The following is a 288,358-nucleotide window of genomic DNA, read 5'->3' on the forward strand; positions in this document are numbered from 1 at the left end:
CCAAGGTTCTCCTCAAACCCTGAAACATTACTGCTTTCCAGAAAAATCCACTATTAACAAAGCTGCCCTGATGAAAGGAGGTAAAATTTAAAACAGCCTCTCCAAGATAATGCATTTACCAAAAAAAAATTGCAGCAGAGTATATGTGGTCCTAGACTGAACACTTCATTCTTCAGGGAGAATAAATACAGAGATGTTACATAAAATAGTACATTAGACCAATTCCTTTGGATTATGTGCATATCTAGAGGCTGAACTCTATTTTTTTTTTCTCAATAGAACACCACAAACAGCAATCTGAAAAATTAAAAAAAAACCACAGCCACTGAAACATAAGCTTCAAAAAAACTGCCAGAGGTAAAGTCTCAGTTCCTTCAGCTTTATGCCATCTTCAGAGAAAACAGTTTTCATTCTGACCTCAGCATTTGTGTGCGTCAGCTCTTCCAGTCCTATTTTTGCTTCACTTCTCTCATCTAACAATATCAGTGTCCTAGAGAGTTCTGCCTGTTAAATTTAAGTGTACTTTCCTTAGTGCCTTAGATTTTGTAGTAAAAGATCCTCTATGTTGCATACAGATTATTCACAGATTATATACAGATCCAGGGTGTAGCCACGGGTGTTGAATTGCAATAGGACAAGTTTTTAATTAGATGTCTGGCTTTAATATTGTTATTCATATCAATTAAAAATAAAATCACCATAGGATAAATGCTTTATTGTCTTTATATAGAGCAGAACAGACTACTACCCTTAGAACTAAGCCAGGCATTATGTACTTTCATGAGCCTCAAACAGCTAGTTTTAGGGTAGGGCTTTGTACCTGAAGTAGACATTTGAAATTACAATGCAATATAGGACTGAAGCATAAAAGCTAGCAGTGTTTAATTAAAGTAAAATAAAATACTAGTGGAAACTCATCCCCAGACTTACAGTTATTACCATAATCTAAATGGTATTACCCAAAGAAAGGACAGCTTTTACCAGAAGTAGGCTGCCTGCTGTCAAACAATAAAATCCACCTAGATTTCTAGTTTATTAATACAGAAACATTACTAGCAATTACTACAAGCCCTGTCCCTTCTGTTTTCAGTGGCTGTAGAAAGCCGCCTACTTCCAGAGAGCAGTGCTTGCAGCAGGCAGTAGAACTTCCCTAAAGTCCCTTTCACAAGTACACTCAGTTTATCTAATGGAGACCCCAATTTGTCCACTGGTGAATGTATACACACACTCCCTTTGCAAGGCTTTTACTGACAAAAAATATTTCTGCTAGTGAAATAGAAATAAGTTTGGACAGCAAAACCTTAGGCAGAATGAGGACAGCAACATACTTTCAACTGCCTCTTAGCCACCATATGCTTTACTTAGACCATTCCTACCTTTCAGGCTAAAGATTACTCAGGATTATCTGTGCCCTAAAAGGCATCTACCTGCTCGCAAAATGATATAGATCTGACTGAAGCCTCTCTTCTTCCAAATGGGAGAACGGTGCCAAGCAGGTTTTACATGATCCTAGAATGACTCCTCACCGTACAGCTTCTGTATGATTGCAGATGGTACTCAAACCTAAGTGCTGCCACAGTAACTTAGAGGCAAATATTTTTCAGTCTGTTACCAGGCTGATAAGAAGGCACGAGGAGGCAGCCTGGAAATATTTTCACATCAAATATGCAGGAAGAGATCTTTTCAGGGCCAAAAAGGGACAGCTTTTCCTGCCCTAGAGTGAACACTATGGTGCTGCAGCTGCAATTTTACGTGCATTTCAGGGAAGAAAATGATACTTTAAAGCCAAGCATTTCTCACTTTTCCTTTCAATTCAGATTCACTTTGGCAAGAAAAGATCATGCAGACATTTTCTTTTAAGGCACAGGAAAGATAAGATCCTTTTAGCCTTTCAGTGCAAGCCATATTGTTTAGTAAAACAACACAAGCATGAGGCACTGTATTTTTAACCCTTTGACTGTCTTTAGCTGTCATTAAACTCCTGCAAATATTAGTATCTCATTGCATCAAATACCAATAGATTTTGCTGAAGTAAAGGATAAAGTGAACTTCTAATAACAATGATTACTGTAACTCTTTTGCTATCTCCAACATACACAGAAGACAGAATTAATGCACACACACAAGCAAGAAAAAGTAGTTTATAACAAAAATTTCACTTGACAAAGAACTGAGAAGTCTTAAATCAACCCATCAGTCAACGGATTATCTTGAGGTCTTGTCAGACAGAATCCATTGCACTGTAGTTCATGAAATCTGGGGGAAGACAACCTTTCCCAGCATTAGGGTCATGAACAAATGGCACTCAATGTTGCACTTCCTGAGCAGTCCAAGTACGGCATAGCTGAGGGTGCACCCAAAATACCAAATACTGAATGCACATTCCTGAAGCTCTTAAACAGAGCAAACTTAAACTCTACAACTTAATTTCTAGTATCCGGCCACAGTCCTGTTCTTTGTCTTTTATAAGATCACTCAATTGCTCTCTAGCCAGAAGTCAACTTTATTCTTAGTAAGCCTTTCTGTAGAAAAGTAAACAATGTCACTTTCCACATATCAGTGTGGAATTCCAAATGCATGGCAATACTATGCATAAATAAAACATTACATAGAAATCTGACTAAAAATTATGCAGGCTTCAAGTGACTAGGATAGCTAAATTTATTGCTTTCAGACAATGTTCTGCCTTTAGAAACAGAGAACACAGGCTCTCCATTTACAGCAGTTTCTAAAAAAATTTAATTAAGGACACCATAAGAAGCTGTACTACAAAGAAAAGCAATGATTTTATCGCTATACAGAAAAGTAATACAAAAATCCAGTCTCTGTCCTCAACTCTTCAACTAAAGGATTGCTGCTTACTTATTGTTAATAGGCTAGGAGATTTTTCTTTTATAAATTAAGTTCTTTAGCCACTTAGTCATATTATTTCCCAGGAAGTCTATGCAGCATCACTGTTCACCTCTTCTTGCGTTATTTTGGCTAAACATAAGAATTGTATGAACTACTGTGAAAAGGTGACAAAAACTCTTGAAGTGCTAAGGCTCTGAACATCAAAGAGCACTTGACTATGATAAACTTAATAACAGAGCGAACAAGAAAAGAGTTATTCCAATAGCTTTTCAGTACTCAGACAGAATTAATATTCTGTGATGTGGAACTTTTTGAAACAGAATTAAAGTGTAAAACTTTAGATTGGGAATTAGAATTTATGGTTTTCTAAGAATTACTGGCAAACAGCTCTCCCTCTTCACAAAGGACTGAATACACAGCATTTTCTCTCCCATGATTTTTTTAGGTAATTTTATACTTTTATTTAGTACTTACACTATAATGATTTTCATTACTCAGGAGCTACTCAAATGAAGATACCAAAGCTTTTTTTAAGCATAAATATAGAAGACTGCTTATTTTATTTCCCCCAAGCTAGCCTACATCGAAGAAGATTTTTTTATACACTGAAACATAAAGTATAAGATGTACAGAACCCATTAGAACTTTTCTGATTCAATGACCAAGAATTTATAAAGGAACAGCAAACTTTGGTCATGCCTACATATTTGATCCTTATCCTCTTACATGACTTGTTCTTGCAAATGCCAGAAAAAGGCAGAACACCTGCACTGGGTCTGTATGAGATCCCTCTCTCTGCATTAATTGATATATTTTCATTGCTGCTGTAATTAACACTTTTCTCCACAGCTAACAGTTATTCAACCTAATCTTAAATCTTAATTATTATCTGACTCAAATGTCCACCTATGACCACATTTCATATGCAAAAATGCAAACATGACCTTCCTATTTTTCAGTTGTTTTGAACAACAAGGCATTGGGAACCCCTGGATAGAGGATAAACTGTGCATTTATACAGTGTTCTTAGCCTACCTCTGTTCTGACTGTTAGTTGGGTGCTTTGGAGAACCAAAGTCTGTTTTTTGGTTTTTTTTATCTTGGTACCTAAGACTAATTTTCTGTGAGAGGTTACTTAATATATGCCAGGTCCAGCTGATGAAAGTGAGCCTAAACAGAAAACATACCAATGGAACTTCTACCAGAATGGTGGGTTACACATCACATATTGTCAATTTTGCGATGATAAACAACATATTGTACATTCTATTACAATTACCTTGTGTACCTTAAGGGATAACTGTTCCAGTCGTGGAGTTGGCAAGCAGCTACTGCACACAGCATTTCAAGTAATTATTCCTACACTTTAGGGGTATCTGTAAAATATTATTTACTGCTACTGAGATGATTAAAGTTGGTCCAAAAAAAAAAAAATCCAAACTACATTCATTCCAATATTTCTTCTAAATTCAAAACTAGATTTAAAGAAGATATTTTGTTAATTTTTGTCTTCTATTTGAAAAAGTGTAACCTTTTCAGAAGCATTCACTTCCAAATTCTAAGCTTCCAATTAAGAAAATAAGATAATTAACAATTAGTCTTAGCCCTTTAAGCTTTAAGATAAACGAAACACAAACTGTACTAAGAGTCATGGGGAAAACCCCAAACCACTAAATGTTTAAAATATATTATCCAAGAGCAAGAATATCAAAGTTTCAAAAATTACAAGTCTACCAAATATATTTTTATATATATACACAGACACACACAAAAAAAAAATCAAGTCTGTTGAGTCACACACCAATTTGACTCAGTGGCTATAGAGTTATGCTTAATCTTGTTCTTTTCTAGACAGCACCCTAACTTCAACAGTTGTAGATAATGCACACGACACGCTGCTCTATTGCGAAGGACAGCTTGGACTCAACTTTCTTTGGTGTGTTTACATCGCTGCAGGAACAAAAGAGGGAAATTCTCTACATAGCATACAGCACCAAGCCAAGAGCTCTTCTCTGCCTCTTACATACCATGATGTAAAGCAGCTCTGTGCACACACACCTTCAGCTGATCTTTTACCAACTACAACGTAATCTAAACAAGACTTCTTTCTTGCGCTTTCACTCAAGTGTCGGATTGATTGAAATGTTATCCTTCACTAATATATTATAACATAGTCACTATTTAGAGACCATTTTTAATATACAGAGAATATTTACTATTCTTGTTACACAAATGCCAAAAACAAATTAAGAAAATCCAGTGTTAGAAAGAAATTCCAAGGGGGGAAATAAAAAGATGTCAACTTTACAAATCTGAGCTGCTATTCCATTGTTTCTATTTGGAAACATTGTTGCTGAAGGCCAAAATTTAGAAGCACACTTCAGAATACTGCCTTACTATAACGAGAAAGAAAAATCAGTCTCAAAAAACTGCTTAAATCTCATTGAAGTAGGACCTCACCTAACAAACACTTTCTATTACAAGGCATAATTTCCTACCCTCTGACAAAGTGCAATGATTGTTTCAGAAAAGATTTTAAATAACCTTTATAAGAAGCCTCAGGTTTTTTTTTTTTTCCTCTGGGTGAACCACTACTAAACTAAATTGCAGATTTCCTAGAAAATTACTGTTTAAGAAAGTCTGCGTTACTTAGAGAAAATCTTTACTGCATCCTGTACTACAGCATATTTCTAAAATACACACCCAAAAAGAGTCTGTTCACCATAAAAAGACGTGGTTTACTTACTTGTCTCCATTCTGCTACTGTGCTTTCACAGTAAACTATCATTACATGCAGGCAGAGTAATGCCTGTGTTCCACTGGAGATTTTAACCAGGTTCAACTAATCAATGATGCTTCATGAAAAACATGTGTGTGAGGTCAATCAGCAATGAGACTTGTAGGCAACTAGAATCTATTGCAACACAGTAACAAAAAAAATCACATGTAAAATTAAAATAATAATTTATGTGTTTTTACTATACTTCATTCATATAAATTTCCTGCATAAGAACAAAATTTTGTTATCACTGTCCAGATGAAATTATTTTCAAAGTCTTTTTCACAGTACGCAGAGCTGCCTTCATATTACTAATAATTTTGAAGTGAAAATATTTCTTACATTGTGTAAATATACATATACATAAACACACACATGTACACATACAGAGTTTTATAAACATATAGAAACTTCCATTTCACAAGAAAGCACCCCCCCAAAAAAAAAACTAAACCAAAAACTTTGTTTGGAAAAAGGAATTTATAACTTCTGAATTGTGTTTAGGAAAGAGATTCAAGAAACGCTATTATTAACATTCTTTCTCTGATTCTACAAACAAAGGTTCTTTTTTTGTTAGCATATTTTGGTAGCCTTCAACTTTTCAAAGTAGACCAATTTGTGAATTAAGTTCTTGAAACAGATACTTTTAATGTCTAGGAATAGAACAAAATGAAGAACTGAAGTACCCAATTACAAAAGATCTGTCAACAATTCTTTTATAAAGCCCCATTCTCAAGAGGTTATGATTATCACAGCATGACATTTTTTCAGGGAAATAATTTTGCCCTAGATGGCAATCTGGTTTGCAGTTTTGTGGTTGGAGTTTTTTTCTTCTCTTTAAATGAATAACGACTGTTCCCATATCTGTAAGAGGAAAATTACACAATACTTTAAAACTCGCACTTCTCTCAACAACCTGAAAAGAGAGAACCTTAGACTAGGTCTAGATTTCACTCATTTCAGCTTCTCTGATATTCGAACTGAAAGCTCGATATTAACACATTATAATATTTAATAGTAAAATTTAGAGGTAGACTCTAATATAATTCTTTGCTTTGAAGACTTATCTGTAGCTTAGATCATTAAAAAGACCTCTGGCTTTGGAGCAACTCTTCTAAGCTAGTTAAAAGAACTTTTTCTGCCATACATGCGTATACTCTCTCAAAATACAAATGGCAATAATGCAAAACATCCACTTTGGGGGGAAGGAAAAAATGCTAGCTCATCCACTATTTCATGTCTTGAATTAAAATTCCCTTGAGACTAAGTAATTTGCATGTTAGCATTCTAAATGATCAGAGAGAGCATGGCAGGGCTTTCCTGTTGTGTGTTGTCAGAACTGTTTTGATAGAATTCTGCAAAGGACAGAAATATAATTGATTTTAAGTTGCTTGCTATTTTTGGAAACTTGAAATAAACCAACATATAAGGGGGGGATACGCAACATTTTTGAAGTTTCTGAAGGTTCCTGTTGTGTAATTTTAGTTTATCCTGTTATAACTCAGATTTCTGTCATGTATTCTGTAGAGAAAACAGAGTTTTGAAACAGTGGCGCGTAGCAAATGCTAGAAATACTGTTACTCAGCTAGGGGGGGTTTCACACTGGAAAGAAAAAAGGATTCTGTATATCAAATGTTTACGTTGTTCAACAGTTGTACTTCTTTTCAAACACAGCTCTTCAGACAATTTGGGGCAGAAGCATGAGAGGATTAAAGAACTACCATTTCTAATTACATCTTTAACTCAGATCTTTTCTGTACACTTCAGACAGCTTAATCCTTTCCATACAAAATTCTCTAGGTCTTTTTAATATACAGCAGCCATGAAGCCATTTTTCCTTGCTATTTTCTCCTGAATCATAAATGTGCTTGGCAAGAATTCAAAGCATACATGGTTGCTGACGCTTCATACACTGGCAGAGAAGGTGAGGGCTGAATCACTCTAACACTTAGGAATTGATTTGGAATAGCTCTTACAGGTTTGGAAAAAGCTCTCCCAGCTACAGAAATCTTATACTACATCATTACAGACTGAAAGAGATACAGACGTACAATTTACAAAGAAAGCTATTGTACTTCATCATACACTCTATTCCCCGAACTGTGGCAACAAAAGAGGAGTTGAACCTTTTGTGGGTGGATGACTATTGAATTGTGCACCTGGCATGCACAAGGCCTTTCTGTCCTTCATTGATTGCTGTGGGCATCAGAAATGAATGAAGTAAGGGAAGACAGATTGTTCTAATACTCTGTTTCCCATCAGATAAGCACCAAGCTGGGGCACACTTTTCTGGCTTCAGATAGACCTTCAGGTGTCTTGTGAATTCTGGAAGCCGTTTATTCATACTCAAAACCCTTAAAATAAGTACTGCCTCACTTTAAGCTATCTCAGAGTAACTACATCTTGCTTTCTGTAATAAAGCAGCATGTTCATTGTCTTGCCCAGGGCCATGAACATCTCCCTCCAGCTCAAGGGCTTTACAAACCTCCTGTTTCAACTATTGTTGTGAACGACTTCTTCCTTCCCCATCCTCTGAGAACTGCCACAGACTTGGTCTGCAATCCCTTTACTGAGTTCCCCCCTTCACCTTCCTTTCACTGATCATATCTTTCATCTTTTCCAGGGGCATCTCCCAACACCAAACCCCTGGGTCTCAGCCAGCCCAGAGAAGAGCTCTGCCTAGCCCACTCCTTAGGGCTTCTAGTCACAGGCCGGAAAGAAAGAACCAGCTGAGAATGCATCCAATTACCTATGGCAATATTAATCAGCTGTATCTAACGATTAAGCAGCTAAGAAACAAAAAGCTCTGGGGATTCACAAGCAGTTCAGAATACTAAAAACCAGTTTCAGTCATAAAGAAAAAGAAGCTTAGCAAGGAACAGAGAATTCATAAATGCGCTTTCTCAGATGACAGGAAAAATGCTGTGTAGCTCTTAGTAGATATTGCAGGAAAGATGTTGAGGTTTTTTTTTCTGAATTACTGTTTTTAAAATGGCCTTAATTCAGAAAAAAAAAAAAAAAAGCTGTGTGCAAAGTGTTATATCTTTGTGCATTTTCCCTTTTTTATATAAAATAAATTTAAATCTTGTTTTAAATAAATGGTTTTCTCCACATAAACAGCTTTCTCTTTGACTTCTTTCATCTAATCTTACAGTAATAACTTTGCCCCTGAATATAATGAGAAAAGGAGCTCATTTCACATCTTGCGTTTTTCTTTTCTTTGGTAGATTTGGACATCAAATCCTGGGGAGGACTTTTTTTTCCCCAAACCACATTTAGAGCTCCTCATGTCAATTTTACTAAGTTACATCTAGCACTATTCATCTGACCAAGCACTAATGAAGACTGTCTCCAGAGCACCTGATCACAAGTTTTATTCATTAACCAGACGCTAGTCTGCTGTTATCCTGTAATTTAAAAGGGGGGAGGAGCAAGCCTTCATTCCGGAGCTGCCAAGCTAAACTCAGTATTTTAGCTGATACATTTGCTTTAGCTTTTTGCAGCTAGTGAATTTTCCACCATTGAAAACTGAGATATACTAAGGATATTGATTCACTTTTCTTAATCAGATAAGGACATTTTCATTTAAATGTTGAGCTTTGCTCTTCACAGTTTACAACCGGCCAGATAAATTGCAAAGTATTTAATCTTCCAGTTAACAGACAGTAAATTGTAAAAGAAAAATGTAAAGACACCCTTTTGTTCATACGCCTAACTAGTTATTGTCTGAAGAAAATCCATTCTCATACTTCAGTCAAAAAAAGCAGTGTTCCGATTGTGAGAAGAGATACATGTTATTACCATGGTAAGAATACCTTAACTATTCATACACTGTCTTTGTACAGTACTTGTCATAACACCCTATTGACACCTCTATGAAAGGGCTGACACAAATCTACTTCATAACTAGAATCACAGAAATAATTCATGGAGGGTGGTGATAGGCAACAACAATATAGACTGACTCACTACCCAGAATTCTTGTAAATGGTTCTCATCTTCTTTAAATATTACCTAGCTTGCCTGTGAAAACTATATCAAAATACGCTTTTCAACTATTACATTTATGCATAGAGTTGTTGAGTTTTACTACCGGCTATGAAGTTGGTAAAGCATAATTTCTAGAAAAAAAAGTAGTATAATGGCTCACATTGATTTGCTAATAATATGGAAGTCAAAATGAGGTCAATTGGCCTGTCACAGTCAAGGTTACAATCCCTTTAAATCTCTTTTTTCTTTTTTTCAATTAATTAAGCCTTGCATTAAAGACATTAATTAAGTCTTCCCTCTGGTTTTGAGTGGATTTTTTAAAAGAAAAATCCAAATAAGACACCATTTTTTCAGGACATAATTTTGAACATCTTATAAAATGGTCCTGGAACAACATTCCCTTCAAGAAGTTAGGATTTATCTAGCTGACAAAAATGTTTCCTTGTAATCTGGGAGAACAAACATGGGACAATTTCTATTATAGTCTTTCATTATGTGTTTTTTTTTAAGTGCTTGGAGCATACAACATAGCAAAACCAGATTAGTTGAGATGGCCAAGGATCTGAGTAGGAGTAACACCTTAACCTGTTTTGTTAAGTCATCCAGCGGCTATTAATTTTGTTTTGATATTTCTTCAATGTCCATTAAAAAAAAAAGACTGTTGCTACTGTGCTTTCTTCTCTAGTTAGGTTTTAGATTATGGCTGCATTGTTAAACTGCTTTTCATTATCTGTCAAGTATTTTCTTTATATCCACAAAAAATGGGAAGAAAATGAAAATAAATACTGCTTATCCCCCCCAAATAATAACTAATTAATTTCACTGTGTGCCATGGAAGTCATTGTAGCCAGCATTTTTTACACAGCATTATAAAACCATAGAGTTGATTTATTTCCTGGTGTTTAGCCATAAAAACAAAGCTGAGCATCTGGGCAGCTGTGTCTGTGAGTCACGGTACAATTTCCACCCCGCTTTGTTTGACTTAAGACTATTGAGCCCTCTGCACTGACTCAGCAGCTTTGACCAAGACATTGAAGAAATGGAAATTAAGGTACACGTGTCAGCCTGACTTCCCATCCACCTACCACCGGCAATACAGACTAACGATGGGACAAAAAGCACTCTCTACCCTTAATTAATCTTCTAGGTATCAGGTATATGAGTGCGAAGTGTTGGTTTGGTAGGCACTGAGAGTTTCCACTTTCTGATAGACTACTCAGACCTCCAGTTACTTCTATCCATATATCTGTAACTATGTTGATCATGTGATAGACATAGAGAGACTTACACTGGTGGGAGAGGAGCTAGGGAATGTGCTTAGAAGCAGGGTTGTTTGAATCTCCCTAGGTGGCTTGCCCCGATGTTGGAAGCAGCATAACTCGATTGCTACTGGGGCACAATTCTGAGCTCTAGGACAACTCTCTGCAGCAACACTCCCATGGGACAACACTACCTGGCCAGCTCTCTGCAGGACAACTATACTTGGGGACCCCCAAACCCTAACTCTAAATTAAACCCTAACTATCCCTGCATAAAGTTTTCCCTGTGGAGAGTTGGCCACATAGAGTTGTCCCACAGAGAGCTGTTCTGCAGAGAATTGTCCTGCAGAGAGTTGGCTGCCACCAAGTGTTGGCCGCAGAGTTATTCCTTTCTGCAGCACTGTACATTACATTAGAAACGGAAAGCAGGAGAACCTTACTTTGAGTAGGTATAACATGGAAAGTAAAGTCCTTGATAGGTCTTCCATTGAAGTCCTTCCATTTCTTTCCGTTAATCAGAGTTTCTCTTGCTTGTCACTGAAATCTGTTTTTTGTTGTTCACAACTTATATTTTGAAATTCTTAGTTATAATAACATATATTTTTATCTTGAGATCTAATCAGTTTTCACCATTACAATATGCAGATGTACCTGAGTATGCAGTAAATATATCTTATGCAATTATGGAAATTAGCTGTTAATAACTTCCAATAAATTGTAATCGATACAATCATAATTTTACAATCTGACATAAAAATTATTCTGCACCAGAAAACATAGAAAAAAATTAAAATGAGACTGGATAAAGGGAGAATACCATGATGGTCTTGAAAATATATTATTTTAAACAGAAAAGATATTAAGCTTTAACAAGTATATTGACTGTTTCTTCATACCCGTACTTAAAGCATGAACCTTATCCAAACATTTCAAAAACTGAACTTGTGACATTTTCCGCCATTTTAGTAGATTATTCTGCAACAGCCTATAAAATGAATAAGACTGATGAATAATCCCAACAACAAAAGAGTGGAGAGAGCCTTTTAAGTATTATTTTAACATTTGACTAATAACATTTCCATATGGAAAATCTCTCCACACTTCGAAAATATTTGAAGACAAATACTGTCATATAAACAGTACTTGAGAAAGGACTCCTGACATTTTCCATGGTACCCTACAAAAAAATCCTGAAAAGCTCGTTCCTGAAAACCACTTCAATGGAAAGCAAATGTGATACTGACGCCAGTTAAGCAAAGACAGCACAAAGAACAAAAACCTGAGTTACTGAAAGGGCTTTGTGAACCTGTATAACACTGCAGATTTAACAGAATCGTCTTGAAAAGGTGACGAATACTGAGTCTGTCACCATGCAATCTCTATGACATATGGCCAATAGATTGTTGGTAAATACTTAATGAAATGAAACATTAGTCTCTGACGTAAAACCTCTACTATTACAAAGAGGCAAAAGTACAACAACAAAGCACGTGCTCTTTTTTGACAATGATGCTGTGTTTCAGGTTGCTCATACCTACAGACTAAAATTAAAACTCGGTCTGTTACCACAGTGCAATACAACTCAGCAAACAAGTCCTCTGTAGATTTTCTTTTTAGTTAAACCTGATTTCTATGGTTCAACAGCTTGACAGCAGTGTAGAAGCATATCTTCTTTGCTGAAATGAGCCCTTCAAGATATTACTATTCCTACTTTAAAATCTTCACCGTAAACACCATTCAGGTTTGGGTGTTGGGTTTGTTTGGTTTTCCCTTTGTTAATAAATTATACTTTGTGTTGGGTGTAAGATGCACATGTAGCCCATGATTTGTGCTTCTAGATTAACAGAAAATTAAAAATACATATCAGTTTGCTAGTCACAACTGCTTATGTGATAGAATACCAGATTTTACAGAGAGCCAATTAACTTTTTCCTTTGGAGTTATGATCTAAAATCAGAATTACTTTTAAAAATAGTTTGGCAGCTTCAAATTCCAGTGGAACTCCAGAAAATAACACATTTGGCAGTTCAATTCATGACTGGTACAACTGCCAGAATGCAAAATGCTCACATTCGGAAATACCATGCCATAGTTATGTGCAATATTGCAAATCCAAATCCTAAAATCATAGATGGTTTTAAAATTATTTACTTTTAAGAATAATGAACATTGACGTGTTGCATTTTTGGACTTTTTTTTTCCTCAGGTTTTTCTGTGTTTGCACACTGAGGGTCACACTTATTTCAACACATTCTAATTTTGGACCAAAGGACTCTAAATGGAATTTCTTCAGTGAAAAAACCCACAAATGTCATTTCCTGATTTCTGCAACTGAGTTTTTGAGCTACCAACTTGCCTGACAAGAAGTTAAAAAGTGGTACAAGAAAAAAAGAACCACATACAAGATCCATTATGAAGACTGACAATTGGCAACATTGTACATGGAAAGTATAAAGAGTGCTTGCCAAATTTCTGTGATGAAGTTATTCAGCCATCAGAAATGTTTGTCTCTACCCATTTGCAGCAGCTACTTCACTTTTAGAAGAAGTAACTTGCTCTGGACAATTCAGCGCTTGAATGCATGTACGCGTGAATGGATATGCTGCACACATTGCAGGGTAGTACATCTGTTTTAAAAGCTGTTATCCCATAACAACTTTTTTTCTTCACAAACTAATCAAAGAACTTCACATTTATTTAACTATTAACATTACAGGTTAGAAACATTTCTGAAATACTAGAATTATCGTTGTCTAGCAAAGAAAAGGGAGATTTTTTTTTTCCTTCCACCCTGCAGGGCAGCAACATTTCTTCAGGATAGTCAAACTTCAAAACTGCAATTATGTCTTTTTGTATAATGTTGTAATCCATAAACACCCCACATAGTGCTATTTATCTGTAGGTTATTTTCTGGTCAGCTTACTTATTTCAGCACCTCATTATTCATAGTCAAAATTTCAGCCAAACTAAGAATAATCACATATGTAACACAGAAAAAAAATCCTGGCAGCTGTTCAAATTAGCAATAACATTTCAAACATTCGTTATTAAAGTTTGTTTAATTCCTTCCATCTTAAAGTGTGTGGCAAGGCAACTTGTCCTATGCATCATCATGAGGTCTTCCGTTATCCAATCATGTATCAAGAAAACATGAAAAAGTCCTATTAGAATAGCATCTGTAAATGCTTTTAAGGTTCTGCAGCTGCCAAAGCTGATACTGAACGCAAACAGAGTCCACTAGATGGCATAAAGCAATAAATATCATGATAAAAACATAACAAAACCCCTAATTTTTGTTAGTGTTTACTGATTTATTTTATGACAAAAATCACATAGTGAGGGAATAAATTTCTATTTTCTGAAATATTAATAATTATTAATACTTCTTTTTCTTCTACACAAAAAAATACTCTAGAGGGGAATGTCAAAGACACAAGCTTATGTAAGGAAGTCAGGTAATATTAATGTTAGGGTTATAAATCCAACCTTAACTCTACCCTCTGAGATTACATATCCTAGTACAACATTACTACACTATCACAAGATATTTCAAAAATAATACAAGACAATAATTTAGTATTTTATGCATAACTTTCTTCACAAAAACCGAAGTAGCAATTCTCTGCCTTTTTTTTTTTTAGCATTCAAAGTGACTATGCCTCATTTTTGTTAACAACTTTTGACAAGACATCTTTAAATGGAGATTTGTCCTGGAAAATTTCTCCAACCCTCAGGAGCCTCTCCCAGCCATCAGAACCTTTCAGAGATAATTAAGAATGGGCTTGCAAAGACATTAGCCTCCTTCCTCAACATTTGTGAGTGCATCCCACCAGGTCCCTTGGACTTGTGTGTGTCCGTTGTGTTTACATATCCCTTCATTTGATCCTTCTCTACCGAGGGTAAGTCTTCTTAGCTATGGGTTTTCCTGCTGGTGTCTGAGGGTATTTCTGACAATTGAATACCTCTGCCTTTATCGTGTCCTTCTGTCCCATTCTGCAGATAGCCCACATATTTCCTAGTCTTTCTTCACTGATAACGTATCTGAAGAAGCCCTTCACATCCTTCACCAGGTTGAACTCCAAGTGAGCTTTGGCTTTCCTAATTCTGTTCCTGCTTACTCAAGGGAATGAGGACAAGAAAACCAATTCTTAATGTAACTAGATTACACACTGGGTAGTGTGTTGGGGAGTTTAATTTTATTTGTTTTATATTTTCTTATAAATTTGTAACTTTGTTTATTCTGAACAAATATTTTTATGTGCATTTAATCTTATCCAGGCTCAGTTTAATATGATTTAAGTTAACTACATAACAACATCTCTCACCTCAGGTCATGACAAGTCTATACAGCATGACCTCAAGGCACTTTACCAGCAGCTCCAGTTCCCCAGTCCTTGTTTCCAAAAGGCAGGTTTACAGCTGAGCTTCTTAGGCCAAGGAGAGAACCATCAGAGTAGGATTCAGGAGAAACAAAAATTTTTAGTACTGTTTACACTAAAGTCTCTTTGGAACGCAGGAAAGTGTTAGGACACTGCAGGAGTCACAGATATCAGGTGGATATTCCGCATTTGTGAGGTATACTCCTTGGCTTCACTGAAATTTCCATTTTCTATATTTACACACTGCTTTGGTTCAGCGTTTTTATACCTACATACTGTTCTTTTATATTCTATTGATGCTGTCTGTAACAGTGGTAGACACAATACAGAGCCTGTTCCAGAAATAGGGAACAGGAAACTCATGAAAACGTTTGCTAACGAGACTGTGAAAACTTCGTAACATCAGAAGATGCTTTATCAGAATGTGCAGCTTCATATCTACCTTTGAACAGTCTCTGTAGCTAAACCTGGCAGTTACAAAGCCACAGACTTTCAAAGACAAAGTTACTTCCAGGAAGCTGGGACAGCTTTTTGGCCAAAATTAAATTATCCTTTTTCCCTGTAAGTATATATCTACCTCACATATGTATATACACACATATATTGCCCATATGATCCATATATATATATTATTCAAACATTTATATGTATTAAAATATATATGTGTGTATTCAAATATGTTTATATAGACGTGTTCACACATATATGTATTTTCATATCCTGATGCACAAGAGGAATCAAAGCTCAGGAAATATATTTAAAATCCAAGAAAATATCCTTCACGGACACTCGGGAAAGCCTTTTGCATAAAAGAATAATATGAAGCAGACTATTTCTACTCAGCATAGAGTTACCTGGTAGTTAGAAATTCTTCTCTTCAGTGTTTCAACTAGAATGTTCCATAAGTCAGAGCTTAACCAGGCACCAAGGGACAGAACCCAGCACTAGTTAATTACTGGCAGCAGCCAAAATGTTACATGATTTCAGACATAAAGTAGGACGGTATCACAAAATATATTCTATGTCTTTTTCTTTTGCTATCATGTTTTTAGTTGTGTTTAATTAACTGTTGTATGTATTTTGCAAAGCCATTCCCCGTATGCTTTCTCTGCAAGTGTACATTCCCTTCCCTCTATGTATAGAGGGATACCCTTGCATGCTTTTTTCCCTGCATGCTTTCAGATGCTCGCTCCTTACCTACCTTACGTTGAACTGTTCTTTAACATGCTACCTAAAAGTTTCCATCAGAGAGATACTTAAGGTGTAGCAACAGCATGACTTTTCTTGTGAAGAATGAGTCAGATTTGGTACCTTTGAGTTAGTCATTCAGGCTTGGCTCTCATAAATGCCTCAATCACCACGACAGATTATTTTTCAAAACGTTATCTTGATTTCCACTTAAACAACTTCAAAAATTATTTGATATTCTGAGAACTGTCAATCTGTTTGACTAATTAAATTTAAAGTTATTTGAAATGTAATAATTTGGGGCCATAAATAATTCAAGAAATTATTATTATTATTAAAAAGGAACCCCATGTCTGAGTTGCCATTGTTCTGCCTGTAACATGCTGACTTCAAAGACTATGCCTTTGCTTGCACTACTATAGAGTGAAACATGGCTTTTCATGACTGCTTATCCGTAGGACAGTCCAGTTATGAGTATCTGTGGGATGTCAGTTCATGGCACATAAAAATTTTTGAGTGTGTAAAATTTTTCACTTCTAATATAATTTTAAACAAAAAACTGCTTCACAGTTAATTGCACGTAAAGGAAAAAACAGATGTTCCTTCATTTAATTACCTCTTTTACTCTTTACTGAGAAATAAGTTATCTTATTAAAATCTTATTGGAATACTAGATGATTCTGACCCTGTCTATACTAATATCCCACAATAGCCTGAAGCTGTTTCAATGGTTTGTTTTTATTTGATTTCATATTTTAATGCTTGAGCAGCAGGTTCATTGGTTAGTAGAAAAACTGTGTTCGGCATTTCAACTTCAAGATTAAAATTCACTCTGATACAACTTGAATGCCGAGTTTGCAACACAAGAAGGCTGAAAATAATTTTTAAGTGTTCTTATAAAAGACAGGGTATGTGGGGAAGCCAAAACTTTACTAAGTTAAATCGTTTGTATGCTAGGCTAATTGGGAGCATGTGCAATACAGGGATGAGAGTGAGAGAGAAAGCCAGTCTTTCTGAGTGTCCTTATAAAAAAAAAGAATAAATACAATCCAAAATGCATCTACAAAGGTCACCTGTCCACTATGGATATATGCCTACCATTAAAGAAAAGGCTTTGTTCTCTGCCAGAACGGAATACCTTTAAAGATTTGCTCACAGGCTTTGACAAATTAGACTAAAATGGAAACTAGGTCATAACATAGAATTCCAATTCTATTAGAAATTCTGAAATCTTTCTAAAATCCCTTGAATTGAATTGAAGGGATATTCTTTAAATTTCAATCTGAAAACACTCCTGGAAGAAACAAGAGAGGTGTTATAGAGCTTGCATTTTGGAAAGCCCGGAGATCCTGGAATCTGAGAAAGCTGAAGACAACACAGTCTATGGGCTTCCTTGGAACCTATCACATAGCAAATTTTTGTGACCTATTTCATATAAAGATCACCAGTGGATCAGATTTGATGCTGAATATACATAGGCTACTATAAGACTTGTCAATTTCTTTTAAATTAAGTAGTAAATCATTCAGCTCTTTAAGGTAGTCTAGCAAATCAAAGTAGCTCTAAGTAATTTAGATAGCAAAGGAAGAAGAGCAGGAGTGAATACTCCAAATAGGGCACATCCTTCTAGATCTTCAGTAATAAACCTGTATCCCTATGTGCCACTCAATACATTCTATTTCATGAAGGTCTGTACCTACCTCGCATGCCAACTTTGCTCAGAATTATCACTGCCATCTACAGCTGTAGGACTGGAAGCGGACACTGAGACTTTGAATCTCTGGTGTTATATCCAGAAACTGAAAGACAAACCTACAAATTACATAAGACCTTCTCATTCTGCCTCAGCTTTACATTTTTCCTCTTTATTCCTTCTCTTTGTTGTACAGACATGATATCTCCAACTGTGTGCTGTGGTTCATGTGTGGTCTCATGACATTGAAAGGATGGATGAGGAGTAGGCAGAAGTATCTAGCAGCTCTTGGCACTGCTCCTGAGATATGTTTTGAATCCTTTAAAGAAAAAAAAAAATTTAATATGAAAAGTTGGAACAAGTTGACAATGTAACCATCCTGAGCTCTCAAACTTATCCACCTGCCTTCGGTAATCCTTACATAAAAAAAATCTCATTTCCTTTAATGCTGTAATTAACACTACCTCGCCGTATCTAAACAAGCCAATATTTCTAGTTTCCCTCAGTTGTGGCTGTGGGATTAACAACTAATGAAAAAAAAGGGAAAAAATCAGGAATTCTCAATAACAACCCCAGCTCATCAAAGAATAGCTGGATGGGCAGCATATAGGCCATTACTATGGACTTGTATCCACTTCTGTGGGTTTTGAAGTACATTGATCATAATGTTGTTTCTTAAAAACAAAATCAAACTCAAAACATAACACCTGTCTACTTTCATTTGATTCACTTTTACCAGTAAATCTATACATCCTGTAACAGCATTAAGCAAAAGCTTTCTTTTTCAGGATATTGCTATGTGGTTTATAAAAGCCGAGACCCACAACTCTTGTTAAGTCTTTCAGATACATGTGACATATGAGTGTTATTGGGGTCAAATAATCTGTCTGCCCCAAGAAGTTAACAATAGTAATTTTAGTATTTTGCAAGTTTCCTAAGCTGGAAACAAAAATAATAGTAGGTAAGTACTTTATTTTTCATATTTAAAATCTTATAAACTTCTCCTTCTGCACAAAAAGAAGAGCGTTTGCATATGGTAAATTAACACAACTTATTGCTGTGTATTAAATTATTTTGAAAATTGTAAAAGCAACAGACAAACAAACAGACTGTAGCACAGAAAAAGTATTATGAGTATATAAATCAAATACATAATATGGTGTAGAAAATACTTTAAAATATCATAGCTACCGGGATAGTCTGCTTCATATTTTGCATATTAACAGGGGCTGAAAGTTTGTGTTGAAGAGTCATGAGATCTACTTGAAATAAACGAGTACTTATTATTTCTTGCTTTCCACAGGTAGGACATACTTGACACTTTAGAATGACATAATTGAGGCTATATTTTAATACACTGCAGGCACTGGTCTTTTGAGAGAGCTTGACTTATATCACTATGCATTACTAAACTGACAACACAGCAAACATGGTGATTTTTGGCACTAAAACACTTTTCTGGTAGAATTGTCGGGCAGAGCAGAGGAAAAAGCATAAAAGTTATTCTTATAAAATAGGTAAGACTGTCATTTGACCTTCTCAGTGATGCTGGCCGAAGATAAAGCATAACAAAAGACTGCTGTGAAGAAGATATTCTAAAGTTTAGCAGTACCCATTCATATATGCCACATAGCTGAGCCACTGTCACTTGGGGACTAAGCTGAACACTAAGTTGCTACAGAAGCTGAAGATGCTAATGAAGTGCCAGGTCATCACAGTATCAAAACTCGGAGAACCCATTCATGTCTACAGTGAAAATTATTCTGTTAGGAATAAGAACATACCATAGATTTCATTTTCAAGGGTGTTTCTGTTGAAATCTCCCTTCTTTTTAGTGTCCTTCAGCTGTGTCTGAAATATCTCACTATATAAACATTTACTGAGTTCTTCGATAGACAATTACTCCCTAAAAGGGGGGAATTGAGCTTTGGAAGCAGAGAATAGCAGTATTTGTTTACACTTGCTACAAACCATCTTGTTACTCTTGAGCAAATATTGTTCCTAACGTGATTGCATTCTGCCAAAGGAAGCACTACTTCTAGCCTCATTAGGTAAAACCCAGCTTCTTCTTCAGGCAGTACAATGAACAACTTCATTTGTTGCCAGGTTACTCCATCTCTAATTTCTTTTGCCAAAGGAAGCTGGAACTGGCATACATCGGAAGATGCCACAATGAAAGTGGGTTGGCACAATTTCCTTGAGAAATTACTCGTCTTTTAAGATGAATTTACAAGTCAACACAGAGAGTAGTGGCTTGCAAGTGATACATTTCTGGCTATAACCAATATGTGGCTTCCAGGGATACTCCAAGAAGCGTCCTAGATCCACTGAAGTGCATGCCTTAAGAATGAAGGGAAATACAATCATCTCAGATTTTAGTGGAATTCCTTCTTACTGAATTGATAAGATTAATTTAGAATACTAATTCTGAATGGCCACAGTCCCCATTAGAACAGTATTCTGGTGGCGTTATAAAAGATCATTCCAGTTGCATTAGTGGCACCAGAAAAGCATCTTTGAAAACTGTTATTTTCAAAAAATCTTGTAACTCTAGAAAGGCGTGTAAAACTTTGGATTGAAAAGCAATCTTTGGCAAAATGTTACATTTTATTCTGACTCTATTTTTCTGCTGACACTATTTTTGGTACAAAGAGTCCTTTCTATTGCAGAAGATATATCTCAGACCCTTTGTCCTTGCCAGAGAGTAGTGAAGAAAACAGCTCCCCTCGCCCTTATTTTTTTAAAAAGAACCCAACGAACTAGGAACATACAGCAGGGATATGAGTAAGCAGGCAACAAAGGTATGTTTTCAGCTTCCTATAGATACAGCAACTATAGCTACTCCATTAAAATTGAGCTGTTCCTTTATATTCTTCCTTCCTATCCCGGCCACTGGCAAAGTCGCATTATTATCCTATGAGTCATTCTTACTTCAAAATATCTCTCTGGGTAGTACTTGTTAATTAAACTTTCTCATCCCCTCTTTCTCTCTCTCTTTCTCTCTTACAGTTGTTGGCAACAGTCTTGTATCCTTTCTTTTGAATAGACATCTCTATGTAATCTCACATTATTATGGTAGTAGGAAGGAGCTGACTATCTTTTACCATGTGTGCCTGTTGAGCACACAATTACTAATTATATCAAGTATGCCGTGTGAGTGCTACTGGTGATTTAAATAGTACAATTTCTTCATCTCTTTAGGACAATGTCATCTATTGTACAACGTTTCTGTCTGATTCTTTGGTGGCATTTTAGTTAGTGAACTTGAAAAGTTCTTCAGTTTCATAAAGAAAAATGTGGAACATCTGTCCCTTTTTTTGTGGCTGTGACTCTGCAGTAGCTAAAGCAGCCTGCTGTTCAGAAATGCAGAGTAGGAAATAAAATGTCATTTGAATATGTGTAGTAATAATAGTCTGGTTGAAGCGCCATAGCCAAAATCAATGCTTATCAGAGTTGCATCTAGTAAAATCATATGAACTGTTTTCTTGCCTTCATTTTTTATGAAATAATAACAAACATTTTTCACATAAACAAGGTTTTGCTTTGGACCATACAAAGACATATATATATTTCATGATGAGTCTGTCCTACAAAATATATAGAGAAATAACTGAGTGTGGATCAATCACCGGAGTACAAATGAAAGGATAATAGAGATGTTATTTGTGCTTAGTGAAACAAATTCACAGGCTGGCTATGTAGATGGCCAAGAAGTTACGGTGTATGTCTTTACCCATAGCCGGTCAGTGCATAGCTCTGTACAGAGTTTCAGCTCTAGCTTTAATCATATGACAGGATAGGGAAGGTAAAATATGAATAAAGAGTATCTGACTTGCTGGGAAAGAGAGGCATGCAGAGAGAAAGCCTGAGCAGAGTAACTCTACTAAAGATCTTCTACTGAAATCAGACCTCCACCACAAAGGCTACTGTAGAGATGATTAATTAGAAAGAGCAGTCTGCAATTAGCGCTGAATGGGAAGGTATAAGAATTCAGCAACTAATTTAACCTAGGCCAAGGACATCCTGGAAGAAAACCGGGAAAAGAATCTACCTCCTGGAAAATCAACACAGACTTCATGCAGAAAACCATCCCTTTCATAAACAAGACTAAACATAGATTGTTGTGCTTTGGGTAGCCATGACTCTGCCTTAAATCTGATCTGTTAAATCCCTTAAAGTCCCTTCAAGACCTATGTTTCTATGGATTCAAAAGTAAGATAAAGATAAGGAGAACGGGCCATTATAAGTGTGATGTTTGATCTTTTTATTTCTGTCATGTATGAACATCAAAAGTGCTTGTTGGGACTGCAGTTGTCAAATTGTAAGCCAGCATGTGAAAACAGCTGTCTATCCTCAGCACCAACAAACATGAATAGATCTGTCATCATAATTACAGCTCAGAGCTGGATTATCTTCAAATACCAACAACAGTCTGCACTGTGAGCGATGTCAAATAAGCCTGACTCAACTGGTTTAGGATCCATTTTTCTAGAGAGCATAATGACAGGCTTTCTCCTCTATGAGAGGTTGCAAAAGTTTCTGTGTAAGGAAGTCTGTAATGCCTCATGTTAAATAGTTCATGACTTGCTAAACGAAATCATTCTAGAAATCAAAAAATGATTTACACATTTAATAAAATAATTATGCAGTTTATTTATGTGCATATGATTTTAAGTTGATTATACTCCAACAGTCTTTTTCCCATATTACAGCAGTAACTGTCATCTGATATTCCTTTACGGATCTCCACGAATGTTTATTTAGATACATACAGTAGCTCAAGGGGGTTATAATAGAATATTGAGATTTTCATCCCAAAAGAGCTGTGCATTGGCAAGAAGCAACTGAGAGATGTCTGAAAGTATCTCCTGATTTAGCAGTGGCCTAGTCAAAACTGCTTTGGGAATCTTATTAAGAATGTGAAAATCTATAATGTAAATATCATACTGTCAACACATAGCTGGTCAGCAGATTTAGCATGAATATTACACTTCTCTGTATATAATTGACAATATGAAAAGGAAACAGGCTTGTTTGAGGAAGAAAGGTAGAGATAGTCCTTTCCCTTGGGATACAGAAGAAGCAGGAATCAAAAATATGGCTATTTGAATCAATTCCCTGTCTCTTCTGAACCAAACCTTTGCAACTGACCTTTCTACTGACTTTCCTCAGAAAGTGGGTTACAGTCTTTGGATGTGTGTTGTGTTTTCTCTAAGGATGTAGTTTCTCTTCAGTCCGGATGTTTTTACATAGTCAGTGTTCAATAACAAGCAAGTCAGGAGCCTCTGCTTTTCCATCATGCGTTACTCAACATTCCTGAATTATTTTAATTATCGTAATAATCTAACAATAAAAGCAGAAAAGAACTCCAGTAAAGTAAAACCATTAAGCAACTAGGATTACAGATTACCAATACTATTATCCCTTCAAATCTAACTGGCCGTTTAGAGGCAAAGACTTCTGCCTCTCAAAATCTTCTCACATGAAGGTTTGCAAGTGTTTGACTTGATGTTTTAAATGTGCGCTTTCATGGGAAATGGTTCTCTTTTCAATGTGGAAAATACATTATTTTTTAATTGCTATATAAAGTCATAGTCTAAAAGTAGTACCCTTATTTCTGAAAGGAGCAAGAAGGAGAGAAGGAGAAGAGTGTACAAAAGGGAAAGAGAGGGAGCCCATGGTTGGTTGGTAGTTTAGTAAAAGAAATTTTAAAAAAAAGAAGAGTCCAAAAAATGAGTCCACCATCACAGGACCTAGTCACTAAACCCCTTGCTAGATTTGACTCTATTCTTAAACTTAACTATACAAAAGATGTGCACTCACAGAATCTTAAATTCATTCCATTCAGAAGGGACTTACCCTCTTGCTCAAAGTCGAAGGCATATCTCTCAGTTTGATTCCATTCTTACGCATGTGAGTGCTGCTGAAAATATGAAGCATATTCTGTTGAAATTTTAATTGCAAAATATGTTGTAGTTACGTTTGGAATATTTTTTCACTTAAAAATATCAAAAACAGCTAACTGAAAGCATCTGTAAAGGTCTTAAAAGTCCGATATTGTGCATATACTTAATAGTATTGGTAACCCACTGGCAGTTACCAATGGAGTAAATGAGGGACACTGACTGAGATAAAATCTGGTGATGATTCTTCTCTTAGGTACAGGTTGCAAAGTACAAGTTCAAGCCTGAGTTCAGCATTATTATAATTTCCCTTTCCATGTTTCTCCCTCCGTCAAACCCTGCTGTACATGCACAATTCCTGGATATAGGAACCCCAGACAGATAGGAAAGCTGTTGGCCACTTCATTTCACTTGCATGATACAGGTAGAGGACTTCTCCCTCTGCCCACGACTCAAAAAAAGATTATCTCAGTTTAGTTTTTATGAATACAGATACAACGGTGCACACACAGACACACACGTAAACGTTACTGCATAATGCAATATAGTATACATGGCATAAGTCATTAACTTAAACTCAGCAGAGCGTTAAAGACGCAAGCGAGCATAAAAGGAAGATGTGAATCTACGTATAGTTCATTGGTACCCCTCAGGAGTGATTTTCGTAGTGTATATATACCTATCCCGTAGATTGCATCAGAATTACCTTGAGCTTCTGAGAAAACTATGTAATAATGACCCAGAAAAAGGAGTAGAAGCAGTGAGGGAATGTGCATATTAGCCTGCAATTTGAATCATAAAATAATTAATTGTTATTAATTGTTCTAATTCTTGTTTAAGCTGCCATCATTCCACTTCACTTTAAAGATCAGTGAGATGACAGGAGTTAATTCACATTTTTAAAGGTTACTTTTTGTTTCTGGGAAATCTGGAATCTCAGAAATATAGACCAAAATGTAATCTCAGCATGGCTCCACACTTTCTTTTTCAAGCTTTCTTCATAATTTAGAGGTTAGAAACTGAGAATCAACTTTTACCTGTTCATGATCTGCTTCCAACTGATGACGCAAATTGTGGAAACTGAGGAATGAAGTTTTCTATGAAATACTAAATCCTTGTGTAACTTTAGGGTATTCAAGAACCAAGATGATCAAGGGAAAGTTATTATTTTTCAGGTTTGTTTTACAGAATAGAGAACTTGCATTTCAAAGAGACATTCTTGTATAATACAGTATTGTTCCTTATGACTAAGGTTCACAGAATTTCTTTCAAATTTCACACAGGCATATGTGAAGAATGTGAAAGAATAGAGAATAAAATACACTATCACAGATCTACCAGTGATGATGTCAATGTAAAAAAGCATCAAGTTATTTGTGGGCATGAAGCTGAGCTAAAGGAAGACCTCTGAGAATCAAAAATCTGTTATCTGAGGTATGAGAAACTACAGTCTCCACTTCTGGTTATGCAACCCAGTAAGACTAGATAAATATCCTCAAGAAAGGACCTCCAAAGCCCACTCATCTTTCGTGTCAGCCTGTAGAGAAAGGAAAAGAGACAATATGTTTCAATTTCGTCCTGACTAGATGGTGAATACATCTGTAACTGTTGCTAACATATCTTAGATATTCTTGTTAATCACATGAACTATAATGCAATTAAAGGTGCAAAAACACAGAAAAAATAAAGGCTTGTCTAAAGAACTGGTGAATCACAAAGAATTGAATACACAAAAACTGGTTTGAGTCTGAGTCATGTGGAGCTCAGCGTACTACTGATTTTTTGCCAAAGGCAATTGTAATAAAGTTGAAAAAGATTAAAATTTTAAATATGATTAAACTCATTAAGAACTTGTTTTGAAGCTTAAGTGGATGTGGCAGTAGAGAAGAGGCTTGGATGCAGCTGTGAATCATGCCAATTTCACTTTGAAAAACTGCTCTCTGAACACTTGAGTTGTACTCTCTGGTTAGGAAAATGAGCTAAACTGGTTTCCCAGTGCAGTATGCCTGTGGAAGTGAGAAAGTTCACTGACCTATAAATGATGTTTGCTGTAGCGCCTTTGCAAGTCCTGTCTCCTGCCAACCATATAATAATCCAAGACTATATTTTAAACTGATAGGGGATGAAACTGAGAAGGAGGAATAGTTGGACGTATTAAATATGAATCTTCTCAGTTTAAAAAGCCGTCAGGAGCTTGTAAATATGTAGGATGAGCCACATTCTGAAAACGTCATTCTCTTATCACTTCCTATACAGCTTATTGAGATTATACAACTTCTAGATGTTTATAGATATGAGGATTCCCACTTAAAGAAAACAGAAGACAATTAGAAAATGAAGGACATAGATCGCTTATTTGTAAGGAATACCATTGTGACTCCATTCTAATAGAGTGTCTGCTTCCCCTTATAGAGCTCATGAGCTCTGGTCTTCAACTAAACAATTCCCATTTTGCTTTCAAAGCTTGTGAGTTATTCAGAATAATTCTTTTCCCCACCGCTGTTGAAGGAGAAGAAGTTACAGGTTGTCCTTAAATAAAATAGTCTGCTTTTGCCTGTAATATTTACAACTGCATTTGAGCCTTCCACTGATAAAGCTGGTCACTGTCACTTATTTCCAAAAAGATTTAGCAAAAGATAGGTATTTCTTCACAGAATAACAAAGGAAACCTTCTTTAAACAAAGCTTAGAAATAACCTGTCACTCTTCTAATCCAAACAGAGTGAAAGAGGTAGTATCATAAAAGAACTCAATCATTTTTTTCTCCCATATGAAGTCCACAAGTATGTCTGTTAACAAGGAATCATAGTTTTATGTAGGGCTTCATTTTCTCAGGAAATCAAATTTCAACAGTTTCATTATATTCATTATTTTTTCACTAATAAAAAATTAAGGAAAATACACAGATACCCCAATTTCATCAAATCATCAAAAAGATCGGTTTGTTGTTTTGACAACATTAATTTCTTTTGGAAACAGAATCAGAAAATATGCAGTGGTCCTCACATTTTATAGTTCAAATTCTCAATAAACCTGTAAACTTGTTATTCTGACCTATCCAGGCTGACCTTAATAATTCTGACCTTAATAATTATTACTGCGGGTTAGCCTTCGTTTCCACTAGTGAATCTCTCAGCAGGCAAAAGCCCCTTTTCAGAAGCCCAGTCCCATTTATATGAATCGTTTAAATATTACATACATTCAGAGGGTTGTTATTTTTTTAAATGAACCCTAGATTAATAGGGCAACAGTTCACAGTGTATTTATGAGCCAGAACTTTGGACTAGAATTGAACTGAAGAACAGCAAGTTAATATCACCCTTTCTTCCAGGTAAAACTGATTTAAATTCCTAGCCATGAGACTTCTCAAACTCTAGACTTTATACCTATACATTCTTAGTTTAAGAATTATGATGCCACTCCTAAAGAGTTCTGATCTAATAAAGTGTAGTGAAAAAAGTGTGGTTAATAATTAACAGTTTTGTATAATACTAGGGAAAATTTTTACATGAAACTGGGTAGGTTTCGATCAAATTAATGGCTGTCCTTTCACGGTTTTCATTGGAATTCGGATAAACACTAAGGCAAAAGAACATATCCAACACTAATATATCCAGTTGATTTTAAGTGACAAGATGTAGTGTAAGACAGAAAATTACTAGTATTATAGTCAATTTTTCCCAGCTCAGTTCAGCTCTACCTGTACTTAAAGTGTCTCTTGAGCTTCAGTATGTTACAATGGACTTTCAATGAAGGAATGAAATATAAATAACTTTAAGCATGTATTGCTGATCTGGGGCCTGAAAATACAAACATAAATCAAAGATTAATTGTTCTGTCCAATTCTCTCTGGGATGATGTTATACTTCCAGGGAAAATGTTCAAATTTGTGTACTTTAATTAAATAACTGTTTAACCTCTAATAAACAACAATTTGTTATGTAGAATAGACCTCAAAACAGAATATTGTACTGTGCTGGTTTGGGCTGGGATAATATTTACTTTTTTCCATAGTAGCTAATATGGGGTTTTGCTTGAGATTGGGGCTGAAACCACTGCTAATAACATAGGGATGTTTTTGTTATTGCTGAGCAGTGCTTCCAAAGAGTCAGGGCCTTTTCTGTTTCACGCACCACTGCAATAATACATAGGCTGGGGGTGCACAAGAAGTTGGGAGAGGACACAGTTGGCCCTGACAGACCAAAGGGATATTCCATAGCATGTGACATCATGTTCACCATATAAAGCTAGGGGAGGAAGATGGAAGTGGGGCACGCTTGGCGTGATGGTTCCCTAGTAACCATCATGCGTGGTGGAGGCACACTTTCCTGGAGATGGCTGGACACCTTCCTGTCAATTGAAAGCAGTGAATGAATTACTTGTTTTGATTTGCTTGCGCATGAGGCTTTCATATCACCTATTAAACTGCCTTTATTTCAACCCATGAGTTTCCTCACTATTACTCCTCTGATTCTCTCAGGGGCAGGTGAAGAAGCAGCTGTAGAGACCTTAGTTTCCAGCTGGGGTTAAACCATGACATGTTGCACACACGTGCAAAAGAAATTTTCTACTTTCATACACAGCTCCATTCAGTGACAACATCTTAAAACTGGCGTGATGCAAATAAGGACCATTTCCAATGCTTTAATTAGCTCTGCAACAAGTTCCAGATTTCCTAAATGTCTTAAGGACAAATCCCTATCCCATATTAAAAAGATAATATGCTGCGGTAAGACAATTGATTATTTCTGAACCAGAGAACATTGTAGTAACAATGTATTTATGAAGAAGACATTATTTATTGTCCCCTCTGGAATTTTCTCTGCTGACAGGAAGCTTTGAAAAGAAAGTATTCTTTTCACCTTCACAGATGCATTCCTACACCTCCCCAATCAAAATTAATTGTGATAACTGGAATTACTCATTATTCATCTGTATTTTGTTGGGAAAGAGATGGAAGTAGAAGAAACTGCTGGCAGTGAAACTACTTCTTAGGAGTAACGTAGAATCTTATAACAAATCCTGAACTACACAGTTTGAAGAGTCATACGTGCCTCTCCTGCCAAAATCTGATCTATATTCAGAAACAAATCATTCCTGTACCGCAGGCTCTGAAAAGCCAGAGGCTGCTGTTTGGGAATGGTTCTTCATTTTTGCTTTGTGTAAAATCAAAACTGTAATAATCAAAACCTAATGACCTAACTAACATACAGTGTGCATACACAAGTGTTCTATTAGTCACTCTGAGGACCGTACTTGTATTTTACACATATTTTCTGCTTAATGCCAGTAGAGAGAATTCATCCTGAAAGCAGATACAGCACCTCACCTCTTCTCTGCAAGTGAATGTTCTTAGTACTGTACTAAATAGTCTCCTTCTTGAATACTCATTTTTTTTTATTTTCCTTCACAACAAAACAGATCTTCAGTTACAGGTCATTAGCACAATGTGGGAGAGAGATATTGGTCAAAACAGACAACAAGCCAAGTTCTGGCTGCCCACTTTCCAGAAGATGGACATCTAGATATGAAATAAATATTATACCCAGACATTCTACCTGAATGAGTGTGCCAAACAACAGACCTATAAACTGAGGATCATTAGTGAAAAAAAAGGAAAAGCTGTGAAAAGAGCTCAGATCTTTGAAAGAAAATGGCTAGTATTTTACTGTTTGTACAATTTTACACTGTATAATCCTCCTTGAAACTCTGACAGAAATGCCACTAAGAGGAAAGAGGTTTCAGAACCTACTCTGTCCTTTTTATTTCCTTTACTAGTTGGATTAGGCCCCACAATTCTACCTGACCTCCTTCTTGTGTTACAATGCAAATCGTAGCATTCTACATTCTATTTGTACCTAACGTTTAGGGGCTGCAGTCTTTAAATACTTCAGTGCTTCTCTGATTTGATTGCCTTTCAGTAAATAATTTTGGCTTTCTTTTACTCTTTATTTTTTTCTGTTTCCACCTACATAATTTCTATTCGTCAGGTACTGACTATTACTACATGTTCATAGCAATACATTTATAGGCACTGCTACAATACAGACAGTAAAATAACAAATAATAAACATTTGTCAGTGAATGAATGATATTTTGTAACGAGGCCAAAACCTACCGGATCAGGCACAAAGCTTGAATCACCTTCATATTAAATCTGACCATTGTAGTAAAAGATTCTGGGTTTTTTTGTCTGCTTTCCAGTCAAACAGAGAGCTTAGGAAGGGTATGCAGCACACAATGCTCTGATAAAAATAGGAAGGTGGAATACATCAATGGAACCAGAAGTAAAAGTAACTCATGGTGCTGATTCCCATCATAGATACCAACAACTCAAAAAGTTACTGTTCATGAGTTTGTTAAAAAAAGTTCTCTATTCCACAAGCTGTTTTGGCCCCTACCTCATGGCTGCATGACAGTAATTTAGTAATTCTTGATGTGGAAGTTTGTCAGATGCATATTCCAGGCAATACCTCCTCCCCCTCGTTGAATCATACAGGCTGTGTCCTAATCAAATTATATTTTTGAAGTGTTTCCTCACTGAATCCCACAAGATTGTTTCTCATATTTTCCCCAACACCTGCTTTTTAAACTAGCTATCCTGAGTCTGCCAGCAGAGCTTTCTTTCTTTTCTCTCCCTCTACCCCGCCACTTTCCTCATTTTTGGAGGGGGGAAGCAGAGAGGAAGAGAGTCATGGAGTTACGTTCGTCATTTTTCAGTCCTTCACAATCTGCCCTGTCAGCTGAGAGTATCTAAAAATATCAGGAAGACCAATACTTATTTCTGTCATTTGGGGTTTATACCTACAGTTTTTTCGTATGGCTGAGAAGGGCATGGTGTTGTCTATTAATGGCAGGAACATACTTGTGTTCAAATCTATTCTGTCCCGTTAGCTGGATTGTCACTGACCTTTCCTAATATTTATAAGGAGGCTGATTGATCTCTTTCGGCAAATACAGTTGGATGCTCCCCCATACAGGCCAGGGACAGAAGGCTTGCTGGAAAGCAGCACAGTTGTGACATGGAATCTTTCACCTAAACTGTTGCCATTTGCTTCCTCATTATTACTCAGTGATTATAGACAAGAACAAAACATTATGTCCTTGGCTGCCCACTGGTTATCCTTGCTTATCACAAATCAGTTACATCATACCCTGTTTTTTATTTACAATGGACTCACTGTTGTCCTTTGAATTATTTCCTGTTGTATTCCAAGAGTTCTTCTCTGTGCATTGTAATATCCATGTACCACCCGTTTCTTAACAAATTGACTTGCAAGGGGATATTTATTTCACTTGTGCCCAATCATTTCCTAAAAAAAGACCTCATTGCTGGGCTACAGCCTACTAGTTTTCCAGAACTTTTTCTGATGTTTCAGCAATATGAAGCATCTGATAACAGCTTGTTGCCCAGATCTGCATCCTCAGTGCTCCCATAGCTCCTGTCACAAAAGTACAAGGTGAAACAGGGTAACAGAAGAGATGATTAGGGAAGTTTGAAACACAGCTGTGTGGGCAACAGCCTTGTGGGATTCGGTATTCAAGCAGTTATATATGTAATTTGAGTAGGACACACCTACCACATTAAATAAGGTCGGGAGAAGACCCTGCCTGGCCTCTGGAACCATGGGGGAACTGGTAACTCAAATGCAATTAAAACAAAGTTATGATTGCTTTTATTAATACTTAGGCTTGAACTATTTTCCAGCATGTCTCTTGCCCTGGGAAAATCAAAGAGGATCTCCATGGAATACTTCCCTAGTACAGCGCTAATCACAACCAATCTTTCCATAAAAGTGCCTAAAACACTCTATTACAACTGAGAGCTGGTTTGCAGCTGCCACTTCAGCTCAAGCTGATTCCACCTCCTCCTCTTTCTCCTCACAAATTAGTACTGCTTAGTAAAAACGTACCATACAAATGGTAGATCATAAGCATGAAGTCTTAACTCTTGCACGTACAGTTTTATCAATTACAGGGTGTCAGAAATGAGCTGAACAACATTTCTTTCCTAGGCATGAATATCAAGAAGTTACCTGAAAACTGATTGTCAAGGATCACGTAAAACAATCCCATTATACTGGCACAAGCAAACTTCCCATTGGTGTCAAAGCCACTACAAATAAAGGAAGAAAGATACACATTGCATGGCTGACACTGAAGAGGGACTGGCAGCCTCATTGAAAATTTTGCATATTGTTTATCAGTTACTTAAAGACAAGCTGTGCACAAACTGAAGCAGCCTGGGAATTTAATTACCACGTTTATTTTTAAAAGAATCTCCATTTAAGATGATGTATGAGACACAACACGATGTCAGTCATCATTTCATGCTAAAGGAACTAGATTTTAAAGGGCGTTGGTCAAGGGAAAATGGAAAAAGCTTTTGAACACATTCTCAATTCTTTTTACAATATATACAGGCAAAAGGCATATGATAAATCTGAAATAATTAGGTATATACATTCCTACTCTGAATGTTGACTATTAGTCAAAATCTGCAATGGCCTTCATTGGATGAACTGTGTACTCCAGTGCACTTCTCTTCCCTCATGCTCTACTTGTAGAGTTTGGGTTTAAGCCTGAGAGAGGAAATTATACAGGGACCATAATACTTGCTTCACAAGAGCATGAGAAACATTTGGGGCATAGCCTGATGTTGGACAGGTAGTTTCTTTAATTAAGATGTCTTTTGTAAGACAGGTCCCCTGTTATAATGATGGAAGAATCAAGAAGAAGCAAAGAGTGTATGTTTCATTTAAGTATTTTTTTTTAACCTTTGCACCTTCAGAGTTAAGCACATTGCTAGAGTTCATTTGGAAGTTACACTTTTGAGAAAAAGACTTATGGGTTTCCTGTTGAAGTTTAGCTGCTAGAACTTTTAGAGACTCTATTTTCTGATCCGGCAGTCACTACAAACCCCAAGTATGCTGTCCTGATTACTGGTAAGAAGCAAAGTAAACAGGGCAATGAAAATTTGTCAAACCAAGTGTTTGCCTAGACAGGATGGATGGTACCTGAGAAACTTCAGCTATATTTGGCGGCTGCCATACAACCTTGGCAAGAAATTCAGTCTATCCAAGAGACTACCTGAATCTATCTGTACACAAGATTAACAGCATTTTTTTCCTTCTCAGGAGTTTTTTTAGAGATAAAATCCAAGAGTGGTACCAAGGTATTCCTGTGATAAGGTAAGTTACCAAATACCATGTATATGATAGCAAAAATTATATATCAACTGAACTTTTACCCTATCTCAGCAGCCAAAACCAAGCTTAAGTGACTGAACATTTTTTCTATTTAATTTACCATATCCTCAGAATCCACATGTATCTCAATCTGGTAGGCATTCAGAACTACAGTGCAAAGCTTCCCAGCCATCTCTACAGCCTCTGTCACAGAGGTGCATAGTTTATTCTCATACCAGTAATAGCTCTGTGTCCTTTGATCTAGTTCAGTTTTGGTGCATCTCTCTTGAAGGACGTGCCTACAACATACTTAAGTCCTACCAGGTACATCTGTATTTCCAGTCAGCCCAGAGTAGAAATTCCCCCAAATTCCAGACAAATTCTTAATTACCATTACTAGAGTCAGGAAAACTGCAGATACCCATAAGTTCATCCTGGTCTTTGGTTATCAAACTTAAAGAGAAGATAAGGGAAATTTATTGAGACCGATTGGTTCACCAGCTACATTACCTTAGAACTGTTCCTGAACAGCCGAAATAGGGCAAGTGAGAATGCGGTGTCAGGGTTATCAGGAGGACGCTAAAGAATTAGTTAGGCGTGTCTACCCAGATATACAGAGTCTATGAGAGTATCCAAAAGCAGGGACAGAAGCAGAGAAGAGGGGAATAGGTATTAAGGAGGTTATACAGGAATGGGAAAATAGCTGTTTAAATCACTGTTCATTATCTGTTATAGGAAATATGTCATCTGGCCTTTCAAAACTGCACCACAACTAAAGCCATCCAGATTATTTGGAGAGATATTGACGATACTTTGGCAAGACAGCTTGGAAAAAAAATTGTGTATAGCTTAAAAACAAAAATTAAAAATCTTATGATGAATAGATTCAGAGGTCTAGTTTCATTAACTAACAATAAACAAGAAATAAAAGGAAAGAGAACCTCTGAAGAATGCTTGAGGGTACCCAATAACAGAAATTAAATAAGTGGAACATCAACTTGAGCAAGAAAATAGGAAAAAAGCTAAGATAAGGCAAAACGAATAACATCCTCATATAGAGTTTTTTTTTTCCACTGCCGCTACTGCCCACCTCTCTATGCCACTAGTCACTAGAGATGTAATCATTTTTTTCTTAACCATCCATATTAAGCTACAAGTTTATATAAAGTATACTACTCATGCCCCAGCTGAAGATGCATATCCAGCCAAAGGTATGACGAAAAGCAAATACTAAGAAAGTACTGCTGTGTAGAAATCAGGTTTAAAAAATGCATGTTCTTGTCCCACACTTGCCACACTCAGTCCACTCTACTATGCTGCCTCACTCCAAGATATTTCATCATTCTATCCACCCTTGAGGCAAGCTATCTCATTGAATTAACATTTGCATATTTAGATCTCATCTAAAAATACGTGTAAACATATTTATATAAATACTGTGTCCCACCTGCCCATCAGCCCCAGTCACCTCCCACCTCCTCCTCATTAATAGCACAGTCCTGCGTCACCTCCCACTCAGCTAAACGATCCTGTGCTAGCTGCTTTCCACATACAGCTATATATTTTTATGAGCATGATAAAACCCTCTGCAAAGTAAAGATAACATCTCTTTTGCAAGAGTTACAGTGCATTTTAGAGTCACTGTGATGGTCTGGTTTTTTACACTCGGTTACATGTTACATTTACATATACACATATGTGTTTGCAATTAATCTAACTTGAAAAAGCATATACTGGCAAAACTAAAAACAAGCAAGAACCAGTCACGTTTATGTAGACAAAAGTGTTTTCCTAGCACATTAATTAAATCTGGATAATCCTGAATTTCCAATAGATCTTACAAAAAAAGTGAATAAAATTAATTTTTATTTTATAGAGGTACATTTCTCAGAGCGACTATATTCTACCGTGGAAAGACAGTCTTCTAATTACTTGTGTTCTATATGTTCTTTATAAGTAGCTAAATGCAAAGATGGTTAGGAATCCCTACTGCTACTTTGCCATCTATCCCTTCTTAGTACAATGCAGACACATTCCAAATGTATTGAAGAATGATTAGCACACAATGAAAATTTTCACTTTTCCGTTGCTTTTCTCAGGAGGTTCTTCAATTGTGTAGTGCTTGATCTCACTGCAAAGAGTATTTCATGATTCAAGCTGATTTTCATTCCTTAATTTCATCCAAACCATTTTGAAATAGAAAATTCCCCTATCTGAATATTTGCCCTTTTCAAGTGCATGTTAACAAATATCATAACCTTTTTGCTCCATACTTTTTATTTGGCCAAGTTATACATAGCAAATTCTTTTCATGGTCAGTAAATTGCCTTAATCTCTAACTTGTCTCTAGTGGGTTGAATTAGGGCTTAATGCATTGAGGTTTCAGGTATTCCTTCTATTCAAAGAGTTAAGCACTCCTGGTGGATTTAAAAGATGCTCATGGTTCATGGGGAACAGCTGCAAATATGAAAAAGTTTATAAAATTCTCTGTGGGAGTTAGACTTGAAATCCTCTTAGAAAAGTTTGCAAATTCATATGGGCTACATTTCTGTATTGCACGGATTTACATGGTGCAAGATTGTGCTGTTCATAAGGAGTTTCCTGATGATTGATGGAATGGCAGTTGCTACTTGCCTGATTGACTGTCACATGAACACTGTGATCAAGAGATGGTATATTTTTTTTGTATCCCATAAGGCACATGAGGAGTATCCAGAATATTTCTAGATACTCAAAATTGAAGCTCTGGACTGAAATTTCAGAGAATTGGGGACACATATATATCTGCTAAGTGGCACCTTTGGGGATTTTTTTGTCAGAGGCAGAGAGGAATTTCTTCCTCTTGTGGTCATTCCCCTACAGCAGTCTTACTGGCAGCTTATGACATGACATACAGTATATTGTAGGCAGGAATGACTCCTTACAAGAACAACTTCTCTGGGCAAGCAAAAGAAAAATATACCTGAAGTTATGACATTCTATACCTAATAAATTTAAAATATCTAAATATTTTCTGAGACTGGAGTTATAACAGTATCTCTCCACTCCTGAAGAGTCAGCAATAGCATTCAGCTGAACATCAGACAGCTAGATTTTAAAACCAGCGATTATTTATGTTACCATATTACTTACCAAAATCTTGTTTCCAAACAGAAAGCCTCTAATAAAGTTTTTGTTTCATTGGAATTTTTAGTTGTCAATCTTCTAGTTATCAGAAATTACCAAGAAAGAAAACAAAAAATATAATGTGACTCCAAAAATACCATAACTATCTCCAGTAAAAGAAGAAAAAATTAATATTCTTCTGCTTCTTCTGCTTCTCCTTAGAGCTCAGCTGATTAGATTCCCTATGTACAGAGCCCAAGTACAGGCCTACAGGTTACCAGACCTGATAAAACCAATGTGTTTTCTGAGCCTGAATCTTAATAAAGACTGGCTTATGAAGGGGCATGAAAACAAAGTACTCATTCCGACATAGAAGGCAAAAAAGTCTAGGAAAACATTTTAATTATGTTTATGTTTTTCACTAAGCATAATAATAAGTAGAGACAAGCAAGTAGGCAGCAACAAAACTCATGGGAATTATTTGTAAATTGCTGTAAAGTTAAACTAATTAATTAAGTGCAACTGATATTCAGTTGCATTATCCTAAATAGGATAGAAGCTGGATTTAGTTAGCATGGACATTTGTTTAAACTGTATTTCTGTATCAAGACCTCTCTTAAAAATCAGAAGTAGTTTCTCCAAACAAAGATATTATTGCAAGGTAAATAATAACACTTTGTTAATTTTTAGGGGAAAAAAATATTTGTTCAGTTTCAGGCAAAGTGTTCACTCTATATAAACAACCTTCCATTTTTCACTGGCTATAATTGTCAAAGGCAGAAATAGTATGTTTCACAAATTATAGGTGAGGATAAAACCAAGAAAGCCATTCTGTTAAGGGCAGACTTACTTTTGCCACATTGCAAAACAGGCAATTTTCCGTTTACAGCATTTTTCACTTTCTCTTGGCACCACTAAGTTCTCGTATGCCCCAGAATATTTCCGCTGATCAGAAATGCTGATTGCATTGCATAGTGGCCCTTTCCCTGAAGTTGTTACAGAGTGTTGCAGTATAGAGTTTACCAGACTACTGTAAGTACATATATAATCCTTGAATTTTTTCAGCAGTCGGTGTTATCATTAACTAATTCCCATAGCTCTGGAAAAGAACCATTTCACCACTTCACTTTGGAAACAAAGGTGCTATTCTTATACTTAGAAGTCAGTCACTGGAAATCACTGGAAGCCTATGGGTACAAATTGACAACAAATGTACAGTCATTCTCAGTTCTTCTTTATACCTGCTGTCCTGAACTCTGCACTATGCCCACTTTTGCATTTCTCGGTTGCCATCCTTTAAAAGACGCACTGAATGCCAAGCTTAAACTTGTATGTATCAAGAAGTTTTGTCCATAAAGGATAGTGGGAGTTCCATCTGTAAGTCTTCGCAAACTACCATGGCAATCATTGCTAATCACCCGTGTTTCCAATATAGCCAATATAAATAATTCCACAAACAACATTTGCAAAGTTCTGACATGTGGCAAATGTTCAGCAGCTATGTTTAGCACACACTGGATAATCTAAGTTCTTCATACACATTAAATTAGCAATTTTGACTCATGATAAAAAGAGAAAGAAGAAAATCTGGAATCTGTATCAACTATAAGTGGAAAAATGTGTGTCATGCAAGGGTGACAGAAAGTTACAGGAAGTGGTCCTTCCTTAATATAACAAGCAAAGTACTTTTTCTAGTCTTGTACTACCAGTGTTATTACTAAAGCTTTTCTGTTGTTCAGCACAGAGCAATCCTTGGGCAGTGTAGAGCTGCTATGGTTGTTCCTACATCATTCTCTCCTTAGCCAATATTCTGAGTACTGAAGCAGTAGAAGGGAAACACAAGTTGATATCCAGCTGTCAGAATAGTCCCTTAGGGGAAGAGCACACCTGCTTGATGCTATTCCTTATGAAGACTTTCTTACTTTCTCCAAACTTCTGCAGATTTTATTAGCAGAAATTCTACTATTCACTCCCTTTGGGAAGAAATGATCGGTTGTTTCTCTTAGAGAAAGTATCACAGTTATATTTATCTTCTTTGGAGAAAGTAAAGTGACTGGCAGATGGAATATCTTTCTAATAAAACCTCAGATTTTTATTGCATAACTTGAATATTTTATTTGTTAATGCTGCTATGCATCCCAGGTCAGATTTTCTCTTCTCTTATGCGACACAGCCACTGTTAAACTATAGAAGGCCAGTGTATGGCAAGAATGTTCATGTACCACAGATCATAGGAATTTTAGTCCAACGAAATCTCAGCTAAGGGCAGCAAACTTCTCTGCATGGGAGAATCACAGCAGAAGATTCACATCAAAATTAAGTAGCTGCAACTAAAGCATTTAACTGAAACATTGTGAGTATTTATTCTTCCATCACAGATTGAATTCTGAAACTTTCCATAAAAACCCAAGAGCTGAAAAGAGCTTCAGTATTTTGAGACTCAGGTGAAGAGCGGTCATGCTATTACCTTGTCCCATGAAGAAACTGAGTCATCAAGGAGACTGTTTGCTCAGGGTCAGCCAATGAAGTGCTGACTCAATGGCAGCCTGAACCAGTTAAAAGAACCAATGAGGGACAGAATGTTGGGGACAGGAAAGGACTTGCAGCTGTGATCAACCTTAACAACTTTGCCTCTTGAAACAGCCACTTTAACTCTGCTCGCTGTGGCAACTTTTGTTGCTTTGTTGTCCTTTCCCATTCCCCCCATATATTTCTTCTGAATGAGGAAGCAGCATTATCCAGAAAGGGTGTCTGCCCTTCTTCTTCTGAAAAGCTTTTGGCTTGATCTTTCCTTTGTCCAGCTTCTAGGCAGCTATTTAGATGAGCATAAGGGCTCAGAAAAGATGCAAAACACACAAGATTAGCATTCCTCATCAGTATACTCAGACATGTTATCACAAGATTCTTACTAGATGACAACAAGCAGGCAGAAGTATAGCTGGGGACAGCTATACTACGTCAAGGCAACTCTTTATTCCGCAACTTAAATGTTCAGTAAAAGATGTGCCTTTATTTGTGCATTTATTTAGATACATTTTTGGTTCCTTACGCCTAATATAAAAGGCAGATTCATTCCAGGGGTATTCAGCCATGGCAGAAATTCCACAGATTCCCCTCTCTTGCAGGATCTCAGAGTGTTAGTAAACATAACAGACATCCAATCAGTCAGGCTACAGCAACACACACATCTCCAGAAGGCAGTGAGAAAGCCTTAAATAAAACATAGTACCAGCCTTCAGTAGAGTGCACTGAGACAAATGCCAGGGATGTGAAAGGTGTCGCTGGGATTACCAATGACGTGCTAATGGTTGTTCAAGCAATCTCTGTGCCTCCTTCTCTCTGACTCACTGTCTCCCTTTGGAGGCTCCTCTCACGTCATTAAGGGACTGAGGGTTATTCACAGATCACCGGCTAAACGCAAGCTTTAGCTTCCCTCCTGCATTCCCCTGGTCATATGAACAGGACTGAGGTCACTGCCAGGCAGCCTTTGAGCATTTTATCAATAGACCCAATGAAAAAAACGAACAGAACAAACAACAACAAACACTTGAATACCTCCTGCTCTCCTGTTTCTATCTCCTACCACCCCCAACCCCTCCAAAAATCATGACTTTCTTTTCCGTTTTGTGCTGTTTCCCCAACGAGTTAAAAATTCCCCTGATCACATCAGAAGTTGTTTTATGGTTTCTGACTCTTTCCAGAGGCTTCTGACTAATAATGCAAGATGAAATACACACATATATAAAGCTCCCAAGTTTTATATGAGAATCCAGCTTCAGGATAATTACTAGAGGAACCTTTTGTTACTACTAGAAACAAATGAGCCACAAGTCAACCTAGCCATTTAGTTATACATCTGTTTCTAATTACGTTTTACAGTGTGCTGGGGTGCACTCTCACATGCTTTTTATGCCATCACTGTAGTAAGAAGCACTACAGGCACTGCCCTTCCAATATCTTTGACACAAGCCCCTTCCAAGTCGCTATTATTCACTCAAGTGCTATTCCATTGTTGATTTTTTAAATTGGATTCCATGAGTTGTTAGTCATCATTTTCCGTGTAACAGTCAGAGGTTAAGGTATCACATCCTCAAATGAGATGGACACAAGACTGCACATCTCCCTCCAAATACTATTGTATTTCTTTCGTGGTGCCTTTGACCGCAATGAGTTTTTCCTTTCCATGTGGAAATAATCTGTACTACAAAGTGTATTTGTACTAAGATAACTGCAACAATACTATGGGAGTGTAATGAGTACAATTAGAATTTACACTGCAAAGTAATATAATATTTGTGTGCAGAAAAGGGCTCTACAAGAGAAGATTATTTTTTAAAGGATGACGAAAATGAAAGACTCAAATACCTTGTCTTCAATGAACACAACAAGCTATCAAACTAGCTTCAGCCCATACAAGCAAACACATGACAAGTACATGGCTGTAACCTATTCTTAAAGCTCTCACACATCTTCTTCCTCACAACCCCATATGTAGTTGTCCCCATATCGCCTTCTCTCCATCTTATTCTCCTTCTGCCGCAAAACCAGGTACCAGTTTTCATCTGTAATCCTCACTAGGTGTTGCACTATTCCAACAGTCAAGATGGCACCTTTTTCCACCTACAGCTCTCCTAAACAGAAGTGAAGCAGTAGATTCACTTCATCACCCTCTGGTATTACCAGATTTCTCAGCTAATTTATCAAAAAAGACTCTTCCATCACATTTGATATCACAAAACATGATTATTATTTTTCTCCAGAGATAAAAATTTCTGTTGCTCTCCAGGAACCTTTGTTTCAGGAGGCTCAAGCCTCTATTGTGCATAAGCACTACACATGAGAACAGCAAAATGGGTTGGAATGAGGCTATACAGAATAAAAAATCAGAGAGAGCCTGGAAGATAGGAAGGGTAAGGATAATAACAGACTTAATGCAATTAAGCCTTTTTGTCTGCTAACACTGAAATGGAGATGGTATCCTAGAGATGAGATACTCAGCAGAAAAAACACTCGGGACTTTAACGTGTTAAACCACTCAAGCAAAACTTTCCAGATTGTATTTCTTAGCATCCCAGCACAGCCCATTAAATGTAGCTGTGGCGATGAAGCAGACTGGGGAGGATTCTATTTTTCATCTCCTCCCAGGCACTCCACGGAAGGAAAACACTGCACCAAGTTCTCAGTTTACATTTTGTGACAGGGTGATGCTCTTAAAAATTAGTTGTACCCTCCACTGAAAGTGTAGTTTTCTGCTGCCATGACTAAATTTCCTGAAATAACAAGTCAGTTTATTTTCACACCCTACAATTCTCTGTGCTAAAGAAATTCCAATTTATTTTTGTCTCTCTTCTTCCTATTTTCAACATTTGTGACACTTCTACTTTATAAAATAAACATTTGAAAAGGAAGACGTCTCTGCACTACAGAAATGCACTTTTATCATGCTGGCTTTTAAAAGAAAAGTTCAGTTGTGAAAGGAGGGAGAAATCACATCATCAGAAAATGACTTTGGATAGTCCTGTGTATGAATTATTCATGTTCTATTTTATAGTCCCCTTTATTCTCCAAGAAATATCAAATGATTCAGCAAGCCTATGATTTTCTGTGTTAATCAGATGTCTGACACTGTACTCAGGCCTGACAATGGGCCAAAAGAGAAAGAACTTCTTTATGTGAGCTAACTGCAAAGACTCTTGGCGAATCACACTCAGTTGCATGTCTTCATGTAATAAGATGCTCAAATGCAACTTAATTCTATCACTGAGAATGGAAAATTCTATCTAATTTATCTATCTGATTTATAGCCAGGCCATTATGACTTCAAGAAAGTAAGCTGGCTGATATTTCTACCAGAAATATTACGTACAAAAAGAACTATAACTTTCAGTTTTTTCTGAAAAAATACATACTGTCTCCCAATTTTATTTCTTTATTTCAAATCAATTAATACAAATCTATTAAATCAAATCTATTAGCATAGCCTATGTTTTTTTTTTTCCCCAATGTATTTCACAAATCACCACTGTGTGGAATCAAGGACAAAGGTATTCACACACGCCTTATAAAGACATATTGTAATATCTAATGGTTACCTAATCTTTCTAAGAATCCAGAAAGCTATCCAGACAATTTTCTGTTTAATTTAATTGTTATCATCTCACCTACGGAGGGTCCCATTATATGGCGTTCTATAAATCCATGACAAATACAGAAAGACAGAACAATACAGCGTATTTGTCCAGGACAACACAGAAAATGTGTATCATGGCCTATATGGATATACAGAACCGTATATGGTCTATATAGACAACACTAAGATGGCATCTTCCAAACCCCTCATCTTCAGATCATTTTCCTTCTCCTGATTTGGTGGCTACAAGAACCCCTATTACCATATCTGTCAGTACTTGGTACAAATTCTTTAGCTCTGTTAGTAACAGTGAGACTGTTAGTTACAGTAAGACTTAACCCCCACGGAAGTATTATTATTCTTACTTACAAAAGTGTAAAATCAGCTATAAATTAAACATAGGAAGCCTTTCCTTGGATTTTTTTTTTTTTCCCTGTGCCACACAGGAAGGTTTCTGAATAATAAAAGCTAAATGCAAAGAGTAACCTCATGTCAGAATAAGAAGAAAGTTTGAAGTTTAACTAATCTAAAGCTTACCATGGTCAAGGAAGGATATTCTGTTCCAGTCCAGCTTATGGGGTAAACTTCTGTTTTCCTTTCACCTGATCAAGCAGCAGCCAGCTGAACACAATCATCACTTTAATAACAGTATGATTTTATATTAGCTCAGTTGTAGCACAAAGCTGTAACCTTGAGCATGTCTACACAGAAAGTTACACTACTAAACCTGCATGGTCACTTTAAAATTTTAAAATTTAAAAATATATCTTCAAGTAAGCAGGCTGCTTTTCTAATGCTGATGTTTAAATCAACATTTTTCTACGGTCTTAATTCTGATATTGGTATGACAGATCATGCTCATTTGAAATCCCACTGGAAAAAAAAAAGCTCCCTTTGATCTGATTTTAACCCATGTTACAGTAGTTGTAAATTCCTACATCTTATGTAAGATAAAACAGTAATGTAAGGACCTATCTATATTTCAAAAATGCAAATAACTTCACAAGCAATGACAGTTTACTGTAAGGAAAAAGCCTGTCCAGTAGGATTATTAACTATGGTTTCACTGTTGCTGCAGTATTTGCTACTAACTGAAAATAACTTTTGCAACGAGATAATTATTGTCATATTAGAATTTTAAAAATTAAACTATAAAATACAACATTAAAAAAAACCAGACTTTTTTTTCATTATTTTTAGTAACACAGGCTAGTCAGCTCTTCAAGGCCTCAATGAACATTCAATGTGATTTCTTCATTATGGCCTTTATACACCGGCAACTTGTTCAGGAAAACAAAATTAATCAAAGTTGGTTAGCATTGAATTTCTAACTAACGCAGTCTAACTAACCTATAAAGCAGGAATTATTATGGGGAACATCAAATGATAGCTATATGGACTGACTGAACCAAGAAGATTATACTTAACACCCACACATGAAGGTAGAAGAGGAAGACACAGAATGCAATATGGCAAGAGTAAGCCTTGATGCACTAGACTTGACTGTGAATATCTCAATTGTAGCTTTCTTGTGTTGTACCTGAGGCACTATCCAGGAATGAGAAGAGCCAGAAAACAAGGTATTCTGAGAATAAAAGTCAACCCATAGACACAATAAATATTGTATGTTTATTTTTGACTCTGTACCTTTTTTCTGTTCAACAACAGAGCCTCACACAGCAGCTACTCGAGGAACATCCTACGTCATAAAGCCTCTGCAGAGTAAAAAGTACTAGGAACTAAAATACAGTCAAAAGAAATCACTTGCTTGTTTAACTTGCACAGTTGGTACAACCGTTGTGGGGCATTAGTTACTGATTCTTTGCTGCCTGGAGGGCATTGTTGTCTTGGATAAAGCTGACTGAACAACAAGCAAGCATGTTGTTGAACAAAAAATTGCATCGGTGGCTGGTAAGTGTGCCTGACAGCACTAATTGCCTTTCAGTAGTTTGTTTTAGATTAAGAGGATGCACAGCACAGCATCATCAGTTCCGAGCAAAACAAACAAATGATTAAATAAGTTAGTAGTGGCAATTGTGAAGAATAATGAAAACTTTGCAGGGTATAAGAAAGAACACAAAATATACATACAACACGTATTTTCTTTAATCTTTAAAAAAAATCACTTCAATACTTGCTATATTATGTTAATTAATGATACTAGAGCTCACAGCTATGGCATTTCTTGGCAAATTGTATGAAGCAGATGTCTGAGCCTGAAGACACTGGCTTCTATTTTTCCCAAAAATAGTGAGCTGTTAGCATTCTTTCTGCTGCTAACATATTGAAATCTGCTGCCATTTTCTCTCCTGTTGTCTCAATGTTAAATCAGAAAATACATTGTTGGTTGGGTGAGAAGGGATAGACGTATTAGTCCAAACTGAGAAAATAAAAAGAATTAATAGAGACATGAACAGACTCCCTTTCACAGCATTGCCTCCCCTCAAGGAATATTATACTGGGGGAGAGGTTGCTAGAACTAGTTCCAGCAACTGGTGAGGAAAAAAGGATAGTGCGCGGAAAGTGCATATAACAGGTTAGGAATTCCTCAGAAGGGATGTTCTGTTCCATATTTTGTTAGTTTATTTTGTTACTGCTAAATCTACTCAGAAATCAAAAGCCTGTATTCCAAAATTTTGATACGGCAAAGATTTCACTTGGGAATATCCTAAAAAAATTTTTTTTAATTTTCTTTGAAGGTAATTCTGATTTCCCGCTCACATTTTTATTTATGAAAATTGTTAAGAAAATTGTATTTTCTAGAAACTGAGATTTTCTAAAAGCAAAATATGACAATTGTAATTTGCATATCAGATCTAGTAACAACAAGTCATTGATTTTATTCTGAAGGCTTAGATTCTCTGAGGAAAGGATTTGTAAAATGCTTTGAAAGAAAGGTAAGAGGAAGGATAGGTAACTTGAAGATGAAAACAGCTGAGCAGTATACATTAAAGCTTTTTTCACTGTAATATTGAAATAATCTCCATAATTCATTGAAATTATGGAGGAAGGAAAATAATTTGATTTACTACTTACATTTTTCCAAGTAAAAGGAACACTCATTAATAAAATGTTTGTTCTAGGCCTCCCAACCTGACTTCTAAAATTGTTTCTTCTGTGACCGCTTCTCACAGTTCACTAGCAGTAACACCCTATCCTGTGTGGATGCTACCTGTATGGCCAGCTATAATACATGTCTTCAATGAAAAACATGTTCAACAACTAAATACATTGGTCGACTAAAGCGATCAATAACAACATGAAACAACTATTAACTCACTGTAAAAGAGCCAAATCTCAATGGACGTTCCTCAACTGTTTCCTAGTTCAAGTTAGAGAACATTCAGCATACGAACTGAGCTCTCGGTTTATATTCCTAATTCAATTTTCATCCTGCTTTTCCTGAGAGAATAAGGAGCATGATGTTGGTAAGACCTTATCTCTCCATCAGTTACCACAGAAAGAACACGTATAATATTACTTCTTTGTTATTGAAATTATACTCTTAAATGTGGTTAAGGCAGAACTTTTTAGGTGTGTCTCAAATTCCACTGCCAGAAAAGTGATAATACAGATTACTATGTCCCAGAATATGTCATTAGGCTAGAAATAAGCAAAATAGGTTGGCAAAACAAGGCTTGCCTATAAGAACTCAAGAGATGCTTTCAACTATGTTAGCCAAAAAGAAATAAGTTTGTGTGCTGGTTTTGGGTAGGCTGGAGTTAATTTTCTTCGTAGTATTTAGTATGGTACTACGTTCTGGACTGGTGCTAACCACAGTGTTGATAATACAGGGATGTTTTTGTTATTGCTGAACAGTGCTTCCAAAGAGTCAAAGCCTTTTCTGCTTCTCACACCACCTCACCTGCAATCAAGCTGAGGGTACAGAAGAAACTGGGAGGGGACACAGCCAGGAGAGCAGACCCCAACTGACCAAAGGGATATTCCATATCATATAACATCATATGACATCGTGCTCAGCAATTAATAGCTGGGTGAAGAAGAAGGCATGCACGGAGCCACAGTGTTTGTCTTCCCAAGTTACCATGTGGTGGAGGCTCTGCTCTCCTGGAGATGACTGAACACCTTCCTGCTGATTGGAAGTAGTGAATGAATTACTTGTTTTCCTTTGTTTGCGCATCAGGCTTTTGCTTAACCTATTACACTCTCTTTATCTCAATCCATGCATTTTCTTACTTTTACCCTTCCAATTCTTTCCCTTATCCTGCCACAGGGGGAAGTAAGTGAGCAGCTCTGTGGTGCTTAGTTGCCTTCCAGGGTTGAAATAAGTTTGTTTTTAAAGGTCTGCAAACTTGACATGTTAGCTTTATAACTCTAAGGTTTTTAAAACCTTACTGTATTGTTTTATCTTAGATTTGCCTTACTGGTCTCTACAAGGCAAAGAAATATTTGCAAGAACTATTTCCAGTTATATAATATGCCAGGCAGTGATTACTTGGAAAAACTAAAGCCAACTTCTCTATTTGTAAAACTTAGGCAAAACTGTTCAGTGATACTGCATTCAATTCTGGGAATTTTGAATTAGAAAGCTAAAGAAGGATATAGTGAACTTAGAGAAGAGTAAGAAAGTAGCTAGCGGACAGAGGGGAAAAAATAAAATTAAAAACCTTAACAAGTGTTTTTGAGAACAATGGGGGGAGTTCTAAGAAAATGGATTATCCAATAAGTTTCTTCAGGTGTTTCAGTAGTATAGTTAATGAGCAGGATTATTTAACATTGAAAATTTTTTAATTCATAGTAATCTGGTGAACTTCATAAATCTCAAAAGAGGTCAAAGATTAAAAAAAGAAAAAATAAAATCTAGTAGTTAAATCCTCCAAGGGCACCTGACTTCAATCACAAAAACTTATTTCTAGGTAATGCACAAGGCTAGAATTCAGCAGCTATGGACTCACTTATCAGGTCTGTTTTACATATTATCAGCAAGCCCAGGACCAGCTCATGTCTCTCTGCTTCAGTTGTGCTTTTACTAAAATGGGGATACTGGTATGGCCACTTTCTCAATCTTTGTTTTGTCTATTTAAACTTTAAATCCTTCAAGGGAAAAGTTACTCCATACTAAGTATTCATAGAGTACCTTGCATAGTGAGATCTGAATTTTAGTCGACCTCTGCATTTTTTGCCATAATACAAATGATAAATGAAAATATATCAAGCCCACCAAAGAATAGCCCTCCAGTTTAATAAATGTAAATCCTCACTTGAGATAGTTAAATCTACTCTGGACTTAGAAATAGAAAATATATTTCAGGGAATAATCCTGTACCAGTAGGGGCACAGCTGACCTATTTTTATCTCTATCTACATGAATCACAGAAGTTAAAATGGATGTATTACATTATCAACTGTCTATTTTGAGTGATATAATAGAAGGAGAAATCTTTTGAAGTTCCTTTTCTTTCAGGCGCAGCACTCTACATATTAAGCCCAATGTAAGGTGCTTATCTTTGAAATATGGAATAAAAGCTGTTGACCTTTTAAACATAAAATCTTGGTGAGCTTTGGTACAGCTCGGTGTAATTATATTATAACAGATAGGAGGTAATCTCTTATGTATGCTGTCTAGACACATCATCTCTTATCAGAAGTCTCAGAGAAAAAACTGGACCTATAGCAAAGCAATGATGTAGCAATCTCTGTTGAAAGACCAGGATACCATGGCTTCACAACAGACAACAAGAGATGCATGACATTGCTAAGCAACGCTATGAGCTAGTGAGGTTTTCTCTGGCTTCATATGGTGTGGTAGTTAAGGAAGTAAGCAAGAAATGAAAGACAAAAACAACCAAACGAACTGAAGACTGTAAGAAAGAAAGCAAAAGAACAAATGGAAAATCAGGAAAAATAAATGTGAATTAATAACGTAAATGGGACATATCAAAACTGCTGTCCTAGGAAAGTCACAATATAATTATTTTATAATTAAGAAGTCATAAAAATCAATATGTTTACCAATGGATTTCTCCAGCTAAAGTTTCATCATCTTATTTTCCTTTAAAGTGTAAATTCACATATAGTTTGGAAAATGCTTTTTAAAGTAAACTATGATTTAAAGGAAATCATCATTTGTTAAAACTTTCTCCTGCATGTAGGCTAGAGAATGTTTGAAAACTAAGCAAGTGGGATCAGAAGTGATTGACAGAAGGGTTAAGCTTTTCAAAGAATAGAACTGACTGATAAATGGTAAAAACATTCTGTTCGACAGTTTGACAAGTTATTTGCACTCTAGAAAGCAGAGCTGTTCATTTCTCTCATTCTTTTCTTTTTGCGAGGTCAGTTCTCAGACGATGATAACAGGTTTGTCTCAATCCCAGTCCCACGTTCTCTTCTTTTTTAATAGAAATATTCACTATTACTTATTTAAAATCCACACAGCCAGTGCTGTTAAAAGCCTTCCCACCAAAAAAAAACCCCCAACAGACAACTTTTGAAACTATGGCTTGAATTGTTCTTGAATATAATCAAATCTATGTTCACATGTAAGAGATTCTAGTCTAGAACAAGGATATCACACCAGTACGCTCTCAACCTAATTATAAAAGGGCATAAATTACACTTTCTAAATAAAGTCTTCTGATTACCTTCTCCCACTCAGATTATTCGTCAGTTCTTTCTAAGGTCTCTAACTGTCTTGTGGAACATTTGTCTTCAGCCGAAGAAATACCATTTGGTAAATGATTAATGAGCAATCCCAATCCATCTCTTATTCAACACTGAGAAGGTATATTGTCACCTCATCTACATACACCTCCCTTCAGAAGGGAAATACCTTCTGATCTTGTTTTTTCCTGGAGTACCTCCCAGAAAAACTAAAGTTAAGAATACAGATGACAATGGAATTCCTGTCCTTAAGCTCCACAAGGACAGTAAGAGAGATCCTTTACAATATCTTGATCATATGATGCAAAAGATGATATTTGGTATTTCTCACTATGACCTAAAATAGTTAAAAGGGTCATCCGAAATAAACCATTTAGGATGTCATTGTAACAACCATCTGGTGTCCATAATGATTGTGCCAATCAGAACTTCTCACTTACCATTGGTCCCTCAGCTGACAAACAGTTTTTTTAAATAAGCAACTTAGCTATTTAAATAAGAATCACAGATTAGAAAACAAAGTATATATTCGACAGAGTATGAGTGTACGACTTTGAATGCTATTTTAATTCTAGCAAGTCTAAGTTTCCCATTTGCTGCTGTTCTGTAAACATAGGGCAAGAACAATATGACACTAACTCCCTCCAGAAAGAGCAGCAAGTACAGACTAAATAAATCACAATTTCAGTGACATTATACTGTTTTGTATCCAATTCATTAACAGAAGCAAAAGTAATCTTTGTAAACAAGCAAAAAATCATAAGCAGACTCTGGGCTGCAAACTTGTAAAACAGTACTACTGATGAAGTTGTCACTTCCTGACTATTATTTTTGTGTGGGAAGGCTCTTTTTCTCCACAGTTTTCTAAGAATTTTAGTCTTTAAGTGCCTACAGTGAGTAGCTTCTTTTGCAGTGTCTGTCAGCCCAGAAGTTGTTTAATTATTCTTCCCTTCTTAATGAAAACATGCTTCTTATCTTGAAGTTAAAAGGCTAAAAAATATTTTCTGTTAGACTAAGAACTCTCTACTTGCATATCTGGCATGGTTTTTCAGGCTTTTAAATATGATGTATTAGAAAAGCTTTTACTTTCTGGTTAGAATGACCACAGTCCTGTCTTTATTTTGTGCCACGCTTTTAAATCTCTTCTCTCACTAATACTGAGGGACATCAGGGCGTTATCCTTTAATGAAGTCAAATAATTACACAAGAAACTTTGGAAATATTTTAGCCGCCTTTGGGGAAGGTATTCTTGATTCAGTTTGGAGAATGAGAAGTGGTTTTCCACCACAAGAGGGAGCTCATATTGTTCTGTAACGTGCAAGAGTAGTGCGTGGAGGCACGCAGGCTAATTTGCTTTAAATCCATTTGGTATAGAAATGAGAAAGGTCATCAGCTATATTTTAATAAGCAAGATAAGTACCGATGCAAGCTTGAATTAAAATCAATCTTAATTAAAGACTTTTTCAATGCAACCAGAATTGTTCCAGATTTTGTTCAACAAAATAAAATGCCACATTTTTAACTGTTTTTGACAGTGCAAAGATTTAAGATTTATGCCTGTTACTCCTCCTTGGAGTAGTAACTCCATAGTTTCAGTGAGAACATTTATGGGATGGTGAATCTTTACCGTGATGAATAATGGCTGCAAAATTTAGCCTACCTCTGTAATAACAACATATGCATACTAATGTTTGTAGAACAAATTTCAGATTCCCTGTCAAGTTCTACTGTGTATAAACTGCAGCAGTAGTAACAGAATTCTTTAAAGGCTTAGGATACTCTTGAGCCTCTTACCATGAAAATGGAATAACTACCAAAATAAAAATGTAAATAGAGAACCGGTCTGAAGAAAGAAAGCAGCAGTTGTGTCTGCAGCCAATGAAGACAAGCTTCAGAGCAGCCCAAAGAAGGATGCTCTAGAGAGTTGTGAGAGACGCTTGAAACACAAGAAGTAAATTATATCACAGAATGTGTCCTCCTCCATGACTGGACTGATTTCTGAAGACCGTTTTCTAATCTTTAGGCCCTGTGAGTTCTAAATGTCTTGAACTATGTGGCTTTTATCAGTTCCTATGTTCTCTGAACTCCGTAGTTAAAAGATTCTGAAATATTTTCTGGTACTCAATCTTCTCTTTTTTGTTTCTGTTTTCATCGCATTACTTATAGACCTACAGATCTTGACAAACAATCCCACTTCCTTCTTATTGCTCACCTCTGAAATTGTTGGGTCTTGTTCGTTTATTCACATACACCCCCACACAAATACACTTGAAGGACTCTGGAGTTGATGATGTAAACTGGAGATTATAGCTGTGAAGCATCTAGATTTAAGCACAAAACTTAGTAAGGAGGGTTTGGTTTGTTTTTTTTTTCTCTGTGTGAAAGTACATATTTCATGGATAACTTGAGATGAAAACTTCAACGTTTTATCTGGGATCTCAAGCATTGCTTATGCTTCACTGGGAATGTCTCCCCATGCAATCTAACCATCTGCATATGTGTCCAGAACAGAAGTCCAAACATGCATGCTTTAGATCAGTGTGTTTTAGATAAATTTACCTCTAAGTGCTCCTTCACGTGGCCCTTTTGATCATTATTAGATTTTTCAACAGGAATTATTGATAGAGCAGGGAAACATCTGGGAGCTATTGTTTTCTGTGAGGAACTGTTTCAATATTATTTAAGCTTTTATATATTTGTGTATTCTCTATTTTGAAAAACAGAAAAATAAAAGACTATGGCCTACTGTGCTGAGAGATTTAGCCACAAGTTCTTCCAATATTTCATGAAAATATAACAAACTTGTGATACCCAAAACATGTATGTAGATCATTAGTGGTATAAACTAAGTGACATTTATTAACTTTCAAAAAACACTCCTTTCTGCGCATAGTACTTAGCATGTTCATCCACAATCCATTTTACCCCAAATAACTTCCCTGGAGAAAAGTGTACCATCTCCAAATTCATACTATTATCATTACTAAATTAAAAACATTCTTAAAGGCTTTCAGATAAATAACTCTATGCAGATGGCAGCGCATGCATTTGATTTGTGCAGAGTGTTTTGCTACATTGCAAATCTATAGATCCTACTTGGTTTTATTGTGATGTAAATGACATTAAACTCCTCAGTGTATTTCTCAGTGCTGTGTGCTAATTTACATTCCAATTCTGTTCACGTGTCTCTTCAGTAAGCTGCACAAAATCTGATTTGCCTTTGTTTTATTACTATGTAAAATACCATTTGTTGCTTTATAAAAGTGCTGCGCACATGAAAAAAAAAATAAAGGCAAAAAAACTAAAAAAAAAGAAAAAGAAAAAAGAATAAAATACTATAAAACCCACCACTCTCTTCTCATTGCAAATTAAAACAGCAGTTTGGGAGGAAAAGGAAGAGCCAAAAAATTTATTAAGGGTAATGCTATACACATTTATGTAATAGAAGTATGCCTGACCTTTTTGTAGTCCCCAGAATTGCCAGCTACTGTAAGGCTTTCTGTAAACTGCCTGCCAAATTGACAGAAAAACTGGCCACTTTCCTACAGTTCACATCTGTGTTCAGTTTACACGCAGTAAGAAGAATGTAAGACATTGAGGATATTTGATTTGTGCCAATCTGTAACATTATTTCTGATGAGAAAGCCACTTTGTCATGGGAAAGCAATGAGACAGGTGACCAGTATTCCTCATGAGGACTATTTCATTAATAATAGATCACTTGAATACAGAGATTACTCCTCCATATTTAAACCAATTAAGTCACTTCACGATGTCTGACACAAACTTTTTCCACTGCAGTGACATAGAGAGAAAGTGCCACCTCTGTTATTGTATTGTCCTGAGGATTGAATCTCAGTCCAAATATGGAAAACATTTGGAAAGGCTTCGTTTCGCTATTAACAAGCATTTAATGACACCAGCAAATGACAACATGAGCTGGGAAAGGAAGCTGCCTTTTCTAAGGAAAGGAAGAGTACCGCAGTAGTCTACTTTGAAGGCTTAACTTTGCAGTTTGTATGCATGTAAGATCGTCGTTCCGAGACACAATCTTGCAAAAGTCCTGATTCTTTAATGAATGCAATTTTGGTAGCTCACCAGACCTTTTTCTATAGCTACACAGCAGCAAAGAAGCAGCTCAACTTATCCTTTGAGGCTGCCATGATACTCTTCATTTTCCACAGGACACAGCTGCCTAAAACAACCATGACCACAGACTTTTATGCCTTCTCAAAGTTCTCAAACCAAATCTAACTATGTGAGCAGTCCCATGACTCCCTAATCCTCAACTATCTAGCATTAAATGTGAGCTTGCAATCTTGTGCAAGTAAAAATGCTTGCTGAATTTGGGTAACCGCTGACTCAGAATGAAGAAGTAATGTCATGGGTGTTAAAATCCTGCCCTTACCTTCCCTGTTCTAGAGACGTGCCGTTCTGTATCACGTGCAAAGTCTCTACTCGCAGATCTCTTCAGCAAAACTGAGGAAGTTGGAATCTTACTCTTTGGTCCTGTTGGGCACCTGTGGACATGGGTGTAAAACAAAAAGTGTGTTTGTGATTCTGGGCATTCCACTTGGAGCACTATAAACAAAACCTCCTATTAAGGTGTAGGAAGTCACCACTTTCTGAAAACTTAACATCTTTTTCAGTTTGCTAAATTGAATAATTTACAATCCCCAATTCCATTTGGAGGTTAGCCACCACTGCCAATGCTAGTATTTAAATAACAGTACCAAACTTAAAGGTTTATTGTGAGAACCATTTTATTTATTATTTTTAGCAAAATGGTTGAAATATGAAAGGTGCAACTGCGTTAAACATAGAAACATGAAATTAAAGCAACGTAAATCTATCTTGAGATCTTGAAAACTGAAAACTTGAAAGACCTGTTTCAGGGATAATTCCTAGCTTTTTATTCATGCAACTAGAATAGAATACGTCCCGTTCTTGAGACACATTCTTAAAAGATATAAAAACAACATAGGGCAAAACACTTATTTACGAATAAAATACCTTCTTGAAAAATGTGGGGTTTGCTATTGTATCAAAAATAAATTAAAATTAGCTTTTTTTCTATGGAAAGTGAGAAGTATTTTTTCAGTAATTTTCATCAGAAAATAATCCAAACATAAACATGTCTGTAAACAAGGGCTTTCATTAAATATTTTTTTAAAATCCTAGTTCTATCTTTAATGGTTTGAGTGTTCGCAAATAAACTTTGGCAGAAAACAAAGGGAATGTCCAAGTTTACTCTTAATCCAAACAATATCTGTGTATTGTCTTTCCATTATTTTGTTGTTACTCTGGTCCAGTGTTTAATTTAGGAGAGAAATTCTCATACATAAACATAGTCAGGTTATTGCTAAAAGGTAAGCAAGTTTTTCTGTGGGTCTTTAATGGTGAAAATATGAGAAACATACTTAAGATTTACAGTTTGAGGATTTTATGCTCAACATAAATGCTAGGCCTCAAATGTTTACATAGCAATTTAAATATTCTTGGGAGGATTAATTTCCATGCCTTGTTTATTTATTGTAAGGTTAGCCTCTAGTGCTATTATTTTGACAAAGATTTTTTTTTCCCCTTCCTCTCCATAAAAGAAGAAAAACCACAAAACAACCAAAGTCTCTAAAAGAGAAGTGGGAGTACCTGTTTATCTTTTGGGGATTCATAATTAGGCAGAGGATGGAATTAAAGAATGTTACTGCCAGCAAATTAATGCAGCACACCAAAAGGCCAGACACGAAGAGTCTGCCACACATTCAAAGAGAAGGAAGAGAACAACCACAGATATTTTCCACTTATATTTATCCAATGGAATGGTGCTGTTCCCACAATAAACCTTATTAACTACTTGGGCAATACAAATCGGCTCACATTTTGTGTGACCCTCAAGTACATTGCAACATGAAACCATTTGAATATCAGTATTTTTCCTCTCAGTGTACATCTCTACACAACCCTTGATCTGTTCCAATGCTGAAGCAAAAGTGGTGTGAAAACAAACAAAATGAGTTTCATTTCTGGCTATGTACTTTTAGTCTGCACTTGAGAGAAGTGTGAGGCTTTTAGCTCTGTATGGTTGGAAAAAGAAAGCTGCTGCCAATTATTAACCAGGACAAAACTTCACAAAAGCAGATGGGTAAAAGAAAAGTTTTTCATTTCATGTCAATTATACTCATGTCCTTCAGGTGACTCTAAGATGTTATAGGGCACTCTAGACTCAAATATTCGGCATGGGAGGACAAAGAAAGAATTTGTTTTGATCTGCTCACTCACTCCTGTCCTCACTCTTGACTCGTTGTTCTCCCCGTATTACGGCATTTTCATCTAGTTTTCACATCAACTATTGCACATAGGTGCACATGCAAGGTGGTCAGCAAGGAATTTGGAAAACCACATAACAGGACACTACTGTCAACATTTGTTATATTTTTTTAAATGCCATGACAGTCTGAGACAAGAGGGACAGATTGCCACATTAGGCAGGAGAGCAATTTAAGCCTTGGGAGTACTTGATACGTATTAACCTTGGTGAATTGCACTACTGAAAAGTACTTTTTAAATTGCTTTTAGTTGTTTCACCTGAGATTTGCATTTACAACGTAGATACTATATCAGACATAACTTAGTCCATACCTAAAACAGCTAAAGAGTAATTAGCAAGATTATAAGCAATAAACAAAAATACAAATGAAAATTAATGTGACTCCTTGCCTGTGAACAAACAGTGTCAAAAACTAGCACAGAAGCCCTTCGTGGACTAAGGATAAAATGTGAACTTGGCCAAAAATAAAGAAGTTTTTGAAAAGGTTTCATTGCATGAATTTTGTTCAGTTGCATTCACTCAGACAGGTGTGCTTCACAAATGGACCATTTGCAACAAGTGAATCTAAAATATACCTTCCACATGAGCTAAATTGTCCAATATCGAGCTATACTAATGAGGAGGATAACTGCACCTAATGGCTTAGGCTACTAGTGAACACAATACGAAAATAACTACTTTCAAACAAAGTGGAAAGTTGTCCTTAACCTTACATAAATAAAATATGGTTCTCCACTCATACACATCCCATTGACAAACTTAAAAGCAATTTAGATTTCTTTACTCTAAAATCTACTTTGTTAGTAATCACCATGCCAGCTTTTTAAGAATATTGTTGGATCTGCTTTTTTTTCCCATTTTGGAAACCTCAGCTGAACTACGCATTTCAGAAGCTATCTTGACTGTCCCTTAAAACATTATTTTATTACACACAGTTGACATCAGTCTGTCCAGTCTGTCATTCCTGAGTCTGTCTGAGGGGCATACCAATAAACACTTTCCCTGGTCCTCATGTGGTTTATTTTGCCCTAATACATACTGCAGAAAAGTTCAGAGAAACCTCTTAATTTTCCAATTTTCTTCTGTAAACTGGAGTTCACAAAGTTTGGGTTGCTAAGAGTCTGCTCAATGAATTCAATGACTATCTTGTAAAGCCTCCAGATTTCATCCTTTTCTGATAAGAATAACATGCTTCTTAAATTGGCTAAAATACCTAGCTTCATAAAAATAGCATCCATATAGATTTTTCTGCCTCCCATTCATTAAACATTTTGTGTTCAAACTCATGATGTGGGCATATCATTTTTTTCTTACAGTACATTAAACATAATCGTGTATAATAAAGCACAACTATGGCATTCTGAAGGTAGTTCAATATCTTCAAATACACACAATGAAATAGATCCTACTACATATCAACTAGATCCAGTCTCTTCCACCTTTTTTTGTATGTTCACAGGTATATAGCTGTCTAGACTTTTCATACCCAGGAAACAAACTGTAATCAACATGCTGGGGTCAAATGCAATATTCAGAATTTTAATTAAGATGTGTAACATGGGTATTTTTCCAATGACCTGTAGTTTTATCCCTTCCTCTTAAATGTGGCCACTTTAGTCACTTACTCCAGATCCACATTCAGCCTATAAGCATGACAGAATCTTAGTCTCAAAAGATCATGACTTCAAGGGAAAGGGACTACTACTGACTACCTCAGTTCTTCTAAATTTGTAGTGCTTAAGTGAAATAAGGAATTCTGTTTCTCTAGCACAGAAAAGCATAATTCCAGAAAAGAGAAAAGACCGTACACAGAGAGAAGAATGTCACTCTGTAGAGCCTTTTTTTTCCCCAAGAAAACCATTTTGGCCTGATAGGAAAGTCTTTTTGTTGGTGGGATAAAAAGGATATCTCCAAAATTCAGCTCACTCTGGATAGCACACCTGAGGATTTCTGTGCTATGAATGTTCCAGATTCTATACTCCAGCTCTTTGCAACATTGATTATAGTATGGAGTATTACGCTCTAGAGAAAATTTGCTGAGATCAGTAGAGCTATATAACATTAAAGTGGTGAGGGCATAACTGACAAAAGGGCCAAATCTCATGCTCTTACTACATCAAATTTTACGTTTATTTTAATCTAGGCATATATAAATATAGCATATGCTATGCAATTATAGATAAGATTTTATGACAGCTGCCATATTTTTAATGAAAATGTTTAATTATTATATTGGTGTCAGATGAAGACTACGAAATGTGATGTTCCCACAGTCTTCACCACACTGAACATTCATCAAATTACTTCACAGTGCTCTTTAAAAGCTCTGCAGTATTCTCAGCTGCAACAGGAAAGAGGAATTCATAATTAGTAAAATCTCCCCCACACCCACACTTTCTCACAATAATCTCCAGAGCAAGGCCCAGAAAAAACTTTCAAATGCAAATGTTTTCCAACAGGAAGTCCAAAAAAGATAAAAATGAAGCTAGCCAGTCTTAGAACCAATTTTTAAGTGACAAAAAAACAGATACAAAAGGACAATTTAAAGCATGTAAAATGAAGCCTGATAGTATTAAAATTTGATTTCTAATTGCCCATATAAATACAAAGGAGGAAAGCCAAGCTTTGTTTTCAGTGATTCTCCTCTGCTTTTCAAATAAAAGTGGTTAAATGAGACCTTATATTATCAATACTTTAGGAAGGGGAATTATAGCTCCAATCTATATATTTAGGAGCATCCAGCTTTCCATACAAAAGCAAAGGGCAGATGCTTTCTCTGATCATTTGCTAAATCAAGAAAATTAGATACTTTCCGTTAGCATGCATCATAAAAACAGGTTCAGATGGCATTGAATAGGAGAAACCCTTGGTTGCCATTGAAATTGTGTATTAAGAAAGTTTGTATCCTTGTATCCATTTTGGAAGCACTTCACATAGTGCAAGATCGGACAATGAGAAAAACAGAGGGTACATTAAGATTTGATACTGTGCCGCTAACCCAAGAATGGGCATATAGCAAACTATTCCACTCCAAAAAGTCACTTTAAAAAAATCCATTCTGGATAGTTAGGGTATAAACAGGAAGTCAAAACTCTCAACGTGCTTCCTCTGTGTTTCTCTACCACTCTTGCTAATCAGTGTACACTGGAGGTATTACCTCAGGGTGAAGTTACTGAATGAAATTTCTGGAGACCTTCAGTCGTTTCCCTGATATGCCGCAAAACTTGTCACTAAGTCAGACACTTCATTTACGATTAGACTTGATGGTCTTAAAGGTCTTTTCCAGCCTAAATGATTCTATGGTTTCCATTGACTTCAGGTAAAAACATAACCCATTTTGGTTCACAATTTTATATATAAGCTTGAAGTACTCTCACTTTCATTTATTTTCTTTTTCTCTAGTTTGCTGTTTCTAGAAATTATGGATGGTTCCAACACTGTACTTACAGGCTCTATTCTAGTAGCAAATTTTCAGGTACAAGCACTTCTTAGTTTCACTGACCAGTAGTGTCACAGTATTAACAAAGGCTCCAGTTGCCAAAAAATCCTGTTATACTAGGTATTGTACATACCATAAACAGTATTTAACACGCTGTAAAAGGTCAGTAAAAAGGCTATAAATAACTCAGTGGAATAACAGAATTTTCTCATATTAACTACATAGATATTAAAAATATGTTCATATGTTATGAATCTTACATAAGGGGTGACACATACCAACAAATGACTGCTCATCTTTACCACTTTCAGAGATATTGATGATAGCATTGGCACCAAGTCTACTAAAATTTCCTTTGGAAATCTAATTATTTGACTTTGCTGGACATGTTTGAGGAAGTGTTTATGGTTTTTGTTGTTCTAATACGAGACTTAACTCCAGTTCATGTTCCGCAAGCAGGTTCATCAGCTGGAGAGCGTGCTTGAAACAAGTCATGTTACTACCATAACAAATAATCTTTACACATTTGCATCACGTTTATGTTTTTAGCTTACCCTAACTAAAGCATTTAAAATCAACTGCAAACTTTTAAGCATAATGTTATTCATGCGCATTATTATTATCAGGTCCCTGGAGTCCTCAATGTATTTCTCATCAACTTCCACAAATTTTTGATTATTGTTTTGTAAACAATTTTGGTTTGCATGTACTTAAAGGCATAAAGAACATTTTATAAGAAATCAATTTTTTTTAAGCAAGTATTCATTACTTTTGTACTGAAAAATATCTCCTCCTGGAAAAATTCTCACTTAGCCAAACTCCTTGCATGTTAACTTATTCTATGAAGGTACATTAGTTCATTTTCTCAGAAAGACAGAGATATGAAGAATTATCTGTGTGCAGGACGAATACTTACATATGATAAAATTGACTTATTTACTATGAATTACCACAGAAGAAATATGCAAATGTATTCAGATGGGCAGAAACATGTAACGCTACCAAAATGGATAAATCAATAATTTTAACAATGACACTCTAGCATAAATATTTATCAAAAAAAAGGCAACATGTAATTTCACTCTATGAAAGCTCAGTGTAATAGTTGCTTAAAGAAGATAAATGGAAGGTGGATTAAGGGAAGTCATATTAGGTCCAAGACTAAATCTTAGATAAATAGCTTTGCAAAAGTTATTCTCTGTGAGTAATCGTGAGGCACTATAAGATTTCAAGGAGATTCCAAACTCTATCTATTCGTGAGAACAATCAGCAATTTCAAGCCAGTTGAAATCACGTATCTAACCACTGTTGCTTCACAAACAGTTCTGCAGCAAGCACTGTCTCCAGTCTATTAATATACCTCTTACCATAACATTTTTGTGCAATATGCTGAGGTAGAATTTATATCGGGATATGAGTCTAGCTCTCTCATATTTTTAAGATTTAGCTTTTCAGATACCTGTCAGGAGAGGTGTTGCTTAGCCAGTGAATTATACCTGTTCTGAAAATATGAAATGTATTGCCCAGTGAGTTCTTTGCCTCAGTTTCATTCGTCTTTTTTCCTCTTAATTCAAATAGTTCTTATCACTAGGTATGCAGGATGTGCCTAAATGAGTACAAAGAAAAGTCAGATATTTAAGATCACTTTCTTGATAAACCATTGAATGTTTATTTAGGTCCTTGGTTCTGCCTTACTCTCCTATGTAACCCTAAGTGAAGAGCTTGAGTAACTCATGTGTAAAATACAACAATATGTCCCTCTCTCAGCACGTAGTGTATGCAAGTTCACTTCAGAGAAGGAACTGTCTTCTGTTCAAAGCCCTCTTCTCCCTTTATCCACACCAAACTAACAGTCTCAAAGAAATTATGTCAACAACATTCATTAGGCATATTGCATTACAGAGCACCAAAGTCAGGTTCAAACCTCAATCACTAATGCATATATGGCTTTAGTGAGCTTTCCTTCAGTACATCAGAACTATTATTCTCATGTCACTGATTGAAAACCAAGATAAGGAAAGAGAACACCATCCCCTTCATAAGGTCACTCAATGTGTCACTGGCAAGATGGGTACACAGTCTGGAGTTTTTTGCATAGCACTCACTGCGCTATTGTAGGCAGCACAGATTCTAACCAAGTGAAGAAGAGCCTTAACAAAATTCAACAAAAAACAAGACTCGGTGCCTAGCTAACACAGAATTCCAGCAAGTGGCACTTACGTCACAGGATAAGTGACTAATAATGAAAATACTAAGATGACAAAAATAGATTTTGTAGTAGTAAAGAAAGTCAATCTATATTTTAACATCTGTGGGTTCTACTTGAGACACTGCTAAAAATAAAATCCTTACTCTTCTCATAGTTTTTCTTGACTCCTGGGACGCCAAGACAGAAATAAAGATAAGTAACTGAAGCTTCATCTGTGATGGTGCCTTTAATTATTGATGCATGATTCTTACATCTTAAAGCTCACAGCCAAAATTAACCATGACAGAATAAGTCTTTAACAATAGATAAAGTACAGGAATGGCACTGGCGCATGGTGATTGCTTTATACCCAGAAGAGTCAAACACAAAATACTTAAAAACAAATACTTCACAGTCACAATACTTTTTTGTTTGCTGGTATTCCTCTTACAAAGGTGCAAACAGATAAGAACATTCATAATTTCTCAATTCTACCATCAAATGCTATGCCTATAAACTTGTGTGGGAGCAAACTGAAAAGTTGCTTAATAGCAATATCAAACTTAACAGCTCAGCAACTTGCGAACATTCTTCAGTCTTGAATCCAATAGTCAAATCATTGGCCAAGACGATAGCACCATGCGTTTATATTGTATTCATTTAAGGGTTTACACCAGTACTGGAACAAAGCCACTTACAGTACTCTACCATAAGCACTTTTGTTTTCCCTTAATCTCAATGTTCACCTCTCCCAGTTCTCTAAATTTCCAGAAGAAAGTCAAAACTTTCATTAGATGCCAAGGATAAGGCTTCATGAATCTGCTTGTCGTCCACCAGTTTCCTGTTAAAGACACAGCGATGCTGTGGTTGTAAGCAAGAATGCCAAAAGGGCTGACCCACAGAAAATAAGGTATTGAGAAGGAGAGTGAGGGGAGGAAATGGGGGATGGTGGATAAGAAAAGAAAAAACCTTGCCTGTATTCCATTAGCTCGGTGTCCAAACAGTAAAGACAGTGTCTTTTCAAGTCAAGCCTGCTGCTTCCTATTGGCTGGCTGTGAATTTCCATTTCACAGCAGGATTCCAGGTGTATAGCCACTAAGCGTGTGCCATGCAGTAAACTATAAACACGTATTTATATAGGACACAAATAGGGATTTTTGAGAATAGCATAATTAAACACATTTAGCTGAACACCAATAGTCTACTTAAAGAAAAAAAAGAAAGACATTTTTATAGAGGTCCTGAGGAAAATATTTGCCAAACATCGGCCTTTATGTGACTCAGTTATCTTATTATACTAATACAATTGATAAAGCAAATTTCTTTTTTTCATTTTATTGCAAATTTGATATATCGCAAGAAGTTAATTACTGTTCTCATGAGAATACGGTAAAAACTTCAGACCATAAAAAATTCGAAATTGTGTTACACTTTTTGCATTCCTAACTCAGCATATTTATATCCTCTTCTATCACATAACAGTTTCCCTTAATAGTATCAGTGTGTCAAGCTTAATGAAAAAGAAAGTACATTCCATTATGGCATAATCTAATGTCAATGATTAATTCCTACCAAACCCAAAAGACACTCCAATGGAAAAAAAAACATGTGCAATTAGTTTGTATTGCAAACTTTCACTTGTTGAGAATGTATTACCCTCGCTCCATTTAATGAACTAGTAATTCAAAATTCTTAGCAATAGTGTAGTGTTATATTTTACTGTTCCAGACTGGATAATCAATATTTCAGGATATGCACAAGAAATTATATAATACTACAGTGCAAACAACTCGAATATACGTGAATATTAATTGGAAGCACAGATAATTTTTTACATTATTTCCTTCTATTCTTTCACATACTTTCCTCCTCTTTATTCAAATAGTTTCTGATCTATGGTTGAGTGTCTCTTACACAGAATACATGCATTTATGGGATCCTAATACTTTCCATGGCAACCACCCTTCATGTGAGAGATTCAGGTGTGTGAGCTTAATGACAGGTGGACAGGCACAGAAAATGTTAGTGGTGTTCAGAAGGAAAGGATAGTGCAGATCCACCTAATCTGCTAAACGAAAAATTGCTGTGAAATTCTGTAAAACAGGTGCTTTGCTAATCTGAGAAATAAAGGATACTGCTCTGATATTGATTATTCACATAATAATAAGTCAACTACTTCTGAAACCTGCATTTGGGTCACTTATATTTATCCAGTGCCTGCCTGGGTGCGTAAACACGTGAACCACATGCAAACCCTGGGCAGCCCCAATGACTATTTGAGTAAAGATGGTGGCCAGACAACCACCCTCAGTGCTGGGCCCTCATTCAGGAACAGCTCTCCATCTTGTGGTTCCCAGGCTGAGTCGGGTCTGGAGTGCGGAGGCTAAAATCAGGGGCAGTCCCTCCCCTTCCCCTCCTGTTGCATCCTCTAAAGCCATTGTGTCTGGGATGGAGTACTCCCCAGAATTACAGAAGATGAATATGTACGTCAACAACTTCACACCAGGAGGAGGTGGAGGAACAAAAAGATGCTGTTTGACAAGAATATATGCATTAAAAAAATTTACCAAAATAGTTTGGGTTTTTTAAGTTTTGTGAAGAGCATATTCACCGGTAGGAGCATGCAGCTGCTGAAGGGAAACATTACTTTATTTTTTTGTGTGTCTTCACAAGCAGAAGCCTGGAAGAAGCACCAGAAAACAGGGAAACTGTTTCAAGAGCTAAATGTTGAGCTGAATTTTATACTTTTGCAATTGTTGGTTTTCTTTGTAATGGACTGAAAAAAACAAAAACCAAAGCCCTGACACAAATGGCCTCAGTCTCAGTTCAGTTTCTAAGAGCACCATGTAACAAACCTGGGCCCAATGTACTGAACTGCCTTACACGAAGCTGGGAGAAGCTGGGAGGATTTATAGCACCTTTGTTTAACACAGATTACGTTTTCAAAAGTCTGGGTTGATGTAATCCTAGTGTCAAATCAGACGGTATCAACTATCTAGTTGATCTAGCAGAGCGTGTCCCTGCCCATCGCAGAGGGGTCACAGCTAGATGATCTTTAAGGTCCTTTCCGACCCAAACTATTCCATGATTCTGTGATTAAGGAATGTGAAAGCTGTGTCACAAAGCTGTCGCAAAATATTCATGAAGTTGTCCCAAACATACAAATACATTTTTCATTCCAGTGGCACAAACCTAACGTATCCCCTTTCCCTCATATATAAAATAGAAAAAAAATCCTTATAAGCATTTCCTTTAAATAAGCAACTAAACTCTAAAATGGAATCATTGCTTCCCTTCAGAGTTTTCCATCCAGCCATAGACACAACTACCAATACATTTCATTAGGCAGAAGGTGAAAACAATGAAGACACAGATAAAATCAAATTAATAATATTCAATTTTTTTTTAAAACATAACTCATCTCATCCCTACAGAAGGTGAAAATAAAAGATATGTAAAAAGAAAGCAGCTTTTAGTATCCTTCCCAACTATATGGGGAAATCACTTGTGTCTTCTGGAAGAGGTATTTTAGCACAGTAGGATGATCTTATGTTGTGACAAGATAATGTGTGTGTAAAGCACTCCTATAATTTAGCTGTCACACAGATGCGCCTACTCAAAAGCGTGTGTGTCAATGGAGAATTAGCTTTGATCTGTAAAATACATCAGATAGTTTCCATTCCTTACGCTGAATCAACTCAGTTTGATCAGAAATTAATCTGACCATCTTTCTTATAGCCACTGTCAGAATGTTTAATCTCTGGAACTGATGCTGTGACTGCATGAAGCTGTTTACAGGGTAAAAAAATAATGTCAACACAGACAAAAATCACACTTTAATGGTTTTTATCTTAGCATTTCCCCTTTAGAGCACCCTAGACATTTAAGGGTCAGTGGGGCAACACATTACCCAGCAAATTTTTCTGAGAAGGAAGGAAAATGTAGTATTTAATCCTGAACAGACAATAAATTTTGGAACTGAAAAATACATTTTAAGTAGTTCTTGTAATTTCAGTGTCAGAGATCCAGATGTGAAGATGGAATTATTTTTTATAATTATGCTTGCCAACACTATAAAGACTGACTTAAACTTGCAGTAGCTTATGCTGCTAAAGTTAATACTAGAGCTGGTACTAAGTTTTTTCACTATAATCATTCTTCCAAATATAACTTGGATTCAGCTCGGACTCTAGGATCTCCAGTACATGCTAGTGACTCTGATATCCAGGAATGAGATCCTGAAGAAAGGCGAATACTATCTGCGCACTGTAAATCTAGGGTAAAAATTTTAATCAATTTTCAGAAGTTAATATGCTTTAAAGCTGACACTTGCTTTGAGGGATTAAGATCTGGAATCAGTCTCCTGCATTCCTCATCTACATCCTGCATATGCTTACTTGGATACATAAAATACTTCTAAGAAATGCCAGTGTTCTGTCTACACTGTGTATGTTTCAGCCTCTGAAGTTTAGCTGCTGCTGCAATTCATCTGTTTCATTTGGCATGTGGGGGAAAAGGGTAAACATCGGACCAGAAAAAATAATCTACTTAAATGAAGACTTCATCTCAAGTTTTCGTCTCTGCCACACACCTTGTAGTGCTTCAAAGTCTTACTTCTAGGCATAGATAAGTACTTAATTAAGAATCTCGTGGCAGCGATTGCCTACAGTCATTTAACACAGCACAAAAAAGACGACCAATACAACAAATGAAAATCACGCCCATTCTTGTTTCTTAAGTTACCACATTGCTAGTTTGGCTCTTCCCATCTCTCACCCTTTTACTGTTTCTAAAGACTACTCTTACAGAGTGAAAATACTTATTTTGAGGAATCTAGAAGTTTTTACGGGCAGTACTCCACTTCTATAAATAAATGTACTTATACGCTAACAAAATAGCTATAATAGTAGAAGTGAAGGAAAATAAATGAAAGAGAATACCTGCACTCAGACAAGTTGTCTCAGAATCCAGTGAAATTTTATTGATAGGGAAGAGAAAGATGAAGTGATGGTAGCATTTTTCAAACCTCTCAACTGATGGAGTAGGAGTATAGACAAGAATGGGAGCTGTGGTGAACAACCAGAACAAAGTAATTTGGACAGGAGACAAGGAAGATAACCAGCGAGTCTCCTCTACAGCTAGACAGATAGATAGACATAGATTTTGTAAATATATATGTATATGTATACGTGGCCATTAGTTTTGCTACTACACAACAGTTACATCTCTGAACAAGAATTATGTCTCCGAACGTCTATATAAATCTAATTCCTATATTTGCAATACCTTCCAAAAATTATTCTTAGATGCAAAGAGCACACAGTGAGTTAGTTACACACATTATTTAGTTATATTTGTAGATTTAGCCAGGCCAGGGAAGGTAGAGCAATATTTCACAATCTAGCTCTAAGATTTTTTGCAAAGCCACAGGAATCAGTAGCTTTGTCACAGAGCCTTCACTAAGAGAGTCAGCTCTTCCCTGGTCTTCCCAAGGCAGCTCACCTCTATTTTCTGAGTGATACCAGCTTCTGTTAACTGTTTATCTGCTTTCCCTGCACCTGTGCACTTTCTTCCTCACCTTGCACTATGGACACCCTCCCTCCCTACAGATAACAACCTTCAGGTCTCTTTCAAGTACCCCCTTCACCACTAAGTCCCACTTTGAAATCAGTACTGCCAGCTAACGATGATCAGGCAGGTGGCAACTGCAGATGGTGGCTGCTTCTCCACAATTCTCTCCCCCCTGGGAGGAAATCTTTATTTTGACATTCCTCTCTTCTCTTTGCTTATAACCCTAATCCTCTTGTCCTGCAAATAGGAGGGAGGAAATAAAAAACAAACCACAGTATCTGTCCTGACCTACTTTATTCTTCCCCAAGTTCCAGAGAAGCTATTCGTCTCTTGCTCAGACATTTGGGGTTTGGTTTTTTTTTTTCCATTGTTTATTTTCTTTTAGTAACATCATGCTTCAGTTGTCTGTCTTCACTGCCTTCTCAAATGATTATTTTGAGATCTTGGACTTTAGACATACTCTCATTTTCATATATACTTATATAAAATAAAGCGGATGGGATTTCATCTCGGTCTCCATTCTTGGCTGCAATTGTTGGGCTGCCAAAGGAATAGTCTTAACAGGTATACACAGAACTAAACTTGAGTAGGATGAAATTTGTTGTGAGAAAGAAAGTACCAAAATGGAATGCAAACCGAGTAAAGACGGCATCTTCTGTTTAACACTGAACAAAAAAAGATGGCCAAAAAAGTGTGTCTGCACTTATTGGGCCCATTAAACATGTAGCATTTATATCTGCAAAAGTTTATTATATATAAGCTGTAGGTTTGTTTCTGGCTTGAAAAATAGTAATTTGCAAAGCCAGAATGTGAGTAGGCAGAAAAACTTAATAGATCTGTCCTCAGAATACATTCAAAAAGAAACTTGTATGCCTTGTTGTATAAAGAGTTTAATGGCTTTCAGACACGTAGTGCTGTCCAATAATCAAAGAGAATTAAAGTGCAATTCATTACATAATTTGAAAATAATATTAATTACTCCATAGTACCATCTCTGCTTCTAAAGTACTTCAAGGTATATAACCAAATTAAAAATTGGAACCACAGCACGGTTTGCTACATGCACAGACAGTAGTGGCCATTATCTGGCATTAATGGTTTGCACACCAAGAATTCACTGAAGAACGGGCTACACCATGAATCCAAATAACAGGCTACAGTGAAGGTAAAATAAGCATTCTCTACTCCCTGCTGGAAAGGTAACTGCAGCAAATGAAGAAATAACTCCTAGGGCAAAACCCCCTTGTCTAACTACCAAAATATAGCAAAGATTATTAACCAGTGTTCATTTGATGAGGATTGAAGTCACTGACCACAGAAAGAACCAGTCATTATTTTGCTGCTTTAAGTAAAATAACACACACATGTCTATATTAGAGTCAGTCATGAGTAAAGAATTGTGTTGAAATTTCCAGATGTTTCACAGCACTTGAAGCACAGAGAAATTATGTAGCATCTCCCTTCAGCTTCCTTGAAAAAAACGCATATAGACTATAAAAAAAAAACTCTGTAGGAAGAGGGAAAAGAGTGAACTTATAGCCACTGTTTGAGAGCCTTTCAATAGGCTGCTACTTCTTCTGTGCAGCCAGGATGTAACATTCTGTTACTCAGCACACATTTTATTTATTACTGTCATAAAATAGGATTTGAAAAGTTTAGGACTTGATGGAGATACATACCACAAATCTTTTACAAGCAGCAATGTGGTCTATAAATTTGCTTTACTTATACAGCTTTTCTAAAAATAACACACAAACACCATTTCACTATAACTTTTTGAGCTTGCCACTTGTCTTTGCCTCCAAAAGAAAAGTTTTGTGGACAGTAAGTCCATTAGAAGTACTAATTCACTGTTTTAGAAAAATAGTAGACCTGTATCAAATAAGCAAAAATGTGAATCAGCTATATCAAAGTATATTTCTAATCCTAAAATTCACATAGTCAGTAGTGTAGAGCTCACAATATTGTCATAGTACTTGGGAAGGAACCCCTATGTGTTGGACCTGAAGACCATAAAATTTAGTAAATGAATGACAACACAACTGTCCATTCTCAAAAGCTAATACCTTGAAATGCAGAGGAGACATCTTCAGTGAACTTCCAGGTAAATTGTTGGAGAATCAGGCGGTCTGAAGCTATTGTTCATTAAGCATAATTAATTGCAAATTCCATGATACTCATAAGCAACATGAGCTAGTAAAATAAAACTGCTATGAAAGAAACTTCTCTTGTGTCTAGGGTTATGCCAGATATATCTGCAGTGCCAGCTACCTTAATAATTGTAATCTGAGCTTATTTCAAATAATTATAGAATATTTGCTCTAACATCAAAAGCTAGATGATCCCTTCTGAGAATTACCTTAATAAAATTGCCTTACTTTCTGTTTTTATCCACTATATACACCATAGACAAACATTATATCATACATGTGTCTTGTACCCATGTCTTTATGCCATATCTTTGTGTAAATAAGTTTTACTTATGTCAGTTATCATTAGATAAATCAGTTCTTATACTGAAAAAAATACTTAAAAAATAATTAAAACAAAGTTGAGCAGATGGAAAATACAAGAAGAAGAACCAAGGATTGCCATTCTTCCCCTAAGACTCTGCTTGGCAGCAAAGCACACTGTCCTGCAGGAGATCCTGCCTGGATTTGTTTCTAAAAATTGCAACCACTTTAGATCTAAGGTTTATAGATTTTAAGGCACTTGCCCACCTTGCTAAGACTTTGCCGTTTCTCTGCATGATTCTGTACAGAAAATGCAGCTTGTTTGCCTCTCCCCTTCAGCATGAAAATACAGGATTTACTTATAGCAGTGTTATTCTCTGGATAAGACAAACGGTCATGGCTTCATTAGGAAGGGATTCTTAAGAGACATTTGTGACTACTTTTGTTTGAAGGCTGACCTGTGAAAAGTAAAATTTTCTAGAGCTCTTCAAGGCCTTCTGGTAGCTCAGGACAAAATAATTTTTATACAGGTGCAACAAGTTCTTGATACACAAATTTAGCTCTTCCTTATAAGACTTATGCAAAATTCAGTCATAAATACCACTACCATTGTTTATGCTTAAATTGTGTATTAGTAATGGAGTTAATAGCTGAAATGAAAAAGTATCTTCTAATTTCACTGGAAAACAAAACCAAAAAAAAAATTAGAGTGAAATGCATCTGTACGCTCTGTATGTGTGCATCTAGAGGACCCAGAGCATTTCAGGAAGAAACAAGCAGTAAAAAAAGAAAACAAAAAGTAAAAAAAACTTCAAATTAACAGCATGCTTTTCTTACTTTGTGCTAATTTAAAAGTAGAGGATTGGTAATATCCCAATTCATTTCTCCAAAAAGCCAGTATAATGTACACAGAAAATGCATCTTTGAGACACTAAGGTAATATGAAGACAGAAGAATGCTTTTAGAAACACCTGGAAAGATGAAAAGAGAACTGCAGTCTCAATCACTGGATCCACAAGGTGATTATCGTAGCCTTTAAGAAGACCGTGTATTACAGGATTGCTCTTGTGAAGAAGGATGGGTAAATGGTACAGGCAAGACTCTATTCTCCAAATCTTGCCTTGAATACACAACACAATTAGAGCAGTACATTCCTACTCGTAGCCTTCGTTGTCTTTCACTACCTCTGTGAAGCCTGCACATTAAGTACCAGAGTTCAGAACACTTCTCAAACTGTAATGCTGGTGTGGTGTTGTGCAGAGGGACGTGGAGAGGGTGCAAAGTAAAATAATTTATTGCTGCTTGGTTTCAGCAAGAATACCTGGAAGAAACAACATTTTCTTCTCATATTAAGTAGGTTTCTGGCTCAATGCATGGCCTTTCCTTTCTGCATATGGAACGTCCTAGTTCTATAACTTTTGCAAACAGCTGCCTACGAGTCTGTGTTATTCAGTGCATTGGACAAGCACACCATTCAACCTAGCATTTATGAAGTTAAAGCTTTCTGCTTTGCAAGGTTTCTTTTGAACAGCCTTTTGTAATGAAAAAAAATGGCAACTATATCCTTATAGAGGGTTATTAAAAGACCCTCTTATATGAGAGGGTCTCATATAACTGACAATACAACCACTGTAGTTCCAATAGTTTGAATTTACTACAATTATTCTCTCCAAGTTTTAAAATCAGATTGAAAAAAATTATTCAGCTCAGCCATGTGCAGATAAGACAGCCCTGAAGTGAGTGATAAATGTAGACTTTGAAATATTGCTCTAGTAATTTACAGCTGAAGCCCTAAGAAAGAATGACTTTTAAGCAAAACAGAGCTACAAGCAGTCAGTGTACTCCTTATCATCTTAAGATTCAATGTCTACTGAAAGTCAACAACAATCTATCCTTGGATTTCAGCTGGCATACAGAGGTTCTTCAAAACTTTGTGACTATGTTCCCAGTTAGTGAATGTTTGTTAATTTTTAATAAAACAGTAAGATATAACAAAATTAATGACAGTGACAGTGAGATGCAAGAAATAAGAAGCTTCCTGGTTCAAATGTACGATGAAAGCAATGAAATATAAAGTTACAATGAACTTTATTACCAAACTTTTGTTGTTACCAGCAACAGGCTTTACTAGTTGGAAATATTTCTTTTATTCATTGTCTTGATTTAAATTGTTTTCACCTTCTCTGGAGTACCTGGAATTCAGAAGATTCATATTTTATCAATGTTTTTATTGTGAGTCAGTGAATAGCAGGATTCCCAGCTGGACTCTTGCTTTTGCTCTTCAGCTGGATTTGATCTGACTCGCATGAGCTCAGTCTTGCGTCATTCAGAAAAATTATTCAAATAATTCTAGCCTCAGAGTTGTTCATTGAGAAGTCATCTTTTTCCTTCGTTAAGCAGAGAACAAGCCGTATTCTTATTAGCATATTGTTCAGCCAGCTTCCCACCCCCTCTTTTTAAATTCAGGGCCAAGGTCATTTTTACATTATCTGCTACAGAGAGATTTTAAACACATCAGCCAGATGTTACTCCCATTTTAAAAACATAGTTATGGAAAGTATTTAAAGTCATAACAAAAGAAATATAAGGATTTTGAAATAGTTTTAAAGTAACTCAAACTAGGCAGGGAGTCCACATGATGTTGCAAAGCAGCAGTTAATATGTCATGTTGAAATCACAGAACACTAGAGGGATCAGCAACCCTGAAAATTCTGTAGAATCATATTAAAATCTTGGGAATAAAAGAAATATGATGTCTCTCCAAGGCTTTCATTATGGTTTCCCACAGCCTCCTCCTGGATAAAATGGTGTGTTATGGCCTAAACAAGTGGTCTGTGCGGAGGATGGGGAGCTGGCTGAGAGAACATAGCGGTAAATAGCTCCTTTTGAAACTGGCAATCTGTCACAACTGCAGTACCTCAGGGATCGAAATTGGGCTCAATGCTGTTAAATATCTTCATAATTGATCTGGATGATGAGATCGAGCGTACCCTGATGAAGTTTGACAATGATACAAAGCTGAGTGGGAAAGCGGACTCTGGAAAGGAGAGCCACCCTGCTGGAAGACCTAGACAGGCTGGAAGAGTGGGCTAACAAGTTCCTTATGAAGTTCAACAAGGACAATTGTAAGGTTTCACACTCTGATCTACCCAGCTGGAAAGCAGCTCTGTGTGAAGGGACGTGGAGGTTCTGGGAGACAACAAGCTCAATATGAGTGAGCAGTGTACTGCTGCAGCAAAGAAAGCCAATAGGTTGCAGGATTGCATCAGAAAGAGCATCACCAGCAGAGATAAAGGAATCATTATCCCACTCCACTCAGTGCTTGTCATGCCACATCTGCAACACTGTGTTCAGTTTTGGTCCCTGCTATACAGAAAAGATATGGACAGGCTGGAGAGGCTCCACAGAAGGTCCACAAGGTGCCAAAAGAACCAGGAAGTCTGCCGTATGAGAAAAGGTTCAGAGAACTGGATTTGTTCAGCCTTGACAAAAGAAGGCTTAGGGGAGACCTTGTCATCATGTTCCAGTATTTAAAGGGTGGCTACAAAGATGATGGAGATCCTCTTTCTACAAGGAGTCACATGGAAAAGACGAGGGGAAATGGGCCCAAGTTACTCCTGAGGAGATTCTGATTGGACACAAGAGGACAATTTTTCACTAGAAAAATCAGCCATTGGAATAATCTTCCAAAGCAATTGGTGGATTCCCCAACATTGGATGTGTTTAAGATTCGTCTGGACAGGGTTCTGGGCCATTTTATCTAGGCTGTGCTTTTGCCAAGAAAGGTTGGACCGGATAATCCTTGACGTCCCTTCCAAGCTGGTATTCTATGATTCTAGCAACGTTATTAATGACATTCTAAAACACTTGCTAGAACAACTTCAGAAGAAGCACTCACTGTTACTTGCAAGAAAAACTCTACCACAAGTTTGTAATAAAACCTGTCTCAGAACAGTGAAAATCTTTTGATCAAAAATTAGAGCTTGATGCTCATGTGGGAGATCACTAATATATATTAGGTATTTACAGCACACTCGATCTGTCCTGAGAGACCTTGGGAAACTAATCACATGTACCATCTCATACTTATTTAAACAACTACTTAATTAAGGCACTGAGTTCACAATATAGTCTTCCGCCATAGGCGGATCATGTCAGTTGTGCCCTGGTGAAACCATCCATACATCAGTCTGCTGAGTAAGAACGGTTCTTGCTTTCTTGCACCATGCAGATGCAAACTCACACAAGTCCTTTCTTCATCTCACACCTTTTGACCTTAGAAAGCCCACTGCTAATAATGATCAGGGAGTGCCTGTGATTTGTTTAACCAAATAGAAAGGATCAAAGAATTTTCCATCCTTTTTCCACTGTTTCAGAGGGTCTGAGAATGTCTAAGCTAATGCTGCATGTTGAAACCTCAGCACCTTGGAAAGCTTTGTTTTTCTTTCCAAGCTAGGAGGACTGATTTTCTCACTTTCTTTCCCCTTCCTATCAATTACCTTCTGTCCCTATTTGATACAAGTATGTTTCAGTATACTATTTTTTAAAAGTTTTTTAATATCTTTTACATGGTGCAGTCAGAAAAACTTTGGAACTCTGCCCTTTATAAATCGTACCAATTCTAGCACATTTGCATCTACTATTTGACAAAATTGCCCAATTCTATCAAGTGCTGAGAGCATTTAACTCCACTTAAAAGAGGACTTACCTGGAGGGTTTTCCATAAGTAAACTAAACTAAACATTATCAGGACTTGTTCTCTGTCCTCATGGCCACTGAAGAATTCTTTCTGCTTTTTTTAAGATGAAGTTATCTTTTTCTAAAAAACAGATTGCTTGCTGTCAGTTGGGAGTGATCCCTGGCACATGCCAGGTACTTTGTGTCCAAGAAATTGTCAGGGAAAATACTGCCTGACCAGGCCAAACAAAACAGGCAAGGACTATTCTAACAGGAAACGGCATAGGCCATCAAGTTTCAGTGCTGGGAAATATTCCCTGTTACTGTTGGACAGAAATTACCTCTTGGCGCTGCCTGTAAACCACAAACCCCTACTTTGTGCAATCCTAGCTCTACAGTAAATATTTGAGGCCCAGATAAAAGTTCTTATAAAAAGGCTACACGTAATGTTCTCTCCTTTCATTAACATGGCAATAAAAAAATATACAGGAAAAAAATTATTACCTTTTTGTAAATCGACTTTTCTTTTGAGTCTATAACTCCTGAAAGATCTGAAATAATTTCAGTTGTGCTGTTGACAGTGTTATGCTATTCTTTGAAATTATACAGTGGAGCATGTTGTTCCAGCTCATTCTTCAGTTCCAAATTCTCCACAAAGACTGACAACATTGGTGTCATGATTGGGGGCACTGGGAACTGAATGGCAACTCGATCCGCTCCTTCAGTACAGTATCAGTATTAAGTTGTTTTCACTAAAGAAATGATATATGTACACACACATACATAAAAGATATAAACACTCCATACGTAGTCCGGTCTTAGCACCAATGAGACTTTTTTAAACACACCGAACAGGCATGCACCTGGTTACGAGGCCCACATTACTTGTTCAACATTTGAGTTCTCCATTATTCCAGCATATAGCCTAACCATAATTTCATTTATGAAAGCCCTCACAAAAAGTCAAGAGGCTGCTCCTCTGAATCAGCTGTTCTACCTTTTACCATTTCATCTTTCTTTTCACTGTAATCCAGATAAAAAGCAATGATTTCATACGTGCCTGCCTCTGGTGGGTTACCACCTGTTTTGCAGCTGGTGGGTCTCTTTCTTTGCATAAAACAGTTTCAACCCAGACTTTCCTTCTGGCACCATGGGGCAAATTTTAGTCCCACTAAAACTTACTGTTTGATTGTCTTCACAAAATTATACCCACAACCCCAAGCACTGCAGTAATGATACAAAAAATCATAGTATAGTTTGGGTTGGAAGGGACCTTAAAGATTGTCTAGTTCCAATCCCACTGCCATGGGCACAGACATCCCACTAAGTCAGGCTACCTGAGGCCCCATCCAACCTGGCCTTGAACACCTCCAGGAATGAGGCAGCCACAACCTCCCTGGGCAACCTGTGCCAGTGTCTCACCACTCTCATGGTGAAGAAATTCTTCCTAATGTCCAGTCTAAATCTGCCCCTTTCCAGTTTATATCTGTTACCCCTGGTCCCATCCCCACAAGCCTTTATGAATAGCCCCTCTCCAGCTTTCCTGTAGGCTCTTCAGGTACTGGAAGATCACTATAAAAAAAAAATTGTAGCAGTTTGAAAATATGCTTAATTCATATGAGATCTAACAGTCTGTTTCATTTTCTGGAAGACTACATATTGAGACATTTTTCTCAGTCTAGCAGATACTACAAACAACTCTTTTTAAAGTTGCGACCCTTATTTTTGTTTGCTGGTTTTGCATAATGTGAAAAGACATATTAGCAGTCTTTCCTGCAACAGTGGAAATTACTGCAATGGATTTATTCTTTGCCTAAGTATTTTTAATACGTACATAAATTTCCAATGAATCTCAGCTCTTTTGTAACTAAAACTTAAGACTGGGACTTATTCTCTTATAGGCTTCATGATAAGTGTTTGATTTCACTTTTATTTTTATTCCTGTCTGCTAAGAACAAATGTTTCTTGTTTAAGAACAGGAGAAGGGAGCACATATCTTTTCGGGACAAAAGAATAAAGGCATTTCAGAGATGATTTTTGTGGAATAACTGTTGTTACCATGATTTGACTTTCATTTAACAATTAACTGATATGCCAGCAGGCCAAGCTGAGATACGATGATATATACCAAGACTTTAGATTTCACCATATTAAGGGAATCCATATAATACAAGTTCGCAGATGTGTATGCAGGTCATTTATTTATGTTTTCATACATGATTTCTGAAATTTGCTGTTAAGCTTCTTTTCCTCGATACAAAACGCAATGTTAGCACCTTTTGGATTTCCCTCAAAGACATTTTTGCCTAGGGTGGCAAATATTGATACTTACAAAATGTAATATATTATGATGTGCAAGTTGTACTGGCTGAAAGTGCTCTATAAAAATGACATATTCTGCCGTGTCCATCATATTTCATACTTGCTGCAACAACAGAAGTACTGTAACAAACATCTTCAGAGTCTCCTTGCTACGGCATGCTGATAAATGAAGAGAAATGCTCACACAGTCTGTGACTGAACGTAGCTGGTCATGTCCCTCACCACTGTAATCTACATCCACCACACAGCAATCACATGAGCTGTGTGAATTTTTATGTGACAAGAGACAAGTCTGGATAGATGTAATGAAGTGAAAGATGTGTTCATTCTGCATTGAGAGAGCAGAGCAAATAACAAAACTCAATACCAATGTTTTTCCTAAAGATGTGTTCTCTCTTCAGCTACAAATATATCAGTCCCCCTCTTTACCTTTCAGTTTCTTTATTTTGACAGTGCTATTTCTAAAAAGCATTGTTTTGGAGTGCATTCTATATGAAAATTTGTATCGTGTTCAGAGGAATAGATCACTGACCCACAAAAGCTTTTGTATGGTTACAAATCTGCCTTTTGTGCACACTTAGGGATTCTCCAAAGTTATCTAGGCTGAAGAAGTCTTATCAAAGTCTTTTATATTATACCAGCTGCAGAAGCTTCAAGGGGAATTTTATGCTAATGATTCTCTTTAATCTCCATATAATTCAGGCCAACTAAAAATAGATATTTTACAAACAATGATTCATCATGACTTTAAGAGGATATGGTTCTGCCACAATAAAGTTGAAATCTCTGTTCCATATCACCTTTCTTTCCTCACTTAGCATAACAATCACCCAACAAGCCAACTGACAAAATGAATACAATTGGGTTTCTTTCTCTCCTCTTAGTTCAGGTATCAGTAGTACAACCAGAGTCAAATAAAGAAACAGTTCCAGGTACCATATTAATTTGACAGATAATTCTAGAAAAGAAACAGAATATACCAGTTCTTTTAAATCAAGAAAATTAGACATGAGATTGTCAAATCTCATGGCACTGGCAGAGCCAAGACAATTTCTTTTCTTTCAGAAAAGAAAAATAAAATGCACCTAGTCCCAGAGCAGGCTGTAGACCTACTTTTACTGCTGCTCCACCCTCCTGGAATGTGTGAGAAAACAGAGGTACGTGCACAGGTGACTGAACAGATTTGTATGATTAATTAGCATCCATGTTACCTTGCAGATCAGATCTGTCTCGCAAGATTTCACACAGTGGTATTCTACATGCAGGAATTCCTCCTGGTATGTCTCTACTAGGAGACAAATAGCTTTGGAAAAATGTATCTCTGAGATAAAGCAGGTCTGTGTGGTAAGAAGTCGCTTGTCTCTCTCCTTAGCCCACTCTACTGAAAAATTCCATCACTGAGGGGAAGCAGGAACAGTCATATTTAAATCCTAGAGTCATTCATTTGGTAATTGAAAAACTTCTCACCTCTCAGTGACAATATAATTGGTTTCCTAACAAATTTTTGTGGATTCCTTGAATTTTGCCAACACCCTTCTGGAATTCCCTTAAGACAAATACATAAGATAAAAGTTTGCATGCATTTTTCTTAGACAGCAGGTGGAATAAATGAATAACTAGAGAGCAAAGGCCAACCATTAATATCATAGAGGTTCAAGGCTAAGGGAGATCCAGGTGCTGGCTGATGAAAAGCAACCATAAGACAAGCTGAAAGATTGTTTCCTGGACTTTTAAAAGCCTTCATGCCTGAACTTTTCTGACATTTGCTTTTGGATCTCATTATATTTTGTTTTATACTTCTTTTCAATGGATGTTAACAGTAGGATCCCAGGTTTCAGTTACGTACCTTACTGACTGTGAGGCATATTGCTCAATTTACCCAAATTTCAACCCATGGGACTTCATGGATCTGATGTGATCGGGTCACATAAATGAACAGGTGTTAATAATAGGTAGCATGATGGAAATAAATCCCCATAAGAACCAATGACTCGGATGCCATGAAAAGCCATGCAGCCTCTCTGACCCATTAGTGCAGTATATACAACAATAAAACCAATGGGTACAGATACAAAATACCAACAAGGAAACAAAGAAGGGCAATTGTAATGCCTGTAACTAAGCAGGCAACCCAGGTGAAGCAGTAGATCCTGCAGGACACCTGGAAGAGTGAGCCCTCCTGCACTTTGCCGAGCTCTCCACAATCCTCTCTTGGCAACAGAAGAGGCTGTGAGTTGAGAATATCTAATTCTCTGGTCCATGGCCTTTCCAGGTACAGAGCATGAAGAGTTCAATAAAAGTGTCTGAATCTTGTATAAGGATAATAAAAGTGAGTTTCTTTTCAGAGACAACTGTATTTCTCTAGGACTCTGAAAAGCTTCAGTTTAAAATATTGTTATTTATTTCCCAAATGAAAGTCTAATTCTCTGTGTCTTGCTGATTTTTTAAAAATACGACGAAGAAAATTTCTTTCTCCTCTAGAGATGTAATTCTCACTTTGGAGGTGTTCTGAATGTTTGAGGTGTAAGTTAATTTGGAATTACGCACTTATTAGGATTCAGATTTTTATATTTTCTGCAGGAAAGCATTGGAAGCTCTTCATTCTGGGATAGTAGTGGCAGACTTTAATACACTAAAATCAGTACACTGCTTCTAGATCTGATTTTCTATAACCGCATAAGTACAGAGACACACATTTCCAAGAAAGAGATAATAAAATATGAATAGCAATATACACTGATACAGTAATTCACTTCTGTGATCACAGACCACAATGATGGAGGTGGGAGAGAGTTCAGTTACAAGACTTAAGTTCAAAGTTTCCTACCATCAGTAAAATGAAAGGAAAGGATAACAAAGAGTTAAGCAAAGTCAGGACATTAAAATCAGAAAACATTAACTATAACCCAAAATAGTGTTCAGTGGTATTTGACAGATTGTGTTAAAAATAAGAGGTTGACAATGAAGCTGAGAGAAAGTATCATCTAAAACTCAAAAAAATCTCCTATGAGAGAATAACAGCACAAGAGCAGAAGTATGTAAAGACATGACACAGACCTAGGGTCATCTTTTCATGGCTTGAGCAGTTCCTTACCCCACAAATAAGCATCTTAAGTTTTCCATTATTTCTATTGTACCTGAAGAAGGAGCAAACTCATGCGAAAGTTTACTGGAATCTACTTATTTTAAATATACTAGAATCTACTTATGGGTCAGAAGGCTTGTAAAAAGATTTTCTCTCATTATCTATGTTTTTTTTATCACCTAACTGTTGACTTTTTAATCTTTTCCAACCAGCTATACTTTGACCTGCACTAGAGATACACAGAAAAACGCAGAAAATATTTGATAGTGTTGCTCAGTGTTGAAGCAGAGGTAAGTGAATTGGGTAACTACTACATAATATGTAAAAGAATCCAGATTCTACCCAAAATATTTGAAAGCTCTTCTCTTTCTTTATGCTTTAGATACGTTTTGGTCTTCAAAATAATTTGCTTCCTTTTTCAACTTCTAGCTTTTCCTTTCTGCTTGCAGTAGTTGCCTTTGAATATCAAGCTCACTCTCTGTGCCAATAATCATCAAATTGCTACATTCATAGAAGAATGAACATTGAAGTTTGACTCCACTTTTTGAGTTACAGGTAGAAATCACTGCAGAGGACATCCATGGAAGTACAATTACGTAACATACCCTAAAGGCAATTAATAGATACGAAGTAAGCTTGCTAAGACCCACTAAGGAATATTTACTGGAACTTACAAAGCCTTGGAATAGCTTGTTTAGAAAGGCTGTTTCCTGCGTGAAGTGGTACACACACATGAATGTTCTGTAAGGTCAAATTCCAACTGCAGGCAGAAAAGAGTGGTAGTAATTTCCATCCATACTTCTGAAGGAGACTTTAATGAGCGCAAACACAACTGAGCTTCACTCTGCTCTGCAGCCACTGAAATAAATTCTTTCACATTTCATGGAATACTTAAGGGTCATCTAGTGCATTATGCCTCCCTGCTTACAACCTTCTTTGCAATTTATGAGGATCAAGAAATCTTCAGAAAGATGGAAATTCTGACAACTTGTTATTGTGTAAGAAATTAGAATAACAATTTATGCGTCATTGTCATATGAATTATTCTTTAGACACACTTGACTCAGAGTAAGCATGAGATTTTTTTAAAATTTTCAGGCCTTATTGCCCAAATGAGCTAGAAACATCCTATGTCAGATGAGTTATGTTACCTTGCATGTGTTGCATATCAAGTATATCATCACGGGGAACTATCATAGAAAATTCCAGTAAACTCCCATGTGACTTCACCTCAAGTACATTATGCATAATTATTGTTATTCCTTCGAGTTTTCTTTCTAAGCAATAAAACATACAAATTATTCCCTTACATAAACGCACTTACAAACTTAAACTTATGCCAGGAAAGTCTTTCCTTAGAATTTGTCGAAAAAAAATCAGATTTATATATTTCATTCTATTCATACCACGATGAACATTTTAAATGCTCATGGAGCATGTTTGTAAAGACTGGGGTAGCAACAACAACACTAAAATTTTGATTTTACTGATTAGTTGCTAGGAAAATGAACAATATCTTCGCATAGCGCTTTAGTAAATCATATTCCATAGGTTTTTTTTTTTCAGTTGCATATCTACCCTAGATAAATACTAGAACACAGAAGCAATTTCTTTCTCCCTTTGCTCCCTGTTTTTCTTTCATAACATTTCTTCTGGGTTGTAGAAAATCAGATGCATTTTCCAGGTTAAAAACTTTTTCAACTTCTCTCTTCAGAGAATGTCCCATTGTGGAACGAGCTACATGCGATCTTGTTGCTATCCCATGAGAGGAAGTGTGTGGGGAGATATCCTACAGTACCTGTGTCTCCTAACTAGATTATTTATAATTGCGAAATCTGTGAATAAACTCCCTTAGGAAATATTAAACATTGATCCTCTTTGGTAAATCACTATTAATTTTCCAACTAAATTAAATTAAACAGTCATACCTGTGCGTTGCTCGCCTGATCGGGAAGTAATAAAATCAATATCCTTACTTTGTTGACATCTTCATTTTTCAGTTGCTGAAACCTCTTCACTCTAAATAGAAAGATATGCTGAAAGATCAGAAGAAAAATAATCTTCTCTGCTTTGCCTTATTTTTATCCAGTGCGTGTATACTGGAAAACATCCTTAAATTGAAGAAACAGCAGATTATTTTCCCTTCTTCTACAGAGCAATAACACAATAACTCTTCTGAAGAACCATCTTGTGTGTTCCAGTATTCTTGCACAGGTCATTTGTAACACTTACTTGGATTCAGCAGAAGTAGCTGTGCAAGTTCCTTGGGCAAAGAGCCCTAGCATTTAATATTTGGGAAGATATTTATCGATATATTTCTCAGTTTATACATTTCTTAGGCTACAATGTTACCAAAATGACACCAGATCTCCCAACAGAATTTTTCGCCAGACTTTGGCATTGAGTCCATATTTTGCAGAATACCGTGTTGCCAAAATAAATCATATTGAATCTGCTATCAAGGGATTTTCAGTGTGAAATGCTGTGAATCAGTCAGCCCATGGGCTACAAAGAATATACTCCAATACACATTTCCTAGGGCAAACCAGAAATGAAGGATGTAACCACCCTAGTGTTCCCCATTAGCACAATTGCACCAACAGAACAAATGCCTGAAATTTGTGCTTCTAGCGACATCACTGGTGTGCATCTCTTTGTATGGCTGTGTATCTATGTGAAGTTATCAAGTTTAGAGTGTTTTACTTTTTCCCTCAAAAGCGTGTTCCCAACTTTTTGTTACTGAGGAATAACACATTTTTAAACAATCAGACAGCAATATTTAAAACTGAGGATTCAGAAGTCTTAGTATAAAACCAACTTACATAACATTAATGAAGTTGTTAAGCATCTGAACAAAATTTAATAACATGATTCTCTTTTGGAGATGATCTCTGTCAACACGGTGCACAAATTAATATTGCTGTTCTGATTAAAAGCAGAATTTTTTTTTAGAGCATTTTGATCTTAGCAACCAAGGGAGTACTGAATAACATATTCCTTGAGAAGATGGCCAAAAAGCCACCTTCTTCCTTCTCTCTCCCATAAAATAGTAAATTCAAATTGTCCATTAGGACTTTGTTTAGTGACACAGAAACAAATATATTGGTATGGGGATCAGAAGCACGCTAGTTACTTGTATTATTTCATACCAAAATACTACTGCTGGATGTTTTAGGTGGTCCCATTAAAATGAGTTCTATACATCATCGTATCTATTTCACTGGCCTTATAGAACAATGCTTTTTTTTGGGGGGGGGGAAAAAAAGCAATCTATTTTTCAAGTAGCAGATGGATAAACAGATGGATGGAAAAGTCCACTGAATAGTGTGTTGGCTGCCTGTCATTGCCTGTATGACAGCCAATAAATATCATATGGATTAAACCTGTAAACTAACATGTCCCTATTTAATGAATTCTTTCAGAATAGTACATGTTTGCCTGCCAATATCAGTATAAATGAAATGCCAGTTTCGATAAGGTACATTTTTGCAAGGAGACCAACACCTAAGCTTATTCAAGGATAATAAGCAAAAGCAAACAGGGAAGGAAGCCCAACGCTGAAGTGTGTACGTTTTTACAGATTATCTATGAGAAGGTACCTTTTGTGCACCTGGAATGAATTCCTGGAAAGAACTTAACCTTCAGTATGTTTACACTTAGGATGATGTTTTCATACTGCTTACATCTCTTCTTGTGAGAATTTAATATTTTTGAGTTTCAGGCTTGCCTAAAGGAAAAGTTCTTAATTCAGTAGCCAGTTATGAGATATCAACCTACACAAGACCAACAGTGGAATACATATTTCATCCTCTTTTGAGACATTCTCTCTGTTTTGGGCTGACAAAAAATCAATGGAAAAATATTGATATGACACAAAATTCCATATTTGCTGGCACTTAGGCCTTTTCATGTCACATGCATTTTGCACTACAAATGATGGAGATTTGCCTCTCTGCCAAAGCCAGCATGGTTTGAAGAATGGAAAGTTCCTGCCTACTTTAGGGTGTTCATCAGCACAGAGATCATTATGAGTAAAAGAGGATTTTCTTTACTTTTCTTTCAGCCTACTATCCAGTATTCACTGAGTAATTCCTAGATCTTCTACTGAGACAGAGTAAATACTGTTTTCCTTATTCAACAAACCATTTCTGATTTTACAGACAGGTAAAACTCAGTAAAGCTCAGTCCCACAGGCTGCAAAATGAGATGGAGAGAAATAAAATTTCCCCAGGTTACAGTGAAAGATCTGCCTTGAAAAGGAGTTCAGTTCTCCAAAGCAACGCTCCTGTGCCTTCAGCACTCAGGAATCTTATTCCTCTGTTTTTAAAGAAAATACAAAAGCAAATATTCAGGCAGAATAATGACATGTGAATTTAGTTATTAAAAACAGTAGTAGAAATAGATTTGCTGACTTAAAAAAAAATTCCTTAAAAAAGCACTCCTGAAAAGAAAATGCAGCACTTGTTTCTGTCATAAATCAATGATAAAGTATTTAGTTGTGGCAAGATGTAAAAATAACAGAAAAATAAAACAGAAAATAATTTCATTATATAAATACAATCTATTAGCTCAATGTCAATGAATGGCGTAAATTTCAGTAAAAGTTTCCAAAAAATGCAGAATAGTGTGTGACAACATGAAAAGGCAATAAAACATGAACAGAAAGCCCTGAATTGGTTAGAAAAAAAACTAAGGAAGACACAGTGAAGAGTAACTTAAATAAAAATAAATTCCTCTATATAAAAGTATTAGTATTAAGAGATCTTTGTCTTTACATAACACCTTTTTCTTGAGGACCTCCAAATCTTGTAATGAGGTTAACAGCTTCATGACATATTAATTCATTTATTATTATTTCATTTATATGAAATGTGGCCACTATGAAAAGAAGAAACCAGTAAACAATTTAAGACTTTCATTTTTTTAAATAAAAATAAAAAATGAATGAAAGAACCCGCTCAGCTGAGTTCCCTGGAGTGTCTGAAGAGGAAACTGCAAAGTGTTCAGAGAAAGATCCAGGCAGTAGTGTTTGACCCGTACACTCAACGGAAGACCCTTGATGAAGGCGGGCTCTCAGCAGCACAGGAACGGGCTAAAGATATAAACGGCTCAGAAGACAGTGTTTCTGTTATCTACAGAACAACATCATGTAAGAAAACACAAAACACTGAAGTCATGTAATGAGCAAAACACATGCATGGGTTTTCTGAGTAACAAGGCTCCTCTTCTGCTGCAGGAGTTGGTCCTAAGAAGAGACAGGCGACAAGATACACTTGGTCAACTCATTGGTGCAGGATTACACAAACACACTTGGTACTGAGTCCAATCAGTTGATGTCTTCTCTTGAAGCATCACAGAAGCCCGTGAATACCCTTTTTATCTTCAGTGTTTCCCTCACGAGGCTCTACTACAGCCAGCAACACGGCAATGCCGAGGCAGCCCTCAATCCGCACTGACAACACCCCCAGTGTACCCAGAAACAGGGAACTTTGGTTTTGTTTTTTTCTTTTTTTTTAAAAAAAAACAGCCTTTTTGGGCATGAGAAGAATGTGTTTGTGAAGACATTACCTGGATTCAGTCTTGCCTAGGGCTGGAGAACTCCTGAATGGTTGGTTCAGTTTTTGGTTCAGTTTTCTTATGCTCTACAGCTGCCTCCAGAGTGACTGTATACCTCTAGATCTGACTGAAAGGTGAATTAAAAGTGGAATATTCTCTTTTAGTGTAATATTACATGTCTATGCAACTCGCTGTACACTTAGTCATCCCTCTGTGTGTGAAGAAGTCCTCCTGTGAAACAGCTTCTCTACTCTGGGCATATTACTATGATTGACAGAATCTGTCAGAAACCTCAGTGAGATTTTTGCCCTCTTTTCCTTAACTTCTGCATAATAGAGAGTAATTTTTTTAAAGTAGTACAAAAGTTAATAAAACCACTAGAAATATAGTTGACATATAGAAACTCAGGCATTTTATTTTTACCCCTCCAAATTGGAGAGCTTCAAATTTTGCCAAATGAATTTTTGTCCAATTTTTTTTTTTTTAAACACAGAAATCTCATATTCCAAAAATAACTAAATAATTCCATAGAAGTTTAGATTAAAATTAAATGAAGCTTAGATGTGTATCTGAACTAATTTTTACTCCCTGGCTGGTTAGTCTCTGGAGTCTTACAAATGCCTGTGTCCCAGCTATTTAAGGCAATTAAAAGTCCCAAAAATGAGACAGGACCCAAGATTTCAAAATACCACCACAGAGAACAAATTTACTCTACTGAATATGAGCAACATAAACCAACCAAATGTTCTCAGCCTTCTGGGTGCATACAGACCTAAAGCTACTGCTGGCTTGATATTTTTGCATCCCAGCAGCAATGGGTTATCCCATAGAAGAACAGCCAAAGCAATGCATGAAGTAGTTGTTCACACAAAAGTTAAGTACAAACAATGCAGACTATTGCTAGTCTTTTCCTAGTTTTCTCCTCCCATTCTCCTTTTTGTCTGAGTTGTTCTCAATATCCATGTCATGATCAGACTTTGTTTTCTCCATCATCTACAGGAAATTAGTCACAACATACTTGAATCATAGAATGCATCATAGAATCCTTTGGGTTGGAAGGGACCTTAAAGATTACCCAGTTCCAATCCCCCTGCCATGGGCAGGGACACCTCCCACTAGTTCAGGCTGCCCAAGGCCCCATCCAACCTGGCCTTGAACTCTTCCAGGGAGGGGGCATCCACAACTTCCCTGAGCTCCAGTGCTTCACCACCCTCATCATGAAGAATTTCCCTCCTAATGTCTAGTCTAAATCTTCACCTCTCCAATTTATAGCCATTCCCCCTCATCCTATCACTACATGCCTTTGCAAAAAAGTCCCTTGTATGTCCCCTTCAGGTGCTGGAAGGCTGTTATAAGCCTTCTTGACTACTTCAGTCTTTCTTTTTCAACATACAGTGCACATATTTTGAAGTTAGGTGCATCCATTTTCTTCACCTCTTCAACTTTCAGACTTATGCATCTACCTCAAACAGAACAAATTGCCTTCCCCAGTGGCTTCAGATATATTCCTGTGACGGGTGATATTAGTTTATCATTCAAGTTGATGCCACCTTCAGCTGAGTTGACCTGCGAAATAATTTAACCAGACACAAACGGAGTCCAGCCACAGAAAACAGAGCTAAAACAAAATTCTTCCCACTATTGCCGACAGAGGGTCATTTCCAGGGGTTCCACGTACATCATCACTCCCTAGGTGGATGCTCTATTTCTATACATTTATCACCATGAGACTATAACTGACTAGTTCTGGAAGAAGTCTGGAGAACACCGAGGATAGCTTACGTTTCTGTGGCCACATTGCTCTCAAACAACTCCAATTTCAAACTGCCTATAGTGCCTAGGAAGGGCTCTGGGACATCTTGTATGTGGATTCAAGTACACAGGCTACAAAGCAGCATCTATACAGTCCACTTATGTGTTTGACCCTGAAACATCAAAGCTGAGTTGCTACAGAAATTGTCTTGACAGTAAGCAAGCTGGCAAAGCCTGGAAACCTGGAACATTTGGCTTTTAAAGTCTACTTTAAATACAATGTAGTTCTAGCTCTATCAGTTCCTGGCAAAAATGCAAGAGGCTCTTATGATTCGAATGATCACAACAAGTCCTTATAATGACTGTGTGTTAGCATTTGGAAAAAAATAATAAAAATAAAGACATGAAGAATGAGGCTGCGTTCATTTTATTACAAAAGTTGCAACATTAATATTGGTTTTAGAGACTGAAGCTTTGAGTCTCTCAATAGCAATAGTCACGCTGTATAAAATCACAAACTGATCAGTATCCTCTTTGTAAACCCCTTTGCTAAAGGGTTCAGCATCAAAAGTGGCAGTAATCCCCAAAACTGTTGTTCTTTCCTTTACCATTCCTCACCCTTCCCCCTTACGTGAAGCCATTAAAACTGACTTTCTAGGACAAGACAAGAAGAACCTGCAGGAAATGAGTTTGTAACACATGAGCAATGCAGGCTGATACAACTTTCATATCTCTTAATTAAAAGTTTTGGTGATTCACGTTATATTACATCCTACATTTATTTGTTGATAAGATAAAAACAAAAGCTAACACAACTCTAGAAAAAAAAAGCCTGATATTCAAACACCTAAATATGAACATAAGAGCATGTGGGGATTCTTAGGGTGTTTAATTCCCACTATTTTTTTCTGACTTCTGTAACCAATTAAAAATCCCTTCAAAGATCCACCTCTTCCTTTATTTCACTTGAACTTATTGGTTCTAAGTAGAAATGCTGCAAAATCATGAATGGAAGGCTTAATACATAGTGTTTCAGGACTCATTCAGATTAACTAAAGAGGAAAAGGTCTCATATATTTCTTAAACTTATATTGGGATTCCAAGTGGTTCAACAGAAAATTTGAACTTCGATGCATTTTTTAAGCTGAATCCCTAAAACTTTCCTAATTAAACTTTCAATGTATTAATGACAAAGATGTTGAAACAAAACTGCCATTTTAAGAAATGAACCTATTATTACAAATACTGTGCAATTCGGTCTTCCCAAACATCTCCCCTAATAAATATCCTCCAAGACTCCAAGTTGTGATTCAGAAAGAGAAGAATAGTTCAGGGGTAACAGCAGAGTGAAGCCTTGAGTCACGCACACTTTGTGGAAAGAGTTGGTGTATCATTAAGTAACACAGGAGGAAAGAATAATTGATATGAGCCTAGTCAGCCAAGAGAGGACAGAGCCTGCATTGCGATGTGTGACTCAACGTGCTCTTCAACAGCAGCGTTACAGACAAACAGCTCTGCAGGTCCTAAAGAAATGGTGTCTTTTGAGAGGAGAATGTGAATCTTTTCTTTGGCACTTTGCTACAACCATGATCTCTCTGCAGCGTCTCTCACGTGTAGACGTGAGTTATGCATTACAGGAGAAAATTCAGAAACAACTAGGGTATCCTTTTTACTTCTGTTATTTAATACATATATAACAAAAAATAGTACTATATAAACCATAATATCCTCACACAGATAAAAGAAAACATTTTAAGCATCACTGGTGAAGGAAATGGAGTTCAGTAACGTCATTTGCCACCTCTATTGTCACTTTAATTGCAGAAGTGCACCTGTTTCTCTACATCCCTGTTCATACACCACTCTTCCAAACAGTGGTCATGTCACACAGCAATAGAAACACTGACATGAACTAACGCTCTTTTTAATTAAACAGTAACATAAATGGGCAATACACCCCGGTTTTCTGGGATGAAAAAGGGTATGGCAGTTATCACAATTGCCAGAGAAAACCAGAAAGGAATGCAAAAAGTAGGTTACTCTACCAATACTTTCCATCTCCAGCTACTCATATATTGAACGTACCAGAGATCAATTAAGTAGCATCCGTATAATCAAGTGGCCTAAAATGAGAAACGGATTTCTCCTGCCAGTACAAGAATAATTTCTTACATGCTAGTTGTCATTTCTTCATCAAGTTTGATTTTAAATATCCTGACAAAGCCACCTCTACAGGTTCTTTGGAAAAATCTGTGTGTTAACATAAAGTTTGCTATTAAACTCAGCTTTACTTTAAAATATATTTATCCAATTTTTCCCCTTTAAATCACCCCAAATTCTCCTCCTCCTTGCTTTTTCCATGTTTCAATTATTCATATTCAAATATCACAGTTATTTTCAATGGTCACTTGTGAACCAAACACTTAGATGTCAGATGAGTGCAGATGAAAGCAGGAATTGCACCAAATGGACTGGCAAGTGCAGACCATTATTGTTGTTCACATTTAAGAGTTTACAGCTTGGCATCTGGGAACTGAACTTAGAGAAGAGGCTTCTACACGAACACGCTTCACCGTTGTATCAGCTTTTGCAGGTGTGGCTTTTGACCCTTTTTTGCATTATGTTTCAACTGAGAATTTTGCATAATTTAGTAGCCTAAACCAATAAGATACAAAGATGGGATTTTGATGAGATACAAATCAAGAAAATATAATTGGAATATGTATGATAAATGGCAAGGATAAGGCCACATTGTATTTATGCAAGCATCTTGATGACATACGTAGGAAACATATGATCTATTCATTATCTGCTGAATTTGTCTATGTGTGAACTTCCCTTCCTTAGCCTGCCCTGTTCGTCTGAAGTAACAGGCCTCATTTCCCAAATACCCTAAGGATGGTCATGCTAATTAATGAAGCACGATTTCTTCATGTATATATGTATGTATGCATGTAGATATACACTTGCACATATACAATTAATATGGTTATAGCAGTGCAGCTATACAAACTTTGTGCTGAGGTAAACAAATAAGTGTAGAACTCACCCAGTATCCTATAGTGTATGATTTTTGATGAAAACAAATTCATAGCTTTCAGGAGTCTGTTGCCATTGTAATGCTTTTTTGTGTTGTTATTAATAACTATGTAAAACAGAAATTTGATCTAAATTCCTGCAAAGCTGCCCCATATTTAAAAGAAAAATAAAACTGAGATAAAAAATACCTAAAAAAGAATCATTCACTTTTTTTGTGTCTTCATTTTAGGGTAAAGAAACAAAAAAATGTCTAATTTTCCTCGCTTCTACTTAAAAGCTAAAAAATATGTGCTTTTCAGGCACACAAGCCATTCTGTTACCTTCAGCTTTTTGACCAAAAATGCCTTGAATTTTCCAATGGTCATCATTTTGAAGAGGTGTAATATCTACTAGGAGTAAAGTAGTTTCCAACAAGCTGTACAGTAACATGAAGAGAAGAGACGGATAGGATATACATAGGAGAAAGGCAGAATTTGAGAAGAAATACTTTGGCTTTTGGTAAGCAGCAACTGAAAGATACTCCCATGTGAAAGCTGATCTGTGTAACATGAGGTGTTTGTCCCTTCAATGTACATCTAAAGACAGCAGCATCAATAAAAACCTTACAGTGGTAATTAGCACCGTTTCAGACAAATTACATGAGTTCACAATTTATTGCTTAATTGATACTTCATTCAACAGAAGGTATTTAATACTCACATAAACCAGAATTTTATTAGAATTGTGGTGAATGTTTTATTTTATAGACAAAGATAATAAAGACTGAGTCAGAACTATGATAGCATTTTGAGACTATGGTGGTACAATGACAGTTTTGCAGCAGGAACTACATTGTAATTATACTAATAAAATCTTTGTTGTCAATCAGTTCTCTGCATGCATGTCATTTATAAGTAGCTACATAAATATGTAAATCAATGCATATTTATGATCCACTTTTTTTCCTGGTCAGAAATGACTAAAAACCATGACTATCATTTAATTAAGAAGATGAAGTGAAACAGAAGCCTCCTCTTCCCCCTAATTAACACTGGAAGGCAAGGGAATTTAAAAATACTCTATTTGCTGTTTCAGATTAGTTGACAAGCATTACTGCAAAGCCAGGCAACTTGGGAAACATGGATTTAGGCATCTAACTTTTAGCATCCAGACCAGAACATCCCAGTGTAACTGTTTCACCCTGGCCAGCCAGGGAGATAGGCACTGTGCTGGGAACAGAATCCAGAGTCCTGCCCTTTGACCACTGCAGCCTGAGCAGCACTTTCTGCTTTCATATTAATCAACAGTTTACTAACAATTTTAAAGTACTCTACAATACTGCATTCCCAATTCAGGTCTTTCGTAATGTCAAGTAACAAGTGTGCTGCGTAGCATGATAAAATAGATAACTTTTCTATTAATTTCAGCTCAATGGAACAAACTTTATCACTTTTCAGAAAGGCTTGCCTTTCTCTAAAATTTTTCCCCAACTGGGAACTGCACTTCATTTTGATAAAAGGAAGGGCCTCATCCCAGTGTAATGGAAATATCTAGAGCAGATGGATTGTTATTAATGAGAGAACAAGGATATAATTATAGAGGCAAGGGAACCACAACTCTATTTTTAAATACAGACTTAATTTAAATAAGGATACCTGGAACTTTACTGAAAGCTGGCTGCTGAAACAGGTGATAGCACTGTTATTTTTAAGCCTTGGAAAAGCTTAAATAAAGAAAATAAAATGTAATTAATGAAACATTGTGGTTTGCTCTCTGCCAACTTTATAAAAGAAAACAATAATATATTTTTGCAAGATCATATTAAACCCACTCATGAACTCATCTTCAAGGCAAGGAATCTTTCCCAAAACAGCCACTTAGGTTAAATGGAAGGCAATTATGAAACTGAATCACAAAGCTGTAGGGCTTATGTTCATACTAAAAAGAAAAATAATAGGAACCAATCACACACTCTTTGTCTTGCTGTCACTTATTTTCACTCTTTTTTAAAGAAACTAAGCAGGTAAAACTAAACTCTTCTATTAATGAGTATGTGTTGACTCTTTTGAAAGGAATAGTTACGACTTCCCCACAGCTGTTCAGACAAGCTATTCTTAATATACTGCATAGGCTTAAACATCTGGAATGACCAACTGACTGTCCAACAAAAACATTTAATCTGAAAATATTTTAAATGAGTTTAAGCATTTGAGCATTTCTAATTCTCAGCTGTGTGAAGCTTGTTGTTCACAAAATGTATTTTTGTGGTTTGTGAGAATCGCTGTAGCCAGCTACATACAGCCAGCGAAGTTTATTTCATTGAAGCCATCCAGCGCTGGTCTATACTTGAATATAAGCACTTAATTATTTACCCCTCTGGCTATAAAGAGCAGTGAATATCATAAAAACATACCCAGAGATGTCAGTATTTAGCTTCACTTATTAATTGGTGCAGAGATAGAGAAAAACGAGGACTTTTTCACAAGTTGCTTTTGAAGACCTGTGTTGACTGTGACTTTTTCTATTTGTTTCTCTGCAGATAAATCAAATAAGAAAAAAGCACAAACAAAATATCCACTATTCTGACTTGTGTTTTGCAAGTGAAACAGTAGAATTAGTTATTTCTAGAAAAATGCTGTTCTGTTCTCAAGGAACGTAAAGCCATCCCTTCACTAAGCAAAGCCCTTCACCTTCTCTTTTAGGTGAGGACAAAGAAAGGAGCCAGTAGCCTGCATCGCCTGCTCACTTCGGCTCACCTTGCTGAGCCTTCTACTGCCATGGGTTATGGAGAGATCCAAGTTCCAGACATTTCTGAGCTTGACCACTTGCTGTCCAAGCACAGAAGGAAATCCACATGAATCTCATAAAAGGAACATTCGCACGATGACACCCATTGGCACAGAAACTTGACTGTCACTGGAAGCTCAGAGGCGCAGCTCCCCCAGCAGTTATGTCAGCGAAGGACGTCAGTGGTGACAGATGAGAAGAACGAGGGGCCACCTGGGTGAGCAGTACAGTCACAGGCAGCCTGCAACGCAGAAAAGAGAGGTCGTAAAAATAAACTGTACAGGATAAAATGCATTAAATAATTCATTAAAATATTAAATAATAGGCTCATTTCCGCATGCAGACACACTTACTTATACTTCGTAGACTCCTGGTTGAACATCAGAAAGAATTTCCTATGTGCATTTAATTAGATTCTGAATATTTTTTCATAGACATTTGGAACATTTCCAAAATATTAGGATTATGATAAAACACATACATTACATTTTGGATATTTTTTTAAATAGGATTTTTATCTTACCTTTTCTGCATAGTGGCCCTTGTCATGGCCCACTGGGCAAACAACTTCTGGCAGGAGTCTTACTGTTCGTTTATTATTGCAACTTGTGCGGCTCATTATAACGATAAAAAACATTGAAGCTGAGGACTTTCATCCATCCATAACCCTATGTATTTTATTAAGCCAGAGGCTAAATCCTTTACTGAGATTTTGATAGATCTTAAGGATCTGTACTTTGTCCCTTAGAAACAGCTTTTTAATTAACTTATTTATTTATTGATGAGTGTACATGACAGGAAAGGAAAAAAGCCAGAGTAACAAGCAAAGCATCCGTTCACAGCCTATTAACCTCTGCTATTCACTAATGCTCCAAAACTCTCTTAACTTTCTTTTTTTCTCTCTCTAGGTAGATGAGGCAACATCTTTTACATTCTGCACAGAGGAGAAATAAACTTTCTTGCCAGCTACACTTCTGCAGAAAATGAGCCCCAGATAAATAGATTTGTGTATTTACAAACATCTGCCACAGCTGATGAATCCCTCCAGTAGATTAAGCTCAGATGAAATGACAAATAGTTGTTGGCATGTTGCTGGTGGTTGGCTGGATGCTGGAAATGGAGTTGCCATTCCCCCTGAAAGAGTACAGGTTTTAACCTCTTTGGTCCAACTCCCCCCAAACTATACTATTTGCAAAATATGCACTTGTCAACCTTTTTCTGATTTATTTTAATATTGCTTTACTGATTTGCTCCACTGCTGCTCGTTGCATTCTACTTTAAACAATTCTAGAGAGAAGAATAGTGTGAAGAAAAAGAAAATTGCTATGAAAAGACGATTATAGGCATCGCAAAGAAAATTTAAAAACATACCATGAATTGGCATTTAATGACAGTTTACCATGCTTGCAAGTCAGCTGATATCCTAGTAAGTAGAACATCAAAGATAAAATCCCAAGCTACTACAGACTCAGGTCAGCACGCTTAAGAAAAGGATAGTGTGATAGATATGGTTGCTCTGTCCCAAATGCAACATACTCATTTTGACACACGGTCAAGTTAATAAATTTTGCTCAACAAGGATTAATAGCTCTTCTTTAACCAAACTGCTTTCATTTCCAGGAGTAACATGTCTCTCACACAAGTTTTACTAAATCAGTTATGAAAACAAATTCATATCAGGTAATTGCAGATCTTGTGCATTTTTTAAGTGAAATCACAGTAAAGACATGGTTCCTTTTCAATGCAAATCACACAACATTCAGGTACCCAGCAATTCTTCATGCCTGCATCCATATTACTAAGCAGTTTGCTGAGATAAGGAAAATGACATTTTTATGCCATTGCCCCTTTTCTTGCCATAAAAAGCTGTTATAGCCAAGGCAGGCAGGCAGCTACAACTCCCTTCTTGGATTTGGAAAGGAAGCAGCGGCTCTGGTGAATGCAAATAGAGCTAATAATTATTAAGGGCAGCAACTGGGAAATACTCACACATTTGAATGTTTCTCAAGTTTTCTCATAACGACACTTTACAGCCTTAGAGCATTTCAAGCTGCTGGATTTAACACTAGGTCAGACCCCATATAATTGCTAACTGCCCACCAGTGTAGCATAATTTGGGGAAAAAAACGAAGGCATGACTCAGGCGATTTGAATTATATCTCAACCTTAATCACTGAAAGTGATGTTCCCAAAGAACTATCTTTCAAATTAAACACTTCTCCCCACTGAAGAATATATCACCTCCCCCTCCAATTTAACCTGCCCAAGAAAAGTCATGTGCAGATTCTTTTTGAGAATGATAAAATTATTCTCCTTCTCCAAACAATAACCCTCAGTCTTTATCATTACCCAAGGCAACTTTAAATTACAGAATCACCAATTACACCATGTACAGCTAGAGCTACTCCTCAGTCTCTTCAAATCGCTGAACAAGCCCTGCAGACTTCATTCCACAGCCAGACCGAGCCACACGCAAACATACCACCACTTTGTCACACAGGATTGCTTTAGAGACAGCATGAGCAGCTGCTAACCAATAGATCCCAAATCTCCCTGAAGCACTGACAGCTTTGTTCCTACGAGGTGCTCAGGAAGCTCTTCTGGAAATCTATTGACTCTGGCTACCAAGACTAAGGAAATCACTCACTTGGGAAAGTCTGTGTTTACAAAGCTGTATTTATAAATATTTCGATACATGAATTTAATTCAACAATCTGTCACCTTACTGGGATATAAAACATAAAAAAAGTATTTTGAAGACTCTATTTATAAAGGTTCAAGTTTAAGAGAGGCTTCTATGCTTCAGGGAGTGTGTGTAGCAGATGACCTGATTAGCTGATATATCACACATAAGCAGGAAGTGGTAATAAGCCTACTTTTCTTCCACTTCAAACCAGTGCCATCGCATGTTCTTAACTGTGTCATGACTGGGATTTGCAGATGCTAAAGATATATGACAATTAATACAAACAATTCGGTTCAGATTTCCACTTGGAAGATATTTAGAAGAAGGCCTAAATCTTATACTGTGTTCTCAAATTCTACGCATTAGTTTAAAAACAAAGATATCTGAACCTCGGCTATTGTACTCCTAAGATAGAAACCAGAATTGTAGCTTTTCAGCAGGCAGTGCTCAACAAAAGGTAGAAATTGTGCGAATAAATGAAAACAAAGAGCACCTCAAATGAATTTGAGGCAGTGATCTACTCAGAGAACACACAGCTGCACCACAGTGAGGTGTGCGATGGCATACCGACATGTGTTCTATGCATTTACTGCATTGCACGGTCCCATGCCAATTCCTCATAAACCAATAATTGTGGCATCCTACCGGCATTGAGTTGGTACACGTGGGTACTACAAAAGAACGATGGCATGCAAGCAAGGTAAGAACTACAGAGCCAGTCCCATAGGCTCCTTCATGCTCTCCTACACACACATCATCTACTGTGGCAAAGCAAGGGCAGGGTGAGAAGAAAAAGGGCTGAAAATGCTGGAAATCAATTTTTCAGGAAAGCTGAGACTCTCCTGCCCATGGGAAAACGTGGAACATCACTAATTATAAAGGTCATGATTGTTGTCAATTCTGAATCTGATGTGGTGACTCAAACACAGAAACATTTCATATTGTCTATATGCAAAAGTAAGTAAAATTACAAGTGTAGGCTTCACTTGGAGAAAAGAAAATCTAACTTAAGCAAATTTATCATATAGCCTCACAACTAAATTAAGAGGAACAAAAGGTGAATGCATGCTGAAAAGCTTCTGTTATACTGTAGGCTATAAGAAGTGAATGGAAGTTAGGCCAGTTCATGTGATACGCTGTAAGAGGGAACATGATAGTCAATAGCTCTATTCAGTAGCCAACATTAACTCTGCTCTCCTAATATGAACAATGAATTACTTCAAAGGAGAAGTAATGGCAGAAGTTATTAGATCTATATTTCCTCAAAGTTAAAACCAAAAAAAAAACACAAGGGCAAAAAAAAAAGGGCAAAGCAAAAAAAACCACTCTGTTGTACAAGACTATATTTGAAGAAAGGAATCAATTGCCTTTTCTCAAACAGCCTTTCTACAAAAAAGCCTGCTCAAATGAAGCAGAACCCCAAAAACTAAGCTATGACTTGTATAAGCTGAGTAAAACACTTGCCAACCATAACAAGGGAAGTGGCTAAACTGCAAAAGTATTTTGAATAAGCTGTTGAATTACTGAACTACTGGGGAATGTATTTATGGAGGACCATGTTCCCACTGGGATATAATTGGATTTAATGGTCACTGCAATTAAGTTAATTCATTAATTATTTTTTTGTCTCAAAGACCAATATTGGCTGCTGCTGGTTCCACGAAAGTTTCATTCAATTTTAAAAGAACAATAGCTAGCTTGCCCCAAGGTAAAAAAAAAAAAAGCTTACAAAATTCAAGCAGCAACCAGAAAGTACCTCATACACTCAGCTTGCAATACCTTGTTTTCCAAATAACTAAAGCTCAATTAATAAAGCATTAGCTAATAAGTCAGTTAAAAAGCAAGATAATGTAACATTTTAAGGGAAGGCTCAGATTTTAATCTACGTGTCAGTCACCACCCTATCAGCCCCAGCAGTGCTCCTGCCCAGGTGTGTCGGCTTCAGCCCCACGCTGCTTTGTTTACTTAATTCATACACAAGAAAAATTGGCAGGGTCTTGATGTGAAGGCTACTGTGACACATCCCTGATCATCCTGTAATTACTTTAATTTTAGACTACTATTAAGGGCAGTACATCTATACTGCAGGGTATTTGCTAAGCTCATTTAATTAATCTACTGTTTTATAACTTCACAACATCTGCTGGTTTTTAATGGACTGATTAATAGCGATAACTACAGTATGTGTGCAGTCCAGGTCTTGATCCCACATCTTTAAACGAATGGAAGCTTTTCATCACCTTTAATAGGGACAGTGACAGAAGAGACTAAGCTCCCTTTCCTTTCAAATAATTTTCGCTCACTCCCTATGCTTCCCAAGAGAAGTAGCAAATATTACTCACTAGATTCAATTCCAATATATTTTTCTATATTATTCCTTTGACTTTAGTCTTATGAAACCCACTGCCACCATTGTTAAGCCATTGTGAATTGCAGTGAACAACAGTGGGGCTGCCTCTACGTCAAGAACTTTGTTAATTCAGCATTATCGTGTTTGGTTACTCTCGCAGGAGCCTGGGCAGCCAGCCTGGACTGCCCCATACTCAGTGGACTGGTTTTCAGAGTGTCAAGTCCGTTCTGCCTCCACAGAGACGCATCTCCTAGCGTACCAGACTTACCAACGTGCTCTTTGTCAGCTCTCATTGTCTGCCAAGACTTCAACTCCCATTTCTATCACAACATTGAGAAACGGGACGTTTTTGAAATAAAGTCCAAGTATAACAAAGCCGTACCCGCAAGCAGAGGTTAGAAGATTAGGCTCTCAGACTGTGCTTGTATTAACAGGTACGCATGCATCATTAATCTTGGGAATATAAGTTTTGCACTACATTACAAAACACTGTTTACGATATCTTGATTTTCAGATGCTTATCAGCCAGGACTGTCAATACTTCTTATTTCAGTTCTTTGAGAAGTCTCTGAGACAGGTTCTTAATCATTCAATTACTTCTGATTGAAAAGAGAAAGTATACAGTTTACAGGATAGGCATAGACATGAGCTTAAGGTATAATATGAAATTAAAAAAGCAGCTTCTCTAGCTTGAATTGATGATGACTAATTTATTACTAAGCCTCCACACATTTTAGAATAAAAGTTATATCACGCTTCAAGATTTTTTATAGTTACTAACTTGTGATATAAGCCTGTTAATCTTAACGTTGCTATGTAAATGTTATAACCACAGATAGTATAAAATGCCAAGAACATCATAAGCCTAGCAGAGACTTATTCTGAGCTCTAGTATACGTTCAGCACAAATATAAACCACAGAAAACCCAAAACTGAAAAGTAGATTATATTTTCTTTGCCAGAATCACATCCACAGACACAAAGCAATGTGCATGTGAGTAAATGATAATGGAGTACACTGAAACCTAAGTTTTTACTCAGGTATTCCAGCATGTGTGAATTCTAGGATATGATTTATAGAGCATCATCTATTTTCATTCCAGTATTTGTCGTATGCTCTAATGTTTTAATGTTTATGCAGATTTTTCCACTAGCACAGAGGTGGTTTTTTTTCAACAAATGTCAACAAGAACAGGAAATACGGGCATAACAGTGGCAAATGTAAAAATTGTATAGGCACTAAAGAATAGTTACAAGTTTTAATATCGGTATTTTATTCTAATAAATCATATGTCTGAGAAACTTACTGTGTAAGTTTGGTTTTCTGTCTTTTGAATTAGGTATCTTGACTGAAATATTTTCAGATAAGAAAACAACTCACCCTTAGTCCTTTTAAAATTCCAGTTAGCATAATTCAAAACAATTACTGACCTGTAAAAGAAGCTATCCACATGTTTTTATCTTAAATCTTCATGCAGACAATAAAAATGCTGTGACTACAATCACTTGCAGGTGCACTCAAAAAAAAAAAAGAAGAAAGCATAGGTATTCCCAGGACAGATAGAGGGAGCTGTATCTCCAGTTTTACTCTTTAAAGAGGCAGCTATAAGATAAGGTGTCAAGTTAAATTTGCAAGCGTAAATTAAAAGATGCTCTTTTACAATTACAACCAATCAAATTAGGTGTTAAAAGCATAAGGAAAAATATAATTTGCCTAAAGATCAAGGTAGAATGAAAAAGTTTTATTCTTCATAAACACAGCTATGTCAGTATAGTAAGATGTTCAGGTAACTTATCACTCACTCAGTTTCCTTAGCTTAGACTCCCATGAACAAATATTTGCCCCTTTTCTCATTTTAGTGATGTAATAGCAATATTGAAAAACATGGCATGTCATCAGTAAAATATGTCAGAAAGAAAAATATTGAATAGCATTAATTTTAATACAGTTGGATGGACAGGTATTGCAGCTCTCCGATAAAGAAAAGCCGTTCCCTCTCATTCATTCTAGGATAAGCTTACAGAGGATTCTGGAAGGTAAACACAATTCTAACAGAAAAGGAGACAGAGGGAAAAATATACAGAGCTGGATTTAGCAGCATATATACCTTCCCACTATTATCTTTGATTATGCACTGGAAACCATAGTCTGCACCCATGCACAGAGACTGAGCTCTCTCACTGCTACTGCTTCCCCCAAAACAGGTAAATTCAGGCAGTGAATAGTAAAAGCAACAGAACACTGCATACATGAAGTTTTGTTTAAAATTGCATGTCCACCTCATAAATCACTTTTTTTTTCTAAGATATTCAAAACTATAACTTATTTCTTACTTTTTAATTAAACATTTCTTTTTTTTTTTTCTATCTTCTACAGAGGCTGGGAGGAAAGGAGGAAATTGTTCTATATTCATTTAAATTATTTGCAAGATTCACTGCTGCACGGCAGTCTTAATTAACCCACATAATCCTGGTTTAATTCCAGTATAGCCCAGGTGTAAAAAGGCCTCCACATTTGGTTATACTTCTGAAAGACAAATAACTATGATTGCGTATTATTCTAAGTTACAGATTACATTTAAGCAACTGCTATACAAAAAAAATAAATAAATGTATGGATATAAAGACTTCCATAAGAGTGTGTAATCCCGGTGTAAATGGTCCTAATCCTACTGAATGGCCCTTCCTGGCGAAACTCTGGGGCACAAGAAAAACAGATCCGAACCCTTTATTACTCTTGCTAGAGAAAAGATCTTAAGTAAGACAGGCAACTACAAATTGGCTTATGAGTTCGTTACTTCTCTGTTTATTTGAATTATTCTCACCAGTACTTTTGTACAGTGATACAGAAAACAATGAGTCAAAACTGGTATCCAAGTTATATTAAAATTTAAATTAATCAAACAAAATCACCAACAGTCAGCATCTAAGACTGCTCATTGCAGTCAGCCCACCCCTGCATATCACCTTTCCTCAGAGTATAGTTTCTCATGCTTCCTCCCTCACAGCGTTCATAGAATCACAGAATCACCAGGTTGGAAAGGACCCACTGGATCATCGAGTCTAACTATTCCTAACACTCCCTTAAACCATGTCCCTAAGCACTTCATCCACCCATTCCTTAAACACCTCCAGGGAAGGCGACTCGACCACCTCCCTGGGCAGCCTCTGCCAGTGCCCAATGACTCTTTCCGTGAAGAATTTTTTTCTGATTTCCAGCCCGAACCTCCCCTGGTGGAGCTTGAGGCCATTCCCTCTTGTCCTGTCCCCTGTCACTTGGGAGAAGAGCCCAGCTCCCTCCTCTCCACAACCTCCTTTCAGGTAGTTATAGAGAGTAATGAGGTCTTGTGTTGGTAGACTATTTAGCAGCATAAACTTTGTAATTAATATCATGTCTTCTCCAATACAAAGAGTAGAACAATTATATGAATCATTAATAATCACAGAAATGCTACTCCAGAAAACAACATGCAAAAAGTCTGATACAATGCTTGCTACTAGAAAGAGAGCCACATGCTATTAGAATTTACCAAAGTTGGTATTTTCCCTGTTCGTACTGTATTAGGAATCCTTCCCTTCCAATTTCTCTCTATCAAAAACCTCAATAGATCTGGACAAAAGGTGTCATTACAGACCGTGATTTTTTAAAGCCAAGTGGCAATCTCAGCAGATGTGACTATAAAAGACTACTGAGAAATTACTCAATCGTAACAGTTCGAAAAAATTCCTTATATTACTTGAAAAGAGTAAAATTAAGCCTTTGGATTCTGGAACAATGAAAAGGATTCTTTAGGAAGAAACAGGGAAGTAATAATTGTTGGTAGGCTCTCTTGAGCTATAAATGCAGACAATTGTGCTTGTAACTTAAAATGCTACTTTAAAAAGGTACTATAGCTTTACCATTAAAACCTTATCATAAAAACATTATTCACAGATAACTGTGTCTAGTTTTGAAGTAATTATTCTATGCAAATCTCTTCATCAGGTAGGTACTTCCGACAGCATATCAACTCTAGGTTCAGCTAGATTAACTAATTACACCACATTTTCTAATATTTTCAATATAAAGTATGTTTATAATATGTACAAATACTCTCACAACTGGTTTTTTTGTACTTTTTACATTTTTTCCACACTCTTCTGATGTACTAACACGAAAAGATATAAGCTTTGGCAACGTGCTCTGCACACACACATATTTTGGCAACACTTCCACCTCTCCACAACTACCACTTCATATTCCTACAAATATTCCACATATTGGATGTTTCTTCTTTTCCCATGATGTACAGTACCATGGTATTACCATATTCCTTGCAAACATGGTCTACATGGTCTACTCTTTTTCCTTTGTTGCTAACAGATAATTCTCCGTTTGGCTGTTTTAAAATGCACGTTGCTAAGATTAAGTAACAAGATTTTAGAAGTTACAAACAACTAGCAGCATGACTTGCTTTTCAGTGCAACTTATTTTCCACCAGATACCACCTCCTTCATAAATATGATTCTCGATTATGGGGAAAAAAAATGTTTAGTTTTAATAACGTCATATATACCATGTTAGGAAAATTTAAGATACGCTGTGTAGACGCATGTCCCGGAAAGAACATAACAACCTAATACGCTTCACATAATATAACTTCACCCACTAGATGGAAATGAAGTGCTTAAAGATGTATGAATATTTTGACTAATTATAATTAGCAGGTTTTTTTCTGGGAAAATCAGAAAATTCTGTTTTCAAGTAGAAAGAGGTTAAAATTCCAGGACTCTCCATACTACAAGTTTAAAGCTGACAGTGAGGAGACCCCGAGAGGAGAGAAATAGATCCTCTACAGAGAAGAGCTGAATGATAGATGCACTGCCATGGCCGTGCAACTCCAAGCTAAAGGTGAAGAAATGTCTCTCACTTTCCCCAATCAAGGAAGTGTATTTACAAAAACTGATATATGGTAGTTCAACCATCATAAGAAACCGCTCCTTTACAATTAGACCTGAGAAGTGTGGATTTTAAATGTCCATCTAAGCATAAGAAATTTTGATGCTTTTGTATAATTTCTAGGATAGAGATACTTAACTTCTGATATTACCAGACAGTTTTCCTGAAGCATGTTCCTGTACAACACGCAGCATGGTGTTACAATTCATCTAGGCTTACAATGATTTTTCCAACATACAATTGGAGTGCACTTCAATATGGAATCTTAGCTAAAAATAACATTAGTTATTTATATTTAATGTTTGGATGAAAAAATGTCTATTTAAGGTACAGTGTGTTGTCTCTCAGATGTCAACAGTAAGTAATATTATTTGAAGTGGAATGTCTTATTTAATATTTATAGCATGTATAATGAAACTAGTGGGAAAATACTGAAATTTCAGAAAAGCATGAAATGCCTATCATCTTTCAACTATTATTTCAGATTAGTGACAGACATTATCATGTGTCTATCCAAGAATACATTATATGACTCAGCTTTACCAAGTAATTAAACAATATTCTGATATTTTAATATACTGCATATTATAGACAGTGAATCCAAATTTCAACTTGTGTCAATATGACCCAAAAAACTCCCATGAAGTAATAATTTACATCAATTTGAAGAGGATGTTTCATGAAAATCAAGTCCAGAATGAGACAGTCAGTTCTTTTTCAGAAGATAGCATAGTAATAATCATATAGCACCATCAGAAACTACATTTTTTATTCTATCAGCCAAGTTTCTGGTTCATCACGAATAAAATCCTGCTTCTGATTTTATTATGCAAATAAGCATGTTTTTTTTTCTCAAGAGTCAGAGGTCAAAGAAGCTGAAACCTATACTATTTTCTCATCATTTTTTAACATATAAAGACCGCAAAACAATAGTCTTTTAAGATAAAATATAAACCCAAAGCTAAATTCATACTTCATATATGAATTCCAATTCATATTAACTTCCAAAAAAAAAAAATTATCTTACATGTTTTACTACTTAGGATAGCATCCAACCCGGAAACTGGTGACACAGTGAGCCTTTTATAAAATAATTCAATACTTACCTAAGTAGCATCTCTTAATAAATGATCACTAGTATCTTATGGATCACAATAATCCATAAGACCCACAATATCTCATTTTTGATAAATAAACTATAATTCCATCAACACCTAAAAGTTATACCGGATCTATGCACAGAAATCGTGTCACAGGCAGAAATTCAAATGATCAAGTACAAATTGTGAGTGTTTGCTTGTAGTGTCCAAGTGCAAACAGTGGTCTTCTAGTATCTCTTTTCCTCCAAGATACAGCTATTATTTGGAATCTATAAACATAATTAACCAGGTGATCAGTCAGAAGTAGGTATTTACTTATTATAAAAAAATATGAGCCCATTTTCAAACTCCTGGATAGAACATTACACATTAATATCAGTCTATTTAAGAACAAGCTCTCAGCCCACATGTATTCATGCAACAAGTCAATTGAGATACAGAGACTTCTATATCATGAAATCTTAGGTTAGTCTAAACTTATGCTACACTAAATCAGACATCTGACTTAGCTGTGTGAAATCCACTCCCATAAAAATGTGTCTGTCTCAATCAGCTACTGAATTTAGATTGTTAATATAAGGGGTTTGAATGTAAACTAAAGGAAATACTGTAAATAGATCAAACCTGTAACTTTAATAAACTTTGGGTTTGGTGCTTTTCTTAAAAAGATTTCCTTTTCATATAATTAGTGTCACCCACTTATCTCCATTTTTTTTACCTCTTGATGTTGTATACTACATCAAAATTAAAAAAGAAGCACGAAGTTAAGAAAGAAATGGTTTCTAACAGCCTTAATTTTATTTTTTTCAGTTTGATATTATCTGTCCAATTAGCCTTCTAGAAAACAAAATTTAAGGAAATTATACAATCGTATAACCATGAATTTTGACTTAGAGTTTAATAGCAGCTCTTAACTTGGCCGACCTTCCTCTTGGGTTTCTTTCAATATCCTTGGCTTCGGGTGTCAGAACTTTTTTATGTATAAACATCCACTTTGGGTTGGATTTTCCGTGGGGAAATTCTTGTGTATCTTCTTTGGAGCAATTTTTTAGAGCCTGTCTTATCTTCTGCCTTGAGCTAAGATTGTGTTTCTCTGTCATGTCTATCCCATGAAGAAAACGCTTGATAATACGATCTTCTAGTGAGTGAAAGGACAGGGCTACAAGGCGACCTCCAGGTTTCAGAAACTTCTCAGCTGTCTTCAGTCCTATCAAAAGTTCATGGAGCTCATCATTTACAAATATACGCAGGCCTTGAAAAGTCTTGGTAGCAACATGTGTAGGTCTCTGAAGTAAGTCTTTTCGTGCATACAGAGCTGATGCTGGAAAAGCACCTGCCACGAATGAAAAAGATATATATTAATATCTTATTTGAATTCACATCTCTGAAAGTAAACCCTATTAAACTGAGCTGGCTTGCAGTTGAGTGTTGATTTTTCCCCTATAATTTTTTATAATGCAAATGCTTCACAAAATCAAAATACAAAATTACAGCTGAAACCAAGAGCAGGAAAAAAATGAAGATGGGCTGGATAAGTCTCACTTTACAGTTCAGCGTAGTCAATGTCTGTTCAGCATTTGTGGTGTTTCATTTCATGCTTTTGAGGCAAAAATATTAATACACAACGGACACAATTTTAACTGTTGTCTTCTAGATAATTACGTATTTCTTCACAGGCAGAGATAAAATGAAGACAATGTGACCTGCCAATAAGCATCTTACAGTGAATTACTCACCACTTAAGAGAAGCATCTCGTTTGACGACAAAGATTGTTGACCACTATACCTATGTTTCTTCAAAAGTTCACAAAAACACCTTCACAAATTCAGAAAATTCAGACAATACTGTTGCTTTTTCACCTGCCTATAGAGCAGAACATGTCAAGGTAGGAGTTTGTTGGATGAAAAACCACGAAATTAAATAATATTAGACGCACAAACTTCCTTCTTCCTTTTTCAAAAATCATACAACTCTTGAATAGACTGAAATTTTGATAGAAACTTTAATCTATCATTATTTAATGTACTTTAGGCTTGAATCTTCATTATCTGAGTAGATGGCAAAAAGCTAGAGAAGCCAGATTTGATGGATGAAAGGAACTAAAGTACAAGCATCTTACAATATCTGTGAAACCTGAGTAAATTTATAATGTATCATGTAAGTGAGCACAAGAAAGGATTAATTGAACGAATAATGCTAGTGCATAACTGGAAAGAATTAATTTTCAAAACAAGATAAGGCAGTACAGCTGGTATGTACATATAAAAATGCCTTAATTCCATTCCAGTGCTAAACTACAATATAGTAAAGCAATGGGTTTGAAGTAAATGTAATTCATAATCAAGTAAATTATATTCGATATAGTGGAGTGAAAGAAGGTAACAAGGTACCTCTAATATTAATATTCAGGAAAGAGCTAAAGAAATGCAGCCACTTTGCAGCTTTATGCAACAAAAAACCCCATACCAAAACCAAAATCAAACCATTTCCAAATTCAAAGACTTATTGGTTTGCCTTCAGAGACTGGGATTAACTAATAATTGTAGTCTGTTGCAGTGATTTCTGTCACACTGGACTTCATCATTTTCATAAAGGCAGTAGATTCTGATCTATGTTCCAGGGATAAAAAACTTTCCTACCCCTTTCTTTCTCCTCTGGTGTATCTGAATAAAAACCTATTTGGGTTTTGTGCTAAGGCACAAAATCTCTCACCCAGCCCTCTCCTATTACCATGACACTCAAAGAAAAACCTTCCTGGTAACAGGCCGCACAAGGTACAAAAACATAAAAAAATCTGTATGGGAAGTTTGTAAAAAGAATTTCATTCATAAAAACACCACGCTTCTGGCTAGATGACTGGTTTGAAATCCCAGGGAGAGAAATTATAATTTTTAGTTTTGGGATGCCCTGAATGTACTTACACTTTTAAAATCCTAATAGATTCACAAGTTGAAATGTATTGAAATTTTAAAGCTTGTGAATGAAATTAGCAACGTGCTGTGCCTGTCAATATGAACTATTAAAGTCCCCAGAGTGTATGAGAGTGGGAGAGTTTAAAAATTAATTCAGATCGTGCACCTGTTTGCAGGAATACATCTGTTGAATTAGCATTGCATTTAATAAGTTTCTGTGATGCAACTAATGTCCTTTTGTCTAGGCTCCCTCAGTACAGTGTTAATTCTCATCTATCTGAAATTCAGGCAATATTACACATTCCAAACTGATAATTAAAGTCTATAAATGTGAACCAATCTGAATGAGACTGCCTTTACCCATTAAAGTTCTTCTTAAAGTTTTCAAATTTCTTTAATGTCTCATCATCAATTTCTTTCAAGTTAAGTCCAAATGATTATATGATCTCAAAATGATCTGTTTATAGATTAGGTATCTAAAAAGCGCTGAGAAAAATGAAATTTTGAACAATAGCTAAGAGATAAAAAGGTATATTACCCACTGAAAACAAAAGAAAATAGATCATCCATTGTATGGAGAAAGCATATTAAAATTACTTCCTAAAAATGCCACTATTTTTAGTCAGTTTTTCTGCACATCAAGTTAAACCACTTTTTTTCCAAACAACTCAATGTTTGCTACAGCAAAAGTCACCAGGACGCTTCTTAATTGACTTCTACACATCTATCCACAGACCTTCAGTTGAAAACTACTGATCTTTGGTATTTACAAAGTATTTGTCATTGCAGATAGCTGTGTGAAAACTAAAGAGTGAGCAGAGTTCAGTTGTGCTGCAAGAAGAGATGATGTTCACATGACTGAACAAAAAACTCCTCCTTTTTCCCATGTAAACTGCAGGCTCCATAGCTCACAGAGACCTCTTATTTAAATCTGTCAGAAGGCTTTCAGGTACATTTAGAATAATAAAAAAAAAAAAGAAGCCATACTTTTTTTAGGGTTTTTTTGCAAGACCTTATTCATTGCACAGAATATAGAGAGATAACACTCTGTCTGATATCAAGAAAGAGAAGGAATTATTTTCTTGAACTGGAACAAAGCAGAGCAAGAAATCATTTGGATACCGGAGTCAGTCCCACACCGTTATACGCAATCTTGACATACAAATCTACAGATACAATTTTTTCAGCTATAGATTAAAATTATAACCGTTGCTAATACAAACTTTGGAAATCTCTGATTGTTCTGTAACTGTTCTGAGGCTGGTTTGTTTGTTTGGGTTTTTAATTATATTCTTCACTCTTATCTCCCAACCAATTAGCAATAGCAATACATGTTCTAACCTTTTGGTGGGTGGTAGGAAACACCGGAAAGCTGGTATTCTATAACAGAAATAAAATTTTCCAGTTTGAGGCTAGTCAAATCTAGACTCACTGGGATTCTAGTTATCAGCTAGGCTTTAACAGAAAACTTTGGAGTTCTAGAAAACCTGAAGCTATAGCAAACCCCAACATGTGAAAGAAATAAGGACCCTACATGAATTCTCAAATACTGACACCAACGGACAAAAAGACATAAATACCCAGCCTCACAGGCTAGAGGTTGAATCTATTTTGGAGAGATAATCATGCTTTCATGTTGTCTGCAAAATCTAAAATGCAAGATTTTATTATTCTAATTAATATTTTATTTTTTTTAAAGGACTTGACATTTAACTAATAGGCCACAGATTTTACTGCAGTAAAGTCCTGAATTAGTATGGGGTTTTTTTATGCTGTGCCACCAAGAGGATCCTGTAGCTGTGGTCTCTGGCACTTTAGCTCTGGCTTACTTCAGTAACTTCACAGATATTATTTTGCAGAAGAATATATGTAAAAGAAAGATGATATATCAAACAAAATATATAAAAGTTACCAGAAATTTTCTTAAGGTATAATCGGTTCAAAAATCAGTAGGATCCACCATTGTGCTCCTCTACTGAAGGAATCAAATTAAAGTAAGAAGTTCTACCTAAACAGGAATCTGCGTAGCAGTCCCAAAATTGGCAACTACTTGGATACTTAAAAAAATAGGACACAGAAGACACATATATTGTCTTGGTACATATGTGCTGGATTCATTGTCTTTGGTATGTATATTATCTGATGTATATCTGATTCATGTATTGAGCTGCTCTTCAAATATAGCAGAGATTTTTAAAGTAAGAACAAAAAATCCTCATTGTCACAGAAAATGACCATTAAGTGATGACTCATGCCACAAATGAGGAATCTTCAATCATTGTCTTTTCTGCACTTGTATTTTTATTTTCATAATTCAAGCGAGTGCAGAAAATTATTTCAGAAGGTACTGAGCTGCTTTTTTACAGCTCATAACAAATTATATCTTCAGCATAGCAAATGGTTGCTTCAATCTCAATAACAGTACAGTTTTAATCAAAATATTTTTTTAAAGTACGGGATGCATGTGACAAAACCCCCAAATTGTTATTTTGTGATGCTGATGACAATGACTATATTAAAAAGCTAACTCCTCAGGTTTCGTAGAAGTCTTATAGTGTTTTATGTCTATGTTTTTTTAACATTGTTTGTTCCTCACATCCACTATACTTACAGTAGGGACTTAAAACAGGAAGCAATGTTTTCAGATCCTTTATTCATATCAGCTAAACTTTGGGCCTTGGCTGATTGTACATTTTGCTCAATTACCCTGACCTGCATAAATCTAAACTTTCGAATTTGGTTGTTGATCATTAAAACTAAGATCCTTAAACTTCCAGTTCAAGTGACATGAATTCTTATGAATACAATATGTTTTTTAAAAGTCTTCAGTGTATTGACACAGCATTTAACACTATTCTTTAGGAAATATTAAATTTGGACAGTCATCTTAAAGGTCTATGTTCAAAGGAGTCAGCAGCGTACACTTTTTTGGAGATAAGATCCAGTAATTTTCATTTCTTGGTTAAAAAAAAAAAATCCCAACATTACATATCGTAATGTTAATGAACATGATTTGTGTCTTACATTTTTCCTTGAAAATTCTCACTTGGAAACACAAACATGAAGGTACTTGATGTAAGCACAGTTCCTCCCTAACTACATTTTGTTCAAGTTGTTTACAGTGAAGAGCAAGTAAGATGAAGTGTTTCAATAGTCGCTTCAGGCTGATCTAGTTGGCATTCACAAGGTGCAGCAAACTATGTTTTGCTTTAGCTTTTGCTTCCTGGCTCTTTAAGCAGACAGGAATGATCTGATTTCATTCATAATTGGAAGCTGCCATGGTACTTCCCCTCAAAATATTAAAATATAGAAATTTAAAACTAGAAGAGGCATATGACGTATCTGATATTTGAAGGCTGGGATAAAGAATTCCCTATGCTGCTGCCATTCTTTACTTCAACTTGGTTGGCAAAATGATAAATCACTTCATGTAAAATCTATTATTAAACTAATCATCAAACTACAATATAAAAAGTGGGAGCTTAAAAAAAAAAAAAAAAAGAGAAAGCTGACATCAAGAGGAGAATAGGCAGGATTAGATCCTGCATGATTTCAAGTACAAACAGATCCCTCTGGGACTTTGGGGATTAATATTTTTTCTCCTCAGCTACTCTGAAGAATTAATGAGGGTACCTGCAACAATGCTTGCAAGCTGCTGAGTTCTGGTGATGGGGTATATGCTGCGTGCCTGAACAATGGCTGAAGCGATTTTCTTGGCGTGCCTTTCCTCCCCATATGTTCTCAGGATGGACGCAAGCGCCTGTTGATCTAAAGCGTTCACAACATCAGCAGCAGTGGGCATGTCAGGGTACCTACGCACAAGAAGAGCCAATTAGTTCACTGACGTCAGTTTCCATTGACAAGAGGTGAAGCTTGATAGCATTGAGACATAAAGTCAAACACACACACTGCATACAAGTACCTTTGAGGTTTTCAAAAAAGAGACAGCAATCTTATGAAAACAGATATAGCCTGTACCTTCTAAATCCTTTTTTCTTGCTATTTTAAATGGACTTTGTTCCTTAACATCAATTAGAACACCTGAAAGTTCCAAGTATTGTCATAAACTATGTTTAATGAGTTGAAGAGAATGAATACATTTCGGTATCAAGTTGACATAGAAATGCTGTAATACTTTTTATTTAGCCAGCTTCAGAACAGAAACTTGCCCCTTACGGGTTCATTTTAGTCACCTTGCATTACATGTTTTTTTCTAGTCAGAACTGATTTCAAGCATGTTTTCTTTCACATCTCCTGCTGTGAAAACAATTGCTCATGAAAATAATTTAACTGTACTTTTCCCTACAAAGCATAAGAATTTTTATCCAAATACTGCTTTGAGAGAATAGAAAAGACCTAATATTACAAATTATAGGAATTATTACAATATAAATAGGAAAAACCATACACTTATATTTTAAATCTCTGACACTGTTATAGAAATAGTTTAAGGTATTTTAGGAACATCATACACAGGTTTATTAATTGGAGAAAACATACAACCTACTTAATAAACTCTCTTCTATGAAGACATGAATGTGCAGAATATTTTTCAGGCATTTATTACTCTCCTGCAATATCTTACAAAACATAACAAAACTTAGAAATCAGAGGCAAGTAGTATCATAGCAACAACCGTAGTGTAAGGCTTTTGTTATGCCACAGGTATCCTTTGTTCTGACGCTCCTGTTCCACACGTGTATTCTCATGATGCAAATATAAACTTGGAGTTCAGATTCTTGGAATCTGAGGCCTGAATTCCAGGAGGATCATATGAGCTTTTCACACAGAACTGGAAACAGTGAATATTATGAAATTTGCTGTGTTAAGACACAGGGTGTTGATTTCTTAGAAATTGAGGCTTCCTATTGGCTCTATGTGAGCAATAAAAGATTAAATGACATTTCTTAAGACTACAGGTTTATCAAAACACAAAGCAAACTCTTTCATCCTACCAGTAATGCATTAAGCAATTATTGCCATCATCTATACAACAGAGATCTTTGCTACGGAAATATATTAGGTTGTTTGAAGATGAAAACTGCTCCACAAGTGGAAATTATCATTCCACCATTGATTTTCATGCTCTTTAATGTAATAAATCCTAGTTCTAATAACTTAAATATTTTATACCAAATTAACAATTATAATAATCGTTAATTTGACAACTACGTAAGACTGATATGCCTCCTTCACAATGTGAAAGGAAGCTTATAACATTGCTAAGGAAAGCTGACAACTAATCTACAAGCATGCAAGAAAACATTATTACTAGTGTGTTAAAAGCAATGTTACCATCTGATTTCAACTGGCAGATATCATACATGGGATTTTAATTATTTATTTTATATTATATTCCTTTTAGAGAGCAGTAACTGGGTCAGATGGTCATTGCGGAAAAGAGGGAAGTTGTTTCTTTCCTGAGGGATCAACTGAACGTGCTCAAGTGAAGGTTCCATGAATAGTAAGTGTGCCAGAAAAGGAAAAGCACTGCAGTAAGGGGTTGTGAGCCCACAGATCAAGTACAGTCTGAGAAAGTGTGGAAATAACAGGAAGAAGACAGGTCTCTGAAAGTGAGATGCCCCTGTGACTGTTGACCATATACTGCAAAATTGTAAAATTTTAATAGCATAGTTAACAAAAATGTTACCAGTTTAACTACCCATCACTGGAACTTTCCTCTGATTTCTAAAGAAAAGACAATAATCGGGGTTCTAAGAATTCAAATAAAAAAATAAAAACTTTGTGGCAAAAGAAAGACAGTATATTTGTTAAAAATTAAATGTGATTGGATGACAAGAATTCTTTAGCTTAAGGGGAAATAAAATGCATGGGCACTGTTGAGCACACAGCTTCTGAGTTTCAAGGAGAAATATTTTATTAACAGGTACCTGTCACTATCCATCCTCATGTCCAAGGGTCCATCCTTCTGCAGGGAAAAACCTCTTTCAGGTGTATCAAATTGCATAGAAGAACAGCCAGCATCCAAGAGAACTCCATCGAGAGTCCCTGGCTCAACTCCAGAGGCGAGTAACAAAGCCTCAGACTGGCTAAACTGTCCTAGAAGAGCTTGAATCTGTTTCCTGTAAGAAAATAACAAATAAATAGCCTCAATTTTGGCTATAGCAGTGCAGTGTCTTCCCCTCGTATAGCAGGAATTAGATCGTAGCATTCGTCTCAGAAGAAACAGGGCTACTCCCAACATAATAGTTTAAGTACTTTTCATATGTCAACATCGAAAATGGGTCCAACCAATCCATCAGCAACTACTTAAGCTTCTTTAACTCTTCCTGCTTGATCTCAAAGGAATGGAAACCTGACTAAAATTTCGCGTTCTTCAACACACAGGAATTGAAAGGGACGCCTTTCACATTCAGTGGGAATGCCCTGACCATCAAGGTACCTGCAGTGCTGAGCAGGGCCCTTAGTCATTTGTGTTCAAAGTGTGGAAAAGAAGAAATTGGTTCTCAGATGCAGAAGAAGCAGACAAGAGGGAACATGACTACACAGCCTTACGGTTAATACTTACCTGCCACAAAATAAAATGCCACCTTTTTGTTAGTGGCATTTGCTGTTTCAAAAATAATTGGACAAATGAGGTATAGTGGATCATAAGCAGATAAAATACTTCAGTGTAGTTTTGATTCAGGCACCTAATCACTGCGAAGAGTAGAGTTGTCCATGCATTTTTGTGCTTAGCATATTTCTTCCTTAGATTTAAGGTAGTTTTTGCTTAATATTCCCATACTGAGAAGGGAAAATGGCATGGCAAGGGAGATGATGACACATCTTTGAGGTGTCAAATGCTTTCTTGGGTGTCTAAACCCAGACTTTTGATTCTTCCGTATATATAAGGTGACTTAGAATTAAATGATTCATTTTATGTGTCTCTCAAAAGCTCACTGAATTTCACAGATATAAAAAGATTAACCAAAGCGTTGCTGCGTTTTAAGCAGTACGTGCAAAACACAATGTGTTTCTGCCCATAACAAAAAGCCACTGCCTCCACATCTGAGTTTTGATTACAGTTTGGATAACTGCTCTTCAGCCCCATCGCTCATCTTTCAAATTATTACAAGGTCCACTAAGTTAACTCATAAAACTTTCTCTAAATTGCATGTGCAGCAGTGAGTGGATGGAGACAACAACTCTTAGGTGTTTGAGCTACAAAAGGACAGATGCCCACATGTCTTTTGATGCTCCAGCATGACAGTCATTATGAAAAGAAACAACTCCAGTAACAACAGTTTCAAAATGGTGTATGAACATGGAATCAGAGCCTTATGTGCACTCATCCAATTGGATGAAAACACTACCAAGATTAACAGAAAAAAAAAAGAAAAGAAAGAGAAACCCCCCCAACTTCTGTTAAAAGGAAGGAGTTATGAATGCAACCATATGGAAGAACATTTAGCTACACCATGGTATCCTCATTAGGGCAGAAAAAATCGACCTATTTAACATAGCACAAATGGGAAATACCTTGAAAGAACAGATTTCATAAGGGGTATCATAATCACACATATGCGTTTTTTGAATTGAATATTGTCCAGTACATAATTAAATATAACTATTCAGCTTAATAAGAACTGACAGTTCCTGAAAAGCACAACAATCCACTGAACACATTGAAATCAATTTAAGCTATATGTTTATAGCTTTGAGATTGTATTTCCCCTGAATATAATGAGAGGAATTTTCTCGTAAATCTCTAACGCTTTGTCCAACTGGGCAGAGTTACTAACTCTACAACTTGTGCAACTGAATGAACTTTAAAATCCTGTATGTGGGAGATGAAAATAACTGAAATCTGGGAAAAAAATTATAAATTCTGATTGCCTAGTTCCCTTAGCAGACAGCAATCCATGTTGGCAGCCATGAACTTGCACTGTACTGTGCCACCAACCAATATGAAAAATTATTCTAAACTATATTTATAACTTGCTAGAAATTTGTTTAGATTTCTTTGAGGATGAGGATAGCTAAGATGTTTCGGATATTGGCCTTTGATATGTGGTCTGCCAACCCTTTGTGGTCAGAAGAGGTAATTAAAAAAGAAATATATTTGAAGTTGAAATTCACTTTTTGGTAGAGAGGTGCTTCAGATGGAAAATGTTTTGGAGTTTGCAAACAAAAAAAGACTGGAAAAAAATTAGATTGACATTTTGATGTCAGCCTTTCAGCTGTGTAAAATTATAGCTTCTGTATATAACCTGTTTGTTATACACTACATTTTGTGTACCAATATGGATATCGGTGTCTTGGTGAATATAAATCTCTACTAAAACCAGATGCTTTCCATGAGATTATAATTGCTATATTAAAATGTTCATGCCAGTTGTTTGAATTTCTGATTCTTTGTGGACTAGAATAAATGATTTTAAGCAGCTTGGGTATCTCATACATTTCAATTAATTAAGTACACAGCCATGAAAGATTTATTACCTTACAAAAGGAAATACAAATATCAACTATTTTTTGATAGGCTAGCAACAATGATGACAAGGATTAATCTATGAGATTATCAACGTGACACATTTATTTAAAGGAAAATATTTTAACCAAGCAGTCAGAAGCATTTAATAGAACATAATAAACCTCTTCCCTTGTCTACTATTCTTTATGCCCACGTTGAAATAATAACTGATTTACTCTGAAACTACTTAATTTAGCCTAAATTCCTTCTGCCTTCAGATTTTTGCTTACATCATCTGTAAATTCTGTTTCCAGAATAACCTCAAATAACTAATAAAAAACTGTGTACCCTACACTAAAAATGTTTACTTCCTACAGTAACACACTTTCTGCTCTCCACAGGTATGCAGAAATTCTTTTTCAGTGTCCCAATGTTTTCTTTAGACATTAACGGATTTATGTTCCATGACCCAGTGTGAAAATCTGTCTACTGCCCTCTCTCTCTTATCATGTTGCAAAAACAGTACTTAGTGTAAAAAAACAGGAATCAGGGAACATCCTGAAATCCCAAATAAAACAGTCAACCTTACGTTTGAAAAAGCCTGAGAAGAGAGAGCATATGACAACATTACAGACCAACACCAAATGGGGATTTTAGCTGAGTCTTGAGGACAACATCAGAAGCTGTTAAGACTACGAAGGGTCACATAGAGAGCTTTTTAATCCTTTTAGGGGATCTTTGGAGGCTACAATCCCACTGAAGCAAATTGTCTTGCTTAAGAGAAAATATTTAAACTTAGAACTTGAACGGCACTTTACATATTCAGACTATTTTAGAAACATAACACAACTGTGAAGAGCTTTTAGACTTAGCCCCTCTCTTATAAATAGAGAAGTGCAAGTTGCAGTTTAATACTGAGTGACTTGAAGATACCAAGGTAGAAAGCTAAGATCATTTTAGAGATTATGGTCATATGCCATAAATGAGCAGACAATGCACCTCTCATGTTTAGCTCTCGTATGCTTGGCTTGTGTGTGCGTGTCTACGGTAACAGCATGGTAATTTTTGATAAATTCCCAACTGCTACAGTGAAGCAACCTCCAACTTCTCAAAATATTCAACCAGCTCGCTTCCTCTTCATTAGTTTTGACATTCTCCAAGAAAAAAGTATTCAAGATTTTGAAAGTACACCGGGAACACAAACCATCTAGCCAATTTTACAAATAATAAAAAGTTATGTCATCTGCTACATATGTTGTTGGGGCCTTAATAGATTTTATTGCGCAACATCCTCAAGAGCTCACAGAATTCTTGTATTGTTTGCTATAGCTGGAAAATAACACAGAACCTTGGGTTCCAGACCCTTTGTTCAGGTCATAACACAGCATTTTGTTATATCTTACTATGACACACAGCATAGTAATTCTGATAGACAACACTGGATCCACACTTCTCAATTATATGAAAGTGCAGTATAAGAAAGAGTTTGAAGTCTCCTAACGTATTTGAGGCTCTTCTACTTTCGGTTAACCTTTGCTATTCTACAGTGCTTTATAAAAGTATTTATTATTTTACTCAGCTGAGAGGGATGCACACAGGAAAAAAAAAGTGAAGAATGAATATAGCTTGAAGAAAATAAACAGAGATAATATTTTCCCTTATCTAGTTTCTCTCCATTGTCATAGAGGTTGCTGTGACATCAATCATTCAAGCAATTTCACAGGAAAGTATGATTACGCTTTCATGGTGCTTCAGTAATTTTTATGTGTATATAACAATACTTGCTCTTGATCTTTCACCAGCACTCCCCTTACAAATTCTATGTATGAATACATAGATAGTTGGGAAGTGATGATCCCTTGCCAGCAGTGAAAACTACCTTCTATTCAACCAGAATAAATAGTTTCTTTGAGGCAACTGGGAGAAAAACAGTTTTTCTGCTAACCTTTGCCAGTGCACATCGAGCGAGGAGACCAAACTCGTTAGTTCAGAACCAAACTGGTGCTTTGTTTGATTCAGTAACTCCACTGAGACTGCCAACAGGGGTGCCGATCAGCACCAGCTGTAATGAGGGTATTGGTACAGAGCTGGTTTGATGTCATTGACTCACTTCACCTGGGTCACTCAGCAGCTGTCAGATAGCTGCGACTTCCACTCATGGCAGCACTGTGCCAGGCACACCTAGAAGCAAACCGCAAATACTCCAGTTGTAAATTCCTGGAACTTTCATCACCCTACATGGAAATTGTTGCAAGCATTACTCTGCCTCAGTGTGACAACTCTCTCAAAAAAAATATAACTGAATATTCTGCAAAAAAAAAATTTAAACGACCTTTGACAAATGGGAAATTGGCATGGTTTTCATGTTTGCAAAGAAAAATACATACAAATTATAAAATCCCTCAACTTATAAACTCTCCTTGTCATTACGTCCCTAGCTTTATAAAAATTAATTACAGCTCTGGAAACAGCCCATATATCTATTTAAAAACTAACAGGTCAATAGGCTGGATTTTGTGCTACAAAGTTACAACTCCATATCTAATCCACTAATTAACAAAGACCTAAACCCAGGAAGAAGCATATATAAAAAGCAATGACTGTAGAACCAAGCTTATATTTTCAAATTTGAGGGCTATAACCATAATTTTATGCTATGTGTTAAGATCACAGAAACGTAATTTTAAGTATTTATGAACTGGTATACATTTATGTACCACATCCTCCCCCTTAAGAGTAGGGAACACTCCAAAGACATGCGTACATTCTAGAACATAAATACTTCTTTTTTCATATAATGGGAAGACATTAAAAAAAAACCCAACAAAGCATCTTTTTTTGTATTAACCTGCAGAACACTCTGTAGAACACTAAACTTCTTACATTGTCAGAACTACTATCCTAAAAGCGAAAGTGCTTGCCTTTATCTGCCCCCTCAACTGCCTATCCATCTCTTTCATACAAACCCCTTATGAAACTAGTTATTTCCTGCTCTAATTGTTCTCCTGTGGCTTCCAGCAAAACTTTCTCTTCTTCTTACTCCACTATAATTTTCAAAGAATGATGTTGTCCTTTGCTCCTCATGTCTCACTGACTCCAAGCACCAAAACCTGTTTCTAACAGTCTCTCAAGCATACCTGTGAAAAATTTCAGGATGGCTCAAAACAGATTCCTCATTATTTTAATGCTCATTTTTAATTTTATATAAAGTATGCATTCCACTATTCTGTCCATTAACACAAACACAATTTTAGCAAAAACTACTGTTCTAAATTGAAGGAATTATAAACACTGCTTCAACTAAAGGAAATGACACAATTATTTAATCAAAAGCACAAATATCAAAGATAATTCCCATAGAGTACATTGGAAATCCTACCATATTATCATCTTTTATAGCAGCTATGTTCGATCCCATCAAAAACAAATATGAAAATTTAAGTTCTTAATGAATAATGTTCCTCTCTGGCTAAATTACAGACTGAGGAGGCAAGTTCTTCCTGGGCAAGTGACAGACTAACAGCATAAGTGATCTGAATATTGAGGCAAATTTCAAACCTACATGCCTCGCAAAGATTTGAGAAAATGCACCTTTAAGTTTCCTAATTAACACAAAGTTTTGCTGAGTAATAAGAGCAAATTATATTATTTCATGCAATTTGCAGCTAGAGTTAAAAATTTTGGTTTAAAATACCTAGCAGCTATGCATGCCACGTTTATGATATAATAAATGTAAAAAACTGCAATACACTGTCAGATGTGCCAAGAAAACCAAGGCATCAGAATGGTTCGCTTCTCACTCATAAAAACCTGACAGCTTAAAATATAAGACACTGCCCCTATCAGAAGAATCATACATATTTCTTAGACTTTATACTGTCCCATCTGGAGGTTTTACTTTGAGGTACATGTTAGGTGAGGCTTCGTGACAATAGGACAGTCTAGTTTTACAAGGTCCAGTGGACTTAATGCAAGAACAGTTGAATACCTGCATCATCACCTGAGGTCTACCAAACGTTCATTGTCACCCTCAACTTTATTAGCACTGACTTTAACTTCAGAGCTGACCGGCATTCTTTACATTTCTGGCTCATTTTGCACAGGTTTGCATTCCCTCTCCTATTTCACACATCAAGGGAACACAGAGCAGTGCAAATTAGAGAAGAGAACAATTTGTTGGGCAAAACAGTGAATCAGGTCGCAAAACTGCTGGATGCACTTGACAAAAATGTTTATTTTCCATGATCATGGAAATCAAAGAGTTGAGAGAAATAATTTGGGAAAAAAATGGACACAAATCACGGAAGGATTTATGGTCTGTACTGATGCAGGAATGTACCATTACACGACTTTAGGGTGGCTTTTGTTTTGCAAGCACACATGGTTCTACCCCCATTCAGCCCCGAGTGGAGGCAGACAGGATACATAGTTCTGAAGCAAGAAGAGATTTATGCAGTTATTTCCCCAGCCAATGAGCCCACTCTGCTCCACCATATCCAGCACATATATAGTACATACATCAAATAATCTGCCTGTTAACTTCAGGTCTCCTAATCTCTACTCTTACTTTAACAATTACTGCAAAAAGTTTTGATGGTTTCGTAGCATTTCTGCTGACAGCTTGCACCATCACTTTTTAAGGGTGCATGTTTATCTCATTATTCAATGAGATAAACTCATAGATATTCACTCTACTTCTAAGATTATTTTTCACTGTAAAAAAAAAGGCAGTAGAGCAACTCTCCTTAGAGCTCATAAATCTTACGCATTATTTCCTTATTCTTTCTCAACTAATATCTTAAAAGATATATTTATAAAAATCTCTGCTTCATTCCCCAACAACCCACATATAAATTCACATTTTCATTAAAGACACAATGGTGCTTTATTGAACTCAAAATAAATGTTGCTACTGGCCTTAGAAGGAAGAAAAGTTTTGTTTCATTCAGTTGCCAAAGCCCTGTTGAACAGAGAAAGAAATTCTGGACATATATTAGCAACTTGAAAAGTAGAAATTGACATCAGAAACATAACATTTTTTTATAAACATTTTTCAGCCCATGAATATAATAATACCAAAATCTGTGGTAATACTCGTGGCTGATACATTTATTTCAACATGCAGGGAATAAGCGTATCACATAATCTTTTTCACAGTGTTAACGCCCAGTCTTGGAATAATCTGAAATGATATTCAGGATTTCAGACAAGGAAAAAGGCACACAAACAGATATAGGATCCAATCAGTTGTGATCAGCTATGTATAATGACTAAAATACCATATATGAAACATTACATTTTCCAAAGAGAACTTGTCTCTCCTGTGTCTTAAATGAACAAAAAAAAAAAGAAGTTTACTTTCTCTAGTAAACTACTGTCCTTCTCTGCAACACTTTGGGTTGTGCCATGTAAATATGCGTCTACCTTATCTAAATGAGTAATTAACTATTCTCTGCACAATATGGATATTAATGAGGCAGGAATTTTTACAAATAACAGAATCTTGGATCAAGAAAATTATCTTTCTAGTAATGAAAGTTATATTATTACATCGTACAGTGCTTCGCCATCCAACTGCTTCATTTCAGAAACAGAACCATAGAATGATTAGGGTTGAAAGGCACCTTAAAGATCACCTAGATCCAACCCCCTGCAATGGACATGGACACCTTCCACTGGATCAGGTTGCTCAAAGCCCCATCCAACCTGGTCTTGAACACCTCCAGGGATGGGGCAGCCACAACTTCCCTTGGCAATCTGTTCCAACACCCCACAGTAAAAAAATTCTTCCTAATATCTCATCTGAATCTCTTCTCTTTCAGCTTAAAACCATTAAGGAATGGTTGGACTCGATGATCCATTGGGTCCTTTCCAACCTGGTGATTCTATGATTCTATGGTTACCTCTCATCCTGTCACTATGCTCCATGATAAAAAGCTCTCCCCAGCATTCCAGTAGCCCCCTTTAAGTACTGGAAAGCTGCTTTAAGGTCTCCACAGAGACTTCTCTTCTGCAGACTGAACAAGCCAAATTTGTTCATAAACAAAGGATTGTGAAGAAAGTACAAAATAATCTTGTAGTGAGTTTCCAAGATTAGAATAAAGCTATCCAACTTCCAAGGGTATTAATTCATTAGCTGAATAAAAGGTTTAATTTATTGACATATTTATCTGCATATAAAACATGAACTTGAAGTTAGTAGAAGACACACTGATGATTCAAAAAGCAGCAAGCAATGAACTGTCAAAAGGCTACTCCTACATTCAATCCACATGTTCAATTGTTTTTAAATTACTCCTATTAGAATTTGTTTTACATTTTATAAGACTGTTATAAAAACACAGTCACACAGCATGTAAAAAACATCTTTCTTTCCTCCCTGCAGAACCAAATAATAAATGAAACTATTGTTAAATTTTCTTTAGCTAACAAAGCAGATTTAGACAATACTTTCCCACATCACAAATTCTGGCACTCTAAATTGCTCTGTTCATGGAGAAAGCTAGATCAAGATCATGCATAATTGTGGCTTTGACAGACCTGTCGCTACTGATACTTGGAATATATTTGCATAACCTTTGCCTTGTTAACAAAATACGAGTCTAGACCTTGAGACTCAGTGGCAACACTATGACATAATAAATGGAATAAACACTCTGAACCACAGAAGCTTTTTATCTTTTCTTAATTATTCAGCAGCTGACAGTATTGGAGTGGCCTGATAAAGCCCTACAGGATTTTTATTTCCTTTGACAAACTGTTTCTTTGTTTGACAAAGTAGTTAAACCCTAGAACACTAAGAATGAATACACCTGGCACCAAGAATTTATTACAAATGAAACAAGTAACTTTTTCTTCCCTCCTGTCATTCTTACCTAAGCTATCTCACACAAGAGTGTGTCTACATTCCTAATTGACTCACAGCTTAAGTATTAAACTGACTGCCCATCACTTGGACAGCTTCACGTCTCCCAGCTACATGCTCCTAATTGTGGGAAGAAGAAATACGAGAAGCAGAACACAAGAGGAATGCAAAGAAGGGCAGAAGTAGGGGCATCACTCAGCTGGAAATTATACAACCATAAAGCTTTGCTCTTCTGTATCTTTGCTTGTTCCAGGTCTTGCCCCTTTCGAGATAACGGCACGAGAACTGTGCATAAAATTAAAATGCAGTCATATCACGGGTTTAAATGACAGGCTAACATTCACTATTCTGTTCACTACTCCTCTCTTGGAAGTTTTTAAGATGCTCTCCTAACCACCAGTGAACACCAAGCATTAAGGTTTTATAGTACAACATGTTATAAACCCAGTATTTCATTACCAACTGGTCAGTTCATAGCCCATCACTACCTATCATGTTTTCTGCCACACGCCACTTTGACTTAACTATACATCTTTTCACCTGTCTGCCTTGTTCCCTCGCATATTTAAAAGGGAACGGTTTACTAGTTTGTCAAATCAAAACCTTTCAAGAAAGTAAGGATTTTCAAATACTGCAAAAGTTAGGTACATTGCCTAAGATAACAGACTTCAAGTTACACTGATAAGCACTAAATTCTGAACAACTACTAAAGTTATACAAAATAATGGAATGTTAACAACTGTAAGAATGCTTCTGAATTCAACTGCTGTCTTAAAAAACAATTTGGTAGCAATTCACTTTCCCCTGACTTTGACCTTTTTTGCAATTTAAAAAATTCAATTTCAGAATGCAATCATAAAAATAAAACCAGATTGATTAGGAACCATTAACACCTTGCTGCTCTGTAGACACTACTTAGTTAGCATCCACAGAGAATCTTACAGGGACTTCTATTTTAAATTCTAATTCTGTTATCCCATTTAGGAAATGTCTTCTAACAAAATCTGGCAAATTTAGCTGCATTTCACCAGCGATGATCTTTCCCGATAACCAGTGTTTCGTGTATTGAACTCTTCCACTTCATGCAAATCATGAGATGCTGCAATCGAATGGACTTCCCTCCTACACAACAAACATCCAGAACGTGTGCAAATTATCTTTTAACTAAATATAGGAAATAGAAATAATTAACATTTTTGTTGAAATACTCTAATTTCAACAACCTATATTTTTTTTATGTACAGAGACAACCTGCACAGCCTAGTTACTTGCCACTGCAGATTACAACATAAAGTCTGAAGCTGTAAGTATTTGGAGAAATCAGAGAATATTTAATTGAATACTGTTCAGTCCTGAAAGCACACACACAACTTTAAATTACTGCTCTCTCTACTGGGAAAATATACCCAATTGAGATTCATTGGATAAAAAAAAAAAAGCTCCACTTGTAAAACAAGACATCCAGAGGTAAAACAAAACAGTGAGTCACCTCCACCAAGTGGAAAATGTAACTAAACCATTACATAATCAACACAATCTGATATTTTCAAGCAGTCAAGATGAGCAGCTTAGGTTAAAAAAATACCATTTACAAGAAATAATGTGGAAGTATACAAATGTGACTGCCTGGTAATGAGAACAGAAGCTGCTTCAACAGTCCATTTAAACTATCATGAGACACAATCCTTAAAAACCCATAAGCAAGAAAGTATTTGTGATTGGGTTTCTATTAACCTGAAAAAGCAATATCGATCTAGTTAAATTTGTATCAAGTACCCCAGTAAAGGATAGCAAAGTTTATAAAGATATGACCAACGAGAAATGTGAGGAGTTGAAGAGCATCACATGTGAAATCACACAACTGAATGGCCTTAAAAAAAAAACTTGCATGAGCTGGAAGCTCATCAGCTGGGCATATCCATGAGGAAAAGGATCATGAAGTTTTATTGATGATAAAATAACAGTAAACAGTAGCAGGAACACAGCCATAAAAAGGGAAACAAAATCTTAGGATGTACAAGTCAGAAGTTTTTTCATTAGGAATAGAAAAATATTAATGGTAAGACTTCATCCAGAGCAATGTATGCCATTACAGGATTCTTACCTAAAACAGAGCAACAAAGTGGAACTGGCACAGAGAACTCTAATACAATGACTAGAAGAAATGAGAGCTATGATTACGAGTTGAAAATATAAAAATAGCTCAGACTTGTTTTGCATACAAAAAAGGAAGGCCAAGAATAGATGTTAATATTCTCCACTAAGTATTTTAAATGCCAGGGAGAGAAAAGAGATAATAGATATTAATCAACTATTAGTTAATTTTATTCAACTAAAATTAAATTAGGTAACTACTTTAACCGGAAATTTAAAGAAAATTTCATATAATGAAAAATTAGACTCTAGAATAGCTGGAGCACTGCATATAGAACTCCTAATTACTTTTAAGACAGAGCATAGTGAAGGAGATTAAATTATGCAGTGGCTTGTAATACCCAGCAATTGGATTCAATGATTTATAAGTATCTTACAGTATGTTTATATTTGAAAAGCTATTGTAATTCTCCATTGTAAAGTTAAACTCAATAATGTTTACTTAAACTTATCAAGACATACACATTTCGCTTCTCATATGTGTATAAACATATTCCAACTTAAGACTAACATACCCTTTAGGCATAAAGCATTCATTCTATTTTTAGAAAAACCTAAACAACATTGGCATTGAAAAGACTTCTTTCTTTTAAGTTTTCCCAATCAAAGTGATTGCTGAGGATTTTTGAACCAAATAAAACACCAGTATTGACTGGAAGCTGCTATTTTCTGATGGCAAACTCCAAAGACACTGCTCACAGATAAAATGATTTTTAGCTATTTTAAATTCAGAAGAAAAAGCAACTCCCAAACCCTTTTGCTACTACAAAAGGATGATTAGGATCCCAAGGTCAACAACTTTTGGTCATTGTTGAAGGGAAAGTTCAATATCTACTTTTCTATAGAGTGATAAAATAGTCTAAAAGGCATTAACTTAGTGTGATATAAGAGCTCTAAAAAAAACCCCAAACTAACTTACTCCAGTGGTATTTTAACTATATTTCCTTCCAACTCAAAAAATGGAGAACTGGCATATGCAAAAAGAAAATTTTAACATTCAGCTTTATGGCTGCGGACATTGTAGGCTGTATTTCTCTACATTTATGAGTTTTCCATCTGTTTCACCTAGTAGCTGATTCCTCAAATAGACTAGTACCTCCTTTTGTATAACCAGTTTCATTAGAGGTTAAGATCTCATAAATAAAATAATTACAGGTAATTTCTATTTGAAGCTGAATACCCTTTGAGATGCCAGAAAATACACAGTAATATGATCTCGACAGGCTTCAGAAGACAAGTACTGCATAGTTAGGCATTTACTTAAACTGAAGTTTTCCAAAACTGGAATTACACAAGAATCTGACACACAAATGTTGAGACTGTTCTGAAGAACTTTTTACCTGAGAGTAGCAGATTCAGAGAATAATTTGTCAAAGACACCTCTGGAGGTCTTCTAGTCCAACGCACTTCTCAGTGCAGGTCTAATGAGATGGAGTTGCACTAGGCGAGGTTGAACCTTCAGCACCTTCAAAGACAGATTCCACCAGATCTCCAGGCAACCCGTTTCAGTACTGCCACCCTTATAGCATTTCCCCCCCTTCCCCGATATCTAATTGGAATTTCCTGCCTTTTAACTTTTGTCCCAGAAACTCCAAAGGACTCCAGCTATATGGCAGCCCTTGAGGCAGGTGAACAACTTCAGTGCAAATTCTTCATAAAGCTGATAAAGAGGTCTAAATTATTCAAGTCTACAAGACCACTATAGATCAATGACCTTGTTTTTAATTTTTTTTTTCAGAATTATAAAGATAAACTTGAAATTAAGACAAAGCAACTGTGTATCTTGTCCAAATATAAACCAAGCATAGTTTGACACATCTCTGGAACATTAATCCTTGTTGTGTTTTGAGACACAGAAGCTAAACAATTAGTCCTGAATCATTTACATATTTACTTCAAGCAGGTTCATTTTCCATATTAGGGCTCTAATATAAGCCTCAAAGTTTCTGACATGGGATTCTTGGCAGGAATCAAATCATTGCTCGACATTATGTGCTGACATAAAAAAATTAAGAATCAAAATGTAAATGCGAATTGGGTTTGCACGGCAAGGTTTTGGTACAGGGAGGGCTGCAGGGGTGGCTTCAGTGAGGAGCTGCTAAAAGCTTCTCCCATGTCAAACAGGCCAATGCCAGTCGGGTCCAAGACAGACCTGCCACGGGCCAAGGCTGAGCTCATCAGTGATGGTGGCAGCGCCTCTGTGACAACATATTTAAGAACGGGGAATAAAACCCTGCTGTGGAGCAGCAGCTGGGAGAGAGGAGTAAGAACATGCCCTGCTCAGACCACTCCCAATGTCAGCAAAGAAGGATCAGCGTGTGATCCAGACCATAGTGAGGCAGACTGTGCCCATGCAGCCCATGGAGGTTAACAGTAGAGCAGATATCCACCCGCAGTCCAGGCAGAACCCCACATCAGAGCAGGTGGATGCCCAAAGGAGACTGTTGATGAAGCAGGCTCCTGGTGGGACTAGTGACCCTGAGGAGAGAGAAGCCCATGCTGGAACAGGTTTATTGGCAGGAATTGTGACCATTTGGGGGACCCATGCCAGACCAATCTGTTCCTGAAGGACAGCACTCCATCCAAAGGACACACACCGGAGCAGCTGGTGAAGAACTGCAGCCCGTGGGAAAGACTCGCACTGGAGAAGTTTGTGTAGGACTGTCTCCCATGGGAGAGACACCACACTTGGGGCTGAGTAAGATTGTGAAGAACTTCTCCCTGAGGAGGAAGGAGCAGCAGAAACAACTTGCAAAGAACTGACTGCAACCTCTATTCCCCATCACCCTGCGCTGCTCAGGGGAAGGAGGTAGAGAAATTGGGAGTAAAGTTGAGCTTGGGAAGAAAGGATGGATGGGGGAATGTGTTTTAAGATTTGGTTTTATTTCTCTTTATCCTACTCTGATTTGATTGGAAATAAATTAAACTCATTTCCACAAGCTGGTTCTGTTTCACTCATGAGTGTAATTGCTGAGCGATCTCCTTGTCTTTATCTCGACCCACCATCGTTTTGTTACATTCCTCTGCCCTGGCCAGAGAAGGAGAGAGATACTGTGGCTTTGGTGGGCAGCTGGTGTTCAGCCAGGGTCACCACAAAACACAAGCTTGTTTACATCTCAGTATTTTTGCACAGTCTCAAAATAACTGATTCTTCAGTTATGATATAGTTTCTCTTTGGAAGTTTCAGTAAATGGATTTTCTTACTCTCTATTTACTACAATACTATTTTAGCAGAAACAATTCATTACTAAGTAGAATACTCCTCACTGGAAGAAAGTTTCGTCTTTGTTACTATGCAAATACATTTGTGTTCCTGTTCCCAAACCGGGCTACTGACATCAATATAAATGTAAATGCCAGCATTTCAAGGGAAAAAAATACCCTTTTATTTTGAATAACCTTCTCTTTGCCATTGCAAAAACATGGGTAATCCATTAAATTCTTTAAAAGACACTAGATGGCTCCACTGGTGTTCCTACAACATGCTCTGGAAACATTTCAAATTCCCTATACAAAAGAAATAACTTACTATTTCATTTCAGCACTATAATGTATTATCTAGAGCATAGTCTTCCCTAAGGTGGCATACCATAACATTAAGTATAACTTCATTTAAAAACCTTCTATAAAAGAAACTTAAAAGACTATTTCCAATAAGAAAATATCAAATAAAATCAAACAGAATTCAATAGAACCATATAGCAGAACTCATTAACATTAAGACAAGCATACCTCCAGTTTTACTCTGCAAAATGCTTCCATGAATTGGTGCAGTAAATTCCATCGCCACCACATACCTGCTGCAATACAACTTTTGTGTTATATTCAGTATGGTTATTAGATTTGTTACAAAGGGTATAGCTCAAATTGATTTATAAAAGTAATCCTCAAGTGATCCCAGAGCTATTGTTCTGTCTTACAAAAGAATCTAGAAACTATTGCCGAAAGAACTTCCTCTGTGAGTCCGACTGCTCAACACTCATGCATTTGGACAGACTTCTCCATTTAAAGCAGGTCTGACATCATACTGCTTTTGTCCATAAAACCAGTGAGTTATGCAATGCACAGATGAATGAATAAAATGTCATGGGAGATGCTGTCTGCTGGAAAGTTGATCTCAGTGTTCTGGTTCTGCTAGGTACAGGGATAAAAGACATGTTCAATTCATTGCAGTTATCTTGCATCATTCTTTTTACGAAGAAGAAGCTGAGCAAACAAATTCAGGCAAAGGCTTAAATCATGTCAAAAGTATTTTGGGGTCTTCTCAAAATATGTTCCTCTCCATTTATCTTTATTGCTTATTTATCTGAGAGCACCTCTTTGTGGATCATACTGACAAACACTAAGGTCTTGTCCAAACTGAAGAAAAGAGAACAGTAGAATGACATTCTGCACAATAAGGGTCTGGCACATCTTCTGTGTGTGTGTATATATATATGTATCTTCACAATATAACTGAAGTGAGAAGATTTCTGCAGATAATCGTGAGAACCTGAATGAGATTTCTCTCATAATTATGAAGCTGGTACTCCAAGACCCCTTGACAGAAGCATGCATGGTGTGCTACACCAGCATTTCAGATGAGATAGAAGTGAACCTTCTGATCACCCTTGCTTACTGCATTTTGTTTTGCATCAGAGTGGTTTCAATGTACAAAACCTGAATCCCTGTCCAAAGAATCAAAACATGATGATGAGCGTTTAATGTGTTCTCAGAGCTAAAGTGTATTCGGTCCTAAGGATAAGAGTATTCAACAGCAAAGACTGCAAAACATAGTAAAGATCTCGGGTCAAAAGCACCGCCACTCCTGTTGCCTCACACCACATGCTAATGCAGGCATGGCTCATGACTGTGGATCCAGGGATTTAGATGAAGGATTCCATCATCACATCGGCTCATGCTTCCAGGCAGTACCTAGCTCACTCTACGAAACACCTTGAAAACACAGGACTGGAAAAACAGAATAGAAAAGAATAATTTTCAGTTGGAAGTTCAACTGCCTGATCACTTAAGGGCTGACCAAAAGTTAAAGCGTGTTAGTAAGGGCACTATCCAAATGCATCTTAAATACTGACAAGGTGCGGGGCATTGACCACCTCTCTTCTGAAGTTACCGAAGAACCAGTATATAAGGACAAAAAAAAAAAGAGAGAGAAACAAAAGAAACCCACTACACAGGAACTTTGGAATAAAGTCACAGGAAGCCTGTATTTGGTTAAGAAAAAGAATTTCTTTTTTTTATCCCCTCATGAAAATTAAGGATTGTGAGCAGTGAGCACAGAGCACAGATACTGCCTGACCTTGATTGTTCCACAACATTATAGCAAACTGGGAAGTAATGGTGGAAATTTCTATAGTTTAAAAAACACTAAAGCAGTAATCATAAACAGTCTGTAGCCAAACTGGATGGCGACCCAACAGGACTTTTACACGTACTGATCCTTAGCCCAGTGCAAGTCATTCTTTTCTATACTGACAGAATAGTACTTCTTTTTTTTAAGGTTTGTGATGGCTCAGTGCTGAAAAAACACAGATGGCAAAATGACCATAATTCTAAAAAAAACCAAACCAAAACAAAAAAAAACAAAAAACCCAAAACCAAGAAAACAAACTACCACACCAAAATTGAGAATTACATCAAAATACTCTGCATAAGATGATGACACTACTAGGAAAAAAGGCAAATATTTTCACAGTGTAATTACCAGAAGTCTGATAAACAACATTAAGAGTCAAGTAGTCCATGTGACACAGAACTAATCAAGTATCATTCAAAATGCTGGTCCAAGTTTTACAGATAGTGCTTTAAGAAAGCAGTCAACAAACTGAAAGAGATCCAGGGACCAAGAAAAAAGGTGGTTAGAAAACATGACTCATAGGGAAACACTGAAAGTTGTGCTTTGTTTTGTTTTTCTTTCTGGATAAAAGAAGGCTGGAGGGGATTGGGATGCTTATCTCTATAAAAAGTTGTTTAAGAGATGGGAATATTCATTCATTCTGCATGCCAAGCGAGAGCGAGTCAAGGAATGCTTGGCTAAAGTGGCAGAAAAACAGCTCTGAACTAGACAGTAAGAAAAAAAACACACAAAATCACCAAGACAGATTATTTATGCAATTCCTGTTACTTACAAACGTTTCTAAGAACAGAAAAGGTAAACAACGTTTAGGAATTCCACAAGTATATTTGATTTTGATTTAGATCAAGAAAAATCAAACAGGTAATTTCCTGATATTTTTTAAAACCCATGTTTCTAAAATCCATTATTTATCTTACCTGAATTTCTTTTTGGAAATTATTCAGGGTTGAAGTTGTTTCATTCCTATCTTTGATCAGGAAATCTACAGTTTAAATTTAAAGTGGGTAACATCTTATTCCACGTCTCAGGAAAAAGTGACTGATCAAATTTTTTGTTTGTATCATTCCATTCTCTTTTCTGTATTATTTCCTGATACTTCTAAGACTGCAACAGGACGTCCTTTTATCAGAGATTCATTTATTTGTCCTAGAAATACAGGCAGAATAGCCCTCTTCATGCCCTTATCTCCTATCCCTATAGTCAACAGTATCTCAGGTATGATTTCTGAAAGGCAGATTTCATAGTGCATACTCTCTTTAGTCTATTTATTAGTAAAGTGAAATTCTGCATTAATAGACCAGGACTTTGGATATACAGAAAACTTTTTGCCTGACTCTGCAGAAGTAATCTTTGACTCTCCTTCCTTCAGTAACATCGATGCCAAACCATCCTTGGTCCCTCTAATAAGCTCTCTATAAAACATATATAAAAACCTCCTCAGGAAAATTACAGTAAGTATGGAGATAATTATTTGTTTTCTTTTGTAAAAGAGTATAACATATAGAACCCACATTTCCTTTTTTTGTATATAATACATATTGTAAGACTGCTTCCTGAGAAACAAAACTCATTACCCATAGGGCTTAAATCATCCTTGTTTCCTTTCCTGTAAGCACAAAAAGTACGTAAGATTTTTTTCTTTCAGAAAATCTTGGCTGACCAAATACGACAGGAAATGCTCCTGCAAATTAAAATAATGACAAGAAAATCTCTAGCGTAATCAGAAATACACAAATATTACCCGTTTCAAATAAGAAAATGAAAACTTTAGCTCAAAGCTAAACATAGATGTTACAAAAAGAAAAAAAACCAAACAGGTGGATCATTTCCAGGAGGTTCCAGCCTGCACAGAAAAGCCAAGTCTGAAAAGATCAACATACTCTTGGAAGTGTTTCCAGCAACTGATTTCATACTGAAGTGGGGCAAGACATGCAACTATAAGAGATGGCACACATACTTGAGCTGTAGAGCAAAAACTGAAGTAAGACAGAATGCACAGTTTGGGCTTTTTCCCCCTCCAAACTAAAACCAAAATCTGTCTTTCACTCAACGATACTACCTAGAACTAGGTATCCTGAGGATTCCTCTAAACCTGATTCTTGGCTGTTCCGTACTTCCCCACAAATTTTAACTACTGGTGTTGAATGGTCAACCAACATTTAACTTCTTTGCCATTTGCCTGTCACATTCCACATTTACATCCTTTCCATTCATTTCAGCTCTGACTCATAATATTCATCTTAAAAATGTCGTATCCCATTCAATCATGAATTATTCAGGCCACTTGGCCTTTTGGTATTTTTCTGATGCTCTCCTTCTGGCAGAAAAACTTGAACATTGTTCTTGTCTTCTAGGTTTGCTTTATACCCTTCAATTACTATGTTTTTCAATTGTCCTGATATTCCTGAATTTCCTGCTCTCTTCCTTATTCTCTCTCACTGCTTCTCCATAAAATATCAATGTGATCCTATAGGTATTCTCGAGACATTATCATTTCCATGTTTTCTGAACAACGAATAGGTTTTCATCACAGAAAATATCACTTTTAAAGCTTTTCCTATTTCCTAGGGGAAAGAAGTCTTGTCTTTTCTTAGAGCACTTATTTCTTGCTATTATTCCTCATTTACCAACCCTATAGTTACGAGCCATGCTTCTTTTCCACATCAATACAGTACATCAATACAGTTAGAGAGCAAATTAAATATATTCATATTAATCACAAACAAACCCCATCTAAGTGACATGAAATCACTGAAATTTCACAATTCCATACAAATTAAGATCAACCTCTGAAGATAATCACACTTGCAGCAGAGTTTTCCCAAACTGCAATTGAAGTTAAAGGGCTGAAACCTTGAGCTGTAGGAATGTTCTTTACAAAAACTTCACTGTAGGCATCAGTTCTTCACAAAAAGCTTTCTATTACAATACCTCCCCAACTGGACTTTGAATAAATTATTATTTATGTAACTTGCATCTCTAGTTTAATCTCATTCCCGAAGAAATAGTGAATGTTAAGAAAATAAAAATAATCTCAAATTAATTTGTGGACCGTCACTATGCTTCTGTTACACACTTTGTCCCTGTAACAATGAGAATGTATTATGTCTGAATTACAGATATTCAGTTATAAAGGTTAATGTAGCATGTTGAAGGAGATGAATATTCTCAATCAGATTGATTTAAAAAGCTAGCATTTGTGAGAAATGTACCTGATTTTCTGGGGGAAAGGAATGCTAGGAAAAAAAGGAATTAAAACTACAATGATATCATGCTACTATTGCCTGCATTATAACAACATATGAGCAAGGAAATTACTGTTTTAGGCATTTCACATATACATATTCTACTTATGGGCAGTTCCTGCACTGAAAATGTCTTCATTCAAGAACCTTATCTCATGATGAACAGAAAACTTGCATATTGTAGGTATCTATTTCTCGCAGATTTTAACAGCCTAAATATGAACTAATTTTGAACAGTTACTTCAGTACTTTTCAAACCATTATTCTATTTCTTTTTTCACAGGACATTCTCCAATAGCTGATCTTTTCCCCGATTCTTGCACGTACAGTAGCAAGAGAAAGTCTACCATCACTATTCAGATTTCCAAAAATTACCATTCCAAGTATCGTCTAAATCTCTGAAAATTATTAGCACTCAGGAAAGGGCAAGAAGATGATTTTCTTATAATTTTAAAGCTGGATTATAAAATCTCTTTTAAAAAACTATTGAAATGATCATACAAGAAAATGACCTTGATTTTTGATATTTCAAACCTCAAGGTGTGGGTTCTCTTATGTCATGGCATCCTGTACACAGTTCAGAGTGAATGTTCAGATGGAAACAAAATTGGACACAGGAGTAACCAGCAGGGATACTCCCGCTTTCTGGAAGACTTGATGTCTCCTTCACACAGTTCCTTAGGCAATGAAATTCTTTCTCCCTCTCTAATTGCTTATTTGCTTTTCCCAAAGAAACTGGAAACATCTCATTTTTGCCTTTTCTTCCAGACAAATAGGTTTATTCCTTTTTGTTTTAATGGTGTCCAAATCCAGTTACCTCTTAAGCAGTCTTTCCATTCAGTCCCTCAGGCAAACAAACCCGTTTGTCAGTTCTCACAACTACTTTTTTCTGCCCCATATGTTTCAACAAATTCCTCAGTCACTACCTCACAAGAAGAAAAAGTTTGTTAACTTAGTAAGGTCACAGAAATGGAGGGTGGGAAAAGACATCAGATGATGCACTGTGTTTGCTGTCAGATTCTGGAGCACCCAGAACATACATCCAAATTACAGGAGACAGGAAAAAGGGCTGTCAGAGGCTTCACACATGGCAAATACAAGAACAAGAAGCCGAATATCCAAAGTTCTCTCTCCTCATGGCTGCTCAGGAGATGGTTGTTCACCTGGAATTACCTGAAAGACGTACTGTAACTGCACTACATATGATGCCTGAGCCTGATACTGCAAGAGGAAGGAGCTTCTATTTACTTGTAAAATTAGGATGTGGCTGCCAAAGGAACTTTTGCTTGCAACAGTGACCATTTATGCAACATATTAAAGTTGGCCTATTATAGTAAAGATCTGAGACTGCAAGAGAAGCATTGTTGGAGAAAACAACCTATGACAAGACCCGATAATATTTTCCTACTAATCTAAAGAACACAAGATCGTTAGTCGAGTGCAGGAATGGAAAAATCTTCTAATATAAAAGAGCGTTCTCTTCAAAAAAAATCTACACTACACTAGTAAAGCAACACATACAAACAAGTGTTTTGTAACTTTTGTAGACAGGCAACTCCAGCTTCATGCACGAATACACCGTGCATACTAGTGAGCCCCCAGGAGATCACAAAAAATGACAAAAGGAAAATGTGTCTGTTGTAGGCTCTGTTTCTACACGATGGCATTTCTTATTGCCAGAACACAGACAGTGATCCTAAAGCAAGTGCCAGGAACACTATCAGATCCTATAGCACCCTCTTATGCAGCTATTCCATCGTAATCTGAATGCAGTGCATGCAAACACTCTCAAGTCTAGGTGTATCTAGATGCTGCAGAAGTTCTAATTTTTTGGGGAAAAAGCCAGCAACAGAGACCTCTACAAGATGCTTGTTTTAGCCAAGCCCACCCTCTCATGCCCAATTTCCCTCCACATCCCCCTGTGTCTTCCCAGTTCTTTCTCCCTTAAATCTTTAGTCCCTTTCTACATCCTGCTGAGGCAACCAGACTGACCTGTGAGCATGACTCAGCTGTAATCACATTAAATTCTAATAAAGGCTCATGCATTTGACAAGGCAGCTTAGCTTAACCCCTGCCTCTCAAATACACGTGTACAGCGAGCAGTCAATCTGAAGTGTGGCTCAATAGTATGTTTTGTAATCTCCAAATGCAATAATTCATATTTTTCTGCTGTTGTTTTTGGAAAGCCACATTTAGTAAGCTATAAAAAAGATCTATTCCCTTATTTCTATATTGAGAAAGAATCCTAATTGGCCAGAACCAGTCATAAAAATTTAACCTTGTTTCTGAAAACATGAGTGCCAAAGGGTAATGCATCGCTAATGGTTGCCAGTGGAATAAATAGCAGTTCTGACGTCAAAACTTTGTTACACTCCAGTAACTGGCTCACTTGGGGTTTCAGGTACAGCAAGTTACATGTCAGTTTTAAATAAAGTTATAAAAATAGAATACACTGTGAACCATATTGTCACTATGCAACCCAAAACTACATGATTTATGTCTAATAAAAAGTTAACAAAAGGTGATAGATGGCATAAAAATAGTATTTTCTACCTTATAATATCCTTACTTGGATTTGAGATGGCAAAACAAGGCAGATACTATTTCTCTTTCATCTTTCAAAACATATGGCCAAGACTAGAGTAAGCAATTTCAAGTGAAACTGACATTTTAAAACATTTATAGTATCTTTACCCAAAAGACAGACTAGTAAAATTCAAGTTGTAAAAATCTGCATTAAGATAAGCCTTCAGTTCTCACTCTAATAAACATATTAAAGTAGCAAGTGGCTTTCCCTTGCCTTTCAATTATTGTATAGAGCAACTATTTAACAAGATACACTCTTGAACTTTCTCAAAGATGCAAATCATGGGGCATTCTTGTATAACTAATAGTTTACAGGTTCAGTGGTGCAGCCACCCAGATGATGGGCAAAACTAGTGTGCATGTGTGGAGCTTAATATTTGAATCCTTCCTATGCCTATGCACAGACAGAGGTTTAGCTGTGCAAACCATGGTTGCATCCACAGAGAACACAATGGGCAGCACTCTTAAAGTAACACACAAGTCTAGAGACAGGAAGACTGATCTGATAGCAGGGTCAACAAACTCTTTCCTGGGGTCCCATAGATAAGACTACAACATTCTGATCAAACACTAGCATTAAGCATTACTAAACTTCACATAAACGTTACTAAAGATTACTTTTGATCATACAATCTTGCCAAAATATAACCAAAGGTTATTACATTTTCCATTTGGGGATAACTGAAACGCTGAGAGACTTCTAGAAAAGGGATCACGTCATGTCCAAAAATGAGGTTAGAAAAAATAAGCTCTTTTGACAAAAATTCTATTATCGTTTAATTGAGCAAATCCAGCAGCTCACAGTTCTGGAGCAGGTACTTGACGAGTGATGACAGTGAGAGACACAGATTTGGAAAGAGGTAAATGCTGTCCATCAATTAAACCCTCTATTCCATCACCTGGCTACAAAATGTACGTTACCCTGACCACTGCTAGGGAGGAGGAGGTTCCCCAAGACTTGTCCTGAGTCTTGTGTCTGGAGATGTGTTTTTCAAAGTTTGCTGCATGGAGTCATCCTCCATTGGTCAGTTTATAAACTTCTGAAAACAGCTCTTTCCTAATTGTGTAGATGGTTCAATTGCGGCTTACGAAGGGCTTAAACTGAAGGAGGGAGCGGGAGGACTGATTTTGCCCCAAGCACACTCTGAACTAGAAGTGAAAAGGGTATTTCTGATCATCATTCGTCCCAGAGATCGGGGTCCATGGTGCCATGGAGTAAGAAGGCTGGTCCTCCTGAGAATAAATTCCCCCGAAATGATGCTGCTCCTATCCCCTTCAGCCGCAGCTTGAGCAGAGTCTGTCAGCTGTTCATGCAGTCACTAATAAATCTCTTTCACTTGAAAAGCAAGTCTTGTTCATCTCAAATCATTTCTGTCTTGAGCAGCTTTTTAAGTATTCCTGGGAGAACAGGCATTATTTCCGTTTCAGAGATCAGAATGTGAGCTAAGTAATTCAAATATTTGTACCATGCCCTGCATGTCTGCAAACACAGGCAAACACTTTTGTTCACAATTAGAAAGATTCTCAAGATGCTGCTCCAAGAAAGCATGTACCAAAACCAATCCAGTTTGTCTGTAGCCCCTTACCAATCTTTTGTTATAAAGTTTAAGAAACTGAGTTTTAGACTCAGCATGTGATCATTTAAACACTGATCCAGATGATACTAAATAATAATACAAAATCATAACATAGTTATTGTTTAACACCTCTTCCTTTCAAAAAGAAAAAGCATTAGGACAGTTAGCACCAATCTGAAGGGGAAAAGTAACAGAAGAAACAAACTCCCAAGAGAATTTCTTACATTTTGATTATCAATATTACCCAAGGTGTGGCACAAAATAACTTACTACATATAATTCAATGCTTTCATTGCTGAGTTGCCTGCTCTATTTTCAGTACTTGATCTCAAGTGGAAAAAGGGTAATGGAAGCAAAAATTGTCTGCAAGTACCTTTTAAATAGTAAATTATACCCTATTATATATTGCAAGCATGTCTTTTCAGAGCAGAACAGCCCTAATTTTCCAGTAGGTTTTTGCCTCTAGTGAGTAACAGCAAATGATAAAAAGAAAAGAGAACAAAAAGCAGCTTTTAATCGTCTCAATAAAGGTGACTATTTTACTTGCCATATTCATATAATTTGCAGTGCACATAACTTTCTAATGATGTTTTATTTCTGACATTGCAGAATAACTATTACATTTTAAACACATCATTGTTCAAAATCACAGATGCATTTTTGTTTGTTTTGCTTTGGCTTCTTTCCTTACCCTCCTATCAGCAGGTGCACTTGTTTAGGCTGGCAAAAGGAAATTCACCTCAAGAGCAAACATGTGTTTCAGCCATAGGATTTTATGAATAACAAACAGCCAGAGTGGTGACAGGACCACGTAAGACTAAGCTTGCCAGGGGCAATGGTGAAGTAGTGCACATTTACTGCCTTATCGGTGTCCTCATTTTTATCAGTATCTCTAATCTTGCACTGCATTGAGATTCCTATCTTTTGTCCTCCCACTGGGGAAATACAAGTTTAAACCTGTTCTTATATGACAGAAGTGGCAAAATATCTACACTACATTCCAAATTCTTCATTTGTTTAAAAGCCATTAAACAATTACCATTAGAGAGGGAAGAGGAAAGAGCTCTAGAGAGGTACATGGGCAGGAAAGACACGGGTCTCTGCAGCCTTGACTGCTTCCCTCATTGCAGAGGATTGAGTGGGCAGCTGTACATGGTACATGTCCTCCCACTGCCCAATTACTTGGATCTTTTATGCCAACACATGATGTTCTCTTGACATCACCTGACACAGTTCAGCAAGAAGGCTCTATTTCCACTTCTTGGAATCAACACATGACTCGAGAGTCAGTTTGGCAACTTCAACCAATTCTTTCAACTCTCCCCAAGCGCCTTCCAACAAAAGTCAATGAAAATGAGTAACAACCAGGGAAATTCCTTGATTAATTAGTGCAAGGCAAATACTCATCAAAAAAACCCATATTTTAAAACTCTAGGTGACTCCATAAATTGTACTATAAAACAATACTATAAAACAAAATAAGCGGTGTAAAAGTTGTAAGAACTTCAACACGTCAAACTACGAGACATTCCCTCTCCAAGCTGCTTCACCTCAGCCCTAGTTCAAACACAGACCTTTTGCAACCAGTCTGTCTTCTGGTCAGTATATACTTCTTCAAAGTGAGGCAGGTTTATTTTTAATATACTGATAAGAAAATCTTCCCAGCATTGTCTGCAGTAGGTTACAAAATTCTGCATACAACATATGGACTTATCCAACTTTCCTATGTGATACACCCTTAGCCTTCTACCACAAATATACTGGTTCTTTCACCAGTGGGATAGTGGGTCATCCTGGATGTATAACCACTGTTAATTATAATTAGCAACTATACCACAGTTTGTATGGCTGGGAGACATTTCTCCTAGTGTTTCTTTTTTCTTTAATGGAAATAAAAATTTAAGTGAACAGCACAAGTGCCAAACATAGAACTTTCAAAAAGAAACAAAAAAATGAAGTCTATTAATTTTGAGACTTTCACTTTGCTTTCAAAGGCTGGTTGGTTTTGGTTTTGGTGAGGTTTTTATGTTGCTGCTGTTGGTTTTGTTTTATAATACCTACAATACTCAGGAATAATTTTATTTTTCTTAATTTTTTTTAATTTTAACGGTAGGAGAACTTTCTCTAAACAGGGGAAAAGCCTATTAATTTTGTTAATAAAGCATCAACATTTCACTATTTCATCACATTAGATTTAAGTAAAAATTTTTTATATTTTACAAAGTACATCCCACCCCAAGAACTTCCCTAAAGTTTCTAATAATATTTTTCAGGTGAAAGAAAATATCCTTTAAAGAAAATACTGACCAGGTTTTCAATACAGCAACACATTCACTCTATGAATGTAGACATTTAATTATAAATGTATTCTAAGCTTAAAAGTCAAACAGAATGGAGATGTACAAAACTTTTTATTTCCCTACTTCTAGGATGAAGTAGGAAAAAACACTGTTGAGTATATATACAAATATCAAAGCTCTGACACTGCGCTAGCCCAGGAAAGTTCTTATGCTCAATTCCAGCGCTTTGCTTCTGTTCTATTCCAATCCAAAAAGTTATGTTTTACATAATAGCTTCTAATGGTCTACTGAGGGAGAAAGATGTCTGACCCATTTATAAGCAGGATATAAGCAAGACAATACCAAATATATAGGGTAATTCCTCCCCTCGCTGTGGAGGAAACAAATTTAAGGAGGTAGGGGGCATAAAAATATAATACGGAAAGCTTTAGAGGACTTTTTCTAAAATTAATGATAAAATTAAATCAAAGTCTGTCCAGGCAACCTAGTCCATGTTTTGATGTTTCAAGTATTATTTTGGTCTTCATGACATGTTCAGAGCAAAAATAACATTACAATCTTCACTAAACACTTACAAGGTAATTATTTTCCCCAGTACAGAATTTATAGAATTTTAGCACACCATCTTCAAATGACTTTAAAGAAAGAAAAAAAAAAAGGAAAAAAAGATACTACCTACAGCATGCAAAGTATTTCTAAAATCAAGAAGCATTAGGAAAAACAGAAAAAGTTACTTTTATCTGCTTTACCACTCTGAATTCCAGTTGCCAGATAGAACGAATAATGAGCAATTCCTTACTATGCAAACAGGAAGGGAGATAAAAACTCAGTGAAGAAATGAATACTTGGTAGCACCATCTCTCCTTGCACCATTTTCATGGCTTATACAGAAAGAACAGAAAACTTGCAACAAACAAATCAAAAGACCAAGTTTAAAGAAAATTAAGCAAGGCTAACTTCAGATTCCGATAAAGAATCTGAAGTTAAGTGGTCAGACTCAAAAGACAGACTAAGTACTCAGGCAATGAAGAAAGATCTTGATTAATAAGGTTAACATAAAATTCAGGGGGTTTCATTGTGCTTTTTTCTGTAATTGCATGTGTTGTTGGAAATTTCCACTACACTTCAATTTTCTAAGACATTATTTTTCAGCTGGGTGAAGTGTAGCTCTTCCATTTCAAACTGGTAATCCTAAGTGTCTTGCAATTATTTTCAAAGCAACATGCTCCCCATACAAGTTTGGGTCCTCAAGGTCTGAAAGTCTGATTTGAGTGTAATGTGAGCATTAAGTCTGTGGAAAGAATGCTTTCTTAAAAAGAAAAAAGAAAATAATGGAAGTTGCTCTTGATTTGTTGAACCTGAAAGACTCCTAAAACTCTTGAACAAAAGCTGCAATTGACATCAATATTGTTGCTTGCAAAATAGCCTTATATAGGTATGATTTTGTTTGGGCTGAAGATCAGTGTCTGTTTCTGTTGTAAACTACTCTAGGACCAGTGAAATCACATAAATACACAGGAATAAGTCCATGTTTAATGGTCCTTTCCAACCTCTAATAAACAAAAAGTGCAACAGAATACTCTACTACACAAGTTTATATGTTACGAATAAGGCAGTGCAACACTGAAAGCTCATAGAGCAAACTGCTGGAAAGCACTAATTTTATAACATTAGCCCTATCATAAGCAAAGGACAGACAAAACCTTGTGAACAAAGTTCCTGTTGACTTCTTTCAAACAGAAACACGGTGAGCTACTCTAACTAAGAGAAACCCCTTTTACTCCTAACTGTATTCAGCATTTTTGTGTAACACCAGAAGAATGTAGATTTACTTTGCTACACATTCATTTAATACAAAAACAAATTATTCAACATATTGAAAATACACTATTTGAAACTTATGTTTACTAGAAAATCACATCATGTATCATCGTGATACATTCAGAAGATGGTGTGACATGATTATAAACAACATACCCAAATTCTTTTAAGTACCAATTGTACTATGCAAACTTTAACAGACATTTTCAATTTATTTAGTATACTGCACAACATGCATCACATAAACAATTTATGTACCTTCTGCTTGAGCCGTAAGAGCAATTTTAGAAAAATAATGATTATCATCAGAGGACATTTAACTGCCATAGTTTCAGTTTCTTTCCTTCTGTTAACTAAAAAAAAAAACCCAAATTACCTACTGGTTTAACACTTAAATCATCCTGTCTTGCTATAAACTTCTAGCCATCAAAGACCTTTAAAATTAGCCAGAACTGGGATGTGTATTTCCAGAAGAAAAGTGTGAAGAAATCACAATAACTTTAGTCTAGTTTAAGAATAATGACAGTCATTTTGACCCACAGGCTCCCCAACGTTTAGTTCAAGAATCTTAAGGCATCCATACCATTATATTTCACAGAATCACAGAATCACAAGGTTGGAAAGGACCCATTGGATCATCGAGTCCAACCATTCCTAACACTCCCTAAACCATGTCCCTCAGCACTTCATCCACCCGTTCCTTAAACACCTCCAGGGAAGGCGACTCGACCCCCTCCCTGGGCAGCCTCTGCCAGTGCCCAATGACTCTTACTGTGAAGAATTTTTTTCTGATATCCAACCTGAACCTCCCCTGATGGAGCTTCAGGCCATTCCCTCTTGTCCTGTCCCCTGTCACCTGGGAGATGAGGCCAGCTCCCTCCTCTCCACAACCTCCTTTCAGGTAGTTGTAGAGAGTAATAAGGTCTCCCCTCAGCCTCCTCTTCTCCAGGCTAAACAACCCCAGCTCTCTCAGCCGCTCCTCGTAAGACTTGTTCTCCAGCCCCTCACCAGCTTCGTTGCTCTTCTCTGGACACACTCCAGAGCCTCAACATCCTTCTTGTGGTGAGGGGTCCAGAACTGAACACAGTATTAGGTAACTCAAACAGCTCACAGTGCTGCAGATCAAAGCTCACATACCTTGAAATCCCATTCTTATACAAAGCTGATGATGGGCTCACAGTCACCTACATTTAGCAGGAAGGACTTAAGCACTGTAAGAGCCTGTAATGGCACAGGAGTAAACTCAGCACCAATTGCAGAAATCAATATTTGTCATCAAATTATGTCAATATTATTATATGAAAGTTCTGAGAAAAATTTTGGAGTGATAAAGGAAAGTTTCTGTATTTTTTTTTGAAAAAATGGGAATTGCCATGTATGAGAGCAACCAAGTACCCTGGAGCGGGGTGTGGTTAAAAAAAAAAAAGAGAAAACACATCCTAACATTTCACATTCAGCAAAGTTTTTTCCTCTTTAGAAAACACTACCTATCATTAGTTAAATGCTTATAAGACTCAACCTTATTTGAAAGGATCCTGAGGCTTAAAGGAAACATAAGAACACCACAAGTAACTCTACTTTTTAGACAGAAATGGCTGGTGGTGTTTCTCTCTTAGTTCTGTAACGTTGGAAGATATAGAGGTATCCTGCTGTAATGACAAACTCGAGAGAGATTTATGAAGAACAAAAATTAAAAAAACAAAACCTGAAAATATGATATATTAACACCAATATCCACTTGAATGAATATTCTTGAGAAAAAGCTATACAGCAACATTTGATAAATTGAGTAATGGCTTAATTAAATAGAAAGAGGAAAGTGTACGTTCTACATAAAATTACAACAGAAAAAATCATTATTTCAATTGATTCTTTGTATTTCTTAAAATAAACCAGATTTTTATACTACAAAATGCACTTAATAAAATAATACTTATTTTGACTTCTATAATTTATTTTCTTTGTTCATCAGCATCAATTGCACTACAGGCTCCTGCTGTTTATTGTCCTGGTCGATTTTAAGCCCTTAGGTGACTTGTTAGGAAATGATTTAGAAATAAAAAGTGACGCAAAAAGCTGCTTAAATCCTTATTAATTGTTAACTCACTCTACCTTCAAGCCACCTGCAGTACCTCTTAAAGTTGATTATGGGACAGAAAGACGTCAGAAAGCTAAAACACTGAGAACATTCTGGTTCTAGTTAAAGGGTACACTTTTTTTTTTTTGTATAAAGCTCTACTGAAATTGTCGTTCAAGATGAAAATATTCAAAGACTTTGACTAAAGCATTTTAGAGATGTGTTAAACCTATAAGAGGTTGTGACTGAGTCGATCATTGCGGCAGGTAAGAACAAACAAAACAAAAGATTATTTTTCTAATCAAAAAAATGAAGAAAATTCCACTTGTTTAAGAACTGCCTTCCTCATCCTGAATGTTTTTGACCTAAGACAATAACAGGTACACTTTTTTCTTTAGATCATATAATTCTAAAGACAAGTCAAATGTAAATATCCAGTTCCCTCTTACCTGCACAGAAAACTTTCCAAGACCACATGCTACTCTATAGAGCAGCATACTCTACTGTGAAGCTTACTGAGAAGCACTGAATCTCAGACCACAATTCTTTCTCTCTAAATCTTACCTTAGGTGGCAAAGAAACAATGTACCAATCATCCTATACACCTATCGTTCACTTGCAACTTTGCTTTTACCTAAAGGAACCCTACTTAGGAACCCTAAAAAAATCCCCCCAAAACCTCCACTTGATTTGCCATTTGGAAAAATAACTGTCAACTTATCATGAAGTTGTTTAATATTTACAGCATAGATTTGGCTGATATTATCATGAAGCCATTCCATCAGCTTTAAGATATTGTGGTGATCAGGTCTCTGGTGACTGGAAGAAAAACTAATGCCTCAAAAAAAACATGAGGAAGGACTGTCCAGAGAATTACAGGCTAGCAGACCTCACCTTCATCACTGCATCACATCATAGAGCAAGTCCTGATGGAAACTATTCCCCTGCACATGAAGAGCAAGATGAAAATAACCACCACAGATCTATTGAAGGCAAAATACTTCTGACCAGTGTGGTTGTTTTTAAAGACAAAAATCACTGGCTCTGTAGATAACAGGCAAGGAGATTTAATTTGATTTTAATGTAGCTTTTGATTTTTTTCCTCTATTACCTTGGTAACCAACATGACAGGCAATGTATGGGCAAAAACTTGGATTCAAAGACCATTGGCGCAATGGATCAACATGTGACTTGCACCTGGAAGTCTAATGGGAGAGAAGAGCTTACTTCCAGATAGGAAGCCCTGTCAGATCCGCCGGGGAATGTAATTTAGAGTTGAAAATTTAAGTAGGGTTTAGTGATTAAAGCATGTACACTGTTGCTGCAGAATGGATAAACACATTTTTACGTACCATGATTTTATTACATATTAATCTATTTCTAATAAACTTGCAACGCTGCCTCGTTGAGAGGATTCCAGATTGGCACCCAAATATTGACTTTTATTGCTGTAATTATGGTTAGAGAGAGGTGAGGACAAGACATTTTTCATTCTGCACACTTCTGTTTCTCAATGTTCAATATCTTATTAACCATGAGAGGTTGGAAACTCATCCCTTTGAAAACAAGAAATTCCTCTGATTATACAATGAGATTCAGTTCTTGTTTCTAGCCTTAGTAAGATAAAGGTCTTCCAGCCATGAAATCATTGCACAGAGAAAGCAGTACAGAATTTTAAGAAGTTTTTTAAAATTCAGTAGAATTCTTCTTTATTCATATGTCTTGCTGCAATATATCTGAATTTATAATAAACTAGTTTCTCAAGCGAACTACTATGAAAAAGGACATAAAATTTATATCAAAAGTCTACAGCAGTTTCTTTTGCAATCCATTTGTTATCTGCAAAATAGCCACAGGAACAGGATTTAAGGTTTCCTTTAGGCATAGTTTTGATGTCCTGTCCATCAGGTATGGGATCATACAAAACAAAGGAACAGATAAGATGAAGAGCACCACCATCTTCCATCCCTGCTGCTTATTCTGCTAAATTACCACAAACCTGTAGTATTCCAAATACCTGGGTACACCAATACGGAAATTCTCTATCACGAGAATGATGTGTAAGATCTCATCTACTTTGTACTACAAAAAAAAATAAATACCAAAACAACTCAAAGACTGGCCAACAATATCATGACTGGTCATATAATTTCTCATTATTAGCAACCACTTTAGTTAATACGATCATTAATCTAATTGAATGTTGATAAAAAATTATCTTGAAGACAAAAGAGAAAAATAATTATGCATCTTATTTTCAGAAATCTAATTTTTTTCTTATGGCACATTGTGTTTTCCAAATGTGCAGAAATAAGATCAATCACACTACAAAAATTATACATTCCGATACAAAAAACCTGCCTTAAACATACTGCAAACATAATCCTATTTCTGGTGGTCCTCTCATTACCATGATAAAGAACATCACACTACCATTAGTCTTCATACTCAGTCATTCCTTAACTGCTGGTTTTGACATAGTTAAGAAATTCATTTTGGAAACAATGTCTCTGCATAAGAAGAAAACGTCACAAACAAAATGAAACGAAATTTTTGTTAGCTTCAGCTATGAAGTTGCCTTTTATACTCTTCGAGCAGGTACCCCAATACTCCTCAAATTATCTCTGGATGAAATGAGCTTTCCTGCAGCATAAAGTTAGACAAAGTGACAGCACTGATAATTCAAAATGGACACATATATTTGGTCCTGCTCATTGGAAATGTAACAAACTGTACATTGGGCTTATCAGGTGCTCATACCCATCGTTTTTGACAATGGCAGACCGTTGAAAGGGTTGAATTTGGGTAAATGTGCTCTTCTGCTCCATATTTGGTCACATCGCTCCACCTTAACCTTGACTACATTGCCAGGAATCAAAACTCATTGTAATGCTCAATCAACTGATTGAGATTTTTGCCTTCTTTTACTGTCAATCACTTAATTAGGAACAGATGGTAGTCATGAATTAGATGAAGGAAGGTGAGCTACTACCTTAAACTAATGGGAAATAAGATAACAAGCAGTACGTGTCTTAGGAAAGTGTGGGAAGAAACAAGGCAGAAGTGGATTAGAGCTTCCCTGGTAACAGAAAAGTTGGCTTCTTACCAGCTGCTCTCTCCTAATTTCACAGGAAATAGGCTCCTACCATCTTCTGAGGGTCAAAGTTGCAGGTTTTCAGGTCTCCACATAACCACTGGAATAATAAAAGAAAACCCAAACCCACAACGGTGCTTTCCCAGGAACAAAGATGCAATGGATGGGGGAAGGGAGTGCTGCTTATCCTCCTCTCTTCCTTCCCATCCTGCTTCAAAGCAAGCAAGGGTGGTAGCAGGTGACAGATAACCTTGAAGATGAACGGCCAATCTGGATTATCATTATCAGAAAGAATTTGGTTCTGTTTTCCTGACTCGTATTTAAAAATCTATCCAAATCTTTGCTGCTTGATCCAGCTAAGTTGATGTATTTTTCAGGCATCCAAATACAAAGCCAGCAATTAACTGCCTGATTTTATTTTCAGTCTTTTGAATATTCTGCACAACACTTGGCACAGCTGAGTCACAAAGGCCAAAATCAAATTAAAATGCTAATGATGTTTATTATTATGACAAGAAAAAATAGAATTACGTAGTCAAACTCTAAATAATTCATTTTTGTGGTCTATGTCACTTATATGCATAATTCTAATGTATCTAATACAAGAATAATAGTACTTGAAGTACAATGACTCAATCAGAAAAATAATCTGAACTCCAGATAACTGCTGTGTATATTTGTGTATCCATTACTCAAGTGTGAAGCTCAATACTAATACAAAACTATGTTGACAAATATTTTCATTTCGTTACCTGCTTTCTTTTTCATCAGCTTGAAGAAATAAAATTATGAATCAGAATACCAGATTCTCTTTTGGTTTTACTTCATTACTTAGTAAACAATATGTTCAGCATAAACACCAATCAGTTTTGATCTTCTCTTAGTAAGTGACAAGCATCTTTTTGTCCGTACGGCTATATAATCTCCACCTTCATATGAAAATGCTTGAATGGTCTACTCTCAAGAATCATAATCTATGTACTAATGAAACACACTTTTTCCTGTGGTCTGATACAAGAAGAATTATTTAAATACAGTTTATGTCCTCTTGTTTTGTGCAGGGTAACTGAATGCTTCCTACTGTAAATGTGAACAAAAATAAACTAAATATACAGCTCTTGACAAATAGTAAGCTAAACACTAACTGTTGCTGAGAAATATGAAGATACCATCTTCTCAATAGGACAAGAAAGACTCTGTAGACAATGAGTTGCCACGTGCAAAAAAACCTTCAGATTAGAACCCACGTTGTCTTCACTTTCTCCCTCTTATTGAAAAAAAACAGTTTTGCTGTAATGAAAAAAAATATATATTGAAAGTAGTACTCTCTGTTTCCTTTACAAAACTCCATTTCTATAAATGGGTTTGTTACTCTAATGAAAATATACCCAGAACTCAACTGTTCAGCTACAAAAACAATGCTTTAAATGTTTATAAAAGATATATCTAAATATGTTCTTTTTGACACATAAATTCTAATTAAAAACCTTTTAAAATCTAAGTTCAACAAACAGAAAAGATTTCACATATATTTTAGCAATGAAATGGTTACAAAAGTTATAGGAGTACCTAACACATCTAAACACCTATAAGAAGCTTTCTCATAAAAACCAAGATGACGGACAATTGGCTGAAAGGAAAAGTCAATGTCTCCTTCACGGATCATGTAAGTGCAAAGATTATTTCAGCATCATAATTACTTACTACAAAATGTAAAGACATTTGTGCCTTTTAGAAAAAAACCTACAACCCAAATTAAGCTTCACAGAACTGTCCTCAGAAACACTCTGAGCACAAGAGCTGTAACATTAAACTTTAAAGATGTTCTGAGCACTTTTATAGCGCACTGATACAGATGAATTAAAAAAATAATATAATGGACATGTCTGAAACTACCGCTGGTTAAAGAAAGACTTAGCACTGCATTCCATATGAAGTTGGTCTAGCAGGTATATACAATGTCCTTAAAATTAAATTAAGGATCTGGACATCTGTACTGAGCAGAACTTCAAATCACCCACATTCATTTCCATGTCCTTAACCAATACCTAAAGGATTTTTTGTTTGTTTTAATTATCTCAGAAGCTACTTATCCTTCCTTCTTCATTAACTCAAGAAATAAAGGTCCTCTCATTCTGTAAGAACACTTAGCACTTATAGAAACACTGATGAAAACTCATGATGAAGGAAAATTGACATTCAACAGAAGGTTTTATTCATCTTGATTGCTATGTGTGGTCCAAAAGCTGTAGTTTCTCAGGTTGTAAAGTAACTAAATTGCTCAGCCTATACTTTTGTTGTCTAAAGATGACTAAGATGATTCAGATAGATGTGTATATAATCATATTGACTGCCCTGACCTAGCAATACCTAGAGCGTATGAAAGGGAATAGAGGGAAGAAGGAATAACTCAGAGAAGCAGAATCACTTCCTATACACTTTGGATGGGATCCACTCCACAGGAACTTTGAAGGAGATGACAATATGATGCATTTCTTCTCAATTTTACATAAACAATATAAACCAATATAAAACAGTATCACATGGGATATGACTGCAGGGGCCACTTTAGGATACTCCCTGCTAACTTCTAGAGAACGGTGCTACACAAATTTGCCATCTAAAGTTACAGCACTATAGCACAATAAGATCAGAAAGCGAGTGTATTTCAGAATCGTGTTGTGCCTTAGAAAATTTCAAGATGACCCACTCATATCAAATGGGAATTATTTTGATATTGTGGGAGATTAATTACCATACAAACTGATAAATGTAAATTATTCACAAAACACTAATTTTCACTTAATATTGAAATGTAAAGTAATTCAATAAAGGTAATCATGAAAATAAACAGTCCATTTCTATAAACAGAAGGCTTGCAAAACCTGTCAGAGCTTCAAACTGGTCAACATCTCTTTGAAAATCGTCCTACTAAAATAATATGAAGACACAGTTTCTCTCAAGACTACTTGTGTCAAAATGTTAGAAATTTGTTTTCCTGTTTTTTTCAGGAACATATAAGAGGGCAGTCCAGACTCATTTGGCTGGGAATTGCATTAAATCTAGCGCTGGCACACAAGATGTTACGTATGAAAACAATGATGAAACCCCAGATTTATGATATAACATTGACAATAATTAAAAAAATATAACCATCAGATTATCTTGCCAAGATAAAAGAAATAAGTATATATCTAGCATAAAAGAATAATAGAATCTTGCATATAGAATGAATCTTGACAGACTGATTAGTTTTTAATCAGTCTGCAAATGTTTCTATTGCAAAATGAAAGCTTCAATGGGAATGTCAACATAACCACATGCCTTGAAACTCGTGTCATTGTATATAAATCTACAGGCAGTGTTTGGGAATAGCTATGTTCTTAAAAGAAATCTTACTCCTTTAAGACGTAAACAGTGCAAGTAAGGACTTCTCTTTTATATAACCAGTATGTGAAATTTAAACTGAACTACTAATGTTGGAAATGGCCTGTAGCCAATGCATGAGCTAGACAGATCTCACAAGTTAAGTAAGAGTCAGGTCAGGACAGTATTTCGTTGCAACCGAGTTAGAAAAAAATAAGAGCTCTGAAGTGATTTGGATAAATTTATCGTGTTTAAATTCAACATACAGAGAGCTTTTCCTTGTCATGCAGTACTAAAATTCTGGCATGATACAGTGCTAAAAGAATTCTGAGATGGAAAGATCTGAGATATTGATAACACATTCATAAGTTCACGAAAACCTTAACATCTTACACCTTGAGCACAAAAAGTTCTGCTCCAGCCTTCCGAACATACACGTTAATCTGTTTCATTCTATACAGACTGCAATCTTTCCTGCCCTTACTGACTACGCAGTGTCAGTAAGCCGTTTTCTGGCTTCCCAAGCATATAGTAGTTAACAACTCCCACCACTAAATAGTGGCTTGAAGACCCACTACATGGACAATACTAGCACCAAGAAAAACTCCCAGTTTAGGACCCCATTCAGCCTTCTTCATATATATGGACGTGGTAGCAACCCACATCTCTATCGACATGCCCGCTCTGTAAGGTGCAGTGTACGAGCTTTTTCACATCTGCCTCTGAGAAAAAGAACATGGTGGAAGCTGAATCTGACCAAAGAGCCACCGTAAACCACCGTTATATAAAAAGTAGGCTTAGTACGGCCTGCTGGACAACTCACTTATTCAGGAAACAATCTTCCCTTACTTCAGACAACTCACAAACTTGCTTTGCTTTTGTCTTCTCCCCACCATAGAAAAATAAAATAGGACTTTTATGCCTTAAAGACTGAATAAATACACTTTCAACTGAGTAACACAGGCACTTGCAAATATGGAAGGGGGAAGATCTAAAGATATTTAGACAACAGGTTGAATCTAAGTCATTGAACCTTCTCAAGCTTCAGGCTGACACCTAAACGCCAACCAGTATACCCAGACTTGTCATCTTTTTGTGTCATCACCTTCATAGATTTCTCCTAACTACATTCTACCAGAATTACTTCTAATTCTGAGCTGCATATCATTTTAAAGAAACATTTTGTGCTGGGTCCAGCCCTGTTCAATGTCCTTATCAATGACCTGGCTGAAGGGATCGAACGTATCCTAAGTAAGTTTGTGGACGACACTAAGCTGGGTGGAAGTGTGGATCTGCTGGAGGGTAGGGAGGCTCTGCAAAGGGATCTGAACAGGCTGGACTGCTGGGCTGAGACCAATGGCATGAGGTTTAACAAGGCCAAATGCCGGGTCCTGCAGTTGGGGCATAACAACCCTGTACAGTGCTACAGACTAGGAGAAGAATGGCTAGAAAGCTGCCTAGAGGAGAAGGACCTGGGGCTAATGGTTGACAGCCGACTGAACATGAGCCAGCAGTGTGCCCAGGTGGCCAAGAAGGCCAATGGCATCTTGGCTTGTATCAGAAATGGGGTCACCAGCAGGTCCAGGGAGGTTATTCTCCCTCTGTACTTGGCACTGGTGAGACCGCACCTCGAATACTGTGTTCAGTTCTGGACCCCTCACCACAAGAAGGATGTTGAGGCTCTGGAGTGTGTCCAGAGAAGAGCAACAAAGCTGGTGAAGGGGCTGGAGAACAAGTCTTATGAGGAGGGGCTGAGATAGCTGGGGTTGTTTAGCCTGGAGAAGAGGAGGCTGAGGGGAGACCTTATTGCTCTTTACAACTACCTGAAAGGAGCTTGTAAAGAGGATTCCCAAGTGAAGGCAGACAATACAAGGGGGAATGGCCTCAAGCTGCACCAGGGGAGGTTGAGGTTGGATATCAGGAAAGAATTTTTCACAGAAAGGGTCATTGGGCACTGGCAGAGGCTGCCCGGGGAGGTGGTTGAGTCACCATCCCTAGAGATATTTAAAAGACAGGTGGCTGAGATACTCAGTGGCATGGGTTAGTGGTTGATAGGAATGGTTAGACTCAATGATCCAGGAGGTCTTTTCCAACTTAGTGCTTCTACGATTCTGTGTGATTTGGATTTGTGCATCATTTCTCTTCCATCTCCTATTCAAAGGAGTTTCTGCTTTTCTACCTGGTCTTAAGTTATCCTATGTTTTGAGGATGCTTCAGAGGTGTCCATATATCTGCGGCTATTTCCACATGAAATGTGTTCTATTTAATTCAAACAAATGCATTTCTGCTCATACGAATCAACATACAGATTGAACAATGCAAGGTATTCTCTAGATTGTGCCTTAAGTTATTTCTCCATGGGTGACAATCTCATTAATACTTGTTTTTCAAATACCGTACACAGAAAAATATCAATAAAACACAAAAGAGAACTATAAAAAGACTGACTGTGCTATGTAGAAAACATTGCACTGCTCAGCAACTAACTTCAATCTGTACCTTCATTCCTTAAGCAAAAACATATTATAAACACTCTCGAGGATGGTAACTTTCCCTGTCTGTAGAAACCATCAAGAATTTTTAATTATAAAAATTATTATTTAGCAGTATTATTTAATAGTAAAAATAATAATGAATACAGAATATTTAATTAATATTATTGTTAAATAAATAACTTCTATTTAATTTAGTTATAGGAATTTCTCAAATGAACTTTTTTCAGACCCAATCCAGAATGTGTAAAAGGACTGTTGTGGCTGAGTATTTAACTAACCCTGCCTCTTTGCTTAATTGTCTGTGCTGCATATTGTGATCAAAAGTCCATATATACTCCACTTTTCAGGTGCTTTTGAAAAAATCACATTTAAGAGATTTTTTCAAAAGCAAATACATTAAACTATATTTTTATACTGTAAAGTACTTGGTTTCAACTACAGATTTTTAGGCTATAATTTGAGTTTCCATCTTTTTGCTGTTATCTCCCAATTCAAATATGTAACAAAAGTTGATGGTAACTCTTGGGACACTGGTGTGGGCATGCAGGCACCTGCAATTTCTCACTGTACACATACATGCACAGAAATTGTTTCTAGTATATAAAGACAGATATAAAATGCTAGAAGTTTTACAAGCTATTTATATTCAGAGCAAATAAATTATTCAGCTAAAAGACTAATTAGGAATATAGTCTTGATGAAGAGGCATCAATATTTGTTCCATTATCTCTTGGTTTATCCAGGAAATACCCAACCAAATATTAAAGAACTGGTCTTAGCGTGACATTGCATGTTACTCACTCCATTTCAGCTCCCTGACCTAAAATCCCTAAAGAAAACAATAAAGTGGTCTTTCACAATTCCTTGGCAGAGAGGCATTATTGGCAACCACAAGTGTGTGAATTCAATAACAATTCAGAGTATTACCGCAGGAACGTGAAGCAAATTAAGAAAACAATCCTCTAACATTTGGTTCGGCTAGTTAACACCGTCAGTTCTTCAAGGACTTGATGTTCAGAGGTACTGGGTCTTCATGGCAAGGTTTTTGTAAAGGAGGAGCTGCTAAAACCTTCTCCTGCATCCAACAGAGCCACCACCAGCTGGCTCCAAGACGGACCCACCACTGGTCAAGGCTGAGCTCATCAGTGATGGTGGTAGCAACTTTGTGACAACATATTTAAGAAAAGGAAAAAAACTGCTGAGGAACAGCATCTAGGAGAGAGGAGTAAGAACATGTAAGAAAAACAGACCTGCAGATACCAAGTTCAGTGAAGAAGGAGGAGGAGATGTTCCAGGTGCCAGAGCAGAGATTTCCCTGTAGCCTGCGGTGAAGACCATGGTGAGCCAGGCTGTGCCTCTGCAGATCACGGAGATAAATGGTTGAGCAGATAGCCACCTGCAGCCCAGGGAGAACCCCGCGCCAGATCAGGTGGATGCACCTAAAGGAGGTTGTGACCCCAAGGAGAGCCTATGGTGGGGCAGGCTCCTAGCAGGACCTGTGAACATGTAGGGAAGAGCCCACGATGGAGCAAGGTTTGCAGTAAGGACTCAGGTCCCCTGGGAGACCCATGATGGAGCAGTCTGTTCCTGAAGGACTGCATCCCATGGAAAGAATACATGGAAAGGACACACACTGGAGCAGTTCATGAGGAACTGCAGCCTGTGGGAAAGACTCACAATGGAGAAGTTCATGGAGGACTGTTTCCCATGGGAGGGACCCCACACTGGAGCAGGGGAAGAGAGTGAGGAAGAAGAAGCAGTGGAGACATCATGTGATGAGCCGACCACAACCCCCTCTCCCCATCACCCTGCATGGCTCAGTGGAAGGAGGTAGAAAAAAAGGAAGTGAGGTTGACCCTGTGAAGAAGAGAGGGGTGGGGGAAAGGCTTTTTAAGATTTGGGGTTTTTTTCTCATTACACTACTCTGATTTGATTGGTAATAAATTAAATTAACCTCCCCAAGCTGAGTTTGTTTTGCCCACAATGGTAGTTGGCAAGTGATCTCTCTGTCCTTATCTCAACCCATGAGCCTTTCATAATATTTTCTTCCCCCAGTCCTGCTGAGGAGGGGGGAGTGACAGAGTGGCTTGGCAGATACCTGGATCCAGTCAAGGTCAACACACCACATGTACACAAAACACAAACACATATGTACATGGCTAAGAACATTTTCAGAAAAGACTGAAGATTATAGGATGTGCTTTTTATGGAAATGGTTGTAAAAAATTTTCATGAGCCTTTTTTATTTTTTTTTTCTTACCAAACTGCCAGGAAAAGAAGAAGTCCCAACTTTTCCTTGTCAGTACTATTGGGTATTGTCTACCTTAAAACGAAGAGATTTTTTTCTTTGTAAAGATTACAAGGAACAGTACTGAGGACACTGTAACTAAGGAGTTGCTTCAACCGTGGAAAAAGAAAGACCTCCTTTCCCTGCCAATAAATTTCTCTTTCAATCAGGCAAGATGTTTTCCTCCTTTGCTTGAATTTAGGCAACATTTACAGGAAGAAGGAAAACTGGCACTTCTCTTAAAAAAGTGGGATGACACGATTCTGGCTTCTTCCACACGTTTAGTTTCATGTTTGCCATGGTACAACCCAATGTCACGGAATAGTTTTGGATACAGTTTGTAATACTTAATAGTGAGGACCACTGAGATGGAGTTTATTTGTCTCAACAACACTTATATAAGAGAATCACTTTGTGAACTTGATATTATCAGACTGCAGTCTGTGTCTGATAAAGATTTTTCAGCTCATATAATGAATTAAAACAACCATTATGTTTGCAACGAAAGGAAAATTAAGAAATGTACACACAAAAGATTTAATTGCAGTTTTGAGTGACATCATGTTGGTAGTGAAACGTCTGCAATTATGCTACATAAGAGAAGATGGATACTCAAATCACAGAATCATTTAGGTTGGAAAAGATCTTTAAAATGATTGAGTCTAACTGTTAAATTAACACCGCCAAGTCCCACTAAACCATGTCCTTAAGTGCCATATCCATACGTCTTCTAAATACCTCCAGGGATGGTGACTCAACCACTTCCCTGGGCAGCCTGTTCCAAGGCTTGACACTTTCAGTGAAGAAATATTTCCTAATATCCAATCTAAACCTCCCCGGTGCAACCTGAGGCCATTTCCTCTCATCCTATCACTTGTTACTTGGAAAAAGAGACCAACACCCACCTCACTACAACCTCCTTTCTGGTAGCTGTAAAGAGCGATAAGGTCTCCCCTCAGCCTCTTTTTCTCCAAAATGAACAACCACAATGGATGTATGAAAACAAGCAAAGTTCTCCAGTCATTTTGAAACCTGCACAGCCGGAAATTCAGCAGCAAGAGGAAGAATCTTTATTCCTTACTGGTTTTATAAGGAAACGTATTTGGGTTTGATACCTAAATTAACCTTTTGGGGAATAAAATAAATGACAGAAAAACATTATTTTAATATAATGGCATTTAAAGGTCTTTTAATTGCTCTCAACTGCATTTTACTATGTCATATGTAAGGCAACACATTTGCCTATGTTCCCTGCATCTGAGAGACAGACAGATGTTGACATAAACGACGAATTCTTTAGAAAGAAAGAAGACTGTAGGTAACTAACTTATTTATATATAGTCAAGGTATCATCATAAGTGATATACTTTGATTGCAAACTGTTAACTGTATCCCTTATGCATTGCAACTAAAAGTGAAACAGAAGCCTTTATAAATAGCATACAGCAACAAAAGCATCAACACACAATACTCACCTACCATTCACAAGCACTTAAAATAAGCTTATTGTGACTTTAAAAAGTTCCATTTTCTAAAGAGATGAACAAAATAAATTCTATTTTCCACAGAACATACAACTCACAAATGATAGTTCTATCCCTCTTTTCCAAACTTAGCATAACTCTGTAAGTTTACATTTCAAAATTACTTTAGAACTACATTAAAATCATAGTTAAATTGTATGAGGAATTTTATACTATTTATCCTTACTTTCAAGGCATAATTTCTTACTCTGCTCAGAGAATTACAAAGAACATATTGTCTCCTCTATATAGGCTTTGTGTAGGTTTCTCTTACTTAAAAGTTTGCAATGATATTGGTTAATTGCCAGATTTCAGACACCTCTCTAACCTCTCCCTTCCAGTTGGTGTGAAAGGGTTTACTTGTAATATATATTGCTACTGACTAAATTTTATCTTGTTCTCCTGGATTCTCAGCAGCAATTCCCAAGTTAGAGGCTTCCCCAGAAAGCACGTCAAAGGATTCCCACCCACACACTGAATATCTAACAGGCCCTGACCCATTTTCTCCTTATTAAAGCAGCACTATATATTTTAAAAATTAAAAATAATAAACAGAAAAGCTAAATGAATGCAAGAACTGCAGCTGGAACTTTACCCTCTTCAGATTTTAGTTCTGACAAGAATTCCTACTAAGAAGCAAAGAGCCACATTTAAAATACAAACATCAAATGTATTTTTCCTCAGTGTTCTCATTCCATGACTTATTACTCCAGCTGTCTTTTGGCTAAGTACAAGGAGAACTTCATTTATTAATTCTGAAAAGAGAAAAATACCCTAATTTAGCCATACTTATCTCCTCTTTCAACCATATCTTTGGGCATATTTCTACAATTCAAGCTTTAATAATAGTGTGAGTCAACAACATAAAACATAAGATGTTGAAAAAAATTAAGCCCTAGAGTTACAGTTGAAAATATATCATTTTACTAAGAGTAGTAACATTACCTAATCAGAATAAGCAATAGCAATTAACACTGAATATTTCTAATTGAAGCTTTTTTTATGGCAGGCTGGACTACTGCAATTCCTACTGCAAGAGTCAAGATCATCCGCCAGGCAGTTGATATGCTGGAATTAATTAACATCCCCAATTAAATGATTAAACAGGTATAATATTCTGGTTTAAGTAGAAAAAAATGTCAACAGAAAATTCAATTTAAGTACGAATTTCAATTTGCCCATTGCATTCACAATTTCAGACATAGGAGTAAGAATTTAGTGGTTATGGCTTTGCAACAGCCTTTTTACCCCGCCTTGTGCTGTCACCTCCAAAGGAAGCGAAGCACTTCAAGTCAAATAACCTCTTCCAAAACAGCATAAAAAAAAAAACTAGAAACAAAAAAAAAAAAAGGAGAAATTTATATGTTTAGGCTGCCTTTATTCTGTCAGTTACATCTACTGCCGTGCTTCTTACAAAAGGGACAGCCCTACATTTCTCTCAGCTTGCAACTGCGCGCTGCCATTGTCATTTTTAAGATAGGACAACTATTTATGTGGCTGCCTGGTAAACCAGATATGAGAACTATTTTATCTGACAGTAGACCTGACCAGATAAAAATGTCAACTGGATGAATTTCCAAGGTTTTGATGCCAGTGAAGTTTTGAACTGAACTAATAAAATTATGATACAAGATTTATTTCTAACACAGTGCAGAAAATAGACCATAACACCCCGTAATATCAGATCAACCGTCTTTTAATAAATATAGGAAGAAAAAAGCCCATTTATGAAAGCCTCGTCTCTCATAAGTAAATCCTTTATATTTACAACCTATCTGTAAGCAAACCCTAGCTTTACCTGTTATTTATAAATGGTATAGTTACACTTCCTCCTCCCTCCTTGTAATTTAACAACACTTTATGCAACTGCCTACCCAGGGAGAGCAGATTAGTAATGAGCACATATATCATGTAGGAACATTCTCTTACCTTAATTTTCAACATAAACTACAAAAAAAGATATAATTACCCTCTGAAAAAGGAACCACCTGTTCTTTCCAATAGGAAAGATGGGACATGAGGGAAAACACCAAAACAAATAAGAATACTGCTCTGCATCATCCAATATATATTCAAGTGGCATGCAGTCTTCTTTCAGGGATTAAGACTTTTCTCTAAAAACATAACACTTATTTAAGAATTCACTTCATTCTAATGATATCTTTTGTCTGCAAAGGCAGATAAGAACATGTCTGGAGCCCAAGTAACCAAGTTTATATGATTTTAAAAGCAAAAAATAGGAATTAGGAGACCTCCTTTCTTTATAAAGCCATAGTAAGTTATATCAAGTGTAATACTATATTGATAAATAAATAACAGTTGAGAGAGGAATTACACAGATTTTACACTGCATGTCACTTCAGCCCACAAAGAACTGAAAATATTAAGAAATATATTTAAGTGGTCTTACAAAACAGGACGACTAGAAGCCATGCTATGCTTTTTCTGTCATGGGCTTGCATTTTTCCCACCGGGCCTCTGGCAACGGCACTTGAAGAAAGGAATGCACAGTTTAGCCCTTTCTTCTGAGGAATACCTTCTGCAAGGCTTGAATACTATTGCTGTCTTAGAACTCTGTTTTATTTGGGGAAACAAGACTGAACAATCATGTGTCTCTTTAGCCACCTCTTCCAGCTTTATCCTTACTGGAAAGATTCAGCTTTCCTAATGTAAATGTGCTTTTAAAAATAAAGACTCTGAGGTTTTCAACATGACAGTAAGTGTCCTTTCCTCCTCTAAACTTCCTGAGTATCAATTATTTCATATTATTTCATTTTCTATCTACCTATTTTTACTTCTTGATCAAATTAAAACAACAGAATTTTCTGAAAAGCTCATACATATTGCACAACTCTCTATATTGCACAAATCTGCTTGAATGTACTCATGCTCTGACTGGGCTGTTTCTTGAATAAAATAAAGGAATAAACACTTTGACCAAAGACACCTGAAAATTTGCATTTAACAATTTTCATCTAGCAAATTCAGCACTATTTACAAGAAAAGTGAAGCATGAGCCAAAGAGTTTACACAAAAACAGTAGCTTATTAAATTGTTTAGCACTTTCTGAAGCCAGTGGAAAAATATTTAGTAAGTCTAATACTGATTTACAACTATTTTGGGGGTTTTGAAAAAGAAAATTTTCATAAGCCAAATCTGAAATACCTCATTATTTAATTTAAAGGTATATTTTCCATCCTTGTTTTGGGAAATAGTTACCATGATGTGTGGTTTTGCACAATTCTGCCATCAGAATAAGCTCAAAGAAAGGAGAGCACTTGACTTTTTTTAAATCAAATTTTAAATAAAATGAGCTATTTGAAGCATACTCAATATTAACCAAGATCACAACATGCATTTAACTCCAAAAACCTCAGAAGAACTTCCACGTTAATACTCATAAATTTAATTAGATCTCCTCATTAATGAGTACATACAGCATATAACTCTATTCTACAGTAAGCCATTAACTATTATAAAAATATATTTAATTGCATATATAATATCACGTATATACTTATCTTGACCATATTTAAGACAGGAGAAGACAACTTACGGGTACGATTCTGAAAGCTGCTGAGCTATTTTATAAGCTGTGGGGTCCCTGTCTAGTGCATATATTGTAATGCCACTGGCTTTCTCTAGGAGAGCTGTAGTATGACCTCCGGCTCCAAATGTCATATCAAGGAAACGCTGTTGAGGAAAAAAGATGACACCGTTACCTTAGAATAGAAAGGTGGTAAACCAATTGTTGATTTAAAGTTTATTTCGTTATCTTTCTCATATGCTGGAGGAACACATGCCATTCACTATGCCTTTTTGGAAATATTTTAATATTTTGTGCAGAACTGCAATCACGTCAGAGTAGTCTTCTGTGGATTGCGACTCTCCCCTGCCCCCACCATTCCTTCCAGGACAAAAGGACAATGATTTGGCAAACTGCAGGTTCATACTCATCCTATTTCTATTTACATGTTGAGTTTAGAGGAAAGTCACTTGTTTGAATGCTTTGTTTGGACTTGTTCAACCCGAGTTGAGTAAAGCTGCGCACTGAAATTCCTATAGCAAGTCTATGAGAACTCAAAGTTCCTGAAAATTAATTGAAATTTCAGATTCCTGCCATCAAAAACTTCACAAAAACAACCCCCCCTCCAAAAAAAAGGCTTCCCATCTCATACTTTAGAAGTGTGATGAGGTCATCAGATTCCATACAGAGATAAGAGGACTTCAAAAGGCTGGTTAACTCCTAGACACATCACAGAGAAGAATGTCTGCAGTGAATGGTTTGACGGCAAAGAAGGAAGACCAAGGAACTGGTGTGCAGCAGGTCTCAACATGAGAAAGGAAGGAAAAAGCAGAAAGGCAGCTGAGATAAGAATCTGGAAAGGTGACCACTGCTCTCCCTGATGGCTCTGCCATCAGAGTTCTGTAGATTTATTCTGGAGAGGTTTCTGTAGTCATAGTCCATTTGACCAACAGGCTGATCTTTCTCCTGAGACCTCCGAAAGAAACAGTGACCCGGCACACAGTCAACCACAGTGAACCAAGGCAGGCTGGGGTAGATGATTCCACTAGCAGGAAAACCACAAGGAAATTAGCTAGAACTTAATATTAGTATAAGTTTTTTTATCTGTAAAACAGGAATACTTTTTCTAGAAGCTGCTTCATGTGCTTTCATCATTTGTCTTGACAATACTGGTATTTAACTGCTTAAACATTAAGAACTATTTTATTGATAGAAGTAATCGGCTCTTCACTTTGTAATGGAAAGGTTGTATGACTGCAATTCCACTTAGGAAATATTTCCTTTTCAAATTACTAAGAAAGCATCTATAATTCTATGCTCTAGGGAAAATATGCTGACATAGAAAGAGCCAGGGGGTTTTTATTGTTTTAGGACAGTGTATTTAAACCAAAATAGAAATGTGACTGAGCAACATCTCTAGTTTCTGCATCTCTGTATTCCCACAACTCTTTCCTCTCAGTTAATTTAACTGACCTGTGTTGATTGGGAAGAAATCAGACTCCATGCAAGCTAAACTAATCAAGAACAATAGGACACCAATCTAAATTACATCATAATTTTTCCTCCTGGAAAAAATAATTTTCATCCACATGACTAACATCTTCTGGGTTATGTTTGGTTGTTTTGTTTTCTTTAAAAAAAAAAAAAAGAACAAATAAATGTTCCTAATTGGTATCATAGCTAGAAATACAGCAATAGAATTTTGAAAACCTCAACATTGCCTTTTCCGAAACATCTACAATGTCAGCAGGAGGAGTCAAGGAAAGCACAGGAAATGCTAGAAGTAGCTACATATATCTTCTCTAAAACAAGAAAAAGTTTGGAACAATAATTTTATTCCACTTAAACTCACTAGCAGTGTGAAATTCCAGAGAATATTCTTTCTTCACCAAGGGATTTAGCAGTCCACTTATTTTTTTTTTTTACATCTCTTCTTTTTCTAAACATCTAATTCTTCTCTGGTGATCTCTAGAAAATATACAGATTTGATCCTTTCTGCCTTTTTCTCACCAACGCTTCTGCACTATGCAGAAAGTCCTCTGTTGCATCAAGTTTGAATAGTGAAAATTGAACATATGAGTTAGGGTGAAGCATCTATCCAGAAAATTTTGTGACTTAGGCATTACTTAATATCGAGGATTTTGCCTCCCTTCTCCCACAATGAATTTTGAAAGTCAAGAATATAGATACATTTGTTGTTTTGTTTAATGGTCTCGCCTTTCCCCACACACAACCGGCTCTGCTTTCAGTAATTTTAAATTTGATAAAGTTTAAGCTTTATAAATCGCTTATGCATGCTGAATATTACCGAACCATCCAGAGATCTTATAAATAAACCAAAAATTAATACTAGAAGTGCAAAGGAGGGAAGAAGGATGTGGATCATTGTACCAAGACATAGTGACAAACTCTGAATATTGAGAAAGCATCTAAAAGGTTTAGTTAAGAATTCATGTAGGCATTCAATGTGAATAAACATATGCTCACTGAATCATTTTACCCTTTCTGAAAAAAAACTACCACCACAAACCAACCAAACTTGTAAGCAACAGCAGACAATCATAACATGATCTTTGAATTGGAAGCACTACATAAGAGAGGATAAAACTCTGACTCCTGCAGAAGTGACTGCAGGACTGAATACACAGTGCTGCATGAAATAGCGCATCACCAGCACTAACGGACTAGGCTAAAATGTTTCTGGCATCCTAGCAAATTTTTTACCTTTAAAAAATATGTCAGACTGTGCTTAAACAAAAACCTTCTGGGGATTATCTTTGAACTGCCAAAGATACATAGGCCTAAACTACCAAGCAAGAACTCATACAGGTGCCTCAAATCTTGCTGTTCCACTCAAAAGCAACATTCTGCATCTAGAACTTAAAAAAAACCAAAACAAACCTTCATCTTAAGTTATCAAATAAAATAATTTTATTATGAACAGAACTACTTTGGAGCATTGATCAGATTTGAAATTAATTGCTATACTACATTGCTTCATAATATACATTTTATATAGTCCATTCATCTTGAAATAAGGGAAAGATGCTTCGTTTTTTCTTCCTCTTTCTCTCTTGCCTAGTAGTTTTTAATCAAATAAAATTAAATGACATTTTATCCTCCTGGTCCTATAAATACTAGAAAGGATTATTACATGAATTCTTCCTGCAGTGACTCACCATTCCGTTGTTAAGTTATGATAGCCCCACCAGAGTTCCCCTTGGGAATTTTATAATCAGTTTGTGACTGCACGTTTTAGAAACCATTTGGCTCTTTCATGACATACAGATAGCAACAAACAAAAAACTTTATAGCCTTCATTTTACAACTAGCTCTAAGATACAGAGTACCTTCTTCATTTCTGTATACAAGACTTTTCACTGACAAGCTATCTCCTAATAAATACATTTTAAGCACATCATTGTACTATGACTGAAGTAATCTGTAATTCTGCTTATGATCATGTTCTGCATCTAACAAACTCTACTCTGCAATACCTGATCACCTCTGGAATTATTTTTCCTTTATTGCGTAACAAAATGATATTGCAGAACTGATACAAAATTGAAACTCAAATATTGCAAGCATTTTAAAAATATGTAAAACACAAATTATCTCAGTATTTCCAGTAACTTTTATTCTCTCCTTTATTTTATCAAGTCCAGAATTTGTCATGTTCTGAAAGTTATCTGCTCATTTAAATATACAACTTTATTTTCTGCTACTAAACAATTCTTTCAAGCACGTCATGGTGATCAGTTGAGCTTTCACAAAATGTTTTTTCTTTCTCTTGCAACCCTGACATAGTCTCAAAGAAAATATGGCAAATTGTATTAATTGTCCAAGATACCCTGAATTGGAATACAGTACATGAAGTACTATGCCAAACAATCTTCTATCCTGGGTATCAGTTCTTCATGAGCAAACTTCCTCCATTCCATTGTTGACCTCATGACAGACCTGTGCTGATAACTTTTTGGCGTAGACAAGTTAGTCTTACTTTGTTCACATTTACACAATACCAAAAGTTCACTATTATGCTATGATTAACTAGTACAGACAAGGCATTCTCCACTGCTTTTTGCAACAGACAACAGGGGTTTCTTCTAAAAAACAGAGTGTCTTCTGTTCCCAAAAAAATGACTTTGCACTGCATAGTTATTTTTTCCTTTAACCTCCAGCCCTATTTATCCACTTTTTTTCTATTAAAGAAGAAAAAAAAAATATATATATGAGATGATGATAAGATAAATCTTAAATCATCCTTCCTGGGAAAATACAGTTGCTTTCTCCAGGCATCTGCTTCACACTTCCTCCAAAGACTTACACACACTCATGGAAGGGACAACCATACAATTATTCCCGTCTGATGCTCTTGTATAATAATGTTGTAATTTTTCCCTTCTTGTCTGAAGACATTTTTCTTTAAGTGGCAGTCATTAAGTGTATCAGGATAATGTACTGAGCAGAACATTTCGCAGTACCTTTCAAAGAACATTTGTTGGAGTATCCTCCTCACAAATTAAATGCTCATAAGGGCCATCAAACACAACATGAGTAAATTACTTGGAAGCTCATGAAGAGAGCAATCATGTCAGTAAGACAGAATGGTAGGCCAGTCATGGAAAGAATACTCCTATTACATATATTACAATGCATGAAGTCCATGAATGTAGAAGTAACTCAAAGTTGCATTTTGCTATATATGTATAAAAAATTGTCTAGGTGCAGTTTTAAGAGGAAAATGCCACTCACTAGTAACCCCAAAAAAGGGAAAAGAATCCTACCTCATGACTCCTTCATGCTATTGAGAAATCAAACATCAAATAACATTTTTTTTTCTTAATATCCTGTTACATTGGATATTCTAGCAAAAAAAAGTCCACAGAAAGAAATGGTTATATGACGAGAACAATTACATTTGTATAATACTAAAGCCACCACTCACTAGAGTATTCCAAGCCAATCACAACTACATCATAGAACTTCTCTTTGCTTTCACTGATCTTTCTTAGTGAAATAGCAAGCCAACATTTGTCATAATAACACAGTTTCTGTAGTTGAAATGAGTGCCAATGTTTTCTTGTAAATCTAAAGAAGATCAAACTACCAGTATGTTTCCATTCTGAACTGAGATGCTTGTTAAGGCTAACAATACTTAATTCATTACTGCATTGTCAGGCATTGTTGGTAGGTGTCTAAGTAGTTACTTTCGGGATTTTTGTATCTATTCGGTAGCTTTGTGAAAAAAAACCAAACAAATAAAAATCCCAGGAACAGAAAAGTAATATCATAAACAAAATAATCAACACATTGCAAGATGCTTTTTGCCTCTTCATTCTCCTGGTGTTTCTATGATGAGTCATGTTCTCTAAACTTCTTGTCTGAATTTCCTTGTTATTCACAGCAGAAAGTACCCATTGTCACAAGGTTTTTTTCAGTCTGCTTTATTTTTCAAATACGAACTCCAAGTGCATTAAAGTATAAATATATCCAATCTCTTGTACAAACATCTTAAATTTGCCACAGCTTACCATTTTAATACCCTGAACTATTTCATACACACACAGAGAAAATAAACTGAATTGAAGTAGGGAGCAGTGACAGGCATCTTTTTCATGTAGCCCTTTTTTTCAAGGAATAGCTGATCTGCTGTATGCTTCTATTTGTTTTGCATAACTAATCACTGCAAAGGTATGAATTAATACAGACATTTTTAATATTATTACTGGAGTAAATGCTTTTTGAATAGAGCATATAAGTCCCTGTTTGAGCACATATTTTAAGCTCCACAGTGGGAAAAGGCAGAGTCTGTTCTCAGTTCCTTAGACTTTTCCTTCTCTTCCACAAAGCTCAAAACCCACTAGCTCAAAACTGAAAATACTCAGTACTGGCCTTCGTTAATACCAACCTCACCAAAACTATAGTTCCAACAAAAAGAGAGAAAATTAATCAGAAGTATAAATCTAAGAAGTGATGCTAAGAGGAAGGAAAAATATTTTCAAACTTTAATATATTTCCTTCTAATCTTCTGAAAATAGATATTCTAGCAAACCACAACATGAAACAGAAATTACTTATACTGCAGAAAAGGATGGTGATCCACCAAAGAGATTTCAAATCCTATTCCAGCTAAGAGGCCGGACTCAGAATGCCCAAGATGCTAAATTTACTTCTGTTTGGAGACAGCGCTCTAAAGATAGCTACAAACACTGCTTTAATAAGGCAGCCTTCCCAAAACCACAGCTCACTCTACATCCACACTCTACATAGAAATAAAGCAAGTTTTAAGATCATCATGCATGGAGAATGAATGGAAATCTCTAGGTATGAATCCCTCAGTTCTGATCCCCACAGACTATCAATAAAAACACAGCTAGTGCACACAAATACACACATATAAATCTCAAAATCACAATATTTAACAAAACAACTTAAATTTATCAATTTCAGAACCGTTCTGAGTCACAGTCTCCTTCTTCCCAGGTAGTAGCAGTGACTGATGAGAACAAATAAACATGGTTTATTCCATTGCAACTCATTTTCTGAATTTCAGTAGAAGATCAATTATACCTTCCGTGGGTCTAGAGCAACTCTCTGCAGGAACAACTCTCCACAAGGACAACCCTAAGCCTGACCCTAAGCCTAATGGCTCCCCTTCCTGACTTCAGTGTATGGGCAAGTATTTTTCATCCCCAAATACCTCTATTCAAGATGAAACAAGATGGGAGAAATGGCTCTGTTGCTTTGAAAAATAGGAATACTTACCTGAATAAAGTTACAAACATTTCATAGAGGCCTTTTTAACAGCTATTCTGACATTCTTTGAGATATAATAATAAAGTTATCAGCACTTTTGAGGTTTTTCTTCAATTTCACTTCATTTTTGCTTCATAGAAATGCTTTGCAATATGAGATTAACATAAATCTTAGAAGACCAGGAATTTACGGGCATATTCAAGTGTCTTAACTTTAAGACAACTGTCAAAGTGGATTGAGAAACAAAAATGTCTTCAGAAAATAAAAGAAATCTATCCTAATTGAAATAAACTTTTCATGTTGCAACATGCAGGAATATAACACATGATAATTTGAGGAAGAGAAAAATATTATTTTCTTTTTCATAGACCCATAGAATCGCTAAGGTTGGAAAAGACCTTTAAGATCACAGCCCAACCATCAGCTGAATACCACCAAGCCTACTAAATATGTCCCGAAGCACGACATTTACATGTTTTTTGAAAACCCTACAGGGTTGGTGACTCCACCACTGCCCTGGTCAGTCTGTTCCAATGCTTCACCACTCCTTCAGTAAAGAAACGTTACTTAATATCCAATCTAAAGCCCCCCTCGTGTGATCTGAAGCCATTTACTCATGTCTTATCACTTGTAACTTGGAAAAAGAGACCAACACCTCACTGCAACCTCCTTTCAGGTAGTTGTAGAGAGCGATAAGGTCTCCACTCAGCCTCCTTTTCTCCAGGCTAAACAACCCCAGATCTCTCAGCTGTTCCTCATAACACTTGTACTCTAGATCTTTCACCAGCTTCACTGCCCTCCCCGACACCCTCCAGCACCACAATGTCCTTCTTGCTGTGAGGGACCCAAAACTGAACACAGTATTCAAGATGCAGCCTCACCAGTGCCGAGTACAGGAGATAGACATAGATGTATACACATAGATATATATAATTAAAAGGACTGTTACAGATAACCTTTCTTTAAAACAGGTAAATGCATACCAACAAACAGTAAAAAAATGCCATTTAATAATTTTATATAATACACGGTAATGATAAAACTACCTTTCTAAGCCAATAAAGAATAATTCTACTAATCCATTTTGTCCTAATTAATTTACAATCATTTCCAAAAACTGAAGTTAACACTTTTGTTTCATGAACGTTAAAACTGTATACATACGTGCATTCTACGCTGTACAGTGAAAATTAATTCAGGTAGCAGAAGCTTAACAACGCTGTACCATGGAGCTCTAAAAGTTAGTTTGCCCTACTGCCTTGCCATGGCAAGGAGTTAGTTGCATCTAAACCAGTCAAGCTATTTCTGGGGCCAATGCAGTTTAAAGTATACCCACCCTATCAAAACCATGTACTTGTTAGAGAATGTCATTTTTAATCAACAGAAAAGATAATTGTTATAAGATGACATCATGATCTAATTCAGGTGTTTTCATAAGAAGCTAAATGAATGGGAGGATAAAAACTGCTCTGTGCAGAAAAGCATTTTAGAAAAAAGCAAAGATGTGCTGGGTTTTGGTGTTTTTTTATAACAGTATCTGATCCATACCTCATTTGGTACTGAAATTTATCACATAAACAGTACATTTCTCCTACCCGCTTTCTCCATGCCACCTCCTAAGCATGCATAACTCAAGCTTACTACAGATTTCAGCAAACTGTGACTTTGAGTCAAATTTCGGAATAAGAGATTCCTCTTATAGATCTGAAAAGTCAATCACATTAAAAATATTGGTTTGATATGCTGAATACAGTAATTGAAAAAGCAAGCTAATCATATTTTCTATCCTTCTGTAATTTTTTTTATATTACAGAAAAGAAAGCATTTCTCCCAAACATTTATCATGTATTCAACATTTGCACTTCTTACAGCCCTTGCCTTTAATTCACTTCATCTTCACTCCCAAGTGGACTGTGACCTTTCTCAAAGAAATTTTAAGATTAATTTTTGCAAAGTAAAGCAAAACTTCTAACATAAGCCTCAAAGGTGTTGTCTGTGATACATGCACAAAATCTTTGTCCTGAAGCTCATCACTTTTGAAGCCACATGTCAACATCCACTGGAGTAGTTTGGACAGAACATGTTTACAAACAAATCTTCAAGAAAAAAACAGAAGCTGAGGACTGTCTTTTCCTAAAACACATCCTGAACAATGCAGCCCAGAAACGGATAATAACTGGCAGGAATCTAAACTTTAATTTTGTAGTATTTTAGGATGCATTACTAGGGTATAACTTTGTCAGAGACAGAAAGGAAGCAATTTATGTAAAGTATATTTCAGATTTTATTTTGCATAATAAATTATTCTTACAATTATTTCAGAACAAATTATGATGGTCATTGTGTGCAGCAAATAAAAGAATATAGTTCCAAAGGAACTTTGAACTATTTCCCTTAGGTGACTATGAACATACTTACATAAGAGTGAAAATGAAAACAGTTTCTTTAAAAACTTATTTAAATTGGCATTTACAAACAAAACCCCCAAACCTATCAATTGCAGTGCCACTGCAAAGTCACATACAGATAAAGTCACTTACACCATCTCAGTTACACAGAACAATCCAAAATGTTGGTGTTGACTTTGGAACATCTTATTATGGTAACAAACAATCTATTTAAAAGAGACTAATGGAGGTAGGATCACTTTTCATCTGAAAGACATATGGAGTCTTTTTCCTGTCAACTGAAGTTCATGGCTGGACTCAATTTACAACTCTAATCAGACTAACATGTTTAAAAACCCACAGTGTGTAGCAATCTCACAAATGTTCTCCTATCGTTATGTAACTTTGTAACATAATGAATAATTATTATTGACAGCCGTTCTACTGTTAACTGTACCATTATATGAAAAAAAAACCCTAATTTGGGGTTCAATTTGATTTGGAGCATATCACAATAATGAATTTTAAAAAACAGCAAAGCCACTCCAAAACTCCAAATCAAAACCCAAAAAAAAAAAGAAAATCTCCTTGAGAAATTATTTATTTTTATTGTTCATCTTTGGCTGAAGTGTAAATACAAGATCCTAAAGGGTAAACAGCTACCGATTCAAAAACATTATGAATGAAAATTTTTCTTAAGAGTAACTTACCTTCAATATTGAAAAATCTATTTTATGCAAACACTTTAAATATTTTTGTCTTGGTAGTATTATTTCACACATTTCCTGCTGATTAATTAATGCATTTTTAAAATAAAGTACATGTTTTTAAGTACTTGTGAATGCATTATTATTCCATAAGAGGAACTCAAAAGGCAGCAATATGAAAATAATCTCTCTTCCAATTCAAAGGAAATCGATATGATCAACAGAATTAATTCTGTTATTTAGGATACCGAAGCTCAGCTGGCTTGCAAATAAAACATACTAAATACTTTATAGCTACTTTTCTTCTTATTTTTTAAATAAAAATGTTCGCTAAACAAAATCAGTCTGTTCATATACAACACTGTCCTCCAGCTCCACTGTGTTATTTGTCTTTTGTCTCAAACATAACAGTATTTAGGAACTGTGGGCTTGGGGCACGTTCAGTAGAACATGACATACTAACAGCTTTTCTGTTGATGTTAGTGAACACAGGCTATTTTACTCCAGCTTTAGGGTCAGTATTTCTTTGAAAATGTCAAAACTGCCAACTATTTGCTGTCTCCTCAGGACATGAACAGTTCAGTACTATGCTGGAATGGGATACAGCACACAGAGTTGCCAAAGGTAGCCCACAATGTAGGTGCTTTTCTATTTGTAGATGGTAGGGGTGATAAGTGGAACAGATCATTAGGAGCAAAGTTTGGGGAACTGTGCAACAGATTTATACCCACAACACGTCAGTTGACGCTACCCTAACAAGTAGCATTTGCTCCTCTAACACAGACGTGTCAAAGACCATGCTGATAACACCTCCTGCAAGAAGGAAGGCTAAATGTTATAAAGAAGGGATGTTCTGCTCAGAAGCACAGACCACCGCAGAGAATACACTGTCTAGAGACTGTCTTTAGCAAAAAAAATTGTGCTCTAAACTAGCCAAATTAATTAATACCTCCAGACCTTGGTTGATGCGCCATAGCTTGCAGTGGATGCTAATTATGTCTGCTAATATTGTGACTTATTAAAAGATTTACAGCATGCCATAATATTGTGCTATTTTTGCATATGTAATAATTTTGTATTGTGTTGATCAACCAGTTCCTTTTCCAGTCATTTGAGGACTTACTAGTATCCAGACAGATCACAAATAGATATATGAATAGAGAGCTAAGCTAAAACATAACCAGAAATCACATTCTGGGATTAGACTATCAGCCTCGTTTACCTTATTTTTCAGAAAGAGCGGCACCTTTTCTGGCTCAAATTCCTGCTTTATATCACAGCAATATTTGCAGTATGGCAACAATGGTATTAGTAAAGTTTATCCTTACAATTAATGAATGCAGTTACTGCTAAACAGCATCCAGCTTTTGTAGACCCAGTCTTATAACTGACAATCCTAAGGCAAATAAAAATATTTTCTGCCAATCACATGATACCAACGTATCTCAGCATCCTTTCTAGAAATTTTACATTACTTTTAGCAGAAACAGACACTGCCTGAAAAAGAAAAAGGTCAAGAGTAAAAGTGGTGAGCGAAGAAGAGACACCGCTTCTGAGAATGAAGGTTACTTTAGTCATCTTGTCATGAAGTTAATACAATTGGATCATGCTAGAATTTAGCCACGTATTTATGAAATACTAAAGAATATTCTCAAATGGTTTATACAACTTTTTATTCTACATTAAATGTGCCTCAAAATTATTTACGACAGATTTTTTTAAAATGCTTCTGCAATTTTACAGTATGTTTTACAGCAATTGTTTTTCATTTTGTCAAAAAAACCCCTAAGCAGTTACTTCTAAAGTGAGCGCTTGTCCTACCGTAGCTAAACATAGCCACTCTAAAACAAGCAATAAACATAGAGTACATTTTTCAGTAATTAGAAATACAGTGCTACTAAACTTCATAGAGCAGAGAAGATTTAATGACCTCCAATATACCGTAACTGGAGATGCTCATTTTCTCATCTAGTATGCAGGTACAATACACTAATAAATAATTAAAGAACAGGCAGTTACTGATTTATATTTATGTGAGATCAGCTTTACAAAAAGGAACATACTTCAGACTCACAGGCAATTAAAACCAGATTAATTTCCCACCACAAATATGAGTTCAAACTCCTAGTGAGAACAGTATGACTTATCATTTACTTTAATACTCTTTATTACATTAATACAGCAATCAAAACATAATACAGACCTTGAGAAAAATCCTGTCATTCATCACTGGCAAAAATAATGAGCATTAAAACCTTGTAGAACTATACAGTTTTCATATAATTCATTAATTACGGAAAACACCTATTCTGCCCCTAAGAGCATATAATCAAACACTGGGAACTGCAGATCTCTTGTGGGAACTCTGAAGCTGGGTCAATAGAAGTATAAGAAGTTTTAATCAGCAACACGTAATTATACTAATAAAACATGTTTAACTCGTTTGCAGTATGGACAGTGTCACCAAAAAAGAACATGTATCCACAATCTGTAGCCCAAACAAGTGTCCTTTTATTTCCTTTTTAAGGCAAAAAATATTCTCAGTTATATTACTTGTATAGTTTAATATAACACACAATGTTGGAAATCACAGAACACAGCCGTATGACTAAGTTAAGCAGGTATTTTGGGGAGGGGGATATTCACCTGTTAATTACAAAAATAATAAACAAATGCATTAAAACCAAAATAAACTATATTTTACCTTAATATTTTTGAACTATCTGCTTGCATTTAACATGACAGTATATATACTATCATAAGCCAAAAACTGGAAAGAGGCAGCATATCAAACTCTTCACTTTTTGACAACACTCCTCCTCTACAAAGCACTACCTGCGGCAGCATGTTAAAAAATGAGGAGCTGATTTGGCTCAGCTCTGTTAGTTCTTATTGGCTGAAACAAGAAGCACAGAGTGACTACATCTAACTTAATTACAGAGATTAGGTATACACAACAGCTGAATCAACTAGTTCTAACACAGCATTGGTTTAAACCACAACAAACCGTAGCAAGGCCACTCTCAAGGTGCAATCATCCATATGAAAAAACGGTTTTAAAAATCTCTAGAAATAAAGAGAAAATAAGACAACTGTTATCACGTGAAGAAAGAGTGTAAATACAGAAAAGCTTCCTGTTCCTCTCTATTTACTGCCAGCAATCAAATTGGTTTATTCAGTTTTGCTATAGTAATGCCTGTATGCCATGATCATTTGCTTTATGAACTCTACACACATACTATACAGCTCTTTTCAAATGAACTTGTTATTTAACTTATGACAAGATCAAACAAATGAGCGTGACAGAGAAGGGAAGACCATACAGATAACAGTAACAATTCCACGTAATTACACAGATTAGTTGTCATGTCTCTCAGAGGAAAGGAATTAAACACGTTTATCTTGAGATGCAGTTTCATTTACCGCCAAAAGACTATTCATGAGTTTAATGTTATGAACATGCCTAGAGTGCTTAGCTGTCTTGGAATCAATGTGCACACCTAGATGGGTCTGTTAGTTTTGCAATTGTTAGCTTTATCCTACATTGCTATCCAAAAGTTACTGCACAAGAAGAAAAATTAAAAAGCAATTAGAATTTTGAATCCTCTCTCCCACAAGCAGAATCTGAGCCAGGAAAACCTCTTTTGGGATCCAGCTCTCAACACATTTAGTACTACTGAACTCCTCCAGACATGAGCATACAACTGCTCTTTCTTAATGCACACTGCTGCATCTGCAAGCTTGCACTCTTCTGCATGCAACCAACCTGATCTTCACTTTGCTGGTACTGGGACACTCCAGACTCATGCTGGGATGTAAAATCATCTAAACAGCATTTCCTGATACTGCATCCATCTGCAGGTGTTTCATCACATCCTACTTCTTTTCTCCCTTCTGAGAAAAACTCATTTGACATTTTAAATTGATTGCATCAGACTGATTATTGAAAAACTAGTTTACAATTAGCAGCTCCAATTTGGAACTATTTAAAAGTAGTTGATTTCCTTTGTTCCACTTATCATATCCTAAAGTGTAGATTCATAAGTTTAAATTAAATAATATCATCACCAAATACAAGTTATTTACCATCCCTAAACACACTACACCTGTTCAGAGAGAATGGAAGGGTCAAATCCCTCTACTTCTTAAAGCAAACCACAGTAATCATCCCATTACTGTATTAGCCCAAACACATCTAATGTATTATCAGAGAATATTTGTGGACATTTCCAAGAAATCTACCTTAACAACAATTATTTTATTCCATCCTTACCGCACATAGCGAGGTAATATCACTTTGGAGAAGCCTAAATAGATGGAGAGCACACCAAAGGAAGAGCCTCATTCTTTAGCAGAGACTATTCTGCTCAGCCTCATTTATTTGTTCTTTACCAAGGAAAGTGCTAAGCTTGTGTACGTTCCTGATCTGAACACAACACCCTAGAAAGATTGAGTCTGTTCCAACACCATGGGCCACAGAGGTCAGGACAATGCAGGCAGGACCATACAGAAGCAAAAATCTCTAGAAATCTTAACGGTTAAGTGAGAGAGATTTTTCTAACACAATCAAATGAACAGCTTAACATTCAGTTACTGAAACAAGTGGATGATTTTCATAACTAGTTATCTTCTCTCCTGTTTATCAACATTCCAATTTTCTTTACTTGACATTTGCACCGATTTGCTCAGTATGTTCTAATCCATGTTGGACATTCAATTGCTCAAACAGAATAAAGAAGCAAAAGTAAAAAATTATCTTACTGGTACAATACTTTTTTTTACAATTGGTTGCTCATTGAAATTTTACATGATTCCTTATGCTACTAAGCTTATTTTAATCTGGGAGGATTCTTCTTTTTTGAATAGGCACTGTATTTAGCCAGACACTATCCTCATCCAGGATGATGCAGTCAGTTACTCTGCCCACACAAACAAGGTACAAATGAAAGCACACAAGAGACATCGCTGGCAAATCTGAACGGTCTTCCATTTTCTTTCAAAGAGTGGAATAATTCAAGAACAGTGATATCTGCTTTAAATACTATAAGCATCACCCTAAAAAATCACCATATGGAAGAGCTAAATACCTTAATGCAAACCCTAGCCCTATTATTTGCTTTCTGTCCAAGTCCATGAGAGATCATTCACTATCTTGTATGAGTTATTCAACAGCAAGTAATAAGATAAAAACACACCAGAGCTGCAGTAAGGGTGACACCAAAACTTGGAATGACCAACATCTAAGAAACTGTACCAAAGTCATCCAAAAACTGGCGAAGTCAAATACTATCAGTAAAATAGAGAGGGGAGGTGGTTAGATCACAAAAATCACGCGAGTGCGATTGTAAAGTATAAAGGCAAATTAGAACTTTAATAAAGGTTCACTAACACTCCTAATACCTCAGCTGTGTGAGCTGCAAGACAGATGTTTGTCACTAGAGCAAAGCCATAACCGTCAATTTATACACAAAACTGATTTTCCATAAAAATAATGTATATGTCCACTTTCCCTAGCAGTATAATAATTTATACACACTTTTAAGAGTAGTTGATATAAGGGAGATGGAAAATAATCCAGTTCTGAAACAGAGTAGCAATACTAAGCCAACAGGAGTCAGAAGTATACAGTTTTTCAGGACTATTTTAACAAATTCTTCCATTTTTTAAACTTCGAATGACCATGTTAATCGGCATTTTCAGTTATGAGTAAGCATCTGGCAAAAATTACTGTGCAAGATTTTAAAATTCCACTAAAAATTACCTACTTCAAAAAAGAGCAAAGTTTTTCCATTCCCCAATTCCATTCTGCTTCCTGAAGTATAAATTTAGAAACAGAAAAAAAGTTTGAAGCTTAATTTGAATATGATGCCTGCACTGTTGACATTTTCTCCAGAAAACATTAAATAACATTTAACTTAAAAGGTGACATAAAGACCAGAAGACTTGTTTCCTGTTGCCACGTTACATGGTCCTCAGCTTTAAAATGAAACAATCTATAGAATATCAGGTCAGAAAACCAGATTGTCTCACTAAAAGGATTCTTTACAGGACACAACACAGAAGGGAAGTAACTTGTCCGTGTCACAAGCATGTCTACATTACAAAGTACTACTGATAATTCATAAGTCGTATCACACTACCAAAAAATCCATATCCCATATCAGCCCAAACTCTGAAAATTACTTTTGACAGTATCAGTGATCAGAAATTTTGTTCCCAAGTATCAGCATGAAAGCAACTCAGTCAGAACAGAACAGAGAGAAGATTCCACTCTAGTCTGTCCAATACTTATTGCCTTTTGCTAAAAGTAGCATGTCACAACACAGGATATGAAACTACAAAGCTCCTCTAGAAAACCCAAGCAATTTGATACAGCTTCTATTGAGGAAACCAGGGAAAATAACTAATTTTGAAGCTTATGCAAGAACAAAGACTGCAAGTCTCCACACTACAGGAACACAAAATGTGTGCCCCACTTTAATGAAGAGATAAATTTAGTGTCTGTAAGTGCTAAGTGTTCTGTGTTGGACACACCACCAAACTCCCTTAACTAACAGGCAAGTACAAATATATTCTCCAGGTCTTTAGGTCAAGATGTGCTGATGTTTCATATTCTTTAAACTAAGAATATAAGTAGTCAAAGAGGGATATCTCAAAACACAACAACAACATAAGCCTGTTGAACTCCTAAAATATCACTGCATACAGCATCCTTTCACTAAAAGGTTAACACAAAAAAATCCCACACATAACAACTGGTAATTCCACCAAAATTAAATATTAATAAAATTCAGATATTGAAAGGACTGAATGCAATAGGTAAGTATTTACACAAAAACTTGCCAACCGAGGAGTCTATTGAATGAAATTAAGAAACAAAAGACAGCAAAAGACATTTAGCAAGTAAATTTGTTTGAAAAAGAACCTTTCTGCTCTTTCAGCATTAACACTTGTTCTAATTTAACCACAGCCAGGAAAACTTAGTAGGTTTCACAACTATGATTTAATGGTTGCCTCCAAAAGGATTCGAAAAGGACAACATGCTCCATAAGTGCTGCATACACCACCAGTATTACAAAAGAGTCATGGAGTCTCCTGAACTTGCAAAATAAAAGAACAGCTCAATTTTCATGTTCATTGATGGAAACACAATATGAACCCATGATTGGAGGTGATCAGTAGTTTCCTCGAATGCACACTATAAGAATCCAGTTCGCATTCAAAACAAGGGTTGTGTTCATGCCCAGCTGCTCCAATCAAAGCGATGAAAATCTATTTAGTAGGAAAGACAATGTATGTGTGTAACTCAACTTGTCAAATCAACTGAGTGTATTCACTACCTTTATCTTTCACCCTGCAACCTCCTGAACTAGGATATGAATGCATATGCAACCTTCTCAAGAAGAAACAATTTTTAAAGCATAAGAAGTACATATATGTCCAGGCACGTCATGTTCTCACAAATGTCTGCTGATGTCTGGCCATGATGTTCAAGCCTCAGCTGCTTCAAAGGACAGTAGTAATGCAGAATGTCTGACCAACACAATTGGCATTAGCAATATAATTTATAATTATTTACATCCTTTTACTCAAAATGTATTTCATCAAAATTATCGTGTGAACATTTTAGAACTTAGTTTGACATGGTAAGTATTAGCTGCAAGCTCCATTTCTTAACATAACAGAATGAATATATATTTACTGTGCTAAGAATCACTGTTTTACACAACTTTTAATGCTTAAAATAATTGCATGGTTGGTTTTCATAACTTGCCCCTTGTATTTACTCTTTTGCTTTTCATAATTTTATATTTTAAAACACTACTCAAACAGAAAAATCATAATGCAAAGAACCTGACTTGAATAAAAAAAAAAAAATTTCTAAACCAGTTAGGAAAGTTCTTTAAAAAAACATAAAAATCATAGGGCTAAGAGCTTATTTCCACTACTTATTGGCCTCTTTGTTAAATTATTTTAACTACTACAGCCACTGAAATTATTCTGAAATTGGTACCTTAATTGTTTCATGCCTCAGTAGGTGTTAAATTTTATCTTCTGGATTTTCTAAATGCCAGCTCTACTAGGTTCTGAGCACCTACTCATGCCCACTCAATTGAGTCAGGTCAACAGGAGAGAATTTTTGCATAACACTTGCTGAAATGAAGTCTTAATTCTCAAATTGCTGTTTAATATCTTTACCAATCATATTGACAGTGAGATTGAGTGCATCCTCAGCAAGTTTGCAGATGACACCAAGCTGAGTGGTGTAGTTGCCACATCAGAAGGATGGGACATCATCAGACTGGAGAGTGGGCCTGTGAGAACCTCATGAGATTCAACAAGAATGAACAGGATGAGAACAAATAAGAAAGTGTCACCACTTTTAACTCTAATCAAGATTATATAAGCAACAATGCACGTGTCCAAGGAAAAGCCATTAATACTTTACAAAGGAATCATACCACACAACTAGATACTACTACTGTCATAACAGTATAACAGAGATTGTAACAGTTCCCAAATCACCAAGTTTAAAATCCAAGCAACAAGACAGAAAGACTCCACAACAGAAATCTTTTCCTAAATCTGCACTGAGCAAGAAAAGTTTAGCTGAAATGGAAGGTTTTTATCTGATTTTATTCTATCTAGGAATTGGATATTTCCAGTAGATGTTTATTTTCCTTGGTGGCTATAAGGCTTTGCTTTCAAGCTTCACTGCTGCTTTCAAGTTCAGAAAGATGCTATGAAATATCCTGCTTTTTTTCCTCTTAAATAACAAATCTTGTGGCCGATTTCTAGTATAAACATTATTTTGTTGACCAGATTCAAAATATCTGAGCATCTTCACAAACTGATGAAATAGAACAATTAACTACATGAAAGATAAGCCATAACCCTATTTAAAAATAGAGGAGTTTAAAACACTTTAAATATACGTAAACCCAAACGAGTAAATATTTTGATTGTGAATAAAAGTACAACTGGGGAGAAAAGATGAACTGCTAGAAAAGGAGAGGAACTGGATAAAATTAAGGTGAAAAAATCCAAAGGAAAAATGCATGAAGGAGCAAATTCTGTAGAAAGGAAGGCTGAAAATGAACCGCATCAGTAAGCCTCGCATTCCAGGGAGAAAGTAGATGTGAGGGAAATCTATAATCCAGAAAAACAAGAAAAACACATTCAAAGAACAAATTGCAGAGCTAACTGAATGATCATTTCAGGAGAGAACAGAATACCTTCCGTCACTACTGCTTTATATGAATCTGGGCTTAGCTGAGGACAAGAAGATAGGAGATGTGAAAAAGGAGTCCCTTAGGACACATCTTTCTGGCCCAATACAACATCCAAAGGCTTCAGCAATTTTCTGTGGAGGACTATTAACGTTGCTTTTGTACAGCTGTAGCAGATGGTATGATTCACTTATCTGAAAATACAAGAGCTTAGGGAGCCCGATGATATTATCAGGCATCAAGTAAGAACAAATAAAAGAAGTATCTTTCATGCAAATATTGAAACTATGGATATCACATTGTGGGGAGAGTGCTAACGCTTAATACATTTTTTAAAAAAGATCAATCAAGCTTGACAAAAGACTAGTCCAGTGATGTTACATGAATACAACCCTCAATTTTTATTTCTTTTTCCTTTCTGCCCCCTCACAGATGTCTTTGAACTACTGTCAAAGCCTTAAAGGCAGTGCAAGGTAGAAAAATAGTTATTCTCTACTTCCCCCTTCAGTTAGGCTTCCATTAACACCTGCTGTTGGGCACTGCCAGAGACTGAACTCATGGTCAGGTACGTTTCTGATGTGAAATAGTATTATATTACTGATGGTCTTGTGATTCAGCAAGATCTTTAAAGAGCTTAGGAGAGAGGAAAAAGAATTAATACGTAATAAAATCGTGTCCTACCTCCTCAAGTCTCTAGAAACTTCTTCACCACCCTGGCTACAGTATTTCTCGCATACTGAATGAAGAAGCATAGACAATTTCTGCAAGATCAAAAATACTACCTCTAAGGTTTTAAAAATAAACTCAGTTGAAAAGATAGCCAGCATCTATTCAAGTTTTCACTCAGTTCTCAGCTGGAGCAAGCAGTCTTACACAGAGCCAGCAAGGATTTTTTAAAAATACAAATTATTTAAAATAAACAAATAAATAAATAAATCAAATCTTGCTTTTCTTACAAGACCTTGAGGTTGTTTTTTTTTTTTTAATGAAATGCAGACAGCTTCAAGACATGTCCTGTGTCATCCCACCCATATAGCTCTTTACCTCCTCAAGCTGCATTATGGAAAGAAACACACACACAAAGGAACTAAAGAATAGCAAGAAGAAAGGCACCAATCATATTGGAAATGACTGCCATCACCTGGGGATGATGGGCAGGCACTGGGATAAAGAAAAGCCATTCATCACTATAAAGCAGGGTATAACACAAGATGAATATTAAAAATTAAAACTAGCAAAACTGAAAATGCAATCTGCAAGTCAACACAAAAAATATATCCATTTTTCAAGCTTAATCTTTAAAAAGTTGTGACTACTGCTTACAAAAGTTTATGAAAAGTTAAAAAAAATATTCATCGGTGCTAACAGGGCAGACAAAATCCTCAAAGGACTCTAAACATCTGTAAATTCACAGGCATGGTAAAATGCATAATGACTGAATATCTGACCTAGCTTCGGGAGGATGGAGAATTCAGAGGACTATAAAAATCATAGAGAGGATAGAAAAAGAAAATGGCAATAGCAAGTCAAGTCAACAGAAATAAGATCGTAAACCACACAAATTTTAACAGCAAAGAACAATTAATGTAAGTTCCTAAAAACAAAATGCTTCAGTGGAATGTCAGTCAGTAACACAGAGCTGACAACTGTGCTTTAATTAAATTTGAGACTGTTACCAATTAGTTAGTCTAGAGCACTACAGGCTTCATGCTGCCTATGACTCAGTGCACTGACTCATCCAGCAAAACTTTTCTTACAGAAGAACTATCCAGGCACCCACAAGGATGCAAGATCAAAAGGAAAGTAGTTTCATTGACCTTCTTAGCAAAAGTCTTGTTTTAAATTTAGATGACCAAAAGCATGTACCAACACAACTTTTCAAATAGGTTTACAAAGGAATGATTTTCAAGAGCATTGTGCAAACTCCATTTCAGATAAACATCTCAAAAAACCAAAATAAAAGTAATGCTTCGTACAGTTTGAAGCTGAAGCAATTTTAAATCTATTTTTTTATAAGCTGCTCAAGTAGCATTATTTATTATTAATAAAATATCTATAATTTTTCATTGAAAGATCCTGTTTTCTGCTGCTTAGAGTCTTGACTGATTTTTATAATTGCAGGCTAAAAATTTTCTACATGAGAAGTAAAGTCCTTCAGCTGATGGTGGTGGGGGAGGGTGCGTTCCCTGTTCAGGGCAAAAACCCATCTGCTTCATCTTTAAAATTATAACAATTCTACCACTACACTAAGTAGTAATGGCATTTTCAAGTTCTGAAATAAAGTAAAAGGAAGATACTCTAGTGTGAAAAACTCTTCTATTGACATTCCCATGCACCTCCCAAAGCATACTAGATTCAAAAGCAAGACTTCTGTCCCAGTAGTTCTTCATGAACTATGATGTCTAAGCTGCCAAGCACAGGATCTCAGAAAAGGAAAGCTGTCTCCCTTGCTTTCTCAGATTCCACTCTGACAGCACCAATCCAGAAGGAGCAGTCAAAGAGTGGATGAGAAGTGTCCAGACCCAAGACTGACAACCTGTTGAGGAGCAGCCCTACAGTGCATCTGTACAAACTGATGTAAACATCTCATTGTTTCACAGAACAACCAGCTGCTCTCTATTATCTTCAGCTCTAGGGATACACTGGCTCTGTAGTCCCAGGTTGGATCAGCTTGCTTATTCACCTGAAAACCGAGCGCAAGTAAAGTGAGTTTTGGTGTGAGCTCGCTCCACGGCTGCACAATAAGCAGAGCAAGAGTGTACACTTCGCTATACTAAAGCATATGGAGGACAGCGAGATGATTCGAGACAGCCAGCATGTCTTCACCAAGGGCAAGCCCTGCCTCATCAACCTAGTGGCTTTCTATGATGAGGTGACCACATCAGTGGACATTGGAAAAGCAATGGATGTAATAACCTGGACTTCTGTAAAGCCTTCGACATGGTCCCTCGCAACATCTCTCTAAACTGGAGAGATATGGATTTGACGGGTGGACTGTTTGGTGGATAAGGAATTGGTTGGATGGTCGTATTCAGTGTAGTGGTCAATGGCTCAACATCCAGATGCAGATCCGTGATAAGTGGTGTCCCTCAGGGGTCCATACTGGGATGAGCGCTGTTTAATATTTTCATGGATGATAGCGACAGCAGGATCAAGTGCACCTTCAACAAGTTTGCAGGTGATACCAAGCTGAGCAGTGCAGTTGACACATGAGAAGGATGGGATGCCATCCATAGGGACCTGGTCAAGCTAGAGAAGTGGGCCCGTGTGAACATCCTGAGGTTCAACAAGGCCAAGTGCAAGGTTCTACGCCTGGGCTGAGGCAATCCGAGGTCAATACAGGCTGGGGAAAGATGTGATTGAAAGCAGCCCTGCAGAGAACTTGGGGTGGCTCATTGATGAGAAGCTCAACACGAACCAGCAATGTGTGCTCACACATAAGATGGATATGGTACTCTTGGAATGGGTCCAGAGGAGGGCTACAAAGATGATCAAAGGGCTGCAGCATCTCTGCTATGAGAACAGGCTGAGAGAGCTGGGGGTTTTCAGACTGGAGAAGAGGAAGCTCCAGGAAGACCTTAGAGCAACCAAGAACTCTAGATCTTCCCAGAAAAACTGTGACCTCAACCTCTTTGAAAAAACAGAAGACGCATTTCCACCTGGGCATCCAAAGCAGAATTTTTTTTTTATTGATGCCTCTAAGTTCTGCAAAGTAGAAGCAATATTACTGAGCTACATTACAGGACAGCTGTAAAGATAAATTCTATATAATGAATTTGAATGAATGAATTTATCTAGGAAGATAACTCATGAAGAACCCAAATATTGTAGGGATATAACCAAAGAGAAAAAAACTGAATTCAAAGCAGAGTCTGAATAGCAATCAGTGTATAAGACAGGTCTGTGTACATGAACAAAACCAAATAAATAGCTTATTCACCCAGCACCCTCTGGCTATGCCCACCTTAGCAAGTCAGTGCAAGAAGGTTATTAAAGAGCAGAACAATTGTTTAGTTTGAGCCCCTACACACATGCCAGAGATTAACTTCAGACCATTTCTACTTTGGTTCTTCAGGCTGAATTCAAATTAAAAGTTGGAGCATGAGATGCACTCTCAGAATCCATCTCCTGGTTCAGTCTGAAGAAATCCAGTTTGTGTACTGTAATGTGAACCATCTGCGTCAAGAAGAGACAACCAATATATTCGCTCAAAAGCAGATTCTTTACTCAAGACCTGAAATGCTAATGCAGATGAATCCTTGTTGTGCTAAAACCAAAGTGAGGGCTTTTTTAACGGAGTTTTTTTAAATATAATTTTTAAACATAATTGTGTTTTTAAACGTATTTTTTTTAATATGTAATTTTAAAGCATTTTCCAAGGGAAGTTCAGGAACAACTTACGCAATCTGGAAAACCTTTAAATGCCACAACTACAATGACAATTGAACAATTCTGTTATCCTCTACTGCATTATTAAAACCCTACAAATTAGAAAACAGAGGACATTGAAGTGCTTAGGGACATGGTTTAGGGAGTGTTAGGAATGGTTGGACTCGATGATCCAATGGGTCCTTTCCAACCTTGTGATTCTGTGATTCTGTGACATAAACGGTATCTGTCATGTTAAGAGACATTTTTCATATAGCTTAGACTTTGGTTAATACTTACATGCTATCCCAGTTATCTTCCTTTCTCTCCAGTGAGTTAAGATTGGATGTAAAACATAGACCATTGTGTAATGCAACTTTTTTTGTCTGTATCTGTACAAACAATACTTGTTCAACCATAAACCAATGATGAGACCGGCAGTTGTAGACGTACAGACTAGAGTTTAAAAGAACTGTATTTCGACATTTGCTCTAAAAAAATCATTTTTACTAATGCTTCAGAGATGCCAATTACAGAAATAAAAAATACCACAGAAAGTAATCTTAACTAGTTTTCTTTCTATAGGCCAAGAAAGCTTTTAAATACTATTGCTGTAGAAATCTAGTGCACTTAGTGTTTCTTCATTTTTTTATTATGCCACATCAAAACCCTCTCTAGTTAATAACCATCTAACCTATTCTAACCCATGGTAAAAACATCTGAAGAAATTCATAAACCTAATTACTTAAAAAATTAAGGTAATTTTTTTAATGTCTCACCAAGAAGTAAAGTAGTACAGCATATCCTAATAACTTGACAGTGTCTGCAAAATTCTTCAAAAAAGGAAATCCAAACAGATCATCTCACCATGATAAAATAAGCCAGATGAGTCTGCAAATATTTTATAGCTCCTTAAAACACTGCAATGAATCACATCTTGGACATTATCCCAAATGATCTATGCAACATGAAGGAATCCTATTAGTGTTATAAAATATAAGTATACTAAAAAGCTCTTTAAAGAAGATAAAAGTAATATTGAGGAAAAAAACCCACACAACTAATTAAGCGCTAGTTGTGTCCAAGTAAGAGTTTACTACTTCAGAAATAGTTTACATTCTATTAAGAAGGGCTTTTCAATGTGATACCATTTCCCAAGGTCACTTTGTCATTTTGTACCTTCCCTAGATAACCGCTTATAAATTCAAGGCCAGCAGAGGTCTGCATTCAGTCCTGCTGAACAACTACCCACCTACAAAGTTCATTCAAAAAAAACCCAAACAAAACCCAAACAGATAAATGCTCTCTACTCAAACAAAACATACACTAAGTACACTCCCTTCAGACTTCACAATAGCGACAGTCCTGGTTTTAGAGAACCACAGCTGTCAAAACTTATAAAATGTTTAATCAGATTGTATTTCTAGAACTATTAGAATTCTAGAAGTATTTTTGGTAGAGCAAAAATATCCATGGGAAATCAGGAAGTTTCTTTGAATATTCCTCCTTTTCTACTCTGTCAGGGGTACATTTACTGCTCTACTAGAAGCAGTGTCATCTGTTGAATGAACATATCCTATGAAAGCAGAAAAATGTGCAGCTTTTCAAAGCCATTTAACAAGGACTTTAGACTAATCTTGAAAAGCAAACTCTAACTACCTCCCCCTAATTAATTTCAGAGCAGGTTTCTATATATTTAAATTATTATATTTCTCAGTTCTAAGTGCGGCTTCTTCAGATAACTCAAATGTCAATGAAGGATAAGGCTCCTTCATCCTCCTCATTTATCACAAATCTTTTTATTTCACCTAGTACTAGGTCCTACCTAATTTAGACATGGGATTATCTTTTTAGTTTACTAGTCACAACTACCTAAGAATTTGCCCTTCGCTCTTGTTTAATATATAAAAATTTAAAAGACATACTTCTTTTATAAGCCTGCCAAAAGGCATGCCTTTTAGAATTATATTAAATAAAACGGATTGTCAAAAAATGTTGGCACAGTGAAACATGCTACAAAGTTGGTTGCTTGTGGGACCACAACCAAGATTTCAGTACAAAACATCTACTTTTAGAGAAATCCTGGAAGGGTTTTAATATTTCCTTAAATAAATTAAGACACTGTACACACTCAAAGTCACAGTTGAAAAAATATTAAAACATACACTTTGCTGTTATTCACATGCAAATAAGAAACATTATCCTAGGACTAAGAAAATGAGAGGTCAAAGATTGTCCAAGATATTCTTGCATTATTATCAGAATATTTTTATACCATTGCAATTTAGTAAGAAGCATTATTTAGTCCTGAGCACACTGATAACCTTTCCTCCCTCTTATGAGAAGATATTATAAAGGGATTAAAAGGTCTTATGCTTTATGAGATCACCTGCCAAAACACAGAGAGGACTAAAAAAACCCCAAACCTTACAGTTCTACGTTTTCGCTAATGGAAATACACTCATATAAACCTTTTCTCCTGGTGTCTACTAGAAAGAAGAAAAAGGAGGAAATTAAGTGCACTGCAAAAAAGAATTTTAGTTGCAAGCAAAAATTACCTCCTATCAGTTCCATATAGTACATGTCTTTTATCTATGTAAAAAGTTATCACATGTAATTTGAAAAATAAGGACTTACAGGTGGAACATAACTGGATTGTATTTTTTTCCAAAAGCACCTTTGAGAGATTATGAAATGATAAAAAAGTTGTTTACACTCCCAAGTCTAACAATCAACATCACAAAAACAAACTGAAATAAATTCTTGGCATTTTGTAGGAAAACAATCTTCTACACATAACATATTAAGTACAATATAAGTACTGGTCTATTCAACTATTCGGCCTAATGCTACCAAAATTACCTATTTCTCACATTCGTTTCATCAAGATGCTAACAGAGGCTGCTACTAAATTATACTAGTATACAGCTGAAACATCTCTAACATCACTGACTAGGTCTACATGCTCAAGCACTTCAGTAATTTGCATTATCCACCAACCATCTCTACATCATTCCACACAGAGGGGAGAAAAAGCTTGTTACAAATATGGTATTTTGAAGCACCCATCAATCATAATCATTCGGTATCCTCAAAATTAATTTCAAATCATTTTTTTTAACCAAAGTTCAATTTTCTGCTAAATATGAAACAGCAACTTTATAGGCGAGATACTCCCTTCTTCAATTTTTGTAGTAAAACAAAAAAAAAAATTACTTTCGTTATTGTTTTGCCTTCTTCACTTATTTTCTAAACCTGCATACCTAATTTGTCACCTTGATTCTACAGAACATACCGGAATACTCCACCTGTAAACATGTATGATTTATCTTAAAATACGCGATGGCTTTCTCAGTCATTAACTGTAGGTCCTTCATAAAAGGCTGGCAGAAGTCCATCCGATGGGGTAAACCATTCTAATCCTCACCTGTTCAGAGACAAAGGAAGCCCATTCCAGACCCTCTGATGTACACCAAGTGGCATTCCATGCCAAATGTGAAACCTGCCAGTCAAACATTGTTTTATCCAAGTGAAACATCCAGATCGATTTCCATGTTTTAATGCAACAGAACAGATATGAGTCCTTTTCCCCTTCCCTCGGAGATGAGAGGTAAGAGAAGCAAACAAAAACCACCACCTGCCTTTGGCAGCTGCTTTTAGGCAGCTGTGGCAGGCCTCACTTCACTATGCATTATTTACTTTATTCATTTTCCTAAGAGTAATGTTGTCTGGAATTAGATTTAATGACATTATGACTCAAGCACACCATTATTAACATTTCCATAGGAAATTAAAATTTCAATGTCTGAATGACTTCAGCTAATCACTAGACTTAGCAAGACAGAGCTGATTTCCTCAGCTACCTCAGAAGAAACTTCTTTCCTCAATTATAACTGAGGAGACGTTCCAGATGCAATGAAAATTTTACAAAGGTTCAACTGAAACTATCATCCATGCTTTAATATTTATGGTTAGCCAACCTAAAAAGGCCATGTACGTGTTTCTGGTAAGTCTTCGCTGTGAAGTGCCTACAGAAATTAGAAATCAGATAACACAGAACTTGCTATAGAGATATACATTATAAATCAATACTAGTTGATTCCAGCGTTTTAAACAAGTACTAAGAATTTTCCCAAACTGCTGAGCACCAGCAAACACCACTGCAGTTAAGATGATGCAGTCAGAAACTCTGAGAAGAACAAAAAATAAAATTAAAAAAAATAATATTTAAAACAACGAGACCATACATTTGGGTGACTTCAGATACCTGTTATTTTTAAATATCAGATTTGGTAGTTTAACCCTCTAATTATCTCTTCATGCAGAACCTACCTGCTGCTACTGAAAACAGGATTACCTTAAATAAAGAGCAGAAAGGAAAAAAACTGCAGGTATTTCCTGTACTCTAACTGTGATTTTAAACCCGTAGCAATATTTTGTGCGGTAGAAAAAGTCTGTATTCCTGTTTGCAAACTTGAATTCAAATATTTAATAAGAAAGCTTAGCCAAAAGGCTGACTAAATAAGACACAGTACTAGATGGAGAGGAAATGAGTAGCTACATGTATTAATTATCACCCTTTCTGGGATCACAGGCTCACTCAAGTTAAAATTTAAAGGGCTTAGATTACTTTCTGGAGAATTTTATTAGTTTTCCCCAAGAGGTGCAAAGACTAATGCTGTCACAACAGAAAAGGAGAGCATATACAGCGTCATTACAAGCTGAGTCACCCAAAAGCACTGAATCTTGCTTTATTATAACACAGCATCTTAAATAGTCTCCTGAAGCACCATCATTTGTTATGCAATAGAGTGATAACGGCAAGCTAACCCAGTATTACAATAAAATGAAAACTGACGCATCTGCAGAGTTGTTCTCAGTAGGCAGACCAAGTTCCCTTACTGGTCTCATTGGAGATAGCAGCTGCAGGCTTCCCTTCCTCTACTGCAAGAGAAAGAAGCAGAACAAAGTTGGTGAGAGATGTCTTGTTACTGTTGACAACATTTAGATATGCCTGCTGAGAGCCATGCTGCAGGTGGAAAGAAGAGGTGGTTGGGCCTATGTCCAAGAACTACAACCAAAAGATTCTTCCCTCTGCAGCTGTAGCAATCAACTTAGTACTCCCGCCCTCCCAAGTTTTCTTGTTACTTTAAAGAGCAAAATCTTGAACTATAATAAAGTAACATATGTAGGGGCTTCTTCACCATGCATTATTTGTATCTTGCCATCATTCAGATCCGATACACTAATATTTTTCAGGTCCTGGTATCACAGTCTAAAAACACAGCAGTATCAGCTTCAATAATGAGAACAGATGTGCAGTACTCTCAAATATATCCTATATGTTTTATTTCATCTGTCATTAGGGAATTTATGATCCTTGCATTTTGGGGAGACCCACTGCAAAAGACAGCAAAAGAAGAAACTTCAGATAATTAAAGAGCGTGACGGGACGTTCTCTGCTCCCTCAACCAACAAGTTGTTTATGAACACTAGCTCCTGTCTTGTCTTCTTCCCTGCCGCTTCTTTCCTCTCTCATCTCGTAAAGGAACTCACCCAGATGCAGATACCGTAGAATTTGCGTGACATTTGCTGGCATCACTTCGTTAAATAATACCCTTCTCAGTTATAAACTAAGCTACTTAAGCAATTGGGGTCTGGTTTTCCAAATCCCCATGTAAACATTATCACAATAAAACCAGATAATATTGTTACTTTAAATAATAAGTATTTAAGGGACTATCTTGTGAATATCTTAAAGCTATTTTGAAAATATTTTGGAAACGTTTTCCATTTTCATGCATTACTTTCAAGAGCCACCTTCACCAAAAAAAATCTCCTTTGAAGTATGATTTCAGACAAATATTTTAAACGGTACCACCTGATGAGACTCCATTTAACAAGTTTCCTGTTACACACAACAGAAAATGAATACACTTTGCATACATATGCACTCAACACACATTTTATTACACATCACCCCATACAGCTGTGATCTGAAACCTGTCTAGTCTCTTTAGTAAATTCACAATATACATAACCAGGAAATCAGGCAAGACAAGAATGACTGAAAGGGCACACAGGAACTACATGATCTGCTGAAATAACTCTCAATTCCCCAGTAACGCTAAAGTATCACAGAAAAAGTGTTCTGTAATTCCTGTTCTGTATTTTCAGAATTCCTCTCTACGAATGTATTGCCTTTTGCAAGTTTCAGTGTCCCTTTTTCCTGATTTGCAACAACAGCTGATCTTTATCACGTGCTGCTGCCACTGAAGAAATAACCATACAATTTGCATGTGGAAAGACGTTTTCAGTACGCTTCCCACAAAAAACATAGAGTTGTTTTCACAGCAAAAAAAGAGTAAATAAATCACTTTGTCACTAGACTTACTTTTAATTTACAAGTCCAGCAGAAAATAGGCTAGAATGATAAAAACAGTTACTAAGTCCATGGAGTGCTGTGCTTTTCCAAAATAAATATTTCAGCATTTATCTCATGACGTAATTACTATTCTGTGCCAAACTTGTTATTTCACTTGTATCCTACAAAATACCTCACACAACTTGAGAGCGCAGAATTAATTTTTCCAGTTCCCTTTTCAATTCCCATTTATCTTGGATGCCCCGTGGAAAACTTCAGTTTGGAGAGCTTTTAGTGTAAACGGGTTGTTCCAATTATAAATTATTTGCAGATGGCTGTGGAAGTACTAAAGTACACTGGCCACCAGCGTAGCCATGTAACTATTTATATATCATGATACTTGGAAACCCTTCTCACAAAACAGAAGTCCACTCTGCAGGGTGCTGTACAGAGAAAGGTTATTTGTCCTTAAGAGCTTACACTCAGTATAAGGCAGAAAAAGAAAAGGAACACCAGTGTACGGAAAAGGATATAAAGTAAGACAATAATTTGAGAACAATAGACTCTGGTTTTGCACACCAGTAGTCTACCTCAGCTTCATGTGTCATCTGTTACTTGACTGACTAGCTCCGCAGAACAGGAAGGAAACGACTACTGTCCAGTTCAACAACATCCAACTGCAGCAACAGAACTTCATGAGATGAAGGGCTACTGTCTTCAAACTAATTGCAGAGCTCAAACAGCACTTCAATGACAAAAGAACAATGTCTGAGAGACAGCACTGTCTTATGCTTCCTCTTGCTATTCTGGAAGGCCCTGCTCATACTCTCTCAGATGAAAAAGAATCACTGGATTCATGAAAACAGATCCTGAGAACAATGTGATATATACCAGAAAGATTGAAAGGAATGATCATGGTAAAGCTGGATGTTTTCAAGAAAACACTGTCTCTTTCTAGAAGCTAGGTATCAGTTATTTTCAACACAAAGAGCATATCCCCTTCAATGAAAGCTGGATAGTAAAAATAATCTGAATAATTTTATGAAGAATTAACTGCCTCATTTTTTCACACAGAAATTAACATCAGATAAAAAGATCATTTGATATTAACTCTGATTCTGAGCAATCATTTAAACACTGGAGGAAAGGGAATAGTCTAATTCATTCTTGCTCACCTCAGGTTTGACCACCTACTATCTAATCGATATTAAACAAAAGCTTCCAGAAGTTTAATAAACCAAATAATACTCCTAGAGCTCACTGTATCTCCAATCTAGTTTATTCCAGATCATATTTAATCCAAAACCATACATGTCACCAGATTACAAACTTCCCTATTAAATCCGAGCAGGGTACTTTTTGTTCTAGTTAAGAGCTTAAATAATATACATAGAAGCATGCTGATTGCACTGAAGCACTATTAAAGTAGTTTCACAGAGCTCTGCAACCTGTAAGAAGCTTTGTTTCGAGACCCCTACAAGAACAATTACAAGTTCAAAGATTCATCCTCCAGCATTCACACTAGAACTCACTGTTAATGAAATTCTTTTTCACACTACTACAGCCATATGGTGTGGAAGAGATTCACATCTCTAGTTAAAAGGCAAGTGACGACTGCAAAGTAAAAAATAGGAAAAAGTAGGGTGAAAATTGGAAAAACATACTTCTAGATGCCCAAAGACGTTCCTTCTTAAAAGGTAAGCTTGGTTCTTCACGTTCTTTAAAGTTGAAGAGAGCAGAGAAAACTCAAGCTGCCCAGACAACTGCAGAAACAGCGGTCGAGTATGCATAAAGAACTCTAGCAGACTGAGAAGACTAAAATGTAGTTTAGTCAATACAGTAAACTTAAAGAGGAAATTACTTGCATGTGGATTTACTGAGGAGAAGTGAGGTAGATCGATAAAAACTAATTTGTACAATGTACTTCAAAGACAGGGCTACTACAGGGACTTTGTAAAAACAAACTCTAAAGCAATAAAGAAGATTCAAAGATAAGTGGAAACACTGTTGCTCAAACCCCTGACAAACAGAGTCCACAAAGGAGACCGTCAACAAGAATATTCAGTAGGAGGGTACCAATATCTTTATCTTAGCTGTGACTCACTCTTAAGTAACATTTATTTTCTTAGGAACCTCTATAAGTAAAATGAAAACCCCATTCACTGACCAAAACCATTTAGAGAACGTTGTCTTTCTAGTTGGATTTTCTTTATATTGGCAAGTCCTTGTCTTAGGACACAAGAAGAAAGGCCCTAATCGGTTCTTTTATAACCAACAATATAACTGTGTTAAAGATGAGTAAATGAAAACTGTGTGTGCGTAGGAGAGAGGAAAGCAGGAAAACAAAATCCAAGATCAGAACATTACCTCCTCTGTAAACAAAATAAAGTGTTTGTGAACTTCATAGCCATAACTGTAAACATGTAAATTGATATGATAGTCCTAGTTCTGTATCCAAGTTAACAGAAACAGCAGCACCATCCATGTCGGCGAGAACAGTCTCAGGCTTTGTTTTAAATTACACTGACACTTCTCTAGCAAAACTCAGTTGACACATTATATCTTCTTGCACACTACTTATTTTCAAAATTTCAGGCTCCAGAAACTGCGGCAGATATATGATTTACTCTGTCCTTAAGAAAAAAATGGAAGTGCTGTTTTCATTTTCAGTTATGCTAAACAGGCTTCTGTTTACAATAAAGGCTTCCGTTTGAGGTAATACACTTGTGTTCTCTTATGTCGGTCATCAGTGGTTCACCACCAGCTTAAGAATCTGCAAAATCATGTATACACGGACATGAAAAAAATCCCACCCTAATAATAAGCTATTTTACATTCATAATTATTTAAATTCTCAAAAAGTCTTCAGGGACAACAATAGTTTTCTCCACAGCTTATAACCAGGAATAGGGCTTTTTGCAAGCTCTGTCAGCAAAGAAATTTTTTTTGTATCAACCAAATTTAATTAACAGTCCCCCCATCAACCTCCTCTTAATTCTTACTTAATTGAAAATTTACACAACTGGAAAAATACATGCAGTGTCACAATTTATATGTACATTTAACACGTGAGAATTTCATCATAGTTCTGACACATGAATAAAATCTGAACTCAATGTTCCTTATGTATTTCACTAGTTCAGCCATCTTCAAAAATAGGGCATGTGCAGGAGCAAAACATGTTCCAAAATTACCTACTGGGATTCTCCCTGGTTTCCAAAACACTTAAAAAGATATGTTGTGTTCCAAACAAAATAAGTTCTTACAAGGCAATACAACAAGATTGGAACACAATTTTTTGGTTTCTGAATCCATCTGAAACTTGCTGTACCCTTTTGCCACTGCTGGATGACAGTCTTTCTGAGTAAAAATTAATAAACGTAAGCATACTTATTTACGTATCATTTCATTCTTTGTAGTAAAACTGTACATTGATAAGACTAAATTAATAAGATTCTATGAAGCTAACATAAAAAGATTCTATGAAGCTAACATAAAAATAAACATATATTCAGACAAAAGCATCTGAAATGTGAAGATCATTTAAGCATTTAAGTCGTACAAGAAAACTTTCAACTTAATATTGTACTTAAGATACACCAGGTGACAACTATTTCACTGTGTAACATTTTTGTAAAGGGAGTGTGTAACAGTACGCCTACTCTGCATTCAACAGTACAATGTAGAGACATCAACAGTGGAGCATAAGAGAGACTGTAGCTACCGCAGACACCAAAAGGAATCTATTCACGGTACCATAGCCAAATAAGACTACTCATAAAACTTCCACAATACTGACGCTAAACCATTTCTGGTACCACACATAGTCATTTCTTAAACACAGTACCTCTATGGTGCACCACGCTATGTGGTGTAAGCATATTTAGGCGAGCACAGTGCGCTCAAACCTACTAAAACTGTAGAAATAAGTATCTCAGAACAAGTATGATAACTATGACTTTTGGACATACTAATTCATACACAAAAGGAAGAGAGCTCTTCCCAAACTGATGACTATTCTGGTCTAAGCTAAAGTAGAATCAGATTTTTAACTTCAGCAAAGTCTCGTCTGAGTAACTTGATTTTCTCAAAGTTAACTGCATATTTTGCAGTGCTTCTCCCTAGAAATGATAACACAAGGCACTGGTATGCAGAAAGGCCATTGTTTATGCTTATTCCTACAGAAATCAAGGCCACGCTTGAGCTGCTGAAATGCCATAACTCAGAGGCGAAAAAGGGTTACGCCTGCAGGGAGCAGCAGATAGGACACAGGTGACCCCAAACTAACCAAAGTATTCCATTCCATATATGTCATACTCAGTATAAAACTGAGGGATCACAAAGGTCAGTCTCTCTTCTTCAACTGCCAACCTCATCCATCTTTCTGCTCTGATTCTGGATCAATGTGTTCCTGAATCCAGTTCCTGAGTCCAGCTACCCTCCTGCCGTCGATTCCAGCGTGGGACCTTTCCCTGTGCCTGTTCTGCAGCATCTGTGGTAACAGTCATAGAGTTGGGATGAAATTCTGTATATTTTTATATATTTTATTATTAATAGCTTTCTCACTATTATTATTACTATTGTTTCATTAAAGCTCTTTTAGCTTTAGCCTCCAACCCATGGGTCCTTCTTTCATTTTCCTCTCCCCTTTCCCAAGAGGGTGCTGGGGGGTGTGGAACTGGGACTATCACGGATGCTGAGTTTAGCTGCCAATCAAGCTGGGCTCGGGCTATACCATGACAATTACATAACCATACACAAGAACTTCCTGCTACTATTAGTAACTAACATAACACTAGAAATACACAACAGCAATCACGCAAGATAAGTACAAAAGCAAGAGATTATTCAAATACTTAGTACAGATTTAACAAATACTGCTTATATGGGGATTCAGGCATACAGATACCAGATTTTTATTACTATGAATAGAGCCTTAATTTGAATTGTAAAACAACTCAGAACCTTTAAAAGATGTAACTGATTCTTAAAGAGCCTCCCTTTATTCCTCAAAACAAGTTATCCCTACGTTGCACAAATTTTTCTGCTGGACTGCTACTGAACTACAAGCATTCAATCATTTCACTCACCTGGCCTGGCTGGGGGGATAAACAATTAACAACTTCCTCCACCATCACTGGTATATGCAATCTTCCAAAACTATTCTCTTCTGTACCTTGAAGTAACTCTTCAGTTTCATGTTTCTGTATGGTTTCTTCCTTTAACTCACAGTCAGAAAGTTTTTCTGCTGAAGAATGGATCCTTCTCAACACAGCACCCACATTTATTGAATTCAGTTTTAAGTTGCGCAGAAACAAACATTTGTAAACTTGGCACAGACACTGAGATAACATTTTGGAGTTGATCAACCTAGAAAAACAGTACATGTAGAGAATTACTTTGAAACAAATATTTGGAACTGCAGGCTTGTTTAAAAGACAAAATGAAAATGCTAGAAATATCGCATTAAAAGATGGGCGGTTACACAGATCTGTCATGTAAGCAAGAAGTGAGAATCTCTAACTTGTTTTCAGAATTTTCAATGTTAACTAGCAAGTAATTGTATTCAAAGAGCTATGGTTTAATTGTCAGAACGAACATCATCTTTTTATTGCCAGGACTCCAACAGCATTACAATGTCTCAGAAATGCTAATACTAAATGACTAAACAAATCTGAGCACAACCAAAGGAGTGACTTTACTTTCAAACTGTTCCCCTCCATTTTGCCAAACACAATGAGACACTTGCTCTGAATAGTGGCACTCTGCTTACCAAACACAACGTATTTCTATCAAAACAGGAACCAAACTGTAGTCATATTTAAGACACTGTAGCCATATCTAAAACAGTACTATATTTAATATTACAGGCGTAGCAAATATATGGTTTTCATCATGCATTAAATCTTTTAATACGAAGTATTTCAAGCACGGCCAGAGGCAAGAATTCTCCAGAGTATAACTAACTCAAATAATATTCTAAATACTGGAAATATTAGAAGGGTTATCAATGTAGTTTGCCTTAGAGAAATTATTTTTTTCCCCCTCTGTTTCTCCAGAACACTCCAAAAACAAGTTAGTAACCCACTAGTTAAAGGCTACACGACTTAAGTAAATGTTAACCTTTCATTAAAAAAAAAGAACGTAAAGTTTAACACGCGATAATAGTGTTTTATTTAGAAGATAACTGCATTCCTTTATGTAGGTGAGATCTTCTGTAATACTCAATTGCATACTCTCTCCTGCCAGGCAATAAAGGTGTTAATGTTTAACATAAAATCATTCACAAAGACGCCACCCTAGATTCACACCATTAACTGAAGGACAGTCTTATTTTAACAATCAGATTTTTATGTCACATTTTGCTTGGATTTACCTAGCCAGCTTTACCTGGTTTTCTGCATAGATAAAAATGCGGAGTCATCCGCTCTGGAAGGTTGCTCTCCTGATAATTTAAGCCTCAACTGGGTAGCGTTTCTCCTAACCTTAAATTTGGAAGAATGTACCATTCTGTAACCTCGCACAGACATACAATAGCCCTGAGGTTTTGTGATGAACCACGCTGCCTCTACATAAACTCTTTTATGAAGCAGGTGGAGACCAAAAATCATCATTCAGCTTGCACTATCCCATGTTGGTAGAAGCCCAGGAGGTGCTGGTAACACCAGGGAAAAAGAACACTTTGCTTAAAACTAGTTTCAATCTATGGAATTAGGAATTTATTCTCCTAGAAGCATGACACCAAAAGTGCCAGCAAATAAACTCCCTAAGACTTGTTTTGGAGTTTTATAAAGTAAGCATCCTTTATCAGGCCCGGGCAACATGAGGGAGCACTCCCCATCAATGAGCTACATTGAGACAATAGCTGGTTACAGAATATATTTCCCACTTATATGTAAATTTTTTCCCACAAGTTTTATGCATATTCTATTACTTTCCAAGGTCTGTTTTTAATGTTATTATGCACATCACAACAGTCAAAACTCTTACTACTTTGGAGCTTTGGAGCCAGCTCTGCTGACGTTGCATTTAAGATAGGGAAAGGCTGCAAACAGAGATGATTACAGAAACAGACACACCTGTTCAGCACAGATCATACTTCACACAATAAGTTATCATCTCCAAAGAATGAATAGCATCTAGGAAAAAACCACTCTTTGAAAGAAAACATACTATCAGGTGGTCATTCTGTCTAAATTTAAAAAAAAAATGCAACTACTTACATGAAACTAAATTCCACTAAATCAAAAACATCCCACTTTTTCTAACAGGAACGACTTCCTGTATCAATAAGTAGACACTGTAGTCTCTTGAGGTACAGCTCTTAGGGGGCACTGGGCACAGCCTGCAGAGCAGGACTTGCCCTGAAGCGAAGGGCAAAGGCAGCTGGGGAATAAGAGGAGCTATTCATAAACACTTGTGGTGACAGGATGAGGGGGAATGAGTGTAAACTGGAGAGAGACAGATTTAGACTAGACATAAGGAAGAATTTCTTCACTATGAGAGGGGTGAGACACTGGCACAGGTTGCCCAGGGAAGCTGTGGCTGCCCCATCCCTGGAGATGTTCAAGGCCAGGTTGGATGGGGCCTTGGGCAGCCTGATCTAGTGGGAGATGTCCCTGCCCACGGCAGGGGGAGTGGACCTACACGATCTTTAAGGTCCCTTCCAAGCCTAACTATTCTATGACTCTATGAGTCTACGATTCTACAGAGCTCGTTCCCAGAGGCGACCGGAGAGCTGCTCGGTGCTGCTGGGAGCAAGGGGCCGCCTGCCCCAAGGGGAAGCCCCGTCTCCCGCTACTCCCAACACCTCACCGCGCCTCTCCCCGCTCCCCCCAAGCCCAGGACAGGCGGGAAACACCGTACGCTTCCCACACAGCTACGTAGGAGCCTCCACGCTCGCTCCCACTATGCCAAATACCCAACAGACCACCACTACCCCCACCTCAGCCTCGAGCCCGGCCTCGCGCCGCCGCGCGCTCACCTCGGTCGCCGTCGCTCCGGGTGACGGCACGGGCGCGGCGGCCAATGGGGAGGCGCGGTGGGCGGGGCCGCGAGTGTTTGAATCCGGACGGACGGAGCCGGCGGCCGTTGCGCGGCGGCGGCGTTGAGGTGAGCGGTAGGGATGGAGGGCGAGGTGGGAGCCTGCGGCGCTTCTGCCGTGCCGCGGGGCTGAACTTACCCGCGGTACGCTGATCTGAAAGGGCTGGGGCGGGCCCTGGTTCCCGCTCCTCTGTTTCTTTCCCGCTGCCGGGCGGCCTTAGTGCTGCTCGGCTGAGAGAGGACAAGCTTCACCCCCGCCCCCCCCCCCCCCAAAGCTGAAAAAGCATCGCTGGGAACCTTTATTTTGAAGGCCTGTCGTTAGGAGCGAGCACCCTTCAGCTGTCAGTGAGGGTGGCCTTTTAAAGGGAGGTTTGGTGTTGACACCTACGGCACGTGTGTCCGCATTCCATGCAAATTCCGTTAAACGCCCTTAATATCTATTTAAATCGGCCGGAAAAACACCTGCTTTGTTTTGCGGAAACACAATGCTTCATTTTCAAGCTTGCTGTGGAATAAAAGAAAGCTAGTGGATGAATTAAGAGCTTAACTTCTTGAAATAAGCTTGCAAGCTTAGCTTTCTTAAAGCTGGGCTGAATTATGTCAATTTTAGGTCAGTTATAGTGCTTTCCGAAGCTGTGTGATCGCTGTAGTGATTTATAGGGCTGACTAACAACGGCTGGGCAGATCCAGTCCAGGCACAAGATGTTAGTCCTGATTAAAGGTGTGAATTATTTGAGTGTTTATATTTAAAATACAAGGCCTTTCATGCTTTGTTTTTTTTTTTCCTCAGTTTCAGAAAAGATTCATCTGCTTGATCTGGAAGAACCTTCGAAGTGAAGAAGGGAGACAAAAGGGATATTATTATGTCTCCCACTAAGGAAGACGATGTCTGTAACCACATCAAAGTGGTAGTCCGTGTCCGTCCAGAGACTCAAAAGGAAAGAGATGGCAACTTTAGCAAAGTTGTTCATGTTGTTGATCGCCACATACTGGTCTTTGATCCAAAGGAGGAAGAAGTTAGCTTCTTTCAAGGGAAGAGAATGGTCTACAGGGATATTAACAAAAGACAAAAGAAAGATCTTAAATTTGTCTTTGATGCTATTTTTGATGAAAATTCATCGCAGTTGGAAGTTTTTGAGCATACTACCAAAACTGTCATTGATGGCTTCTTCAATGGATATAACTGCACAGGTAACTTTGCTATTTATCTTATTCAATTCAAAAACTCCAATAAATTCCTCAAAGTTTCTGCCAGCATATCCCTCTGCTGCAGAGGCCTTAAAGGCTGAGATGTAAATAAAACAGTTTTAATTTATAGATGTGAGAGGCTGACTTTTTGGCCTGTAGAACTTAGGATTGCTCTACTCGGTTTTGAAAATGAGTTCATGTTAGCATTATAATAAACTTCAGAATTTGATGCATGGTTATGAGACAAGTCCTCTGTAAAGAGTTTACTCAACCAGAAGCAGTTGTGTCACTGAATATGTGGTAGCCTGCTTTATAAGCTCTCTTTAGGAACCATTTTTCTAATTGGCAAATGGAACATTGTGAGGAAATGAAATACCTACAATAAGTTGATGGCTTAAAGTTATAAGAGTAAACAAATATTTTCATGTAAATTGCAAATGAATGAATTTTAAACTGAAAATTCAGAAGTAAATCTGATTTTTGAAATAGCTTTCTGATGATAGCTGTAAAAGATAAAGCTAAGGAATAGGAACCTTCATCAGTTTCTGAAAACAGCTGTGCAGAATGACGTGTGTTGTGTGAGTGTCCATTTGAATTCTGCATTTCTGACTACCTTATTGGTATAAAGTACATCTTTATGCTTTGTTTTCTTTTTTGTTTTGTGCAAATTCAGTGCTTGCATATGGTGCAACAGGAGCTGGAAAGACTCATACAATGTTGGGTTCACCTGAAGATCCTGGAGTGACGTATTTTACCATGATGGCGCTTTATAATTACATGGATCAAATAAAAGAAGATAAAATATGCAATGTTGCAGTCTCTTATTTAGAGGTAAGCCAGTTCCTGCATTTTGTATGTTGCTTTCGATAAGGCTTATTTTTATTAATAAGGACAAGCTGGTTTTTCATTCTTTCCACCTGTTCCTGGGACTCTACAAATTGTGTCCCTGATAGGGATGGAATGGAACTATGCTCAACAAAGTCAGTGTTATTCATAGGCACTTGTTACTGTCACACAGTAGGCTGTCCGAAGAGGACGATCTCTACTAATACATTCACTGAACATTCTAATGTTTTGTGATCAGTCTTGCTGATCAGTTATATGTCTCTGAACATCTGTTAATAATATCTTTTTGGGGATATGTTTCAGGACTTTAAAATAAAATCATATAAGCACTGTGAAATCACACTGAATATCTAATTCTTTTTTGATTGTTTCTTAAATATTTCAGTTTATTTATCAGTGATACAGTACGACTACTTGAACTGGAGCAGCTATGCTAATAGTTAGCTCTTCACAAGTATTTGTTTTGTTCTCTGTTGTCACCTTTTCTTCTTTCCAAGTTTTTTGCATCACAGTTCTGTTTTACAAGTAACTGTCTTGGCACTGCTATCAAGCAGTAGTAGTAAAACTGTGAGCTTCTAGCCCCCTCAAAGTTGTAATGGAAAAGCAGTTAGCATTTGGAGGAGAGAGGGAAGAAGGAAAAGTTTTCTTTGCCACGTGCCATGTCAAGTGCTGCCACAGAGCATGAAATAAGATACGTAAGAATTTTAACAGAAGAGCGTTTAGATTAAGAAATCTACTAAAGCGTGGACTATAAAGTGTAATGCATGACAATAAATGCTTTGGATTCATACTTGCAGCAAAAGATTTTTTTGTGAAAAGTAAACTTATCTTTTTAATAAATAATAAGTACTGTTTACAAGGAAAGAGTGACTCTCACTTCAATGGCTAATAGCGTTCACACAGATGGAATTAATTGAGTATTTCAAACTCAGTGTAGGAAAATTGCTTGACAAAAATTCTACAAAATGAATTTGTTACCTTAATTTAAAGAAGTATTAAAAAAGACTGATGACTTATGATTATTTGGGTTTAATCCTATCAGTTGTGGTAGGATAGTTTTCTTAAAATCTCTTAAATTTCCTTTTGAAGGTCTACAATGAGCAGATCCGTGATCTGCTGGTGAACTCGGGACCTTTGGCTGTTCGTGAAGACAGTGAGAAAGGAGTGGTAGTTCAAGGGCTAACACTGCATCAGGTATGTAAATAGATATTGAAATTGAGGAAGCCTCATGATGTGCAAGTTGTATGCAACTTGGTAATTACCCCTGTAGAATTTTTTCTGGTCATAATGACCAGTACCTTAATAACTTGCAAACCTAATTAATGAATTATTGAAAAACATGTCTTTGAAAAAGGTGCTAATATTCATTTGTGTTCTTGAAAACAAATGGATAAGAGTTTAGTCTTTCTTATCAAAAGGATACCATTGGTTTGATGCTTCAGGTTGTGGAAGATTTGCTCTTTGGCTAAAACATCTTAGCATTTGTTAAATAAATTTACTGCCTTCAGTGCTATCCTGGAATGTTTTGCAACTTTGCAAGTCTTGTGTCTGTCTCTCAGGATTGGTTTTGTATAATAACCATGTTTGAAAAATTTCACTTTAAATTACTGTTCCAGGCCAGTGTAGTAATTTGGCAAAGTCTGTGACAGAACTTAGTTTTCCAATCTGGAAATAAACACTTGACCTGTTGACGGATGGACGGTGCGGGGGGGTGGGGGGGGATGAAGGTAGTATATCCCTGTTTAATGCATTAGTACAAGAAATATGAAGTCAATCATTATTAAATAAGACTTAGAACTATGTGTAGATCTTCTCTAGTTTATGAAAAAGAAAAAAACCATGCTTATCTTGTGCTCTACCCTTAAAGCCTAAATCGGCAGAGGAAATCCTTCAGATTTTGGATTATGGAAATAAAAATAGAACACAGCATCCCACAGATATAAATGCCTCCTCTTCCCGGTCCCATGCTGTTTTTCAGGTAAGATGATATAGCAGATGTACAGTGGTCATTGCTGTGAGGTGTAGTTGTTGTTTAAAGTTGAATACGGTGGAGGGGTGTTTTATTTTTTAATGTGTTGAGCCTCAGTTTGGGTGAGAGCAGGTGGAAGTTTTCCAGTTTATCCTTCCTGTTGACTTCTCATTGCTTGCAAGTATGTAAAGGTTCGTAGTGATTATATCTGAAAATAACAATTTCAATGGAAAGCTCTCTAGTTCTAGTAGTTTGAACTAATATTCCTTAGAAGAAATACCTTTTCCATAAAAACTATAATTTTGTGCTTTCAATATACATCTGTATTCTACTCATAAACTGCGGGTTGGGGTTTTTTAACACTTCCTGGTTTCATGTTATTGCTTGGTGTTTTTCTAGGAGCAATGTTTAACAGAATGCAGTTATACCTCTGACTATAAACTGAGAATCTCCAAATAGTACTTTCCCATCCTGGTTATTTCACTTAATGTTGATACTGTTAATACTAATGAGAAAACAAGCTAATAACAGTGAATGTGTTAAGCAATATAAAATATGCAACACAGCATAAGTCACTCTTCTAAAAGCTTCTGGGTTTTTTTACACCTTAGAGTTCTGTCCAAAATTGCCTTTCCTGGTTTTAATTTCCCCTGAGATCTTGCCCATGGTTGTACATTTAAGGCAAAAACTTCAAAGCTGCTCAGTTTGAGAGCTGCATTGTTGTTGTCTGCTGCCTTTAATAAGGCACAAAGTGCAGCACCACGGACTGAGATCACAGAGCTAGCTGCTGATTTCTGTTTCTTTACTTGCTGGGCTGGAGTTTCTTACTGCCCTTACTTTTACTCAACAGCAAAAAGCTCTGGATTGTCTTACCCAGCAGGCTTTGCATTCTTCTCAGTTCATTTCTGAATGTGGCAAGCAATTAAGTAAATTAGGTGAATGTTGCAGACTCATAGTTACCCTTAACAGGAAGACCAACAATTCTGTGAACAGGGATGCTGGAGAATGTTCTCCAGCCTCCATTCTGTGTTTATTCTGACAGACTGATCTCACTAGATATATCTAGTTATTAGCAGAAGTTGCCTATTCATCAATTAAACTATACTGGCAAAACTAGTATACCTGTATCTCGCCACCATTTTGTTTAAACGTATGAGGAAAAAATGGAATGGTGTACTCAATCAGACCTAGACTTCTTTAAAAAGTGCTTCGTTTCATACTGTTTCAGGCATACAGGCAGAAAAACTCAAACATATGAATGCTTGCAGGTGAGAGGACTGTATACTTTCTGGCAATATAAATAAAAACATAATGAAAGCAAAGAGCCTCTCATATCTAAATGTTGTAGGAACAGTAGTTTTCATGAAGGAAAAGACCTTTCAATGTGAAGATTAGGTGTTGCCACATCCTGGCTCAAAGCACATTCTGTTGTGTATTCAACATTCAGTCCCAAGGCACAGTTCATTCGCAAAAACTGTCAGACCAATTCTGTCCAAGGGTACTGTAATCAGCAAAAACTTTCTCAGGTATTCTTTGCAATACTCTTAATTCACTTAACTCTTGTATTGAGATAATCCTGAATGTTTGTTGCATTTAGTCTTTTGGGATGGCCTAACTGGCAACGAGATACTTGGTTGCTTTTGCTTTGGTATTATTTTCTGCTAAGTACATGAATTATTGGTAAAAGTCATGATTTGTTTTGTTAGACACTTATATCTTAAATGTGTGATTTATATAACTATCCGCTTACAGTGTGTCCTCAAAGATAAAGTAGTTCAGCATGTAAGAGTGAATGTGGTTTAAGTCTTTTTCACAGAAGTGACTTTGTGCTTCAGAGGAGGGAGGGATTATGTAATTTACCTATTAAAATGTGTGTAAATAAATGTTTAATATAAATACTATGTCTGCATATAGCACTTTAAAAGAATGTTAGTGTCGCTAACTATATTATTTCAATGAATACAACCGGAAGTTTAACAGATTTTAATTAATGTGTACTCATTAAGCTAAGCAAATTAACAATCGTACACTTTTTTTGAAGTGAGTTCTTAGATGCTCTACTTGACGCACTTATTAGCTGTGTGGGCATCCCTAAGAAATAATTACCAGCTAGTCAATTAGTACTACAAGCAATTGCTTATGTCAGTTTCTCATCTATTTCCACAAATACGTGACAGTCTGCACAACGTCTTGTCCTTTATGGCCTCTTTGTTTCCACAGTTATAAGTGATGAGGAATCCCTGTTGCTGTCTTCCTTGTCATTTTTGTTTTCTGTTATTTTGAGTAGCTCTTGCTTGTAGAGAACAGTTATCTTTTACACTGGCCTTGGGTTTTGTTGTGAACTTTGTTGGAACAGGACATTTTCTAGAACTGACTCAAAGTGGTGAAAGTCCCTTGGCCCAGAACATTCTGAGCTGATCTTAGAGGTGTAAGTTTTGCTTGCTGTACCATCTATCTTGGGTTTGAAATCTCTATCTAGGTCAGGCAATTACTGCATCTGAAAGTAAAATTCCAATTGCTACGCTGTTCTATTGAAAGTGTTCTGCTGACAGACAAAGAAATAAAGATTCTGCTTTGGGGCATTTCCTGTGTCTTTTGACTTTTAATAAAAAACTTGAGTCATAAAACACTGATACTCCACCTTTCCCTGCTTCACTAATGATAGTTACTGGATTCTGGTGGAGTGCTACCAGCCTAAAAAAGCTACTTCTCTAAGGTGAAGTGGCTTTTTTCTTTCTTTTTTTTTTTTTAAATATTGTACTAGAAGTAGTACAACAGAATCTTATATTGTTTGATATAGAATCATAGAATACCAGGTTGGAAGGCACCTCAAGGATCATCTATCCCAACCTTTTTTGGGAAAAGCACAGTCTAAGCAAGATTGCCCAGCACCCTGTCCAGCTTAATCTTAAAAGTATCCAGTGTGGGGGAATCCACCACTTCCCTGGAAAGGCTGATTGTTCTCATTGTGAAAAATTTTTGTCTTGTGTCTAATTGGAATCACCTGAGGAGTAACTTGTACCAATGACCCTATTTTTTCCATATGACTTTTTGTAAAAAGGGAGTTTCCATCTTCTTTGTAGCCTCCTTTTAAATATTGGAGCATGTAGAAACCTGTCTATTTGGTATAGACATATTTTTTGTGGCAAGTCATTCATTCCCAATACTTGTTGATTTATTTTTTTATGTTACAAATTGCTGTGAAGACTTCGTTTGTCTTACACAAAGCTTAAAACTACAGAACTGATGAGATACTGTCTTTGTTAGTCAATCATCTTGTATGAATGGCATCTTTCCCAATTCAGTGCCTAAAAGCGGGTTCATGAAAGTGTCAGAAACCTTTAGCTTTCCAAATGGCAAGAGACTCAACACAGAAGGATGTGATGTCTTGAGAATCCTGAAAATGTAAAAGTCATCTAAGAGTAACTAGTTCTTATTGACTGTATAATCATAGTCCGCCTTCTTCCTTACAAACATGAGGAAGGAATTACCTTCCCTAGCAGAAGGAAGGAAAAGCACCTGATTCCTTCTACTTCTCCTGTACCATAAAAATTTCACAAGAGGGGGGTATGAGAGGAAACAAGGAGTCTCAGGACTTATGGCTTTCTGAAAGACCCTGGCATAGGGCTCAATGTCCAGATAGAGATCTCTGATAAATGGCGTCCCTCAGGGGTCCACATTGGGACGAGTGCTGTTTAGTATCTTCATCAGTTATATAAACAGCAAGATCGAGTGCACCCTCAGCAACTTTGCAGGTGACAGCAAGCTGAGTGGTGCAGTTGCCACACCAGAAGGATAGAATGTCATCCAGAGGGACCTGGACAAGGTCGAGAAGTGGCCTGTGTGACCATCCTGAGGTTCAAGTGCAAGGTCCTACACGTGGATATGGGCAATCTGCCCATATATGTATCTCCTTATGGCATAGTCTTAAAGGCGCTTTTAACAAATGAACAGCTTTTTCTGTTTCAAGTGCAATAGTGTGGTTGTACAGCTTGAGTCCAGAAGAATCAAGAGCTATTTTAGCTATGAAATTCATTTGAAGCTCACTGAACTTTGCTGTTGTTGTAAGCCCCTGGCCCAGGGCAAGAGTGAGGGTGAAATATCTCACAGTCAACTTAAGTGAATGGAGTGAAGGAGAAGCAATTACTTGTCGCCTGCAGACTGATGCTCAGCCAGTCCTCAAGGAGTGGCTACTTTGGAGTCTTTTAGGGTCCCTTTTAGGGTCCCTTTGCAATGTCTTGCCCACTCCCTTGACGCTGCACAATTGCTGTTCAGCAAAAGCTGAACACTAGTGTGTTGTCAACACTGGTTTGATCACAAATCTGAAAGCACCCTACAGGCTGCTATGCAGGAAACTTAACTCCATACTAGCCAAACCCACTGCAACTACGCTCTGCTTTTTTCCTACTAATACCCAAAGCAGGTAAGTTTGATGCAAGTGTCCAAAATGGAGTCACCATTTTCCATCAGGCCAAGCTGTCCGTTGGTGCTAGATTGTGTATGGAATAGTTTAACTTGGACTCCTAGAAGAATTCTAATAAGAATTTCTGAAAAGGGTTATTACAGTGTGAAACTACCTTACTGCTTAGAGTAACAACAAACTGGTTAATGGTTTCTTGTTAATGATTTTTTGTTGTTGTTGTTGTAGATTTATCTAAGACAGCAAGATAAAACAGCTAGTATTAATCAAAACGTTCGTGTTGCCAAAATGTCTCTTGTTGACCTGGCGGGATCTGAACGTGCCAGAGCGACAAATGCCAAGGGGGCTCGTTTTATAGAAGGAACAAATATTAATCGCTCCTTGCTAGCTCTCGGAAGTGTCATTAATGCCTTGGCAGATCCAAAGGTATGTGCTGCTTTCCTATGCAGTCTTTACTACCTAGTGTTGTGAAAACTTTTTTTTTAAAAACAGTAAGTATTAAATGTGGCACTATCTACCTCTTTATATCATATCTGGTTTGATATTTGCTGCATCTTTGAAATTGGTTCTGGGATATCCTAGGGACGCTGATAAAAAACAAACTTAAGGTACATGTAAAGTCCTTCTAATTTGGAAAAAAAAAAAAAAAAAAACCACAATTCCATAAAGTTTGAGGAGGGGAAAGAGGGGAAAACAAACAAACAAAAAAAAAAAGAGTATCTTTTCAGTTGCAGAATTATCTGATGCTACTTAACTTTTGCCTCATCAGCACCAGTGCTGAAATGAACTTCCACTTGAAAGAGAAATAACTTGTTTAAAGTATCTTTATGTGCTTCGCTTCTGCTGATACTGATGTTCGAACCAGCATCCCTTTGACTGCCTTAAGTCAAAGGTTTATTTAAATGAACTACAGGGAATTTTTTGTCTGTGTAAGAATATTGCAGAAAAATACCTTAGTTCTTCTATTCTGAATGTAAGCAACAAGTGCTAAGGCTTTAAACAGTTTTCACTGCTTTTTTGATTTTGCCTACTTTAGGTTAGTCATAGAGGTGAAAAAGTTTTGTTTCTGTACTACAATTGGGAAAGTTGAGAAAGTTGTTGTTCTGCAGTTACTTGTACTCTGTTCCTGGTCTTGCACTGCTCCTCCTTGTTAACGAAATTTTTCATTAATGAAATACTTTTTTGTGGTTCAATCATTTAATAAAACATAATCACTTTTTAATTTCCTGCAACAACTTAAAAAATAACACCAGAGCTCATGCACACTATTGAAAGCGACGGTCATCCTATGGTATTTCTTGTAAACTCCTCTTGCCGCCTACTGAGAGAGAAAAGGCATTGTGGCTGTGAGTGATAGGGAGAGTCAATATCCTACCACAGATTCTGTTTGTAGTGCTGTGTATAGCTACTTCAGTCTATCTGGTCTAGCAAAATTCCCCTGTTGACCAGTTTGTTTAAAGAATATTTAATATACTCTGAAGTTACCTTAAAAGATATACTCTTCAGTTCTGAAATATAACCCTGCTAAAGCCTGAAGTTCAGCAAAGCTCTTAACTGAGTAATAGGTAGTGCATTGCTGATGCTTCTCACATCTTTTCCTTTAAGGTTTTCCTATGGGTTTCCCCAATGTCTTTATGACAGCTGAATGGAAGACAGTTGCAATGGAAAAAGTTTTCAAAAATAATATCCAGCTACCTGAGAGTAGTGTCAAAAATGGATGTACCTGCTTTTCTTACCCACCTCTTTCAAAATCAAGCATATGTAGAGAAGCTTGTCTGAGTAAATAAATAGCCTGACAAGGACAAAGATTTTTCCAGACCTTTATGCCCTTTAGTCTTAGGGGAGGAGGCTTTTATAGGAGAAAACAACATCTATCCAAAGCTGTTCTTTTGTGGTCTTCCACACAGACACCCATGCTCTTCTCACAGGAGTGAATTAGTTTCTGCACTTGGTTTACCAGCTCAAGGGAAGGAGTAGGGACAGTTGTGCAGCAGAATAATGAAACCTCCTGAACTTTTGCTAAAGTCAAGTCCATTGCCCACAGCTACACCTTTTTTGTCCTTCTGGTTAGCTAGCAGTTTCCCGTTTCAGGTATGCCAGGGGAAAGTGATCAGAGCTTTTATTTCCCTTCCTGCTGCAGCATGTTCTCATCACCATCTTGTTGAAGTAAGAGGCAGAACTTAGAATCTGTACCATTGGCCTAAGTAAGATTCTTCATGCTGACTTGTTTGCTGTGGGACTGGGGTCGTAGTGACTTGACTTTGTACTGAGAGATGAAGATTCTGTAGATGTGATTGAAGAGAGGGGGAAAAAAAAAAAAAAACCAAACAAACAAAGCAGACTTTGGATTGCCTGGAAAGGTTGTAGAGTCTCCATCCTCAGAGATATTTAAAACCCAACTAGACACACTTCTTGGCAGCTTGCTCTAGCTGCCCTTGCTTTGAGCAAAAACAGTGGACTATAGACTCATCTTGAAAGATCCTTTCCCAACCTCAATTATTGTGTGAACTGCAAGCAGTTTAATGTAATTACATTTTTTGTTAGTTGCCTATAGGAAAAAAGCAGTTGTTATATGTCTGGATATCAGAATGTAACCTGGCTAATGCATACAAAGATATAAATTAATTAAACTGCTCTGAGAGACTTAGAACTGTTTAATGTCTGTATGTAATTTTTAAAACTCTTTTGTGTCACTTAGAAGTTCCAATGCTGTTTGTTATGTTGCGTGGCATGCTTAAAATTCTAAGTGGACTTTTAGGCAGGTGAATATCTGAAATACAGTGGACTAATCCATAAAAATGCGTGCAACTCTCTTTCTAGAGCAAGAAACAGCACATTCCTTATCGAAACAGCAAGCTTACTCGTTTATTGAAAGATTCTCTTGGAGGAAATTGCCGAACAATAATGATAGCTGCTGTTAGTCCATCTTCTATGTTCTACGATGACACCTATAATACTCTTAAGTATGCAAACCGAGCAAAGGATATCAAGTCTTCTGTAAGTTTATTGGTATTTACTGATCCTTTGTCAAGGCATAGTAAAATAGTATTAAGAGAAGGAGCGTTATTTCTTTTAGAAGATTATTTCCTTCATTGTTGTCTTAAAGTTTTTGTTTAGTTACTTCTTTGTCTTACTCAGATGAAAAGGAGTTGACTGTAATACATGTCATAGATGCAGAATAGATACTAGTTCTGGATGAAAAGCAAGATTGCTTCATTAATGGGATTATGCTGCCAGTTTGAAAGAGTTTTTGAGCATTGAATTTAGAAATAGTCCTCAGCTGGCAGAATTCACAGCTAGTTTCACTGTCTTGTTGCTACATTCTCGGAGAGCTGTAAAGTATATGAAAGAAATGTTTGAGCAATTGTACAAGAGCCAGTCCAGGTTTGTTATAGCTGGATCAAAGAAGCTCAATGAGACCGTATTTCTAACTAAAATTCTGTTGTGGTGTCCTGTCTTCTGCTATTATTCTGTTTTTTCTTTTTCTGTAAGCCTTTGTATTGTAGCTCCTTAATTTCTTTTATTTGGTATGAGGTTGACTGTGGTTTCCATTTCTTGCATAGTTCTTATTATACAATGCACAAGATGGACATTAACTAGTCTGAATAAATGCAAAATGTACTTGCACATGTAAATGTAACTACTTCTTGTTTTTCTGCTGAGAGAAAGAAGATGGATAGGGTTAAAGAGAAGTACAAAACCTGAGAGTCAGATTTTCATTGTGCGAGTCAGGATTTTATCCATCCTTATCCTCGTATAGTGCAAGCGTAGATGTATTTATTATGCTGGGAAACACAAAGGAGTCTTCTAACTTGGTTCTTTTCTTTAATAGTTGAAGAGCAATGTGGTTAGTCTGGACAGTCACATAAGCCAGTATCTCAAAATTTGCAATGAACAAAAGAAAGAGGTATGTAAAAAAATTCAAAACATTTATTGTATTCAAAGTTATAACACTTAAATGTTCGTGGGATTGAACTTATGTGAGACAATATTGTCCTAATCCTCCTGTATAGTCTTTTGTGATAAGAGAAATTTTGTATTAAAAGATAATATTCTGTGCTTATATAAGCACAGAATGATAGGTTTAAAGAACAGAAAAAACATGTTTTCCAACTAAAAGTTAACTTTTTTTAGATCCTGATGTTGAAAGAGAAACTGAGAGAATATGAAGAACAGCAAGCAAGCATTCCTGAGAACTGTAATGCAGCAGTACTTTCAAACAACCAGGAAGCGGAAATACAAAGGTAAGTTTATCACATGGCAGTCTTGCTTCAAAGTGGGGGTTTGCATAACTTGTAAAAGCATTTGTAAAACAAACTTGCTCTTCTGAATATTGTTTTGTCATTTTTAACATTGTTTTACTTAGACTAGGCCTGGCTTTGCATGACTTATCACTTCTTGTCAGAACAACTTGATGGATTTGAAACACAGCAGGTATTCTGTACTCGAAGCATCCTGATGTTAATCTTCTAGACTTATTCAGTACAACACTGATGTAACTGGTCCTCAAGAAGCTGACATAACTCACTGTGACATGATAATTTATATCAGTGGTGAAGATCATGCATCTAAAGTTACTTTCTTACAAAGTATTTGCTAAATTGACAGAAGTGCAGCAGTGTCAATATTCTGTGGATTACATTTATTCAAGTAAAATTTTCATTAGAACTGTTGATAATGAAGAGTATTTGATAGGGAACTGAATCTTACGAACTTATGAGGATCAGTACTCATATGTGGTTATTGAAATGTCTATGTGCTGGGATTTTTAAAGTTTATCAATAGCTTTATTGTAATGAAGATATTTCATTGGAAAGTCAGGGGTTTTTTTGTCTCAAGTCTACCAATGTTATTCTATATTAAAGTGCCTGTTAAATACTATCATTAATAATATTATACGAAGGATTTTGATAAGTGCTCTAGGAAACGCCAGAGTTCTGTAAAAAAATTCAGTGTAAATCTTCGGAGGTACAGGGTTGGGATTGAGTCGTTCACTAAGGGACTGTTGGAAAGAACAGTGAAAAACTGGTGTGGGTCCTGTGATGAAAAAAAACTGCCAGTCAGCCAAAAGGCTAAAACTTCATCAAATAGAAATACAGTAAAAAAAAAAAAGTAAACAAAACAATTCAGTATCCAAACAGCTGATCTGTACGTGGGCTGAACATTAACCTAATGGTAGAAATGGAATGATAAATTTAACAAAGAAATACCATGCATTTAGGAAAGGGGAAAAGATGTTAAGTGAAAGTTACTATAGTTTTGAATTTACATTATCAAAAACCTTTCAAGATCTGGACTTTTAAAATAAAGATGATATATTTTGGCTAGAGAGATCGTAGAATATTTACAAGGCCCTTTCCTAATAACTCTAGGAACATGTTACCAAATAGAAATTGACTCTTGCATTATACAAGAATTCCGGAATTATCCTCTGTTTTCTGGTGGTGCAGCTTCTCCTCGCAGTCCACTTTGTTTCAGTAAACTCTAGAGAGTAGGGTGGTATATCCATGCGGCTGCAAGGGAGCATGTGAATCCTAGCTTTGAGAAAAGCTACCTAACGGGTCATTTTTGTGGTTAAAATGTAGAGCGCATGAATGACAGCAACTGCTGCTACTTCTGTCAAATACTACTTCAGTACTGTCCTTCGTGCAGGGTCTGAGAGGCAAGAACTTGAAGCTCTTCTTTCTGCAAAGAGTTAAATTAATATTTGTAGGTTTCTTACTTTCTATTGCTTTTATGTTTCTTGGTCTCTTTCTTCATGGTGATGTTCCCATTTATCTTTTCTGATGCGACAGTCTCATGAGAGCACACCAAAAGTAACGAGTTAAGATATGTGAGGTATGCATTTGTTGCAAAAGTCAATCTTCTCCATAACAAGGGTAGGATTTGGTGTGAAAGTCTTTCTGGATCTGTCTTTGCATGTCTCATCAAATATTTCTGAGAATTATTTGACTGGCTTTATTCAGTTAGTTTTCTTTTAATTGGCCCTTTGAATGTGGTATTTTTATTAACCTGGAAAAACTTCTGAGGTGAAAGTAAAAACCCACTCAAAGCTAAACACTCTAACTGAGGTTCATTTTACTGGTGTTCCAGAGGTTTCAGTAAGCCTCTCTTTCAGGCTATTTAAATTTCATTTTCCAAAGAAGCATAGGTTTCTAAGTCATGTGGATAATTCTGACAGTTCTGCATATTTTTGCACTGTAAGTCTCTTAAGGTTAATTTGATTTCCTGTGATTTGTCCTTTATTTCATTCTGTGTGAGGGAAGAATTGGTCAAAGGTAGGATCTTTAAAATGTCTTTTCTAAATGCTGGACGTACTCTATGCCAAGATTTGTTGGTCAGAGAATGATTGTTTGGGGTTTAATGTTCTGGAATATCCTTAGAGACACATACAAGCCTATCCCATTCCCTCTAGATATCACCAATAAAATGGCTGTTGCATTCTCTTCCTCATGAGGATCCTGTCAGGTTCATCCTACTGACGGTGTGGATGCCAAGTTGATTTCCCCTGCACCCATTTACAGATTTGACAGTATTATGCTATCTTCTCCCTTCCATTTGCGACAGAGTAGAGCACCTTATGCACAATCTTGTGTTTCAGTCCACCTACCTATGGCCTTTGCTTCACTATTATCTGGAAGAGATTCACTAATTACACCTCTTGCTGCTCCAAACCTAAGTCATTCCTAGTCCCTCTGTTGGAGATGTATTGTCTCTGCCAACCCTTCAAGTTTTGAGCATGCTGGGGCAGGCACTGGCTTTGGAACTAGCATTGACAGATCCATGAGCTGTTTCACATGAGGTAGTCCAGAGTCCTTGTATGTACCTGCAGGATCACTTTGTCACTTTTATGTGAAGAGGAGAGAGTAAAGAGAATAAGAATACAAGTATGAAAAGTTAATCCAGTTCAAGGCAGGAGCTTTGCGACGGTTCTTATGTATGCTTCATGCTGTATTTGGGATAGTGATGATTACAAGTACACAAAGCATTGATTTACTGGTAATAATTCTTCACGGTTACTCTGTATAGAATCATAATCTACAGCCTCCCTTAAGTTATGCCCAGGGAAACAGAGGATTCATCTTCATTTCTTGTTACTGTGTTTTCCGGGCAGCTGGGAGGAGCCATGTTTCTATGGATACTGTGGAGGAAAAATTCTTCAACTAGTGGTACAATAGATAGTATAGGTAGCAACAGCATAGAGTAAGAATTCATAGTCTAGAATCTGAATAATTCTGAATTAACGGAAGATTGCTTTACAGCTTAGAGACTCAACAGTTTAGCCTAAAAATATTCAGAGAATGCTATTGTATCTAGGTAAAAATGTATACTAAAGCACACATGGAATTTAGAAATAATGTTTCTTAAGGAAAAAAAGTCAGCTAATAGGGTTTTACATTTTTCCTCCTAACTGTTTTATAATAATTTTATTCACTTAGAGGTGAAAATGTCCCTTGTAATGCAGATAGTTGAAAAAACATCTTCAGTAAGTAATCCCTTTATTTATTCTGATCCTTTGGTTCTAATAGATACAAAGAAGTCCTTAAAAGTGTGTTCAAAAATCGTGAGGAAATCAGAAAAGAATACTTGCAGGCAGAAATGCAACTGAAAGAAAACACACTGAAGACATATTACCAGAACCAGTGTCATGAACAAATTCAACTGTTGTGCTCTAAAGAAAGAGTAGAAAAGGTGAGTTTTCTATAACGTGTATAAGTTTTCTATAATGTATGTAACATCTGTAAGTTATCATCCTTCTTCATTTTGCTATACTAATATATAAATGTTGTTTAAGTAACTACATAAATTGGCTAATGTGTAAATGTTTAAACAGTTAAAATGGGACACAATGTTTATCACTCGGATAACATTTTTTGACGTGAATACAGAAAATGCAGTAGCAATCCCAGGTGAGCCATTTTTTCCCCACTGCACAGGAAACTGATGTGCTTATTGCTGCCAATTGCTAAAACTTCTCAATTTGTCCTTATGTTGGCTTGGTAAGCCCTAAAACCTGACTTAGATTTAGTAGACTAATGGTGCTCTTGTACAAAACACGTATCTGTGATACAGCCATTGAAGCTGTTATTAAGCTGAGAAATCTATCCGTTTCATAGGGACAAGCATGGACCTTGTGGTAAGCGAGACAGATTCTTATCGTTGATGTTTTTAGTTGTTACGGGGAAGATGTTTGGATAGCTGCCTAAGGACAGAGTCATGTAAACTGAAATAATTACGTGTAGTTGCCTGGAATTTTAAGAGAAGAATTTCAAGCTAAGTATGAACAGTTGGTGTTGTGCAGCATTAAATGCTCAGGTCTTTTGAGAAAAATCAAAGTATAAATAAGTTAGCAAACTTAGATAGTATCATAATTTTTCTGATAAAGGTCAGCTTAAGGGGATATACGTTTTATGTAGATAGGAACTTGAGGGTGGGGCTGACTTTGCTTAGTCACAGTAAAAATATATATTTGGCCAAAAATGATAGCTTACCATATGACTATTTTTTTCCCAGTGATTCACATGAAATTCGGTCCTTAGATAAATGTCAAAGTGAAAATACATCACGTTTTTGCTTGTCATTGATGAAGATATTTCAAGTGACTAACCTGTTCTAGAATTCTGTTCTATGCCATAGAAACTCCAAAGTAATATTTTCTGTGTGCCATACTGTTAAATGCTGCTTACAGTGGAGCATAGCTATATTTTTATTCATAATGAGGAGTTATATCCTGTTACATACAAATGTTTTTTTATGAGCTGATTTAACTTTTATTTTGAATGTTAGCAGTGCTGCACTCAGATGTTGGTTTTGCCATTAGTTAACTTATAGATGTGATATACTAAGGGTCAAGAATCACTATCCTGGAAGTACCATGTCTTACTTATTAAAAAGAGATAAGTCACTCTAATGGTAAAGTGCAATGGTAAAATTAAATGTCTTATTGTGACTACTTTGAAACAAATTGAATTTTAATTTGTAATTCAGTCATTTAATGACCAGTGACTATTCAGGTCTTCCTTTTATACTATAATGCTTCTATTCTTCCTTGTATTTTTACACATTTGCTATTTTTCTAAATTCCTCTGTGTCTTCTCACTGTTAAATATGCTGTTAGGCCGCAGGGGTATTTATTATATATTTTCAAGGGAAAAGTTTTACCTATAAAATATTTTCTCATTTTACCCTTAATTGTCCAATCTCAGTAACTACAATAATGAAGTTTTTAGGTAAGTTAACACAAAAGAAATACTGTTGCTGTTTTCTTTAGTACACAGAGAAGGACACCAGCTAGAGCGATTTCTGCTTTGTGCAACATTAGTGATGTACATTCAGAGTTTCTTATGATGCTTTACAGTAGAACAAATTGAGCCTGCTCTTCTAAATATGTAGATTTAGTCTAATTGACGAAGTTTGGATGTAGATATTTACGTTATATTATTTTTAAAGCTAGTTGGCTTCTGTATATTTCTTTTTGTTGAGGGTAGCAATATACTTCAAATGTTGCTTTTGGTTTTGTTTGGTTTTTAACTAACTAAAGTCTAGGCATAGGTGAACTCTGTTTATAGTCTCCTTTATTGCTCTTTCTCATTCCGTGCCTTTTTGTTTTCAGTTTCCAGGGAAGTATCAGAAGAATTTTGATGCTTGAAGATAGGTTGTCTTTCTGCCAAGTGCTTTATCATTTACTTGGCTTTTCCTAGATCATATTGCATTAGGACACAAAGCAGATAAAATTCCTTCTTATTATTCATGCTTTGGTTACTAGAAATTATTAGGTTATGTTGTATCTAGAAGGGTGTCTGTATGTGCCTGTGTAGCTTTTCCAGCTTAAAATAATTGTGGCCTAGAACAGGAATGGTTCAAATACAACTTAGTACTCTTTAAAAGAATAATCAAACTACAATATTCTGTCTTAAGAGCTTCTGGGGAAAAAAAAAAAATTGAGGATGTTTAAGTGTAATTTGGTAATGCCTGCAAGGAATATTTATTGAACTGATGAAAAATGCAAAATGTTTATGTCCAGTTAAGTATAAAAGTATGGCGAAAATAATTTTTATAGAGATGTTTGTGAACATAACGTGAAAATTTTCCCTTAAACACCGATTTCTAGGCCACTGGCAAGCGCGATCAAAGGCTTGCAATGCTTAGGACCCACCGCGTGCACGTGCAAAAGAAGAAAAAAGAAGAGGTTGGACGTTTTGAGGAAAATACCAATTGGCTGCATCGTGTTGAGAATGAAATGCGCCTTCTGAATCAAGATGAGTGCATTCCAGAGGTAAAATGACTTTCACTTCAAAGGCAAATAGCATGCATTGTAGGCAACATCTAACTGTAGTTAAGAATAGGCTTTATTGTTTTACTATTTTTTTCTCACTTCTACTCATGGTTTCTGTTCTAATTCTTTTGTGGTGGTTTCAAATTCTAATGTTAGCTGTTTCTGTTCTTCTGCCCTAAAAATGCTTTATTGTCAGTGCAAGTCATCCTTGTTCATGAAAGTTTACAATTACATACAAAAATGAGCACTAAAGGACAATAAGTATGATGTGGCTGAGCAGTTCAGGTGGCTGCCACAGAGCTGATCCTGCTTCTGGCCATACACTTTTAGGCTTACCTTTACAGTAGCTCCTGGTGTTCATCTAACCATGTGACAACCTAATTCTTAGCCCGGCCAAAAATACTTTTGGGAAGGGAAGGGAAGGAAATGGGAAGTTGTGTCTCTGCCAGGTTTTAGCAAGTAGAGTCGGCTCGGTGCAGCCTCAACCAAGTACCAGAGCTGGCAGAAGGGAAAGGATGAAGGTCTGTGCAGAAAGAATGAGAGGAAAAGAAAGGTGGGAGATGGTTCTTCCCTGCCTTTTAATTTCAATCAGCAATTGGAGTAGCTTAAATGATAGTGTGATGAGCACTTAGGTGACTCTCAAAATGAAGTATATTTCAGTACCTGTTGTTTTATTGGGATGACTAAAATTTGCTGATACCTTCAAAGAAATTAATTTTATGATAACTCAAACAAGATAATGGCATCTTGAAGATGACTGAATATGTAAAGACTTGTCCTAGACAATATTACTGAAATTCAGATTTGAGCAAGAGTGCATGGAAAGGGACAAGTGTGTTCTTGGGCATGCATAGATAAGTGTGCCTTTTGGCTTCTTAATGCTGACACACCTACTATTGGTCAAAGGAAATGTACAAAGCAATATTTAGGCATGTAAATAAGAATCAAATAAGTCATACTCTTTTACCATAAAACTTTATTGTAATAGTATAGATCCCCTCCCTCTTTAGTTTTCAATGTAGGATGGATTAATATTATTTTTAAATTTTAATTTCTCACTTTCAGTTTGATGTTTTGGTGTTTGTTTTTTCTTGTTCATTTCCCAAGGAACTGTCTAAAGAGCTGCAGTGTTGCCATTTAAATCTAGAAGTTAAGGACCTGAAAACCCAGATTGAGCACATGTCAACTCTGATGTCTCTTCAAGATCAGCATTATAAGGAAACAGAAAAGTAAGTAGGGTTTCATAGGAAGCCTCATAAGACTTCTATTCTGACATCTATAACTTTTGAAGACATACCTGAAGACATACCTATAGAACTTAGTTAGGTGAAACAGAAGAAAGTTTTTTCTCTAACTTTATTTTTCTAGGTTACAATTGTGGGGGTTTTAAGCAAAAAATATGTAAAGTGATAATCACTTTGGAAGTGTTGTTCAGTATCCATTGTTTAACAGAAATTTTATGTATACTCTAGTACTTCTTATTTTTGTTTCATTTTCTTGTTTGTGTAGTTCTTGCAAATTGTTCTAGATCATGGTGTCTTACTTTCCTCATGTTGAACAGCAGTATTGATTTTTTTTTTTCTAAGAGTTCACTTTTAATTCCTTGCACTGCAGACGTGAATTTACTAGTATTAAAAATTGCTACTATTAAACTCTTATATAGCTAGTCATATTGAAAAAAAGCTGAATTTTCAGGTCAGCATCAGCTCTTTTTGTATTATCAGTCTCTCAGATGTTGGAGACTACTTTCAGAATCTGACATAAGGAATGGGAAATAATTGCAAATCTCTTCAGTAAAGTATATTAAACTTAAACTTAAAACATTAAGCAGCTTTTCTTCCTCGTTTGGAGGAAAGGTTGTAGCCATAAAAATTAGGAAAAAACCAATACAGAAACATGCAAAACTGAAAGCAAAATTTTTAAAGCTGTGATACTAGTAATTATAAAGCTGCTTCTTTAGGTTTTTATCTGTGTCCTTTTTCCTATTGCTTGAACTTTGTTTAGTCTTTCAAGTGACTCCACAGTTAATGAATTCGTGTATTCAGATAGAGTTCCTAAACTTCTGTCATTTTAATTTGATTTGCAATTGTGCATGGATGTTAATATATTCCATTCTTTAATTAAAGATTCTGGTATCTAGATTTATTTGGACTAAGTTTCTATTAACATTTTATACACATCTAATTAAGATGTGCTTGGTTTAAACCGCATTTTGGTTTGTACTCTTTATTTTTCTAAAATAATTAATTTTAGAAAGTCAGAACTTAATCAAGATATACTGACTGCATTTCTGTGGTCTTTGAGGGACTGAAGATCTTGGATACTGAGGAAAAACTACACTTAGTAAATGCGTAGAATGAAGTACAAGATTTCGTGAAAGAGGAGACATCACTCAGTCATCAATATTTCTTCTAAGTGCCATGGGATTCCCCAAAAATAAATTAAAATAAACTACACAGCAAATTTGGGGGAGTGGGGAGGGGGGCAGCGGTGGAGAAGAGCCAGAAAAATCCGTTGTATTTCAAATAGTGGCAGTGCCTAGTAAGCATCAGACTAGTTAAGATTGTCATATTTTCCTTGCCTCTTTTTGGTTTGCAGAGTACTGAATACTTTGATTCCAATTCTTCGCAAGCAATACTTGACTTTAAGAGAAGCTGGATTGACAAATAATTTAACTGAAACTGAATATGAGGAGGTTGAGCAGCTGATTCAAAGACAAAAATCAGTAGTTTGGGCTGACCAAACAGAAGAAAAGGAACAAAATCAAAACCATGAACTAGAGCCGTCAGCTCTCTTTGCATTCCCGCAACTTGTGACTACACCAAACACCCCATGCCGTAAGTATATAATTAATTTTTTCTCTGTTGGAAATGCTTTTAAAAGTCTCCAGTGAAAGCTATATGTCATCTATAAACACAGTGGATGCACACTTCTGCAAATACAGAAGCATCAGAACCACTTCCTATAAATTATGTGCCAGTCTTAATTGGATATCAGAAATAAGCTTACTTTTTTGTGGCTAGACATACTGCCAACAGATAACTCCCTGGTTCTCTTGATATATGCCACTTATACCAATGTTCCTTTATTCTATGAGTGTTATTAATAATTCTATTTGAATATTTCACATGACATTGATGAAAAAGGTATCATGGTGTCAATAAGTGTTATAATTCCAGTAGTGATTGGAAAAGTTAAACAGCTACTACAGTTTTTCAGTTTGAAGTAAGAGTAGCATTTCCCATTAAATAGAGGTTGACTTGAAATCAATTTAGTAGAATATTCTGTAAGTTTATTTTTCCAAGAATCAAAGGATTGACTATTCCTACCAGCTGTTGTACGCTAATGCTTGCATCTTGTGCTCTAGATAGGCAGCAGTCAACACAATAGAGCTTTCTGATTACAGCTGATGGTCCATAACATGGGAAAACATTCATAGGTAACAATGGCAAATAATGCTTTCTTCTCAGAAGCCGGTAGTCATAAGAGAGGATTGACCCCTGGAACTCTGAAATTAGTTCCATGCTTTGTTTCACTTTCTTCCTCTGCACAGCTCACTCTGGTGTTGACAATTATTCTGCTACAACCATTTATTACCTCTGCTCTTATTTAGTGTGTGTGTGATTTTTCGCATATTTTAGTATCGCTATTGATCATGTTAGTTGATGTCTGGTATTTTGCTCTCCATAATGTAATGGTCAGGTTATGTTGAGCATGGGCGGGGCTTTTTTTGATGGGAGTGGTGTTGGGTACATTTTAGTTGGGTGAAGGGGATTGCTCTTTTGGAGAGAAGGAAAGGAAAGCATGCAGATGTGCATGATTGTTTCCCATTCTGCCCATACTAGTCAGTAAACTGTATGATAATTCGAAACTAAATATTGATTGCAGAGATTCCATCTTGGCGTATGTGGGTTGTCAGTTTCAAATCTTTATCCCTGATGCTAGTAAGTTTCTTGATCTTGACTAATTACTTCTCTTCCACATTTCTTGAAGTCCTATATTGTAAGAGGCCAGATACTGAAATTAACACTAAAAATATTTAAATTGCACATGAACATTTAAGACATGAACATTTTTCTGCATTAAAATCATGAGACAAAGCTTGAGGGGCTATCTTGTGATACTTACATAGACATTTTCTAATTATTCTAAAAGTTGTTGAACTGTATATTCACCTAAGTAAATGGATACCATATTTTTCAGTTAAGGCAGACTTTTTTCAGCTGTAGATGGTGTCTTTGCCTAAAGATGTCCCTAGAAATCTTTTGTTTAAAATTTTTATTTTTGTTTACTTGTTTCTATTTGGAAAAGGAAAGGGGAGATGTTACTCTCACTCCTTTCCCCCACTTACTAGGTGCAGGAGAAAAGATGGTAGAAACAACTGTCTTCCAAATTTTTTAACCTTTACACAAAAGGTCATGAAAATTACTAAGCAAATGCTTCTCTTCTTTCTGTGCTCCTGACCTGATAGTGTGTTCTTCCATTTGCTTTTGACTAGTTGTATGAATGTGTTGATACTTGTAAGAGACGTTGCCAGGATTTTACTATTTTTTTTTCAAATTACTGAAGATTTTCAGGAAGCAGAATTTACCTCTCTCTCACTGGCAGCTTAATTTGGTAAGATAACATAAAGTGACAGATTATTCTCAGTGCTGATTCTTAGTGTTGAAGTTACTGTTTAGCATGTAGCCACTGTTTTGCAAAAATTTCTAAAACTAGATCACTGTACAGAAATAAGGCACACTGCTAAAGTACTAAGTACTAAAGTACTAAGAACTTGATATTAGACATTTGAGTTGGAAATTCAGTCAGAAACTGAGAATTGGCTGTGTACTGGAAGAAGTTAAAGTTCTAAAAATTATTAATTGGGCATTCAATTATTTAATTTAAAAACAATGAGATAAGAAGTAAACATACACAGCAGCAGCTCTACTCAGAAAAAATAAATTCTTCTCAAACAATATTTTTACAGTATCATTTTAATGATAATGCATCCTTACCTAAAATACTACTGGTGTTGACACAGCCACTTCCATGCATCTTGGTACATGGGATGGGAAAAAGTAATCCACTTGCCAGTGCTTCTGTATTATTTTTTTTCTGTTGAGCACAAAATGTATGCAATGTATAGCTCTTCTTTAATTGAATTTGTTTGAATTCACATTTGAAATATTTTCAACTACTAGCTCATATTGTTATGGAAATCCACTTCTCTTGCGCAGAATGTATATAACAAACTTAAGAAAACATATTAATCGTCAAAAATATATGAGCGTGCAAAAGTGATCAGGGTGTTGCCCTTGTAGTACTTCACAGAGATAGGAAGGATGTAGTAATTTCCTTTTTCCTTTAAATAAATTATTAAAGAACCAAATTATCCTTAAATTTATCTCAGAAGTATGTTTGGCAAACGTTGACAAGAGCTGACCTAGGAACTCAGTGAGCAAGTGAAAAGGAAGATTCATACAGATCAGCTCACATCTTTGGCGTATTGGTCTTTTATTATTTATAATGTGTTCAAGATGTCAAGAAAGAAACAGTGTTTTGCACCAAGATGGAAAAAAAGATCAGCCATATGCTACACAGTGGTCATTATTCCTTACAGAAAAATCCATATTTCGCATGTAACATAATTACATGAACTTCAGCTTGTCAGCAGCAAAGAGCAATGAAGCTTGGTTCTCGTGATTTGATTTTTATTTTTTGTGTTGTAATTTGAGAGTGGTCATTCTTTTTAAAATCTCCCATTTAATGTAAATATGTCACCTTGTGTTGGTGTCTGAGAAGTTTTTTTTCTAGGTGATCTCAGGGAGAGGGCAGGAAAGTTGATTGGTGGCAATGGAACATAATTTTTCTTTCGCATGAAACGTAAGCCCAGAGCATCTTAGAGGAAGAGAGTTCTAGGTCTGCTAGTAATGAATGTGAAGTATTGCTTTTGAACCTATGTTAATGTATCTGAAATAATACTTTTTGAGATGAATTCTCCCTGCAAAAATGAGGTACAACTCATGTAGAAAACAGATTTATGAAGAAAATAAATTCCTTTTCGGTGTAAGCTTACGAATTTAATAATTGCGTAACTTTTGAACCCAACAGTATACCTAAGGATGTCAGACTAGTAATTTATAGGGGAAAATGTGAAAGACTAAATGGAATGATAGCAAAGGTGCAAGGGGCAGGGATTTTTATTGGAGGTTTTGTTGAAAGACTTTAACAGAATGAAGTTTTCTGAATATTTCCTTTACAGCATGAAGTGATTGGTATTACCCTGTTATAAGATCCCTCTTTCTATCATGAGTTTCAAAATACCAAAAAACTTCAGCTAAATTCCAGTCTTCCTTGGAAAGCGTCTCCTGTGTATTAAATAATATGAACTCATAGTTGAACAAGAAAAGATCAGGATGCTTTCTGGACATTGATTCAACTTCTGTTTCAATGGTCAAGTTACCAAGACAGTAAATTCTTGTGCTTAAAAACTGATTTTTAGAGAGGCCTAATTAAATCTTATATTTGCCATGTAGTACTTAACCATAGGAATAGATCTCTATCAGAGAGTCAGATGTACGTTACTAGTTGAGTGTTAATTAGCCACCTCATCCAACCAAGTAATATTTCTTTGTCATCTGTATCTACAGTAGCCCTTCCATGGGTAACAGAAATAGCTCTCAAAATTTACAATTTGTCTCAAGCTAATGTTCCTTGCTCTTCCGGTTTATTTAGACAGTGCCATACTGATGTAGCTGTGCATGACAATTAATATTTTTCCCTTGGTAACTTCATTTGTTTTTTAAACTATGACTGAAAACACGTTATTTTTCAGAACGTCTAATCTTGCTCACTTTCATTAGGAAGCCTTAAAATGAGGTGTCTCTAATGTTTCTTAACCATACTTTCTACTTGATATTAATAGGGAAGATTTTTTTTAAACAATTTTTTCATCAATGTTTACTCCTACTCTTTAGATATCTACCCATATCAACTACTGATTCTGACATTAATTATACATAATTGTTGTTTTGTAGAGGCAATGCTGGTTTTTCACTATCATTTTTGTTTATAATTACATTAAAAAAATATTTTAAGCTTGAGTATGCTTCATGAAACCATAAATGTGCAACCTCGTGAATGACTCTATTTGGATCAAGTAAAGCCTAAGCTATGAAAGTAACATATGTTCATTCAAAAAATATATATATTGCCCTCATTCTTGGTTGTTGGTTAGTGGAGAGCCTTACAGTGTTCATAAAGTATGGACTGATGGGTGGAGAGCTCTGACTGGTATTTGCAGATACTTCTGTGAATGGGAAAGTTCTTGGCATTGTTTCAGGCATCCCATTTCCGGAAGCCTTACTGTACATTACCATTGAGAGAATGGAATTGATTTACAGGAACAAAAAATAAAGGCATCCATTACGTCCCCTTGTGACAAACATCCAAAAGTAAAGTCGGTTTATTATTCTGCATGACAGGAGAAATTGAGGTGTAGTATGTAGTAAAAGTAGGAAAAAACCGTGACCTATGTATAGGGAAGATTTGTCTTGTGTTGAGCCATTTTTTCATGCTGTCATGTATGACTACTTTTTTTTTTCCTCCTGACCGCTAGAACCCACAAGAATGAAGCTCAGATTTTAGCCTTTTTCAGTTTACAGCTGTTGTTTGGGAAACTGTTGTGAAACTGGCCATCACAATGACGCCTTTGGGTCACATGAATATTAAATAATTGAAATGTATTCACTAGACTTCATTTGTAATTTGGAATTCCATGAATCAGTTGTTAGAAGAATCAAAATGTATGATTAGTGTTGTAAATGGATCAATCATTGGTAGCTGAGAAATGTTTATTGAAATGAATGCATTAATATTTGATTTCACTTTAGCAGAACAACCTGGTAGACTTAAATTAGCACAGTTTCCAGAAATAATCCCCTATGTATGTATTAGCATGAGTTCCAGAAGAGAAGTCTGGGCGATTTATTTTGTACCAAATGCCAATTAGAACTAACTCAATTCATCAGAGTCGTCTTGTCATAAAATCTACTCCCTTTTGCTGTGACTCATGTTCCACAAATACGGCGTTGTGCTTTTCGTATTAACTTACAGGGCTTTAAGTGTCTAATAGTGCTGTGTTTCTGTCCTGTTAAGTCAGTTCTTCTGAGTAGTCTTTTGGGACAGATAATAAAACAAACTAATGACCAAACCCACCTCATACTGTTTGAACAGTGGTTGGTCAGTGGAGGGTGACTTTGTGTGACTTTATTAAGAAAAATATCATCTCAAAGAATAATGATAATTATCTTTTATCATCATCAGCCTGTTCAGTTGAAGAACAGCAAAGATGTGATCTATTCTCTAAAATACATTTGAAATAATGCTTGTTTTTCAAGTCAAGTGTTGTAACTGAAAACAGTAGCTAAGAAAATAAGACCTTAAATTTCTTTTAACTGCTCCATCAGGTTAGCTGTGGGTGTTTCTGTAAAGCATATAGTCATTCACTTTTGTATGTGAAATAAAAAGTTAAGTTAGTGTGACTGAATTATGAGGGTCATTGTGATGCAAAATATTGAATTGATCATAAAATGTGGAGCAAATGTGAAACAAACATTATAATGTCCATGCTTTATCATGGAACAGGTTTGGAGATTTTCTTTGGAGTTGGAATGTGTTGCTTGTCTTTCAGTGGAAAAGTAATGACGGCACTTAATGATTAGCATTAGGCATCCATTCAGCAACTATTTAGATTTGATATTTAAGAAAATGTGAACGACCGTATTTGGTCCACCACTGTGTCATCTTCAGTAATCGGTACCAAGTACTTCCCAGTAAGAAACTCAAGATGGGCAGCATCAACAGGACAAATTTAGAGTCGGCTATTAAAAGCCATTGCAAAATATTAGCAACTGGCTTTAGGATCTTGCTTGCTTATATAGACAGAAATCAAAACACTGGCATTCCATTATTTGGTTGGTTGAAGTTTTTATTGCTGTGTTCATGTTTGCTTTATATCATAACTATTTGGAGATATATACTGTCTAACAGCAAGCTAATGTGAAATTGGGGTGTTGAGGTTTGGGGGTTTTATCACATCCTATTTGGTTTGTGTTAGTCAGTGAAAACAAGTTAAATAAGGTCTTGTTGGTGATGTTTACTTTCCTGTTTACTGTACAAGGAGCAACTTAATGCTTTCACAAAAAGCTTTGAGATAGGACACTTCTTGAATATTTCAAGTGCTATCCAATATTTAACTGGCAAGAAAAGCTAGTTTTGTTTTAACTTCATTTTACAATGACTTTCATTCCAGAAATAAATAGATTTTTAAAATAGGTCTGAGTTCTTAGTAACAGCTTATATTTGCCCTATATAGAATTGCTGCACCTGCCTTTTTATTAATGTACTTTTATTACAGTATGTAATACTGTTCATTATGATGAAATTCAACAAATTATTAATGTTGGCAATACTTTTGTGTTCTTTACCTAGGTTGTTCATGGTTTCAATGCTTGCATTTACAGTTAATTTAAAAATACTTCCAGTATTTAGTCCTGGAGAAGCTTCTAAATGTTGGCACTCTTGCCAAAATATTTCTCCATCACAATTCCATCCTAGTAACTTTAGGGCATTATCAAAACCTCAGTGTCTTACGGTAAGCTAACTTTCTGAAACTGCAACCTCCCCATCCTAATGTAACAACAAACAAACAATTCTAACCATTATTTTTCCCAAAACACATACTTTCAGATATGTATAAGCAGAAAGAAAAGCTAATAAACTAATATTTTAAAATATGTCCTGAAATGTTTAATAGATAGTTCTTTTGATAACTAGATTGGAATCCTTAGATAAAGCTTATTTTTGTTTTTAAAAATATAAGCTGACAAAATCTAAAAGAAAGTTTTGGCCTCAGTTTTTCATTGTGATGACTAGAAAATAATTTTTTTGAAAGACATGTTAGGCTCTTTGAACAGAGGAATAATCTTATACTCATGAAACCAAAATTTAAGAGCAAACAGGTTAATGAAGCATAGCATTGTTGACAGTGTCACAGACTACATAATGAAGATTAATACATAAGTTCCTTGATTGTTACTAACAATCTACCAAGTCTTGGAGTAAAATGTCTTCACTGAAGTAAACCTATATTATTTCTGGTGGAGGTAAGAACTATTTGAGGAACAAAGGCTCTGTTTCACTACCCTTTCCGTTTCACTGCTCATGGAGGATACTCAAATTTAGCTTAATGTTTAGGTTACAATCAAGCTACTATGTCTCAAACCTGCTGGATTTCACCTAGTGAATGTTGACTGTGGTTTAGGCTAATCTTAGGTATGAGAAACTGTATTTTGCCTTTTAACAAAAAACCAAATCCTCTACATTTATATAGCGAAGTGAACTGTATACAGACATGCATACATACAAAAATTCACGTTTTGGTTACTTTTTGCCACGCTGCTCTCTCAGGCTTGTATTTCCCATGTTGTGTTTCTTCAAAGCTGAGAAGGCCATAATAGAATTTTAATAGTTTGTGTAATTATTCGGGAATCATTTCCCATAATCAGTTTGAATTAAATTAACCTGCTCTTGCTGTTTGTGCGTTGTTGAACAAGATGTTGCATGTTTTGTGAACCATGGTAGTGTAGATGTTCTTTCTGAAACTGAGCTTTTGAATGAAGAATAAATGTTTTATTTAGGTTTTTTCTCCCAATGATTTCCTTGTTGAGTTCAGTTCTGGCAACATATAATAGATTTGTAGCCTATTTATCAGCATCCGATTTACTTGCTGCTTGTACGCATGTTGGTAGTACCTATTCTATCCTCCAAGAACAGGTCTAGTTCTCATGGTAGTCTTTAACTCCTTCCCTGTCTTCTCACAACTCTAATTTGTATCTTCATAATTGACATCACGTGGTGTATCTAGGCATGAGGAGTCAATCGTACAGTATGTCTAGTTCTAAAGCACGTACAGGTAACTGATGTGGAGATCACCCTTTCATCCTTTGAAGGTTTTACTTCAATGAGGCTCTTATTTTGGCCTTTTACCCAGGACATGATTTCTGGGGGTCCTTGGAGAACTGACATTCTTAAACCTTCTTGCCTATGATAATTTGGCTTGCATATCAGCAATGAGGCCAACATTAAACAGGCTGAGAAGTGGTAAACAGAGAGAAGATCACAATCATTTAAGCCTCGCTTTTTGTAAGAAATCAAATGAGGAGAGGGGTTAATAATGCAATACATGGTTTTAATAAATTCTCCTCTTCAAAGGACTTTTATGGAACAGCTAAAATGCTATGTTTTAACACACAAGAACTAAAGAAGCCTTCAGTCCAAGGGGTTGAAACGAACTTATTAGTCTGAGGCAAATAGAATGAATTCTTAGAAGAAATAAATATTTATCAACACTGTTACATGAATGCCACAGTTTAATTCTTGAGTATCTTGTGACAACGTAAAAAGCAGGAGTTCTTACAGTTTTGTTGCTCAGAGGAATGGAGTAAGCACTGCAGGAAGAGGTATTGTGTTGCTGCACCTACCAGCTGATGTGGGGCTAATCTATAGATGTTTTAAGGATAGTAATCATTTCTTAAATTTGCACTGAAAGTTTAAATACAGAAGCATTTGGAGGATTGACAGCTCTTTTTTGGTAAACGGCTTTTTTTTCCAGAGTTCCTATATTGAGACAAACAGGATCCAAGTAAATCCCTTTTTCAAAAACACTGCTTTCTCATTTGCAATGTCAAAGGATTTTGTCCAAGTGAATCTGTATCCTTCTTTTTACAAGAGTCTCTCTACTGAAAGGTCCTTGCTAGGGTAAAAAAGGCAGTGATTGAGGCACCTGTAGATGGCTGTGGTAGTACCATTTTAAACTAAATGAAGAGTTGTCATGATAATGTGATCATTTTCAATACTTTTCCATTCCTTGTTGTCGTGTGTTATATCTTACCTGTCATTACTTGTAATATCTCTGGGATTAACTGTATCAGCCTATGCATAATTATAATAACTTGAGTGCCACAGAACAAGTGCTACCATCTGGACAATACTACAATAGAAATAAATTCAGTTATACGATCAAATTATTATGTAAATGAAATAGTATTTGTAATAATTTCTGCTAATAAATATGTTTTAGTGGGAAAGAGGAGGGGGGAAAGTAAGATTTTAGTAAATGTAGGTAAATGTGCTAACCATTGTTACCTACGTTGCACAGGTACAAGTTCTGGTATACCATCACGAGAAATGACTAAGAATACACAACAAATTGAATGTGCAGTACTATCACAGAAGAGAACGAAGCGGAAGCTGATGGACTCTCCAGTCACACCTCAAAGTCCTCTTGTATCCAAGCAGCCCAATCTCCATAATCTGGAGGATTCTCTTACCAAGGACATTCAGCCTATTGTGTTTACACCAGAGCTTTGCAGAATACCAATACAAAGCTGCCAAACACAGACTGTGGTAAAGAAAGCTTTACACCTTGCAGGCCTTAAGGAAGCCAACGCATGTGATACAGAGACGCCAGTAAAAACAACGGGTATTATGGACACTACGTGTGACATTATGCCAGAGTGTGATGTAGCTGATATGAACTCAACAGTAATTCTCTATGAAGGGACAGGTGAAACAACTGAAACTGACTCATCTGCAAAGGAGTCACAGCCATGTGGCAATAATATTCTGCAAAGGTATCTTCCATTCATGTGAGCAAGGAATATTACCCAAACACTTTAATCCTGTTTATCTTCAGAGCTGGGTTTGTCCATTGATGTCAATTTTATTTGTAAACACAACATTTTGAAATCGGACTGGAATCACAAAAAAAGTTTTCACAAAAGGGGTTGTTGGGCACTGGCAGAGGCTGCCCAGGGAGGTGGTTGAGTCACCATCCCTGGAGGTATTTAAAAGACGGGTTGATGAGGTGCTCAGGGACATGGTTTAGTGGCAGATAGGAATGGTTGGGCTCGATGATCTAAGAGGTCTTTTCCAACCTGGTGATTCTATGAAACCCTCAACTTAATCAGCATCAGATTCAATTCTGACATTATTTGAAATCAATGGTATGTTAGTGATAAGGGATGAAAGCTTATGCTATTTTACAAGATATGTACTGAAAAGAAAATGCAGCACTTCTGAAATAGTTTGTGATGCCTCAGGCAGGTTACTTGCTCTAAGCCTTACTTTTCCGGTCTGTAAAACGGATATATTAATGTCTTTGACATTGAGAGATGCCATTGATAAAGCTGTCATGTGAAGTCCTGTGAAGCTGCCTCAAGTAATATTATTGAAATAAATTTACAGTGTTGTTTTTCAGCATAATGTATATTTATTTACAGTTAAGAAAAATTCTATCTGACTTCTACCTAGAACAGATTTTTTTACAAAAATGTAATTCTTTCTTTCCAGAGTTAGGGTCTCTTCCTTAAAAAGCAAAATTCCTACTTCAGTACTTGAGAAGCCCTCATATATGGCACTGACTTCTGCTGCTGCAAGAAAAAGGAAAATATTAAGGTAACATTAAACTAAATCTTCTGATATTATACAAATGAGTTTGTATTTACTTATTTCTCACTTCAGTTTAGGTATTATACTTCAAATTAGGAAACTTACTATATAAGTCATCTGGACCTACATAGAGGATGCTCTGAATCAAATAGAGCTTGAAAAATCAATTATTTTTCTTTGCAACTTAGATAGAATCTTTTTTTGCTCTTGGGTTGAGAAACTTCTGTTGTTTTAGTAGACTAATGTCATGCCTTACATGTGTGCCGGCTACTCAAAATAAAAAGATGACACATAATTCTGAAAAGAGAAATTCCATCATCAATTAAAAATCTAATTTGTTTGAAAATGCTATGCCTTTGCTGGAACACACTAGAAACTACCAAAATAGAAAGTGGAGAAAGCGCTTCATGATACTGATGTGGCCAGTGCCTTTGTTTTTCTGATAATTCGTTTCCAGTCTCCGTTATTATGACTTCATACTTGTGGTCTGGTCTGGGAAGAACTCCACTTTAGTGACTTCTGGTTTATAACCCTGAGAAATCCTTTTTGGTAGAAGAAACAGAAAATCTGACACTGAACAGACACTGGGTGGAATTGTCCTTTTTTGTTTACTAGTTGTTAACATATTTAAGGATTAGCTGTCTGGTCAGTACTGATGAAGCAGCTCTCTTGTTATTTTTAGTTTTGTGGTTTTTTTCTTTTTTCAAAAGCAAAATTTGATACAACCTTTTTTTCTAAGCCATATTATGAGTCACCTGTTGATGCACAGTGAGTGGAGCTGCCACCTCATAGGTCTTCTAAAGAATGTTTCAAGGCTGTTGGAACAATTTCTATAGATAGGAAAAAACTTCAAACACTGTTTTCGTTTATTAGCATATTTGAGGTACAAAAATCTTCCTAGATGATCACAGATTCACCCATTTCATGTCCCTGTTCTAATTGTTATTATTATTCTAAACTGTTTTGCTGTAGGATGAGAAGCAAATCTATTTTCAATTTTTAATATGGTTGATTATTAATTTGTCAAAACAGATCACCTACTCTGAAACAGACCTAGTTTTCTAGATCGTCTTTAGGGAGAGTTACAGAAACTTTTGAGGCCAAATTTATCTTATTTTAAGGTAAATGTCCTAAGGTAGATGTTAGGAATACTTCTTTGTGATAACTGCATAATTATTTTTGAACTTATATGTGCTTATCTCTTCCCAAAAGACTAGATCTTTCTGCTCTTTTGTCTCATTCCTTCTGTGTCTCAAAAATATATTTCACAATTTCCAAGTTGGGATAAAGGAGAATCCCACAACTTTCATTCCTTTTTTTTTTTTGCAGATTTTTCCTTCTGCCTTAGATTATAAACTATCTGTAAACCCAAATTCCTTATGTCTGTCTAGCAGCTGGTGATGAGAAGAAGGAAGGAAAGCTTCTTATTTGTGAAGGAGGAAAAGAATGTTGACTTTTCAGATAGAGCATCCTTTCCTTTCTCTTGTTATTTTCCCCTTGCTTTTCTTTCCCATGCTTTCCCTGTCTGAAGTAGTTCATTCCAGTCATTCATCTCCTACTAGCATTAGAATAAAAATATAAACTTCAGGCATATTCTATGCATTAAAAGTATAATTTGAAACAGTCACATTGCAAGGAGAAGGTATAAGACAAAAGTTGATCATAGAGAGGCTGTCTTTACTAAATGGCATTTCTTATTGGCATAAGTTCTCTTCTAAGAAGCATTTATTAATAGGTCTTGGGGCTGGCACAAAGCACATCTTGGTCTTCAGTCCTTGCAATATGTTTTCATTTAGGCAGAAAATAAGTAAAACTACTGTAAGTTAGGGGACTATAAACAAGGAATAGTACGATATCATTAGAGGAATGGGAAAAGCGTAGAAACTTAAAACATAAATAGAATTAGGTTGTTTGTGAGGCTGTCTTGGAGTATAACTGGGGATGTTAGCAAAGCAAGTGTAAAAGAGTGAGATCAGATAGATTCATGATTTTAACTCTAGATCTCAAGTCTGTTGCATAAAAGGCTATAAAACATGGAGGTTTTGTCTTAATGAATTTGAAGCTATATTTTTCTTGCAGCTTAGCTAAAAAGCATTGTCTGCTACAAAGCCACCCCCTCCAACTGTGCTGGAGGCTGTAGAAAAATGATTGTAGCATTAAAAAGTACAATTTGTTCAGTAAGCATAGCTTGGTCATTTCAAGGATTTCTGTACATGTATTAGGATTATTTCTTAGTGTAATTTGTGTGCAATGACCGTTAAACTGGCTTCTGTGGTTTCCCAAAAACTGTGGCATATTGGTCTACGTTTTAACATAAGTGGCAACATTCATTCTTATTTTCACAGTTCAAGCATTCTTGTGAAGTTTTAAAAAGGAAAAACAGGAATAATATCCATATATATGCCTCATAAATAAATTAGTTTATTCCTAGCATTCTGTTATGAACTACTAATACCAAATAATATAATATAATTTAATGCATTCCTGCATTTGCAAAGCCTAAAGTACTGTACCGTAGCTTAATCACTTTGCTGAAAGCAAACTTTTCTCTGGCTGTTTTTCCAGCTCTACGTCAAACGCTGAGTTAGGCAGCCTGCAAGACCCTGTTGCTGCAAAGCGCATTCAACAAGAGGTCGTTTTAAGCCATGGAGTTTTGCAAGTACCCAAAATATCAGGTGAGTGTTGCAACTTGAATGTATGGTGCTGCATTGATAACCGTTTGTACAGGAGATTGAAAATTAAGGTTGATACTGAAGGTTTGGTCAGTTTAGCAGTGTGTGTTACTGTGATCAGTATGTAAAGCCATGGGTTTGAATAGTATAACCATTAATTTAAAAAAAAAACAAGACCAGAACTGAATGTTTAACCAGTTATCTAGGTGGTATCTAATTAAAAATCAATATTACTACAAGCTTTTGGAGAAAACTGTTTCCCAAGAGTTAAGGTCTTCCACCAAAAATTGTGTACTTGTAGAGAAATTGGAACCTCTTATCTGTGCCGAGCATAGTTTATCAAGAAATAAAATTCTCCCATACCTGTTTTTAACCGCTTGCGTTGTTCTATAACACCTCACTGACTTGATTTTACAGGTATGGAGGTTTTTTGGAGATTACTGAAGCTTTGGGGCTATTTTGAGCCAACACAATAGCTAAGGAAAAATTATTTCAAAGAAATATTTAGGTGTTCACTTACTTCTAACAGCTCGCTGGTAATATAAGGTAGTATTCTGTGAAAGTCTGCTACAATTATATGGCTTCTTTCTGAGGTACATAAATCTTTACTGTAACTCAATCAGTTACAAATATTTTTTCAGTAGTTGTGCACAAAGGTCTTTTGTTCCCAATTTTTCAAAAACCTCTGCCTTCCCTAGTGCATGGCACTGAGTTACTTGGCATGTACAGAACATTTTTAATGTGTTAAATTTGTACAATTTTCCTTTCATCTCTACCCGCTTGTCTTCTTTTCTTTTGGTCTTCCAAAATACACTTAACGATCTTTCTTAATGCAAGCTCTTGAGCAGTTTACAAGAGATAAGAGATGGTTTAAAGTTTGTTTGCTATTCTTATTAAATAGTCCAATCATGCAGCTTTTCCCTGTGGCACAGTCAATATTCCATTTTTATAGCACATACATGGTTCTATGTAAGAATTGATGTAAAGGAGTAAGTACATAAGAATGTATTGTTCTCCACTGATGAAAAATGTCGAGGATCTATTACAATAAACTTACTGAAAAGTGTAAAACTGAGGCTAAACATTGTCTAACCAATAGCTACTTATTTAGCAAAGAGCATACACAGTTACATCAGTGTTGATTTCTGCTGTTAAAGGTAGGCTTATGAAGTTAGCAAAATCAATCGCTGCTCTGGGATTCATTATTCTGAAGAACTTATGTAAGGAAGCACCACACTCTGAAAAAGAGAACAGATTGTTGATTCTTCAGAGTTCAACTGAATGTAATATACACTTTATTTTCAAAAGCATGGATTACAGAAGAATAAAATCTGACCAAATCCCAAAGAGGAGTTGCTGCTTTCAGATTAAATAGCTGAAGTTTCTCTAATGACATAATATTCATTTTTCAATGCTGTTCTATAATAATAAGGATTACTAAAATTCTCATGTATTTCTACATATATACATACACTGTGCATTTTTAATTACACATTGTGTCAATTGAGGTTCTAATCATCGGACCTGCTACGCAATTTGCACACTGGATTGCTGAGCTGAAGATGATTAGATTTTAGTGTATCAAAATTGGGCTTTCAAAAATTCTTAGACATGCTCTGAAAAGGAGACCTGGGTTGGCCAAACTCTGCTCATGTTTATTGAATGAGTGCCTCTTATTTGTAATAACATGCTTTTCTTCACTAGGTCTTAAAACAAAGAGCTGGAAGCAAGAACGGGATGTGCCGAAAAAGAAAGTTAAAGCCCTTTCTGAAGATAATGTAGCATTGGATCCTAAACTAAGGACACAAAAAAATCTTCTACTTCGTGTTAGAAACAAAAAAAATAGGATTTAGTTCTGAGTTCATCCATATTTCAAGTATGTTTGATAGATAGCAAGTAAAGACAAAGTGACTTTTGTTTTTCTCTTCTGAATTGTTTTCTGTTAAAGATATCTCTCTCAGTAATGCACTATTTCAGGAAGAACCACTTTTTGGGAGTACAAGAATTTTGTCAAATGCTAAAATTAAATAAGGTTCTTTTTTTGTCTTCTGTTAGAGCTTAAAAATGTCTTTTGTATATTAACAAATGAACAGGAAATTTTATTTGGACTTGGGAATGGAGAAGTGCACCATATACTTTTTGCCATAATCTCTGTGAGCGATTCCCTTTGTTTGACTAACAGATCAATACTTCAGACAATACAAGTTTTTCAGAGGGTCGCTGGTGCTGTAGTTTTTTGGTGCTACTTTAAAGTGCTTATATGCAGTCAGTCTTAAATTTCTGATGAGAATTTTGTGATATAAAAATTAGAAAAATTCTTTTGACCTTTTAAATTATTTTCACTGACATTTCCTAGAGTTAAAATTGTTTTCATTTGGAAGCAAGTCAAACAGGTATTAAAACACATTCATACTTAGCACTAGGATGCCAGTCGATTCTTAAATATATATTTGTGGGTAGATAATAACACTGCAGTATCAGATGACCAAAATACTTAGTGTTTTAAATTAAATACTATATGTACAATATTTTAGCCTTTCTATTTTTAGTGTGTAACATGGTTGTAAATGTTCCTGGCTTCAGTCTTTCAATTCAGTTGTAAATAGCATAATTGTTAATAACTTTGAATAAATTTGATGTTTTAATTAAACCAATATAAGTTTTGCCTCTTATTGTGAAAAAGTCTGAATTGATTTTGACAAGTATTATTATAACTACACATAGCTCATATTGTATCTTCTGATAAATGATTAACATTCATAGAAAAAGTGGTTATATCTAGTTGTAGCCTTGACAGCCTGCCCACCCTTAGTGTGTTTGGTCTGCACAAATGTGAGTATACATATTTCCCCCAGATCAAGGAGTCCTGTAATTAGTTCTGCTGTTGTCAAACAATTGTGTGAAGCAAGAAGCTTGCAACCCTATCAGTTAAGCAATGCAAAGTATGTTCTGGCTTTCTGCAACAGTAATGGGCTGGAAAGAGTTTTATAGGTGGCTGTTGTTATTCTATCACAAGCTTTCCTGTGATAGCAGAGAACTGGACACCATGATCTAATAGCTTTTATCAAATTTGTTCCTAAAATTGTCTTGCAAATGTTTGTCACTTTTTACATTTACTTTTATTCTTTATAGTCTTTGATATTGGGGGAGGATTTTTTTTTTTTTATCCTTCTCTTTCACGATGAGCAACAAGATTTTGGAACTAATTTTAACTTATTATTTTGGCACCTGGTACAGCTAAAATGGTAGAGATCTAATTTATGGGATTTCTTTCAAATTCGCAGTGTTTACTATTGAATGTGCATGGGGAACTGCTTTTGTTCATACTGCTTCACATCTTGCAACAGGCGTGTTGGGCTTTGCTTATCAATAAAGTTGTAATGTGCATTGCTCTTGTGGCATATAAGACTTACACATAAGTGTTCATAGGAATTTTGAAAGGCTCTTCAACGAGCTTGTGCATGCGATGTTTTGATATTTGGTCAAAACATAGAACTGATGAGATATGGTCTTTTCTTAATGTGTTTTGCATACCTCTGGGTGGAATTGATTTGACTGACTTGCAGCATTTCCAAGGCCTAAAAAACCACGAGTGTATTGAGAAAGTTAGCATGAGATAAGTGCCTCCCATTCCTATCTGCCAACCAGATGTTGATTACAAGTTCATTAGCTAGATATGTATTTACCATTTATAACTAGCATAAATGAAATGCTTCCCAAAATTATAACAGATCAAAGCAGGATTTTCGTATTTCAAATTGCTGTTGATTAATATTCTGTTCTGTTATATATTGTATATAATTTGTTACATATTAGGAATGCATCTAGTCCTCATAAGCAGAAGATGCTTCAGAGCATGTTCTATGCTTGTAGAGAATTTTTCAGAGCCTAGTAAGTTTTTTTTTTTTGTCAAATTGTCAGTTTCTTTGGTAGAAAGCAAAGAGTGGTACAATGTAACATTTTCTTGCCAATGTACATTGTGTTACCTGTTGGCCTGCCTTTACAAACTAATTTAAGTAACAGCATTTATCTGAAGTACACATTTAATTGATTTCACTCTATTATACCATGCGGTGTTAAATCTTGCCAGATGGGATGTAATGGAATATTGCACAACATAACATGACTCAGACTGAATCAAGAATTTAAATGATTTGGGTCAATTTATTCTTGTTTAGTGTAAGAAAAATAGCAGTAGTTTTACAATTTCACTTGAAGAAAATATTGTGCTCCTTAACTATTCTAGAGTCGGATGTCTTTAATAACTAGTGAATCATACTTTGTGTGAGATGCATGACAACTTCTGTATGTTCGAGCAAATACAGGGCAATAAGAGTACTGATCTTGCCTCATCTTGCTTTCCTGTTTAATACACTTCATTTACAACAAATATTAGCCTGAGTCAAAAATTTGGGCTAATATTCATGGCTCTATTTAATAGAACATTCATGAGTTCAGTGCTGCATATCGGTGGAAAGTGGTCGCTCATGCACAAATACCTTAGTTTAGTGTTCATTGCTAAATTATTGGAGTATAAAACTCAAAATATCTGTAGGTAGATAAATTGCAGCTATGTGTTTATAGTATATTTTGGAGAAGGATGAGAAGAAAAATATTTTGTAACACTATGTCTTTGCAAAATTTTCTTTCTGTTTTGAATATATCTGAGTATATTTTGCAATACAAATCTCAAGTCCCATTTTTAAAATGAGGAGGTACCTATGTCATTGCTGTAATACCCTCTGTGTGTAATTGGATGTGAATAGTATTGGCTTTAATATGGCAGTCTTCATGCTGCTGTTGCAAGTGCCCTTGCATAGCTCGAAGGGAAGTGTCAGAACACCTTGAAGGTAAAATATTCAGTATTGAAATTAGAATTGCTCTTTCCATCGTACTAAAGCAGCCATGAAACTCTCAATACCTAAAAATGTTATTGTACACCCAGAGGTATGTTTTCCAGGCTTTCTTTAGCAAAAAAAAAGTTTCCTTTTCCTATGGTGTGTGTCAAGGAATATGTCAATCTCCAGTATGTCTTATTTTTATATCTGAAAGCGATTCTAGTCAATGGGGACTCCTATGTTTTGCATCTAGCTGCTGTTTGGTTGCACCTCTGCTAATACAAGCTGGGAGCCTTGGTAGCCTCTTCCTGGTCCCTGGCCGGGCTTTCAGGACAGCTTGCTATTATCAGCTTTTCAAAAAAACTCATGGCAGATTGTTCTACCAACAGGTCAACACTTCCCATGACCAAATGGGCAGAGATTTTTCTGAAAAGCGATTTTTTTGTAAGCATGAAAAGGAGGATGTGAAAGAACTTGTCCCACTGGGAAATTCTTAGGAAAACGTACAATAGCTGTGGAGTGTTTAGTTTGTACTGCGACTTGTCTACCTGCTTATTGCCATTGCAGGAAAGTGAATTTATCGAAGCTATCTGAAGTGTGAGCTTGGGACGCTATGAATATTTGTTACTGGGGGTGGAGTTGGAGATGGAAGAAAGAAATAATCAGAAGAATGAAACAATATTGTTGTCAGTATACAATAAAGACTAAGATATTTATGGACTCATTACATATTCATGCCTATTTTCCAAAACACAGTTTTTGTGACTAATTCCACACAAGTGGCAAAAGCTTTGGTCATTGCTTCTGAGTAACAACCTTCAACCATGCATATGGGCCTGCATGGCTGTTCTTGAGCCTATTTGTGCCTAGTGCCTAGGTGTGTTGAGAGCCAATTGCATCCACTTGTGTTTGTAGAACTATAACAAGCTTTGTTACCTTGATAATAAAGAACAATTTGTACAAACACATTTGTACAAATGAGGCAGCTGTAGATTTCTACAGGTTATGCAAAATATTAAGATATACACCCGAAAAAATCATTACTGCTGTCCTCTCAAACTGGTAAAGCGCAAGAGCTTCATTAGATCATTAGGAGAAGTCATTTGTGGTGGTGGGAGAGGTTTCAATAGCAGCCTGAAGGTGATAAGGTATCTGCTTACTCAGACAAATGTTTAGGAATATCCTCTGCTGAGGCAACTGAGTCTCTTGCACCTGCAAGTTTGCATACTTTGGCTGCAGAAAACGGCAGGTACTATTTGGAAGCCGGACAATGTAATGCAAAGGTAAAGACCTAAATTAGCAAAGTGGTCTATGTTAAAAATCATTTGGATTCCTTAGCAATTTTACTTCACTTTGGCTTTTTAAAAGTGTGTGTATGTGTAAATAAGCATGAGGAAATTAGTTTTAACAACTAGACAAAGTAAATGTTCTTAGAAAATTCATCCACTATACGCATAAAGCATATAGTCTTCCCTGCAGGAAACTCCAAGAGCTGCCTTAATAGAAAGTAGATGCATAATGGTAAATGGCCCGTTTTATTTCTCAGCTATGTAGTGCTCTTGGGAAAATTATTCCCCGATTTCCCTGTTGCTTTAAGTTTAATTGTGCTGTACATATTAGGTCTTCAGGTTTTATGTAGCATGACGATTGTACATTTAAGCTTTACAAGGGAGTGTGATTGAATCTAACATTCATTAGGAGCTACAGTAGAGTAAATCAAGAAGCGATTTAGAAGTGTTTAACTAAAAGTTATTTTGCAATTTGAATTTTAGCCTACTTCATTGCTGGCATTGTTTTTAACTGAATTACCTGTACTTATATTTCACAAAGTATTACAGTAAGAGGATGAAAACCCTGTTTTCACAGCTAGTTAGTAAATGTCCTTAGAGGCTACTGCACTTTGCATCTCATTGAAGAAATTTGTTCATTTACTTAAAGAATTCTTCAAAAAGAAAAGGTATTCAGATAAACTAATTTTGGATATTACAGAAGTTTTGTGTTTTGAAGGAGACTAGAAAGTCATAGAATGGTTTGAGTTGGAAGGGACCTTAAAGGATCATCCAGTTCCATCCCCTCTGCCATGGGGCAGGGACAGCTTCCACTAGACCAGGTTGCTCCAAAACCCCACTGAACCTGGCTTGAACACCTCACTTGACCACCACTGAATGAGTTAACTGTGTGATTAACATGAAACATTTGTATTAAAATTCAATAGCTAAATTTCTGTTGTTCATTGCAGCCTGAATGAGGATGACAACTTAAAGGAAAACAGTCTTTATAAAACAGAAAACACCTTAGTAATGAGACTTAACCATGCATAGGTAAAATACTGTCATGAGGGACTACAGTGCAGATTACACTTCTTAGACACCGAAAATAATGACTGACTTACCTAGACCTGGGCAGCACACAGTGATGCCTCAAAATTTATCCATCACTCCACAATCTTCACATTCAACAGCCTTTTTAAGGAGGAGGGGGAGCTCTGAATATTCACTAGAATATTTAACGGGGGGAGGAAATACTAAAACTGAAGTAAATGTTTAAAGATCGACTGGAAGGGGCAGAGGAATGCTGAAGATTTGCATTTTGATCGAATTAGCCTGGGTGGGGTGGGAGGAACAAATACTTCAAAAGGCAAATAAAGGACACTTATTAGAAGTCAAAATATCTGCCTTTCAATATAGAAAGTAAAAATGTGGAAGCTGTGTTTATTTGAGGAAGAAGGATGTATTTTAAATACAAAAGTTTTCAAATCATTTGCTAAGAGTGAAATGTAATAGTTAAATACTTTTCCACCTGTGTAAGGACTGACTCATAGTGGTTCAGTACAAAAAGTTGTTAAAGTGGAAAGGTGTTGGTAGAGATCTTAAAGGGGGTAGAAATCTTAAAGGAATTCCTGAGATATGTTAAATGAGTTTTTGTCAGAGTTTTTCCCTGACAAGTAGGTAAATTATCATTTGATGTTGAAGAGGTCAAAAGTACTCTTATCAAGTTTGGGGGCCACCGAGCTGTGTGGCATGTGGCTGATGCAGGACTGTCATTCAGAGCTAAAGGAAATGACCAATAGGAACCTTTGCGGCCAACGTACAGGGTTGGAATACAAGCCAGAAGCCAAGGGAGTAGAGTTTGCTTCTTGCTTGGCAAAAAGAAGGTCTAATAGCAGCCCTGCACACATCAGGGGAGGCTGAGAAGTCAGGGGAAGACTGTCTGCTGAGGTGTGTGGTGGAAGAGCAAGGAACAGTGGTCCTAAATTGAACTGGAGATGTTTTTAATGGTGAGGATAACTAAGTGCTCGAACAAGTTGCCCATGTGGTTGTGGAATCTCTCACTGGAGGTTTCCACAAAGAACTGGACGATGCCTTGAGTGACTTAGTCTGAAATTAATATTGACCCTGCTTTGAGCAGGAGGCCCTCCTACAGTTAAAAAAAAAAAAGAGATGAAGAATTCTATAAATGAGTGCTTGAATGGGTACTAATAGATCTCCCTCACTAGATAAAAATGCTGAAGATCAAATATAGAACAGCTGAATAATTGACATGAGATCTGTTGCTTCAGTTGCACAATGACTTACAAAGGCAAAATTGGTTGTTCTTGTTGGGGTTGTTTTAGAATCTCTACGGTTCTACATTAAAAGGAATGTAATAAACAATCTGTTAGTAAATATGGTCCAGACGTGGGATAAATAAACCTATAGGCACATGTAATCTTTCTGTAGAGTGAAGTCTCGAATCTACTACATTAATTTACAGACTCAGAGCTTATAATTAAGATAGGATTGCTTACAGCAGTCCACTTAAATTTCAAAAGAGCTGTCAGAAGGCATCTAATGATACCTGTTGAAGAAACAAATTTATCTTTGGGCAAAGAGGGAAGGGATCTATGTAACAGTTAAGTGCTTTAAAGGTCAAAAACAAAGTGTGGGAATAAATGGTAAGTTTTCAGAATAGAGGAAAGATTACTGGTGCAGCCCAGGTATGCTAGATCCATAGGGTTTAATATATTCAGAAATTATTTCAAGAAGGGATTCTAAAGTAAACGGAGAAAATAATTGATACTGAATTATTCAGGTAGTTGAAACAAAGAAGTAGCTAGGAAGAGTTGTAGGAGCATCTCAGCTACTGAATGGCTGGGTCATAAATTAACAGATGAAACTGAATGTTAATGAATGCAAAATAATGCACAAGAAGGCAAATAACCCAAACTGTACCTATATGACAATAGATATTATGACTCAGGAAAAGAGACCTTGGAGTTATTGTAAAAATACCATGAAAACATCAGCTCTGTGGTCAAAATAGCAAGAAAATTAATAGAGAACAAATCATCGTGTAAATCCTTGGCATGCCTGCGTCTTACGGTGTTGTCCTACACATTTCAAATAAATATAGTAGAGCTACAAAAGGTATAAAGGAGGATGAGAGGAGTGATTAAAGTACTGAACAGCCTGAATACAAGGGATGATTAAATAGATTGGGACACTTCAGCCTAGAAAGTGGGTGATTGAGGAGTTATAAAGGCGTATGAAATAATGAGTCATGGAAAAAAAGGACTAGGCAACAATTATTCAGTTTCTTATTGTATGAGAACTAAAGGGCAGGTTCAAAACACATTCAAGTTCTTCCCTGCATAGCATACTTTATGACAGTGAGCTCTAATTTAAAATGCGATGGGTGCCAAAAAAAGTTCAAAAGTGATTAGGCAAACCTGTGGAAGAAATGGTTATGGGGAGTTATTGGACACAGAGACCGAGTCAGCAGGTGCTCAGAGCAATGAGCAGATAGGGTGGCAGGAGTCATTAGTGTGTTCGGTTCTGGTATTCCCATTAGTATCTGCTAATGTGTGCTGCTAGGGAAGAGGAGGCTGGGCTCACTGGACTTGTAACTGAGTATTTGGAGTTTTTCCTTAACGTCTTAAGTGCTTAATGCTAAGAGGTTACTCTTCATGACACCCTGCACAGTTAACAGAGATAGAGAGGGTAGAAGATGCTCTCCTCCAGAAGGCAGTTCAGAATGGCCACTTCTGCTTGAATTCCTCTGGTAATATACTCACCTAGAAGGTTAGTCTCGTTCCCTGAGGATCTTCAAGTATGATGCTCCAGATATCTTTTCCCAAGAGAAGTTTATATTTTCTCCAGATACTGTGTAAGTTTATAAGCTTGCACACTAATGAACAGACTAAAGCTTCTGATCTTTTAAGCTAGCTTTTGGCACCTCTGAGATTTGAAGTCCTAGGTGAGAGTCTACACTGGTTGAAGTGCAGAGGTCCGGGAACCATAATGCGCATCAAGTGAGCTACCTTCTGATCTCAGCACTGCAATGACTTCATGTAAATTGAGATTCCCATTTTGGACAAAGAGAGAGAGAAGAAAAACCAAAAACCTTAAAAACCCAAACCAAAATAAAACCAGAATCTGTAAATATCCCTGTGTTGTAAATGGCAATTTTCACGTAATCATTACATAATATGGCTTTGCTTTTTCATCTGGTTCGGAGTTGTTCTTTTCTCCTGTTCACTTTTACATCATACGTTTCTTAACCTTCCTAAATTTCTGTGACACTCTTCTGCTCTTGTTCACGTATCAGAGAAAATTAGAAGTATATGTGTATGTTGGATGCTCTGAAAGATACGGATTAATTTTGCGATTGGTTTAGGATATTTAATCTGGGACTCATGAAGACGTTTAAGATTAAGAAATTAAGAATGAATTGCACACTGTTTTTTACGGACTGAAAATTCTACTGGAAAGCTCTGAGAGCTGTTACCTTCATGCCATTCTTACACCCATAAGTCAAGGTGCTATGGAAATTCACTGAAATATTTACTGAATATGATAAAATATACTGAAATGATAAAACATTTTCTTAATACATCAACTCCTGCCTGCACAGAAACCAGCTCATAGGTGGGGAAAGTTGTCTTTGGTGTTAGTCTGAAATATGATAAGGAATGTTTTATCTGAATATTCTCCCTCAACTTTATATGCTTTGAAGTTTTTCTCCCTTCTCAGAAAGGATCTCTTCTACCAGGTCTTATATTTTCCTGCAAATCCATTTAAAGACTTTTCAGTCATATTTGCTCTGTTTAAGTTCATGAACTATTAGGGGTTTTTTTCTGCTGGTTCTTTCCTTATTATTTTTTCCTCTTGGCCCTCCCATTCTTCTCTTAATAACAGCCCCACACCATGATGCCTGCTCACTTCTTCATTAGGAATTGCGGAAGCCTGAGAGATAAGCACAAGAAGAAATATTTTATAATTTCAAATCAATACAGTACTGCTACTAAATTATAGAATGAGCAAAATTCTTTGTCAGAATCAACAGAAGTCTGACAATCTGAGTTTGTCAAAATAACATGGTATAGTGACTTAAAAACACTTTAATGGTCTCCTACTTCAATGTATGCTGTACATTAATTTCACTTAAAATATGGAATGGACCCATTTGGTTTTAATTTCCCTGTTGTGTGTTAACCTGTCATAAAAGGTGTACGTGACACCTTTACACCAGGCACATGCTGGCTCTATGCTTTCCAGGATTGTTCTGCAGAAGTGGATAAAAAAGGTTTTCTATTTTTTCCACATTAAGATAACGCTGAAAAAGTGAAAAACAGAAGATTATTTGCTTTGTCTTCTTAAAAAATATTGTAACATAGAATTGTTACTTTGCATTCATAGTGATCATAATTTCTCTACAAAACAGAAAATAAGCTTTAAGTAGATAAACTGCTGGACAAAAGAGACTGTTATAGTGAAAGTTACCCTCCAAATCTTGGGTTGAACAGCGTTGGACCTCAGATGATTCCCCAGATCTTCCTTTCTGTTCTGCTAGTAGGAATGGGGGCAGTTTAACATCCTCGTGAATTTCTTTGTGAAGAATTGCGTGAAAATAGAAACCATCCAAGAACTGAAGTACCTGATTGCTATCCCTCTACGCAGAACAGCTCCTCCATGTCTAATGCATTAATGCTTTCTATGCATGCTACGGTGCTTAGAAACGGTTCTTGTGGTCCCCTTGTGCTCTGTCATGATGCTGCTGGGCAGAGTGTGAAGCAATGCTCTCCTTTGCTGCCTAATTTTCATCCCTCGTCAACTTCAGCTCTTCCCTTTCCATCTCCCAGTAGCACAAGGTGGGGGCAAGGCTGTCAGGATGAGTCCTTTAGATGTAGTTTGTTGCGGTGATGAAGATACAAATCCATTTTTTGAGGTATTTAGCTTATTAGAAAATATACTTAGAGGCCGTTTGAGATGACTGATGAGAGGTTTGGGTTTAACAGTGAGAGTATAGTTCCAGTGCAGAGTAACAATTACAGATCTTCATAAAACATACAAATCAGTGTTTTTATGGTGCTGTGGGGAGGGACTCTTTGAAGTATTTCTTAATATATCAAAAAAAATCTTTAAAATCAAGTTGACCAGTTTCACATTTTGGGAGCTGGGAGGGAAACTGGAGGAGAAACACAGACCATTTTTCTTAGCTTGAGAAAAGTAATTAGTCTTCAACTTTATAGTTTTGTCCATGAATAAAAAAAAACCAAAATGTTGTTCATTTTGAATCCAACGTATTTTTAAACTCACGTCCTGGATTGATGTAAAACTTTCAATACTTTGGAGGAATGAGTACCAGATTTACAGATAGGAAGAGTCATGTCAAGACAAGTGAGGTAACTCGCACAAAGCAGCTCAGTATTTTAGTGACAGGCCAAAGATTAAAACTAAACTCTCTGGGCTCTCCTTTTTTGTGTTTTACCTGTTAGGCATCTCCGGATGGCGTATGTCTGGCTGCGTGTTTTTAATGCAGAAATCTCCTGTAATGTTTCTTAAGGAATACAGCTGCTGAGATCAGTAAATCTGGTGTTCCATTGTCTTGTATTCAGAGTGAAATTATTACCTGTGTTTTGCTAAGTACTTACTGTACTTCATTTAAAAAGAAAAAAAGAGAAAAGAAAAAAAAAAAAGAAAAATTGAAGTTACTTCACTCTGAAAAGATACCAGTTCTGGGTTCTTTATATCAAGATCATCAAACAGATACTTAAAAATACCTAACAATTTCCCAGCCATAGAGCCTTCTCTTCATACCTTAATCCACAAGGCTTTCTCTCTGGGCAAAATATTTATAAGGGAAGGAGTGGTAGCTGAGCAGAGCTGCAAATAGAATTTCAGGGAGAACCTTAAGCAAAGGGGAATTCAGGCAGCTTCCCTCTAGGAAGCTGACAGGGAAAATGAAAGGGAGGTTGGGTGGATTGTTTCCATTTCAGCCAGAGGGCAGATTTATGGTATGGAAGACAAGCTCGAAACAGAACTGGAGGAGAAAATCAGCAAGTGCATGAGCTCCAGTGCTGCATGAAATTCAAGGGAGTGGGACATCTCAGGCAAGTGGATTCCATGCAGCTGGCTCCATAAAGAGAAAAGCGAGTGAAGAAAGGGAGGAGAGCAGAATAATCTTAAGATCAAGGGCATGAGATAACGAAGTTTTTCACTTTGAGCTTCTACATGACTGCTTTTTTACGTTCACAAGGTCATTTCACTTCCATGACTTCATACAAGTGTCTGTCACCTGTTACTGACTACGATGATCAGCCACAGGGGATCATGCCAAAAAGAAGCCGTCACATATATCTGGCAGAGGTGTTTTGCCTTATTTATACATTGTCTATGCTTGTGGCATAAGCCCCTTGAACATGGTATAATTTTTTACTTCCTTTTCTCTTCCCTCTTAATGTTGTAGCCTAGTTTCCTCCAGTGAGATCTCTAAAGGCACTGGTGAAAAAACACTGAAATGACGACTGAAACCAGACCTAAAAATTAGCCTGCAGAATGATAAATGACCATGTTTTAAATAGTTTTAAATAAATCTTGTTTAGGAATTGAATTGCAATAGACTGAAAATTTAGACTAATTTTCTGTGGTCCCCCTTAATTCCTTCCCTCTGCATTTGAGGACGTATGTGTTTTTGTCATGTAGTACTCATACTATAAGTAAAAAGACAATCACAAAAATATCAATGTTTAGTTTAAGGCATCTACACAGATGTATTCATGTAGGTAATAACACTTGCATGTTTGACTGGCCAGTTCATATATAAGGCTTTCTGTGCAAAATACCTTGCCGGTGGAGGATGGTACTGCTAAACTTGAAACTTAGGCATTCGGGAAGTCTTTTTGCAGTGGAGTACCTTTCCAAATTCATTTATAATGAAAGAATTTGGGGGGAGCGAGGGAGGAAGGGAGAGGAGTCAGTGACCAGAAAAAAAAGATAATTAGTTGTTGCATTTAAATTTAATTCTCCCCCCGAGCATCTCTCTAGCACTGACCTGTGTGTATCTATTCCTCAGTCCCTGGTTTAAGAATTTCCAGTGATATCAGAACACTTATGCGCGATGAGCTGTGTCACAGTAACTCTTAAAACTTGCACACAGGCGTCTTACATAGTCTTTAGTTTGAACAAATGATATGTATATTTTTTCTTCAGTATCTTGCCTTTTCGGTACACAGGCTGGAGTTACTTTTAGGTCATGTCTTGGAGTCAGTCAGCAAAAAAGGTAGAGCTCTGTAGGAAATGTGATTTCTTGCATAAGGTGGAAGTGATCTTGTGAATGACAAAAAGGAAGAGAAAGAATACTTTTGGGGGGTTTGGCTCGAGTGAAGTAAGTATTGTATCTAAGCCTCATGGTTCCTTTAAGGCAATGGGCACGTCATTCAGAATAAACTTTTTAAAATATCCTAATTTTCTGAGTGCCCAGTTGGAAACAACTGGGGTTTGATTTCAAAAAACGTTGAACATGTGCAACATTTTGCATTCACAGCAGCATCTGATGTGATCAGGATCTTTGCTCTGAAAATATAAAAAGGCTTTAAAAAAATCTTAGCTTTTGGAAAACTCAGGTCCTTCGACTCTCAACATTGGCAAATAAAATTAGCTGACACTTCTGAACATCTTGGCTTTTATCTTAAATATTCCATTCCCCTTGTGTAAAATAGTGATAAAAATATCCTCTTACTTCAAAAGGGTGTTGAGAGGATCAGTTCATTAATGTTTCCAAAGAATTGAGATGCTGTATTGAAAGCACCATACAAAATCCCAGAAGGAAATTAATAATTCTGTCTTCATTGTAGGCTTTGGGTGATGGTAAGTCAATAAGACATAAGATTATATACTGCACAAGAAGTTTATTGAAAGATTTCTCCTCAGTCTTCCCTTCCATGAATTCTGTCCACCCAAGGCACTCAGTGTGCCAGGAGCTGTGCAGAAATGTGTCGAAGCTGTGGGGGAAAGGCTGAAGGGATTGGGCATGCAGGAAAAAATAATGTTGCACAGGAAGCCCTAAGAAAGTAATTTTGAGTTGACTTCAAACATTCTCTTCCTATAAAATTTTTTTAATGCTGTTAATGCACGTTGTGAAGCAATTGAAATTAAGACATACCTGTTTGATAACCCACTGAGAGAAACCTGTTGACATGGTCTTAAGAGCAGCCCTACGCTTTTGGAGCCTAACATATTATATTTCAAGTGTCTAGCGGAGAGCTTTACACCGTGCGTGGCAATTGTGAGGGAAAAGGAAGTCAGAAAACAACATGGCAAATGCATTATAATTGCTATCATGAACCTGAGGAGGATCTTATTAAATCAGCTAATCTGGGGATTTAGTGACTTGGAAAAAACAGAATTCTTTGTTTCATTAAGTGAAAAAAAAAGCTGCTCAGAATTGTTCAAACTATTCAAAGCTTTGAGAGCTCTAAATGTTTAAGCAGAAATTCCTTTTGACAACTGTACTGAAATCAGAAAAATGTCATAATAGAAGGTGGAATTTGAAGGCTCAGAGAAATCTAGAGCTGGAGAAGCTGATGCTATGGGAGTTCCATCTGGGAAAAGTAGAGGCAGGATGAGCAGATGGGTGAACACAACCCTCTGCGGAGAAGCGAGGTGCACTCAAACCAATGGTGACAACTCACAAGTTGAGAGTGGTTAAGAAAGTATGTGTACTAGTGGAAAGTCAGATGATGAAATGTATGCCACAATAACCGAAATTTCAGCGTTCCTTCTGGAATACAGATACTTAAAGACAGAATAAGACAGTACAGTGATCGATAGCAAGTCATATAGAAATTTAAGGTTAATTTCTTAACTACTGAGTTAAGGTCCACCACCGAGGAGGGGTGAGGAGAGCTTGTCAGTGAAGTCTGAGGTAAAAAAGTTGTTTGGTACCACATCCTTCTAGTTGTCTTTTGAAACAAAGTCACCATTTTCATTCATCAGTAGGGGTACGCTTTCTTTAACCTTCCTTTTCTGTTTGACATATCTATAGAAGAACTTGTTATTCTTTGCTTCCCTTGCTAAGTTCAGCTCCAGCTGCACCTTGACCTTCCTGACCTCATCCTTGCACAACTGGGCAGCATCCCTATACTCTTCCCAGGCTCCTTGTCCCTGCTCACACAGCCTGTGCAATTGCCTCTTACTCCTTAGTTTGACCAGCACATCTCAACTCAGCCACTCTGGTCTCTTCCCTTCCCTGCCTGATTTCCTACATCTGGGACTGAGCTCTCTTGTGCTTTATGTAAAGCAACCTTAAATATTTGCCAGCTCTGGTCTGTTCCCTCGTCCCCGAGGATCTTCATTTCATTAGATCTCCTTCTCTAGGAGGAAGCTTCTTCATTGAAATAATTGGGAGTCCTCAGCTGCTCTGCAGCTCACTTGGTTTTCTCCGTAAAAGCGAGCTAATAAAGGTTAGTTAAGGCCACCGTGTGGCTTTTTGCTTGCTGCCATGGCAGTGTGTGTTGGACCGTAAGTAATGCTGTATTCTGATCTCTCTTACGTCTAGACAGATATTCATAATGAAATAGATGTCTGGATAATGAAGTAGACTTTCACAGTCCTAATGGGATTGAAGCCTACAGAGGCTGGAAAAAGAGCAACTTGCATTGCACCCTCCCAGGCTGCTGAGTTTCACAGGTAAGATGAGCACAGGCAGTCAGGTTGGTTTTGCCTTATGACCTCACCTTCTCCCCACATGATCAGTCCTGCTTGACCTGACTCGTACTCTCAAGACTCAGCTTTGTAGAGGGATGCAGAAGTATGTTGACTGAGACAATCGAGAAAAGCTTATACAGTACTTAATCACATCCAAAATTCTCAAAAATACAGTTTTTTTCTCCCAGAATCAAATTTCAGTCCTTAAATATTGTGCGCATCCATTCTTCTAATTAATGATGAAACACGTTTTCACTTGCATATTTTTATGCTTCTTGTCATGTGAATATCCTTCCCAACCAAAATAAGAGTAACTCTGTCTCCCAAAGGCTATTGTCTTACATGTCAAGAGTATCTTGAAATAGTAATTCAGATTTGAAGATGCTTGTGTGAGTGCTAGCAGAGGCAAGAAGTAGAGGGGGAGCAGAGGCATAGGCAATTGCCTTTTGTTTCTAACAAAGTTGGACAGCTAAAGAGAGTACATCACTAATGTCAGAAACAAGCTGCAAAGTGCCCACAGTCTTTGAGTTTCTCATAGCCAGAGTACAACAAAATTGTTTCAGAACGGCATAGCAGTGAGAACAGCAGAAGTCTCATTCATTATAAGTAAAGTGGTTATTTTGTTCTTTGTATTTTAAGAAAAATCTAAAAGGCTTAGGTTTGGGAAATTTTAAATAGCTATGGAAAACTTTGGGCATTTCCCTAGCGGTTATTTTAGGATGTAGCGTCAGCGTACCTGGGGGTTATTTTCGTTGGGTAGAGCCTAAGTGCATACTGCACCTAACCCTGGCTGTGCTGAATGTGACCCGCAATGCTGAATGTGACCCCTGGGTCAATAGACCTCCAACTAACTCTGTAAAGTTAAATAATGTTCTTAGGTCGCTCATATTCAAAGTTTCACTGTTCTGTGTTGCCCAAGTAGCTACCGTGTATGAGCATAGAAAACTCGCAATATCCTCAGCAAGCATTCATTATGCATTTTCCCTTGTAACTGATGACCTTTCATAACATACCTGCGTGTTGGGCATTCATCAGTTGTAATGTGATCTATAACTCTTGTAAATGTATCTCTACAAAACCCATTAAATAATATATGGACCTATTCAAAAAAGTACAACAAAAGGAGGGGGTATGGATTAATGGCTGCCTTTTCCTTCTTTTTTTACAATGGTAGAGTTCTAATTTGTCAATATTACAAATATTGGTTTCTAAAATTATTTTTCAAATGGAAATAATTTTTAAATTAATTTCCCAAAAAGTACATTTTCAATATTTCGAACAGTGTAAAATTATTTTACAATATTAACAAATATAGGCATAGCTTTAAAAAAATGTAAAATTAAGGCAACAACAGAACAGGGTGCAAAAAATCCAGATGCTTTCAGTCTAAATAATTTTTCAGAAGTTACTTTGGTTTTTTTGATCAGGCCATAATGGGAACATATAAAAGAATATGCATTGCACATTTCCTGCAGCATTTACCATAAGCATGTCCATAAAGAAGAACCTTTTTGAAATCTTCAGCTTACTAATAGCACTTCAGTCAATAGAAATGTTTACACTGGCTGAAATATTCCCTATGATTAATTGAACATAGAGTGACATGACTTTTCTGATAAGATAAATCACTAAAAACATACAAAATATCTGTATTTTGGTCTACTTTTAGAGACAAGAAAATATTTCATCTTCTGCAGATGGGCATGAACAGCATGTGTTCAACTTCAGGAAAGAATGTAGCAGTGACAGTTGGGTATTAGTATTAAGAGTAGTTTAATTCTTTACTCTGCGTTGTCCTGCTCCTTGGTATGCATCTAGAATCCGAAGAGTGATAGTGAGAAAACTCTTGGGTTGAGATAAAGACAGTTTAATAGATCAAGCAAGGCAAAATAAGGAATTAATTCACTACTTCCCATCAACAGGCAGGTGTTCAGCTATCTCCGGGACAGCAGGGCTTCATCCCATGGAACAGTTGTGAGGAAAGAAGTACATTGAATCAATCCTAGTTATTTTTAACTTGGGAGTGGGATTCCAGACTCAATTTAAGAATAAAAAGGTGCTTTTTTATAGCTGCTCTTTATGGCTGGAAGACGGGCAGTGGGTAGAGTTGCAAGTAGAATCATAGAATCATAGAATAGTTAGGATTGGAAGGGACCTTAAAGACCATACAGTTCCAACCCTTCTGCCATGGGCAGGGACATCCCTCTGGATCAGTCTGCCCATGGCCCCATCCAACCTGGCCTTGAACACCTCCAGGGATGGGGCAGCCACAACCTCCCTGGGCAACCTGAGCCAGGGCCTCACCACTCTCATGGTGAAGAAATTCTTCCTTTATGTCTAGCCTAAATCTGCCCCTCTGCAGTTTATACCCATTGCCTCTAGTCCTATCACTACAAGCCTTTGTAAACAGCCCCTCCACAGCTTTCTTGTAGCCCCTTTCAGGTACTGGAAGGTCACTATAAGGTCTTCTTGGAGCCTTCTCTTCTCCAGGCTGAACAACCGCAACTCTCTCAGCCTGTTCTCATATAGGAGGTGCTCCAGCCCTTCGATCATCTTTGCAGCCTCCTCTGGAGCCGTTCCATCAGTTCCATATCCTTCTTATGTTCAGGATTCCAGAACCAGACACAATATTCCACATGACGTCTCACAAGAGAGGAACAGAGGGGTAGAATCACTTCCCTCGCCCTGCTGGCCACGCTTCTCTTGATGCAGCCCAGGACACAGTTGGCCTTCTGGGCTGAGATTGCATGTTGCCAGCTCATGTCGTGCTTCTCATCCACCAGCACCCCCAAGTCCTTCTCTGCAGGGCAGCTTTCAATCACATCATCCCCCATCATGTACTGAAATAGAGGATTGCCCCGTCACTTGCTTCTTAGAATAAAAGTAAAAATGAGTGCACAATTGACAATTGGGAAACAAAAATGAGAAATAGCTGAGCTGAGGCAAACTTGCTCTTTCCTCCTTACGATGCTCTTTTAATGCTGGGAGAGGCACATTTTCAGTTTGGACATGAGATATAAATTCAGTCTTTCTAACCTGAGTAAGACAGGTAAGACAAAGTCAGTTTACCCTCATATTTATTGTGCATCTTAAAGATGTGTAAAATCCAAGGCTTTATCTCAAGCATGTGGCAAAGCCTAATAGAGGTAAACCTTCATTTCTGAATTTTTAATCGTATATATTGTGTGTTTACTGTTAACTTAGATTCAACAACCAAATAAAGACTCATTCTTCACTTGAAGGAAGAAATCTCAGCTCCCTCTTTTGGGAGCTGAGTTTCCCAAGTGTTAGGATGTTCGCTTTATTTGTGATCACTGAATGGTCAAAGGATGGATAGTTGCAGCACTTGAAGTTTTTGCTTGCTAGCAGAATGTCCAACAGAAATTAAAACCATCTAACTCACATGTGGCAATTGAAATCACACACAAGTAATTAACATAGTCTATCAAATGAGAAAAACAAACGCATAATGATTAATAAAATGAATGCCTTGTGGTTTTCAATTACTGTATACGTTCCTACTAAAAATTAATTAATGCAAACCATCCTAGCCAGCATTCCTATCAATAAGTGGCATCTTTTGTGAAGACATTTATTTTCTTGCTTTCTTTGTGTAAGATGATGTTATTCTGTAACAAACAGCCACAACTGAAGGTTATTTATTAATGTTGTTGTTGTTGTTATTATATTATTATTATTTTGCAGTTGAAAACCTTAGTCTGGCCATGTGCTATTGCAGAAATGACTGCCACTTCTTTCCTAGAATTTGACTTTTCATAAGGCCCAAGGACATGCTTTTCTCATTACTTCAGAAAGGCTGCGGATGATCGTTTCTTCTCTGGGTAACATCTGCTACATTTTATTATTCAAACTTCATCACAAGTTTGGGTTTTTAATGTTACACAAAAGATGCATCAGGTCACTACTTACACCAGAATATCTGGCCATAATTATTTTAGTAGGTGTTAACAATTTCAGTGGTTTTTTAGTTTAGTTATATCTGATGATAAAAATCTGATTCTTCCACAAGTTACTACTTGGAATTGTTAGATAACATAATATTAAGATTTTAATCTTTTAATCGTTGTTATTATGGCATTCTAATGCTATATGCAAAAAGACTTTCTGGTCTAACATCCTTCAGTGACACCATAGCTGCCAGAGCTGCCCCTTCCTCCCTTGCCAGGATAGTTATTGCTGAATGTTTCTGCTGTTATCCTGAGAAAAAGGAAGAGAGCGAATCAAAAACTTGTGATTGCGGAGTTGGCAGACGTTTGCATAGCTGTGAATCTCAGTTTGCACCTGAACTAAAATCTTCCAGATTTGTGGTGGTAGCAAGTGAATTTGCTAACACTTCATCTGTGAACAGGAATTCTGGCCTGTAGGGCCATTCTCTTCAGAAAGCCATGAAGATGATAGAAAGGTAAACTGTTTCCATCAAGGACCTAATAGCTAGGCTTTTCGGGACAGCTTTAGGACATCTAAGAGAGGCTAAGATTTAGTGGGTTTTATTCTGCACAGAAATCCTCACTCTCACTTTGTGTTTCGGGATGGTGTTTTGGACATTTTTCAGGGGGAAAATGGTGTCTAAACAGACTTTGAGAGTTTCTTCACTTTCATTGAATATATTTTTGTCTTTCTCAGACTGAACATACTTTGAACCTCAGAGCTTCCCCATAAAGAATGAGCAAGAACACTGTATAAAGTAGGGATGTATTATTTCCCTTTTAAAATCTCAGGGTGCATCTGGCAACAACCAAAATACAACTAAGGTATTTCATGTTGAAAACACAAAATCATGTTTCTAACACTACATCAACTTTCTCAGTCTTTTCCAGTGCTCTGGCATGGATAATGAAAGCATGCTCCTTGTAGATAGGGGCTGTTTGTACAGGCTTGCTAGAACTAATGGAGAGTGTTGTGTATATATATCCATGGGCATTTATATCTTTCAGAAATCATCTAAGCTTTTGCCTTACTTTGCAAATATATCTGTTTTACAAAACCATTATTCTGACAGCAATGGCTGATGTCTAGCTGCTGTTCAGACCTTTTAATGTATGCTTTTCGTTAATTCATATTGAAAAATAATTGATCAGATTCAGGTTAGTGGATTTAGTTTCACTCTCATCAAATGACAGGTATTGGTTGCTAGTTACAACACCTTAGCATCTGATACTCTCAAGGTGGCTAAAAAGGCACTATCTCATTTCTTGTAGGATCAGTATTCAACAGCAAATTTACTTTCTAGTTTAATGCAAAGTGAAGGTGTGCTAACTCGCAACATTTAATAAGATGTTAGAGCCAGGATTGAGTCTTTAGAAGGTTATGGGCAAAAAAAAAACTTAAATTATATTAAAGTGAAGGGTTTGTGCACTGAATCTCTCTGATAAACACTGACTGATTACACTTTCCCAGTGCAGACTATGTAGACTGCGAAGACCAGTTTTGCAGTGCCCATAGACTGGATTTCTGCTGGTGTCAGACCAGTGCCTGATGGTACCTCCTGTGTGCTTGGTTGGTCTCAGGAAAATGGTATCTCTTCTTAATTTTCATGAAGTGCAAGTGTTTCTGTTCAAGTTATCCTTATTCTCATGGAGAAAACCACACAGAGCAGCATTAGGGTAGCCTTGATTTGATGTGTGTGGGACAGGTGGAATGTGGGCTTCTGCGCAGCTTGAAAGAATGGTTACAGTCCTTCCTCTGCAGAATGGTAGAACCTCCACATAGGTGAGAAAAATATCAGGGAATTTCAGTCATTGACACAAAATAATCCCTGTGCAAGGATGTGCTTTAAAAATGTGTTTGTCTCGTTTTCATGATGACACACCTGACTTTAAGATAAAGATTTTGCTTTAAGCACTGATCCAATAGCAGAGCATTATTGTATAAGTCTCTAACGGTAGAGCAATACTTTACAAAAGCAGAGGACAGAAATATTTCTCAACTTCAGACTCTTGTTTATATGAGATATTCAGTTCATTAAATACTTTCAGGTGACCTATAACCTGTCTGTCCGCTTCACACCCTGAAAATCCCCTTCCTCCCCCCTGCCTCCCATTTCTGAGCTCAGATGTGTCTGTAATCGGAGCCTGGAGTCACCAGGACACAAGTGTTTCCAGGCTGTGTTGACCTTGGCAGTGGATGGAAGCTGCATGTTTGGTTGTGCGATAGCTTTGCTCACCAGCTTTCAGATGTCACCCTTGTCCAGCGTGGGGAAAGTGAGCCAAGATCCCCATTATTGGGAAGAGGCTCTGGTTATCTGCACAATGGCAGGCATGCCTACTTCTTGGTGTACTGTTTCAAAACAGCAAGTGCTTTTTTTGCTGCTCTCTGGCGCAGTGCAGCTCGGTGATAGGAGTGCTCCAAATGCTCCTGTGATCCTTTTTCTTTGCACCATATCCTGAGACAATAAATCTGTCAGACAGGAGGTCTGTGTTTATACTGCACCTGTTGCTAACCTCTCTGGACTGATACTGTGGCAGCATATCCCTGTATTAACATAGCTATATGTTACCCTTTTCTGTGCTAGTGAGAAAAGTCCTGCTAGGGAGTCCTGAGCTACAGTTCTGCTGCTGTTGGACCATTTGCCATGGTTTACTTAATTACAGAACATCAAAGGAATAATGAAATATTATCTGTTTTCTGCTAGCATCTCTCCGTCAGTCTGCTAGAGCACTTACTTTGTGGATGAGTCTGAAGGGACAATGAGAAGTGGTGGGCCTCAGATTAGGTGCTACTATTGCCCTCTTTCATCTTCCGCCCTTGGATTCCTCAAATATTTTATGGGTTTTTGCCCCTGTAGGTTGCACCATTGTAAATAATAAAAGTGAAGGAAACCTGATCTGGTAAACTAATAATTCAATAAGTTAAGTAGTATTACATGAAAGAAGCGGTACAAGACAAAAGATTCCTTGTACTGCCCAGTTATTAGTTGATTGTCTGGGGCAAATTGTGCATATGCAAATGTGTTTCAAACTAGCTTTGTGCTGTCAAAAGTGTCATAACAGGTTGTTTTATGATCTGGGCCACAATACGACATACGTCCTGTGCCTCAAGGCACTGAATAACTTGTTGGCAAAGTATTACATTCTCTGATAAATCCCTAAATCCATGATATGGGAAATAAGGGAATATGAGTGCACTAACACTTATTCTAAGAAAGTATAAAGTGTTCCGGCAAGTCTTGTGTCTGTGGAGGAAAAGATCTTTGGGCAAGTAGAACTAAGGCTGTTGGGAGGAAAGAGTACATGACAAAGGAGAAAAGAAGCAGTTGTAGTCTAATGCCTTCAACAGAGCCAATAAAATCTCCCTGGAAACTGAGATTTAAAAAGTGGTTTGATTAAAATAACTTACTCTTTCCACTTAGAGGTGTGATGCTATAGACTGGGTGGGAGTGGGAACATAATTACATATAGATGTAGGGGCTGAGTGCCTGCATGGGCGCACATATGTCTGCACACAGGGAATGCACACAGGAAGAAAGGAATGCAAATAAAAGGCATGAGGAACTACAATTATTTATTTCCAGTTCTGATAAGTTACTTTATGCTGGTTTTCACATTGCGTTTTCATTTTAAGAAACACTTGCAGTTAATGACAACTGTAGACACAGGAGTTGTGGATGCGTACTGCTTAGTGAAAAGGTTCTGTAGTTTATATCCCAGCACAGGATTAATATTCATTCCTCAGATGTAGAGGAGTAGCTACACATTGACTGCCTTTGTCTGAAACATGATTGACTCTTGTTTATCAGAGGCTGTGGTCTTACTCTGGCTTTCTGCCTAATGTGTGCCTGATGGAGCTTGAAGGAGCAGGTCAGGATTCTGTTTTGTCTGCTGCATAACAGGCAGGCACTGGCACACTCTGTAACTCATTTACAGGGTGTCCCCACTCCATGTACTCGTGATGTTTGCATCCTCCCATCCCAAGCAGCCAGGATTTCTACAAGGCCACATACTTCAGGTTTCTGTCACCTTGCACAGCAGGTACAGGCTCCAAGCATCTTATATCGACAGAGATTCTTGAAATCTGCTCTGACATGAGCGCTAATGAGTAGGAGGAAGTGGTTTAATACAGACAAGTACGTGCAGTGACAATTCTGCTCCATGAAATGAGTAAGGGTTATAGTTTTCTTACCTTAACCCAAACACAGCATGCTGCTTTACCTGAGTATGTGGAGGATATAATGACACATCCATGAAGATCAATCAAAGATTATCACCCACCCATTTTTAACAGGTGCTTCATTTAGCTGCTCAGTTCCTCAAGCAAATTACTTGGCTCAGCATCCTACAGCTCTCTCCTTTCAAGTTTAATTTACCCTAACTGGATTTAAGTAAAGCATCACCTCAATATCATCATCACAGCATTGCTCAAGTTTTAATTTGGCAAGGCTGAAGAAATCAGCTCAACAAGAAGTCCCATCCTAAGAGAAATTACACTCCAAGGTAAATGGGTTTCAAAGGGAAGTTGTTCTCACCCTTAGACTCTGCAGAATCCCAACTCACACTGTGACTCAAGTTCAAATATCTCAGAAATATGGTGAATGTTTGAAACGTAAATGTAAGCTAAGAAGCTAAAAATGAGCTTGAGTGCTCAGAATCTTAAGAACTTTATAGCTTCAGCCTCTGCTTTTTGTAGCTTTGGTATGGGTTTGGGATTTTTTCCTTCTTTTTTTCAAATGAACACTCAAGATAACGGAGTCAATTTTGTAATGATCAGAGTACCAAGAAAAAGGGTGAAGTGGTAATGCCATAGAAGATTTTCATTCCCTAGAAAGATAAATAAATTTAAGCCCAAGTGACTTTGCGGCAATTAAAACACTCTAAGCTTCACTGCTTGTCAGCTGCATTCTAGTCACAAAAAGATGCACTTCTCTACCAGTGTGAAAGATTATTTTTTTTTCTTTTTCTTTCCTGTTAATGGTTAAGTAAAATCCTGTAAGGAATATTATCAGACACAACAGGCATATTTTAAGCGTTAGAGGATGAGCTTTAAATGAACATTTAGAAAATAATTCAGTGTCAAAACCTCATTATGGATTTGTAGAAAACATTATGATTTTTAAAGTACTGTGTTTATTAATTTTGGCAAATTAGTATGAGTTGGACAGAAGCTACAGCTGTGCAGCGTTTGGTGCATGCATTTCTCTGGGAGAAAGCAACCCAATATACCCTGGTCTGGCATTCTGAATGGGTGGGTATTTCTAAATACAAAATAAATAAATAAATAAATGAAACAAAAGGCATAGAAAGAATAATTTCCAACAGCTATCTGTTCTTGATAAGCACCAAGAGTTTTGTGCTCTTACAGAACACTCCACAAGGATTTTAAAAGATTTACAAGCATTATTGCATAAAGCTGCTTATACTCACTCCGGGTTAGAGTGAAGGTATCAGAGTTGCATTCTGTGCTAGGCTCCAGTAAACGATAGAGTGTTACCTATTATCACATTACTGCATCGGTTTGTATTCTGGAAGTCTCCAGTTACTTAACGGTAGACTCCCTTAAATTATTTATTGTTATTACATATATTTTCTATGATTGTAGAGCATAGGAGCTTTAAACATGGAACAGGACCCAAACCTGGTGTAAATATACAATGGAGAGAGAGCCCGCGCCCCAAAATGCTTACAAGGTGAGACAGCATGATATATATATCAAGAAACGAGACAGAACTGGCCAGCACAGCAGGCAGGGGTTCAGCACATCAGTAGCCTACCTTCTGTTTTTGTAGGCCTCATGAAAAAGAATATACCTAGTGGTAAACGGCAGCAGGTATATCTTCAGTAAATGAAAGCTGATAGGGAAATTGAGCGTCCGTAGAAGTGGAAGCGAGTAGTTTAGGTTTGATGCAATGGCTGGAGGTAAGAGGAGTAGCCAGCACAACCAATGCAAAGGTGAAGTGACATGGGCAGACAGGTCAGAAAAATTATCTTGGTAGAGCATTCAGGGTAGAGATCAGTGGGACAAGGGCAGGATGTTGCAATATTTAAGATGGTAAGAGTTTGGATAAAAGCTCTGGCTCTGGGAATAAAGCTCCAATTTCAGAGATCTTACACAAGGAGAAAGGAGAGATATTAGGACATAATTAGGAATGAGGCTGTCCTTCCCGTGTAGGGGAACCATTATAGTTCTCCCCCTGCACTCAGGTTATGTTTTATGTCTTTTGGGTTTTGTGCTGTAGCCTCGGGCTGGAAAAGCTTGACTCTGCAGTGTTAGCATATGCCACCTGGGTTGCCAAGAGTCAGTTGCATGGCAAATCTCAGAATACTTTTGTCTAAAATATCAGATGAGGTGCCAGAATATCAGTCACGATATTTCTAAGTTTTGGCTTTCAAGGTTTCAGTAAAAGCTGAAAAACATTACTAAAACGTGCAACAAATTAGAACTGGATTAGATGGAACTGGGTGTTTACCACTTGAGGAAACTCTTGAATTCCGAGCGACTTCTGTCATTTCTTTTACTGTGTGATTAAAGATTTCTGAATACTTTAGACTAGCATTGTATCACATTGTACATATTTGTTTATCTAGCCCTGTTAGTTGTATTTCTGCTGATAATATACCTTGTCACAATGCCATAGTTTTCAGTTTTACACAGCCCAGCATACCAGTGTCAGTACTTTCAGCCAAGCGTTTCACCATTCCTTCATACCACTTGTTGTAGATACAAATTCCTGAAAAAATGTTTGGCATCTTCATGGCTGTGTTAGATGGCTACAGATGGCACTAGGAATATCTTCTACCTCTATACTTACTAAATGCATCCTGTTTGCCAAAAGATAACATTTTTGCTACTTTACATATGAATAAATGGCTTTACTAGAAGTTTGGGCACCTTAATCTCTAATGAAAAGCCAAGCTGTAAAGGACTTGGTGATCTCATGCTGAACTGACAACAAAACTGAAAATGAAGCCTAGGAGCATTGCCTTCATTTTGAGAAAAGCTGATTGTTTCAACTTCAAGTAGACAATGAACTGACAGTGAAGCATGATGTAATTTGTGTGATTAACCAGGTCAAGTCAAAACCTCACAGCACAGGAAATTTTACTTCAGCCTGATGATTCACAGGGAAGCAATGGACTGCCTTGTCTTTGCCAGGATATTTACTCAACTTAACTAACTCCAGTTAAAAGCTCACCTTTGTTGGACAATGTAGACATGGCTTGAGCTCTGTAAACTAACTTCTTGACCTCTAGAAGCTGCTTGTGATTGTTTCATACCTTCAGAGGTTACAGATTTACTTTATTAAACATTAACCACTTTTATACACTTCACATCTCTTGCTCTAAGCTTCTTCTAAATAAATTTAGTGCAATCTTAATCCAGTATCCCTTCCACCGTCAATACCGTGTCTCCACCTGACTTTGGCTTCAGTATGTGCTCCCTAATATCCCGTGATGTGGACCGAAATTGCAGCCTATTAGCATACCTTTTAAATTGCATCGCTGAAGAACTTCACCATTATACTCATGATGTTTGACATTCGAGAGTGCTGGTAACCATACAGGTTCTGTATGCAGTCTTATCTGCTGCCGTCTTAACTGCACTATCTGTCAAAAGCTGTGTGCATGTAACCTTCCACTCTACAGCAAACCTGCCTTTTGCCTTGGAAAAGACGCTGTAGGGATCGTTTGCACTTGGCTTGCTTAGCAAATGAAGGGGTAGCAGAGATGCAGGAATTTTCTCACTTTCCAACAGGACTGGTTAGGAACAATGCAAGTTTCCTCTTTTTTTCATTGGTCTCCCTTCATTTTTCATCATCCATGCTTGTATTTAATTATTTGTGCTCCTATAACTCAAAATCAAATAACAAATTTGACTATGTATAAGATAAAACCTGTGGAAAAGAGATTGGTTTAATTGTTCAGACAGTTCTTGCATGTAAGCAGTGGTGATTTCTCTCTTGAACTAAAGGAAACTAATTTAACATTTCACGCAAGCAATAAAGATGTGTTCATCCAGCATTGCTCAGCAGCAGAGATGCCAAGTTTTACAACCACAAAAATGAGAGATTAATCAGTTTCTTATTCATAAAGAAGAAATAAACTGGATCCCCTCACGCTGCTTCAGGTGAGAGCAAGACAGAGAGCAAGCTACTGGAGAGGTGACACATAGGTGTGTAATGGCACATACCAGAGCACACGAAGCTTTGGAGTGATTTACAGTGTAACAGTTGCATTAGGAGCTATGGAGAGGTCCAAGCTGATAACACATCTGTTATACGAGATAGCAGATTTAGTCTGGAGAAGAGGAGGTGTCTACAACTACCTGAAAGGAGGTTGTAGCAAGGCAGGTGTTGGTCTCTTATGCAAAGTTACAAGCAATAGGACAAGAGGAAATGGCCTCACGTTGTGTCGGAGGAGGTTTAGATTGGATATTAGGAAAAACAGAAAGGGTTGTGAAGCATTCAGACAGGCTGCCCAGAGAAGAGGTTGAATCACATCCCTGGCGGTATTTAGAAGATGTACAGATTGTGGTCTTAGGGACATAGCTTCGTGGTGGACTTGGCAGTGTTAGGTTTATGGTTGGAATTGATGATCTTAAAGGTCTTTTCCAAACTAAATCATTCTGTGATTCTGTAATGGGCTAAACTGTGATGCTTGGGGACTAGAAGTGAACTTCAGTGCCCTGTTAATGTTGCGAGTGGGGCTAATTCTGACTGGGCAAGAAATAATGTCTATCACCAAGGAGAAACTGGAACAGTAATTCTCACTACACTTTTTCTGGAAGATGCTTCAGCACAGTTCGTCTAAACAGTCTGACTAGGCTACCAGTGCTTGCCAATAAATGGGAGAGTGATACTTTTCTGTATGCCCAAGCCACCTATCCAGGACATTGTAAGAGGTAATAATCTGTGCTGATGTGTCTGGGAATGGTTTCTCAGGAAGGCTGTGACTCTTTGTCAGTTCTGGGAGTAAGCATGTCGTTTTGTAATCCAGTTTGTCTGGTAGATCCAGGAGGACCTCAAAGATAAATACAACACCTACTGGGTGCTTACATGAACAACGAGATTGACTCTGTGTAGATGAGCAAGAGAGGAGGAATTGCAGGAGCAAAATGACCAAACATGGATCTTGTTCTCCTGTCTTATCCTCATGGGTCAACAACAGTTACCCTTTTCTCCATCAGAGAGAGTGTGAGCCTGTTGCTGTAAATCCCTACTGAGTACGTAGGCAGTAAAAGAAAGCTGTATGCATAGATGGAGAATTCTGGCTTATCCCTTTATGTCTGTGTCATTGAGCCCATTTTACCTGATGGTAAAATGAGGGGAATGCGCTTCTAAGTGGCAATTGCACTAACAACTACCAGCAGAAGTCCTTGGTCTACGCTGATCCCTGCCTGGCCATTGTCTGGAAGAGTGACACCTTCTTTTGAGTCAAAACACTGCCAATCACTATAGTTTGTGAACAGTTTGACAATATCAAACCCAGAACTATACTATGTTTACTATTATATAGTTTAAATTAATACCAATATAAATAAAGTACACATCAAAGCTCGTCTGAAGTGAGAAGTTCCTTTTTTTACTATGGAATTATTAGGTAATTATTCTCCTAATGGTAATCAGTTGCAGTGGGTCAATTCCATGCTAAATTCCATTAATTATGGATTTCTTTTTTTTTAACAGTCCCTCTAGGTAAACATTTTTGTGGCAAGTCTCTATCAGTTCAAATGCGGTAACAGCCCTTGATAATATTCTGTACCTGGCCAGCAACGGGAGGTGTCTTCTATAAGTGCTACTGCATCTGAAAGTATTAATGTATTAGAAAGGACAAACAGAGGTAGAAGAAGCTGAATATGTCTTGTATAGTTTCTTCAGATTCAGAAATTTAATTGATTTTACTATTGCCTTACCCCGTGTAACACATAGCTGTCAGGAAAACTCTCTTGTGCAGAGTTGCAGAATGTCAGTATGTTATTTAGAGGATGAAGTTACAAGTGGAGTTACATTAACAAAATACTCTGTACCTGCAGAAAAAACATTTAACATTTGGGTTAGTTTTTGCTTTGAGACAAATGTAATCTTCCCATGTAAACATCCTTCCCCTCTTTAACAAGGAAGATCCCGCTATAAAGCCAAGGGCTCCTTCTAAGAGGTTTTTAAAAGATGTTTTGTTATTATGAAAAATTTTAGTCTTGCTCTGTGTTTCAGCCGTGCAGTGGGAGGGAGCAAAATGCAAACAGTATAGAAAGTGGAAACGAGGATCTGAAAGGCAAAGGAAACCAGTCACTTAATATATTATATTTATGTTTCAAAGTGTTGCTTTTGAATTTCCTGAATCTTAATTTACAGAGTATCTTTATATTATTTTGACTGTAAATTATTTATACGTTTCCCCATCTTTTATGGTACTCAGTTTCTGGGCTTCCTGTGAGAGCTCATCAGCTTCTAGCAACATGCTGAGGTACTGCTGTAATCTGTCAAAAAGGAGGGGAATAGGGCTAACAAAGTGATGCTCTGGGATTTGTACTAGCACGAGTTGTCAAAGATTAATAACTAATGGCGTATTTTCTCATTTCTGAAAGGCTGTGGAAAATCCCTGGTAATTTTAATAGAATAATTCATTAACCAGCATTTTTACCCTTCATTGTTAAATTTTATGTATCTCTCTTGTTTTCATCAATCTTAGTGAAGAACAGCAGTTGTACATCTTCCTGTTCAAAGAAGGGTATTTCCCATAGCATCTTTCCTGGTATTTTGTTCCATTCAATTTAAAATATGTCAAGTAAGAAATATGCTTCTGTATCCTTCAGAGATAAGGATACAGTCCAGGACATTTCACTGTCAGATATTTTTTTTCCCTGTGAAATTAGTCAAAATACTCCTCTCTTCTTTGCATCCTATTGCTGCTAGAGCTGTACGTATCTGAAACTGCTATTTGGCAACTGTAATTTTGCCAAACTGTGACCCAGATTGGGTAACATCCTTGTCAGTGAGCGCAGGCTGAGTAAACCGTCACAGGAACTGTAGTGTTCCCAAGTGGTGTGTGAAGCCCATTGACCTCTGCAGTAAAACCCTGGGGAGTGCAGGCATGGTTTCTCCATTCCTTTAGCCACATATCATAATAAACTCCCACTTCATTAGCCGTCCATGGTTCTCTTAGGTTTGTTTTCGTGTTACTGTTTTCAAGTTTTCCCTCATCATATTGAGAAGAATGTCAGCACTTCACTGGTTTGGACCCATTCATGGTCATAATATCTATATAGGTTCTGCTTCAGTCTCTTGAAGATCTTCACTTTTAAATTGAGATAACTAACGCAGAAGAATACTTTGTCTTTTATGACCAGGAGGATATAAAAAGTCATTGATGGAACGGGAAAGCTTTTTGCAATTCTTAGGACAGTTGGGATTTAGTTCCTCCTGTGAGAGATATATCTAGAGCCACACAGACTTGAGCAACCATCTGGAAATGGTTGGGAGTGGCTACCTACTGAACGAAAATTGTTATTCTCATGAACACCTTCAGGCCCACAGCTGCGATGTTCACTGCTGTGGGAGATCCCAAGCTGAGTCCCAAATTTTCTGTGGCTGACTTGCAATCAGATTTATTGACTAGGGTAGGCTGACATTCAGAAAGTGTAAAAGACAAAACAGTAACTGTGGGAATAGAAAGAACTTTTTTTCCTTGCCACTAACTTCCTTGCTCTGACTTTTTGACCTCATCACAAGGCCAATTAACTGGACCGGTTACAAATCAACTTTGTCATTGTCCATTAGGTGGATGGAGAACATTTCATAAAAATGAAAAAAAGGTTTCCAGGGAGACCTTCTCAGTAAGCGACTTGTCCATGAACTTAAGATCAGACCTTTTTACAGGGCAATTTACTGGTTTGTTCAAGTGTTCTCATATGGACTTGGTGCCCCCAGATGTTCTTCTGACATAGTGGTGTCAAGTCAACCATCAACACGCTCAGCTGGAGTCCTCCTCCTTCCTTGGTTTCCCATCCTCTGGCCCTGTACATTATTTGTTAAGTACCTTGCTCACTACAGACTAGAGAGAGAGAAGTCATTATTGGCAAATAATACTTTTTGACTGTGGTTGATGGGGAAAAGAAAAAGCAACAAAAAATGAGCACTAAATGAAGATGATCCTGTTGACTGCCAGAACTATCTTTGAAGACTTCTAAACAATCAGAAACTTCAGTTTGTTTTCAGCATATGCTCCCAGGGGAAGGTCATCTGATTCATATCCGTCAAATGTTGAAGGGATGAGTCAGAGTCAAACAAATCACACTCTTCTAACTTGTCTTTACACATACGGGAAGGAATAATCTCTCTTCATTTAAAAGGACTTTATCTTTTTTTTTTTTTTTAGTAGACAACACTCAATAACTTAGCCTTATGTTATTCGTTTTCCTTGAATTATGGATATTTATTCGTCTCCATATTCATAAATAATACATAATCTACAGTTGCCTCATTTTTTCTCTTTTGACCTTTATATACATCCTGTACTTTAAGTCAAACCCTCTCATAGTTACAAAAAGCTCTGATTTCCAGTTGAAACTTAATTCAACACTCAGAAAACAAAATCTTGTTTTCAAATAATAGCTAATATCATATCCTATACCTTTTATTGCCAATCAGCCACCATTGGACAGGAGCAGAAATATACTACTCCAGATGTCATCAGTTTGTGCCCCAGGGTTCAAGATGTCATAAAATGCATATTTTCCCCTGCTCTGGAATACTAATCCCATAGATGCAGTATTAGTGTGGAGGTGCGAAAAGTGCCTGCTGCGTGCAGGCAGTACTCCCATGAAGCCAACAGGACAGCAGGCAGATGTAGCACCTGTTTTTTTGTTTCACGAATATCTCAGGAGTTGCAATTGCCCTTTTGCTCTCCCATAGGGACCTTTCTCTTGCATGCCTTCAACCCCTGGCTGCATAGTACTCATGCGCTGGGTGAGGATTTAGTGTGGCATTTACGTTCCTTTTGCCGTATAAGTTCTTGTGGCTGAATATGTTTAAAGAGTGGCATTTGCTCTGCTATGTGCTTCGTGGCAGTATTATGTATCTGAGTGCACAAAGATGCTCATTTCTGCTCTGTGTTGCCTTCCAAAAAGTATTTACGCAAGAGGTGGAATGGCTTTCTGCTGGTTCAGGGAGCTGTGTGAAAGGGGACCCAATAAAATAGCTCTCTCCAGCCAAATCCATTTCTGTCTGGGGTTTTGTTTGCAGCCGCCTGCATGCTTGCACCTCCCCCCGATGATCCCCATGGGGAGGAGGTGGCTCACCCTGCGTACGCGTGCAAGCGTGGATGTCCATGGGTAGCTGTTAGGTAGTGATGTCTTGAGCCAGATGAACAGCTATTAAAGAAAAGCTTTCAGAAATGTGTGCTCTGAACTGTGACTTGAATGTAAAATAGTTGTGTTTGCAAGGCATGTTCAGGAAATTAAATTAACATCTCTGTTTGCAGGAAACTGAGACCTTTTTTTTCCCCCTCCTTTCCTAATGTATGCTAAAATGATGAAAGAGTAAATCTGAACGAGACAACTGTTTTAACAACACTCATCTCACACTATTTTAAAAAGTCATTAATTTAGATTTATCACCGTGTACCCCAAACAATGCTCAATGAATGTGTACAGCTATTGTCTCATCTACAACACAGCAAGAACCTGAACTGCTGTGCAAAACCTAAACTATTCAGAGTTGGGTAAATATTCCCATTCCAGAGGAAAAAACTGTGATCCACAGAGAATGCATCCAGGACAACTAATCCTGGGACGTACCTGAGGCTAGAGCCAGATCTCCTGACTCGAAGTTTTACCTTTTCACTGAGGAAAAGAAAATACTTATTTTTCATAAGTATGCCATGGAATACATTTTTTTAGAAGTTAAAAAAAATGATACGAACTTCAATTATGACAAGCATGATTTTTAAAATATCGATTTTAGTATCACAAACTCGGTATTAAACAAATGTGTTTCTCTAATATTTTAGATTGGACACATAAATGTAAAAATTATCTTTAAAAGATCTTCAGAACATATCCTGTGGGAAACAGTGACATTTCATATCTTATTCAGAATTCTAAAGTTTTGTATTTCTAGAAGCTTGGACCTGCTTGTGAAGGGACGCCTGTCTCTTTCTAGCTCATCTGATCCCAAATGGTTATTTACCAGGACCAAGTAGTTGAAAAGAGAGTGACTGAAGAGTGAAATGTAACTTATAGTAATATAAAACACAAAGGAAAAGAAAAGGTATCCCCTCAAAGTTGCATTTGATCATGAGGCTAAGTTATCAGATGTGCAAAAAGTTCTTGGCCTTTTAATGCAATAGAGAGGCTGTATCTTTCTGAGGTAATTACAGAGCAGTTTTCCTGACTACTGTCATTTAGATTCTTTGGTCACTTTCTATGAAAGAAACAATGCTATTCAGACATATAACTGATTTCAAAGTACCATACTTTTTCTAGGAAAAAAGAAAATATTGATTTTGCATATTTTAACTCATTCTGTCCTATCTCTTACATTTCTCTGCTCTCCATACAGCTATAATTTTGTATTTCCTCTGTCATAAAAATCCCTGTGCCTGTTGGTCTCAGACTTAATTTTGTCTCTTGCTCCAGTTTTACAACTTCAACCTCAGTCTTAAAATATGTATTATTCCCTCTTTATAACTAACCGGCTAAACATGGCTTTATCCTACTCTGCTGTTGCTTCAGCGTTTTCTCTTTCACAATATTGAGGTCCAGAACTAGTTATTATTTGGCCTTATGCTCTTAAGCACCCAGTACCCCAAATATATATCAAAAACCCAGCACAGAAGACCAGGATTTTAAAACATGTCTGAAAAAAGAAGGGAGGGTAAAAAGAAAGTAAGCTATGCACCCAAAGGGAAAACTGAGTTATTTTGAGAACTTATCCCCAGCTGTAGATGATGTACTCTTACTAATACAACTCTGTTTTTCATATGATATAAAATATCATAGTAGCATAAAACCTTATTCTTCCATCATGACATACCATGTGCTTATAAACTTCTCTGAAACAGTTCTGTTTACATTATAGAAAGACTTAAACAAATGATACTTCACCCAAAAAGGTAATAAAACCCATTTCAGAATCACTGTAAAATGTACCAGAGAGTAATATGAGAACAGACAGAGGAATTTGGAGATGTAATACCTACAATCCAAATTGCTGGAATGATGTCCATTCAGAGAAAAAGAACTCATCCCAAGTTTTCTATCTGACTGCATAAGCGATCTTCATGCAGTGAATCAATATCTCATTATGTGAGAACGGTCTCCAAGATGAATTCTGAAGCACAGAGAAATTAGGGTTAAAAATAACATTTTTCCTTGTTTTTTATGTTTCATTTAGAGTTATATGTTGAAACAACTCAAGGTGATGTAATAAGCAGACTGAATAGGATGTCACATTGCTTTAAAAAAATGGATTACATGCCTTAATGTCTTAATACTTCCGTATCTGTAACAAACACTTCTGAAGACTCACTTGAGAGCTGCTTTAATATCAAGTTAATTCATGTTGATGGCTACTGCCTATTAGTCACCTCTGCCAAAAGGAATGACAGCAACTGGATACTTGAAAAGAAATACTGCAGTTGATGATTTGCATTATGAAAAATGCCAACCTCAGATCTATTCTGGTGTCCTTGAAAACATAAGCTTTGAGCAAATGACATGTAGAGTTCAGCACTGTTGGTGCATGCCCAGGCACGGGGAGTTCAGGGTCTGTTTGAGGGCCCCAGCACGATTCCTCTATTTCATAACAGACAGCTCTTGACTGACAAAAGCTGTGTTCAGAAAGGAAGCCAAGAACTCCTCCCTTTAACACGGCTGGAGTTCTGACACAACACAGGGTTTTGTTCCATGCTGTTCCTGCGCCCTTCATTTCCCAGGTAATCCTCATTATTTAAGAGAGAGCTTCAGTGAAAGCCCTGGAGGGTGGATGCCTCTTTCAGGAGTAGGCTGTAGGCTAATGCATGTTGCCTAGAGGGTAGACTGAAATCTCCAACGCATATCGCACCCATCTAGTGATTGCTCCAGGCACTGGGGTTTGTAGAAAGAATGGCAGGTCTCCCACTCATCTCCTCTAAGCTGGTCGTTGCCATCACGGAAACGTGGTGGGATGACTTGTATAACCGGAGTACAGCTGTGGGGGAGTATAAACTCTTCAGGTGGGACAGGAAGGGTAGGAGAGGAGGTGCAGTAGCCCTCTCTGTAAGAGAGTGCTTTGATACCCTTGAGCTCGATTGCAGTGAGGAAGGGACTGAGTGCCTGTGGGTTAAAATCAGAGGAGCCCACAAGAAGGCAGACATTGTGATGGGAGTCTGTTACAGACCACCCAGCCAAGAAGAAGCAGACGATGAGCTCTTCTATAAACAAGCTGTGGATAGTCTCTAGATGGCTACATCTTGTGCCCTCATGGGAGACTTCAATCTTCCGGATATCTGCTGGAAGTACAATACAGCAGAACAGAAGCAGTCTAGAAGGTTTCTGGAGTGCGTGGAAGACAACTTCCTCACACAACTGGTCAGTGAGCTGATGAGGGAGGGTGCTTTCCTCGACCTGCTGTTTGTGAATAGAGAAGGTCTTGGGGGGGATGCGACGGTTGGAGTACGCCTGGGACTAAGCGATCATGAGATGATAGGGTTTTCAGTGTGAGGTGGGATAAAGAAGGGGATTAGCAAAACAGTCTCATTAAACTTCCAGAGGGCAGACTTTGGACTGTTCAGAAGGTTGGTTGGCAAAGTCCCATGGGAGACAGTCCTTAAGGGCAAGAGAGCCCACGAGGGCTGGGCGCTCTTCAAAAAGGAAATCCTAGCAGCTCAAGAGCAAGCCATCCCCATGAAAAGCTCAGGAAAAGGAGCCATCGGGGGAAAAAACCAGCTTGGTTGAGCAGGGAGATCTTGAGAGGCATCAAAAAGAAGAGGAATGTCTATGAGCTTTGGAAGAAGGGACAGGCATCTTGGGTGGACTACAGGGAGAAAGTGAGATTGTGCAGAGAAAAAATCAGGAGGGCTAAGGCCCAACTAGAAATCAAATTGGCTAAATCTGCGAAAGATAATAAGTATTTCTATAAATACATTAACAACAATTCTTTGTGTATAGGTTAGGCATATGTCAATGAATTATCGTAGGCAACTAATTTTTCCTTGAGTAGCAAAGCTTCCTAAAGAGCATAGATTACTGGTTCTTCTAATGTATATACATATGTAAAATATTTCAAAAGAGCGAATAACTAGTAAAGCCTTATTATCAATGCTAAAATATTAATTTCTTCATTCTTTGGTCTTTGGATAAGATTTCTGCCTGCATTTATCAAACCCCCTTCATATGGCTTATAGGACGCAGTATGTTGTATTAATCTGTTTAAGAATTCTTATATAGCAGTTGAACAAATTTTGTAGTGGAATGAGCTGTGAAGATGATTTACTGTCCACATAAGTGCCATTTGATAAGGTGTTGACACTTCACCAAAGAGGTTGAATGGTAAGATGTCAAGCAATATGTAGGGGTTAATTTAGGAAGGTTCCCTGGAGCTGGATGGGAAAAAAAAAAGCTTTTAGGAATGGAGTTTAAGCAGCTAAATCTTTGGAACACTGTTTGCAGACTCAAAAATTTGCTAAATTTAAAATAATGTTTAAACTCATGATTCCACTAAAACTTGAGAAGATCAATAAGTGAGGAAAATGTCTTTCAGGAGAACAGGGCTGTGGAATTTTGGACATTAAAAGATTCTGTGGGTTTCAAAGATATTCCTTAAAATATGTTACAGAAGGAAATGAGTCATCGTCCTGTCTCAGGAGAGTGCTTGCTTAGACTGATGACATGGGAGGGTTAAGCAAAGGAATAAGATCTGCAGAGGAAGAAGTTTGTAATAACTCTGGAAAACAGTAAACAAAAATCGATCTCTTTTCCCCATCATCCTTTCTTCCTTCTCTCTCACCTATCCCCTTTTTGCACGCATGACAGCACTAGAAATGTTATTTCAATATGCAAAATTCATTACGATTAGACAAATGAAAATATTTTAGAACATGATTTTGGTATCAGTAGTTCCATATGCAAAGAACATCACACTATTTTAAGTATGGCACTTCCAGGTAAATAATTGAGCAGACCTTTAAGATGCTGAGTGTTGCTGAGAAGGTCTCTTCTTCCTGCAGCCATGGAAAACATCGTGTCTGTACAGTGCCATGCACATTGTGGTTGGCATTGATAAGGGAGTCTATAAGCCACTGTAACATAAACAATGAGAGAAGACTAATTAATCCTCTTCTGGCTTTCGCACTCATAATGAGATGTAGTTCTTTGTTGTTATTGTACTTTTTGTAACACTTTCTCAGAGAACTCCCTTAGAGAATTTCCCCCAGGGAAACAAAAAAAAAACCCAAGTAGTATTTTGCTTCTGCCCTCTGTGCATCAGTTGTCTAATTCAAGGATGCCTGCCAACGCAGCTCAGCCTTTTGTAGTCAGAAACTCATTTTCAAACAATGCTTTCCAATTGCTAGCTAATCTGTTCTATGTTATTCAAACCTCCAATGTATGTAATTTCACAAGGATAGACACAGCCAAGTACGCAGAAGCCTTGAGCTGGCATGTCAAACAAAATGTTCTTTGTTGGAAGTGAACACGATTTCATAGTGATTGAATAATTAGTGTTTTGAGTGTTCGTGTCTGAGGTTTTGCAGTGTATTCCAAAACCTAATTTTACAAATGCACTCTAACACTCCCTAATTATGATTATAGAACAGCTGTTTTGTGTAAATTAACAGCAAGTGTAAAAGCCTGGCCCTGGTTAAAATCAGCTGTACATATCTCTTGAGTTTCTTCAGTCTGGGAATTTCTCACCCCTCCTTCAGGATACAGCATGACTTTCATTCCCATTGATTCCAATAACAAATTAAGTTTTGAACTTGCAGTGAAGCCGGTGGATCTGCAAGGTCTCTTGACATTTTCTTCTTTGCTAAACCTGGGCCAAGGTCACACGGACATTATGTGGTCTGCCAGTTTCTTGTAACATCAATGAAATCGAGCAGTCTTTCAAGAAAATCTCCTAAAAAAAGGAACATGACACAGTTGGCCGGGGAGCCGATCGCCTTCCTCTTTTACAGTAGCTGGTGAGTCAAAACAAGATCAGAGGAGTTACAGATTTATTAATTATCTGGTCTTGGAGCTTAAATTCACAACTGCCTACTCATCACCCAGACATTTTGTTTCATGAGGCTTAGTTGCTCTGAGTACAAGGCTACCAGGATTAAACTCCTTATGTGTTAGACAACAAAAAGTCGCCCAATTAAATAACTTAAGAAAATGAGTAAGAGGAGGCTTTCACCCCAAACTCTACTTCCTTTGCTCTGTAAAGTACTACAATGCTATATGCTATAAGACCCGTTTTCTATGTAATTCTCAGGCCAGTCACCCAACCCACCCTTTTGCAAAAGAGCAAACGGAGGCTACATCTCTCCCTTTCTGTCTTGGAGAACCGCGGGCATGAAGGGAGCAGACGGGCACAGGTTCTCTTTAATGAGCTTTAACATCAGTATTTTATCTTCTCTACATTTCAGCCACTAACCTACAGAAGCATTATTCCCTTATCAAGCTAAGCTGTTATGTGCAGTATCCAAATTTTTCTCATTTCAGAGAGTGGGGCTTCTCAGACGATGCAGGGAAGTAGGATCTGGCATTGAATTTATGATCACTATAAATGGATTATGCACCTTGGGCTAGTCTGATTAAAATTCATAAAAAGGATATAGAAGCTCCTAATACATACCAATCACTTCTTTTCCTTTACCACTTTAAAGAAACGAGTATTTTGTTAATATATATACTGATAAATGGGATAGTGTCAAAAGTAAGGGTTTCCCCATCAGTAAAATGATAGATTTCTAGGGAAATAAAAGAACAAGATTGTGCAGTAAAAAAGGGTTGGTCATAGGCCACCTGAAAGAAACTTTTCCGCCCTTTCTTCAGCGGTTATAACAGTTTAATATTTACTTTTTAAATACTACAATTCATGCAATCAAGTTTCAAGGCTTTGAAACTTGTGCACTATATTGAAGTCAATAATGTCAGGCATTTCATTTCATCAGGAGGAAAATCTATACATCAAACTCAATAGGTCTTCTATCCCAGTGTAGACCTTCCTTTCCAGAGTGCAGGTTGGTTCCCTGGTGCTCCACAACAATGCCACAATCAACCAACCTTGCTGTGATTGGGGTAGTTCTGGCTGCACCCAGGTATATTGCTCCAAGAGCTGCCGTGACATGAGGGTCCTCAGTTTTCTCCAGAAGGATTCTCAGGGTGATAGCACATGAGGTACAACTAAACTTCCCTTGCTGTTACAAGGGCCCTCACCTTCCATTATTTGTGTTACAGTAGCACCTAGAGGAAACAGGCATAGAGGGGGCCCATCATCTGACCTTGAGTTTTCTATGGCTGAACTATAATGCAATGCAATCTCTTGGGCATGAGAACCATTTTTTTAATTAAGCTGTTAGAATACTGCATTCAGCTGTATTCATTCAGCTTCTTCTAATCCTTATTTGATTTAGCTTTATTTCGCTAATGTACATTTCGCTGCTTGTTGTTATCTTTCTCTTTGAATCTGCTTAGAAATCCATTTAGTCTGGGTAATTGCTCCTTCACAAGGCACTTCACAGTAATATTCAACACAATGATCTCATGTCAAAAGATGATGTTAAAATAAAGCGACTATCATGATAAAGTCTTTTAAAAAAAAAAGAAGAATTAAAATCTACTGTTTGTCCCTGTTTCTGATTACCTTCCATTACAGGTAATGAAATAATGTGAAGAGAAGCTGTAAGTATCATACTAAAGGAAACTCAGACTCTCATCAATAATATCAGAAATGACAAACATAATCTTATTTAGTTGCACATATTGCTCCAGTCGGAACTCAGCTGTCTGATTATAAGAAAGAAAAGGAAGCATCAATATAGTTACTGAAGTCTGAAAGTCATTTTATTCCCGAATTTACAACACTGCTGATGTACCTGCATATATTGAGTGTATACTTCCTTGTCAAAATAATTCCTCTGCAGTGAACAGAAGGAATTTGAAGGTATTGCCTCTGACTTTGTTGTATCTGAATGCCTGCTATACTGCCAAAAAATCAAAATTTAAAAAACTAAAAATCTTTTATTACACTCCTGATTTTGCCACTTCTCATTTGGGTCCAAAAAAAGGAACTTTGCTTGTAGCTTTGCAGACTTCCATGCCAACAGCCAGTAAAAGCAGTGGCAGGTAATGTAGGATGATTTCCACTCATGGAAAATGAATGGGCAGCGCCTGACTCAGCTGGACTCTCAGATTCGGGGTTGACAATCCCAGCCTGTGTCATGTTTTCGTCAACATGTTAACCTTTCATTTTAGAAAGGAGCTACTGGTCTTAAACAAAGGTGTGTGGAAAAGGGGGCATGATCTGTTTAATATCGTGGGGGTTTTTGACTGGCATTCATTTCATCCCGTGTTTCTGCACAGACGGTAGAAGTTTATGTTGGGGAAAAAAAATAAATCCATTAATAATATGGTTTGCTTTGCAAGACTTTGTTAACTAGTAGCTTCAACAAACTACATTTTAACAAAACATTTCAATCCTGATTTACAAAATAATGATTCCTTCAAGCTCATCCACTGGTTCAGGCTTCTGTGATTGAGATAGGAAGGTCTTACCCTGAGCTAAAGTATTACTATATTTTAAAGGAATCCAGGTATGCTGAGACTAGCAAACCAATTTATTATGCCATTTGCTGAATGTTCCTAGTTTGAAGATGTTTGTGATTTCTTTACAGTGAATGTGATGTTGCAGTATGTCATAGGAAACCTGCAGGAGGGACAGTGAGGATGAATAATAGAGGTGGATACCTGTTGTCAAAAGTTGTGGCTCACTGAGTTCAACTCCTATCAGTTGTATCTGTGATACTGTATGGATTTGTTGTTTTTAAAAGCTTGTCAGCTGCCACTGTGGGTCAATGAAGATTCACAGTATTTCAGGTTGGCCACAAAGTCCAGACGGGTTGGCTTTACAGGGAGAGCTCAGAAACTGAATAATAGCATGTCCCACAATGAACCACCTGGAAAACTCCTTTTCTTATTGCTGCACTCAAGATGTTAACCTGCCTATGCTCTGGTACACAAAAGGTAAATAAAACCAATACTAGTGGTCCCCAAAAGTTTAATAGGAAACAGTACTGATACAAACTTTTGGCCTGTGCTTATGACAGTCTAACGTGAGGTAGAGAGGACTGGGTTTTTTCTGTTTCCTCTTTTTCATTTGTTTTTCCTTGATTTTGGGGTGATTTTTATTTTTTTTCTGCAGTATTACTCATGTCTCATTCTGGGACGAGAAGCAGCCAAAATAAGAGATCTGTTAATATAACCATCATCTGATGCTAAGAAGCCTGACAGAAACTTGTTTTTCATAAGTGTTCCTCAGCTAGGAAAAATGATGGCAAAGGTGTTGTGAGTCAGACCTCAGCTGAATTTCTTAGCTCATTATCAGTTTCAGGACATTTTACAATACAGAGCAAGGTAGATATTAATGCCTGTGGTCAATGATCTGCTTGTAACCGACAAAGTGCTACATGATAGTTTCATGGGAAGATTGATGCTGCCGTCTCTGAGATGTTGCTGACTCATTCATGGCATCTAATGGATGCACTTCCCTGAATTAATTCCTGCTTCCAGTTCCATAAATACAGCTACGCTAAAAGACACTTCTTAGGAAACATCCTGTCTTCATCCTAATGTCACTTACTCCAATGGTTAATTACTCTTACTGTTAAACATTTGCCTCTTATTTCTATCTGAAGAGTATCTAGCATCAGATTCCAGTTAAAGCTTATTATCCTTGCGTTGGTTGTTTTTTTTTTTTTTCAAAAAGCTGTTTTTACTTTAGAGGTTTTGAAATTAAACAAGCTCTCCCTTTTTCAGTAAGATTGTCATGATAATATGATCAATCTTTTCACCAGAGCATTCCCCCCTACCCCCCGGTTCAGCATGTTTCTTTATACAGAAAGGAAGCATTTGGGAATTGTTAAAGCACTTTTAAATTGTCATATTTATTTAAATAGTGGTAATGTTTTGATACTCCAAAAGTATAAAGGAGACAGGAATTGAAGAGTATGGTCACATGTTTCAGTAGACCAACTGATACAAACTGGGGGAAAGGGATAAAAAAATGGACATTGAAACATTCCTGGGAAGTCAAGAGGTTTTTGTGACCAACAATGTACCTGTTTATCAGTTGGTTTAATAAGAGAGACCGCTTCTCCTTACAAGTCTTCTTTTTCTTGTGATATTTCACAAAACAAGGACAGAAAATGTTGTATAAAGAATGTTTAAGTATCTTCTAGCAAAAAAAAAGAAAGTTTTTTTGAGAGAAATCATCCACATAAAAGTTATGAACAATGTTGTTCAGCTTACAAATAAATAAATCAAAAAGGTGATATATTTTCTGTCAGGCTAAAATTGTTGAGCTAGAGAAACTTCTGTTATAGTTGTCTCTCTTGTCTTTCATCACCTGAAGTTTTAGTAAAGGAGATAAATACCACTAAATGTATTCAGCAATGCAGCATTATATAAAGGCATATAAAAATTCAATGACAAGGAAAAAGATTTAGTAGCCAATCATTGTAGTATTCTCTTAACCATTCTAAAAAGTGCTTCGCCCCCTACCCCTGTCGCCACCTGTGTCGGTGTCAGAGGAGGCAGGAAATTGCACTGGTTGAGCAAATACTGGAGTTACTCTAAAAAGATAATAGCTCTTTTTGTTTAAAATAAGGCAAAGAGGTGTTTATTCTTTCTCATTCACAACATTTACTACATATTTGACATTTGAGCTGTTATAACTGGGAAGAGATGACTCCATCCTGAGGGGAAGGATGTTATTTCTACAGCTAATTGGCTGGCTGATACCTTAATTCATAAATCCATGTGCCTGCTCATTTACCATGGTTAAAGATCCCAGTCATTTATAGCCAGCAGTGAGGACAAGAATACTTATTTTTCCTGCTTTCTTTGAAGTCTATTCTTCAAACCACTGAGGTATAAAATTCCTTTTCAATAGATTTTTTCTTTTTCAGATCCAAGTACTATTAAAAATATACATATAATACAAAACCTTCCCTAAGAAATTTGTCATGCAGTGACTGAGAACAACTTCAATTAAATCTTCTTATTAAGTGAAGAAGTAATTTACACTCAGATTTCAGCAGATGAGGTTAATGTAATTATACTAGGGATGTTCCAACAATTGACAGCTCCCCGTAGCCTTATAATCACCTGCAAATTAGAAGAGGAAGGGCTTTGAGTTTCCATTTCTCCTGTGCATGATGCATACAGAAAGCTAACTAGGGACATTTCCAGAGGAAGCCACACCTTCTTTCTGGATGGTATTTTTCCTTGAAATTTCTTTCATGGCAATAGCTGTCCTCATTTTAACTTCTTCAAATGCACTTCTTTTTAACTTCTTCAAATGCACTTCTTTTCTGCTCAGTTTGGCCTTATTGGTTGTTAATGTATAATGTTAAGTCTTAAAAGGGATTTAAATTAGTTTAAGTTTAAAAAAATAAACAACCCAAAGGCAGGCACTGAACTAGAAATTACAAAACAATAAGTGATTACATTACCTACACAGTGTAGGATTTAACTTGGAACATATATTTCTTCTAGATAAAAAATGCCTTAATTTCTTTTAACTAGAAGATCCTTTCTGGATTGTTCCCTCCACATCTGATGTTTCAAACTCATACTAACATTTTCTGAGATCTACATATAAGAAACCAAATGAAACTTAAAAAAATATTGGCTTCTGATTATTGAAAAAGCCTCTCTGTAGTGGAAAAAAAAAAAAGAGCTTTATATGAGCAAGTCACAGTTTATATATCTAAAATGAGTATACTGTTGTACCCTTTAGTGGTTACAGCAAAACCGATTGCCTCAAAAAGCAAAGGATATGGAAAATCTGTCTAGTACGTTCAAGAAATTCCCTTTAAAATACTGCATACTGTACTGTGTAAAATGTTCTGGGACATATAGGCAGAATAATGTTCATACAGACCAGATAATTTTGTGTTAAAATAGGCAGGCAGGTGTGCAACTGGCCAAAAATTCTTAAGTCAATCTGCTGAGAATAGTGCATGAACGTATTTAATGTTACATATGGCAAGTGGAAGGGAGAGTGAAAATGTAATAAAGTGTTTTGAAGTCTTCCAATATGATTCTTGGAATAATTAAATAATATCTTTATATTTACATTTTAGATCAAAAGTCAATTACTTCAACTCCATGGGTTACTGGATATAATTTGCTGCATAAGGAAAAATCTAGGCTGAAAAAACAGGTCTTTGAGGTACTGATTTTCTCCTTGATTTCCCTGATGCACCACAGCAGGAATTTCCTTAGTGATATTTTATTCATTTTTCTCCTTCTAATTATCTTTGATTTTTCTTTTCCCATCCTTCCTTCCACGCTATACTACAGAAAGTGCCTTTGTGGTGAGCAGAGGGGAATTCCTTCAACATATTTCAGGGAGCATGAAATTCAACCAGGGATTTTTTTGCAAATTTTAGAGATGAAAAGTGCTAACTAACAAAATTTGCTTAAGGGGAAAGTGTTTGCTAACTTCCATAATGAAACAGTCATAGCGTAACACTTTTTGCCCCCTATGACAAGCACAGGTGGATCCCAGACTGAACTTTTGCGATCTCAAGAAATAGGACCCTGGTGATATCTCTTCTGTCAGGCTTATTCATCCCAGCACCGGATGCAAAATGCACTCAGCCAGCTGTGTGGCTACAAATTCCTACGTGTACGTTCTCTGTATTTCATGACTCAGAGAGACGTGCTAAGATCTTTCTGCCATGGGCCTAATTACCTAGGAATATCCTCTGGAAGAGATCCGAACTGAACCTCTTTAGCCTGCGCGTGCCTTGGTACCACTGAGGGTATGGGCTGTGCTTCTCTGATCACCGCGGAGCAGTGCCAAGAGCTATGCACCGAGCACTGCTCTTGCTGTATTTTTATAGTTACCCAGTGATGCCTGATTTAAAAGGCAATCCTGCTGCAAAGGTAGATGACTAGAAGGTCTATGTGGCCTTTTGTTTATTTTTCATTTGCTTGTTTTGGCTTTCCTTTGTAAAGGCAACTGGGAGAGAAAAACCTTTTGCTCTCAACCAATGTCAGCACAAAAAAGAAAACCTGTAAAAAAATGAATCTCACCTTTTCATATCATTAAGGAAGTTGTAGAGAGGAGGGAGCTGGCCTCTTCTCCCAGGTAACAGGGGACAGGACAAGGGGGAATGGCCTCAAGCTGCACCAGTGGATGTTGAGGCTGGACATCAGAAAAAAGTTTTTCCCAGGAAAAGTCATCAAGCACTGGCAGAAGCTGCCCAGGGAGGTGGTGGAGTCCCCATCCCTGGAGGTATTTAGGAGACAGGTAGACAAGGTGCTCAGGGACATGGTTTAGTGGCAGATAGGAATGGTTGGACCCGATGATTCAAGAGGTCTTTTCCAACCTGGTGATTTTATGATTCTATGCCATCACAAAAAGCTTAAAAAACATTTTTAGTTATGATTTGGGTTTGTTCGTTTGTTTTGTAAAACCTAAATTTTTCTGTCAAATACGTTAATCATTTTATTAACTTCATGTAATCAATATGTGGGGTGTATGGACATCTCACACAGCACATCTTCTAGGTGCTGCAGCCCAGCTGAGCAGAAGGGAAGCCTATGATACGGTAAGACTTGCCTTAATCTGATTTTCTCCAAGTGAGAGATACTGAAATAAAGTTACAGGGCTGGAAATCAAACACATCATCAAAAAAGAGACAAATTATATTCTGAATGTTAAAAAATTGTTTATTTTTCTGATTAGCCTATGTGGTTTGTTGCACTACTATGTAGTGTGTCAAGTGTGACACTTATATTCCATGCAATTCATAAACGGTCAGAATTTCAAAGCTATCCCAAAGGGGCAACATGAATATATTCATTAGCAACTATGAAATACATAACAAATATATTCATCATAAAAAATAATTTGTTCCATTTATAAACTACATTTTGTATTTATTTGTTTATATATGTGGAATAAAGGTGAACACTCAATATGTTGGGCGACATAAGACAGTCCTGTATTTCTGAGTAGGAAATTATCCTACATGGATAATATCAGGCTTTGAACAAGAAATGGGAACATATCAAACTAAATGCCTGGTCTGATTCATGGTTCATTGAATTCCACTTAAGCAATGAAAATTAAATGTGCCACACTGCACTTTGAAAGACTCTTCCTATCCAACCTTAAGGAAAGAAGTTAACTGATTTTTTGTGGCTTAATTTACGTGAGTGAAATTCTACCTCTATTGAAATCAATGACAAAGCCCCTGTGCTTTCAGTGGGGCTATAATTCCACGTCCCTGTGTACACTATGACTGATGGTCTCTGCCACGTGTAGCTCCAGGAAATGTCATTTATATACATTTGTGCAGTGCCCTGCTCAGTAAAGGTTGGTCTTAGTTGAAGCGAGCCAATGAGCTGGTAACATAATATAAATAATAAATTATGCCTGCTAAACAACTCTGTATAGGCAGTGGTGATTGTGTGGAAACGAAATTTATACAGTATGAAAAAATATCATTTAATGACTTTCCTGTTATTTTTTTTTGCCTGCATGCGGATTAAATTGACAGTTCAACATCCAACATGAGTAATTTTCTTGATTGCTCAAGGACCTTACAAAAACTGAACATCAATTATTTTGGTTTTGATGTTAGCAATATAACTGACCCAAAACAGTTAACTTAAGCACTCCAAACTGCTTTTTTCTTAAAATGTTGCTATGGCCTTGGTTTGGGTTTTCTTCTTGCTCCTGTAGGTGTGTTGCTATTCATCTTTCCTAGAAGTGGCAGGTAAAATAAACTGTCTTTAGAAAACATAATGACCTGCCCAAACGACAGTGTGAAATGTCTTACTCTGATCTCTCAACCTTCTGACCCATCAATGGAACAGAAACCCCAGCACAGTTGATGCATGACCGTCAAAGCAAACATTTTTCTTTCAGTGATTATTACACCAGCAGAGCACAGCGAGAAAGAGCCCCCTGTCCTAAGCTTTGCTCTTTGTAACAAGCTGCCAATCTCAAAAGCAAATTGTAGAAATAAGAAAAAAGATGTCTAAGTATAAAAAAAACAAAAATCAACCAACCAAACTAAACCAAATGGCCTACAGCTATTTCTTTGTCCAGACCAGACAGGCTATATTCAAGGCCAAAAGTCCAATGTGTTCAATTCTAGATATTTTATTTTTCTTTTTCCCCCTTAACATTGACACACTTAGCGGAAAGTCAGATGGAGGCAAAGGATGACAAGAAAAGAGCCCTACATTGCAACATAGCAAAATCATCATTTGGAATTTGAGTAGCCAAAAGGAGGCATTGCACAGAGCATCATCTTGTGGTTATTAAGTGAGATAACATTTCTTTGATTATAGGGGAATTAATTTACCTGCAGAAATTTATCCCTAAAATTTTTATTTTTATTATCTATCTGGGACAATATTGTATAAGTGTGCAGAGAGAAAAACAGGCTGACTCCAAGAGCTCCCTATGCCTCATAAAGAAATATAATGCTTGGTCACTATTCATTGCTTTTGACTAATATAGAGAAAACTATTCTCTGAACAGACTTAGGTGTTTAATCTTGTGCTTAGACAGAGAGGAGGGATACACATTGTTGTTGCTTTCTGCAGTGCTAGCAACATGCCCTGAGTGTCTTATCAAACATAGCAGTTACAGGTGAGATAGAAACTCCTCTTGGCACAGTAATTTGAGTCAGGGCATATGAATCTTGGAACTTTTTTTAGAGACAAGAGGCTGCATATGCCAAACCCACATAATAATAGTGGTCATAACGAATATTATAAAAAATCCTGGTTTGAGAGTTCTCGCCTTCATACCTTGTTTTGCCTTGAGATTTATCTAAGCTATACTGAGAAAAAACCAAAATTTCTCTTTGGTACTACAAGCTGTGTGTATACTTAGATATTTGGTGCTACAAATACCATAAATTAACATTTTCTACTATAAGTGAAGTCCACACCTCAACAGTACCATCTAAACGAATTGCATAAACTTCAAATTCCCAAGCAGAAATAGGAAATTATGTTTGTGTAGGTAAAAGGAGTTCCAATGCTTTTCTTGTCTGCAGACAGAAGATCTGACAGTGGCATTTGCAAAATGATGTTGAGGCCTCAGGAGCACGACTTGGAAATTAGATAACATCAGGATCTGGGGGCAGAACTTCAGACACTTGAAAAAAGAAGTTGCTAGCATTATATTAATGTCCTTCTTCCAGGTACGCTGTTGTTTTATCAAGCACACCAATTAGCTGCTTCCTGCCTCTCATTGTCACCTGTGGCAGCTTTAACCTCATTGTCTAAAATGATAATGCACTGCCTATTAATGTGGCTAAAAACCTACACGGTGTTGTTTCTATCCAATTTACTTATGCTTAAAGATTTGTCAGTTAAAACAATGTCTCAAAAAGATAGTATTTGGTTCTTGAAATTTAATATTGTAAGCGTGTGGAGAGCCATTAGTGGCTGACTCGTGGCACCCTTCATCTCTCATTCCCGTCAGAACTGTGTTTTCCATCTGCTCTTTCCCTCGGTGTCTGCCTGGGAATATTACTATCACTAGAGAAGCAGATTGCAGCTGCTGTTTCCCCCTAGTTGAGAGCATCCTCTACATCGCTTCAACCAGACAATAATAAAGAATAAATGCCTAATGTCCCAATCTGGTAAATTAGATTAAACAATTGAGCATATCCAAAGAAATGAAATGTAGCCCAATAACCCTGAATTGCTCTGGAAACCATAGCAGTGGGAAAAAATATACATCCTAGGGTAAAATTTTGATATATTCAGTCAGACATGAGTACTTTCTTAACCTGCTGACCTTAAGAGATATTTTAAGAAATAAGAATGTTGGAATCTGACTAACAGAGTATCATCTACCCCTGCATTTTAGCGAGTGTGACATTGGTCACCTCCAGTCATTCCCAATATGTTTATTCCCGCCCAGCACGGCTTGCAAAACCTTGCTTGCTGTTTGTAGGAGAGCCAGCTCAGACGCTGAAGAGGTAAGGGGCACTGACAGAGGGGTCACCCAGCAGGTTTTGGCTCAGTGCACCCAACCCTCGTCTATCAAAATCTGAGCCCCAGCTCACTGTTGTGGGCTCAGGTCACCCCTGTGGCATCCCACGGCTTTGTAAGGAAAGGGAAGGAGGGATGGCACACTATCTGTGTGTACGTGCACCTGTGTTGGGTGGGAGGTGACTGTGATCTGCTTCAGTATCGCTAAATGTCTCTGATCGGGCTTACAACGAGATATTCGGAGCTCAAAAGTGCTCTCCTTCTTAACTTCCTTCTTTCCATTCTTTTGGATAGTCTTTGCACATCTTGCATCCCCTCTGCTCCTAAGGATTTATTTAGTCATAACTTCCTGACATTTACTTGGCTTCAGGTCTTTGAATGAATATGAAGCCAGGCAAGGATGAATCTTCTGCCATGATTTCATCATAGATGTGGAGATTTTATAGATTATCCTATTTATTTTCTTTTTCATGTGAGTAATAGAGCAGCAAGAGTTTAGAAAAACAGTCCTGGAAACACTACTCTTTACATTAAATATTTTTATATTAAATAAACAAACAAACAAAACACCATTAAAAAACCGCAAACAATTTTAGGAGCAGGATTGAAATCGTTGTTCATTTACCAGTTGTCATGTCACCAACATCAGCTGCTAAGAAATTAGATAGGAAGTAGAAACAGCCAACTCCTCAAGAACTGAAGCACCTAGCAAAACCACAAGTATCTTTCACCATTTTGAGAACGAAAAGAAATAATATTTGAATTTTTGTAATATTACAGTATTTCTTTTACTTCCACTCAGACGGCTGAGCATTGTCACATTTTTCTGTTTGCAACTAAACCACAAGGATTACAAACATTTACTGCAATGACATTACAGGGGGTCTGTAATGAAGACAGTGGGTTTTGAGCTGTTTCAATTGTAAGCTTTCCACAGACATTACTGGATATGCACATTACAAATGCTTGAAATACTCGAGCCTGGGCTCTCCCAGGGGAACATCTATTTGGCCCAATATGGCTTAGTGTAGAGGTTCCCCAAATTAGTTCCAAGTGCATATAAAGTCTCGTTCATATCCTGGACACTAAGTGCATAGGGTATTAAGTACTTTGTCCAGACCAATTCTCATTCCAGTGTTGGTTTATGGTTCTGTATTCTTATTTCCATTGGCTGATGCAGATATAGAGTTGTTTTCTGCCCAGAAATAGAAGGTACTGGAAATTTCAGAGGCCACTTGTTGTGTTTGAAAAAAAACATAGCCTACAATTGTGGGTGTAAGTATTTTCATTTAATTTGCCAGGTAATGCCAATCTTACTGACAACTTTAATATTTGACTCTATCGGCCCAATTACTCTGTTTCTTTTTAAAAGTTTGTCTATTTGACTGGTATAGGAACAAATCAATGTACAAAGAACTTTTATAAATACATTTTGCTGCTAAAAATGTTGCATTAGCCATTATACCTGCAACCAGATATCCCAAATCCTTTCTCACCAGCACATCTGGCTCTGTTTCTTCTGTGCAAATCTAATAGCGACATATAAACCTCAGTAAGTTTCTTTGACATACCGCTAATGAAATAAAGAATGTGGTGATTGTAATTGCTTTTTTGGAAACAAATAAATCATAAATACTGATAGATATAAGTTTTATTAACCACAGGTTCTTCCTTTAAAAAGATGTTCTTGATCTCTCATCTAACCTAAAAATGTCTAAGTCTGTACAGCCACTGTACTGATACGCTGTCTAAAACAGGTATTCCCTAGTAGGTTGTTCTGATAAATAGTATAATCAGCATTTAAAAGTTCATAGTAGGCTGCCATGACTGAAAAGTCCTTTTTTTTGTTAGTGCTTCCAATATATTATTTTAAATACAGAGCTAAAAGATTACCAATGTTCATATTCTGAAAGTTTTCCTTCTTCAGAAACATTAAGAATCTGTTTATTTAAGAACTCAGCTGGTCAACTGATCGTCCTACTTCAAAGTAATTCTCCTTAGTTAACCACTCATGGTTTACAGGCTTTATTCACCTCTGGAAATATGAAAGGGTGTTGTTTGGGAGCACAAGGCAAAAGAACAGGATCCTCAGAGCCTGGAGTGAACTAAATCCTCCAATAGGTCAGAGGCATTTATGGCTCATTATATAAACAGTGACAAGGATCAAATAATTTGCACTGTGGGCTTTCACACGCTCTAGGGAAATTGCTGGAATTATTAAAGAATATGGGAAATCCTAGCAAGTAATCCGTCACCTTCACAAATATTTTTCTCTTTGCATCTAATTCCATGCAGATGTGGCTGAGACGTGGCAAAGATGCTTGTGTTTGAATCTCTGCTAAGGGGTGAGTTCATCTTTTCTCTTTTTTTTAATATTCTGCCACCTATTGGTAGCTGTAGGTGCTTTAGGTGCTGCACACGACACAATGACATACACAACAGCCAATGCAATTCATGTCCCTGTCTCTCTTAATTAACACCATCATCTACTCTTCCTCCCATGCAATTTACTCTGGGAAAGTTCCTATGGATCAAATTATGTCAGGGGAAACCACTAAAGCATTAAAAAGACTCCACTGTTTTTTGGCTGGCCTGATGACAAAACAAACTTTCAGACTTTGGACTGTCTTACCCTAGCAATTCATTTTACATTTACATTTTACATGGGGCCTCTCTTACTGGGTCTGATATGAATCTTTTCTGTAAATCCTGTGTGGTAAAAACATTTAGGAAACCATCAACATTTCTGTCTATCCAGAACTCGAGACATTCCTTTCTTTTATTTATGATGTACATTGAATAGAATTGGATACCCATTATGCCTGGAACATATATTGAGAACTCCCTAATTCTTTGGAAACAATATCAATCTTAATTAGCTCTTTATGTTCAGAAGCAGATAAAGTTTTGAATGAGCTTAGTATTGCTAGTGGGTTTTTTTGAAGATGAATGGGGAAATCTCAGTGATTTGGGATTTTATGTAATATATTTACATGCCTACTCTTTGTTCAAAAATACATTCAACTAAGCCACGCACGCAGTTTATCGTGATCTCATTTTCAACTCTTGATGAGCAAGATTAACACGACTTTAAGATTTCATAGTTATTGAGGAGGGGGTGATCAAAGACTGGGACTGGTCTATTCCTTAGAGTTTGTAATTTGGGGTTAATCTCCCTTTGAAGACTTTTATCTCTGACTGTGAAACCTGAATCTCTAAGACAGCAGAAGTGGGAGGGTTTGGGCTATCGGGTGGTTGTTGTATGTAAAGTATCTTTGGAAAACAGGAAGGAAAGAATCAGTGCGAGAAGAAACTGAGTTTTGAGGCAGGTAAAAACAGGTCAAATTTTCTATTTTGGAGTGTAAACCAGGAATTCTAGTCTAGGAATAAGTTGAGGATGTCAGATATGGGGACACAAAGAATGGTAAACATAAAAAATAACAAGAACAGGCAGGAGAGTAAAGCAGAGTGACCAACACAAAGTTTTGCACACTAGTTTACCCTCGAGGGTATTTGGGCACATAAAGATGAAAGGAAGAAAAGTTCCCCAGTGATTAACTCACAAAGGTACTCCAGGCAAACTGTGGAGCCAAAATAAAGAGACCAAACTGTGATTGGTAGGGGCAAATGTGGAAAATAGAAGGCTAAAGTGTGAAAGCAAACAAGAAACTATCTAAGCATCTTGAAGGAGAAAGATAAAGGTTATAGTGTGACAAGTAGGTTACCAGAAAATAAAGACAAGAGGTAATTAAGGAATACTACTGAGGAGTTCACAGATGTACTTCTGTCGTTCTCCTCTGGGGAAGCTCCTGGGAAGCACCAATTTTCCTCAGGCAACAAAGATGACACAGTCTGGGACTGAGGTGCTGCTTTAATACATTTTGCGAAAAACAGATCAGCTGAGGGGTAACAGGACACCAAAGCTAGACGATGAAATAGCTGACGGCTTGTGTTTTCACTCCAGAGAGGCTTAGTTATAAAGCTTTAAAACATTCCCATCTAAGTATCCAACAAGTACTAGATACAGTGTCTATAGCAGATACATTTATAATGGAAATTAAAGTGGTATGTTTCAGTGTTTCACTCTAAAAGGCATGGTGATCCCAATGAATTACAAATTAGTGTTCATTACTTATAGGAAAACCTGTAAAAACAATCATTATAAGTGGATGTCCAAAATGCTTGGCAATAGACACGAACTGTAAGAGGAAAACCAGTTTTTCTGAAGGAAAGATGTTCCTTTTTAATCTCATGATTTTTTTTGTGTTCATAAATGACTGTAGAGAAAGCGTGAAATGAGGGGTAAAATGCTGTTAAGTTTAAAGAGGTTTGCTGTCAGAAAATAGAAGCTGCTCTAAATCTAAACATGGCAAGGTGTCAGCAGTGGAATGAGCTTTGAAGTGATTGATGAGGATATCTGGGGAGGAGCACCTGCCTGTGTCCAGTGTTTCAGAGCAAGCCAGTGAGCCAGCACAGGCACACCCACAAGAAGGACTTTATTTCATAAAAACATAGAATCATAGAATGGTTTGGGTTGGAAAGGACCTTAAAGATCGTCCAGTTCCAACACTCTTGCCATGGGCAGGGACACGTTCCACTGGAACTGGTTGCTTAAAGCCTCATCCAGCCTGGCCTTGAACAGCTCTAGGGATGGTGCATCCACGACTTCTCTGGGCAACCTGTGCCAGTGCCTCACCACCCTCACCGTAAAACATCTCTCCCTAGTACTTCATCTAAATCTCCCCTCTTTCAGCTTAAAAACATTACCCCTCATTCTATCATCACAATCCCTGATAAAGAGCCCCTCCCCAGCTTTCCTGTAGGTCCCTTCAAGTACTGGAAGGCTGCTATAAGGTCTGCTTGGAGCCTTCTCTTCTCTAGGTTGAACAAGCCAACTCTCTCAGCCTGTCCTCATATGGGAGGTGCTTCAGCCCTCTGATCATCTTTGTGGCCCTCCTCTGGGCTGTCTCCAACAGATCTGTGTCTTTCGTATGTTAAGCATTCCAGAATTTCTATGGGAAGACTTTATTTCTATATCATGCAAGGGCCTTTTGCTCAGATCCAGGCCTGTAGTTACCTGCAAGTGCCAGGAGTTACCGTTCGGTGCTTAGGTTTCCTCTATGTTAACTCAGGTGCACTTTCCCAGGTAGCTGTCATCACATGTTCTTCATGGAGCATTTCCTCATAGGACTGTGGAAAAAAAGGCAATTGCTTATAAGGATCTGTGGCTCCCTAGCAGGCTTAAAAAGGTGAAGCAGAAGTGCGGAACCTCCGCGAGGCAAAAGTATAGGTAGAAAGCTGAATCAGGAAGGTGTTATTGGTAGATGCACACCACTGAGTACAGGAGGAAGCTTCTTTATTAATGCATTGCAGCTACTCCAAAGGAAGCCTATGTGTTGGTGTAATATCAATTCACATATCAGCATAGGCTCAGTTCAGTGAAATCCTGTTTGGTATTGAATAGCAACCAAAAGGGATGAGAAAAATGGGAGATATAAATTGCGTGGGGAAAAAGTTTAAATATACGATTCTATTTTAGAAATTAGTAATTCCCTTTTTTTGAAAGTGCCATTTTTATTCCTTATCACCAAACATGAAAGGAGACAGCTGAGGCAGAAGTGATTTAGGGATGAAGGAGGAAAATGATGGACTTTCATACAGAAACAAATTAATCTAGAACTGACATAGCAACTGCTTTGGATCCTTTATAACACATTTGGAAA

General features: G+C 36.8%; 2 protein-coding genes across 2 annotated transcripts; one reads left to right on the forward strand and one right to left on the reverse strand.

Annotated features, from left to right (window-relative positions):
• Window positions 1–100,082: 100,082 nt before the first annotated feature.
• On the reverse strand, window positions 100,083–195,382 carry METTL15 (methyltransferase like 15). Its single transcript, XM_054067252.1, has 6 exons — window positions 195,144–195,382; window positions 193,844–194,123; window positions 158,969–159,105; window positions 112,142–112,333; window positions 109,884–110,062; window positions 100,083–104,670 (listed from the first exon to the last, which is right to left on the reverse strand). The coding sequence occupies exons 1-6, from the start codon at window positions 195,365–195,367 to the stop codon at window positions 104,228–104,230; spliced, it is 1,455 nt and encodes a 484-aa protein (XP_053923227.1). The 5' UTR covers window positions 195,368–195,382; the 3' UTR covers window positions 100,083–104,227.
• Window positions 195,383–196,811: 1,429 nt separating this feature from the next.
• Window positions 196,812–234,254, forward strand: KIF18A (kinesin family member 18A). Its single transcript, XM_054067253.1, has 17 exons — window positions 196,812–196,865; window positions 197,587–197,987; window positions 198,658–198,815; window positions 199,920–200,024; window positions 200,698–200,808; window positions 205,448–205,645; window positions 208,040–208,216; window positions 209,052–209,126; window positions 209,354–209,463; window positions 212,749–212,911; window positions 215,331–215,495; window positions 216,603–216,724; window positions 218,094–218,332; window positions 227,701–228,175; window positions 228,894–228,998; window positions 231,558–231,667; window positions 233,369–234,254. Exons 2-17 carry the CDS (start codon window positions 197,660–197,662, stop codon window positions 233,515–233,517), a joined length of 2,790 nt encoding a protein of 929 aa, XP_053923228.1. The 5' UTR covers window positions 196,812–196,865; window positions 197,587–197,659; the 3' UTR covers window positions 233,518–234,254.
• The last annotated feature ends 54,104 nt before the right edge of the window (window positions 234,255–288,358 follow it).

Source organism: Cuculus canorus, chromosome 5 (assembly GCF_017976375.1).
Source record: "Cuculus canorus isolate bCucCan1 chromosome 5, bCucCan1.pri, whole genome shotgun sequence".
Lineage (NCBI taxonomy): Eukaryota > Metazoa > Chordata > Aves > Cuculiformes > Cuculidae > Cuculus > Cuculus canorus.

What these genes read in the sequence shown, in the direction of transcription:
- KIF18A (XM_054067253.1), top strand. Translation starts at nt 197,660, where the DNA reads ATGTCTCCCACTAAGGAAGACGATGTCTGTAACCACATCAAAGTGGTA. An exon ending in AAGGGCTAACACTGCATCAG is followed by an intron (nt 200,025 to 200,697) that starts GTATGTAAATAG and finishes CTACCCTTAAAG; the next exon opens with CCTAAATCGGCAGAGGAAAT. An exon ending in CTAAAGAAAGAGTAGAAAAG is followed by an intron (nt 212,912 to 215,330) that starts GTGAGTTTTCTA and finishes ACCGATTTCTAG; the next exon opens with GCCACTGGCAAGCGCGATCA.
- METTL15 (XM_054067252.1), bottom strand. Translation starts at nt 195,367, where the DNA reads ATGATGATTTTTGGTCTCCACCTGCTTCATAAAAGAGTTTATGTAGAG. An exon ending in TATCCCCCCAGCCAGGCCAG is followed by an intron (nt 159,106 to 193,843) that starts GTGAGTGAAATG and finishes TTTCCTCAACAG; the next exon opens with CGTTTCCTTGATATGACATT. An exon ending in GCTTGCAAGCATTGTTGCAG is followed by an intron (nt 104,671 to 109,883) that starts GTACCCTCATTA and finishes CATTCGTGGCAG; the next exon opens with GTGCTTTTCCAGCATCAGCT.